The sequence below is a fragment of the Acinonyx jubatus genome, chromosome F2, assembly GCF_027475565.1.
Source record: "Acinonyx jubatus isolate Ajub_Pintada_27869175 chromosome F2, VMU_Ajub_asm_v1.0, whole genome shotgun sequence".
In the NCBI taxonomy this organism is placed as follows: domain Eukaryota; kingdom Metazoa; phylum Chordata; class Mammalia; order Carnivora; family Felidae; genus Acinonyx; species Acinonyx jubatus.
In genome coordinates this window covers 22358650-22647007 of record NC_069394.1, presented here as the reverse complement: position 1 = coordinate 22647007, position 288358 = coordinate 22358650, and the positions used below count along the sequence as shown (strand labels likewise).

At 39.7% G+C, this 288358-nt stretch overlaps 2 protein-coding genes and 2 pseudogenes across 2 annotated transcripts; 1 reads left to right on the top strand and 3 right to left on the bottom strand.

Annotated features, from left to right (window-relative positions):
- Positions 1 to 104484: 104484 nt before the first annotated feature.
- LOC128312795 (60S ribosomal protein L32-like) lies at positions 104485 to 110918 on the bottom strand (annotated as a pseudogene).
- A 35445-nt stretch (positions 110919 to 146363) lies between these two features.
- On the bottom strand, positions 146364 to 244547 carry EIF3H (eukaryotic translation initiation factor 3 subunit H). The gene is made up of 8 exons (XM_015072862.3): positions 244382 to 244547; positions 221869 to 222025; positions 160695 to 160862; positions 159082 to 159181; positions 157711 to 157860; positions 150142 to 150262; positions 147991 to 148123; positions 146364 to 146584 (listed from the first exon to the last, which is right to left on the bottom strand). Exons 1-8 carry the CDS (start codon positions 244511 to 244513, stop codon positions 146487 to 146489), a joined length of 1059 nt encoding a protein of 352 aa, XP_014928348.1. The 5' UTR covers positions 244514 to 244547; the 3' UTR covers positions 146364 to 146486.
- Positions 244548 to 254674: 10127 nt separating this feature from the next.
- Positions 254675 to 260645, top strand: UTP23 (UTP23 small subunit processome component). The gene is made up of 3 exons (XM_015072860.3): positions 254675 to 254963; positions 258655 to 258829; positions 259731 to 260645. The coding sequence occupies exons 1-3, from the start codon at positions 254776 to 254778 to the stop codon at positions 260109 to 260111; spliced, it is 744 nt and encodes a 247-aa protein (XP_014928346.1). The 5' UTR covers positions 254675 to 254775; the 3' UTR covers positions 260112 to 260645.
- Positions 260646 to 265933: 5288 nt separating this feature from the next.
- Positions 265934 to 267164, bottom strand: LOC106975539 (glyceraldehyde-3-phosphate dehydrogenase-like; annotated as a pseudogene).
- Between the last annotated feature and the right edge of the window lie 21194 nt (positions 267165 to 288358).

The following is a 288358-nucleotide window of genomic DNA, read 5'->3' as shown; positions in this document are numbered from 1 at the left end:
CGGACGTGGGGGACGCCTAATTAAAGAGTTGGACCTTGAATCCCGGTTGGAAAGCCAAGTATGTGGCCTTCTATCAGATCTGAATGGAAACTCTGCTCCACCGATGATGGATGTCTCTGGGAAATACACATTCTCCTTGCACCCAAAGATACTTGGAAAGGCGTAGGAGAGAAGCATCCTGCTAAGATTAAAATTGAAACTAAAACCTGGAGCAAAGCACTGATCCCAAACTAGACACTTGGACTTAATTGGTCCGGATGTGGCCCAAGCATCAAGACTGCCTTTATTCACCAGATGATGCTAATGGCAGCCAAGGTTGAGAAACCCTACAAAGATTCCTTAGATAATACTTACCATTTTAATGGAAAATTTAACCAGGAAGTCAGTGTATCACAGCATAGTAATTTACTAGATCTCTCAGAACAAAACATAGCCATAATTTACTACATTGCACCATAATGTTGACTTTGTCTCCCAAACTAGACTGGAGGCTTCAGGAGGGTGCTTTATCTCCAGCTCCTAGGAGAGATCTCTAGACATGCAAAATGTAATAGAAGCATTTGCTTAATCATTGGACAGATGCTCAGAAAATATCACAATGTGTTTAAGCAGAAAGACTCAGACTTTATAGAAACATGTTTTCTACAATCCTCTAAAGCATTTATTTTCAAATTCTAGTGTCCATGAGAATCTTATTAAATATGTAGGTTCCTAATCCTCCCCTAGAACCTAGTGTCAGACCAAGAAAATTCAGTTCATTTCAGCAATAACTTCCTATGAATTCCTCCAGTGCCTAGTACAACCCAGGAATGAAACAACCAAATGGCACGACCTGTACATCTGAGATGATAATCCACAGCCAGCTAAATACAGGTAAAAAAGGGCTTCTTTCATCTAAGTTCTTGAAGCCAAAGCTAGATCAGAGGTTAATGGTACCAAGGACATAAACGAGTTGTGTAGGTCATGACAACGCAACACACAGAGAAAGCTTCTCTTGCTGATTTAAGATAAATAGTGGAGAGTCTGTGGACTGAATATTTTGGATGCTGTGTGGGATCCTTGGCAGTCAGAGGCAGTGTTTCTGGCTGAGAGCTACACTTTCTACGCAGTGAAGGGAATCCAGATGAGTTCCCTTCTAGGGTGCATTGTGGAGCTCTAATTGAGGCTGCATTTCTTGTTGTCTTGAGACTCTGCAAGAGCCAAATTTCAGGAAAATCAAGAAAGCAAGTAATCTTATCTTATCAGAAGAGATGGGGCAAAATACACTGTGGCCTAAAGTTCCAGTATCATTGCAAAACAGAAAGGTTCTTGCTTACAGTATGACCCAGGATTTTAAAAGTTTTACCTTCTTCCGAGTCACCAGCTTAGAACTTAACGATGCCTTTATAAGGACTCCATTCAAATCCTGGTCTATCTATATATTTGCTGTGTGACCTTGGGTGAGTTACTTAACCTCTCTGAATCTTAGTTTACTCATTTTTATCACAGGGAAACTACTGGCTACCTCATAGTGTTATTGTGAGTATGAAATATTATGTACCAAGTACGGTGTTGATGCATGTTAGCTGATAATAATAATTATTATCATTACTATTATTTTTCTTCCTTGCCTCCCTCTGGTTCTAGGCAAAGTGAAGTGCTTCATGTCCAGTTGTCCAGATACAATCCCTTCGCTTATCCTCTATTGTTTTATTTGAAGCTCTCATCTATTTTCTCTATCCTTCTTTGTACAGAGGACCACCCAGAATCAGCCCAGATGAAAGCTTTTAGGTTAGCTTCTGTAACAAATAAACCCCTACATTTTAACAGCTTAACACCTTAAAAGCTGATGTCTCATATAACAGTCCAAAGCTGGTGTTACTGGTCGGTCGGGAGTTTTACTCAATGATTGGTAATTAGAGGACCTGCTCCCTCCATCGGTAGTTCACCATCCCCAAGGCCTCTCAGGGGATTCTGCACCCAACTGCAGACAGGGAAATGGAGAAAGAAGAATTTCAGCCTGTATCTTAAAAGCCCTACGCAGAAGTGAGTCCCCTCCCTGCCAGTCTGGTTCCGTGGGTGAGAGGTATCATGTGGCCACAGCAGAAGGGGAGTAGAAAACAGTCACTGGCTGAGCAGTTTCCCCCCAGCAACAGCTCCACATCATGCAAGAACACAAACTTTTGGTGAATTATTATCCATCTCCACCAAAAAGCTTTTATGTAATATGCACAAAGGTGAGGCCTGGACACCTGCACTGACAGGAACGTTAGAGATCTCCTGCAGTGCACTACAAACACAGACATGCGTCAAACACCCCGGAATGGTCAGCCAGCCAGTGTGAGACCACTGTGAGAAATGTCTGTTAGAGAAGTTTTCCTTCCGTGGTTCTAGTTGAGCCATCTGTTGTAGCACAGAAGAAATGTATGCATGTACTTCATCAGACCTCAAATGAAATAAATGTAGCTGACTATATAGTTCTTTTTTCCCAGTAAATGTCCATAGCTCTTCAAATGTTCTTAATATACCATGGTTTTCAGACTCTTCACCATCATGTCTTCTTGTCTCCACTGCAAGCGCATCATTTGTCATGGTCCCTAAAGTATTTGACCCCTGAGAGATGAATACAATATTCCAGACACATGACTGGATACCCCATATGGAATCATCTTTTCTAAATTATACTAACCAGAGTCAGTTCTTCCTTCACCTTTGGTTTCTTCTTTCTCCTACATTTTAATTCCTCTAGTCACACTTCCTTAACCAATGGATATCTTTAGCTTCAATTTGTCTGTTCCCATTGTCTTTTATATTCCTGCCAGTCACTTTCTGGCCCATCACCAAATTAGCATTCTTGCATCAAACACGCAAGGGCTGTTCAGAAAGTACATTTACAAGGTGTTTTTCTGAAACTGATTTTAAGAGATGGCAACTAATCCCTGCAAGTATTTAAACAGCAGCTGATTGCTACTTTTCCTGCATAATCCAATAGATTCACACGTTTGTTATACCACAAGGCTGACTTTTTCTATGCCAGCTGAGTAAATTGCAGGGTCCTTGGTTATTAAATCAACTTCATATCACATCAGTGAACACAAACTTTATTGAGTTCCAGGCTTGTTGCAAATAATGTCTCCGAGAGACAGAATGAATTTTGCTTGAAACTGGGGCACGGTGACTTTTCCACGTCTTCGAGTATTGATTTGTTCAGTGATTTGCCCTCTGTGTATTTGCGGGTCCTCGGATTACACCGCTGTGCTTCCCTGCTGCTCCACTTGCTCTCCAGGACTGGGCATGTCGTTCTGATACACTTTCAATTAAAAATGTTCTTGCCATAAATTTAAACAAGTTGACCATGAAATTCTGCAGCAGAAACTGCTTTTTTTTTTCATAAAAAAATGGAAACACATGTTTATAAAAGAACATTTAATGACATGGAAAAATATTCAAGATATATTGGTAGAGGAAAAAAAAGCAGATTTCTAAAATACAAACACAATATGAATCCATATTTGAAAAACAGAATATAGTGTGTGTGTGTGTGTGTGTGTGTGTGTGTGTGTGTGTGCATATGCTTGCACAGGAAAATTCTAGAAGGATATTCACCAAAGTATTAGCAGATATTCTTTGGGTGGCGAGTTTTCTAAAGATAATTTCTTTTTCCTTAGCTATATTTGTGATATCTTCTATAATGACATTTTTTTTTATATTCAGAATCCACATCACTATCTCTCTTCTTGTGTGCCATTGGTGCCTAAAGACACATTGTTTTGGACTGAACGTTTGTGCCCCCCACCCCCAAATTTATATGTTGAAGCCCCAACCCCCCCAGTGTGGCTGTATTTGTAGTAAGGCCTTTACAGAGATAATTAAGGTGAAATGAAATCTTAAGCATGGCACCCTGATCTGATAGGATTAGTGTCCTTTAACAGAGACAGGAAAGAGTACTTTCTCCCTCCCTCTCCTTCTTCCTCTCCCACTCTCTTTCCTCTTCCTCCTTCTATCATATGAGAACACAGCAAGAAGGTGGCTGGCTCCAAGCCAGGAGGAAAGTCCTCACCAGACACCAAATCCACAGGCACTTTGGTCTTGGACTTCCCAGCGTCCACAACTGTGAGAAAACAAATTTCAGCTATTTAAGCCATACGGCATTTTGTTATGGCAGCCTGAGCTACTGATACGAACGTCATGGTGCAACCAATTCATTTTCATCCTCACACATAAATATTTAACTTCATAGCTAATTTCTTAAGCAATCACAGCACTTTGATATTCCTCACCCATTGTTGTCAAGATGTGAAAGAAGCAATACTCTCCCACACACACAAGTGAATTCCAAATGTTCCTGAACTACTTTTCTTTCCAAGCCTTTTGATTCTTCTCTATAGCCAGCTGATGACTCTTCGGGGTCCTAGCGGTTCATACACGGTCAGTCAAGAATTCAAGAGAAAAGGGATTTAGCAAGCATAGACAGAACTGATGACAAGGGAGGATGGGGCTGGCAGGAGAGATTTTTTGTTGTGTAACTAACTGCTGGTAGAGGTAGAAACCAAAAAGGCAGGTGGAAATAAAGAAAGGAGTGCAGAAGGGTCTTGAGTACATCTGAATTTATGAAACCCAAAGATATTTGCTATAGGCCCAGAATGTAAATTCAAATTAAATTAAACTCAATCACTCAAAGCAGAACCTCCTCCTACACGATCTCTCATTGACCTCAAAGGTAGAATTAGGCTACAGCAAAGAGGTCACGAGATGTGCCTGAAGCTGTGCTTAGAGTCAACAGAGTAGAATTAAAGTTCTGAAATCCTGGAGCTTGTGACCCCAGAGGACAGAGTGGACAGTCTCCCCCACCCCAATCCCTCTGAAGGCTCGTTGTAAGGAGCGTCACTGGGTGTGTTCCCCAGTCCAAGGACTCCAGATGCATCTGTGGAAACAAAGCTTGCTACAGAGCATACCTCCCCCCTGCCTCCCTCCCTCCCTCCCATTTCAGGAACACATTTCAAAATGCCACTTTATTAGCAGCTAAACAAAAACACCTCTTCGACAGGGATGAGGGAGCGTGGCGTAAACATGTCACCCCCACCTATTGTTCTGCGGAGTTGAAATTCTCCTATGACTGATTATAAAAGGCAGTTATAGAGGAAACTGTTTGAGTCTGCAGAATTAAAAACAAACAGTGAGGCATTCAATGACGAACAGATCTGATGGATTAAAATGCACCGAAGAAAGACATCTCAGGCGATGCCTGAATAGGCCAAGTCAGAATGAGAGGAAATTCAGCCTGCAATTTCCAATCAAGAGAAAACTGGCAAAGCAACAGAATTTGAGGCTCCCTCAGATTTACACTTTATCTGCTAATTAGCATTAACATGCGCGGTAGAGGTATCTCACCAGCTTGTGGCACAATAAAAAACGAAATGTGTTATCACCACAGAATGTGTAATTACTTTAAGCGCTGGCTGAAAATTGCAGGGTACTTCATTTCAGAATTTGTATATATTTATTGTTAGAGATAAACTTGTTGAAGTATATCTAATCTAATTTTATGTTATAATTCCTGTTTAAGATAATTTTAGTGTCAGCAAGCCAAGGACTGAAGTAAATACTACCATAAATTGTAATACATTAAAATACCAGAGCATTACGTCCATTCGGCCGTGACTTGATTCGCTTATTGTTTAAAGACAAAAAAAAAAAAAATCTCAGATTACATCAAAACTAGAAATATACCCTGTGGAGTGGCTTCTTTCTACCCATGTCAGGTCAGGCAGTCGATGGAATCTGCCAACTTGAGACTTCCCTGTCTCAGCTCCTTGGAAATGTGAATCACTGTTAAAAGAATTGTAGATTTCCGTTTCCCTTACGTAGAATTTATTATTTTTGTAAGATCTCTTTAAATTGCCCTGTACCTCCCCACAAGGGAAATGCATTAGGACAGATTATTTGGCTTTAAATCATAACTAGGTTAATATTTGTTTTAAGTTTGAGTTAAGACCTAGTTTAAATTCCTCCTTAAATTGTTAAACAAGACAATTTGGGGCTATGAAAAGGAAACTATAGCATGTTTTTCAGTAATACGATATTATGGCAGAGGCTACCAAATCATGCAAAAGCAATTTCTTATTTTCCTACTAAATAGAGGATTATAGCTAAAGCATTGCCTGCATACAGACTGTTCATTTTTGAGCAGCATTCTGTCGAGCCTGCTATACTTGGAAAGACATGGAGATAACACTGCCTCCAAGAAGGGAATGCTGCATCTAACACTATTTCTGTTCAAGAACCAGCAATTTCTCTGCCTTTTTACGCCCTTGTTTCTCCAGGAGAAGAAAAAAAAAAGGGGAGAACAGAGAGGTGGGGAGCTATATATACAAGGTTGTATTGTTGACACAGTCAATGCTTTTATTCATATAGTTTGTATTTATAAGATATAAAAAAAAAAAAACTTTGCAAATTTTCTCTTGGTCGTCTACCTGCCATTCCCTTGAGGGAGGCACTGAATTCAAGGATCCCATGGGATATATCTTACTATGACTCTTTCAGAAAGAGCCCTAGAATTTTAATGTCAGCCTACTGGCCTCCCTGTTGTGTGAAACATGGCGGGAGCTAATGAGGCCTTGAATGACTCAACCCATCTCATAGCACTGATGTATTTATTGGTTCTCCAAGAGCCTTTCTACATGTTGCAATAACTAAAGCATATAGATTGGAAGTTCTTGAAACTGAAATTCTCTGCCTGGGGAGGCAACTTCTGGCACATTCAAAACACAACTGGATTTTCCTTTTTATGGCTGCCTTTTAACTTGGGAAATTGATATTTTATATTTAATGATTCCTAGTGATAGCTTTGTACCAAGCTCAGCATATTAAACATGGGCCAGTATGTGAACAAAATCCAAGCTGCCCTGTGTTGTAATGGGAATGGACAGAATTGAGGTATTCCTTGGGGCCAAGGGAACAGGGGTAGGGCCAGAAGCAGCAATTCACATGGTTCTTCCCTAGTGGCCAAAAGCACTGAATGGAAGTGTTGTCCCTGTGCTCTGGAAAGGACTGGTTAAGTATTTATAAGATGCTGCCTCCAGGCACCTGGGTGGCTCAGTCCTTAAGCATCTGACTTCAGCTCAGTCATGATCTCATGACTGAGTTCAAGTCCCACATGAGGTTAGCTTGAGCCCCAATTCAGGTGAGCATGAGCCCCACTCTGGGCAAAAAAACCATAAGCCCCACTTCTCTTCTCTCTCTGTCTCTCTGTCTCTCTCTCTGTCTCCCTCTGCCCCACCTGGGATTCTCTCTCATTCTCTACCAATTCTCTCTCTCTCTCACTCACTTGCACCCTCTCTCTCTCAAAAAAAAAAAAAAATGGTGCTGTCTCCAATTCCTTCTATGGTTTTCAGAAGGTTGGGGAAGGAGGGGACCTTTCTTCCCAGGCCTCATTCATTGCCTATTGTGCACCTGCTACCAGATCCCCTTCCCTTGAAGCAGCCATCCTCATTTCTGAAGATGTTTCATCTCCAAAGACTTGTGATTCCCCCTCTACTCTGACTGCATGTGGAAAGTATTTTGGAATCTTGCCAAATGAAAGCAACTAAAGACAATCGGAAGTTACAATTGTCCATACCATGTGAAAATGAACTCTTCCCCAACCAACAGCTTTGACAAGGTGTTAACTTGAGTGTGTTGACCTGATGCTGATACATAATTTTAAGGCCTTTTCTAGGTATGCATTCAGATGAAAAATTATTTCCAAAGTAAGACTTCCCCTGTGTGCAAGGGACGTGGCACAATTTTACAAGAAGCAGCATGAACCATTTGCAGTAACTAGTGCTTTTTTCATCCAGAATCTCACCTTCTATCTTGCACCCATGGCACGGCCTAGAAGCCTAACACCGAGCCTGTCTTAGCCAACCCAACATTAGTCTACAGAGCAGAACTAAAAAGACCAGGCAAATTCTGCCATCAGACACCTGCAGGCTTCCCTGCGACTGCCCATTCTACAGACTCTCTAATGTAAACACCCACATGGCTTTTCTTCCCGTTCATCCAAAGCAATGTCCACATTTTCATTTTCACTACTAACTTTATTTATAATATTCTATTAGAGCAATTTGTAATAATTTGAAAAGTTACTTAAAATCCTTTCTGTAGGCCCTTCAAAGAATTCCATAAAGAAGCCTGACCCGACCCACTACACAAAGGTCAAACTTGAAGTTCAGTGATTTAGCAGTAAGGAAACAGAGGGCACACTCAAATAGGAAATTTAAGGAGATTTTTTATAAAGGGACAAGACACAAAGATGCAGGAAGAATCAATGTGAAGCCCACTATCTTAGCTATCAAACACTAAGAGCTATTGCCATCCTTGGATGTTTCCATGCACTCATCCAGAGCTATAGGAAAGTATATACACAGGAACTGTGGCCCTTGGTAGAGAAACAAGACTCTAACAACCCAGTAGGGAAGTGGCCAGAGAATTAACTTCCTGACCACACTCTTCTTCTTCTGCCCTCTTCTCTCTTGCTACTGCCTCCATTGGCCAAATGCAAGTAAAAGTCAGAGGGCAGGGGAACCTTGTTGACGCCATTGATACAGGTCAGCCCTCCAGGGCACAGACTAAGTTGATCTGGAAGGGCAAACAGAGACTACCCAGACAAGTGGGTTACTCAGGTCATTTAACTTATCAAGAAATGCTTGATCTAAAACAGGCTTCTCATGAGTTCCTTTACTACTATAAAGCCCACCAGTAAAATAAATTTGTTACCACTTTCCACTTCTTATGGATTTTCATAATAGTCCTCAGAGACCAACAACTACTGTTAACTACTGTTGTCACCAACATCTTAAGAGAAACACACATTCCTGTTTTACATATGTCCAAACATGCCAAGTGGTCTTTAACTACCTTTTATCAAGAACTAGTTTTACAGGCTCTTAATTATTTCCTAATTATTTATATTTTCCTTTATGACAGTGCCTTGTTAACCACACATTAAAAGTTCTGTATCTTTGTGATTTCAGACATAATTAATTTTATCATCCTATGGATTTATTAATGGGACTTATTTTCTCACTTTCTCTCTCTTTTATTTCTTTCCTGCTTTGTTTGTAAGATCTCCTTTCCCCTACATTGATCCTTTGCTATATGATTAACTAACTCCCCCATCCTCTCCCTTTCCCTGGCAACCTAGGTTAGATCTATCATAGACCATGTTTTTCTACTCTTAATATTCCTTTAGTGGCTTTACTGAGAAGATACTTCTGCAATCGAAGCATCAACATGTCTCTTCTGCTGCGTCGTTAGCTTAGTCTTTAGGCTAAGATTCAGGAATATGATATTGATTCTATCTGTAATTTTTAGCCTCATGTTGTATATGTTGAGCAACCTCACTCAAACTCACCTGAATCTGCTCTTTGGCCTATATTTCTACATTTGAAGGGTTAATATTCTTAGTGACTTAAAGTAATTCCGATTTCCTCTCTGGCAATCCTTTATTCAATAAAATGGATAATTTAAGTTGCAATAATACACTTTTTTTTTCTATAGTACATGATAAAACTATTTTAAGTTTAGGTGAAAAAGAATGTGACCAATAACTATTTTAATTTTCTCTAGAATTGGACTTGGTACAAAAACAAAAATAAAAACCATTATGACAACCAGTGTGGTAGGAAAGTGGGAAAAGTCTGGCTTTGGAGTCACATAGCCCTAGGCTTGAGACCCCACTCTTTGGCTAGTACTGATCACCTTTCTTTACTATAACCTTATTGTAAGAATACCCCTTGGTGGGAAATTTTTATGTTTATTGTATAGGATAATGAGGGTTAAATGCCTGAGATGGAATACCTAACAGAGATCAGTAACTTCTTCCTCTAGCTCCTTCTTCTCCCTGTCTCTTATGCCCCATGTTATTTTTAGTGGACATCCGCTCCAGACTAAGTCCTCTGCCAGGTGTTTCCCATCCTTTGCCTTCTATGCAGTTCTAGCCCTTTCTTTTACTATCTCTATTTGTTCTTACTTGTCTTTTTCCCTCTCATGCCTGTCAGAGCTGAGTAAGTTGAAGACCTGTAGGCCAGTCAATTAATGTAAACATGTGAATCAAGCAGGAATAAGATAAGAGTGAGTGATAAAGATTGTGGAAAACTAGGGAATGTTTGTTCTGTCTACAAACCCTCAAAACACAATACACAGACACTATTTGCCAAGCAAAACACATCAGCGGGTTGGATTTGACTTTGGAGCAGCCATTTTGTGTACTGGCCCTCCAAAGGGGCCCATAGATGGTCACCGTTCCCAAATCTCAGGTATCTCCGTGCTGCTGACACCTGAGCTAAAGTTGTAATTATGAGCAGCCTTCTGATAAAACTCTTTTCTGAAAGCATTCACACATGATATACAAGAAATCATGGACCACTTTGCAGATACACAGATGTAATAATTAAGGTTTATATACCTTTTTGCCTTCACCAAAAAAGCTGTAGTTATAGCCAAAGATTTTCCCAGATACATATAACTGTATTTTCGAAAGCTGAGGAAGCAAGCTGAATCTCTCAAGAAGCAGACCCACACCAGACAGCTATTTAGTGTGCATCCCAAGTACCTCTATAAGATGTCAACGTAGCTGTGACAACAATTCCATGAGGTAAGAATTGCAATTATTATTATGTCTCTTTCACCTGGGATCCAAAAGTTCTGACCTGGGTTCATGATCAAATTTTTCATAAGCAGGTCCCTTGCACAGTGCCTGGCAGTGGTAATCATACTAATTAAATCTGAGTAAATAAAGTCAAAGAATCATTAGAGATCTCCCTCCAAAGGAGACATCAGATTCTTGGATAAATGGATTTAGAGTGTGGTCGCTAGAAACAGGTCAGTTTCTTGCTCAGAGATTCAGTGCACTCTGGAATGTCAGGAAATGATGTCAGGCTCTATAAGCAACATCTATAATCACAAACCCAGAGCCAGACTGTCACATGTGTGCCATGTGGAAAGGAATGTGGATCCTACACCTGTGCTGTTTGCTTTTTTTTCAGGCAAATATGCAAACTGATAACAAGACCATCTGCTTCTTCATCCTCAGATATAAAAGATGGCTACACATGCAGAGAACTAATCATTTTACTCCCTCTTAACTGCCTGTCTGATTTCATAAATATCTTTATTCAGTTCATTTTAATAACTATTGCTTTAGAATTTTCTGATTCTCAGCTTTGTTGATATATTCTTAACTTCCCAAGAATGAAAAACTATCAAGCTTCTTCAATTACCATATCAGCAACAACATAACTGCTTTCTTAGAATTGAAATCCAAATTTCTATCTTTCCAGCCTGATGCTTTCCAGGAATTATGGGGCCTAATACTTGAAAGTTGCATATGAAAACAGATGAAAAAAAGGATGAATTGAGGATTTCTGACAAAGTAATAGAAACCCGAGAGAGAAAACCTTGTTGCTACCTCAGCTCGCTTCACTTTTTCACTTGGGTTTTTCCTGTTTGTGATGGCTCCAATTCTAGCTACAATTCCTGGGACCCTAAGTCAATATGGCTGCAGCTATCAGCACAGCTGATGTCTCTGACCTTCTGCTTATCCCCAGCCAGTCATGGTATAAGAAATCCCCTTTCCTATTAGTTTCAGCAAGACTATCTTGGACTCTTTCAAAAGGGGCTCTTAGCAGGAAACCAAGAGTAAAGAAAACAAATAGAAAAGTATAGACCTCAAAACATTTGCAGAGCCCATGAGTATTATCCCAAAGTAAGCCTGTTATAGACAAGTGCAGCTAGTGCAGCAGATAAGATCCCAACACCATCTGTAGTTTTTCCCCATCGCCACCCTATCTCTCAGAGTCTGAGAATGTACTGGAATCCTGTAAACTACCCAGCCACGTTAGCTGTGGCTGGGTTTTGGTTAAGCCAGGTTAAGAGATTTTATGCTTTCCTTTGCCTTTTTTCACTTAGTTTCCAAGGCCATACTACATAGAAAATAAATGTAAACTTACCTTTGTTAAAATAAAAGAGAAAGGAGTTCTTGATACAGAAAACAGGAGCATAGGAACTGTCTAGAATGGTGGTCTCCAGAATGGATCCATTCACCTTAGGGGGTGATGCAGTAAGAAAACATTAGAACATGTATGTTTATTTTATCTTTTTCTTTTAAAATATGTGTTAGCTTTTACATAAGTAATCCAGTGGAATATGTATATAATGTTTAAATAAATGTGCACGTGTCTGTTTGAAGATCCCTGCCCACAAAGAATACTGTAATGGCAGCTTCCATGGCAACTCAGGATCTGGGAAAAATCGGGTGGGGCTAGAGCAGATCAGAAGTGAAAACCCAGGCAGGAATGAGCCAAAACACCTGATAGACTGATCAATTCCTTTCTGGTGTTTCCCGTATACCACAGTTTTGGCTTTCTGTATAATATCGTGTTAAGTGACCAGACTTTGCAGCCAAACAGACCCCCCTCTGCTTGCTGTATAAATTTGGGCAAGTTCCACAACTTTTTGCACTTCAATTTTGTGTCTGTAAAATGGGATTCGTGGTACTTACATCATATGGGTTATTGTAAAGATTAAATGATATTATGTATAGAAAATACTTCACGTATTCCTTAAAATGTAGTGATCTCTCAATAAACAGGGGCTATTATTACTTCTACTGTTCCTTGCATTAAAGCCCCCAAACCCATGGATCTAGGCAAGGGGAATTCCAAAATTTTGGCTTGAGATTTACAGGGTATTAATTTCTTACTTCCTAAATAAGAGTAGGGGACTAGCCAGGGACATCTCTGCCTTCACATGAATTAACTATCCAATCCCTATGAGTTAAGTAATATTTTTGTTGAACTTATGACAACACTAAGACACAAAGAAGTTGAGTAGTACCTTTCAGAAGGGTAGATAGCTGCTTTGTGATGGAGCTGGGATCTGAACCCAGGCAATCCAGCTTGAGAGACTTGTCTACCTGCAAACTAAGGCTTTCTCAACCTTGGCACTATTGCTATTTAGGGCTTGCTAATTCTTTGTTGCGGGGTGGGGGGATAGGTTGTAGGATGTTTAGCAGCACCCCTGCCCTCTGCCCACTTGATGCCATTAGCACCCCCTCCTTAGTCGTGACAATCAAAAACGTCTTCACACGCTGCCAAATGTCCCCTTGGAGGAAAAATCACCCCTGGTTGATCTCCGTGCACCACACCAACTAACCCTTTTATTATTCTAAAGATTATTCTGTTAACTGTGAGTTAGGCAATATTTTACTCATTTTACTCACCACAAAACTAAGGCACAAAGTTCATTCTTGTTCTTAACCATGACTATACAGAATTGCTTGGGGAGTTTTTAGTCTAATTCCCAGACTTCATTCAAAGTTACTTGGATCTGGATCTCTGGGGCAGTTACAGAAGGGGGAGGGAGGAGACCCAGGCACCCGTGTTTTTAAAGCCACCCCCGCCCCAGCCGATTCTAGTGAGCAGCCAATGTTTAGGAACAAAGCTCTAGTCATTCTTTTAAGAATCAACTCACAGAAGTATTTATTTGTTATGTAATTAGGAATCTAACTCTCTAATTACAGTACACCTGTACTGTGCCCTTTTTCCTTGAATCCTCTCCTTGAAACGCTCCTACTCTGGGTCTCCCTCTCCAGTCACCTAGCTTGAACATTTCCTTTCTCCACCACACACCCCTCCCATGCATACGCTTCCCTGTTTTTTTCACGATGATCCTTCTGAAATGCTCTGCCCTTGTTTTTTCGTCCCCAGACTCTACCACTATCACCCTTCCTCTGACTTCAGCTGAAGTCAGCTTAGACATCATCCTTTTTGGAAAACAGCTTTGATTTACCCACTGACTTTCGTCTTCTATATCACTCTAAAAAGCCCTAGGACAGCCCATATCCATATTATGTTGTCATCTTTGATATTTCTCAGTCTCTCCTCAACCTCCTTGCTTCTACCATCAAAGCTCCCAGATGGATCTCCAAAAGGGCTAGATCCATATCCTTTATCTCTGAACCCCCAGCACTTACCTGCCTCTCGTATCTTACAAACAGCTTAATGAAGGTTTGCTGCGTGAGTGAATGAGTTACCTTCATCTTCTTCCCAGTCTTCACCAATCCGTGTGGATCACCCATCCACCCTTTTGCTGGTTTCTCCCTGCGCATTTCATCACTGCCAAACCTTCTTCCTAGTTCTGAGCCATCTGTTCACTGGTAAGAGTGGTGGCTGACCTGTTTTCACTCCATAGGACTCAGGAGCAGAGCCAGGCAGCTGTGGCTGGAACTCATCTCTGGCTTTGAAACCTAAATGAAGCTATCATCGGCAAGCTCCAAGTTGTGGTGAGCCTTGTTCATGCCCCGAATCATCTCCTGTCTTCACCACAGTTCCGGGCTTGCACATTATAATACAAGAGTGTTAGTGAAACTGCCATGTTCTCTCTGTACTCCATAACCGAGGGCAACCCAATTTGTTTCCTATAATGAAGCTGTGCCACCTACCTATTGGCTTTACTCTGTAGAAAAGTAATTTCCTTCTGCAAGATCCTTATCATTCAGAGGATTTTTTAAAATGCACTAGTAATGTGTGGGAAAACACTCAACCCAAGTATTTTTCTTCTTGTAATCCATTCTTAGGGCAAAGTGCAGCATGTAGAACATCTGTGCAAAGGAGGAACTCACCCATATGAAGAAACTCCTTGTAAGTTCTGAAGCCAGGGATGGTGTAGGGGACCTAGTCATGTCAGTCGAGTGGACAGCAAGTGCCATCTCCCAGACTCCCCTCCACTGCTAGTATGACCATGGCGCCTGACCAGATGACTCTAAAACTGGACGAGGATTGATCCAAACTAACGTGGGGCTCTGAGGATGGCTGATTCCTAAATCTTGCTTGGTTAGGAACCCCTCACAAACCTGTTTCTAGAATAGTCCTCCTCAACCCCTAATGTTCACAAATCTTGATAAGGGGTCCCTGAGTTCATAACACTTCAATCCTCAAAAAATAGTGATTTCTCCCCATGTGGAGAAAAACTGTACTTCAGACTTATCAAGTATCATGTTGATCATAATCTCTTCATATTCTTTAACAGATATGTTATAAAGAAATCAGAACTAAAATTACCACTTATCACCAAAGGTAGAATTATTCTAGCTAACATTTTTGGTGCAATTTATAATTCTAATAATGCTTGTTTCATTGGTCACCCATTGGACTAAAGAAGAGACTTTTGTCAAAAGGAAGTGATGAAGTTAGTGACTTTTAAATAAGGTAACATTTACAAGAAAGAACAAAAGATTCAATCATGAATAAAACCCTTCAAGTTTTTTTACTGTTTAAATGGAAACTATTCTGTGAAGATTAGATAAACAAATGCTTTAGTAAAATCAACAATGAGTAATATATCAAATGGATGTTTCTTCACTTTGTAGAGAAGTCACAAAAGCTGCTCTATCAGATAACTGCGAAATTCATCCCCGACTCTTCCCAAAGTTAATAAACTATAAGCTGCTAGGTATTTCAAAACTATAAACTAAGGAACCAAAGTGACTATTTCTATCTTTTATGTATTTGTTCCTTGGGCTCCCTTCTTCTCTAACGCATGATTGTTTCGGTCATCTTGAACACATTTCAATGTTTTTTTTTTTTAACCCACAGAGATAACTAGCTACTTTTGTAGAGATTTGTTCAAGAATAAACATTAGCTGGCATTGCAATACTGCTCTTATAGTATATTATGCATACTACTACTTGCCAGAATAAAGTTTCAGTTTTACACGTACATTTATAGATATACACATATGTGTGTCTATATACAGACAAGTAGAATTTTATATAGAGAGACTCTGTGTATATGAAAATGAGACCTTTATTTGATTGTGTAATGTGCCAAAATATTAAAATTAGATAATTCAGCCAAGTTCTTCATGGTTTTGCTTGAAAAATCCCTTTTAAAATTCATGCAAAGTTGATTCACTTTGAGACTCTCAAAAGAATCATGGATCAGTCTCAGTTTCACAACTAGTCTATTTGATCCTTAAGAATAGAGGAAGAAAAAGAATGAAGAGAAGGAGGAGGGAGAGAGAGGTGGAGGAGAGAATTGGGGCAGGGAAGGGAGGAAAATGAGCCACAGAAGGAAAAAGAAGTAGCAACTAATCAGTGTAAATTTACAGTAGAAGGAAATTACTTCTTAACAGTTATGATTCTTTTTTTTTTTTGAGAGAGACAGAGAAAGAGAGTGTAAGTGGGGGAGAGGGGCAGAAGGAGAGAGAGAGACAGAGACAGAGACAGAGAGAGAGAGAGAGAGGGAGAGAGAGGGAATCTTAAGAAGGCACCACCCTGGGATCATGATCTGAGCTGAAATCCAGAGTCGGTCGTTCAACTGACAGAGGCACCCAGGTGCAACTTATTCTCCTCTTTGATCAGAGAAGTGGGGATCAGATTTTTCTGGTTCCCTAAAATTCTCCCAACTTCCTAACACAAACCTTATCTGAAGGAACTAATATAAGTCATGAAAATGAGACTAGATGGATTAAATCCCTAGAAAACTCACTCATTCTGCCGGCATATCACCCATTGAAAACTTCCCTGGTCCCTGCTGCTCCTCGTTCCTCTCCAAACTTTTGTCATATACCTTCACCTGGTTTATGATGTTCCATCTTAGCAGATATAAACTGTTTATATATATGTTACTCCAATGGGACTAAAGATAACAGTCCTACAGGTAAAAATCTGGGTCAGGCCAGCTTTATAAAAAAACTTAAGACAGTATCTGCCTCCTTGCAGGAGCTAAATGTATGCCTACTGCATTAAGAAATTAATATTGGAAGAAACCTGGAAATGCAGCTGACGTCCATGTCTTCAGATGGCATGATTTATTGCCAACATCCATTGCCATCAGCAGCTGAGTTCTGGACACTGAAAGGCGAGCCAAGGATTGGTCATCGTTTCAATGCTGACTAACACATTTTCAGAATAGTTGAGACTGTCCTATTATTTAATCACAATGTCCTTCCTCATTCTAGTATCTCCATAAATTTGATTTCACCTGTCCCAAATAAATTACAGCAGGAAAGAGCGTTGTCATGAGATCAGCCACTAGAATAAAAAAAACTATTGTGCTACAAGAGAGCGCAATGTACAGAGAGCATTCATCTACTCACTCATTCATTCCATTGGATTTTCTTCTATTCACTCATTTCTTTATTTCTTCATTTCTTTTTCTAATAATCAGATACACAGAATTGCATTAATCCTAATCTTCAGTTCACACATGCCATCATCCTTGTTTCATGCAAGACTCTATTTCATCTTCTTTTATTATTGGTTTATTCTAACCATACACAAATTCCCTTGATCCCAACACCCAACTACAGAACTAGACCATGAATAATAACTTACATTTAAGTATCCTCTCCCTATTTTATTCCCCTTCTCTCCCATGTGAGGAAATCACTATCCAGAATTTATTATCCTTACTTTTTTTTTTAGTTTTATCTCCACTTATGTATCCTAAATGATACCTTAATTGTTATCTATTAAAAAAGTACTTCTGTTAATGTTTCCATGTCATAAAATAGCAATGATTTTGTTTTATAGAGATACTTAGAAGCTTTGGTCAATGTACACATGGCCATGGGCATGGTTCAGCAACCTCTGGGTGAAGGTTCCAGGCCTGGGGAGTACAAAACCACTCTGCACTTTGGCTGGTCCCTTGTCCCTATGCGGCAGCTTCATGTGTCCAGGAGCATGGTGGGACCAGCCTCTCTCACAGAAAGGACACTTCCCTCTGCTCTGTCATTGGCTGGACCTTTCAGATGGATGACTTTTTTTTTAAGTTTATTTATTTAAGTAATTTCTACACCCAATGTGGGGCTTGAACTCATGACCCTGATATCAAGAGTCACCTGCTCTTCTGACTGAGCCAGCCAGATACTCCTCAGGTAGATGAGTGTTAATGAGAGCTAAATAAACAGATTTGCCATGCAAATGCCTGGTCCATAATATCATACTCAGTCACTTTTACTTCCTTCCCTGTTCCCTTTTTTATATTATTGCTCTAGAAAGATGCTCCATGCGTGCTAGTATTTAACCTTACAACTTAAGGTAACTCATCATCCACAAAAGCAGAAGTGTTTCAAATGATATAAACAAATGCTTAAAGAAGGAATAATCCACTGTGGAGCTGTTGGTGATACCACACCACACTCTTCATCCTGTTTCTTTTCTTCTTGGATGCTGTCAGCTCAGTCCTGGCCAGGCTTCAGTGCCCATCTCAGGCTCCAATGGCTCAGGTCCCTGTTCTGTCTTGTCTCTCCTCCTGTCTGTGGTTCTACTTGAATAAACAGTACCTGAGAGTTGCAGCAAGAGTCAAGAAATGATTGGAGTCCAAACCATTTGAACAGAATTGTACTCCCCTGTATTTGTATCTCACTTTACACCTTTTCAGTATCTTTCATAAACAGTACTTATTTGAATTTCACCAAAGTCTTTGTGACACGTGGATAGGTAAAATGTAAGCATCTTATAGAAGACGACCCTGAAGCCCAGAGCAGTGAAGACATTTGACCAAGGTCGCCCAGTGACAAGAATAGGTGGGATCTAGATTTACCAACGCCTATAGAAACACTTTCCTTCTACCCTCCTCTTCTCTACCTGCCCCAGGCCCACACCCACAAACCAGTGATGGTCATCAACCTGCAGCCTTCTCAGGGAGGACTGGAACTGTACCTTCCTTGTTCAGCTATTGTTCTCATAACATTTACAAGAGAAATGCTATGGGGCAAAACAATCCTTGAATAACTGTCTCGGTTTATTTGCAATTTCAGTCCTGGCTCTTTTACATTGCATTATATAAAGGCATCTTAAAGACACACTGCTGAGTTTATTTTTAAATGTCTTTATAGACACTTTCTTTAAAATAGAACACTTCCTTACGTCGTCCTTAACTGTGTCAGTCTTCCCATCGTCACCTTTATTATTTGAAAGCCCTTCGTCAAAGTGATGTTAATAAACAGTCCTGAGAGACAGTTTAGAGCCATCTATTCCTCTAGAATCAAAGGAAATCAAATTTATTCTATTAATCCAGCCTGTGGGGGTTAATGGAGTCCCTTCATTCATCTTATCACAACTAGAAAGACTCACGGCGCCCCCATGCACAGATAACAAAACCACTTTCTCAGCTTCACCTCAGACCTGATCCCTCTTCCCACCACTGTCATTTTTTGGTTCATAGAGCCTTTCACCAAGAACAGTCCTCCTTGATTATTCTCCGTAATTCATAACTAATCACTGGCACTGTACAAAGGAATGAAATATAAAGATTCATTGGAAAACATGGGATATTATGTACCATTATATTTCTGTACCTTGAACATCATCAACTTTCTGGATTGATTTCATTTGGGTTTCCATTTTTAATACTAGCATTGCATGTACAGGCGGCATAAAAATCTGTCGTTAAATGCAGCCTTAATCAGCACTCGCTAAGCGCACAACCCACCCACAGCTGACTCAATCTAGGGCACTACCTAGGCCCACTGACATTCGGCTATGCTTCTGGCCTCCTCGGGTTGTGGAAGCCCCCACAAGGCACCTGCACGCTCCTAGATTCCCCAGGGCTCCAGGCTCCCGTGGGCCTGAGTAAATGGGGCAGGCGGGCGTGCCAAGCAGCCGGTTTTTATTCAGGCATTTGCCAGAAGGGAAATTGCTAAAATGTTTTAGGGCCCCCTCAGGAGAATAAAAATGTCACACTGTCTTTAGCTTTTATCCCTCAGCTAAAAATCAATGTTTTCTAAAAGAGAGAAGCTTTTAATACTCTTGTAAGGGTTTTGCTTCAGATCCAGCTTATATTAATTAAGCACATACTTTTGGCAAGTGTTTTAAATAACTTCATTCCCATAACAATCAGGTATCAACCATCTTCACCTTACATTTGTGGAAACTGAGCCTGAGGGACTAAATGGCCCCTGAAGGTCACACAGCCTCAGGGGCAGAAGTGAAATTTGCACTTGGTTCCTGGAATTCTCTGTTTGATGTCCCATTTTATGTCACTGTGTCTCACCATATTCTGATCATACATCTCCAGCAGGAGAGAGTTTAGGCTAAATGAAATACGCTATGGCTGAGTCCTACATAGAACTGTCATGATTCACTTACTCATTCTTTCAGCAAATATTAATTGAGAAACTACTGTGCACCAGGCACTCCTTTAGGTGCCAAAGATATAGCGGAGATCAAAACAGACACACTTCCTGCCCTCGAAGAGTCTGACGCCTACTGTGGGTCACAGACCACAAACAAGGTATGAGAAGTAAAATGCAGAGCATGTTAGTGAGCAGTAAGTACTAAGGAGAAAACATAAAACATAAATTTGGGAAGTGAGATATGAAAGCCCATAGGTTGGTAGGGGTGGAAATTTTCAGCAGCATGGACAGGGAAGGCCTCCCAGAGAAAATAACTTTTTGAAATACTTTTTGGCATCTCAGTTACATTCAATTATTTCATTGGTATTTGCCTTTCAGGATTGTTGTAAGGAATCCCATAATTTCATTTCTGGGAGATACGTTGTAAGAATCAACCTGATAATATTGATCAACTGTTCTATTATTTGCATATTAATTTTGCCCCAGCTGGTGACTTATGACACATCCAAGGACCAAAAACTGTGGCTGTGGTTTGGACAGTTCTTGGCCATTGCAGAGAATGCAGAGTAGATAAGCATGAGTCTATGAATCAACCTTTCTACAGTCATACTCTGATGGCCCTGTTACCAACTTTCAGCATGTTACACAACTTTTTGGTGCATTAGAAAAGTCTGTAAAATAGAGACATTATCAGTACTCACCACATAGGACTGCTATGAGGGTTACGTGAGAGCAATCTTGGACAAGTCTGCACTCAGATGGGGATGTGGTATGTCACTTACACACCTCATGTACATATACAAGTGTTAATTAGTGTGAGAGACATTACTCGTGATGACATATTCACCATAAATAAAGAAGTAAAGATACCCATACGATCTTTTTTTTTTATTAAAGAACACTGATGTGAGTATGGATCTGGTGTGGCAAATATCCAGCACTAAGGAAATGTTTTTAATTTAAGGTGTGAATATAAAATAGAAAAGCAGAGTTTCTTTAAAAAGAATTTTGAAGGCAATTCCATAAGTATCTTGAAGCATAACTGACCTCAGATCAAGATGTTGAAAAATAACATGCATTGGGACACAGGTATTGTGTTGAGATGATTATTTTTCATTTGTAAAAAAAAAAAAAAGGCAAACCCATCAGTGGTAGGGACTGCATATGACCATCATCTGTGTATCCCTGGTCACCAGAGCAGACCCAGGAAGTGCCTGATGACAGCCGGTATCTGAGCATGGCAAGCCCACTCTTAGCTGTAGGTCTGTGGTTTCAGGCTCTGTTCCAGATTGCCCCAGGGCTTCACATGGATGCCTGGGGACTGTAACCGGACAGTTACAGGACCCTGAAAGCAGTCCTCCACCATCCTGTCTGTGCTCCGACTACCCCTGCACCCCTACTTTCATTGATCTTATATACTGGATCCCAGGGCAGAATTTGTTATTTTTTTCCTTAAATCCCACTGCTTAAAAAAAAAAAAAAAGTTTGAAATGTCTGAAAGCCATTATTTTATAACTAGCACATGGTTTTCATACTAGCATGCTTTCAGTACCCAGCCCAGTACCTGGTCCATGATAGCTATTCCATGACTATTTGCTAAGTGACTGGATTACACTGGAAAACTAGGATAAACACACAAATGTAGCTAATGCAGAAATCAGCTCCATCCAATCTGAACCAGTACAAGCAGCTCTGGATTTAAATATTGTGCCAAAATAGACAAGATGGGTAAGGATAAGGATTTAGTAGATTTCGTTTACTTTTTAAATTACTGAATCCACTCCGAATTTTAAGATGAGAGCAGCAATGTAACAGCAGATGAACAGAGAATTAGTTAAAAGAGGAGAGAGAAATACAGACTCTGAATTCTGTCAAATCTAGCCTGAACTTCCCTATTAGCTGTGTGACACTGAACAAATGACTTAATCTTGCTAAGCCTCAGTCCAGTTGTAAAATGGGGATACTAACAGTATCTATTTTCTTGAGGTATTGTGCAGAAAAAATAAGATACTCCACAGAAAGTTCCTAGTACAGTTTGAGGCACATAGAGAGCATTCAGTAAATGTTAGCTGCATACACACACACACACATACACACACACACACACACACACAGAGATACATATACACACACATACTATATGTGTATATACACACACACACTATATATATATATATGCTATGTATGTACACATTAAGTGGATATATGTGTATTTATACATGATTATTAAAATTTTGAGGCTGAGACATAAAAACAAATACACATGCTATATATATCTGCACTAAATGGATATACATATACATATATATGTTTATTACAATTTTTAAACTAAGATATAAAAAAATCATATAATCCTGTGATTTTAGCATGTATTTATTAGCAGCAGAACCCCTCATTCAAATACGTGGAAAAATCCCAAAGTATGGGTCCTCTGGCTAAATCAAGAGGTTAGAAAGACCATTTCCCCTCATCCACACACATGCATGCGCACACACATGCACACACATACGTACATGCATGCATGCACACACACACATACATATACACACTATGCCAACCCAACAAGCATCCTATGTCTTAATTTCTCTTACTATCACCCAACAAGACTCTAAGGCTCTTTGGAAAAGATTGATAAAGTCTAACTCTGAGGGCACCTGAGTGGCTCAGTCAGTTAAGTGTCTGACTTCTGCTCAGGTCATGATCACATGGTTCAGGATTTCAAGCCCCACATTAGGCTCTCTGCTGTCAGCACAGAGCCCTCTTTAGATCCTTTGTCTCTCTCTCTCTCTCTCTCTCTCTCCCCCCCTCTCTCTGCCCCTCCCCTGCTTGCACTCTCTTTCTCAAAAATAAACTTTTAAAAAAATAACCTTATTTTTAAAAAGTAATAAAAATAAAGTCTAATTCTCTCATACGTCAACAGCATAAACAGACCCAGAAAAATGAAGGTCTGATGTCAATGGAATATCCAAAAATAACAGCCAGTATTTCTTGAGTACTAACTCGGCATCAGGTACCATGCTGAGCAGCTTACTTACATGACCATAATCTTTTCAACAGCTTTGTGAATTAAGGATTGTTATCATTACCATCACACACACACACACACACACACACACACACACACACACACACACAGATTAAATAAACTGACCAAAGTCTTAATGCTAGTAAATGTAAAAGCCTGGATTTAGGTCAGGTTTGTATGATTCCAAAGCCTTAGCTCTATTATCTTCTGGAAACCTGATTCCCCATTTCATCAACTTTAGTCCTACCCTCATATTGTCCCAGAGCCTCTAGCTGATGTACTTCTTTTCATTTCAGAATATGAAACTCCATCTCTGATTCATAAAAGACTCAAGGCACATTTTCCATAGGTCTAATGTCCCCAACAGAGAATTTAAGCTGTATCTACCACAACAGCATCGTTGGAGTCAACTTAATCTGCCTGTGTTAAGCATGATGTTTAAAAAATTGTTTTTGGAGAAAACGAAGTGACAAGAGGGTTGCCTGAAGTTTTTAGCTTTCTCCTGGCCATTTTGGTTTTGTTCCAGAACAGCTCACTCTCTAAGAACCAACAGCACATTGCCCCAACTTGTAGAGAGGACTTCTGTGATCAAATCTGCAGTGAGTGGCCCCAGCAGTCTTGAAGATGGAGTCATCTGGTTGATTTCTGTGCGTGTTCCCTTCCTGTGAGCCCCAATAAAATAGGCATTTGCTACCATACTTAAAATTCATTACTGATCATGGAAGCCAACAAAGGCATAAGTGATTTTAAAGCAAGAGTACCACTGTGATATTGGGTTTTCCTGAATGAATAACACTGTTGGCAATAGATCTCCTTGACTCTTTGTGTTTCATAACTCTTGCAGGCAGCTATGACAACTAATCATTTCAGTCATTCATTTATTAAGAATTTTAAGCACTTACTCTGTGCCAGGCACGAACAAGAAATAGAATATTAACTTTTTAAATAAAAATATTTTTATTACTTTAGTGTCTTCCAGGGTCCAGGTACTATGCTAAGTGCTTTTCAGACATTGTTTCATTTAACTCTCAAAACAGGGAGCTTGGAAATGTTATTACCCCTGGTTTACAGATGAGGAAACAGAGAATTATCAAATTAAGTAATTTTCTCCTAATCCCACAATGATGCAGTAACAGAGCTGGGAAACTTTGAGTTGGAATGGGATTTTTGGTGTTTACTGAATGACCTCAGTGACATAGGCCTCTTTAGGATTGTTGCTTTTGTTTGTTTTGTTTCTGTTTCTGGTTTGTTTTTTTTGGGGGGGGGGGGGGCGGTTGAGATATGGTTAGAGATTTTGTCCTCCAAGAAGCTTTCAGTTTAATTTTGTAGAGTACTGGTTCTCAAGTGGGGAAATTTGCCTCCAGAGACCTTCAGCAGTGTCTAAGACCACTTTTTATTTTCACAGTTGGGTTGGGGGAGACGTTGATTGCATCTGGTAGGTTGAATCCAGAGATGCTATTAAACATCCTACAATACAAAGGCCATCCCCACACAACAAATATTTGCCTGGTGCAAAATGTCAGTAGTGCTAACATTAAGAAATTTTAGATAAGATAAGACAACTTAGATGAGACAACTCATGAAAAACTAAAATCAATCCATAATGTACAATTATGTTAAGGCACTGAGAGGAATCAAAAGGCTGGATTATGGAAAATGGTTCAAAGAGGAAAGCTTTAGAGAACAAGATCTAGAATACAAGCTTCGTCTTTGGACCAACCTCTATTTAATTCCAAGTCTGCCCTTAACAAATCACATAACTGTGGCAGAGTCTCAATGTCCTCATCTTTAAATGGAAATAAAAATACTGATGTTACAGTAATATTATAATAATTGACACAAAGCCTACGTTGTCCCTATTACCCCAAAAGTGGTAGCCATTCTGAAAGATTTCACTTTTTTAAGTTACAGATGATGTCAAAGTGCCTAAAACAATTGGACTGGGTTTAAAATAATGTGGTTATTTCAATGATGTTAATACTGTAACATGTCACTACATCATCTCCCCGGCTGGTTGTTGCATAAACCATCACATTCCTGGACGTGACCAGAAAAGGAGTTAAGATTTCTGCTCTCTCACCAATGCTTTTGGCTCCTTCATGTTCTTGGTAAATAATTTCTATACACTGGATGTTTGTGTCCCTCCACCCCAGATTCATTTGTTAAAACCTAACTCTCAATGGGATAATATTTGGATGTGGGGGGTGATTAGGTCATGAGGATGGAGCCCTCATCAATGGCATTAGTGCCCTTATTAGAGATGTGACAGTGCTCCCTGACCTACTTTCACCATGTGAGAATATAGTGAGAGGACAGCCCTCTGTGAACCAGGAAGCAGGCCTTCCCCAGACACTGAACGTGCCGGGGCCTTGATCTCTGACTTTCCACCTCCAGAGCTATAAGAAATAAACACCTGCTATTTGTAAGCCACCCAGCCATTCAGGGATTCTATCACTGCCCATGTAGAACAAGACACTAACTTCTCTATTTTAGGCCACTACACAATTCCTGAGGTGAACAATTCCAAGTATCCTCAGTGATTTAAAAAGTCAGTAACATACTGACAATTTTAATGGGCACACTGAAAGCTGACACATTTTTATGAAAACAATCTGTTCCTACCTGTCCTTCTCCTTTCTACCCTTTCCCTGAACCCATATGTGGTGCAGCATGTCCTTATGCAAGCCAGGGGTCAAACTGCCCAACCACCTCTAACAAGAAGATTTGTATCTTTAGAGGATCCACGAGAGTGAGCCTGAAGCCAACCAGGATGAGCACAGAACTCTGGACAGATTCGGGCCCACATCAGTCTGAGTCCAAAGAGTGGGATGGGACCAGGTTCTGGGGCTCAGGATGGGGTTTAGGGGACCTGAAGTTCTGGCAGAAGCCAACAGGGTGATTACGCTAAGCCTCACTGGGGCCCAACAGGTCAACAGTCAACATTTCTTTTTCTGAGAACCTTGAAATAGTCCCACTTTCCTGAGGAAAAAAGAACTGCAATGTCTGGGAACTGCTTATGAATAACTTTGGAAATAGTCCCCCTAGGTCAGTCTAGTCTGACCACGCTCTCTGCTCATCCAAAGATGGTGGCTGGCCCTTGATAAAGCAGTGGACGGGTTTCCATCACTCTCAGATGCCCACACACATGGCTCGGCAGGGCCTTGCTTCACCATAGCCTTGTACCGCCTCATCCATCACCAACATAGAACCTGCTTGGGCCAGGCTTCACACACAAGGCCCTGCTCCTCCGCCCAGGCCTCTGCCCACTTGGCTTGAAGCACATTTGGTCCCTTTGTATAAAACGCTTTCTGAGACTTGCCATTTCTATGTGCTACAACATTTCTATCATATCAAAAGTGGGTTTTGCCTCTCTTTCCATTGAAAAGGAAAATTTCCTATGTTACAAGTGCTCCTGACACAACCTTGTTCTCTCATTGTCTACAGTGAAAAGAACAGTAAAATCAGAGAAGCAAGTTTCTCTCTAGGAACGAATGAGCTTGACCACATTACAACACTTTTCTCCGTGAAGTGTAGAAAAATGTACCTACCTCAGAGGGTGGCTCTGAAGATTAACTAAAGAGGTGAAATAATATTTTTCAAGTTCCTTGCCTAATGTCTGGCGCTTTGAAGGCATTCAATAAACAGTGGCTGCAGTTGCTATTATTAGGATTATTATTGTGGTTGTTCAGTTTCCTTATCTGTAAAAATGCATGTTCAATCATTCAATCAACACCAAACTATGCTCCAGCAATACAGTGACAAACAAGACAGACAAGGTTCTTGCTGTCATGGAAACTTCTTCCGACAGCAGAGACACAGACAATGATCAGGTGAATGAACAACATAATTTTAGAGAATGGGAATTGCTATGAAGAAAAACACAGCAGTGAATCGGAGAATGGCTGGTTGAAAGTGGGAAACTACTGTAAATTCTATAATCAGAGGCAGGTTTCCCTTACAACAACAACAAAAAACCTTTGTACTGAAAAGTGAAGAGCAAGAAGGATCAGCCAAAGAAAGAATGGGGGGCAGAGCGTTCCAGGCAGAGATAACAGCAAGCTCAAAGTTCCTGCAGTAAGAACACACTTGAGGAGTTAAAGACAGGAAAGAATGTGAGTGTGACTGCAGAACAGTGAGGAAGGGGGAGAGTGGCTGAGATAAAGTCAGAGGAGCAGGAGAGAAGTCCTACAGACTAGGCTAGTAGACCATGGCAAGGAACTTGGATTTTATTCCAAGTGCAGTGGAAAGCCATAGGGAGTGTTTAAGTAGGGAAGTGATGAGCTTTGAATCGCAATTTTAAAAGATAATTCAGGGGAGCATGGGTGGCTCAGTCGGTTGGGCATCCGAGTTCGGCTCAGGGCATGATCTCACTGTTCGTGAGTTCGAGCCCCGCATCGGGCTCTGTGCTGACAGCTCGGAGCCTGAAGGCTGCTTCAGATTCTGTGTCTCCCTCTCTCTCTGCTCCTCCCCTGCTTGCACTCTGTCTCTGTCTCTCTCAAAAATAAATAAACATTAAAAAAATTTAAAAAAAAAAGGTAATTCAAGCTTTAGACTCCACCAGAAGAGGGCAAAAGTGAAAGCGAAGAAGCACCATTAGAAAGCTAATAATGCAGTAACCAAGGTTGAGATGATATGGCCTGCAACACAAACGCTTCTCTCCTTCTCCAGGCTTCTCTGAAGAATAAGTGAGAGAACATAAATGCACCTGGGACAATCCCTTGCACAGAGAGGATGCTAACTATAAATATTTTCATTCTCTTCTTTCACCTCCTTTCTATAGCAGAGACTCTAAATCCACAAAGAACTCTAAGAGGCAGACATAATGCATGGAACTGTGAATGCCAGAGACTTGAATCCTCATCAACTGAATGTTGATACAACAACATTATAATAAGGCCGAGCAAATGCCAATTTAAGCCTGGTACATATTGCCTTGTGTTGCCATTTTGTGAGAAGTCCAAAAACTATTATGCTTGAACATTGTAAACTCGTTTTTTAAAAAAAGGAGCAGAGGGACCATAATGTGTTTTGAATTCACAATCTAGGATCACCATTCTCCTCCGGTCCAAAGAGAAGATTAAAAAATTTCCAATTTAAAACCAGACCAGATCTGTCTTGCAATTAATGCTGAAGGCACAATCCGGCTGTCTTGAATTAAAGCTGCATGCTTTGCTGCTATCAGCTAATGGATACTATAAAGGGTTTGTTGTAAAATAAGTGCAAGGAATACATGTTAATTGTAATTCAGATGAGGGATAAGACGGGTGAGTGGTGCTGGTGGAGCTCTGGATTAGAGCACTCGCGAGGAGTCAGGAAACAGAAGGCGACATCACGTAACACTTCAGGATCTGGGTTCTGAAGAATGACTCCTGGGAGTGAATCCGTCCTTCCCTCGGTATTCTCAGGTGTGTGCGACCTTGGCGGGGAGTCTCTTCATCTCCCTAAACACCAGTCTCTTCATCTGTGGACTATGAAAAATAATAATACCTCTCTCATCAGCCTGTGGTAAAAATTACACATGATCATCTATTTAAAGTGTTTAGCATGATGTTCGCATAAGGTTTAAAGAAATACCAGCTATCTTTACTACCCTCCAGTACCCTGAGGCTCAGCTGAAGGAATTGGAAATGTTTATTCAGGATTGGGAAGGCTGAGCGTGTAATTTAGATTTTTACGATGGAAAGGGCCATGATGTGTTGAATCCTCAAGGGCTAAGATGCTAGGCCAAGGGTTTATATTTTACAGAGAGAAAAAAAAAATGCAGCCCCCAACATTCAGAAGCTGGCCTGGCACTCCCAGCCAGGCCTTGTGAGCCTCCTATTAGAAGACCATATCTCACCACCTCACAAAATACCAACCTAAGACAATGTTGCTCTGAGACCATGATGAAATGACACAAAGCAAAGCCACCTGATAAGTTTGTCCAAACACAGACACAAGCAAAGCCACTGTGCTGTGTGAAAATACCAAACACCTCCTCTCTCCCCAAATGAATGCCTGCTATGTGGTCACCAATTACAGCTTTATACTCAGGCTGGTTCCACTCCCTGCAGATAAGCTTAATTGAGACACACAACCATAGAATTGCCTCTGCTTTCTGACGGTATCTAATCTAGAGCAAACCCTTCCCTGCATCACCAGCCCAAAGCCCAAATTCTAGAACAGGTTCTTTCTAATGCCTTCTTTATGAAACATCCTATACTTGTTATACGATGTATGTTCTTCTCCACTGCAATGGATAACAAATCCAACTTGTTTGACCACGGGTGTTTTCCCAGGGATCTTCAGCTGAACTGCATGAATCCTTAAGCAACTCTGTAAAGCATGTATCTCTATTCGACAGCAGAGGAAACTGAGGTTCAAAGCAATTAAGTAACTTGCCCAAGACCCTCCACATAGCAAATAACAGCAATAGACTGGAAGTCAGGTCTGTCCCAGAGCAAAGCCCAGGCTTCTAAACGCCCAGTTTCATCCTGGTCTTCAAAGGTGACCACGCTTTGGGTACAGTCCAATGGATGACTGAACAAGAAAAAATTGTCAAGAAACCACAGGACTGATTCCATGGGGGCTTCTTAATAGGAAAAGGGGGCCATAAGTGTTGGAAGGGGGAACTATTTTTCCCACCAATGGAAGATTATTCTTTTTAATTAAAATATATTAAGATGATATAAAGAAGGTAGAGGCAGAGACATTCTGACTTTAGGAAAGGTCAAGCAGGGGGACCTAGGTGGCTCAGTTGGATAAGTGTCCAACTTCAGCTCAGGTCATGATGTCTTGGTTTGTGAGCTTGAGCTTTGGTTTGTGAGCTCTATGCTGACAACTCAGAACCTGGAGCCTGCTTTGGATTCTGTGTCTTCCTCACTCCCTTCTCCCCACTGCATCTGTCTCGAAAATAAACAAACATTCAAAAAATTTAGAAGAGGTCAAGCAACTGAGAAGGACAGGTTGGGGGAGAGAGGACACTGTCAACACTCTACAACTCTGTTCTGTTATTGATTCAGAAATAATGGTCTATAATTGAATGGTACTTATATTGGGAATGAAGATATGGAAAGCGTTATGAGTGATATTATCCTCTAAATGATTGGAGGTATTTCACATAAACAAGAAATCATTATTTTTACATTTCAAATTTATCTTAGTAATTGGATGATATAAGATTTGGTTTAATTATTTTCAGGCAGAAAGGGAAAAACTGGCAAGTGAACATTTAATGGAGAAAATATATAGCTTGCACAATTTAAAAATAAAATCTAACAGTTTGCATGCTTAGCACCTTTCACGCAAGAATTTCAGAGCGTGTTGCAAAAATGAATTACACCGCCGTCCCTTCCCCCCACCATCCCTGAAGATGCTTTCTTTTACAACTGTAAGGAAAAGCTCATGAAAGCATGACAAATCTTGCATGCCCAGAGATGTAGGGGTATGCTCTGAGTTGAAAGGAAGGCTTGGGTTGATCTTTTAAACAGGAGCCCACTCACATACATCAGCCAGTCTCCAGAGAAGCAAACCCCCTCTTTTTGGACCTGCTCTCCTCCCCTCTCCCTATGCCTGCCTGAGTCACTTCATCCCCTTCTGTCCTCCTGTCGGACCCCACGTCTTCTTTCCCTCAACTCAGGAAGTCAGTCTTTCAGTTATATCTGGTTTCCTTTGAATAGTCCCCTGAGAAATGATGGGGAAGGAGAAGTTTAACAGGGGAGGTAGGCTTTGACAATCACGTCTCTGGAGAGGGCACCTACAAGATAGTCAGACTTTCATGTGACCACATAGGCTTCACCTTAGCGATCAAGGAAAACTTCATTTAGAAGGTGATGTTCGAGCAAAGATTTGAAAGAAGTGAGGAAGCAAGTGAAGGAAAGAAATATTCCTAGGTAGATGGAATACAGGAATAAAGGTCTTGAGCCAGGAGGATATCCAGAGTGCTGGGCTGTGGCTGACCAGGAGAGAGTAGGGGCAGAAAAGTAGCATGCAGAGAGCTCAATGTAGAACAGGAGTGGACAGTTTGGGTAAGGTCTTGTGGGTCACTATAAGGACCTTGGCCTTTCTTTTGCATCAGATGCAGAGCCACTGGAGTTTTTTTTGAACAAGAATAACATCATCTTAAAATTTAAAGGAATCTGAGTGGTGTTTTCTTTTTTTTTTTTTAAGTTTATTTATTTTTGAGAGAGAGAGAGAGCAGGCGCAGGGGAGGGACAGAGAGAGAGAGGGAAAGAGAGAATCCCAAGCAAGCTCCACACTGTCAGTTCAGAGACCAACGCAAGGCTTGAACCCATGAACTGTGAGATCATGACCGGAGCCGAAATCAAGAGCTGGATGCTTAACCGACTGAGCCATCCAGGTGCGCCTAAATGGTATTTTTAAGCAGAGACTAAAGGGAGGCAAAAGTGGAAGTGGAGAGTTCACTTAGAAGTTTATTGCAACAATGTCTATAAAAGATGATCATGGCCTGGACCATCACCTTCAGAGGGGAAGGCGGAAAAAGTATCAAGAGTCTCAATATATTTTGAAGGAAGAGTCAATGATATTTGCTGACAGAATGGATGTGGGGCATGAGAGTTAAAGATGACTCCAAGCATTTTGGCCTGAGCAACTGGGGGGATGGAACTGTCATTGGTCAAGATCGAAGACCCTGAAGGTGGAGCACTTTGGGGAGGAGGGATCAGAAGTGCACTTGTAGGGATGTTCCACTTGAGGTGTCTATTAGACATCCAAGAAGAGATGCACAGGAGTCTTTTGGACATACAATTCTGGAGCTCATAAACAGGTTGGAGTTGCAGATATAAATTTAAGTGCTGTCAGTATATTGGCAATACATAGAGTCATAAAATTAAACGAGAGCACCAAGAGTGTGGGTGCAGGGAAGTTAAGAGAGCCACGAGCTAAGCCCGCTAGATGTTGGGGCCATGCAGAGGAATCTGCAAAGGAAACAGGAGGACATCAAACGTGATGACATCAAAAGACCTGGAATATGAGTATCCTGGAAGCCAAGTGAAAAAAAACAGTTTCAAGGAGAACGAAGTGATCACTGTGTCCAACATTTCTGATGGGTCAAGCGTAGCCACTGAAAGTTGACCGATGGATTTAGCAATGTGGCAACATTGAGGAAAACAGTTTATTTGACATGATGAAGGCTTTTTTCAGAGAAATAACTGTATATTTATATGCTGGGGATGGTAACCTAGGAGAGCAGAGAAATTATTGATATGAGAAAGAGAATTGCAGAGGCAATATCCTTGAGTAGTTGGAGGAAATAGAATTCAGCACACACATGGAGTGGCTGTCCTTAGATAGGAGCATGGACATTTCCTCTCTGTAGTAACAGGAGAATGTTAGTAAAGGGAGAATGGATCACAACAGGTGCTGGGAGGCAAGTGAATGTGGTCGTGTCTGTGGGAAGTTACCTTTTGCTTCTGTGTTTTCAGTGACAAAGCCATCTCCGGTGACATAGAGGTATTAGAGGTTTTAAGAGAAAAGAAAAGGTATAAAATAGTTGTCAGAACAGCAGGATGAATAAATGAAGAAATGTGGTATGATTCCTGGGAAGCATTAGATATTCACATAAGGTTCGTGACCACTATGTTCATGTGTGTATTTTCCAGCCACATCAATGCATGGGTAAAGGCATAGAATTGGCAGAGTTCTATTTAAGCAAGTTTGGGGTTTTGCCACATCAGTATAAGGAAGAGGGGCAAGAGAATTGAGAGGGAGAGCAAGGTAATGGTTGTAATGACTGTACTGTTTTGGTTGAGAAGGGAGGCATGTGATTAGAAGGGAGGGTGAGGGAAAAGGTGACAGGATGGATGGGTTGTAGAATGAATTGGGGGGGGGGGGAGGAGATTAGGAGGGAGGGAAACAGAAAAGGTAGGAGGCTCAATAGGTTGCAGATCCCAGAGAGTTCAAGGCGTGATGGTGTCAGGCTGTTAGAGGAACCAAGTTCAATAGATGAAGAAAGGGGGTCAGATGGTGGGGTCATTGAAACTGAAATTATGGGTGGGTCGCATGATGTCTAGTATAACCCTGGGAAGGAGGGGTTGGGGTAGTGGGTTAGGAAAATCAGTGTAGATGAAATCACTGGAGGGAAGGAGTTCAAGGAATAGAGGAACCAGGATATTGGAAGTACCGTTTAGATATTGAAACAAGAGAGGATGGAGAGGTTCCTGGGTAGCTCAGTCAGTTAAGTACCTGACCGGCTCAGGTCATGATCTCACCATTCACGAGTTCAAGTCCCACACTGGGCTCTGTGCTGACAGCTCAGAGCCTGGAGCCTACTTCTAATTCTGTGTCTCCTCTCTCTGCCCCTCCCTGGTTCATGCTCTGTCTCTTTCTCTCTGAAAAAGAAACATTTTTTTTAAATAAATAAATACATAAATACATAAATACATAAATAAAACAAGGGAGGATGGGATGCCTGGGTGGCTCAGTCAGTTAAGTATCTGACTTTGTCCCAGGTTGTGATCTTGCAGTTGTGAGTTTGAGCCCCACATCAGGCTGTTGCCTGTCAGCACAGAGCCCGCTTCAGATCATCCGTCCCCATCTCTCTCTGTCCCTCCCCTGCTCTATCTCTCCCTCTCAAAAATAAATAAACATTTTTTTAGATAATACAAGGGAGGATGAAGAAAGTAGAACATGACAGTGAGCCAGGGTGAAAGTCTTCAACAGGTGGACAGGAGTGATCTGAGGGGTCTACAGAAGACTGCAACAAAGAGGGCAGTGGCTGGGGTTGTCTAATGACAAGAGAGTCAAAGCTGCAGGGTTTTAGGCAAGAGGGAGGGAGAATGAATGGCCTGGAAATGGAAATGGTGAACTAGGAAGACACCCAAATGCACCCAGTGTGCAAGGGGTGAGGGAGGAGCAGAGCTTCCAGTAGGGGAGGCTGCAGGGAGAGTAGTGTGTTCCAGGAAGCCCAGATTTAGATTAGTCCAGTGCACACACGTGCATGCACACTTGTACATACACCTCACACACACAAATACACACATACAAGGAAACATACAGATGGGTGTATCCACATGTGTGGATACTATAGTATGCGAAATATACCTCAATAAATATGTTTTTTTAAGGAAACATCTAGAGATCTTTAAGAACAAGGAAAGCATACCCATTTTAGGAGAGGTCAAAAAAGTCTCCTTAAGAAAGTATCTGATGAAGATACCTGAATATGAAGAAAAGCTCTTAAATTTTTAGCATGTAATAATGTTACATTTCCCTCCTTTGAATTCACAGTACTCTCTCTGAATTTCATTCATGGTCCTTCCATCATACTTTACTCATCTGAGTGTTTGTCCTAAATTGTCTACAAGATTGTAAGGCCCCTGAGGGCCTGGAGAATGTGTCCCTCAGTTTGATACCTTCCATATGATGTAGCACCATATGTAGCTCACTAGAGACCCAAATAAATACTTCTTTAAATGTGTTGAATTAAAAATAGATTAATCAGTTAAAAAAATAAATGTGCTGAATTAATTTAAATATTTATTACTTGAGAGTATCAAGGTAGCACCTACTATATTCATATAAAAAGTAAATCAGGGGAACCTGGGTGGCTCAGTCGGTTAAGTGGCTGACTTTGGCTCAGGTCATGATCTCATGGTTTGTGAGTTCAGGCCCCGGCATCAGGCTCTGCACTGACAGCCTGGAGGCTGCTTCAGATTCTGTGTCTCCCCTCTCTCTCTGCCCTACCCTCCCTCAAGCTCTCTGTCTCTCAAAAAAAAAAAAAAAACAAAAAAAACTGAATAAACATTTTTTAAAAAGTAAATCAAACATAGAGTTTTTTATCAACTATCATTAACCAATAATCATCTCCAAGTCAGAGAGTGAGAAAGAAATGGTAAAGATAAATATTGAAAATGTGTCCAATAGGCAACTTTTAGAATTACATGGTGAAAAAAAACTAGAATGTAATTGCCAAGAAAGCTATTTAAAGCAGAAATATGAGATTAAAAACGCCAAAGGTGTAAACAACTTTAATCTGCTAATTTATTACACATGTCTCTTAGAGCCAAGTTTTATTTTAAGATTAGATCTTGGATATTTTCACTGTGTTGCCGCAAATGAAACTAACATTTTCTAAACTCAGATGCTATGCATTTTTCATCTTTGAGATGTCACTTCATCTCTTTTCAAACCAAGTTCATTTGTATAACTTAAGCATTGTATATAGAGAGAGACTCTTTTTTTTAAGTCTAAAAGGCACTATAACAATGCTTACCAGTGTCTGCATCCCATCAACAGACTACACTAAGGAACAGGCTGGCTACAGAAGTAAGAGTTACTTTTTTATTATTAGAACGGCAAACACGGCTTTAACTAATAGAGATGATTCAGGGCCACTTGCTGAGGAAAATCATCCTTTCATATGTGAAGGTGTGAAAGTGTGTTATGGATCCCATATTACACACTGGACCCAATTACCTGCAACTCTTTCCTCTCTTCCAACTCACTTTCTACTTGGGGTTCTATACATATCTAATTCTGCCTGCTAACTTAATCCTCTAGCTGTATAAGGGAGCAGCCACAATAAAAAATCAAGGTCCAATCGGTTATTTAAGAAATGATTCACTACCAAAGGTAGTGGCTTCTGAATACGTCTATGTTCTCAAACTTTCCAGCAAGGCTTTGCTACCTCTATTCTTAAGAAACACTTCTCCAATTACAGCACCGTGAAATGTGACCTTTCTCTCCAGCTGGCACTGAGGGTTAGCCATAATCATTAAAAAGTACAGGTGTGCTGACAATTCAAGCCAACTCAACAGTGGCATGGTATGAGACTGGGTGGATGAGAAGGGGAAATTTACAGGAAGGCTTGCACAAAATTGAATCCTTAATATAATCTTAATAATGTGAGCTCCTTAAGCCAAATATTTGGCCTCCTCACCTCCCCCATGAAATGTGATTGACTGAGAGCTTATATAAAACTGCAGTTTAGGGATATTGTAAGTTTTTAATGCATGAAGTACAAGTATTTGCTGCTGGTATGACTTGTCCAACTTGACTCTGCCTTGTCTCCTTCAGCATTTTGTTGCCAAAGAGATGGAGGGGTGGGGGGCACTGGCCAGTGACTGTTAACCACTGGAGAAGCTACAAATTGTCAAAAAGCACAGAACGAGGACCAGCGATGGGAAGCAGAAGGTGGATTTCTCTTCCTCCTGTGGAAGGACTTCATTAGAGGTGCTAAAAGAACAATAGACATTCTTGGGAAGCTTTCCATCACAGGAGGTGCTCAAGAAACAAAGAGTGTTAAGGTACCTTGGGTGGCTTAGCCTAGATGACCTGAAAGACCTCTTCAAGCTCCAAAGTTATATTCCAGATCCCCAGGCAAGACACCATTATGGTCTGATAGTGTCATCCTTCCTCTCAACTCCGAGCCCTTGTACATCCCATTCCCTCTACCTGGGCACACTTCCACCTCATTACCCATTCAAATATGAGCTTCGAAATTTCTTCCTTCTTCCTTTACTTCTTCCTGGGAAGCCTTTGCTGTCCCAACAAATTTGGTTCAGGATATCCTTCTTCTAGGTCACTCTGGCCTCCCCTATCATAACACTCATTCCACCTGACTGGAATTCTTGAAGGGTAGGGAACATGTCTTTGTCACAACTGCATGTCCTTCACCGCACAAGACCTGCAGAAGAGCCAGTTCTCAATGGATATATGTTAAATGACTAAATTGCTTTGCTACTGAAAACACTGGTGTGTCTTCTCCAGAAATCCATTGTCCCTGGAAATATTTAACCAGAGATATTTTACCTTGCTTAGTCATACTATCTCATGGGTCTCAAGTCCTTTTCTTACCCAACAAGTGCCCATAAGAGAACATTGGAACCATTCATGTGCTGTAGGATATCATATCACAAAGGGGTCTTCAGGTTAAAACAGTTAATTAATACTTGCTAAGGGCTGCACATACTTTAAAAGCCGCTTAAAAAGTGAGAAAGAAAAACTGTATGGCCACCATCTATATGACTCAAATTCTAATTTTGGGTGGGGTGACATGAGTTCTCATTAAGAATCCTGATGATGCCAGTCCCAGGGAGAACCTTGCCAGGGTCAGTCCCTATAAACATATTGATGTTCCAATCCTATTAGAAAACACTCTAAATGGCTGCAATATACAAGACATCTTGCTCAGCTACTTCCTGCAACTGCCTACCAGGGCTAATGGGCATGAATCAGAAGCTGTGATGAGTGTGTGGACATCAATCTAAAATGCCTAATTAAAAGATGATAGTCCAAACCACTTTACCACATGATGTGAAACCCATCCATTAACTTACTGATTCAAGAGGGAAAAAACAAACGCAATATTGAATAGCTTAAGTGACTACGTAACCGTCAAACCTACAATTTCATCACTTCCCATCTACTGTCGTTTGTTTCAACTACGACTTTTGCATGACAGTTGTGTGAAAACTGCTTCAGTCATTTGAAACCCAGGAAGTATAGGTTGTTGAGAAGAATCAGACGACCTATGCCACTTATCCCCTTCATCATGACCAAAGATGAGAAATGTCCACAGTTAACAATCGAATGGCCGGCCTCCAGCCATCTCCCCACTTCCTGATGAATCTGAGACCTTGTACTGTCCGCAGTCTTCCTGCTCAACCACAATATTCCATACCTTTACCCTCTAACCTCTTCAACACCCCTCATTAAAAAAGATGCTACCCTCATTCTTACCTGACTGTTGCTTACCTAGACCAATGTTTCTCAAACTTCAATGTACTTGGGAATCACCTGGAGATTTTGTAAAATGCATATTCTAATTTGGTAGGTCTGAGGTGGGCCTGAGATTCTTGTCTTAGTAAGAGCTATCAGAAATTGCTGATGCTGCTGGTCCATGAACAATGCTCTAGGATAGCCAGGACTACTGCCAAGGACTCAGCATAGGATCTATCAATCTGAGCAGCTTTAGTGAGTCTGCAAATTCCTAAAATTTTTAGCAAATGTCTGTGTGTGTGTGTGTGTGTGTGTATGCAATTTTCTGGGGAGAGGGTCTATGACTCCCATCAGAGTCTCAAAGGACCCTGTGCAACAGCTAAGAACAATTGGCCAAAGCTCCCACTATTCTATTCCAAGCTATGCAATGTCTCCTACTATTCTTCCCCAACTGTCACCAGCCGCTCTTGAAGTGTTTGTCTGGCAATCCCACAGTAGCTGGTTTTTGATGCCCAGATTTACATTACTCAAGGTGCCTGATATGCTGGTCATATTAATTTTAAGGAACACCACTAACAACAGAAAAAAGATTTGCGATTAGTGACTCAGATACATGGAGGGTTAAAATTGCATGACATTAGGCAAAGCAAAGAATTCAGTTTGAATTCTAGCTCAATATCAACTGGATTCTATGACCTTACACAGATTAGTTAGCTTCTCTAAGCTTTGATGTTCTCTCCCTGTAATAAGCTCTACCTATAGGCCTTTTGTGAAGATAAAATAATAGGGACAAACTTTCTGGCATATAGCACTCACACAATTAATTAGTTACCCATTCCCTTCCTCTTTATCATAAATGAAGAGGAAGGATAAATTAAGAACTAAATTATTGGGGCGCCTGGGTGGCCAGTCAGTTGAGGATCAGACTTCGGCTCAGGTCATGATTTCACCGTTTGTGGATTCAAGCCCCGTGTTGAGCTCTGTGCTGACAGCTCAGAGCCTGGAGCCTGCTTTGGATTCTGTCTCCCTCTCTCTCTGCCCCTCCCCCCACTCACAGTCTTTCTTTCTCTCAAAAATAAACATGAAAAAATTAAAAATAAAACTAAATTATTAATAAACAATTTAAAACTAAGATCTAATAAGTTAATATCACAATAAAGGAAGTGTTCTTCTAGACTTGGGTTCTGAGCAATAAGAAAAAGTATCTATTTTTAAAATAAGTTTAGGTAGCAGGCACCTGGGTGGCTCAGTCGGTTAAGCATCCAACTCTTGATTTAGGCTCAGGCCATAATCTCACGGATCCTGAGATCAAGCCCTGAGTGAGATGAATCCCTGCTGGTAGCACAGTGCTCACTTGGGATTCTCTCTCTCCCTCTCTCCTGCTTTTCTCTCTCTCAAAATAAATAAAACAAATTTTTTAATTTAGGTAGTTTTTCTCTAGGACCTAAAATAAACTGGAACTGAAAACTTTGGTGGAATTTTTAAGGGAAAATAAGGAATTCTCACACCACATTTCAACCTTTTTTGGTTTAAGGAAATTGGGTTAGAAAATGCCTGCTAACCAAGAACTCATAGCAAATATGTATCCAATTTTAATACAACACTATGAAACTGTTCTGGAAAGTTAAAACTAGTTATTAACAGAGTCTGGGTGGGAAAAATATTCTCTAGGGGTGAAATGATTTCCCAGGTGAAGACTCAGCTTAGGGACTCTTGATCATAAGCCTTTCCAATATTACATAATAAAAACACCATCAGTTCCTTATCAAACAACTACTTGGTCCTCACTGGCACATTTTCACTGAACCTCAATGCAGTTAATCACTGTAAAAATAATGTTCAACATCCCCCATTTCACGCTCAGTGTGATGTTACACCTTTACTTGTTTGTCCCAGAAAGTTAAACATTTAAAATATTTAATGGCCCCAACACAAGCTTTTAAGGGCATATTTATTATTCTATCGCATTCTATTTTTAAAAAACTACTGAAGAATTTGAAAGAAAAGCTATCTCTTCGGACCAATTTGTCAAATAATGAGAGTTCAAAGCTCTAGTTATCTCTTATTCTAAAATACTCTGTTATCCCTCAAGGACAAATTGTTCCATTTCTGATAAGGTCCTTGTCCAATCCAAATTATAAGCAAAGGAAGTCTTGGGGGAGAAATGTGTTTACTTATTTTTCCACGTAACATCTTCAAAGAAACTTTAAGGAAGAAAGAACTCCTAAGGATATCTTCCAACAGTAAAAAATTCAGGAAGACATTTTCCTCATCCTCCTAAAACAATCTTTATCTCCAAGGAAATTGAACCAATATTCAAGATCTTACTTCTCAATGTTTTTCCAAAAGAGTTGTCCTTATTCATCTAATATAAATATCATCTGTGGAGTCATTCTTTATACCCCCAAGATTCACATTAAAGCTAGTTTAAAAATAATTTGCCATTTACATATGTTTTCACTAGATTGAAAGTCAAAAGCTCCTCAACCCTTGCCATTCCGGCAACAAAAGACAGAAGAACCACATTATCTTAGGGGTTTTATTTAGCAAGATAGAGCGCTGGGCTTCTGAAAGAGATACGTTTCTCGTGGTGAAGGGTTAAAAGAGGACACAAACCACCCTCTGGAAGTCATTAAGTTACAAAGCCCCAAGAAGATAAAAGTTTCCATTTTCTAAAATGTAAATCAAAAACATATTCATTAGTATTGCAAAACAAACATGCAAATCTTCACCACTTGAAAAGCTCGGCTAAATATGTACAAGGGCTAAACCCAAAAATACATCTGGTCCTCGGTTACAGAACTTGCTTTTTTGGTTTTATCTAAAGAGTTTGTCTGTCTTCCATGGTTGGCTTCTTGGATTATTGCAATTCATAATAAGCCTTTTAGCTAAGGATGAAATAAACAAAGATAAAGTCTATGTCCTAGTTTTAAATGGTCCAGATGGAATGATTTTTCCATATGTTTAGCACACCAACTGTTTATTAATCATTGCTAGCAGAGCTTAGAGGATTACTGGGTTTATTGCCTGGGCAAGAGCTGAAATTTACAGTTTGTATAATCTCTGCACACCTTTTTAATATTCCATCCTTTCTGGACTATCCTTTGTGCCTAATTCAGGTTGGGTGTGTGTCCAAATCTGTGTGTGTGTGTGTGTGTGTGTGTGTGTGTGTGTCACTGTGTGTGACATATTATAGGGTACAGAATCTCAGCCAACTGATCAAGAGGACGTTTCTGTGCCCAAATTTGGATACAATATCAGCCTCAAGGAATGTGTTACATCATAACAATGACAATGTGGGTAAAACTGGCAATACTTGACTCACTACCCTTTATAGTGATTTACTTAGTGTCTGGCAATCTGTTTTTCATATGATGTTTGTTTCTCATAAACAGTTTCAACATGGGAGAGTATGGTGTCAAGATAACAGTCATATCATTCGTCATTGCAGAACATCTATGGGGCTTGCCAAAAAAACAAGATTCTTTTATCTTGGGCTTCTTACAAGTGCTTGCACTCTGGTGATTGTTTCTCCTCAACATGTTAGATTGTGTCTTGAAACTTGACCATCACTGCCTTGGTTAAGTTGTCATTTCAATTTATCATAAGTGAAATGAAGTCTACAAAAGGGTCAGCAGTTGGGACAGTGGAGGAAAACATTACACAAGAGAGGAGGTGATCCCCAGACATGGTGCAGCCACTGAAAGAGGAGAACCCCAAGCAGTGAGTTAGTGTAGCAACAAAGTCACCCTGATTATTTCCTGAAGTTTTTTTTTTTAGTGGATACGGTCTTAGATAAAGTATGTTACTTCTATAATCATAAGGGTACCAAGCTCTTAAGCATATTTTTAGTTGTAAAATACTTAAAACAACAATTTGGGAGGAAAAAGGAGAAACCTCTGTCTTTTTATATCATGATCATAAAGCCACCCTGTCAATCTGAGGGAATTCTGACAGAAGGCTTCCATATTTGGAACACCCCCTAAAACTTGGAAGGAGAAAAAAGGGGGGAGATATTCTTTAAAATTTCTTTTAATAGAATTGGTTAAGACAGTTAATGTAGAAAATGTTCTATTAATCATGTATGCTTTTTATAGTATTTTTACATGGGTTTTGAGATGTGGTTTTATATCTTCGACAAATAGAAAAATGGAAGGCCTCCATAAAGCATAAGAATAGACAGCTGTGGGCACAGAAAAGTGAATATTCAGTCATTCAAAAAGGCTTTGAAATCACTCTGCTGGAGTCTTGTGTACGATAATTAAACTCTGAGCAAATATCTTTTATGGTATCCTGCCCTATGCTGTGGGTGCATAACATTTGCCCTATGAAAGAAAGAATGTGTTCTCAAGAACCAGCATTTTTCAAACGAATTACCTAAAGGAGTAGCATTTAACTTATGTCCATGAATGGAAATGATCTAACTTGCACTTGGAATGTCAATTCCATGACCCAGACATGGTCAGATATTCTGGGAAATCTACACCAAAGAATCTCCTTCTGAATCTACTTTGTAGTTTGTGTGGCCAGGAAAGCCACTCCATTTAAAACAGGCAAGTTGGTACCTCAGCCTCCTCTACGGTGATAAACTAAGCCCATTTTCCTACTCAAAGAAAAAAAAGGGAGGGGGGCAATATGACTAACCAAGGGAGGAAAATATTTCTTTCAGGGATCTGGTGCATGCAGAGAAAATCTAGTCCACTACCTTACAAACTTTTGGCCTCATTGCTCCTCAACATTGCCATGTCAGTTGATTATTCTCGTTCTCTCATTTTCCTTCTGTTCGCCTGCCCCTCCCTAACCTCAGTCCTAGCTCAGGTCCTTTCTGCTCCATGAGACCTCTTCCACCGCCAAAGTCCATCCTGCTGTCTCTCTTCCCTGGACCACGAAGGCTCAGTCTGGCTGACTATACTGTACATACAGATACCTTATCACATGCTGCCTTGTGTCATTCATAATAGTTTCATGTCTCTTTTCTGCTTTCTTTACTTGACCATGTGCTCCTGGATGACAAAGTGTTTTTCTAAAACATACTAATAATTGCAGCATTGAGCATATACCATAGGCCAGGCACAACGTTCCCTTAGTTATGTCATTAACTCCAGAATATAGATTCCATGAAAACACACCTGCTTTGCCCACACAGTGCTGGTAAAATGAACAGGTTCTACAATTCTCTGAGCTCCAGTACCTAGATCAACACTTACTGCCCAATTTTGAGAATTCAAATGCAATATAGAAAGCCTGAAATCCATAGACATTTTAGAGGGTCACAGTAAATAGCTGGAAAAATTATTCCAGTGGAATGAAAATATTTTCTCATCTCAACACTGGCTCACCGGTTTCGTTGGTTCACTTTGTGTTACTTAAGTGAACTTTGGTGACACTTCATTATTTCATTGTGATTTTCCATGGCTATGCCCATGAGTTTCAGTCCTTTGTTAGAACTTCCTGGCAGAACTGTCTAGAATGCAAAGTTTCCCAGTGTCATTTTTGTCTTTTGAAAATACCTGACTAGATTACACCATTTAATAAGAGTTATTTTCATTTTTCCACATGTTCAGTAGTTCAGTTAAATTGGATAAGAAAAGAATGTTCCCCAAACCATTTCCACAGCTTTGCACCTAACTTCTAGATTCCTACTCCTTTGGGCTTGAAAGAATCTTTATCCCCCTGTAGCAAGGAAAGAATAGCCCATTGGAAACTGTCAAGCTGCATCCTGACAGGCAAAATGAAAAGAACACTGAGTCTCAAAGCCCCTTTGAACTAAAATGGAAGTTAGAGGTCTGGATGATTCAGACTGTATATCTACATTGGTAAGATTAGCTACGTAAACCCCACCCAGCTCTGTACTTGATTTTCAGAATAGTGAAAGCCATGGATGCCAACTGAAATGAGAAATTATAAAGCCAACCTTGGCCCAGTTGGGAGATCTATTTTATCCTACCACATTTTTACATTTGCATACATGGCACCCCTCAAAGCCAGGAGTTTATATTTTCCCACCAAGGCTCAGCATGTGTGAAAAATGCTTTCCAAGAAACGAAGACTGGCTAAGATACAGATGCAAATGTGAATTTGTGGGCAAGAAAATGCAGTTTAACCTGGGCTGATATCTTTGCTCCATACCTTGGATGAGTTTGGAAATAACCCAAGCCTCCTTCCGACAAGCACCTTGAACTTCAAAACTCAAAAAAAAAAAAAAAAGGCACAAGGAGAGAATCACTGGGAAAACAAATGCATTTCTCAAAAAACACTATTTAACTTGGGAAAAAAGGGGGGGATTCAGCAAGAGATAAGCATGCTCAAGGCTGGGAATTATTTGCTAGTTTGTTCTTTCTATGAAAAGGATTATCTCTGTGGCCACAAATAAATTCCAAAGCCTCTGGTTCCATGAGAGCATTTTTCCCTTGCAAAAGGAGCAGTACTAGAATTCTACTTTACTGATTTACAACTCTAAAAGGACTCTCATTGTAAAGGTTTAGACAGAGGGTCTTGTGCTTAAAGGGTTGATCAGATTTACCTATTGCTTTCTTTCTCCACCACCCTAAAGAAGAAGGTTTTCTGTAGGTTGTCAAATATAGATACAGGTTTAGGTCTTGGGAGCTATACACTTAGGGTACATATCAGAACCAGAGGAAGTAGTTTCCATGGGCTAGCACCATGGAGGAAGTTGGGCAAGCTTGAGAGTCCTGCTCTCTTAGACTTCATCTTTCCAGGACCTTGACCCGCATTATGTCACCCCTGAGCAACTTTAGATGATTTATGCTCAGTGGCACTGGCTCTTTCATTTTGTGTTTTGGGAAACAAAAGAAAAAAGATGTCCAAGAGAGATTACTTAGAGATTTGAAATTTTATTTAATGCATGATTATTTGCCTACATATGGCCTAGGCCTGTTTGGCATAAACTGCCAAGTATCTTAAATAGTTCCCAGGAAACTCCCAGCTTCAGCTCCACTGCCACGACTTTTCTGTACCATTTTAATTGTTCCAATAAGATGCTGCTAGTGAACAGCCAAGCACTGATAAACCAGTAATTTGCCAATCTGGATGTTAAAACCAAACAAGCAGTACAGAGATGTTCTCTATTCAAAGAAGAATGTTTTTCCAGTGGTCATTTTGTTTTTAACTCTTTCGCAGATAACATTTTATTTTGCATCAGTTTCAATTGCCAAACATGAAAAATGACAAAAGTAGGCAATTGGAGAGTGGCATTGTGCCCCCGCACAGGGTCCTAAGGAGAAAACAAACTTTGCTGTGGTGTGGTACAGTGCCAATTCACGAAGGAGAAGCCAAAATCCTAAACGATGCCTGAGCTCATAAAACTGTTCTTTCCCTTATCAAGATGAGGTTTTAGGCTCTCAGATTTCAAGGGTTTGCTTTGATTTTTATTTTTCTTAGACCAGCACATGTAGCTCTCACATGTTTTGCCTTGGGCATTAATTAATATGGGCAACGAACACCTCACGTAGGACAAAGCAAAATCAATTAACAAATAGGAGCTATTAGCTGCTCATTATATATGAGGTTCTAGTCTAGAGGCTCAAAGAACACAAAAGAACAGGCAATGTGGCTACATTTTGAGTTGCTATAGGGCTAACTGAAGAACAGAGATGAGAGATAATAACAATAAAATACATGTTAAGTGCCAAAATAGAGTCAGATAAACCAGTATTTGAGGACCTGGAGAAGGGTGTGGGTCATTTAAGAAAGTTGAGATTTGAGCTGAACCCAAGAGAGAGGAAAATTCAAGGTAGGGGAAAAGAGAAGATAGAGATTCACAGCAACAGGTAAAAATGTAAAAGAAAATTCTTGCTGAATCTGGCACTGTAATAATTAGAGTTTTTACATATTTTTTTCTTTTCTCTAAACCTGCTTGAAAACTATTTACATATGTATGCCCCTGAAGAAGGAATAGCCTTCAGGTAAATCAATACATTTGAGATTGACCACGTAAACAATTTTGCAGATACCAATGGGGACTGTGAGAACACCAATGTGAAAATGATACAGATTAATAATGAAGAATAGTAATAGGAAGAAGTACAGCACCTGTGCTATACATTTGCTCTGAAATCTACATTCTTTCAGAACCTTGTGAAGAGTAAAACGCAGCATTCCTCATTCCTGTGAACAAAACTTCTGAAGGGTTCTTCGAAGACTGAGCCTGTGGCATCCAGTTGTGCATACCTAGTGCCTAGTAAATATTCTAGGTTTATAGTAGGGGCTCAGTTCAGTTAAACTGAACTGTTTGGTTTAACCTGGTCATTTCAAGCTGATCAAAATGTAGACATTCGTGAGCTATAACTTCTTCAGTATTAATTGGTATGCAGTAATCCATGCCTAGAATAACCTTAGAAAGTATTTCCTTACAATGTTACTCTTTTCATCTCTGTTTTTGCCCATCACTATAAACAAGAATTTCTGGTTCAATCCATCTATGCCATCTCTGGACACAGAGAAAGGGGTCAGGATTTGCATAATTCCCATTCTCCTCCTCCTTCAATTGTTTCGTAAATTATTGTGTAAAAATGAGCAGAGTCCATGGGTCAGGGTGAAGCACATCTCAGCTTGATGACACTGATCTTTTAAAAACCTTAGTGGGGCACCTGGGTAGTTCAGTTGGTTAAATGTCCAACTCTTGATTTCAGCTTAGGTTTCTGTGCTGACACCATGGAGCCTGCTTAGGATTCTCTCTCTCTCCCTCTTTTTCTGCCCCTCCCCAGCGTGTGCATGTACACATGCTCTCCCCGCCCCCCTCAAAATAAATAAATAAACATTAAAAAAAAATCTTAGTCATGAATTAGGGGTGTGATCTCATGGTGACAATACCTGAAAGAGGGTATACATGCAAATGAGTCCCAACCTGTCTCTCAAAGCAATAACAATTCACAATAGAAATTATACAATGTTCCGAGGAGTAACTGAGCCAGTCAGAAATTAAAAGAACTATGTGTACACAACATAATGAGCAGATTTATTAGGGGAAAAGACAGATTTATTAAGGGGACACACACAGCTGAAGAGGGAACTATTGAGCCAGCAAAGAAACTATGGAAAAGGTTGCCCAACACAGTTTCATGGCTTCACATTGACTTCCGGACAGCCTCCTTGATCTCCCAAAGACATAAACTATTGCAAGTCTGCTTTTGGCTGCTCAAGTCTTTTCTTTCTTCAAAGAACTTATAGATCCCAATATAAATAAAGATGCTACATTTGCTACCAGTTGAAATGTAGGTCCTGTCAATGATAAGGTGGTCAAAAGCAAAGCAGAAACTCATCTTAGGTCATCACTAGCCCTGTACTCATGTGACCACTGTGAATTTTTATCTGGGTCATTAATGAACGCATCCATGATTCATGACCATTATATTTTACTTTCCTGGCACATACATAAGCCTGGCATTATTCAATTTCCTATCCTCCAAATCTTTATTGAGCAACATCCATGTATAGTACCAGAGCAGTAACTCCATCTTAGGTCCCATGGATACAATCATGAATATGCCTTTGTCACTCTCCTCAAGATGCTCATTATGATAGACCCAATCAAATCAAAGGTGATCCTCATGGCTGTGAACTTATAATTGAAGATAGAAAATGTTAGCTTCACACACAAACGGATGCAGAAACAACATAGCAAATGACGGCAATTTGAGTGGCTTAATGTCAGAGAAGGTTAGCCTTTGGGACCACCTAGGAGTGTGATTATCTTGTGAGAATGGTGGATACAGAGAAGCCTAGAGGGGAACAAAAACTTGGGCAAGGAGGTATTGAGACAGACGTACTCCCTCTGGGTCCTGTTTAGCCTTCAATGACTTTCCCACAGGTGTTATTCTGCTGCCACTGGAAGAATCACTTGGGAGACAGCCAGCAGGAATGTTCATCTTTGTCTTTGCAAACCACACCCAAACCCACAGTGAGAGAACTCCCAGGAAGAGGTGCCAACCTCCGACACAAAGGATCATACAGCAGATACAGAAAGAAGACGCGGGAGAAAGAGGAAAAGTCTGGGCAGACAGACAGGGCCAGGGCACACTTTAACAGAGGGAGTAATGCCTAGTCCACAGCTTCATGGAGTGACTGCCATCAAAGATTAAACCATTCCTCATTTGCCCTAAGAGATAGAAGGAACACTTCAGCAACCGACCCTGTCACAGATCATGTTGAACCTCATTTAAACTAAAAACACATTTGTATGGCTTTACAGTTGTCCAAGATTACCAGATCTTCCAAAGACATATTTGGCCTTCAAATACAGTTGGAGCTCAGCCAAGAAAAAAAAAATGGGTGGGAGCTTCCTCAACTCTCTTGTTGTCCCCTTTATCCCTACTTTACCCCTAGCTGGGAAGAATATAAGATCTTACCTTAGCCAATGGACCTAGAATTCTCCTTCAAACTTAAATGGAGATCAAGCATTTGGTTCCTTCAAATCTTCAGGTTATTCCTTTCATTTGCTGCTGCTGGCTTTTAAGCCTGGGGTTTCCGAGCCAGCCCTGTTGTTTATGATCAGTTTAGATGCCTGCTTGGCTATCATGAAAGAAGGCACTCAAGTTCTCAAGAGCACTTCCACTGGGCCTCCCGGTTATTTCTCTTCTACATGGCTCTGTAGGAAAAGATGGCAGTTGCCTTCCCAAACTTCTGATATGACTTCCTCTCTATTACTATAAATATAAATATAAATATGTAAACATGTAATATAAATATAAATACGTAAATATGTATATGATATATTTATGTATATATATGTATATATGTGTGTGTGTGTATGTATATATATATCTCACCATATCTCTTCTATATTACTCTCTCCTCCACCTCTGCGTGTCCTGAGCCTCCTTAATCTCTTAAGGGCTCCTCCTTATTACCATAAGTTTCTCAGAGCTGGCAAAGAGCATTTGCTCTCTGTTTAAGGCTTGTTGATTTGTTAAGTCTATCAGGGTACTGATTCAATACTTCAATTATTTTATGTAAGTCCACCTGCTGGATACTGTGACATAGAAAGAAAAATTGATCATCTATAGCCTCCTGCTTTTAAAGAATGAGCAGACTGGTGGAAATACCTAAAAGTAAGTATAAAATGAGATGCTACCATAATTTGCAAGTTGCTTTGTGCTTTTATAACATTTCCTCATTTATTATTTTGTTTAATCCTTAGAAAAATGCGACAAGACATTATCAAGAGAGAGCCCTGAAGTTCAGTGCCATCCAGTGACTTTCCTGAGGTCACTCAACACTAAGGGGGCAGCAACCCAACTTGAATCCAGTAATCCCAACCCTGAGCCTTTCATTCTTCCCAAGCAAGATGAGGTAAAAACAAAACAAAATGAAACAAAACAAAACAAAACAAAAGAGAAGAAGGTGCTATTGGAATTCAGACGAGGAAACACCATGAAAAACCAGGATGTTCTCAAAACCACATCACAGATGAGTTTCTCCCGCAGGCAACTGGGCTGCAGTGTCTCCAATAACTAGTTTATCAAACAGTTGCTGCAAGTTCAGCCAGCAGCGTCCTTCCCTGGAGCTGCTTCTCTGTCACACAGAAGAGGCTGTTGTGGTCTCCCTATTGTCCTCAGTCACTCTGGAACATCAAGTTTATCTTTATCATTGCAAAGACAGTAAGGTTGCCAGATTCCTATATTGAACAACAAAAGGACAGTTAATTATCAGATTTTTAGCAGGAGACTGAGACGAAAGGAGAGGTTCAAAGGCCTCAGGCTGATTTAGCCATCTCTAAACCAGGACATTGCAACATCGGAACTTTCATAACTTTAGTCATTTTTTTCATTCAATAAATATCATTAAGCTCCTACTTCATGCAAGCCATTGTGCCAAGTGCTGGGATTACAAAATTGAACTAGTTAATGGTGTAAGGCACATGCATCCAACATGTGTGCCTACTTCTGTATTACATGTTACACACCCGAGTCAGTTTGCATTTCTGAACAATGGGAGAAGCCATTGACAAGCCATTTCAGTTGAATAAAACTCTATGATAGCTTTCTGCCAGGCTGAGTCCTGTCGTCCACTCAATAGTCTTTTATAACCAAATTCCCCAAGGAAAATGTTGTCCTCAGATATTTCCTGCTGATGCACTTTGGGAATTCCTGTTTTGATGGACTTCAAGCCCTTTGGGTCTTCCTGGGGAAGTAGTGACAACTATGTCAGATCTGTCCTTACCCCTGCCTGTGAGCATTTTTCCCTCTGACCTTCTTAGAGGTATGGCAATCACTCATCTGAAAATCAAACCAAAACACAGCATAGCGTCCCAACACAACTGCCGATAGTAAAGTCAAAAAGCCAATATTTCTGGCTCTTCCTCCCTCTGCCAGGAAACAAGGGCCTCCCACCAAGCAGGAGGGGAAGACAGAACTCCTTTTTCAGTCTAACATTTTCCATCATGCAGGTGAAAACTTACCTGGTCTTCAAGTCCCAGCAATTGGGCTATGGAAAAAGTGGGTTTGTTATTCATAGCAACCCAGCTTTTCTGTGATTTCCTCCTCCTCCTCCTCCTCGCCTTCTTCTTCCTCCTCCTCTTTCTCCTCCTCTTCCTCTCCCTCTTTGGCATTTCAGTTTCTTCATTGCTCAAGATGCAAAAGGAATTAACACTAAACAAACCAACAAAAACATCTTCTCAGAACTCCACGTTAAGATTAAAAATTTTTCAGGAATGAGCATCACTTTCACTGAGTTTACACAAAGGCACTCAGGTCTCTGAGTCAGACCTGCTCTGTTCTAAAATGGGAAGAAGCATTTTCAACCAAGATGCTCTGAATGGCCTGAGGAGGGAAATTGGGAAGATCTTCACTGAAGAAGCTCTTGTATTCAGAGAGGAAAAAGAAACAAAATAACGATGTGATTTTGGATAGACTACTTGACCTATCTGGGTGCTCATTTCTTCAAGTTCCAAATAATATTTAGATGTATCTAAAATTACCATGCCAATAACGATTAGGGAACTATTCATTCTGATAAATGCCAAGAAGACAAGCATGGTGGAAAAGGTTTCATGAAAATTCAATTCTCAGGGCAGGAAAAAAAAATTTTTTTAAGGCAGGAAAAATTTATCCAAGGAAGCCAACGAGACATTCAAATCACAAATGGTTGAACCCTGGGAAAACACCAAAAGGTTGTTTCCAAAGGTACGTTTCTCAAAATTAGAATCTTCTGACACACTTTTTCCAAAAAGTGTTCTCCATGGTTTAATAAGGTTGGGATACTCAACAAACCATAGCTGCTCTCGGACATTCCCAAAGAACGCTAAGGCTAAGCAAAGACTAAGAAAGGTCCCATCTTAACCTGTTTAACTGCTTTGAAACTTCCCTTTGAAAAATGTATTTGACCACAGATACTGGGCTTTTTAAAAAGCATTTGTTAACATTTCATTGGTGGGAAACACTGCAGAAGAGGAAAAAAAATCCCCCTTCAGAGAAGAATGGCTTCCCAAAACTGAGCTGACTTCCTCAGCATGTAACTGGCTTACGGGTACAGCAATGTCGTTATTATATGTCTGTCTAGAGTCTGCCAGACTGAAGTAATGGCTAATGCATTTTTCCTTCCATAATTGGCATTCTAAGCCTTGGCACCTGGTCCTTAATCTGAATCACAAGACCCCACCTCACTCCAATAAAGTAGCCTTACTGAAACCACTCCTCCTGTTTGCACACATTCAGCCCCCAGACTTTTAAAAATATCCTTCCATGCCTATAGCTCCGCCCCAGAGACTGGTCACCACGTCTCCAACTGTATTTCATAGAAACCAGTATTCGTCCAGAACACATTAGCCCCGCTTCAGATAGGGAGGCAGTCAATAAAAACATAACTGCCTGGAAGTCAGCAGCCATTTGAAGGTGCCGTTGTTTGAAAGACAGCTAATAGGACATGCAGCTGGCCAGGAAGGAATTCGAATGGGAAATTGGGCTGAAAAACAAATTGGAGGTGCCTCCCTCCTGCCCTGGAAATGAGCCCGGTAAAATCCCATGAAGGTGGTCAGGGCAGTCCGATAGACTTGATAAAAACTGTCGCAGGGCCTGAGGGGTACATCAGACGTCACTCTGGATGGGTAACTCGCCGAGGTTCCAGCCTGTTCCCACATCAGCACACTGACATCTTGCCCAGTTTACCACCAGAAGAAAAAACAATACACTTTGTATTTCCATGGCCTGGTATAGTTTTAAAGCTCTTCCCTTGTGGTTTCTCATTGTATCTTAGCCCTGCAACTTTTAAGAAGTCATTTTCCTCACTGAGTGTTAGTGTTTCTCATCTACAGGATGAGAACAGTGGGGCACGCCATACCTAGGATGCCTTCTAGCTCATTCATTTGCTCATTCAACACAAAGATTAGCTGAGCATTCTCTCAGTGTCAGGCAGGGTGCTGGAGGGGGCGGGGCGGCGCTTTGTAGCCAGTGCAAGATGCAGGTGGTTGGGGAGGTGAATTAACCAACGAACACAGTATCACCAGATCAGAATCATTTTAAATTTTTTTTAATGTTTATTTATTTTTGAGAGAGAGAGACAGAGCATGGACACAGAACCCGAAGCAGGCTCCAGGCTCTGAGCTGTCAGCACAGAGCCCGACACCGGGCTGGAACCCACAAACTGTGAGATCATGACCTGAGCCGGAAGTTGGACGCTTAACCGACTGAGCCACCCAGGCGCCCCACAGAATCATTTTAAATAAAAGAAAGAGGGACTTTTAAGAGGAGAGAATCTGGGTGGCTCAGTTGTTAAACATCTGTCTTTGGCTCAGGTCACTATTTCACTGTTCATGAGTTCAAGCCCTGCTTCAGGGGAGCCTTGCCCCTCTCTCTCTCTCTGTCTCTCTCTCTCTCTCTCGCCCCCACCCCAGCTCATTTGCACCCTCTCTCTCTCTCTAAAAAAGTAAATAAATAAATAAATAGAATAAGAGGAAATAAGAAAGATATCCGTAACTCCACAATGCTTCCAATACTCACAGATAGTATACGGATTGGGAATCTAAACCTCCCCTAAACCTTGCCGAGATATTAAGCTAGGGGGCCTTCAGCCTTGCAGCTAGCTCAGGCTCCTGGGTCCCAAGCTGTCACTTTCCCCTTCAGGGCAGGCAGATAAGCTGCTGCTTGTAGCCCAGCAGGGAGCATGTACAGTTTCTGAAACCGCGCAGCTGTTAAGCACTGTGATTTAGAGGGGATAAAAGAGAGCAGGGAGAAAGGGAAAAACAAGAAAAAGTTAAGAAAGAAAATTGCCGAGCCTCCCTCCCCCTGAAACACACACACACACACACACACACACACACACTCAAAAAACAAAAACCAAACAAACAAACAAACAAAAAAAACCTCTTCCATCTACAATTCAGCTTGACCTGACAGCCAGATTGAAAATCTAGGGCAGAACACAGAGGACCTCCCACCAAGAACTGTAGCTGATTATTCCATTCTACATTTTAAAAAAGAAAAGGCGGGGCGGGGGAGGGTACTCCTCCGAAGTGCAAATGAGGATTGCGTTGCAGTAGAGCACGACAGGCCACCATCTCTGAGCAACGGGGATTTTGTTCTCTGTGTGGAGACGTGGTCTGACAAGACAAGTTCACTGCAGTTCACGCCACCGTTGAACACAGGGGCCCAGGAGGCTCACATCTGGGACTCACTGCGCACGCTTTATCACCGTTACAGCTGGGGGTAATAATTAGTAATAATAATAGATAATATTTACATAGTCCGTTTCAACTAAAGATCCCAAGGCATGTGACAATACCTACACATTTAGGTGTGCGCAGCCCCCCGCCCCCCAACAACCTGCTAAGGGATGGCTTTCCTGAGGCTGCGATACAGATGAAATGCAGCAAATAATCGCCAGGCACTCCCATGCGGCAGCCGCTCAGGACAGAAAGCTACGGGAGTGAAATTTAAATATTAATTTAGAGGGCTTTTTTTTTCTTTTTTTTTTTTTTTAAGCAAGCGTTCAGTCCTTAGGGGAAAGCACAGAGAACGGTGAATGCATGTCATTATACATTTGTCCAAACCCATACAATGAATGAGAAACACCAAGAGGGAACTCTCAGGTAAACTATGGACTTTGGGACATGAGGACGCGTCGATGTAGTTTCGTTGGTTGTAACCAAAGTACCACTCTGATGTGAGATACTTATAGTGGGGGACACTGCATGTGGGGCACAGGGTATACAAGAACTCTGTACATTCAGTGCAAGTTTGCTGTGAACCTAAAAATGCTCTAAAAAAAAAAAAATAAAGTCTAGTGAAAACAAGAAAAGCAACGAGGCATAGAGCTTCTTCGTGACAAGCTAGAGCTGGTTCAATAGAACTCAGATGCATTCTGCTTGAATCCCAAAATCAGTTCAGAAACTTTTTCTGAGGAGACAGATTCTGAGATTCAAGTGTGGGTTGCTGGTTGGGAGGTGAGCCCTGGAATCACCCCCCTCCGGAGCTGGAAACTTTTGCAGGCAAGGAAGAAGCATAAAGGGGGCTTTGCATAATCAGTTAGTACCTGGAGCTCAATCCCTCCAGGGAACACTGGGAGAGAGTAGGAGTTCCCACACTGAGTTATCCTGAGGAGCAAGGAAGCTTATGGCTTTTATCCATCTAAACTTTATCCTTAAGTGATTGAGGTGACTTCAAGGCATCCACTCAATAGAACTTCCGATTTGCCCCAGAGACCCTGAGAGCACTTCACAGCCAGGAAAAAAAGTCCTGAAGCAGAGAGCCACTGGTGGCCCAGTGAGCAGAGGTGCACAGGTGAATGACAAGGAGGTGTGGACAGGACACCAAGTGCATCCCCTACTGTTCCAGCCCCACAAGAATCACCTCGTCCCCGACTCCAGCTAATGAATTGGGCAGAGGGACTGTCAGTGAAGAAGAATGTTCAGACCCCTGCTGACTTTTAAAGAAGGAAAGAGTAACATCTAAAACTGTAGGTGACAAAATATCCATAATCACATACTGCCATGTCTATCCAAAAGAGGTGGTAAATTATTTGTTTTAGTAATTAACAGAGCCCTCTGGTAAATAATTAATCTCATTCTGTGACTAGAGCAGGGCTTGGCAACACTGCACATGGAAATTCTCACTGTGAAAATATCTGGATGTGTTTAAAGCATTTCAGATTTCTAGAAGATATGTGAGCCGCCATGGTGGCACATAAGGAGATTGGTCTCACGATGTCCCCTTAAAATAACCGTTTCCTTCAAGGGGGTAAGCAGTAATATAAAACATATTGTTTTGTGCTGTGAAGTTTTAAAAAACTGTGTTAACCACAATAATACTGAGGCTTTTCCCTTCATTAATATTCTAGTTAAATATATGCCAGTCACAGGCTGCCCCACCTTATGATGTCCTGGGACAACTTTTTAACAAAATTTTTTACATTGTCTGCTCCGTTGATTGTGTGTTGGGCATGAAAAAATAAAGAAAGGTTTTTTGTTACTAAGAAACACAATAAAAGGGATTTTTAAAGATTCTTCTATTTATAATATAAATTTGAGGTATTAACATCCTCCTCATGAAGAAGCCATTTGATATTAAAGATAAGACCCCAGGTCGAAAGTGAGAAGGTAAAAGGTGATATAAACTGGCCAACAAGCTCTTCCATTCAAAAATGACTTTTTCCATCCCTCTATCTCCCGTTTCCCCACCCACCTCACTCCAAACCCACCAAACTGATGCATGTTGACAGATGAAATATTGACAGACCAAGGAGATGTGAAAAACAAATGCTGTTTAAGAGATGGTGGCTGATGTTAAGTAGCCTAGAGAAAGAGAAACCCTTGGAAATTAACATGGAACTTGACCCTTCTTTTTTTTTTTTAATTTTTTAATGTTTGTTTATTTTTTGAGAGAGAAAGAGAGCAAGCAGGGGAGGGGCAGGGAGGGAGAGAAAGAGAGAATCCCAAGCAGGCTCTGTGCTGCCAGCGCAGAGCCCGACACAGGGCTCGGGCCCATGAACCATGAGATCATGACCTGAGCTGAAATCAAGAGCCGGATGGATGCTTAACCAACTGAGCCACCCAGGTGCCTCACGAACTTGACTCTTCTTAACGCAATTTGACACATCTGGGTTTCTGAACTATGGTTTGTACCAATGTAGAAATCCCCAGTAAAGATCCACATTTCAGTAGGTTTAGCTGTTTTGTGTCCTCTTTTCACCAATTTGATTGAATCATTTCCGGCTTTGGTAAAGAACACTGCTCCCATTTAAAAGATTTAAATTTAAATTAAGGTATTGTTTTTTGGTTTTGGTTTCCCAACTGTGGAGGCCAAGGATCCAATAGAAAATAAACAACCTTATCAGAGCCTGTCTTACAAAATGAAGTTTAAAAGGAGACAATGAACATCATACCTGTGTTATGTTTCTGTTTAAAGCCGCAGTAGGCACCACTCCTTGCTTCTTTATCTTCCTCAACAGTATTAAGCGGGTGCCTACCACTGTGGGCAAGCAGCATGTGTAGTCCTTTTGTCCTGGGGCCAGTCACTTCCTCCATTTCAGAATCATGGTCTTAGAGTAAATATTTTAATTGTTCATTCATTCATAGATGCAATAGTTGTTTATTGGGCACCCACTAGAGACCAAGCATGGCTCATAGCATGAACAAGACAAAGTCTCCACCTTCATGGAGTTCACATGTTGGTGGCTCAGATCTTACAGGAACACCTCCTCTAGACACCTGGCTGATGTGGGTCCTCCTTTCATACTGGAGTGAAGAGGTATCCTGGACACTCACAAACTCTTTCCCACCTGTCTCCAGGCCATTCTGCACCAACTCTGCCATTTCTGCCCCTCCCAGTCATACCCATGTCCTCCTGGCTCTCGCCATTTGCTTACTCTGGATCCCAACACTGGATGTCTCAGACCCAGGGGAATCTCTGGTCTCCCGGGGACACTCTCTTGGGAATGGGCAACCCACACAAAAGCCTCAAATCTTTCCCACAGCCCCTCTCCATTGGGTTTAAAGGAGATTTTGAAGTTGTACCTGGATTCAAATGCAAACCCAGCTGCTTTTCCAGCTGTATCCTCTGGGGAAAGTCACTTAACTCCATTGTGCTTACTTTCTTCTTCAAAAAAGAATAAACCAACCTCATAGGTATGTTGTGAAAATTAAAGAAGATAACCTTTGTATGTATTCAGCACAGTCCCAATCACTTAGAATCCTCTGTAAATGATGCTATTATTAACATGTAAATTACAGAAAGAGGTCAGTTCACGTGTATTGACTGGCCCCTCAACCTAGATAAATAATTTTCACAATATTATAGAAGACATTTTTGTCTTCTATATACCAATAGATATATAGCTCTCACCATGGGTGCTGGCCACAAGAGATATTTACTCACTTACTATTTGTCAAATATCAGTTGTTAAGTTTAACCTTTTGTGCCTTGACTGGACTTTAAGATCTACATGTACAAAGTATGTGTTCTGTGCCAGATATTGTGTAAACACATTACACCCATCACATCACTTAAATCACATAAATCATGATTATCCTTGTTTTACAGAGTAACAAACTGAGACTCAGATTCAGAAACTCGCCCAAGCCAGTTCTATGACTAGAAGTGGCACAGCCAGAATTTTAGCCCAGAGCTGCTTGACTTCCTAGCAAAAGGTCTAACTAAGTACAGTGAAATTGCAAATTCACATTCCTTAGCTCATGATCTGAGCAAGTTCCACCCAAAAGAATGGATATCGAGAGAAGTTTCAATAGTAGCCTAAATCTATATGACTCAATTTGAAGGAAATTGAGCTGAATTAGAAAAAATGAGGCTTTGACCAGAAGAAAGTTCTACTTAAAATTGAAAGACAATAGGGGCGCCTGGGTGGCTCAGTCAGTTGAGCGTCCGACTTTGGCTCCTAATGTCGCAGTTCATGAGTTTGAGCCCTGCATCGGGCTCTGTGCTGATAGCTCAGAGCCTGGAGCCTGCTTTGGATTCTGTGTCCCCCTTTCTCTGCCCCTTCCCTGCTCATGCTCTGTCCCTCTCTATCTCTCAAAGATGAATAAATGTTAAAAATTTTTTTTCTTTTTTTTTTTAATTGAAAGGCAATCGTTTCAGATTTTTTCAGACCACAATTCTTTAGGATCTTTGTTTATGATACAGCTAAGGGTAGAAGGAGCTGGTAGATGTGAGCCGCTGTTTAAAATGATATTTAGGGGCACCTGGGTGGTTCAGTAGGTTAACTATCTCACTCTTGATCTCAGCTCAGGTCTTGGTCTCACAGTTGTGAGTTTAAGACCCATGTTGGGCTCTGCGCTTGGCATGAAGCCTACTTAAAAAAAATTTAAAAAGATATCTAGTTGTTCTTCAATAAACTCCCAGCATATATGACAGGATTTTGCAGCAGGCCAATGTTTTTCTCTTCTGCAGGCTGCCCACTAGATGCGAATTGAATGACCTAGACTCAAATACTTTGGAGAGAGAATAGGATCATGAAGAACCACAAATTCATTTCATACTATCAAAGGCCACATCTGTTCCCACTAAAAAGCAGGCCAGGCAAGTAACAAAAGGTAGAGTTGTTCTCCTGGATGATAATATCTTGTCTAGCCTCCAGAAAGCTCCCCTCTACCCTGATTCTGTGGAGTCTCTTGGACTCTGACTCTTACCCTTTGACCTAACCAGTCCCCTTTTCTGGAATCCACCCCATTATTTGCCATCACCCTAAGTATTAGACTCTAATCTTCTGCTAAATTATTTTTCAGATTTCACCTTTCTTCTACAGCAACTTCCTGGCACCAACTCCTCCTAATTAATGATCTCTGTTTATGGGTTTTATTTTGTTACTCACTGGCCTTTGCATGACTTTGGCATGGCTGGCTTCCCATTGTGTTTTAAGACACCATCTGTGACCTCAGGTCCAGAGTCAAGCTGGATCATCTCTTTAGCTGAAGGTAAAGAAATATGAGAAATGTTTGAAGGAACTGAGATGTACTACATGAAGAAAAGAACCAAGGAGCCCATATCAAATGCCTTCACATAATCAAAGGGTTGCTAAATGAAAGAAATTCTAGATTTATTCTGTAGCTCCAGACAGGAAATTAGAACAAATGAAAAGACTGCTTTCTGCTCAAAATTAAGAATTTTCTAGCAATTACTGTGTCCAAAAATGGAATAAGCTGCTCTTATAAGTAACGTTTTCCTATAACTGAAGATATTCAAGCACAAGTTCAATAACCACTTCTTGGGAATGTTGTAGAAGAGATTCACAAATCAAATAAAAGCTAGCCTAAGTACAGCTAAAGCCCTTCGACCTTTGCAATACCATCATATGAGATACTTTAATTATTTTTTTTTCAACCAATGGATAAAAGCACAGCTCTCAATAAGCCCCTCTGGTGGTGTAACATTTCTTGAGTTCTCTTTTATTCTTTCTATGAAGTGAGTTCAGAATGCTGTTAGCCCCACACATTTCTAAGACAGATGCTGTTGTGAAATGAGTAGAAACTCACATTTCTCTCCCAAACACAATGCTTTCAGTGTCACTTTCAAGATGAAGCAAGGGAGTCCTACAAGGGCTCCCTATTAGAATCTCAGGAGAAAGCTCTGAGTATCAAAAACTGAATCCTAGCTATTATGGAAGAACACAGTTTGTTTGTTGCCTGTTTCTCATCTCCGATGGAAAATGTTTTTGATTTCAAGTTACAATCATTTAAAATGTCAAAACTTTCTTCACAGCATATAACCTGAGGCTATATTCAGAAACCAAATGAAATTCCATGGAAACCACTTACACCACTCAGTGGATTGCAACACCTCTTTTAACTGTTCCTTGCTGAAGAAATTTAGAACACAAGTAGAGCGACGCTCTCTTAGGTCAGTCACTGAACTTTACTGCCTCTACTCCAACTGAAACATGAAAGGGGGCCCCCCGCGGCATTCCAACACCTCTACCTTAAGATGCTTTAAATGATTCTTCAAGCTGTAAATTGAGATATTTCATGGAAAAGGTTTTTACCACTGTAAAGTGTCTCCTTACAGAACTACTCCACTTCCATTTGATGGAATACTACACAGCCATTAGACATTATGTTCATAAAGAGTTTATAATAGCATGGAACAATACTAATGTCACTTTTGTCAAGTAGAAAAAAAAGCAACTACATACAGTCTACTAATGAACAAAAGCCACTTATTAGAGACTGTAGTCTTCTGGTCAGGATGCTGCCAAAAGTCCTATCCTTCATCCCCTGTGCTCTAAATGTACAAAATCATTGATAAAATATAATAAAGGAAAACCAAAAGATATAGGTGGTTCAACCATAAGTATGTTCATGGACTACTGATGGGACAGAAATGCAAAATCTAGACAGGACTGAAATCTCAGGACCGGTGGGCTCTGGGTTCAATCGTGGCAGCAACAGCTAGGTATGTGTCTCACTCAGAATACAGGGAGATGGGGTCACAAGCCAGGATCACTGCTTCAAGGTAGAGTGGCTTCTATCAGCCTCTTCACTCCAGAAGAAGCACAAAAATAAAAATAGCTCAGCCCAACCTCTGCAGCAAGTGCCTCTCAACAGACATTGAGTTCAGGAAGGCAAGTGGAACCAGGCACCAACTCAAGCTACCCTCTCTCTGTGATGGATCCACAAGATCCCAGTATCACCCTGTATTATTAGGCTCTTAGGGCTGCCATAACAAAGTATCACAAACCACAAACAAACAAGTGAATGAAAATAGAAACCGACTCTGTATACAGAGAACAAAAACTGGTTGTTGCTAGAGGGAAAGGGGATGGGGGGGTGGGAAAAATAGGTGTAGGGGATTAAGAAATACAGACTACCAGTTATAAAATAAATAAGTCACAGGGATGAAAAGTACAACATAAGGAATGCAGTCAATAATGTTGTAATAACATAGCATGATGACCACACTTACTGTGGTAAGCATTGCATAATGTGTAGAATTCTCAAATCACTATGCTGTATGCCTGAAACTAATGTAACATTGAATGCCAACTATACTTCAATAATAAAAAATTTTTTTAAGTATCACAAATCTGGGGCATCTGGGTGGCCTCGTCAGTTAAGCATCCGACTCTTGATTTTGGCTCGGGTCATGATCTCATGGTTGATGGGCTCAAGCCCTGCATTGGGTTCTCGGCTGTCAGCTCAGAGCCCACTTCAGATCCTCTGTCCCCCTCTCTCTCTACCCCTCCCCTGCTCGTGCTCACTCTTTCTCTAAAATAAATAAACAAACATTAAAAAATAATTTTAAGGTATCACAAACCAGATGGCTTAAAACAACAGAAATTTATTCTCTCACAGTTCTGGAGGCCAAATATCCAAACTCAACATGTCAACAGGGCCATGCTCCCTCTGAAGGCTCTAGGGAAGAATGTGTCCTTACCTTGTCCTGCTTCTGGTGTCTGCGGGTGTTCCTTGGCTTATGCCAGCATAACTCCAATTTCTACCTCCATCGTCATATAATTGCCACAGAGTGTGGCTCTGTGTCCAAATCTCCTTCTCCTTTCTCTAATAAAGATATCAGCCACTACGTTAAGGCCCATCCTAACCCAAGATGATTTTAGCTTACCTCAATTACACCTGTAAAAACCCTATTTCCAAACAAGGTCACATTCATAGGTACCAGGGTTAGAATTTCAACATATCTTCCTGGGGGACACAGTTCTACCCACAATATACCCTGAGGCAAGAATCCCTACAGTTGGCTTTCCTGGACCTGGCTCTGACTTGGAGACCCAGAGAGCTAGATGAAGGATCTCCAAAACCACTAGAGAAAAACAAACAAAATTAAAACCCCTCCACTCAAAGTGAGTATAGAAATAAAAATTTCAAATGCATGGGGAAACAAACCAAAAAAAAGAAAAAAAGCCAAAGTATAAACAACTTGAACACAAATTTACCCTGATTTGAAACTTACTTTATAAAAATATCAGATGAAGTCTTTTAAATTAAGTACATTAAGGAGGATAAATGAAGTTGTCATGTCCATTACAAAGTACAAGGAATTAATAAGCAAGCAGAAGTCAAACAAGAACAAGAGGCTATGAAAAATTGTCAATTAAGTCTGAAAAATACATTATGGTTATTGAAATTAAAATGCCACAACAGGATAAATTCTGGACTGTTCCCAGTTGAGGAGAGAATTCATTATTTCAAAGATAGTCACCCTGAGATGAGGAAGTCACCCTGAATATGACACAGAAAGACAAAATTACTTTAAAAATTAGGACAGCTGGGGCACCTGGGTGGCTCAGTCAGTTAAGGTGCCTGACTCTTGATCTCAGGGTCCTGAGTTCAAGCCCTGCAATGAGCTGCACGCTGGGCCTTAAAAAATAATAAACAAACAAACAAATAAAAATTACACAGCTAAGAAATATGGAAAGAGAATGAGAGTCTCTGGTATTTAACAAGTGGGAATCTACAAAGTACAGAATGGAGGAACTGACAAAGAAGCAATATCCAAAATGATACTTGCTGACCACTTCAAAGTGAAAGAGAGATGTGAGTTCTCAGAGAACAATGCCTTCTGATGAATAAAAATAAGCCCATATTGGTAGGAAATGGAGGATAAAGAAATAACCTCAAAAGGGGCCAGAGAGAAGACACAGATTACACACAAATGACCAAGAAGTAGTCCTCGACAGGATTTCTAAGCCACAGCCATGGATGGCAAAAGACAGGGCGGTGGTACCAACAAAGTGTCAAGGGAAAGTATGTATCAATCTAGAATTTTATACCCAGTTAATCACTCATTCTACTGTGATAGCAAAATAAATATTTTTCTAACCATAAAAGACCAAGAATGCATATGCCCCACAGATACTCTCTAAAACAACTACCAAAGAATGCATTTTAACAAAGAGAAAGATGAACCCATAGAAAGAACACGAAAAAAAGAAACAACAAAAAAAGAATGAACACACGTAAAAAGATGTATTAATATCGATAAGTGAAATTAACTATTGGCTGTAACCATATTATTACTGACTGTAAACAATAACAAAACAATACCAATAATTGGTGTAAATCAAAAGGGGGTAAAACTACAACTTGAAGCAATTATAGCAGGAAGGTGGGATGTTCAATGAGTAGTTACACTGTGCTAGGATTCTGAGAAGAAAGCAGAAATGCCAAAGAAACTTAGAATCACTGAGTATACATGGAAAAAAGACTGGAAAGAAATACAATAAAATGTTAACAATGGCTGTCTCAGAAAATAATAGTCTTTTTTCCTTCCTTCTCATTCTCTGCTGTATTAAATTTTCTAAAACAAATATATAGTCCTTTCATGAAGAGAAAATGTATCCTCCTCTATAAAATCATTTCACATCACCTCTTTTGTCCTCCCCTAGTCCTGAAAGGATGCCCATGCCTCAAAGGTAGAAATGACAGTGTTGGTAATACTCTCTCTGCATGGTCAAATGGTATCTAGAACTTTGTCAAGATAATCTGACCATTTTACACTGTTGGACGAGTGTCTTGGTTAGCTCAGGCTGCCATTATGAAATACTATAGACTGGGTGGCTTAAACAAGAGACATTTATTTTTCACAATCTAGAGCCTGGGAAGTCTCAAATCAAGGAGTCAGATGATTTAGTTTCTGGAAAGTCCTCTCTGGTTTGCAGACAGCCTTCTCTTTATGTACTCACATAGCCTTTCCTTGGTGCATGCACATGGGCAGAGAGAAAACTTTTTCTTCTTAAAATGCACCAATCCTATCAGATTTAAACCCCATCCTTATGACCTCCTAAAAACTCTACCTCCAAATGCAATTACATTGGGAGTTAGGGGCTCAGCATATGAATTATGAGGGGACACAATCTAGTCCATAGCAACTGATATCCTGGAGATTTGCCAAACCCCAATCACTCAATATCTCCCCAAGAACCTATACAGAAAACCCTCACTTATTCAAAATAACTGCCCCAAATCCACCCTGGACTGAAGGAATGTTGCAGCCTTCTTTTTAAAATAAATAAAATGCAGTTTTATAGCATTCAAGTACAATTCTAACCTAAACCAAAAAACAAACTTGGCAAGAGGTAGCACTGGCAGTCCTGATAGGAATGAATTCAATAGGAGCTTCCCTGGCAGGCGACTCTGTACTACACAAACATAAATGCCCGTGTATGTCAAGTAGTTATAATTCTTGAATGGACAATAAAATACAGTATTCCAATGTTACATCTGATATAGCAAGTCTATTCATAGGTAGAATATTTAGGCAGAAGGTCTGGTCAGCAGAGGTCTGAAGAGGGTGAGGGACACAGAGCAATTTGTATAGATATGCTGTGAAAGAACATTCCAAGCAGAAGGAATCCAAGGAGCAAAATCTCTGCTTGGCATGTTTGAGACAGAGCCAGGAACCCTGTGTGGTTGGAATGAAGCGTTCAAGGGAGATGGTATGAGAAGGAAGATAGGGCCAGGTCCTGTAGGATTCTCAAGACTTTTAAAGGATTTGGGCTTTTACTCTGAGTGCAGTGAGGAGCCACTGAGGAGGGACAGGATCTGACCTAGAGTTTCACTCTTTGTGCCTAGAATAGTCTCTACCAGGCAGAATGGAAGCAGAGAGACCAGGTAAGGGACTCTGCAGTAATCCAGGGGCAAGTGGTGGTGGCTTATCCATGGGCATAATAAACGAAGGTTGAAAAGTGGCTGGATTCTGGATATATTCTGAAGCTGAGGTAAGGGATTCATTGATAATTACCTATGGGCTATGAGAGAAAGAGACCTAATTATACACTTGATTTTTCCACCAACCACCTCACCCCTCCAGGACATGACTAGTGTTCATAGACACCTTCTTCATCCCCAGACCACACTCTAGGAAAAGGCAGCCTGTCTATGGACTTCTAGGATTCAGAGCGTGGCTGACCCTCTTCCAGTCCTGACTGAGGAAAGAGCCAAAGACAGACTTGGGGGGAACAAAAGCCTTGAAGAGGTACAAACTTTGATTTGAGGAACACCATCTGCTGAATATCAGGACAGGCATTAAAAGTCGTCCCCATCCCTTCGATTGCTTTATTCAAACCCACAGAGGTTCTGCAAGGGACCTGCTATCCATAGTGCCCTGCATAATCTGTTCCTCTCCCCATCTCCTCTCCCTGCATGATAATAAAATATTTGCCAAGAGGAAGGAGAGAATTACGCACCAAAATTCAATATACTCTTTGAAAACTTTATCCCTCCCTATTTGTCCTCTGAAGGAAGGCACTGCACACATCTGCCTTACCAAGTCTATTCATAGGCAGTAACTGTCATTATTAAAACACACACACACACACACACACACACACACACACACACACACACACACTGGCTCCATTCCTATCTAGTTTGTGCCTCACAGTTTCTTTTTCAGTAATAAACAACCTGGTTAACTGAGGAAGGGAATCTTTTACTACAACCTCTAACCAGACCTCAGTAGTTTAAACCCTCCTGAAGAAGAAAAAAATCACACCATCATGTTGTATCTTTCTCATATGAAAACGTCTTCTAAAATGGATTGACCAGCCAAACAGTTTAATATTTCAGGGGGGAAAAAGACAAAGAGCCATTCTAGATAAGGGGGAGGGGACAGTACTGACTCTAGGCTGTTGGCAGGCTGCCATTCTGTACACATTTTTACATTTTTGAACAGTACTTACCCAATGTTCTCCTAAATCCCATTAAATGAAAACTTTCTCTAATTTTAAAATTAAATTTCCTGTATTTCCTGATGGGCTTCCAAGTTCTTCTTTTTCCCTCCTCCCCTCTGAATCCCATGGTATTTCTACAAGAGGAGAGGTATTAGCCTCCTGGACCTACTCCAGTTGGCATAATTGCCCTCAGCCTCACTTTACCCCCTTGGGATTTTCCATTGGGCATAGATTGTTTCCTTACTTCCTGTCCTGAAGTAGTGCAAGGCCTGCCCTAAAGCTGTGGCTTATGCCTCTGACCAGTCCCCTCGCCACAGGGGGGCATGCTTCATTTACTCTTCAAGAATCTAAACATTGGACTCCAAACTTCTTTAATTACTTACCCCAAACGTAAGTAGATTTAGAGCACTCAACTTCAACATGTTCATATTTACTTATAAAGCTATGTCCTTGCACTACTATACAAATAAGCTGCAGAATTTTTAAAAATCTAACAAAAGCAGGAATTAAAGAAATATTTTAATACTGTATATTTTAATAATGAAACAAAATAACTGAATTATTATTAATAATATTTTACTACAAGCAGAAAGACTAAGTGTCTGGCATTACTTTTGCAAATCTTAGGGGGGGGGGGGTACCAGAATTCAAGGACATGTTTTTCAGATCTCTGTATTTGGGTACTTAATTTTGTGGGCATTCAGAACTGACATGGATGCCTACCACAGATATACATATCCCCGTGGAAAAAAACACATCACTGGCTTTACTTATGGAGCCATGTTTATTTATTAAGTATTGTTATGCAAAAGTTTTGGTTGAAATTCAGCTGGTTAAGTGTCTATCTTCCCTTATGCCACTCATTTTCATTTGTATACTAATTGGAAAATGCTGTATTTTTGTTTCACAAGTGGGGTACAAACCCACTGTAACTCTAAAAACCCACTGGACATTTGAACAGGTTAGAAAACTCTGATTGAGTTTTTTAATACACAGATATAAAAGTTTTTGTAGACATAACATGTATCATTTTGGGAGACAAAAGCACACACTCACAATATAGTTTCAAAATTGCATCTTTAAAATTATTTTCTACAGAAAGATTTTATTTTGAAAAAAACCTATTCCTTACTTATTTTTAAAATATCACATTATGTGAAGAGACAGATTAGATATATTTTCAAAAATATCTTTAGGTAGCATTGTAAGGAGGGCTATTTGATCTCAACCCGAAATACTTGTGACTTCATAAAATAAATTAAAATTAGCGACTTTAAGTTTGAGAACTCAAAAAATTTGGAATAGGATCATTGTTGAAACTCTGTGCAGTACAAAAGATGGTCACTCCCCACCTCAATACAAAATGATAAATTTCTACTGTGTGGTATTCGTCAAGGTTTTCCAGAGAAACAGAACCAATAAAGTATATTTAAAGAGAGATTTATTTTAGGGAATTGGCTCATGTCATTGTGAGGGTTGGCAAGTTCAAAATTCGTAGAACAGGCCAGCAGTCTGGACATTCAGATAAGAGTTGATGTTGCAGTGTTGAGTCCAAATTCTCTAGGCCATCAGGCTAGAAACTCATGCAGGTGTCTATGCTGCAGTCTTGAGGAGAATTCCTTCTTTGGAAAACATCAGCCTTTATTCTTAAGGTCCTCTACTGATCGGATAAAACTCACCCACATTATGGAGGGCAATCTGCTTTATTCAAAGTCTCCTGATTTAAATATTGATCACATCTACAAAATTACCCCCATAGCAACATCTAACCTGGTGTTTGACCAAACAATGCAGCACCATAGCCTAGCCCAACATTGATACATAAAATTAATCATCACGTGTGTAAACGTCCTTTTTTAAATAAATGCGTGTGTGTACATACACTTTTATAAAATTAAACACTTTGATTAACTTAGCATTCCAATGCATTCTGTGACAATACGCTGGGAGCAGATAAGCCAGCATTGTCAGCTTTCTGCATCGGGGAGTTCCCGGTCTCACTTGGGCACTGAGACCACAGGGTCAACCCATGTACTAAATGCAAGGAATGCTTACCTCCCTTTTTAATTTTTAGATTAAAACATGTAAACAAAAATTGAAATATTTTATGACCATGTGTCCATCTGGAATCCTTCAGTCTAAAGCATTAGGAAGCTATGAGGAAGAACATCTCAGGGCAATGATTTCAAATGTTAAAACACTAAAACAACACTTAAAAAGGTGTTACCAATGCATATTTCTAGGCGAAACTGCTGAAATTGTGACTCAGTGGAACTGGGGTACAACCCAGGGATCGGTGTTCTTAACCATCACCCCAGGGACTCTGAGATAAGTGTTTGTTGTAGGCATCACCATCAGCCTGGGTGATCACAGACCAAGAACTGGGCAAGTGCTGGCTCAGTGCCCACTACGGACCAGGAACTATGCCAAAAAATGATGCATTCCTTCCTCTCCAAAGGTGTGGGATGGGACTAGTCTCAAAGAACTAAGTTTTCTAGATTCTTGTCATTTCTTTTAATGTTTATTTATTTTTGAGAGAGAGAGAAAGTGAGAGCCAGAGCACGCAAGCGAGTGGGGGAGGAGCAGAGAGAGAGGGGGACAAAGGATTCAAAGCAGGCTCTACACTGACAGCAGACAGCCTGATGCAGGCCTCAGACTCACGAACTGTGAGACTATGACCCTATCCAAAGTCGGACACTTAACCGACTGAGCCACCCAGGTGCCCCTAGATTCTTGTCTTTTTAAAAGTACAAGCCCTGGGGCACCTGGGTTAAGCATCCGACTTTGGCTCAGGTCATGATCTAATGGTTCATGAGTTCAAGCAAGCCCCCCCCCCCCCCCTCGGGCTCTGTGCTGACAGCTCAGAGCCTGGACCCTGCTTCAGAATCTGTGACTCCCTTCTCCCTGCCCCTTTCCCGCTCACACTCTGTCTCTGTCTCTCAAAAAATAAATAAATGCTAAAAAAAAAAATTGTTTTAAGTACAAGCCATTATTATGAAAACCAGTAAATAATCTTTTGTCTGTGAGTCTATAAGGAGGCAATTGTTCAATAAAAATGTTTTGTGCTACCACACCCTTAGATGGCAGGTTGGAGAAAGTGCCCTGACTGAGGGCAGAAAACCTGACTTCCAGGTACAGATCTGCCACAAACAATACAACCTGAAGCAAGTTATTAAATCTTCTTATGACTTGGCTTCTCTAAATATAAAGTGAGGGGGTTGGACTAGATGATTTGTATAGTCTCTTCCAGATCAAACATTGTAGGATTCTGCCTGCACCTGGGAAATCAGCATAGCTCTTTCTTCTTAACAAAAGCAAGATGCATTTTCAAATAATCAAAAAAAGATAGATATCTTCAGTTGAAATTTGTAGGCTTCCTTCATTCACTCAATTACATTTCGTCTGGTTGATATAAAATGAACCAGGCTAGTGATGCAGGTCTGGCTTGTTTCAATAGGGCCCCTGTTCTCCAGAGATCGACCGTGTCTCAACCAAGTAGAAGAAGAATAAAGTGGAAAAGTAAAACAACCCAAGACCAATCGAATTCATGAGCCTGAGGCGCATGCAGTTTGTTCTTGGTCTGCCCCATGCCAAAACAAATGAATTTTATCAAACTCATGGAAGAAAAATAATCACCCAAACTATTGTTTAACATCCTAGAAGAAAAGCAAGCCACCTCATACATTATATTTATTTTTAACAAAAATAATCATCTTTCACTAATGAGTTCATTTTTACCATTATGCACATGCATTTGAACCTTTCTGCTACTATTTGCTTGAGAATATAAGATGCTCAGTATAGACAAGGGTTCATCGGCCAGTCTTTGCATTCAGAGCCACAGCCCAGAGTGTAATTGTAAAGTGAGCGATTTGTCTCCAACACCTCTCTGCTTTGCACCACACTCCAATAAAAATTATTACTTTTAAAATACACACAACATGTGTGATTAGTCTTTTAGACTGGCACTTTCACATACTTCCTTTCATTTGGTCCTCACAACCACCCTGTGAGGTAAACTGAGGAGATATCTCCATTTTACAGATGAGAAAACTAAGTTGCAGAGAAGTGAAGTAACTTATCTAAAGTTGCATAGCAAAACATACCAATTGGTGACTTGCATTCAGGTTTCCTGACTCTAAGAAGGAATTAATAGGGTCCCATGATTATTGTGCCCCTGGCTGACGACTGCACACATCTATCCCCTCCAGCATTTCTCCTGGTGTGAAACCTTGCCTCCACATCCAGACTCACTTCTTTGTCCCTTTCTTTAGGGGCCTTCTTTCTGGTGCCAGATAACTAATAAGTGAACCCTTACTAAAATGTGCATGGATGCCACTGAGTTTGTATTCTTCTAGATAACATAGAAATTATCTGATAAGAGATGTCTGCAGGCAGCGACTTCACTCAAAGACTATATTCTAATGGTGGTGAACTATCAAGCCAGTCAGGAGCTGGAAATATTTTGCAGATTTTGGATCAAGAGCTCCTACTACTGTTTGAGTCATAGTCACAAAGGTCCATGGCTTGCCCTAAAGTTCTCTCATGAAGGCAGACCTATTAAGAAAACTCCCATACAGATAACATCCCACACTACTCAAATCCCAGTTGAATGTAAGTCAACAATTATTGAGCACTGACTACTTATAGGCAATGGCTTACATGATATTGAAAGTCAAGTAGCTAAAGAGTAAAATCCTTTATCAGCTACCAGGGAGACCACAAAGAGAGATGATTAACTACAGGCCTCAAGGGAGAGGCCACTGCTGGAAAAGAAATAAGTAGCGTTAGCATTAAGCAGAGAAAACTAGAAGAAAGAAGTCTCCTTTCAACAGAATTGACTTGATAAAGCTCTTGTTCTCAAAACACCAACTTTGAGCAATGGTAGGCCAAGAGACTGAGAATTAACTGATGGTAGTAATAAAGATCCCAACACAAAAAGTGAACCTGATCTAAATATCATAATATATGTAGAAGATGGTCTGTGGAATTTGGACACTAAAGAAATCTAGACTTGGAAAAGGACGGACCCAACTCTGATGAGTAGATATTACCTGGCTTCTATAGTTCAGAGTCTAAGACCTAAAAAGACATGAATAGACACTTCACAAAGAGAATGTCAAAATAGCCAACATATGTAAGAAAAGGTGCTCAGCTTTATCAGTCATCAGGGAGAAGAAAAGCTAATTAAGACCACAGTAAGCTACCACAACACACTCCCCAAATGGTTAATCTGTAATAGACGACTGATCATACCAAGGATTAGCAAGAATGTGGAGCAACTGGGAGTGGGAATTGGTACATCCACTTGGGAACAAGTGTTGTAGAATCTACTAGAGCTAAATATATACAATGATCCTTGACCCAGCATCTTTCTCCTGGATGTAGCCTCTGCACAAATAAGTGTTTATGACCACTAAAGCACATCCATGTGTAAGGATTTTCACAGCTGCTTTATTTTTAAGAGTCAAAGCTCAGAAACAATCCAAATGCCATAAAAAGTAGAAAATATAAATAAATTGAGGTATATTTATACAATGGAATACTACTTAGGAATAAAAAGTAACAAACCCCATGGATGAATGAAGCAACACAGATTAATTTCATAGACATAATGTTGAGTGAAAAATGTCAGACACAAATGAGTGTATACTATATAATCCTATCATATGAAGTTCAGAATAGGTAAAACTAATGTATAGTGATAAAAGTCAGGATAGGGGATGCCTGAGGTGGGTAAGGAGGGTTACTAACTGACTGGGAGGGGTCCAAGGGAGACTTTTTAGATTTTTATCATTTGGATGGTGGGGGGTGGGGAGAGAGAGAGAGAGAGAGAGAGAATGATGCATAGAATTAATCAGCAGAGAAGGTGAAAATGGATGGGGAACATTCCAAACAATGAACACAGCATAAGTAAAGATGTGGAGATGAAAATATATATGGGGAACATAGGTGGCTCAGTCAGGTGAGCACCCAACTCTTGATTTTGGCTGAGGTCATGATCTCACGGTTCAAAGGACCAAGCCCCCGTCAGACTCCACGCTAACAGTACAGAGCCTGCTTGGGATTCTCTCTCCCCTCTCTCTCTCTGCCCCTTCCCCTGCTCATGCTTTCTCTCTCTCAAAATAAATAAATAAACATTTTTTAAAAAGAAAATATAAATGGCTTCCTGTAAGGGAAAGAAATATAATTTGTTGTGATCAAAGTGTGCATTGTGAGGTCAATCAGAGAGATGCAGGAAAGAGAAAATGTGGATTACAGACAGACATGATGGGTCTTGAACACTATGGTTGGATAGTTTGGACTCAGACTATGCAGCTAGGAGTTTGCTTATGCAGAGAGCATGGAGTAAAGACAGGGAATACATGTAGACAAGTATGGGAAAAACCAGCTAGTTCAAAGCAAAAATGTCTTCTGTCTCTGAACTCAGACAGGACCCAGAAGTCGGCCCTGAAGCAGCTACAATCTTCTTACCCATCCCATCTTTCCATGGACAAGTGCTAAATGCACCCATAAGCCAGTTTTCTGGGAGCATTGAGTCTGTCTCTAAAAGTGGTATCTTTGGTTCCATCATATGCCCAAGATTCTGGCCCTAAAGAAATGACCCACCAAATACAAAATTAGCCTCGTGGGGTTAACATCAAACCTGGTCGAAGCCTCAGTTCCCAGCACTCTCATTAACTATGTCTCCATAGAGAAAAATGAACAAAGATTCAGCCCAAATGCTAGAGTCGTTTACACTGAGAAAAAAAGACTTTGTTGAGATTTTCTACTCCAATGAATTTTGAGCAATTTCTCTTATTCATAGTATACTGTATCCAGACTTTTGGCACATAGTAATTACCATGCTCTTTAATACATGTTTTATTTAAAAAAAATTCAGAGGTAGCAATTTTCTAACATTGGCCAATAAGTCTCTCTTCATAGAAAAAATATGGATTTCCAGCTTTAATAAAGCTCTGAAAATTATTTACTGATATTTTTGGTGACAAAGTTATAATAGTAATTTGTTATCATATAGTCCCTTTCATACCAACATAGTTAAAACTTGCAATATTACTGTGGTATAAATTATGCTCATTTATGAAATATAGATGCTTTTACATGAAATATGCCATGGTAACTGTTCATTGAAAACATACATGACATGAAGCTAAGGTTCTGAGAGTTGAAGTCCTGATGCACGATCACACAGCTATTAAAAAAAGACCTTGGATTTCGACCCCAGATTTTCCAATGCTGGCCTGACTCATTCCAAAGACAGCTCCCACAGGCTATCAGTGGTGCGGCCAGTGATATTAGTTAACAATGCCTGAGACCAAATTACAAGCCACAAAAGTGGTCTTTCATCTCCCTCCTCCTCTGGGCTCCCTTTCTCCACGCTTCCAGGTACCAGAGCTGGTTCTGTCTAGTACCATTCAAAGCCATAGGGAGATCTCATTAGAGCCCCAACCTCACTCAGTCCTCAGGGACGGCAGGACTGGGGGAGTGTCTGGGTACTCAGGTGAGTGGAAGATAGAGCCAGGGACACATAATGGGGCAACGAGTTGTCTGAAGTCTGTACCTTCTTCTCCAATGTAGTAATACTTTACTGGGCTTTGACCTCATCCTATGAATAACTCCATTGTAGAACACATCACCCTATCACTCGACCATCTTCTCCAAAAGACAATTCCCTTCCAAAAGCAGTTGAGAAGAAACAATCAAAATAAAACTCTGACTTACGGCATTTCTCCTTTCCAGCTGCTTCTTTCTTCTCAGTTATTCACCCTCCAGTTAAGAAATACAATGGCAGTTGTCCATGATACATGAGTTTACATTCCGTGGGATCCTACTTTATATTCTCTTTAGAAGGCGTGTGGCACAAAGAACACACAGCTTAATGACCCAGAACCACTAAATCAGCAAAGAAAAAGGGAGAGGAGGCGAGAGATGGAGTTGAACAGGGAACGAGGTGGCAGAGACAGCCAGGGAAGAGACAGCAAATAGGAAAATATCAGTTCTGCTGAGGCTGACCCTGTCTTCATCCTGATGCACAAATACACAGGACTTCATATTCTGCCAAGTAACCCACTCACACTAAGAATATTAGTGAATAATATAAATTACACTGCAGAATTCATGGGAGGGGGGCAGGGAGCGATGTAGGGGTGAAGAGTTTATATCATGTACCCCAAAGCCCACAGCTTCATACATTCAACATGCCACCTTTCCTAAGTTTCTGTGCTATACCACACTATAGATGTCTTTTCTGGTCCCAGAACCTTTACCACAAGATATGTTTCCTCCCTTCTAGAGCAATCTGGCTTTACCAATATGGTATACATCATAAGACACGAACACGTAGCAAAGAGTCCTCTAGCACAAAGATCTACCCTCCCTAGAAGGTCATAGGAGATTATACATAGGACTTTTTCCCCCCATAACTGATAGACAATAGCTTAAGCAATTAGGAAAGGGGGACAGAAACTGGCATTTTTAAGGGCTTCTTATGCACTGGCAACGTGCTGGAGTCTTTCCGTATGTCTTGCCCGAGAGCAACACTTAACATCCTTACTTACATTCAGTGAAATGGACACAACAAAGGCAAGAGATTATTCATGTTCTCATGACCCAAGTGGCATTTCCATCTCCACCCCTCTGTGAGATGTGGAATGTGCCTAAAATGAGAAAGTAAGTAGCACTAATTTAACGGAGAGTGTTAACATGACAGAGATATGAGGAATGCACCATGAGGTCCAGCCAACTCAGGCCATCTTCTGAGGCTTCAAGATAATTTGGGACAGGCTTCCAATAAGATGTAAAATATTGAGAAGGGAAAAAAAAATAAAGGGCGGGGAGCTGGGCAGGAAGGAGATGCCATAATCAGAATCTCTCATTTTCCAATGCTAAACAAGGTTTTATTATTGGCTCCAAATGTCAACTAATTCCTTCCACTTAAAGAAATTCTATAACTTGCCTGTGACCATCCTCCACGTCGACATTTGGCAGAGCCCGGGAAACACTGTAGTGTTGGCCGCGTGGGTGGGAGCTGGGACTCCAGGACCACAGACAGAATGACCTAATTTGCAGAAGGCTTTGGTGGACGGGAATAAAGACTGGTTCTCTGAAAGCTGGGATGGCAAGTTCAGCCTCGGAGAGTAAAGGTTATTTTATCAGGAAATAAATCAGAGGCCTGTACCGTGACCACTTTTTTCCAGGCACATCTTGGTGATGAGGAGGGTGTGTGTTCAGACCACAGGAATCTCAAAACCACCCAACCGCCCCATCGGCTCCCTGGGACACATCAGGCTGGTGAAAGCCCCAGAAAATAGCATGCTTGAGTTTTGGCTTTGTGTCTTTCAGAGTGTGCGTGGTTTCTTTCATTGGCGTTTGTATTGGGGCTTGTTTGTTTGTTTGGACAGTCTCGTTTGGGGGTTCGTGGTTGCTGTCCTTCCCTCTGTGTGAAGTGGCTGACAAGAAACCTAGTGTCTGCTTCAGCCCCTCTGGCCGGCTGCCAGGCTTGGGGTGCCGGCTGGCGCTTCTGCTGGCCTGGCTCTCAAAATACATTCCAGTGGGCACCAGGAAAGCGAGGAGGGGCGGACTTCAGGGCAGGGAGCAAGGCAGGAGTCTACCAACCTGTTACGCAGTCCCAAGGGGAGAAGCAAGTGTCTGTCGTAGAGATGTCCGTTGAGAGCAAAAACACCAAGGCTGAAGAAAGCAGGCGGAGGCAGGGGACGCCACGCTCGGGCTGGCAGTCGGCACGCCCTTTTCGATACCAGAAACACATGGTCCTTTGGCAGTGAGCGGAAAGTAGAGTTTGGGGTCCTAGTGGACATCTGTGAAAGGACAAAAGGGTGGAATAGAATTGCCAAGGCAGTTGGACATCATCCCTCGTTGTGGCCTGGAGGTGCGTCCTGCCCCAAAACCTGAAATAAACTCGAACACCCCACCTTCAGGGAAGGTGGAGTTATTTTTAAAAACGCAGGCTTTTGCTTTGAAGCTATTTCCAAAGCCTAAGATATAATTTAGTTTTGAAGGGGGGAAAGAGACGAGAAAGAAAAAGAAGTAAAAACACAGTTATAAAAAAACAAAAAACACAAAAATAAAGTCCTAGAATTAAATTTTGCAACCGAAACATAGGCCTGTGGGTCCCTCATCAATCACGGCTCTGTGTTGCTGTTTTGGTGATTTGGTGATTCAGATTTCTGAATTTTATTTTGAATAGTATAATTTTCAGATTAAGATTTTAAAAGGAGTACAGACTCAAAGGGAAAGAAAAAAAAAAGGAAACTGCTCCTTGCCACTCCTTCATGCAGCTGAGGGCGTGGACAGATGTGCCTGAAGGAATGTTTTTTCAAATTTTCCACTATTCCCCTGCCCCTTGCTTTCTCGATGCTCTGGAAGTTTGCCTTGCTCAGAGGGCCTCGCCTGTCTGCCTATCATCAGAGACAACCTCAGGTCAGTGCTTCAATTATCCACTCTCTTTTTAGAGATTTCACTCAGGTATAAAATGTGTTTGGGGCTCAAACTCAGCAGATAACATCTCAAACCAGTAGTTAAATCTCTAACATGTTTTTAAGGGCAAACATTTTTAACTTATTTTCTGATCCCAAAGTGCAAATAAACAGAAGGCCCTACACTGAAATTATCCATAGCAAGCCCCAGAGCTGGCAGGCCCTGACTAATTGCATCCTGAGAAGGCGGAACATACAACAATGCAATTTTTACTTTTTTTTTTAAGTTTATTTATTTATTTTGAGAGACAGAGCACCAGCGGGGGAGGGCAGAGAGGGAGGGAGAGAGAGAATCCTAAGCAGACTCTGTGCTGTCAGCACAGAGACCAACACAGGGCTTGACCCCATGAACTGTGAGATCATGACCTGAGCCTGAAAGCAAGAGTCAGACACTGAAAGGACTAAGCCACCCAGGCACCCCTAATGCTACTTCTTAAATGGGACATCCTTTGTAGGGAAACACTGAACAAGCAGAGAAGGGGTTCTGGGGAGGAAGCAGGGGACTATTTTGAAAATTTCTTACAGTTTCAAGAAGACACCTGAAAGGAGAAGGAAACCCAATTTCTTCTTCATTCTTCCTTCCCTAAAACTTGTATAAGGTATTACTGTATTCAGGTCTAGAGCTGTCTGATTTTTTTAATGTTTGTTTATTTATTTATGTGTGTGTGTGTGTGTGTGTGTGTGTATGAGAGAGAGAGAGAGAGAGAGAGACAGAAAGCAAATGGGGGAGGGACAGAGAGAGAGGGAGACACAGAATCCAAAGCAGGCTCCAGGCTCTGAGCTATCAGCACAGAGCCCGATGCAAGGCTTGAACTCACAAATCACAAGATCATGACCTAAACTGAAATTGGACGCTTCACTGACTGAGGCACTCAGGCGCCCTGAGAGCTCTCTGATATTTAAGAAAACAGTATTTGATACCACAATCATTCACAGCCACTACGTTGAGCATTTTTTAAAATATTTATTTACTTGGGGGAGACAGAGTGACAGAATGAAAGCAGGGAAGGAGCAGAGAGAGAGGGAGACACAGAATCTGAAGCAGGCTCCAGGGCCAATGCAGGGCTCCAACCCACCAAGTGAGGGATCATGATCTGGGCTGAAGTTGGACGTTTAACCGACTGAGCCACCCAGGCACCCCACATTGAGCAGTTTTTTGCTGGGGTTACGGTGACTTAAAGATAAAAGCCATGGCCAGTCGCTTCACAGGGTCAAGTTGAGGACAGGAAACAAATAAAAAGAAAAATAAAAGGATCTGGTGGTATCAACCACACACTAAATACACTGGCAATAAGTGCCCTGGCACAGGGAGGTGGAAAGAATAGAAATGGTCTCAAAGTCCAGGTTTGCTAAATGAGGTTGCTAGCAGGAGCTTTGGAGCCGAACATCTAGGCTTTTAACGTGACCCCATCTTGGAAAATCTCCTGAACCGTTCTGTGCCCTGGTTTCCTCATCTGTAAGATGAGGTTAAATATAATACTGGGCTCGGTGGGCGCAGAAAGAACTTGGAGCAGTGCCTGGCACCCAAGAAGTGCTAAATGTGTAAACTGGTATATTATTATAAGGGAGCGGCTGATATTGGAGAAACCTCAAAGGAGGGACCAGAGGTGAAAGGCCCAGTGGCTGAACTGCTTTGCTCCTTTATTTCTCCCTCCTGAGTCCTCAATTATCCCCAACCTGTTGTTCAAGGTTCCTCAAAGAGCATGGGCAGAGTTCCCACCTCACAAGTGTAGGTCTTGTCAGGTGCCTGAGGAGGAGAGGAAAGGACAGCTGGAGACAAGGCTTGCCTGCCTCCGTCTTGTCCTCCTCCCACTGTTTGACCCTCCTCCCTCTGTCTCGCCCTCCTGGATTCAGACCTACAAGAGGAGGGTAAGGAAGCTCACCAAACACCCTAGCTTTGCTGCTCCCCAGTTTCCAAGTGCTATACACACTAGTCCAGATTCTTTTGGGTGCAAGTAGCAAAACTGAAACTCAAACCAGCTTTTGCAGGAGAAGGGAGTTGTTGGAGGATGCCCAGTAGTCCCCACACATGAAGCTTGGGAAAGGCAGGGACAGGACCAGCTCCAGGGTCCCCAGAGCCTCAACCCGTCAGGCTTTTCTTCACGTCTTGTTTCTACTTCTCTCTGCTTGTTGGCTTTGCCTCTTCCATCTGGCTTGCTCAGGAGGCAGGAAGCAGGGCCACTGGCAGCTTCGGGCTCACATAGAGAAAAGGCCCTTATTCTTTTAGTTTTGAGCTGAAAAAAGTCCCAGAGAATGACTCTGGTTGGGCTCGGGTCACATGGCCACCCCCTGCTAATCCCTGTGGCAGGAAGTGGGGTTGAGAGACTGCGGTTGTCTTCTCTGGAACAATTTCCGTGGCCAGGTACCCAGATTCCAAGAAGAATACGCCAGCTCCCATCACAGTCAGACACGCTGCGCTCAGGGCAGGTGGAAGCCACTCCCCACTACCGAGGCGCTGCTCTCTACAGAGGGGATCCTGGAGGGCAAGCACACGGGATCCTCAATGTTCAGAGCAGCATCGTGGAGACAGTACTTTTATAGATGACATTTGGCAGACCTGGATAAAATGGCTGTTACCTGCCTTCACAGATTCTTCATCGCCCATCTTTCACCATAAATCAATCCTGTCTTTTTATTTCATAAAGGCAAAATGCATTGGTGTAGGGATACCACCCCACACAATTCCAAAAGCCTCCATTCACTTTACATTCTGGAAGTTAGAATATAAAGTCCGTGGTATTGCCTGGAGATCTCTCAGTGCCTCTTTGTGGTAGATTCTCAACAAATGCTTGCTGCTTGAACGTATGAATGAATGATTACAATGTAATTTTCTTTCCCAGATGCAACAGTGCGATTATAGACAGATCAATTGTACACCTATGTTAAAATACGAGTTCTTTTGCTTTAGCCTAAGGCAAGTCATTTCATCTGCGTATACCCCAGTTTCCTCATTTTTAAGATCCAAATATAACACCTCCTTCAGAGGATTGTCCTAAGAGTTAAACAAGATAACATATATGACAGTGAATATGTATTTTTACAGTGCTCTTTCCCTACTAACTTTATTCTCTTTGTTTCTGTCTTCCCCAGCACCCCAATCCTTTGAGGGAAAAAGGTACAGTTTTAATACTAAAAGAGGAATTTTAAATAATTTAGTTCAGTGTTCTCATATACAAATCACTGACTCCTCATGGGCTGAGGAATATCTTTTCAGGGGCCTTTGAGCACTATGAGAAATGTTAAGTTTTGTTTGCTTTCCTTTCAAGAATAATGGTAAAATTAACATAAGCATATTCTGGATAAATTCAATGATCATCTTAAAAGAAAATACTGCCACCAACCTCCTGATGGCACTTAGAATTTTTTGGTGACAAATAATTGTGTATATAGGCTGGACCTAAGGGGTTTTTTTCCCAAATCTCATAGCAGTTAGATAGATAGACAGATAGACATTTATCCAAACACACAGACCATTTGTTGAATGTCTACCTTGTGCCAACCTCTCTCACTTACACATTAACTCAGTCCTTTCCACAACACTACCAGTAGGTAGATTGCCCAGCTGCAGATGTATGAGGAGACTGAGGCTCAGAGAGTTTAAGTGACAAGCCCAGGGTTTCAAAGCCAGAGAGTGGGGAGTCAGGACAAACCTCACCACAACTGCTGTCAGAAACTCTTTCTCTCCCACTGCATGGGGTCAGCTCTGCACCCCTGCAAGAGCCCCCCGGCTATCGCTCTTGCCAAAAGTCTTTTTCTCAGCCTTTCAAAAATCACATCTAACATAAAGAAGAAACTTCCAGCAAAGAAAAAAGAGAAAAACAGCTGTGTGTGTATGTGTGTGTATATCTCCCTACTGGATGGATGGATGGATGGATGGATGGATGGATGGATGGATGGGAAACTCAGCAACATTTTCTCTGCCAGACTCTATTTCCCACCATTTAGGTTACTTTCTACTTTTCTCTCTAGGACACCTAATTCAGTCACAAATGTCTTGAATTATCTATTTGAGTTAAAACTACAAAAATGCAGAAACTTATAAGAACTGGTACCTTCTTAGCAGACAAGTACTTTTTAAAAAATGCTTCAGAAAGTTAGCAATTATTACCTCCCTTGGTACAGAACAAGGCATTTTCAAAGAAAACTAGCATTTCCTAACATCATACAGTTTAGCACCATAGCTGTTTCATCCTTCCATTGAGGGCTGCAAAACAGAACCTGTTATCCCCAGATACTCTTATCCCCTTAGTTTCAAACAAGAAAACTCAGAATAAATAACCTTCACTAAATTGGATATCTAATATTTGACAAAGGCAGGATTTAAACTGGTTCTGCCTGTCTGTAGAGTTCATGCCCTTCCTTTCCTTCTATTTTCTTTCTTTTTTTCCCCTTTCTATTCTGTTCTTTCTTTTTTTGTACGTGTGGTAAAAACAAACAAACAAACAAACAAAAACCCTTCACCTTGAGATCTACTCTCTTAACAAAGTTTTCAGTGCACAATCCACCATTGAACAACTCCCCATTGCTTTCTCCCCTCAACTTCTGGTAACCACCAACCTACTCTCTATTTCTACGAGTTTGATTATTTCAGATACTTCATGTAAGTGGGCCCATGCTATATTTATCCTTCTGTGACTGGCTTATTTCACTTAGTATAATGATCTCCATGTTAATCCATGTTGCTGGTTAAGACAAGCTTTCCTTCTTTTTTAAGGCTGAATAATACCCCCAGTGTATGAATTTACCACATTTTCTTTATCTATTCATCTGTTGATGGACACTTAAGTTGTTTCCACCTCTTAGCTATTGTGACTAATGCTACAGACAACATGGGAGGGCAGATATCACTTTGAGATCCTGATTCCAGTTCTTTCAGATATATACCCAGGATTGCTACATCACCTGGTAGTTATATTTTTTTTTAATTCTTTGAGGAACCTCCATACTGTTTTCCATAGTGGTGGCCCCATTTTACATTCCCACTAATTGTATACATTCCGTTTTAATACCAAAGTTGTTTTTTGTCTGAGCTGCCATTTTGTCTATAGAACTTATATAAAGTTCAGTCCTTTCACAAGGACCACTAAACAAATTGACAATTCACATGGCAGCACATGCTACAGGTGAAATTCGTATTCTCAGGGAACTTTTATGTTGGAAAAAGATGGACAAATTGATTTTTGAATATTTCCCTAGAGCACAATATGGGGGAAAGACAGCGGATCAGATCAGCTTGTAGAAGTTAAATTCTTGCTTTAGAAAAAGCACAATTTGGAAAGTCCTGGTCCAACTTTCCTGTTTCCATACCTCCCTTCTTCCCAACCTTCAACTTTTGATATTCTTCAATGTGTACTCTGGGGTCCAACAACCATTTGTGTTTCCCCAAACACCCCATGCTGATCTATGATTCTATGCCTTTCTTTACTCGGTTAACTGTGCCCAGAAAAAGTTTTCCACACACCACACAACCTATATTCCCTTGTCCACCTGGAAAACTTCCAGAAAACTCAAGGAGATGAGTCTGGAACTTTCGAGACCCCCTGCTACTCCCATTGCAGTCATGCCTCCCTCTATACTACTTCTAAGCCTTGCATATATTGTGTAGAGCTAATTATGATGTCCTATAATTATTTGCTACACATTTGTCCACTCTGCTGGACTGTGGGTTCTACGAGCACAGATGCAGAATTTACTTATTTTTATATACCCCTAGTGTATAGTGTAAGTGCCTGACTTAAGCTTTTTGATTGCTGAGGCATCCATTTCAAAGATATTCATTTCAAAGAAACTTACTGCCAGCTATACCACACAGCTAGTAGCAAATCAACTAGGTAAAGGAACAGGCTACCTCCACACATGAATTCCCCTTTTAGAATGCCCTGGAGAAACCTAGGTAACTGACCACTTGACTGACCTGGTTTCTCCCTCTCCACTCCCTTAATTCCTACTCTTATGTTTCCAATTCTCCAATAAAGAAAGAACCTGCTAAACCCTAGACACCCCCACTCAGACAGCTAATAAAGGCAGAGCCTCAAGTCTACATATTCTCTCTCTATCCATGACCATGCTTGTGTGGCGCTTGGGCATGCCATGTACCCTCCAGAACCTGTGAATAATAAATCTTGTTCTGCAAAATTCCCTGAAGGTTGTTGCTGAGGTGTGTCCTGCAATCATATAATAAGAACCATAAGGGCTGCTCCAGCCACAACATTGGCAAAATGGGGCTTGTCACAAGTAATACAGGCCCAAGTGAGTGCCCCCAGTCGTTCCCAGCCAATAGCATTGCTGTTGATACAACATCTTCACACAGTGCCAGATCACAATGATGTTTAACACATGACAGTAGATTAAATCAAACTGAAATGACTGCAAAACAACTGAGAATGTGTAAACCTGCGACTTTCAAGACTTAAGATCCTTATAGCTTCCTTCTCATTTCTTTGGTTCCAGTGTTTGTCTCCTATGTACACCTATGTATATTCTGGAGAGCTTCCCTCTGAGTATGTTGTCCTTGCAAGTAGTCCTTCCTTTCCAGTTCTGTTCTTTTGTTCAACAAGCATTGATTCAGCGCCTATTGTGTGCCAGACCCTGTGCTAGAGCTACAGATAGAAAGGCAGATGAGCCAAAGAACTGACAATATAGCAAAGTTTCTAAGACATGTTCAGAAAAGAAAAAAATCTTGAAACACAGTACAAAGGGGTCATCACCATGTAAGAAAAACAACAACGTTCCTTAAGAGGTCAGAGAAGAGAAAGAGCATTCAGAGTGAAGCATCAGGGAACACTCTCCAGAGGAAAGGATGTTTGAGCAAGACCATGATGGGAAGGTTTCAAAAGCATATATACATTCTCCAAATTCCCCCCTTAAGGGGCACCTGGGTCCGGGTGGCTCAGTCAGTTAGGCATTAGCCAAAGCCAACTTCTGCTCAGGTCATGATCTCACAGCTCCTGAGTTTGAGCCCCACATCAGGCTCTGTGCTGACAGCTCGGAGCCTGGAGCCTGCTTCAGATTCTGTGTCTCCCTCTCTCTCTGTCCCTCCCCTGCTCACATTGCGTTTCTCTCTCTCACTCAAAAATAAATAAACATTAAAAAAAATTAATGTCTTTGTAAATAAATAAATAAATAAATCCATCCTCCCCTTAAAACAAGATATTTGCCAGCCATTCTTTACAAGTAAAATTGCCCTTACTTCAAGGAGTTTTTCACCACAGTATTGTTAACTTTTTTTCCCCACGTCTTCATCATCTATCTTGAAGTCTTGGAAGACGTTTTCTGCCAACTTTGACAGATCCGTGTAAACAAGCTATGAGGACCCTGAGAACAAAGAAATACCATTATTGTGCTGCTATTATTGTTGTTGTTGTGATTAATGATCTTATAATAACACTGCCAGAGAACATAGTCAGAATGAACTAAACCTAGAAACAAATGTTTAGGAAAAAACAAAAAAGGTTTGTTTGTTTTTTATCACATTCAAGGAAGGTACAGGAACAATGGAGGCTCAAGCCTGCTGAATGGGAGAGATGATGTCATTGGATAGTAAGAAACATGAAAACTCTGTGGTTATGGTGATGTTTATATCTTCTATATTTAAAAAAGGGGGGAGATAATTAATAAAGTAAGTTGCTATGCTGAGTGACTGAAGTCTCCATGCTCCAATGAATTTCATGAGGAAACCAAGAGAACACTTGAGTGAATGCTACTGGGATTTCTGAGAAAACAGAGTGGAGCCAAATCACCAGAAATATGGTAAATGTTGTGTTTTTCATAAAGTGAGCATTAGAAGGCTTAGCCAAAGCCATGTCCACCAAGCACAATTCAGATCTACTTTAGTGTGTCCTATCAGGAAGGTATGTTGAATGAGAGTCTTCTAGAAAAGAACTCATTGTAAGGGAAGAAGGAGTTGGGCTGACCAGCTTGGCCCAGTCAAAATGATCTGATTACTGGAGGGAATGAATAAATGTCAGGCGTGAACGTGTCACTTAGACTTGGCAGAAAACGGGCAATCTCATATATTTGTGGAGCGTGAATAGGTACCACTACCAGTTTGGACTCTATCTTCCCTATGGAAGAAGAAGCAGGGTGCAAGGAAAAAGTAGGACTGCACGATGGCTCTGTGTTTTGTTTTGTTGTTATAAATCCACTTTCTGAGCTTGAACTGCATGCCAGTCCAAAGATAAGAATTAGAATTCTGAATGCTGGAGGGAATTAAGAAGGGCTAGTTGTGGGGCACCTGAGTGGCTCAGTTGGTTAAGCGTCCGACTTCAGTTCAGGTCATGATCTCACAGCTCCCAAGTTCAAGCCCCGCATCGGGCTCTGTGCTGACAGCTCAGAGCCTGGAGCCTGCTTCGGAATCTGTGTCTCCCTGTCTCTCTGCCCCTCCTCCACTTGCATCTGTGTCTCTAGCTCACAAATAAACATTAAAAGAAAAAGAAGAAGGGCTAGTTGTTCTAGCTTCTAAATTTGTAAAGAATGGCAAAAATAATCTGGTGAAATTAATCTGTTTCTTATGCTTGTTCTAGATGTGTTTATTTTTCATCATTTCTCTTCTGATAGGAGAATGCCCCAACTCTACATTTGTAGTGTCTCTCAAAAGCCCAGCACTGAGCAGACATCGTGCTAACTGTTTCAGCCTGCTGTGCTGAGGGGCATGAGCAACTGAGTTGTAGAAGGAGTTGTTTTGCTCCTTTTTGGAAACCAGGACCATCTAGAAGTCTGTTCTCCCTCCTTCCCTTGTCCTGGAGAGAACAGAAACTCTGTCATGCTCAACAGCTCTAAGTGGGACTGATGTTTCTCAGATACACCTTAATGTTATGTGTGTTGTGTTTCTTTAAATCCAATACCTTTAAGTGAATACAGAGAGAAGGTGCTAGCATCTGAGCTTTGCCTATGGGATTAGACTTAATGATCTTTGAGATTCTTTCCAGTTCTGCAGTTTGTTTATCTTGGGAGTTGTATAACTTCCAATGAGATATAGAGTAATCGAAGAAGGATTCAAAAGAACGAAGAACGTGGGCCTTATCAGTAAGTAATGCGCAAGCAAATGGTTGAGCTTTTTTTGAGTTTCTTAGAATGAATGAAAAGTCTTTAAATTATGCCTACCCTTTGACATGGCAACACCACTTCCACAAATATGTTCTATGGAAATATTTAAGAGTGGTGGAGTGTTTTCCAGAAGCACCAAGCAATTCTCCAAGTCTCAGCAAATACTAACCAGATAACCTACAAATTGAATTTTGACACTACCTACCTGCAGTCAGCATCAGATTTCACAGCTTAAAGGGCTTAGTCCCACAAGACTGTCCCCACCCGCACTTCAGATGCCAATCAGGAGTCCAGGTTTTTACCTCTGTTTCTGACCAACTGGCTATAAATCAGGGATCCCCATGCCCCACTCCTCTGATTCGATTAATTTGCCAAAGCAGCTCACACAACTCAGGAAAAACAGTTTATTTATTAGGTTACCAGTTTGTTACAAAAGATATTATAAAGGATACAGGTGAAGAGCCAAATGAAAAGGTACATAGGGGCAAGGTCCCAAAGGGTCTGGAGTACAGGAGTCTCTATTCCTCTGGAACTAGGGTGTTCTACCCCCGGCACATGAATCCACTCACTAACCCAAATGCTCATTAAATACCATTGTTCAAGAGTTTTATAGAGTTTCATCTGGAGCCCCACCCCCCACCTTACCCTTTCCAGGGGTTAATGGGCAGGACTAAAAATTTCAATCTTCTCATCACTTTGTCTTCCTCCAGACCAGCCCCATCATAAAGCTATGTAGGATCCCCACCCTATGTCACTTAATTAGCATATACTCAGGTACACCCTGAAGGACTCCTTATGAATGATGAAACATACTCCGGTCACTCAGGAAAGTGTAAGCGTTTTAGGAGTCCCATGCCAGAAACCAGGGACAAAGACCAAATATATTCCTTATTATGCCACAAATATATTCAAAGAGTTTAGCAGTGAAATGTTTATATGACGTTTTTTAAAATAACTTTTAAAAGCAAACTAATATTTAAATGCCTAACAGTGGGGGGGGAGGTTCTCTAAACTGTGGCACATGTGCACACTAGAACACCACACAGTCACCGAAAACGAAGTACTACCGTATATTTATCAAAGTGAAAGAGAAGATTATAACAACAGTATGACAGTATGATCCTATGTTTGCAGCAGACCACATACCTACTGGAAAAATTCTTGATGGAACTATACCAAAGAATAAATAATTACACACTATTACCTCTGATGATGGAGTAAAATATGACTTCCATTTTCATCTCTTTATACTCCTTTTCTAAATTTCGACAGTGAGAAAAAATTTGTATTGCAAAGAAAAGTTTAAAGGACCTACGTATGTATTAATACATGTATTAATTTTTGTGTTAATTTTTGTGTTACCAAATGCCCTTTATTCACCAATCCTTGTGGATACCTAAATTTCTCTCTAAAATTCTTCATTGATTGCTTTCCTAGTAATATATAGGCAAAAGGAGCCTAGTACAGCAATTTAAAACCAACAAAAAGGTTGAAAAACTTATTTAAAGTCACATAATGAATTCAAAACAGCCAGCCAGGACTTGTAACCTCAGATTCTTAAAGCTGAACTCAAAAAAATAGATGCTGTTTTATTAGTCCTGACTTCTGGTCATTGTTAATTGGGGGCTGAAAGGTACCTTGGTGTAGTAGTTTAAAGGAAACATTGGCCACAATGCTCTGCAGCTGCTCCCGTCAAGGAGAATAGTCTATTTCCCCACCCTCCAATCTGGGCTGGTGTGTGACTCGATCATGCCAGTTCTGTCCCTAGGCCTCCAAAGACCTTGCAGTTTCCACTCTTTTAGAACCTTTGACCACCGCATGAGTCAGCCTGGGCTAGCCTGCTGGAGAATGCGTGAACCCGTGAAGAAAGGCTCCAGTCATCCCATCGTCCAGGCGTGGCCATCATAAACCAATTGGCCCCAGCTGCCCTACCAGCTGACCGCAGACACATGAGCAAGCCCAGCTCAGGTCAGCAAAGCCCAGTCCCAACCATCAAAACCACCCAGAGGAGTTCAGTCCCAAATGCCAACCCACCGAACTCTGAGTTAAATAAATGTTTGTCGTTTTAAACCACAAGGCTTTGGGGTGGTTTGTCATGCAGCAAAAGCTAACTGCTACATCTTGGCTCATTTACTCCTCGTTCTTCAAATGAGGAAACCAAGGAGGTGAACAAAGTACCCCACTTAGAATCACACTGTAAATCACAAACCGGGAGAAGGACCCCATTCTCTTGGCTGCCATACCTGTGTCCAAGCCACTGAGTGTTTCAGAGAGGAAAGGGTCAACAGAGTTCACATACACAGACAGAATTAAAATCTTGGCAAGACAAATACGGCAAATGGGCTTCAGGTCACCGTGGGCTCCATGTCGTCTTGCCAGCTCAACAGTTTGGCTGCAGGAGAAAGGCAAAATTACCACGTTGTGCTCTTCCCTGCTGTCATCCCAGTCAATCCCAGACACTCATAGACCACCTGGGAACTATGCCCTCAGAGACCTCAGAAGTGTCCACTCTCTTCTCTTCCCTTCTTTTCTTTTCCCTCCCTCCCTCCTCCTCCTCCTCCTCCTCCTCCTCCTCCTCTTCCTTCCCTTTTTCTTCTTCAATCTCTCTCTCAGAGAGCTAAAGAAGCGTGTCTGACCAACATACCCCCATGTCTTCCCCTGACCTCACCCACCTCCTACATGCCCAGAAGGGGGTCACGATGACAGAAAAACTCATCATAATCACAACCTAACCCAAGCTTAAGCATTGCCCTACAACTAATCATAAGAGGCTGCACTTCAAAGTGTTTAGCCCAGACATTAGCCAATTAATTAAGCCTTGCAGGCACCTCATATGTGAATTAGGCCTCATTATTCACCAGTTACAAACCAGGAAAACAAAACCAGAGTGAGTGGCGGCTATACCCAAGGTCTTGGAGGCTGGAGGAGAAGCCTGGCACTCCTGGCCCTGTGGCAGAGGCTGGGCACAGACCACTAAGCCACAGCTCTCCCCCTGGTGTGGGCCCAGAGGCCGGTGCCAAGGGGCGGCTCAAACTTTTCCTTTTCCATTAGCCACAGGTGTGTTTTACCACAGCCTAACTAGCAGCTACTATTTATTCTCTGGGATTTTCTAAAAATGTGCTTTTGCAGACCTTCAAGCCAAAGCCATTCCCAGCATCCCTCTTTATTAAATTGAGCCACAGAAATGTATTGAAAATCATGAGCATTTTGAAACATACTGAGTCCTTTATGGCTGAAATAATCTAATAGACAAGCTGTTGTTAATTTACAACCTTAATTTTCAGACACACTTCTTGAGTCAAAAGTACTTCCTGCTCTGTAATTCCTGTAGGGATACAGGTGGCCTAGCACTAAGTACACATCTACTGTACATTAAAATGTATTTCTTACTTAACTTAAACATTTCTGAAATCTCAAGTTTATGTCTAGACTATTTTAATCAGCTAAATGTCATAATAAGCCATATGTTGGTCTTGATCGGTTACATATACCAGCCCTACTCATAAAGTATCAAAAGGTGTTTTTAAAGAGAAGTCTGTGTTTGTTTTACCAAGAAAATGGTGCTTTCAGTCTATCATATCAGGCATGTTGGCAGGCATGTTGGCAGGCAGAAAAGGACCTTACGTAACTGGTAGAAAAAAAGGGAGTTTTCTCCCTCTTTTCCCTCCATGTACTATTCCATCAATAGCACTTTGAAACTTCAGAGTTTTGAAGCAATAAGCTTGCATTGATCTAAAATGTCACTTGACTACTATCCGCAAAATATCAACACTTAGAGAAAGCAGGTTGGTGTCCAGCAGGTATTTTTGTTGCCGTCGTTCTCATTTTTACAGGAGTTCTTCCCTGTCAGTTCATTCCCATCTGAGTTGGCCTGTACCTCTCAACCCCAAAAAAGCCATCAAGCCATCCACCCAAATATAGGGATGGGGGAAAGTAATAGCATTGCTGACTAAATAGATATCCAAAGAGTTGTTGAGCACCTGTCATGGCTCAGGTGTTGTGTTACAGCCACAGTGATGAACATGAGAATCCTGGTGCCTGCGTTCATGGAGCCTGCAGTTTTATTGGGGGAAAGATATGAAACAAATAACTCCACAAATAATCATAGAAATACATTTTCGTAAGTGCTCTGGAGAGGGAGTACCTGATACTATAGAAGTTCATTCCAAGGACAAAACTGGCATTCAAGGACAAGGAAGGTTCACTCAAGCAGTAATGTTAGCCATTGACCTTAGGGATTGGTAGGAATTGATCAGATAGAAGGTGGGTGTGCAGCTGGTAAAATGAGAATTACATAGGAAGGGAGGGAGGGAGAAAGAGAAGGCGAGAAGGAGAAGGTAAGAGGAGGCAAGGGGATGGGGCGAGAAAGGATAGGGAGGAGAAGAGAAAGGAAGGGAAAGAAAAGGGAGATAATTAGAAAACTGTTACCTTCATATTTTTATGACAAGTGAGGAAGCTTCAGAAAGTATCTCAAGTAACTTTGTTTTCAATTCCAAAGAAAAAGCACTCATTAATCAAATTGGAAAATAAAAGCTTTCTTATCAGCCTAAAAAGGATTCTTAACTTTAGAGAAACACACACACAGACACACACACAGACATACACACAATGATACTTAAAGGGAAACAAGCAAATTAGGTTTTAATGTTGGCACTTGATAAAATTTTATGAACTGTAGATTATGAATAAGAGTTCTTGCATGTAGACTATTCTGGAGATGAAAATAGCCATAAAGCTTGTTCTTACCAAGCTTGGACAGAGTTTGTTTCCCATGATACCACACAACCACATAATTAATTGCTCTTGGTTCACAGAATCAGATGAGTAGGAAATACCTTTTTTATGATAATACTTAAAAATGATGATGTTTTCTCTGGGCATCTCAGTGTATTTTCTGGAATAAGCAATTGGAATGAGCAACTGTTGAGGGGGAAAGAACGTGGAAATTCCATTTGTGCCTCTCCCTTGAGTCTGGAAACTGCATTATGCTCTGCGAGTACTGAATCAGGATCTACACTCTTGAGCCTCTCCAGGCTCTGGGTTAGTCTGGGTGCTGGGAACCAACTATTATAATAGCTGGGAACCAACTATTCCTGGTTCTTCTTCTAGAAAGATTGTATGATTATACTCCTCCACCTTGAAATGAGGCTTGGCCATATGACTTACTTTATCCAATGAAATATTAACAGAAGTGATGCAAGTCACTTTCAGGTGGACACTCTTCACCCCTTTGTCTTCACCTACTACAGCAATCTTGTAAGTACTTATCAAGAAGGAGCTCTGTCATTCTGAAGTTCCGAGTGATTATCGAGCACCGTGCTGGCCTTCATTGCACATGTAGCATGAAAAATACAACATATTCCATTGAGCTACTGAGATTGAGGGGTGGTTTGTAACTTCATATACCCTCCCTCACCCATCCTAGGTCCATAAGGATTGATGTTAGGATCCCTTTTTTCATATATGCCTTGCTACCCTCTCTTGTACTGCTCTCTCAGTCAAAATGATCAGTCTACCTCCTATATAAATGCATTTGGAAATTAAGGAAGTGCCAAACATATAATCATTGCAACTCAATAATTGGGGCTTCCAAACTAGCTCCTAGAATATGGTCAACCCATGGAGACTGGCATATCCTCTGCTCTGGACCTTTGCCAGAGAAGAGTACAGACTGTGTTCCCTCCACCTGAAGCTATAGACAGGAGTGATTAAAAGTACACATTCTAGAAACAATCTGTGTGGGCTCAATTCCCGGTCCTGCCATTTATCTTCTTTAACCTGGAGTATATAATTTATCCTCTCTCTGCCTCAACTTCTTCCTTTGTAAAATGAGAGTTCTTCATAGTGCTTGTGTCTTCATTAAGTTTATTGAAAGAATCAAAGGAGATGGTGCAGATAAACCAGGAACAGTGCCTAGTAAGTGCTGAATAGCTTTGGGTATTTTCACACTAAGAGGTAGGGCAGGGCTATGAGCCCATACCTTAGCACCATTTCATGCTATCCATTTTACACTCAACCATATATACCTCTTAACTGGTAAAGAGCAAGACTACATAGAACAGTTGGACAATTTTAAATGTTTTTTAAATACCAGCCAGTGTTAAAAGCTATTCCTTAAAAAGGAAAGCAATAATAATAGTAATAACTTCACCACTGTCACAGCAAAATGACTCGCCTGTGCCTTCTCATCTTTGCCACCACAGCATATCACATAGACCATTATGTGGTTCACATACTCTTTTTCGCAGCCACTGTAAGGTGCTCATGCATTCTTGAACTCATTAGAGTGCCCGAAAGCCAAGTTGCTTCCCAAATCTTCCCCAATTGCTTTCACCAGAATTTCTAGAATAATCTCACTCTGCTACAACTATGACCACATCCTCCACCTCCAACAAACTCCTATCTTCTAAGTGAGTTGTGTTTATATACAAGGCCAGTGGTATTGGGTGCCGCCTGAGGACAGACTGCACTGGGAAAAGGGAAGGAAACAAGAAGAACCAGAAGCCAAGTGTGAGCATGTAGCCAGGAAGTTAAGAAAGGCAGACACTCTCTGATCAGGTCTCTGAAAGAACTACCTGGGTAAAGAGAAGGCACTGTGATCCCCTTTCCAATTATTTGAGACTGAAATAAAGATTTTTATTGTGAGTCAGCATTAGATATCAAATGTGTTATTTTTTCTGGATGCAACACCATGCTTGGACTGCTCACACAGAGAACACCTACTATATAGGAGGTAGGCATACATTGAGGCTTCTGCAAACCTCTCTCTCTCTCTCTAGGTGCCCCTTTGGTGTTTTCCTTTCATCCTGACACCCCATAAATTTTTTAAATACCTCTCATTTCTAATATACCTTTGTACCTTAGTCTACTCAGGCTGTTTAACAAAGCACCAGAGACTGGGGTGGGGCTTAAATAACATTCATTTTCTCATAGTTCTGGAGGCTAAAATTCCAAGATCAAGGTGCCCACCAATTGGTTCCTAGTGAGAGATCTCTTCCTGGCTTATAGACATCCACCTTCTCCCTGTGTCCTCACATGGCAATGAGAGTGATATCTCTTTCTCCTCTATCTTCCTCTTCTTATAAGGCCACTAATCCCACCATGAGGATCCTACCCTCATGATCTCATTTAACACTAATTCTTTCTCAAAGGCCCCATTTCCAAATGCCATCATATTTGGGGTTAGGGCTTCAACATGTGACACAAAAATTCAGTCTATAACCTCTATGAGGACAGATAGCCTAAATTGTGAACTAACTCTAACTTTCAAGATTTGGGAAGTCCATTTTGTTCTACTCAATTTATTTTACTTTTAATTCTTCAGGAAGTACCTACTAATTATGCAAAAGACACCATGCTAGAAACCGAAGGGAAATACTAAGAAGACACAATCTTTGCCCTCCAAGGGCTTCATGGTCCAGTTGAAAATAGAAAAGATGCAGTGCCTGGGTGGCTCAGTTGGTTAAGCGTCCTACTCTTGGTTTCAGCTCAAGTCATGATCTCACAGTTTGTGAGATCGAGTACTGAGTTGGGCTCTGTTCTGAAAGCACAGACCCTGCTTGAGATTCTCTCTCTCCCTCTCTCTTTGCCCCTCCCTCCACCCCTCTCTCAAAATATAAGTACATAAACATTAAAAAAAAAAAGAAAATAGAGAAACGTGCAGTATAAACATGAAAAATACCAAAATGTATTTTTAATTAAAAGGAAGTCTATTTCAGTAACAAAGTTGTGAAATAAAAGAGTGCTAGGGGAGAGTCAGGGGAGGCAGAATAATATGATGGGTGAGAACTCAGATTCTAAAATCAGATGGAAATGGATTCACATCTTGACTCTGCCATCTCCCTGTTATAATGATCTTGAGAAAATTAAATAGCCACTCAAACCTTATTCCTCTATCTGTAAAGTGGTGCTGATAACATTACCTACCTCATAGGCTTGCTATGATAAAGCCTGCAAAATTCTTAGCCCAGTGACTAGTCTGGAGTAATCACTCAATAACCATTGATTTAAAAAGAAGTGTGGGTGGAAGAACCATTTCCACATGGGATCTAGAGAGAGAGAGAATACTTCCCAGAGGATGATAGAATTTTCTCTGAATGTGAAGTCCTGGGATTGCGAGGGGAATTCAGAGCTGTGAGAGGTAGAGGTAAGAGGCTGGGAAGCACATGAGTTTGGGGAAATGTAAGTAGACGTGTCTGGGTGGAATACAGGTATGGTTAGGGAGACATGGAAAGATAGACTAGAAAAGTAGGTTGAGCTTGGACACCAGGTGTCATTAAAAGTCAGACCAAGAAGTTTGGGTTTTGTCCCACATTCTACCTTATCCAGTAAAATGGGGCACCTTGTCTTCAGTTCTTATAAAAAATGTTTTAACTCAAAGTACATTTTCCTAATAAACCCAGAGACAATCATGAAAAAAACATCTGTTTTTCCCTTCAGAGTGTTCAAGAGCAAATCCCAGTTTGATTTTATATTCAGAAGCTTGTTCAGCCCTAATGTAAAAAATACATAATGGGACTCAAGTGGTACATAAAACTATTTCAAAGAAATTTTAATTAAAAACAATGTTTAATGAAGCCCCTTCTTAACCCTAAAGACACCAAAGGTAAGTGAATTCTTAGGCTTTTTCCCACTTCCTTCTTCTAAGATACAGGCTTTTCTAAGACAGTAAATATGAATATCATGCTAATTTAATCTAATTGGTAAGGTCATTCAGAGTGGGTGAAACCTCTGAATTATTCAATATGTTTAAAGTTATCTTAATACTTTTCAGAACAATACAAATCATAGATTAACAAGGTGTTTGCCAGGTAGACATCTTAATGAACAGATAATCACTGGTAATTTTGCCTTAATGAGTTCTACGTAAATGTATTCTGTTAAAATGGGAACAAATGGGAAAAGATCTTTTTCCCTTTAAATACAATCATGCAACCAATTAGTCAGTATTAGGCACAAAAATGAATGAGAGAGACTCCCTGCCTTCTGGTAGCTCACCGTCTAATGTAGGCCAATGATGGCAATAAGCTTCAGGATGCTACAATAGAAGTAAAATCAGAGTCCGGTCAAAGCACCTAACGGCCAGTCCCCTTGGTTCTTTGTATTATTGCTTTTTTAAACAAACCCAAATTTTAACAATGGCAGAGGGTGATGCTACCATTCCATCTCACAAAGATTTAATTCCACTCTCATCAACTCCAAACCAGTGGATTCCAAACACCTTACACTCCGCACACATCAAACTCATCTTCTTCTCAAATTTTATCAGTAGACACACTGTGTTTGCTCCCAACTTATTTCTTTGCTCTTTTCTTACTTGAAACCTCAACTTTGAAATTTGGGGGGAAACTAAATGTCTGTTTACAGGTCATGAGGTTGACAGCTTCTTGATGATGAGGTTTGCAGCTTGAGTCTTCTTTAATTCTCTAGACCCTCGGACAAGTTAATAGAAAGTGAGAAAGAAAGGAAATGAGTGAGTGAATGAGTGAATGAATGAGTGAATATGTGAATGAGTGTTTGAGTAAGTGAATGCTTTAGGGAAAAAGGGCTTTGTCCAGAGAAGAGTCATTTAGTTGAGGAAATGTCATATAATAAGAATCATAACCATAAGAGATAATCATCGAGTGCTCACCATGTGTTATGTTTTATTCTGAGCCCTGTGTGTTTGCTCATTTAATCTTCATTATACAAACGATTGTCTTTATTTTACAAATAAGAAAAATGGGCACAGAGAGGTTACATAACATCAGGAGCTGGACCATATGTGAGAGTTCTTCACTTGGGTACATGACCCCATAGGGGTTTTAGGGAAACTGCACCTAAATTTGTATGTTAATTTTTATATATTTTTCTGAGAATGATCATACTTTATTTTGTAGAGAGAAGAATAATATCTTATTTTGTGTATTTTTTCAGGGGAGAAGGATCATACTGTGACATGCCCTCTCCCAAAATGTTAAGATACTTTACACATTTCAGTCTCAACTTAGATATTAATGTTTGAGGAATGAAGTAGTCACTGCACTAAATTAATTATAAATCTAGCACTGATATTTATTTATTTATTTATTTATTTATCTATCTATTTTAGCATTAATATTTTAAAATAAGGATTTCTTATACTCCAACTCAATTTCCTCCAGGTTTTCTCTTAAAAATAAATGAACAAGCAAAAAGATCCTTAGAGAAACAAACTCCACCAAACTTCCCTAAATGTCCCATCTGACATTTCCATGAGAGAGAAGAACCAATAACAAAATCAGGAAAGCTCGACAGTGACCATCTGTTTGCCATCCCGGTAGCATTTTCTCATGTGTCCTTCAAGTCTTGGACACCCACCTGCCTGGAAACTGTCTCCCTCCTTGCTGCCCTAGCTTTCCTTCTGTCTCTGATTGTTCCTCTGTCTCCTTTGCTGGCTTCTCTTTGAACGGTGGGGAGTCCCCACATCTCATCCTTTCACCCTCTGATGGCTCTTTTCTCATATTTTGTCAGAGCTCTCATCCAGGCTCATCACTTCGGCACAAACCTCTCACCAAAAAATTCCCCAATCTTTGAAGGTCACTCATGACCTTTAACTAAAGGTTGGTTACACACTTTCAACTGTACCCCAGACATTTCCAATGGACATCCTAGCCCCATCTCAAATTCAACATATCTGAAACGGAACTCAGCATCTCCCCATTAGACAAACTCACTTTATTGTCTTCTGGTTTGAAATCGTTTGTGTTTAAAATCAAGAAGATACTCAGTGGTTTTTCTCTCTCATTTCCCTATATCCAAGATCTATTTTTTACATTTGCCTCATCTGCTCCTTCTTTTCAATTCCTCCCACATCCATCCTAGCCCAGAACTTCCTCATGGCTTCTTCTTCCCAAATAGCTCTAGTCCCTTGGATTTGCAGGTCATTTTCTCCTTGCTAGTATGCCCTATGCGTCCTTTGGGACTCAAGTCCCATCTCTTCTATAAAGCTTTCTCTAAGAACTCTGCAATGCCACTTTCCTCCATGAAGTGAACAAATTACTTATTTGACACTATAAAAACTCAACAGTTTAGAAAATAATGGGATAACCTCGTATGACCCCTTATTTCACAGATGGGGAAACTGAACTAAAAAAAAAATGTTCAGTGACTTGCCCAAGGTCATACCAATACCACTGATCTATCACAGAGAAGTTCTGGAACCAAGTACTCTACTCCTAGCTCAGGTTACAGTCTCCAAAACCAGGCTCTCAGCTACTTGGAGGGTGAAAGTATGCCTTTGACTTCTTTGCAGCCTCCTAAATGTCCAGCACAGAATTCCGTGCATAGTAAATGCTCAATTAATGAAAATAATATGGAAGGGGAGAGAGAGAGAAAGAGCGAGATTAAAAATGGGAGAGAGGATGAGAGAGAACAAAGAATGTCCAGCTAACCTGCAAAGCTAAGAAATCCACACAGATCCCCGGCTGCCTGAGTAGCCAGGACCCACAGCCCACACTAGCACTACCCTAAGAAGAGGAAAGCCAGCATCTGGATCACACCTGGAGACCACAGGAACACCATGTTCCAGCCACTAAGTTGCTGCCTGCCTTGACCCAGCACTGAGAGACTTTCCCAAACCTCTAGCTTGCTATGTGGTTGGTGACTCAAAACTGTTCCTGTTGTCCAAAGTATCATTTGTAAAGTGCTTTCTTGGAAGAGAAAATGTTTGGGACAGCTGGAAGGGGAGCTCCCTGTGCTAGAGCCACAAGGAGACTTGTGTGCTGTGTGAGAACACAGGCTTCTTATTCTCCTCCTTCTTCCCCTGGGCTGTGTTTATTTAAAGTTCCCACCACCACCGTGGGGGTGCATGCCCAGGACTTCAGGCTAGGCCCTTGGAACCACCAGGGAGCAGGCCCAGTACTTAGTTGCAGGGACCGCAGTAGTCATGAGCCCGGGCCTCAGGGCCCAGGAATCAGGGAGTGTGGCCAGGACAGTGGGAGGCATTGGGAAAGAGTTGTTACTGTGTCTTTGGCAATCCTGTAATTATTGTTTGTTCTTATGATTTCTGTCTCTATTGCCATTTCTCTTGGTAAATCTGTTCCCATTTGTGTCTTCTACCCAAAGACCTTAAAAAAAAAATAGATTAGATAGCTGGGTTGACTCCTCAAAGAAGCTTAGGAGATTTGAGGGGTTTGTTTTCCAGCAGTAGCTCTGGAGAGGGCTGAAGAGAAGACAGATGCCTCTAGGGAAGGCTTGCATTCATCAGCAAGACAAAGACAACAGGTGGGCTGCCCCACCCTACCTTCTGCTCCTTTCGCTCAGCTAGTAGCACCCAGTGGATTTACTAGCACAGATATCCTACAGACAAAGAGATATCCAAATGCACTTGGAATCCTCCCCTGCTACCTTCTACACACTAACTTCTGCTCAATCAAAAAATGAGGAGGAGGACAGAATGGGGCCCAGAGCCTTATTCCTCCCAGCAAAAGGGCCCAAGAATTCTACCTCAAACATCCTAGGCCAAAGGGTAAACCAACAAAGATGTCCGTGACTTACAAGAAGAAGCCAGACTATTCTTTCCCTGTCAGAGTCTTATGCATATACACAAATCACAGCGTAAATTTATCAAATCCTCACCTGGTTTCCGTCTTGGGGCACCTTTGTTTGCCAGCGGCAAACATTATTGAGGCTGGGTTTTACTTTAATCTTTCCTTTTTTCTGTTCCCCCAGAGAATCTCCAAAGGCAAGCAGGATTAAAGCTTTTTAAGAGTTAGGAAAATTGCCTTAATAATGACCATAGTGTGCTTTAAGAGTAGGAAGAGAGAAAGAAGCATAGTTAGATCTACAAAGATGATATGATTCCACAGCGGTGAGCAGATATTCAGTTACATCCATGTTCTGCCTCAGGTCTTCCTCGCCAATTTAAAGCAAAATTCTATTTTTCAGTTCTTACCCTACCAGTGGCTGGTAAGACATTGGGTATTTATAAAAAGAGGAGGACTCTCATTAAAGATAATTACTAGGTATTTGCAAACTTAGCACTGATTGTATTTTTCCTATTGAGACTTAATATAACGAATATATCCTTACAAATAGCTTTTTTTTTTTTAAGCTGAGTTCTTTCCTTGAAATAAAGTCCTAGGGTCAATATTTCTGGGTCAAGGAGTAGGAATGTTTTTATGGTTCCTGATACATATATGTAGAGAGAGGTCTCCTTACACTGCTTTCTGAAAGAGTTGTACCGAAGAACAATACCACCAACCCCATCTGAGCTTATTCATTTTTCTAGCAGGCCACCAGCACTGGCCATTACCAGTTGATATTAAATGGTATCTCAGTTGCAAGGTATTATTTTATAGCCTTGTCTAATATCTAATGGAAACAGATTCCCCACCTTACCCGATCTTCTTGCTCAAAGCTGTCTCTGGCTGTATGTACCATTATTTTTCCAGATTAGTTTTTGGGAAAAGTTTGGTCAATTCTAGGGCAAGAATCCTAGAATTATTTTTATTGGAATTGTGTATCTATACATTAAAATTAAGATCCATGAATCAACTTTAAAAATAAACCTATAGAAACATTTTGTGTTTCCATTCAAAAACAACATCCGTTTATTCTGCTGATTTTTTTTCCTACCACTCCCCCTATCATGTCGACATGATAAGCCATGTTGACAGCTATAAGGCTGTAACCGAGAAAGTCTGTGCTCTCCAATACATGTGCTTCTCCTCTCCTTTCTGGACTTTTCCAGGAAGACTACACACCCAGTGTCCTTGCAGCTATGAACAGTGGAATATAGGAGAAAAGTGTGCCCCACAGGCTGACCTCTAACCCACTCACTTCCCTCCTCTCCCAGCCAGAGCAGAGGATTGGGGATGGACATCAGAAACCCTGGAAGTTGGCAGAAAAACTGACTAGAAGCCCAGTTCCCTAATCACCATGGAAAGGACCAACCTCCCAATACTCTGTTGGATCAAGATATGGAGGAAATAAAGTTTTTATTGTGTCAACCCATTGAGATTTGGAGACTGTTTGGTACAGCAAGTAACTTACTCTGAGACAACTGAGAGACTTCCTACCTTCCAAGCTGAAGACTCAAATTTAATTAAAGACTGTATTAGCCAGGGTTCTCCTGAGAAACAAAACCAATAGGACATATACAAAGAGAATGAGATTTAAGGAATTGGCTCACACAACTGTGGGGCTGACAAAGCCAAAATCTGTAAGGCAGGCCAGCAAGGTGGAAATTGAGGTAAAAGTTGATACTGCAGTCTTGAGGCAGAACTTTTCCTTCTCAATCTTTGCTCCAAGGCTTTCAACTAATTGAATGAGGCCCATCCAATTAGAGAGTAATCTTTGTTTTACTCAAAGTCTATTGATTATAAATGTTAATCATATCTAAAAAGCACTTGCACAGCAATTTCTAGACTGGCTAAACAACCAGGCAAATAACTTCTTATTTGACTTAATAAGTAGATGTTATAACCAAGCCAAGCTGGCATATGAAATTAGCCATCATAGGAGCCAAAGCAGTAATATTTTTTAAAAAAAGAAAGAAAAGAAAGAAAGAAAGAAAGAAAGAAAGAAAGAAAGAATTAAAGAAAAGAAAGGAAAAGAAAAGAAAAGCAAAGCAAGGAAAAGAAAAGAAAAGAAAAGAAAAGAAAAGAGAAAAGAAAAGAAAAGAAAAGAAAAGAAAAGAAAAGAAAAGAAAAGAAAAGAAAAGAAATTAGAGGCATCACAGTGTAATAAAAACAATATGGAGTTTGCATGTAGGCAGACCTATTTGAGCCACAAGTTCTTATAATTGGCATGTCCTCCATGCTCTTGTCTGTAAAATAGGGATAATATAATACATGGCAAGTTTGTGGCAAAAATGAAAGGACACCAGGTATGTAAAGCTCACAGCACAATGCTGGTCACATGAGAGCAATGGTTTCCTTCCCCTCCATTCAAAGGGAAGTGGCACCCTGTCTTTCAACAGTTGCCTCAGGATAGCTGTGCTGCTTAGTCCTCCACGGCCCATTCTTCAGAGGTGATTCACTGGAATTTCCAACCACTTAGTACACTTAGTCCATTTTGGCTACTAAAGCTATTTCATTATAACATGGAGAATCACAACAATTCAAGAGCAGGAAATCTATTTCCAGGTACAAAAATTACCAGGGACAGTAAAATTAATGAGATCTTTAACTTGACCAGCTTACCAAAAATGTATGTAATTCATTTCAAAAGTCCACTCTGTTTTATCCACTTTCCACCTGAATTGGATTCCTAGGACCTCCATAACAAAGTACCACAGACTGGCTGGCTTAAATCACAGAAATTCATTTTCTCACAATTCTGGAAACTAGAAGTCTGAGTCAAGGTTGGTTTCTTCTGAGGCCCCCAGCTTGTGGATGGTCGTCTCTCCCTGTGTCTTCACATAGTCCCTATCTGTGTGTGGCTGTCCTCTGATATCTTCTCAGGAGAAGACCAGTTGTGGTCTCCTCATTTTAATTCAATGACAGTTTTTAAAGACCCTCTCAAAATATAGTCACATTCTGGGAGTCTAGGGGTTAAGATGTCAACATATAATTTGGGGGTACGTAATTCAGCCCATAACACCACCTAACTTACCCACTACCTCCCCACCAACCACCCTCAGTGATACACATAAACTACTCAAACTGTTCTTACCCCATTGCCACACACACACACACACACACACACACACACACACACACTGTGATCAATGTTCCACATCACAAAATCAGAGCACAGACTTTGGCCTTGGAACCGAGCCATCTAGGGATTGAATTAGTGACCTTGTTAGCAGGATTTGCTAACTACCCACAAATGGAAAGGTACCATATTGCAAAATAATCACAATGGGTCAGGGTATTTCTCCTAGCCCACTTATCTAGGGATGCCAACCATATTGCATTTTACTAGAAATAACCAATACCTAAATTAAATGGTCCGGAGTACATGAACTATATCAATAATGAACATGCATTTTCGATGAAAGAATCATAAGCATTTAATTATCCCAAAAAGAAAAAGAAAAAGCATCCCAAGACTCTGTGAACAAAGAGACAGACACCACTCTGCATTTTGAACAGGTTTCTAAATCAAAAAGGGCAGTAAATCATGTTACTTATCATTTAAAAATAACTAGGTTTTAAGAAATGAAATTAGACAAGTGATTAATGCGTCAACTTCAGCCAGAGTTCCTTTGATAGTTGGAAGAAAATAAAAGCCAGCCAAGAAATAAACATTTCAAATTCAGGTGCTTTGCAATCTGTGCTCCAAATGTTTCCCCTAAGCTTGTGAAGAGGTGGCTTGCTCTGCATACACAGCAGCCAGATTGCTGGCTCAAGTCAATTATCTTCAAAATAAGAACATTGGCACAAAAGAGAAGCTATAGTTGAAATGGTCAAAAGTCCACTTGAGAGAAACAGTCTTGATAGGCAAAGGGCAGGGGCGGAGGCAATGCCACTGGCTACAGGAGAGGGGGTTGTCAAGGTGCTCTTGAGAAATGTTTGGGTTTTTTACCTATAAATTTCCATTTATATTGGGAATCTAAAGATGGGTAGAGTCTTCTGTATTGAATTGAAAGATTCCCATGATAGAGTTAAAAAAAAAGTGTAGGTAACAGGATATTGTGCTCGAGGAGAGACAGAGTTCATTGCAGGTTAGAGCACACACTGTAGGAACCCCACTATTAAGTTCAAATCCCAGCTCTGCCCCTCACTAACCATGTGACCTTGGGCACTTTCACTCTGCATGCCTCAGTTTGTCCATCTACAAAGTGGAAATAATATAAACAGTACCTACCTCATTGGGCTGTTACAAGAATTGAGTTAACACATAGAGTACAAAGAATAGTGATTCTATAGAATTATATAGTAAGTGCTATAGAAGTATAAAATCTCATTATCATATGGTTTTGTTAATGTTGTAAAATAAGCTGAAAATAAAACTTATTTTAATAGTAATGTGTGTATTCCCAGGCCAGGGCAAGCATGAGACAGTGACATAGAACAGAATTCATCTCAGGAACAAAATTTAAGGGACACCAAAAAATTCAGTAACTAACACAGATAATATTTCAATGTAATGTTTGAAAAATCAAAGTAATGCAAAAAAATCCATGAAGAACAAAACACCAACATTTTAAATAAAGAAAAGATCAATATTGTTTGTTTGTTTGTTTTGCCTCAGACTTCAGTATAGTTAGGCATGGGGTACATTCATTTATATTATGGTAAAGTATTTGAAAGGTTATACCCCAAACTTTGATTTGTGGAGTAAGAAATTATGTGGAATTTCATTTTTTAAATATTTTTGTATGTTTTTCTTTTTTAATTTTATTTTAGAGAACAGGTGAGCACATGTGAATGGGGGAGGGGGCAGAGGGAGGTAGGGAGAAGGAAAGAGAGGCAGACAGAAAGAGAAAGAAAGACAGACAGAGAGAGAGAATCTTAAGCAGAATCCACACTCAGCACACAGCCCAATCTGAGACTCAATCCCATGACCCCAGGATCATGACCTGAGCAGAAATCAAGAGTCAGAAGCTCAACCAGCTAAGCCACCCAGGCACCTCAGATATTTTTGTGTACTTTTATTTTTCTACCATGAAAACATATATAATAAAATAAGTGAGGATTTCCAAAGTTTCTTTCTTAATGAAACCTTGAAAGGAAAACACAGGATAAAGCTCAAGTACATCTAGGCAGTGGACTAATAAAAACGAATGAGGCCACACAGCCCACAGAGAATCCTCTGGCAAACCATCTCCCTGCACTGCAGAACTTGCTATTTTATTCTTTAAATCTACAAAAGGCAACAAGAAAGAAGAAATTGGGAATATAAGAAATAAGAGTAAAATTCACTTAACCTTTCTGGGCCTCATTTTCCCCCTGTGTAAAAGGAAGGAATTAGTGGAAACCCCTCCAGCAGCATTGCTTTACTATCGAACCAGTGTCTCCCCTGGTGACACTCCCCTGGAGTGAAGATTCTTCCATTGTCCTGTTTCCAAGGGAAACCCAGGCCTTGGACTTGCTGTCCTGCTCCGTCTCACCAATCCCCGAAGCCAGAGGGCCCTGCAGCGCCCTTGTTGTGAACTGTTGGCAGAGGCGAGGCTGGACACATGCTTCCAGATGCAAAGACCTGGTGATGGATCTTGGTTCCATCCATACCCCAGGTGCCAGAGTTTGAAATTCTTCCTGAACCTTCTGATTCTATTCCCTCATCAGTAAATGGGAAGTAATAATACTCATTTCACAGGGTAGCCATGAAGGTCAAATGAGAGAACATATGTATTCAATACATGGTGGGCCCTCAATAAAAGTAATTTCCTCTTTGCCTTTCCCCATGGGTCAAATCTGTTAAAATATTTCAATTCAAAGGCTCTTTGCTATTAGAAGGAAGTAGTGGAGTATCCATACCCAGAAGCAAGCGAGATTTCGAGATTTTGCTTTGGAGAACGGTTGTGTAAAAGATTTCCCTCCTGATCACATTTCTTTTGAACAAATGTTAAAATTCTTTGACATTTAATGAACACACTGATGATCTGAGAAGGTGACCCAGGAGCCTGCTGGTAACAGAAGGTGGGCAGTGATTAATAATTTGCTGTGCTTAATCCCTAAAGCAGATCAATAGAATTGAGATAGTCAAAAGTTGATAGTAATGTCTTTTTTTTTTTCTTGTTGGACCATTTCCAGGGAAGAGAAGACACAATGCTTTCCTAATATAGGTTAACCTTCAAGAAAAATGTATAAATTGAAATAACACCAGAAAAATGGGATGGGACCATGGGTTATGAAACAGTATAGAAGTTCTTTTCAAAGACCATCAATATATCACAACATACTGAAAACAAAGTTAAGCATAAACCAGTAATCTCTCCACATATAAACAGTCCATTTCCTCTCAATTTTCTTGTTCCTTTTTAAGAGTATATATTTTTTAATTTTAATAATATCTGTGAAGTTCTTCAACAAAAATTAAAGGCAAAAATGTTGCATAATCAATCCCTCTATGTAGGTAGCCCTTGCTGAGATTTGAACAATAAAATAAAGCAATGCTTCCACATGGTCAGAATATTAAACATAGAAAGATAGAAAAGTAAAACAGGTGTTTACCCTCAACCACACTCCAAGCTCATCTAGTTTTTTACCCCCAAAGTAAGTCTGCTTCAGAGTTTCTTGCAGAGCTTTACAGAAAAAATTGTCAATGCATATACCAGCCTTATGTAGCTTTCCAAATTACACATAAGACAATATACTATTCGTAAGATTATCTATCTTTTCCATGTATGTTATGGGTGAATTATGTCCCCTAAAACTCCTATGTTGAAGCCCCAACTCCTAGTACCTCAGAATGTGACTGTATTTGGAGGGTCACCAGAGTGGTTCAGTCAGTTAAGTATCCGACTCCAATTCAGGTCATGATCTCACAGTTCGTGGTCACAAGCCCCACATCGGGCTCTGTGCTGACAGCTCAGATCCTGGAGCTTCCTTCGGATTCTCTCTGTCTCTCTGTCTCTCTCTCTCTCTGCCCCTCCCCTGCTCGCACTGTGTGTGTCTGTCTCTCTTTCTCTCACAATAAATAGACATAAAAAAAACCACGCACACAAAAAACTTTTTAAAAAGAGAGAGAGAGAAAAAAAAAAAAAGAATGTGACTGTATTTGGAGGTAATGGCCTTTAAAGAGGTAATTAAGGTAAAAAGAGGCCTTAGTGTTGCCCCTAATCCAATGTGACTGCTGTCCTTATCAGAAGAGAGAATTAAGATGTGCGAAGGACACCAGGGGCACACACGCACAGGGATACCATGTGAAGAGGCAGCCAAAGGGTGGCCATCTGCAAGTAAAGGAGAGGTCTCTAGGACTTCCAGGCTCCAGAACTGTGAGGACATTGATTTCTGTTGTTTCCACCCCCCAGTGTGCACTATCTTGTTACGGCAGCCTTAACAAACGAATAGAACGTATCGGTATATGTTTGTGATATGTCCGTATCAGTGCTCCCACATCCACATTCCATCAAATCATCACGATTTCTTTAAACCCTGCCCTATTGGTTGACATTTACATCGACTCCAGGCTTTTGACTAACTCACACCAAAGCTGCAGTGAATATCCTTGCACTCTCTTGGCATAATTTTGTAAGCATATCTATAAAGCAAATTTCCAGAAGTTGATTTGCTGGCTCAATGTATAAATGCACACATACTTAATTTTAATACTTACTGTCAAATTGCCTTTCAAAAGTTTCCTCTTCCACCCAAGGTGTGTACAGATGTCATTTTCCCCAAACTCTTGCCAACAATAGATGTATCAATATATCAAGCTTTCAAATTTTTATCATTCCAATGGCTAAAAATTAGTGTATCATTCTGGTTTGTACCTATGAACAGCCTGAGCATCTTAGAGCTCAGACTCAGAGGCCAGCTCCTGAGCTTGAATTCTGGTGCTGCCATTCCCGAGCTGTGTGACCCTGGCAAAGTTGCCTAGCCTGTCTACACATCAGGTTCCTCTTCTGCCAAATAAGGTAATAATAGAACCTACATCGCCATAGAGGTCTTAAAAGTATATCATGAATGAAGAGATGCCAAATGCTTAGAACAACATTTAGGATACAATAATCTCCAAATTAATTATCATTAATGTTGTTAAAAACATAATAGTGCCTGTGTACTGATTATTTGTATTACTGTTTCTGTGAATGCCCTGTGTTATGGACTGAATGTTTGTGTCTCCCCAGAATTCATATGTTGAAGCATTAATCCTGAGTGTGGCTGAATTTGAGCTGAGGCCTCTAAAGGAATAATTAAGGTTACATGAGGTCATAAGGGTGGAGCCCTGGTCCAACAGGATTAGTGTCTTTATAAGAGAGACTAGAAAGATGGCTCTCTCTCTCTCCCTGCACTCATGCAAAGAAGAGGTAGAAAGAACACACAGTAAGACGTGTAGCCACCTGCAAGCCAAGAGAAGAGGCCTCAGAATTAAACCACCCCTGCAGGCACCTTGACCCTGGACTTCCCAGCCTCCTGAACTATGAGCAATAAATTTCTGCTGTTTAAGCCATGAGGTCTGTGGTGGTTTGTTACGGCAGCCCTAGCAAATGATTATATCCTATTTGCATCTTTTATTCCCTTTCTATCCAACTAGTTTTTTTCTTATTGATTTCTATGAGTTCCCCTGACCCCTGCCACGTTCACTGGATTTATAAGGATAGACATGCTGATTACAGGATGCTGATGGTGCATGGTATTGGCTTCCATGTGGATCTCCCAACCAGGAGCTGAGCTGGATGTAGCAGAGAAGGACCTACAACCACTGTAGACAGAACAGGAATTGGGAAGACCTTGAGGTAACATTTCAAGGCTAACCAGTCTAGATTTCAGGATGCGTGTTGTAAGTTCTGGTCCTCAACACCAGCACAAGTATGACATTCCACAATCTCCTCCAAAGACTAAGAACAAGAACCAGGGAACCTTCCCTTGACTTTGGATTTTCTTATACATTTCCTCTATTAAAAATATGGAGGGTATCAGTTACTTCCCACCCTTGTTCATTTCCACATCAACGTCTTGGTATTGAAATGTACTTTTTTTCAAATTTAAATCCAAAATGGTAATTTAATGCAGAGCAATTATAAGTAACAGATGCTGGAAGGTTTGCACTTTTTTGCTTCCACAAGAAATATACACATTGGATCCAACTTTTTGGATATGATATCCAAACTAAGTTAGAGGCTGGAAATGAGAGATTGCTAAATTTAAACCCAAGTATATTAGCTTTAGAATTGGAAAGTATGGGGAAATTGGGAAACCAGACACATAAAAACTGCACTCCATTTGACGGACAGCCCCACTTGACTGGCACATTGGACTCCAAAGGTAAGACAATGGGGCATCATGGTAGAGGCGTAAACTTCAGAATTCAAGGGCCGTGGATCTGAAAGGCAGGCTTCACTCACCATATGATCTTGACCAGGGTAACTTACTCTCTAAGATTCAGTTTCCTCAGCTACAACATAAGAATAATGTTACCTACCTTACCGAGTTGTAATAAGTCAGGGACTGGAAAGTGCTCAGCTCCATGCGTGACATGTGCTAAGAGTTCTGCAAATGACTTAATACCTCTAAGGCTTTCAGTATCTGAACACTTTACTTCTAAGTTTTGCGTGATCCAGCCAATCCAGTTCCAACCAATCAACTGTGAAATGCTTACTGAGTTCTAAGTGCCCTACCCATAGCAGGAGTAAACGAGAAAAAGAAGACCTTCAAAAAACATCCAGCCTCCCTAAAGAAGTCGAATGTGTACATATGAAATAGTGAACAATACAAGGCAGGGAAAAGCAAGTAAGTCAGACCATTCAGTGCCACTGGAGCCCGAGCCTGGAAGTGTTTGGGTGGAGTAGGAAAGAGAGTACTTTCAAATGGTCAAAGTGGAAGTCAGTCAGCAGTTCAGCATTGCAAAATGCTAACCGTGGCCAGCCACTCGTTGACCATCTTCATGACCACAAAGCAGGGCTCCTTCCTCAGAGAGGGCATCCCAGGCACAGAGTGTAGCATTGCCCACTCAGCCCAGTTAAGTCCCTCAAGTTTTCTCTTGCTTGTGGCCTTGAGAGAGGGGGGTAGAAATTCCTTTTCTCTGAAGTACTTCATTGATAGATTTCCTGTGGCATTACTGTATGGTGTCATTCACTGTTCCTATGCATGTCTCCCTGACTAGTGATAAGTCTCACAGGGACAAGGAAGCTGCTTTCTTTTCTTTGACACCACCCCCCCCCCACCCCCCGCCATAGCCAGGAGTCCTGGGCTCTCAGTAACTGTCACCTCCATGACCAATGACTAAAATAAAAACATGAATGAATGGAGTTCATATATTCTCCTGTATCTTTCTCTCTCTCTCTTTTTTAAGGTTATTTATTTACTTGAGAGAGAGAGCACCGAAGAGGGGCAGAGAGAGAGACACAGAGAGAGAGAATCCCAGGAAAGTTCCACACTCTCAGCGTGGAGCCCGATGTGGGGCTCTAAGCCACAAAACTGCAAGATCATGACCCAAACCAAAATCCAGAGTCAGATGCTTAACCGATGACTGAGTCAACTCAAGTGCCCCCTTTTTCATGTATCTTATGTCAAAGAGCAGGACAGGTAGAAACAAGGCAAAATGAGAAGTGAGGAAATACAAACCAGAAACCAGCTCATGAGAAATGTGGACAGTGCTGACCAGGAATCTTTACAATGAGATTTCTATCACATCCTATATTCTTCATTTACTCCATGGTTCTAGTTCCTGGCAATGAAGTTGCAAGAAGCAAAAGAGTATTCAGTTCAAAAAAAATGGAATTATGTTTTCAAAGGAAGCGGCAGAAGGCAGGAAGGGTGTTTTGGGTATCATTGCTACACAACAAGATGCCCCAAAACTTAGTGGTTTAAAATAGCAGTGTCTTCTCCCTCACATTTCTGTGGGTTGACTGGCCATGTTTGGGCCCATCTAGTTTGGGGGTTTCTGTGTGGATGCACCCAAAGGACAGCTGGGCCTGGGGTCATCTGACGGCTCACCAGGGCTACCTCTCTGAGACGGCTCCTTCACACAGATGCCTTCCTCCCTGGTCTCCCCACATGGGTTTCTCATGACCTGGTGGTCACAGAGGAGTCTCCCAGTGTTCATGGCAGCTGGTCTCTGAGAGTGGAGGCTACCAGGACATGAAAAGGGCTATGGAAATGCCAGGGTCACTTCCACCACATTCTACCGGTCAAAGCACTAATGGGGCTCAAGGGAGTATAGAAATGGACTCCACTTGTGATCAGGAGTAGCAAGCTCACATTTTAGAAGAACATGCAGAATGAAGATATGCCTGCAATCAATTTTGGAAAATACAATTGGCCACTGTTTACTGTTGTCCTCACTGATGCTGCTATCATTGTTCTTAAGAACCCCTGCTTGGCCAAACTAATGTGAGAAAATGCAGAAAACTCCTCAGGCCCCAAATCCCATTTCCAGGGTGTTTGATGGCTAAATTGCAGTGAGACACAGATGTTCCCTGAGACAAAGCCTCTCCCATGGGCTCTTGGTGCTCCTAACCAAGCCCTTCAGTAGCTGATGAAGTTCCTCTGTGTATATTAGACAGAGGTACCCTTTCTTCCAGGTAGATTCTTATAGGAGAGGAGAACTTTTCCCTTTTTCCCTTCTATTTTCCTTGACTGGTCTAGTATTAAGTTGACATAAGACAGATTAATAGGGGAAAAACAAATTTCATATATGCAGGAGCCCCAAAGACAGTCAGGCAATTGACACTTATATGCCATCCTGAGCCCAGGAGAAAGGGGCAGAGGTTTGAGGTGCCAAAGGGGAGGAAGATAATTCATAGGAAGATGAGAAGAGCAAATGTTTGATAGACAAATGTTTGCGGTGCCATGAAGATAAGTCTTTATGGTAAAAAGTTACTTTGGCATTAGCTCTCTCCTGGTGCAGTTCCCATATCTAAATTCCTTCAAGACCGTTAAGCTCCTTGCATGCTTTTTTTTTTTTTGGTAGTTTTATGGTTTTATTAACACAAATACAATGTGCACATAAGCTGTCTGTTCGTTTTCCTTGCTGCACAGCCTGGCATTGGGATTGGTGACTCTGAGGGCCAGCTGGGCTGCTCGTTCCACAACGGCTTTGCGGTTCCTGGAGGAGACACTGTGAGCACTGTCTACACAGTAAGATCTGTTGCACGTCAGCAGTACTTCAAGCTCCTCGACCTTGTGGACTAGGAACTTTTCGGAAGCCACTGGGCAGCATGTGCTTTGTTTTCTTGTTGCTCCCGTAACCAACATTGGGCATCAAGATCTGGCCCTTGAATCTTCTTCGCGCCCTATTGTCAGTGCCTCTGGGTTTCCACCAGTTGCACTTAATTTTGACATAGCGGTCTGACTGGTGCCAGATGAACTTCTTGGTCCTGTTTCTAACGATCTTGGGCTTCACCAGAGGTCTGAGGTCAGCCATGATATGCCCAGTGACGGATAGCTGCTGCCTCCGCAGGAGTGCTGAGGAAGCCCTTGCTTGCTTGTCATCTCATTCATTCCCACGTGACCTATGAGACGGGCACTAACAGTAATAATATCAAAAACAACAGCAAATAGTCATGCAGCACTTACTATGTGCCAGGCACTACTGGGGAAGGAAGGTAAACAGCTCTTCCTGAGTCTGTTGGGCCTGAATTGTCTTCAGCTCAAAAGAATCCACATGCCAAAGGGGCATACTTTGGGGTCGTGTATTCTGCTTCCCCTAGATGCACAGCTTGGGAAGGCAATACAAACTGCTCCAGCTGGCAGCCTGCTTTGGACACACCCACAAGTACTTGCAGCTTCAAGGCCTTCTGGGAAAAACGGATAACTGAGTGAATGAATGAGCAAGAAATATCTTGCTTTCTTTTCAAGATGGCAGCCTGTGGAGTAGCTATGGAAGAGCAACAGGGCAACTGGATCAGAAGAAAGGATCCCCAAAGGCACTCAGCTCCCACATGGGCAGCTGAAATCCGTGCCTTGAGGTGACAGTGAGGAGGAGTGACGAAGCATTTGCAGCTGAACAGAATGCAATTCTATTACAGCCAGGAAACTGGAGCTGGTGGCAACTAGCTAATCTAGGAAAATAAAAGTAGAAGGGACCATGTTATTTATAACCTTAGTGAGGCAACACGGCCAAAAAAATATTGTCTAAAGTATTACCAAAGAACATAATTTTTCAGATACATAGTTACTTTTTCAGAAACATATAACTCACTAGGGTGATTTTAAAACACTGCCCTTTGCAGCCATAAATTACCATTTGTGGGTGTTTGACTTATCTGTCCGCTTATTAAATCAGGTTTCCCCCCCATACTTCTTGCCGCAAGTTACAGCTATCAGTTTATGATTAAACTTTGGCAGGGTGTTAGCTCTGTCTCTGTGGTGGCTCAGAAAACTAACCAGCTGCAAGTAGAAATTTTTAGATTACATGTCTTTAAAATTCCTTTTCATATAAACAAAAATTAATTATATATATATGTATATGTGTGTATGTGTGTGTGTATATATATAAATATACATGTGTGTGTGTATATATATATATATATATATATATATATATATATGTATGTATGTATATGTATATCCCCCTGCTCCAGTTATCAAAAACTTGGGTGACCATTCATTCAAAATGCCACAGCAGCCTCTATTCAGGCTCTTCCACAGCCACTATGGTCTCCAGCCCCCCAAAAAAGAATAACTTAAGCAGAAAAATGTGCTTTCCATAGAATCCATGGAGTATCAGTTTGCATCAGGTGAAGCAAAACCAGAATCCCCCAAGCCTCATGGATTTGGAAATCTACCAAGTCACTTCACTCTACCCACCCAGTACTTCTAGGTATGTAAAAATGTAAATATTTTATTTTATAGTTTATATGGGGTGTTTTATAGAGCAGAGAAATCAGAACACCCCTAACGTGACACCATAAACCCACCATGCCCTAATATCGCGCGGCTGTATTCCTCTCGTTTATTCCCCTTATCAGTGATTAAGGGCAGCTCCTACATGCTTGAAAGCTTTTGACATTCCTCACAGAAGATGCTGGAAAAAACTGGGTCGTTAGAGTAAGTGTGTGAAAGTGCAAAACAAGCTTGAGAGCCCTCCCTCTCCTAAACTTGTAAACTTCACCTCGAGAAGTTCACACAGAGTTGAGTGCAGGCACCTCGCATGCTCACAGCACTGTGTTGTTGTTACCCTAAGAAAAGCACTAGCTGAAATGCATTGCGTGCCAGGCAAGGTCCTACACGCTCTCTGTCTCGTTGATTCTTACACAACCTATGCGGTAGGCACTAACAATAATAATATCCACGATAATAACAAATAGCCATGCAGTGTTTACTACGTGCCAGGCACTGTTCTAAGTGCCCCTTGTGAATCAACCAATGTAATACTTACAACAACCTGGCAAAGGGAGGTATACTAATAGTTTTCACCATTTGACGAGGAAATTGAGGCACAGGGAGCTAAAATAACTTGCCAAAGTTCATATAGATAGCAAGTGATGGAGTCTGATTCTGACATCAGGGCTCTTAACTATTATTCTACCCATTTCACAGATGAGGAAAGTAAGGCATAGGGAGACAATGTGACCTATGTTCCCAGACCGGGTCAATGATCAAATGGGATTCAGCACCAAGTATGCCTGGCTCCAGAGCCCGAGTCTTGTTGTGACCGACAAATTGACAGAGCAACCCAACTTCCTGTTAGCTGGCGAGTGACTCGCTGGGTTTTGCTCGCTGGCACAGCAGCTGCTCTTCATCTCAGCCCCACCTACCCTGCCAGTAGTACCGAGCACCAGTCCAGGAAAGAACAGCTTTAAGCGAGGGTGCAATGCAGAGATGCCCGTTATATGATTTCAAACCCCTCCCTACACTTAAGGAGTCATCCTCTCGAATTTCAGCTCGGTCTCTGGCAAATGTAAAACTTTATGCTCCATCAATAATCTGTATTGCAAATGCCTTTACCAGACTTTTCCTCAGAGAGGGAAGAGAAAAGTAGGGCTTTTGAGGAGGGAGGAGAAGAAAAGAAGGTAGCTTCAGACCTACGGGGTGCCCCAGCCTGAGGCTAATCTATGTCCACCTCTGGGATTCACAGGTATATAAACATACTTAATGAGCTACAGCAGGGGCAGTGGAGTGGGGGGGGGGGGGGGAGGGCTGGGCTGCCAGCAGGACATTTGCATAAGGGACTGAGAAGCCTCCCAGGAGAGCTCTCACCCTAACTGGGAAGAGGGTCAGCAAAGAAGCTTGGATCAGTGACAAAGCCTTAGTCATAGGGAAACAGATGTAGTTCTGAGTGAAGCTCTGGTGATTCTGTCATATTTGTCTCCATTCTGTATCTTAGAGAGGGGTGCTTGTGGGGAGATATTAGGAACAGCCTTATTTAAGTGGCGGTCAGACAACAGGAGCTGGTTTGCTGCTCATGGAACATGGCAACTGATCCCCAGAGACTTCAGTTCATTGGTTCTATTATTGGGCAAGAGAGTCTACCCAGATTGGCAGTTAGTGAGGTGAGAATGATGGCATCCCATGATGTGGGGACCCTGTCCTGAGGAAGCACCCAGCACAGTGAAATGGGGTGGAGTAGAGTAACTAGAGCCAACAAAACCCACTTGTAGGGTGTTCTCCACATTGCCCAGCCCATTAGAAGAGATCTGTGTGCCACAGTCTGCTGGACACAAGTAAGAAGACAAAGAAAAGAACCATGGGAAATTCTCACCCTGTCATAGCCCATTCCAATCTTTCAATTACTCATTCATTCATTCATTCGTTCATTCATCCAGCAAGTTTTTACTAAGCACCTATTATATCTGACACAGATAATGAGGGCACAGCTATTTACAAAACAGCCATGTCTCCAGACACATCCCTCCATGCTCTCTCTCACTCCCTGCCTTTAGCCGTATTAGCTGTCCTTCAGGTCTTTCCTTCACTTGGACTCCATATTCACCATTCCTGCTGCTTAGAACATGTCATCCAATGATCATGTGGTTGGCCTCCCTTTGTCCTTAGTCTCTAGTTAGAAACTACCTGCTTGGAGTAGACTTTCTGGCTACGCTAGTAAGTGGGTCCCTGTTATTCCCTGTCACATCACGTATCACAGATGTGTAAGTACATAAGAATGTATGCAAGAACGTGGTTGTGTGTTTCCCTGTTTTTTCATCCCCTAGAATGGAAATTCTACTTCATTCCCCATGTCAGCTCAGTGCCTGGCAGACAGAAGAAAATCTACAAATATTTATAGAACAAATGTTATTGGGTGGACCCCATTTTATACAGTCACACAATGGTAAATGCCTGAACTGAGGATTCAAAATGCGGACACACCGATGACATGTTGTGAGCAGGTCCATCCTATCACATCACCTCAAGAACCTCGCAGTTTAGTCGCAAAAGAGACACACACATAGTAAGTAGCATCATATGACTCATGCTACAATAAAGGTCCATCGAAAGTGCTGTGAAAACACAGAAGACAGTCTGATTAATTTGGCGAGGGAATAATGAAAAGCTTCCAAAGGGATGACATCTGAACAGAACTTTGAAGGAGGAGTGGGGCTGCAGAGGTGCAAGATGGCATGGTAGAATCCTTCATCTTACCCCCATCACTAAGTGTGGCTTATTCTGGGCAGCACGCAAAGTTTCTTCATTCATTCATTCAATAGGACTTGAATGGCACTGAGCGAAACAACATGGTCCCTGCCTTCTGAGGGAAATGGATAAATGAGGATGGTTAGCCTCAAGGGTTCATGGACAAAATGTTGGCAAGGAATCAGAGGCCAGATCATGGACAGCACACCGAGGAAAATCAAGGTGTCCCTGTTTACAAATGGTTTACAACATGTGAGTGATGCCATCTGAGATCACCAGCCATCAGTCTGCCTGCCTGCTGCCCACAGATACTTGAAAGAGCCCAGCAAAGATCATCTGCCCTTGCCTAAACCAGAGGAACCACCCAGATAACCTACAGAAACATGAACTAAATAAAAGGTTTGTTGTTTTAAGCCACTAAGTTTTGGGCATGGTTCGTTGCTAAGTAAAAGCTAAATGATCAGTATATGGTGGTACAGTGCTAGACACTTTTGGGGAGGCACGAAAAAAAAGAGAAGACCTTGCCTTTGCTTACTTGGGTCCATCTTATAGTCACATATTTACAGCCGTTTCCTTATAGGAACATATATACATATATAAATATGAGATGGGATGGACACAAATGAGCTCTCCAGAGAGGCACCAATGTCTGCTTTGACAGTGTGCAGGACAATAAGATGAACTTTGCTTGGGGGAGGGGAGAGCCCGGGATCAGAGTGTAGAGACACAGGTACAAGGTCATCAGGGGGAATGACAGCCTCCAGGTGGTGAGAAAATCCTGCTTAAAAACCCAGGAAGTGGGAAAATAGTAAGTAATCTGGGATGCTCAGCTTGAACATTTCTCGATTCCAGCCTCCGTCTCTCCTTCAGTCAATCTTCCCTCCCCCAGTAAACTGCTTCAGGAGGTATGAGTTTAGACCTCACTTCTTCCAGGAAGCCTCTGCTATGGACTGAATTGTACGCCCCCCAAAATGTCTATGTTGAAGTCCTAAGCTGAAACGTGATGGCATTTTGATATAGGGCTTTCAGGAGCTAGTAAGGTTTAGATGAGATCATGAGGATGGGGCCTTCATGTTGGGATTAGTGCCCATATAAGAAGAGACACCAGAGAGCTTCTCTCTCTCTCTCTCTCTCTCTCTCTCTCTCTCTCTCTCTCTCTCTCTCTCTGCCATGTGAGGACACAGTGAAAAGGCAGCCCTCTACAAGCCAGATAGAAGGCTCTCACCAGAAACCTAATTGGCCAGCACCTTTATCTGGGACTTCCTGCTTCCAGAACTATGAGAAAATACATCCCTTTGTCTAATCCACCCAGCTCTAGTATTTTATTAGGCAGCCCAAGCTGACTAAGACACCTTCTTGACATGCTCACCTTCACATCTGTGCTCGGCTCTCTCCTCTGTATTTCCTCCCTGAAAGCACTTCCCACATGCATTGTGACTATCTTCCCTTGTCTGTATCTCCCATTAGACTATTTTCTCTAAGAGGGAAGGGACATTGTCCACTTCTTATATCTGCTTTCTTATCTCTAGTGCCTAGCACAGGGGCACATTGTAAGTGCTCAGTAGATGTTTGCTGAATATGTGTTCCAAATGTGTCCTACTATATGGCATCCCAAAGAATACATGAAAATATAATATTAGCTAATTCAAGATTTGGCTGCAGAAATAACTCATACTCCTGCCCTTCTGCAAAATTTGCTATTTCTCTGTTATTCCAATTAAAAGAATTGATTTGGGGGCATCTAACTTTGTTGTTTATAAAGACAATATATAGCTTGCAACCTAAGCCAAATCACTGATGGAATATTTTGTCGGATGATCCAGAACAGCCTGATCTCTGAATATTCCAGGTGGTTTTCTGCATCCTTTATAAATATTCCCTATTTATTCATTTGTGTATACAAATTTCACAGAACACTCCCAGGGTGTCTGCTTCTGGAATATTCACTAACCTTTATATCAAGCTTCCTCAGTCCCCTACTTTTTTTTTTTCTGACTAACAAACTGAAACCCGGAGTGCCTGGGTGGCTCAGTCAGTTAAGCATCTGACTCTTAATTTCGGCTCAGGTCATAATCTCATGGTCATGAGATTGAGTTCTGGATCGGGCTCTGCTCTGACGGCGCAGAGCCTGCTTGGAATTCTCTCTCTCCATCTCTCTCTGCCCCTCCCCACTCCAAAATAAAGAAACTTAAAAAAAAAAGAAAAAAAGAAACTGAGACTCAATAAGGCTAAATGACTTGCCCAAGATCATCAGATAGCAAGAGAGAAAAGGCTAGAACCCATGTCATCTACTTACATGTCTAGAATTTGTTGGGATTTTTAAAATGGGAAATATACAGAATTCAGAGAGCCCTTGATCTAAAATATAGGACACATGTATCTTCCTGTTATAATGGCTAAATATATAAAACATAAATATTTAGAAGTTTCTATATAAGAAAGGGAAGAAGGGAAGTCCAGTATTTATTACCAGCAGCTCTCCATCTACATTGAAGTATGTTCTTTAAAAAGTTAGAAACTGAGTGTCAATGTCCATTCTCTAACATCTTACTGATGTCAGCACATGACAATTAGGGCTGTACCAAAAGGATGCCACCATGCTGTTGTCATCTTTTCTCTCTACACTGGTATAAGATCAGTGACTAGATCGGCCAAAATTTCAGAACAAGGCAGCCTGTCCCTAATATTCCTGGCAGCAACAATGTCCCTGGCTTTCCTTTCTTCATAGAGCTGGGTTCATTGCCAAGCACTTCTATCAGATAGGGTGAGGAGACTTCTTCTTAGTCAGATGCCTCCCTCCCTCCTCCAGCTGCCTCTCTTGTGTCCTTCTTCTCACAGTAAGTGCCAGGAAGCAGCTTTCTTATGTGAGGACTCACAGTCGTAAGACATTCATCCTTTGTTCAATTCAGCCAATAGTTATTACTGCTTGAGTCTTGCGGACTAGATTACCCAATTTTGGTCAGATTTAAGAAGCAAAGCATACAGATGACCAAAAATACTATGAAACAAATTGAGACTAAGTGGTCGAATAAAATGATGCATGGTCAACCACCAGCACATGGTCTGGCATGTTTTCAACATGCCTGCCTGTACTCTAAGTGTCAGCACACCCAACTCTGTCATAGCCTCACCTCTTTGTCTACACTGTCTCTTCATTGGTGATCTCATCCAGGTCTGGGCTCTAAATGACCCCAATATCTCCACGCCTCCCAAATTTACAGTCTAGCCCTGACCTCCCCTCTGAGCTATGGAGTCATATATGGAACTGCCTACCTGATGAGATCTTGGCTTGTATCTCTAGCAGGCAACCCCAACCTCCGCATTTCCAAAAGAAAGCTCATGATTTCCTGCTCTGCTTCCAAAATCTGCCCCTCCTCCATCTCAGTAAAAGGAAGTATCATCCATCCAAAAACCCAAGAGACATCCCCAATCACTCCCTTTCTCTTCCCCTCCCTGCCCTTTCCATATACACATCCAATTTGTCACGTAGACCCATAGGCACATTCTCCAAAGTGCCAAGAGTTGGATAATTTATATCCACCTCTCTGGTTACTCTTCTATCCAGACCACCATTATCTTTTCCCTGGACTACAATAAAATAGCAGAATGGGTCTCCCTGCTCCCATTCTTGCCTTCCCATGATCCACTCTCCACAAAGCAACCAGAGTAATATTTTAAAACAAAACTCAGATCATCTCACTCCCTTGTGTGAAAAATCCCAGTGGCTTCCCTGCACTTAAAACACAGTTCAAGCTTCTCGTTCTGCCTCTGTGTCTATCTAAGCTCCTACACTGACCAGTTGTCAACTACTCTGTCCCAGCCACTTGCCTGCTTTCTCACTAGCCCTAGCCTCTGTCTTGGTCTCCTTTCTGTCTTTCCCTTTTGCAATGTAATGTAACCACTTTATTGTCTTTAAAAAAATGTTGAGGATTATATCTACTATATTTATCTACTTATATCTATGTATTAGAACTTCAAGAAAATTTTAAAACATTTTATTAATGATTTAAACTAACAGTAATGAGGCCATTACATGTTAAATATATAAGATATATTTTATGAAAAACAACTATGTTTTTCAAAACAAACAAAAAAATTAGTGATAAGAGTGACATTGTTTTACATGTTTACAAATCTCTTACCTGTCTGACTAAAGAACAGACAACTACATTTTCATATCTGCTTCTGCATTTAATCTGTTGTAATATCACACTTAATACAGCATGAAAGAGTGAGACATGAGACATTAAAACCATGAGAGAATGAGACATCCTGACCCCCTTGAAAAGATCTCAGGAACTCTTGAGTGGTCTTGGGACCATACTTTGAGAGCTATTGCTCTAGCAACACAAACTGCCTATAATTTATTACACATACAGTGCTTTTGTTCACAAGGCTGAGAGTTCCATTCCCACCCCATCCTTCACTGGTAGACTATACCTTTTCTCATAGGACCCAAATAATGCTTCTTCCAGGTTAAGTTAGATGTTCTTCCTCTGGTTTCTGGTAGCACTTTTTTTTCTCACACTGGCTCTTATTCTCACCACATTCACAGTGCCCTGTCACACTGGATTTAAATCTCTGTCTAGGAGTCGTTCAACCCTCCACACTGTGAGCTACCTGAGGATGAAAACCATGTTCTATCCATCTCTGTGGCCCCATATAAATAGTATGCTATAAATGTTTATTGAATTTTAAAGTAAATGAATGCCTTCCTCTGGCAATATGAGCACCAGCATCAGAGAAGAGAAAACAGGGAGTTAGGTGCACAGCACCTATTATACACTTTGCTTCCACCCGGACCAGTCCCAAAGACCCTTACCACTCTGCCCAACCTTCAGGATTTCTGATTTTGGAGAGTGCTAAGTAGTCAGTAAGCAGAATAAATGCTTGCAGCCCTTTAGAAGCTTGAGTCTCCACGTCTTTCCAGATGCACTGTTGTGTTCTCTGGATTACATATGAGGGTCAGAGTCCTCAGTATACAACACATATTTATGTCCTCCATTTGCTTTGCAGCCCCGGCTTAAAGGAACAAGAAGAGAAATATGGAAATCCAATGATGAAGAATTAGCTACATGTCTATAGCTGGAATTTGCATAAGGTCTCACCTCATACAATTTTTTAGAGAACATCAATGAGCTTCACCAGCAATCCTGTTGAGTTGCTCCCAGACAAATGTGGAAAAGAAAGATATGGCAATTGCTTTGATCCAATCATTTATATTTAGGGCTGTATTTATCAGGTTGAGTGACTGGACTTCTCCCTACCAAAGGGCAGCTCAGCTGATTGAACTGCATGTCTCAGAATCCACTGTCAGGTCTATAAGAAAGAGAAGACCCAGCCATGTCAGTCCTCACAAAAATAATATACCTATCTGTACTTGTCCATTGTCCATAAAAACACTGAATGGGATACACACAAACATAAATTATATTACAGGTGTAAAAGTGTGGGCAGAGGAGCAATGCCAGCTATGGCAGCCATGAGACTAAGACCTCTAACTACAGGAACCATAACTGACCAAGGGATACAGCTCTGAAATCCATTGTTGCATCTGTGGTCAGGCCACACTTCCCATGGGCTGCTTCCCGTCAAGGACATCAAAGCCAACATATTTCTGGGGGCTGACTGTCAAAGACTCGCCAACAGCCTTGCTAGGCTCTCCTAAGGCTGCACAGAAGTCTGTAACATTTTAACCCATTTTAACCCAACCTTCCCTCCCTCTCTCCCTCACTTCGAGTCTGACTTGCAACATGGTCTGCTAACTCTCCCCAGGTTTTCCAGCTCCCTCCCCATTTTCTCTAACAGGCATCTCTCCTAAGAGAATTCCTACACATTTAATCCTGTCTTGGCATCAGCTTCTTGGGGAATCTGGACTAACATACCAGGCAACATCAGATACCATATTCATGAAAGAGCACCAAACTGGGAAGTAGGAGACCCAGATCATTGTCCTAGCTCTGTCTTTTCCTAGTTGTGTCATTTCCTCACTTGCCAAATGAATTTGCTGGATATCTCAATTGATGACTTCAACATCTTGGATTCCATAGCTCCCGTCCAGCCATTTATGACCACAGGGTTCCTAGCATCCCAGCATGGTGATATCTCAGATGAAGAGTCACATTTCCATACACTGCCCTTGACCAAGAGAGAACTAGGAGGTGGCCAAGCCCTCAGCAAGTAGTGTTGGGGGTGTCTTTGGGCTGGGCCCTCCTAGAGAGCCAAGTGAGTGCAACATACATTTTGTAGTCCAAATTGCTGAGTGACTAGCTCACCTTGAAACTAGAGCATCGGTATGCTACCCAACTTGAGGAGATTCTACTCCCCTCAGGAAGAGATAAGATCTGCCCCTTTCTGAGCCCCTAGGACCCTGTGTCAGACCTTTCTCCAAGCACTTAGCACACGGACCTCACAAAGACCTTGGGGTAGGCCAGCTATAGGTTAAAATCATCAGTGTACCAATGAAAGGTTATATCATTTAGGACTAGTATGGCCACCTGTGAGAAGAAAGCCCAAATTAACAGTGGCTTCAACACTCTAGGTTTTGTCCTCACACACAAAAAATAGGACTGATGGGGAAGTCCAGGTCCTAGAGTCCAAGGTATATGGACACCGGGGCGGGGGTCAGGGGTGGGGTGGCGGGCATGATGGTACTATGTCCTGGGAGAAGTGGGAAAGAATTTGAGGGGAAAGAAGTTAACAGAAAGATGCAGGGCACTGCACAGATCCCTTGCCCTCATTCACTACCCTGCTCAAGAGTATTTCAGAATTTGGAGCCCTTACATCAACATGGCTGTAACACACAAATGCATAGATGAGCATCTCCTCCAGATTGATGTTAAGGGATGCAAAACTCTTACATCTCTTGCTGGGCCAGTTTAGCTTTATTCCCTTCTAAGTGATGCTTGTTAATAAGTTGGCATTCATCTTGCTCTTGTGAGTTTATTTTATTACAGACTCTCTGAGGGGGGAAAAAAAACATTGCAACTTACCACAGTAAAGTAAATATCACAAGATAAATGACAATGTTGGAATGGAAACCACTTAGGGCCTCCGAACGGTCAGTTGCAAACAGTTTCTAGACTATTAGCTGTTAAAGGTTATGCCTTATGTCATCCAAAAGGGTTTTCCCCTAGATTTATAACATGGTCTCAAGGAAGATTTATTGCCATCTTAATTTTTCCCCCATTTTAACTTTGTGAACCGTCAGCCTGGAATTCCTTCAAAGTTATTTAAGAATGAGGAGTCACTGGTTTTTTTAAGAAATGCTTGTGGTACATTTTCTGCGATGTTAGTATCCCTATTATGAATCAGCTTATAATGCCCTTGAGTAGGAAGCAAACCGTCCTCCATTTCCCTCTCCAGTTTCACTCTGTAACATTTTTCAGCCTGCTCTCTGTCCCAGGAAACTGACCTATAAAGTCGCAGAAAAAGCTCTCTTGCCTTTGGCTTCCAGGTGGGGATAGACACAGGGAGAACTGGCCAGATGTTGAAGAGAGGGAGGACTTGGCCCTGAGGCATTTATTCCCCCCAAATCCCTCCTCTGTGCTCCATGGCTGGCTGTACTCTGGACGCAAAGTTGCAGCTCCTGCCAGGGAGACCTCTCTTCACAACTCTGTCTCCAAGCTCCAGTAACCACTCCCTCCTTCTTGTATCATTTGTTCACAGATTTCCATTTTCTCTCTCAAGGCAGATTATAACCCCCACCCCACTGATTTTGGACTTGGTCATTTGGCTTGCTTTGGTCAATGGCACGTAAGCGGCTGTGACCCTCTCTTCAGAGCAGAAGCATTTTGTGCACTCTTGCCTTGTTTGGTTCTGCCCTTCTTATTCTGCCCTCCATCATGAGAACAGCATGTCTCAGTAAGAGACTAACATAGGCCTGGGTTCTCCAATGAAAGCGAATGTGTAGCTAAGCCCACTTGAGTGCAACTGAGTGCAGCTGAGCTCAGGAGAGTCAAGCAGAAACACAGCCAGCTCACAGCCCTCAGGTAATAAGCACAAGAAAGGCATATTTGTTGCCATAAGCCACTAAGATATTGAGGTTGTCCGTTGTCACAGCAAAAAATCAACTGATACGCTCTCGCTGGCCTTTGGAGCCTCGAGGCATTACTGGCACCTGCTGCTACTAGGTTCGGACATTGCTATAGCCCTTGTGGTATCCCCAGCCCTTCCTAAGCCTTTATAAATAGCTCCTTTCTTAAAGACTCCTCAATTTACCCAATATGATTATGTCATCTGTTTCTTGCTGAGACCCTGACTGATACATGCCCTCTTTAGAGCGGAGAAGAAACCACAAAGAGGTCTGATACAGGGTCATGTCTACCAAATTCTAAGAATAAATGATAATAAGGAGAAAAAGAAGGGTGGGAGGGAGGAAGAAGAGAAGCAGGAGGAACAAAGAAAAAGGGAGGAGGAGGGAAAGGAAAAGAAGAGGAAGAAGAGAAATAATGGAGGAGAAGGAGGAAGGAGCAATGACTGAGGGTTTACTCTGTATTAGACACTGTGCTGAGAGCTTACAGATGACCTCAGATAGATCCAGAAACCATGCGTTCTGTGAAAGAAGCTCCACTGAACTGCCAGGATGAGCCTCTTGGCATGCTGGGACTCTCCACCCCAGTGCAAAAGAAAGCGAATCCTGGGGCTCTCCTCCGAGTCAGGAATTTATATACAAGTTCCCATTGTCTCCTGTGACTTTATTTCTGCTTCAAATTGTCCTCACCGAAGTGACAGTTGAAAAGAGGCCTCCACCTTGAACCCCCCATCACATGCTGTCCACGCACCATCAGCTCTGCAGCATGAGAAATGGCCACTTACAACGATCACCACATTACCTACGGTGCTGCGGACTCCACTGTTGGATAGCGCCAATCCTCAATTCCTTTCGGTTTCACATCCTTGCCTGCAAAGGCTTCCAGTCGCTAGTACATCTGCCAAACTCCTTCGCCTTCAAAGTGCAACCCCCGCCTCTCTTGAGAAGTCTTGGCTGAGCTGGGCTGAACGGATGGTTGACTCTAAACACTGTACCACTCAAGCTCCTAGGCTGAGTCCCAGCCTTGAGACTGGCCAGCTGTGTGGCCATAGGTGAGTCACTTCACTCCTCTGTGGCTCAGTTTCCTCATCTGCTTGATTCAGTTTAAATACTGACGACTAAGCCAAAGAACATCACAGCCCTCTGGACCCAATAACATAACAATGCGTACCTCACAGGGTTGTTTTAAGAAATAAATGTGCTACCCTCTGTGGAGAGCTGGTGAGTGGTGAGTGTCACTGAAATGTGTGCTATTATTTGCAGTTACCTTAGCTTCTAAAAACTGTGCTAATTAGCTCTGTCTTTCCAGATAGACTTGAATGAAGTCCTAGAGGGAGGGATTCTGTGTGTCTTACTCATCTTCATATCCCTAGCTCCTTGCTAGGTACGGAGTAGGTTTCTGGGAAATATCTCATGTCTGCTAGTTGTTTTGAGCCTCACTCAGCCTCTCCCGCTGCCCCACACTTGGGCTGGCTCCACCAGCCTCCTGGGGAAACAGAACATGTCAGACCCCTTTGAGGTATGACAGACCATGCTGATCTGATGACAGCTAACCCACCCAGGCACAGTCTTCCCTTCTGGAGACAAATCATCACCCTGCTACTTTAGCAGCTCCTGGGTGGATCACGTTTGCCGTGGTCCTGCAGAGGCCAGGAACAAAACACATTAGAGTGCACCAGGACAGATGAGGACAGTGGCAAGCAAGCAGATGTGTGCCTGACCGAAGAAGGTAGCTCCTGCTCACCTCCAGCTCATCACTGCCAGAAATGTCTCCTGGTCTGATGGTGCCACATCCTCTGAGGTTTCAAGAGAAGCCACGTGCTTATGGGCCATCTCCTGATGTTTAAATACTTGTGACAAGGTCCAAAGGTTTAAAAGGATTTTGGAGATCAAATAACACACATCTAGAAAAAAAATATATAAATATGTGAGATGATAGATGTGTTCATTAACTAGATGGAGGGAATCCTTTTACCATATATATGAATATCAAATCACCACAATGTATGCTTTAAATGTCTTACAATTATATTTGTCAATTATACTTCAGTAAAGTTGGAAAAAAATAACACACATCTGCACCAGTTAGCAATTTATGATTTAATGGCAGTAGCTACCAACCAGCCCTAGGTACAATCTGAGTCCACAGCACCTACTTCGTAGCACAGGACCCGACCTCAGGTCCAGAGATAACAGTTTGATAAGCTAGTTCTGAAAATAGCTTGGTTCTGCACTCAAGGTGCTTATTCTGTTCTGTGGCATATAGCCCCTCCCAGAAAACCCCAATGATTTTATTCACCTTTGTTCACAGCCCCATTTTTCTCTCACTCTTTATTTTGTTAAGTATTTACTGAGCAACTACTATGTCCTAGATTTTAGAAACTAGGGATGTAGCACTGTACATGACAGATGATATCTTCCCTCAGAGAGCTTACACTTCCAAATATTAGTGTCTAATTCCTGATTTTTAAATGTTGATAACTCAATAAAAAAGATTAAAAGCACTCTATGAACCCAATATATTTGTTCAAATCTACAATCTCAAAAATATTTCCTGAAATCCTAATACATGAAAAAGGTGGGAAGATCGATTTTTCCATGGAAGATATAATCATAAACATCCTGGAGCTTCTCACGATAGGGTAGCATAAAAACCCACGAAAAGGGTTATAGAAACAAAATAGGTTTTGCTTTGTTTAATCCAATATTTCCCATTTACTTCTCCAAGGAACTCTTCTGCCCTTGAATGCCAGTTAATTTTTGATGCATATCAAATCATCCCTGAAGTGACGTTTTTATTTTCTTAATTTTAATTTTAGTATATTTTTTTAAGAATTCTTTTTTCATTTTATTTATTTTAGAGAGAGAGAGTGAGAGGGGAGAGGGGCAGAGGGAGAGAAAGAGAATCTTAAGCAAGCTCTGTGCTCAGCACAGAGCCCAAAGAGGGGCTCAATTCCATGACCCTGGGACCATGACCTGAGCCAAAATCAAGAGTCAGATGTTCAACCGACTGAGACAGTCGGTTGTGCCCCGAAGTGACATTAAAAAAAAATTTTTTTTAATGTTTACTTATTTTTGAGAGACAGTGAGAGACAGAGTGCAAGGTGGGCAGGGGCAGAGAGAGAAAGAGACACAGAATCTAAAGCAGGATCCAGGCTCTGAGCAAGAGTTCAGCACAGAGCCTGATGCAGGGCTTAAACCCACGAACCGTGAGATCATGACCTGAGCTGAAGTCGGATGCTCAACTGACTGAGCCACCCAGGCGCCCCACCAAAGTGACATTTTAGACAAATATTTATTTATTTATTTTGAGAGAAAGAAAGAGGGAGATGGGGGCAGGGAGAGAGAGGGAGAGAGAGAATCCCAAGCAGCCCTGCCTTGTCAGCACAGGGCCAGATGCAGGGCTTGATCTAACCAACCGCAAGATCATGACCTGAGCCAAAATCAAGAGTCAGACCCATCCAGGCATCCCCTGAAGCATCATTTTTAAATAATAACAATTGATTTGGCTGGAGACTCTGCACGTCAATAATTTGGGTAGGCCTACATGGATGGTTCCCATCTCACTTGAGTTTGTTCATGGGCCTGTGGTTACCTGCCAGGTGGGCAGGTGGCTCGTTGATCTAGGCTGGCCTCAGTGGGAACAACTTTTCTTTACTCCATGTGATCTCTCATCTCCTAAGAAGCTAGTGCCAGTGACTGGACAGGGTTCCATAGAGCACATGGAAGCGTGACAGGCCTCTTGAGACATAAGCTCAAGACTGGGACAGTATCACTTCTTCTGCATTCTAGGGACCACAAAGCGAAGCAGAAGGCCGGTCGGTGCAAGCTCAAATCAGGGAAAAATACATTTCATCTCTTGATGGCAGAAGCTGCAAAGTCACATTGCAAAGGACATGATACAGGGAGGAGTAAAGAATTATGGCCGTGTTTACCCTCTACTATATCACACCATATGTGTAAACAGGTCTTGGCATTTTGTGGAGCCCATATTGGGAAACCCTCATCTAACTTATTTTCAAATGAAGTTTTGATATATAACTATTCTGCTTGGGGCCAGTAGTTTTCAACCACACCCAATAACAGCTTAAATATTCTTCCGCCCTATCTGCTCTAAAACACATGTGAAATAACCCTGTGCACAAAAGAAATATATAATCCTCAATTCTTTTCTGTTGGAAAACACTTTGGTCTGGCTGATAGCATTCCAAATAAGCAGATGTATAACTAAGGGAAGATGCAGTGAAGAAACATAAGAGCTTATTTTCACATTGTGCTTATTTAAAAAAAAAAATTAATGGAACACAGCTCAGGTTCGTTATTATATCATTTCTCTCAATGGTTTTATCCAAATTTAATACATGATCTGAAAATCGAGGAAAGTATAACTCTGACTCAGGAGGAAGGGAAACGATATAACATGTACTGACTGCTGGATATGTACAGCCATATGTCTATAATCTCCCTTGATCCTCAACAACTGTGAGAGTAAGATACTATTGCCTTCATTTTACCAATGAGGAGTCAAGGTCATGGAGACTAGGTAACCCCACAGTGACACAGCTCCTAATCTCACTACTGCATACTCCTGCCCCAGTACAGACCACAAGGCACCAGCCATGCATGTGCCATGTCCCAGGCCACAACTGTCCTCGGGGTGGTAAGCCTCATGGATACCTGCTAGCTGCCTGTGGTCAACCATACTGATATTCAAAAGCATCTGATGCTCTTCTTGGAGGACTATTTATTCCCTTGCCCCACTGGCAGCAGCCTTGGCCATGGAAATTGATTTTTGCCAGACAAACATGAGTAGAAGAGATGTGTGACACTTCCAAGCAGAAAAGTCAGCTTAGAGTTCACCATGCTCTGCTTCTCTTACATTACAAACAACACAACTCTCAAGGTCGAGGCTGTGCCATCAGCCTGGGTCATGGAGTGATGCCAACCACAATGAACATGCAGCATGACTGCAAGATAAACCGCTAGCTCATAGGTCACCAAGCTGGGGTCACTCGTCACTATGGCATGACCTAGCCTATTCAGGCCTCTGAAACTCCAATGGGCAGATCCATCGCCTGACATGGAACAGTATCACTGACATTTGTGATGTTTTTAAATGTCTGATAAATCGTAGAGCGGGCCGAAGGTCTGCATTCATGTTGAGTTGGGTTGGAATCCTGACCTTGCCATCCTTGCCCTGTGCCATTTTGGCAAGCGGTGTAGCCTTTCTTAGCCTTCATTCGCCCATGTCGTACAAATGAGAGTAATAAAGCCTGCCACGTGTATATTTGAGGTGAAGTCTAAGTGAGATAACAGAGGTAGAGGCCCTTGCTCTGTCTCTGGTACTCCATAAACATCCCCTCAACCTTGCTCCATCTCTAAGTGCAACCCCAACACACAAACACGTGTGTGCACGCCCTGGTTCTCACAGCACCTCCCCATCCCGGTGAGCACTTTCTTCCCGGCATATCCTAATGACCAGTGCACAGACCATCCCCATCTTCCTCTCCCCTGTGTGCTTTCTCTCAGGTAGCCTCTCTCTTTCCTAGCACTTCGCAGACCCCTGCACGCACACCCAGACACTCATCTTCCTTCTGACACCTTCCCTTTCTCCCTCCTCCGGCAACAACTGTCTTACTTGAGAGCCTCGACCTCCTTCCCTGCATCTGTAATCATCAGTGAAATGCTGAGCACAGCTGGATTTTCAAAGCCAATGGTTAATTGCAGGGAGCTGAGGGTGACCCAATGGCAGTTTCAAGTATTTGGAGTGTGAAATAATGAAGACGCTGGTGAGCAGACGGCCTGAAAATCAGCGTATGACCCCCCCTGAACAACTTCCAAGGGCTCTGATGAAAACGCCTCTCCCCAGCTGGTAAGGCTTGTGCTTGAGCTGGGAGGCAGACGAGAGCCAGAAACCACCCGGGAGAGATGCGCGGCAGGAGAGTACATCCTCAGCCCTGCAGACTTTGATAACGTCCCAGTTACCATGGCAGCTGGGCTCAGAAAGGATTACACAGGAACTAAGCAGCAAAATCTTTAATGAGGTGGTGACCTTAAGGCCTAGGTGTCCCCCAGCCACAACAGTGATCTCTTGACCTCCATCACTGTTAACGGGCGACCCTCACTAATAAATACCCTCACACAAAGAACAGGCCTGTGACCACGTCATAGATGATGAGGGAAGCCATGTCATTACCTCAGCTCAGTACTCTCAAACCCATGAGGACAGTCAGTCTGTGTACCCCATCATGTATCTTTCTTTGCCCAGTCCATGATCCAGATGACAGTGGGTACGTAAATACCCAAGAAACCACTCTACAGGCCATCATGTGGTCCCATGGGTTTGTACACACACATGGAATTTCCTGAAGAGTCTTCAACTTCTAAAATAAAGCATTTTTTTTTTTTAAGTATTCACTTTGTGCCAGCACTGGGGACAAAGCAATGAAAAACTCTAGGTCCCTGTTTTCAAGGGGTTTATAGTCAGAGGGGGAGAAACACAAACCAACCAGCAATTTTAATAGTGAGGTAAGGCCTGGGTGTTGGGAGAGTGGAGAGGCAAAAAGTGCTGATCATAAGATAGAATCAACATACCAGGAACCTCCTACCAGAGGACACTTGCACCTGCTGCCCCTCTGTCTGGAACATTCTTCCCATTCCTCTGTACGGGCTTCCCACTGTTGCTTTACCAACTCCTAGAAGGGCCACCTATATGCCCATCCTCACATCATTGCAATGTCTTACTTTGGTCATAATATCTCCTACTACTGACTCTGACCTTTTTATCTCCCTCTTATAAGCATCCTTGTGATGCCTTGGGCCCACTAAGAGAATCCAAAGTAATTTGCCCATTGCAAATCTTTAATATAATCACACCTGCAAAGTCCCTTTATCATGTAAGGAAATAGTCACAGATTGCAGAAATTAGGATGTAGACATATCTGGGGGGCCATTATTAGGTATTTAGCAACCCTCAGGACTCCTGTCCTTAAATTCTTTGCTTAGACACTACTTATTTCTCAGGACTTCTTGGCCAATGTAGCATAAAATACAGGTACACCACCGATTCGTCTGGCATTCCCAGTCTTCCCCACCTTGATTTATTTTTCTCCACTTCTTATATCCCCATCTGAAGTACTATTATTTGCTCATTTCTTTATTTTCACCCCTCACTTCCCCCCAGCCAGATTGTAAGTTCCATGAAGGTGGACACTGGACTGGCTTTATGTTACCAGAGCCTAGAACAGTGCCTGGCAGTTAAGAACATAACCTACAGATGTAATGGCATTGGTGAGAAGTCAGCCAGACAAAGTGGTTGTAAAGCAAAAAATGGGGTGGGGAGGGTTCCAGGCAGAGGAAACATGAACATGCAAGAAACACAGTTCCAGAAACTGAGATTCAGTATCACTCTGAGGTTGGACACTTTTGGTTCCCCAACCACCATCCATTTCTCCACTCCCCTTCTACTCGAAGCCCAATTTTGAGCACATGAACACCACTCACGTACACACACACCCAATGCAACTCAACCCAACACTGACCCTATGCTTTGTCTTTATCACACAGGCCTTGACCCCTGGAGGCTGCATTTCCCAGGTTCCCACGTCAACCACCGCTTTGACCAATGGGAGGTCCTGGTAGGGGATAGGAAGTGTTATGGACTGAAGTGTTTCCCATCAAAATTCAGATATTGGGGCGCCTGGGTGGCGCAGTCGGTTAAGCGTCCGACTTCAGCCAGGTCACGATCTCGCGGTCCGTGAGTTCGAGCCCCGCGTCGGGCTCTGGGCTGATGGCTCAGAGCCTGGAGCCTGTTTCCGATTCTGTGTCTCCCTCTCTCTCTGCCCCTCGCCCGTTCATGCTCTGTCTCTCTCTGTCCCAAAAATAAATAAACATTGAAAAAAAAAAAATTCAGATATTGAAGCCCTAACCCCCAGTGTGATTGTATCCAGAGACAGAGCCTTTAAAAAGCTGATTAAGGTTAACTGAGATCAAAAGGGCAGGACCTTAATTTGAAAGAACTGGTGATCTCATTGGAGGAAGAGACACCAAGAGCTCGCTCTCGCGCTCTCTCTCTCTCTCTCTCTCTCTCTCCATGCACAGGGGAAAGGCCAGGTGATCTTGAACATCCAGCCTCCGGGACTGTGAGAAATAAATGTCTGTTGTTTAAGCTATCCAGTCTGTGGTATTCTGTTATGGCAGCCTGAGCTAACCAAAACAGAAAAGAAGGAGAAAGAAAAATCCAGAATATTTCTCTCTCTCATTCTCTGACTTAGGCAGCTCTGTCTCATCAATGACTTCTGCAGGGAAGGCCTACATGATCCCTGCCTCTGCCAGGTGAGCAAGGCCCCATTTGTGGCCTTTGTCTCTACACCTATGCCTTTCTGTTTGCTAATCTGACAGCCACATCAACGCCTATTGTCTTCTCAGCCCCCCTTTACCTGGCTAATTCCCTGCATTCAATCCCTTCTGTTGTGAGCACTCACAGAGTTACTATTTTCCTGATTGGACCCTGCTTGCTACCTCATATGGTGCAGAAGGTGTGCCTGAGGGAAGCGGCACAAGATGCTGAAGGGTATCTCAGGGGCCAGTTCTCAAAGTTCCTTGCCTACCAAATTGCAGGGGGGCAAAGTCAGAGCTCAAAGTGGGCATATCCAGAGGGCAGTAGGGAGTTGACAGAACATCTTCAGCAGTGGGAGGGTTATTTTGAGGGCTCCATTTCAGAAAGATCATGTCATAAAAGGCATCTACCTGCACCACCTAGAGAATTATTCTGTGGGGCTTACATTTTCCATATGGTTTCTCTATTGGTGCAGAGACACTACCTAAGACTTGCCTTCCAGAAGGAATGGTAGTAGGAAGGGGAAAAGAGACAACAAAGTGAACGGAGGTAAGAGGTGGCCCACCTACCCTCTCTGGATCGAGACTCTATCTAAACCACCATTTACGTGGTGGGGTGAGCCACAGAAACCACGATGGCCCCACATTCACCTTCCTTCCCCTTACAAACCCCAGACTTTTGTTCTTCTAAGGCAAGTAGGCGCTGAGAAAATGCAAGCCAGAAACACCCCAGTCAGCACTTTGAATACAGAATTTATCTGTTCCAAATAAGGGTGTCATATGGGTGATGCAGCGAGTGCCAGCTGGTAGCTGTAACTCAAAAGGCCAGCATCTTGGTCTGCACAATCAATCATACACAGCAAGAGGAGGCCTATTTGTTCTTTGTCATTCTTCAGCAAACTTCTCTCTCTCTCTCTCTCCCTCTCTCTCTCACTTGGTTTGCTTTTCTTCCTTTCTTCCCTCTTCCCTTTCATTCTTTTTTCTTTTTAAAATATTCTTGGAAACCCTTTTCTGCCAATCACTGTCAGCGGCTACTCAGGCCTGGGTAAAGCAAGAGCAGATGCACAGTGAAATGCACAGACTTGGAAACGAGCTATGGAGGGAGTGTGGGAGGGAGGATTCCTCTCATGAGAGAGAGCAGATAAAACACTAGACGTTAATACAGCCTAAGACAGATTGTAATCTAATAAGAATCATTCTTCAGGTGCACAGACTGGCAGAAAACCGAATTGAATGCTTCATCACACAGAGCCGATTTAAGTAATATTAAAAATGTTATTCTCCCATGAGAAGGGTGCTGAGAGTTATACATGGTGGTAATATATTTAAGGCAGAGGTGGAAAAGACTAAGTCTCCAACAGGGGCACGGAAGCTAAATGGAAACAATGTCAGCACTCAAGATACGTCTCCTGTCCTGAAAAGTCTGGAATCATCAGAGACACTCTTATGACAGGTGTCCTTGATTATCCAGGTCAGAGGGTCCAGCTGGGGCAGTCAGGTGAAGGGAAACAGGTTTTAAGGACACTAGCCTATTTTAGAAGTCAGTTAAGGTTTCTAGTGTTTAAGAAAAGTGATGGATTTCAGGGAAAGGCTCATAGAAAAGTCAGGAGATCTAGATCTCTCCTGGCCCCTCTCACTCAACATTGACTTGCATGAATCTGTGTTGGTGCACACAAGCCATCCTCTGTCATCTCCATGACCTGCACAGAGCCACCCACACACAGAAATTTCAGTAGAGCCTATGGCTAGAAGGCAGTGTGGGGTGTCCCATCAACCTCATGTTTAGACTCTTGCTGTCCATCTCCAAACATTCAAATGACATATTGTTCACTTGAGATGCACTCACAGGACTAATTTTATAACCTGTTTTAGCATTTCATCATTTTCCAATACAGTGGAGATGATTGGGACCTCTCCTCAACATTGTGATGTCCTTGGTATCGATGGCCTGATAAATTCTTTATCAATAAAGCCAGTATTCCCAATCCTCCAAGAAGTAGATAAACCCTGACTTCTTTGAAACTTGATGTAAAGAGTCTCAGTTGGGTCTTCTTAAGAATGTATGCATGGTGGGGAAGGGGCCAGTTCTTCGTCCCAGAAAAAAATACAACAATTGAATCCCAAAGGAAAAGAACATTAGGAAAGAATAGAAATGATCCTTTTTTAAGGCCCCAGATTTTTTTAATGTTTATTTTAGATAGAAAGAGAGAGAGAGAGAGAGAGAGAGAGAGAGAGAACGCACGAGCAGGGGAAGAATAGAGAGGAAGACAGAGAATCCCAAGCAGACTCTGTACTGTAAGCACAGAGGCCAAAGTGGGGCTTGATCTCACGAACCGTGTGATCATGACCTGAGCCAAGATCAAGAGTTGGATGCTTAACCAACTGAGCCACCCAGGTGTCCCAATCCCCCAGAATTTCTATGACAATTTGCTAGACATCAACTCTACGATCTCTCTGTTTCTCCCTGGAATGCTCCTGCCTCTCATTCTGTCTGGAATATGCCTCCAGCCTCTCTTCACCTGGCCCAACCCTGCTTGTCTTTCTAACATCAGCCCCAAGAAATCCCTTCCTCCAGGATGGCTTCCCAACCTTTCACAATGGCAGGCTCTATGTGATACCATCTTGTGGCCTCCTGTAGTTCCCTTCCATGGCTCTAATCACAACTGCAAGTCATTCATTGTTTACGTGATTATTTAATACCTATCTCCCGCTCCAAACTGTAAACTCCATGAAGGCAGTGTGGTGGCCCTAAAAATTTGCCACTCAGGTCTCCTGCTGCCCAGGGCGGGGCCTGGGGGTAAGTGACAACTGGTGCCAGCTGCTGTGCCCTTAACCCACCAGAGTGATGTGCTAAGTACTTGCTTCCCATAGGCTATCCCCAGCCACTAACCTAGGATAAGCACTGAACGCAGATCATTCCTGCCAGATGTGGGGCTCCTCCCACAGGCCAAAACTTTCTTAGAACAGGGCTGCTGTCTGAGACTCTCGCTACCTATGTTCCTCCCTACTCTCTCTCCTTCGCGGGGCCATCTGAAGGTTCTCTCTGCCTCCCTCCGCCCCAGGTCCCTCCGCTTTTTCTCCCAAAGGGCATCTGCTTCCCTGAGGACCCAGAGGACTCAGGCTGATGTGGGCAGTAATTCCCACTTATTCCCCACTGCTTCTCCTGGGCCTGTCACAAGGCCTGGTGTGTAAGAGGTACTCAATTAATATGCATAAAATGAATATATGCTTGCAGACATGCAAGAGAGTGTGGATGAAGCAGAGCAAATCTAACTCAACTTCTGGAAAATCAACTCCAAGAACATACCCTACAGAATCAGTATCAATGCCCCATTCCTCAGAGCCTTTGTATTTTAAGTAACCATGCCAATGGCTGAAGGAAAAACTGTTCTCAACACTGCAACATCAGTATCAACATGGCTACTTTTTTTTTTTAATTTTTTTTTTCTACGTTTTATTTATTTTTGGGACAGAGAGAGACAGAGCATGAACGGGGGAGGGGCAGAGAGAGAGGGAAACACAGAATCGGAAACAGGCTCCAGGCTCTGAGCCATCAGCCCAGAGCCCGACGCGGGGCTCGAACTCACGGACCGCGAGATCGTGACCTGGCTGAAGTCGGACGCTTAACCGACTGCGCCACCCAGGCGCCCCATCAACATGGCTACTTTTTATGGAGTACCTTGTACATGTAAGGCATTGGCTATATAATTTATAAGCATTAATTTATTGAATTCTCACAATAGCTGTATGAGGTTAATCTTACTCCATTCTAAGATGAGGATATTGAAGCTTAGTAAGTCAGGACAGTTTAAGTTTTGCTGTGGTGACAAAAAACCCTAAGTCTTGGTGGCTTAAAACTATTGTATGTAAATAGGAGTTTTGCACCTCCTTCTAACCTTTCAAAGAAAGTCAAAACAACCTTTGAACAGCGCCAGATGCTAAGTGTCACCTTGACATGTAGAGCTGGTGAGGCCCTGCCTCTTGGACCTCACACCACCCAGGAACATCTATGACTTATTTACTTGCTGGAGTTAAGCTTCGGGAACCTTAGGTCCCAGCAGCAGGTCTGCTCTGACATTTGCAGCTCTCACCAGGTCTGGCCAACCCAAGTCAGTTGGCTTTCCAAGCACAATGCAAAGCCTACTCACTAACCAGTCTTGTCACTGATGAAAGCTGGGACGGTCCCCTTTCGAAGACACAGCACTTTATTATTTTCAGTCTTCACATTATTGCTGTGACTGTGTCCAGAATCCCCAGCTCTGGGCTGCTCGTCTCGGCCAGGCAACTAGAAAAGAGTCTATTTTTGTCTCCTTCTTTTTCCTTAATAAACATTAAAATCTCCCAGTCTTCCCAACAATTTTTAGAATGACTGCTTACCCCAAGTGGCCAAGAAAATGTGAATGAGCTTCCCTTTTGGTAGTTCACTTAGACAAATGCCAAGATGGGCAAACTACAAAACCAACAGATTCTCTTTTTATCACATCCAAGGTATAAAAGTAAACCCTAGTATTAAATAAGCTCATTCAAATGATGCCTAACACTCCCAACCTCCCAACCCCCAGGGCCACTTTGGGAGGTTCTAGTTCGCCCTCAGGCTTGACCACCACCACGACTGGGTGAAAGAGTGAGACATCTTGCTCCACCTCTGCACGTGCTCAGTAAAACTGAAAGTGGCAGATGACATCACAACCATCTAGGCAGGAATCCACTTTGCTTCCAGGATAGGTCTCCACCGAGAGGCAACCTCGATATGGGCCACTCAGGGGACATTAGAAAGCAGCTAGCGAAAGGAAGAAGAGAGCCCCTGTTTGCACATGTCCTGCACGTCCCTGACAGACTGCAGCCTAGGACTCACAGCTTGGATGCTGCCAGAGCTCTCTGGCCCTGAAGCCACATCTGGTTTCCTGATTCAAGCCTCTCCTTTGTCAAAACAGGTTCTCTCCCGGCAGGGTCTCCACTTGAGTCCCTCTAATATTTCGTAAGCCTAATTGGAGACGGGGGTCTGAGAAGCCTCAGCCATTCTTGAAAGTCAGGGAGTCCCAGGGAGGGAGACCTTGGTCTCATTCCTAGGACCTGCCAGTTGTGTTGGCCAGAGTCCTACATCCAGCTAGTTGTGATCTGAGCCAATCCCATAACCAATTTCAGTACCTCAGTTTCCCCACCCATAAAACTCAGCTCTGGGACTTGGGAGCCTTAATGAGCACTGGCCTTTCCTGGATAAATTAACCAGGTGCCGGAAACATCTGTGGCTAGAGGCAGAGTCTGCTGTATAAACAGAATATAGTATTCGTATACACAAGACTGTAGCTAAAGCTCAAATACCAACTAAGCCTGACTTCATCCTAAATCCTATTCAGTTAGTATCTTGGGAAAAGTCAATCTCTTCTCTGGACTAACATTATATTTGAAGAACTCACCTTCTCATTTACCTTGCTCTATTCTTCTCAGGGCAAAGGGTCTTCCGTAAAAGGTGAATAATCAACAATTCTTATAGCACTTAAATCCTAACAATGTTCCAAAAATAAATACCCGAGAAGAATATGTGCTCCACATGGACACGGGCAATATCTGTCTTATTCACAAACATGTAAGTACTGATCCACAGAGGATACTAAAAAAGAGCTTATTGAACAGATGAATAAATGAACAGATAATAGCCTTAGAAAAATGCTATATGGTTGCGTAAGTTTCAAACTGCCTTTATGGCATCTCCTTCCATGCTACTCTTAGTTTATAACTCTATCAGAGCACAAAATACAAAGCCACTTGATAAACCAGGTAAGACTCAAAAGAGTCAACTTCACAGGCAGTAGCAGATCTGGAAACAAAACCGAGGTCTCCAAATACCCAAGTCAGTCTTATCTTTACAACTCACTGTTTTCCTTTGTCTAAAGTAAGTCAGAAAACTACAGCCCATGGGCCAAATACAGACCCTGGCCAGAGTCTTATAAATAAAGTTTTAGTGGAACACGAGCCACACCCATTTACTTACATACTGTCTGTGGCTGTTTTTCCACTGGAACAGCAGAGCAGAATACTTGCTAGAGACCTTATGATCCACAAAGCCGTAAGTATTTACCATGTGGCTCTTTGTAGAAAAAAGCTTGCTGACCCCAGCTCTTTAGCCACACTCCCTGGAATCCCATAACCGTCCAGGAGCTACTGCTAGAGACAAGGGCTTGTTGGTCATTGTTTGGGTCACATAGTCTACACAACCACCAGCTTGCTACTTTGAGTGCAGAAAATTTTACACACGTCACCTTATTAAATTCTCCCCACAATCATATAAGGTGGACATTATTATACACACATGGTATGCTAATGGAATTAGGCTGAACCATATAAAATTGCCATTTATTGTAGGTCAAATCCTAGAAATTTCTATTTTAAAGATATGAAAATATCGACACAGTTAAGTGAAGGTACTCAGATGCTACCCAGCTGTAGCTGTAGGGCAGCCACTGCTGCTTAAAACTTTATACTTCGCTTTAGGTATTAAAGGTTGTGCAAATCTTGAGGAACCCAATTTAATGCTGTTAAAGCAAACTTTTCCCGAGGTTATGTGGTCAGGAAAAGTTTTTGGGGTTCTTCCCCACCCCAAGTAGCACCTATAAATATCCCACAAAACTAGTCTTCCTTGGGACCCATTTGGGAAACACTCCAGTCCCTCCATCCCCACCTGAGAGGTTGCAACACTTCACAGGCACTGCAGTCCCCCGTTTCCCTGACTGCCACCATCTCCTGTCCCCTCCAAACGGCCACACAACTGCTCTGGGCATGCCCAATTTGAGACTCACTGTACCTTGCTCCACAGGCAAATGAAACTCCATTTTCGCTAAAATAACCTGAATAGTCCATGCTGCTGCTGCAGGCTAATTCCATTTACAGGAATAATGAAACTCCATCCTTACATGGCACTGGATGTTCATTTAATACACGTTAAGCATCCCATACCTCCCATTTGTAATGCAAATAAACTGCATCTCCCATCAGAACTGCTCACTCTCCCTCTAAGTCAAAGTTCTTAGGATTTGTGTGCCGAATCAGTCGCAGGCTCTTTTCCAATAGTAGTATCCAAAATCTGAGGCTGCCTTTTTTTTTTTTTTTTTTTAAGTCCAGGTCAATTAAGCAATGTGCTTGGCTGTTTTCCCTCCCCGCACCGCCCCCCTCCCCCCTTTAAAGAGAATAATTGCTAGTATATGTAAAGTTTACAGCCAGGGCCTCATTTATTACAAATTTTCTCCAGGAATAATATTTAAGTCCACAACTTGTCATAAGCATCCTCCTCTAGCCCCTCCTAAAATATTAATTTGGTAGGGAGGTTAGAAATCTATCATAACCAATGACAGACATCCATGCACAAAAATAGCAAGTCTCAAGTTTAATATTTTATTGCCATATTTTGAAACAACTGGTTAGGCAGCTGCTACTGTTATCTTCCAATTATTTCTCATTTTTCCAGAGTTTTAAATGCAAGCTGTAACAAATTAAATCTAAATTTCTATATGCTTCTTAAAAAAAGCATTTCAGAAAACACTACCAAAAAAAAATTGAAGTAGAGAGGAAGAAAGGGAATATTGGCAGTAAGAAAGAGAAGTCTATTTTTAATGTCTCCAATGATTTGTTTCGATTGCCTCCAGGTATGCGGATATGGCTTCCCCCAGGCGGTCCATGCAGCCTCTCCTCTGAATCTCAGGCTGGGATCTTGCAGTTTGCTAAAAATGCCACTTCTCCCTGCCAATTTCGTAAAGGTGCTCAAGAAACCCCTTCTCTGAATGCCGAACATTTTGCAAGCTCTGGTCTAACACTACCAATGGTGCTCAATGCACAAGAAACTTCTCCAAAGATTAAATGGGTCCTACTTTGGAGGTTATCAGTTCAAACAGAATTGCATGTGATTTCGATTGAATACAAAGGCAGAGAACAGTGTGGTGATTTTATTCCAACATCAATATACTTTTCGCCATAAATTACAGGTCTTGTGTTTAACAATTACATTTTTGCTAAAGAAGAAATAGTAACAATACATATTTGAACCTTTTTTTTTTTCCTTTTTAAAAAATCTGGCTCCTTGACCCTAGTTAGGGGAAGCTGAGGGTGAAGGTAGGAGGCAGATTGTCACAATTCCTCTCCATCCTGCTGCCGAGATTCAACACAGATTTCATGTCACTAAGGATTTGTTCGGTGCAACGCCGTGAAGTGGCTCACTCTTGCTGTCCTTTCTGTTGTAGCACATGACACCGCGGCTTGCAGGTGGCTGCTGCAATCACAGTTGGGTAAACAAAGCCCCGCTATTGTATCAGGCTCCCTGCACACCTGGTCTGCACTGCTGGGAGCCAGAGACTCCCTCTCACCCCCCACCGCCCCGGCATGGCACACAAGCCCCTGGACCTGTGGCTCCATCCAGCCTTTGCTTCCTCCTCGGCAAGCCTGGGTTCTTTTGGCTCTGTTGGAATTCCTTTCCTTCTCCACGACCTATTACTCCTAATTTCTAATAAAAGTGGTCACTTGATTGCGATGTCTTCCCAAAATCATCTCTGGCAACTTAAAAAACAAAAACAGAAAAACAAAAGATTCCCGGGCCTTATTTCACGATCTAACTTTTCAAAAACTCTCCAGGCATTAATGACACAGAGCCAGATCCAGGAACCACTATTCCAGAACAAACCAGCAAGCACCCGAATCACCCAGGGTGGCTGTTAAAGCGCAGGTTGTGAGGCACCAACCAAGAAGCTCCTAATTCGGTGTGTCTGGGTCGAGGCCAGAGAATCTGCATTTCCAACAAGCTCAGGGTGATTCTACCCCAGGGGCCACACTTAGAGAACCACTGCCCTTGGGTTAAGACCCTTGAGGGTCAGGGCTTAGTGCACTTCATTCCCAGTATTGAACACAGTATTTGGCACATTTATCTGCTGAATGAACACCCTTTCGAAAGTGTTAAGTTTATGATTCTACTTTCATCCCACAACAATTCTCCATTTGCAGAGCTAAAACCCAGTTGCGAGTTCGACACAGAGACTCAAAAGTGCTAAACCAACAGGGTAAGTGGCACTCAGTTCTCTTTAAGGAAAAATGCCACTCTTACTGGTTGGCTGGTAGGTTGGTTGACTTTTCTTCTGAAAGGTAATGAGAGGCAAGCATCTAGTACTAGAAAACATCAGGAGAAAATCATCTTTTTGTCCAAGTGCACTTTAAATCGGGAGCAATGATTTACTGCTAACACTGAATTTATTCAGAATCTTTGGAGGATTTGCATGGCCAAGCTCTAATCACTTTCAGAAGAGCGCCCCACAGTTGCCACAGTCCGTTGAAACAAGATGAGAGATTGTCATCTGAGATTTGCCACATCAGGGCTTCGTCAAAAAACAAAATCAACACCTTTCCTTTCTTCCTCCCCTACCAGAGATGATTTCTGAATTTCTGTACATTTGTGAATTCACAGAAGCATGAACAGGATGACGTGAACATCACAGATGCAAATGTCTTTGTTCCTAACAAATTGCTCTTGCTTCCCTCCTTCTCTAAGTTTGGGAGCGGGAGGGAATGGACTCTACACAGCATTCTATCTCAAGTTTAGAAGGCAGAGGCAAAGGTGAGTTATACTTTTCCAAAGTGTTCTGTTAAGAGTAGCTGTTAAAAACACATACACACATACACCCTCAACTATTTTTTTTTTTTTTGCAATGCTGCTTTGTACTTTAATAAAACTGACATCTGCATCTCTAAAGAAGTAACTTTACTGTCAAAAGAATCTAGCTTAGTTTCACTTGCCTGAAATGTTTTCATCTCGGACCAAGTTTAGAATACCCCACCACCTGCTGACACCACCAATCTCCAGCAAAGAAGCAAAAACTCACCTCTTCCATCCACTTCCCAGATGGAACAGTCAAGATGACCCAGATATCCAAGAGGTTTTTAATTAGCCCTTAACTCCTTGTTCATTCTTGAGAATGTGCAACCTTTGTGCTCCAAATGTTGTAGAAAACACACCTCAACTCCATGGTGCCATCAGAGAGCATCTCCCTACCAGAAAGATTCAGTGTACACTGGGCGGCATTTGAGCTCCTTAAGAAATGCTGACGGGGGGTTGCAGGGTGAGCAAAAATGGGTATAAGAAATCCTAAAGTTATAAACTTCCAGTTATTAGTCATGGGGATGTAATGTGCAGCGGGGTGGCTATCGTTCAGACTATATTGCATATTCCAAAGATGCTGAAGAGTGGATCTTCAAAGTCTTCATCACAAGAAAAAGATTCTGTTAACTAGACTTACTGTGGTGATCGTTTTGCAACACATACAAGTATCAAATCAAGAAAGAAAAAATACTGACACACAGAATAACACTAAAAAGGAGTCAACAATCTAGGCTATTTTGGAAACAATACTGAAAGCTCTTGGAGCCTGTTTCCACATCTCTGGATGGGAGGTTTGTGGTGGCCGTGACATCAGGCTAGGTGCCCTCCTGCTCTAAAATTCTATTAATGTATTTGCCAAGTTACTTTTATTCTCCTGTTACCTCTTAAGGTTGTGTCTTCTCAAATCGGTTAGGCCTAATAGCAAACAAGCCTTGGCATATACATGACTTGGGTTAGGTATTTTTGAGGTTGAAAGCAACAGAAACCAACTCTAAGGTGCTGAAGAAACAAAAAGGCAGTGTTAGTAAGAAGATTCAAATATGCTTTTTGAGACCCAAGGGCAGGAATGCAAACAGGGACAGAAAGGGATTGCAAACAGAAAACCCAAGTGTTATGGACATGGAAGCATGCTTTCATTTTTGCTCCTCTCGGCTTCTTCCCCTACACTCTGCTCTGCTACTCAGCCTTATAACACAAATGGTTACAAGAGGTTAGATATGCTCTACTCGAGAAATGAGCCTGAATGGACACTGGAACCCCTGATTCTCATTGTCTTGTACATAATCAGAAAGGGTTCAATTACAAACATGGACACTGGGAGCCTATAAATTTAGGGGGTGTGGTGAATTACCACAGTAGAGGGTGAAACAGTTCCCTGAAAGTGGTGAGGGGAGGGAGGGGAGTGGTTCACCACAGAGGGGAACCCATGTTGAAATGAGAACTACTTTCCTTGAGCTGTGTTGAGAAGGCAAGTTGTGCCAAGCACTTGCCACCTAGGAGCTGGTCTGCTTTAATCAGTCACCTTTTCGGTTTGGTTTTATCATCTTCAGGCAGGAATTATATTATGTTTCTCAGTCCCTTAGTATTTTCCGATTCTCAGTACCAAGCACATTGGCTTCATAATGCGTCCTCCTTTCCCATGCTAAATGAGAAAATATACAAGTACTTTGTGGACTGTAAAATAATATATTAATGTAAGAGATCATCCTTAAAAGCTATTTCAAATGCACTGTAATTAGTCTATTCACTTTCTTCAAGTATCTGAGTCTTTTGCCTCCATAATAAAGGTCCCCCTCGGCAAATATGGACTAAACACCAAAACAATACCACCCGTCCATTAAGACCAGACTAGATATTCTACGTAGGCAGCACATGCATTTTGTATTTCTTTGGCCCATTGCCTCCTGAGAGTGCATTTCTGTTATAGTACAGTGGGCTAGAAGTGGAAATCATCAGCTGCAATTCCTCTCTGTATCTCATTAGAGGTCTAGTTTCCCCTTAATGCACATGAAGACCTTTCATTACCAATAATGGGAGCTGCACGCATCAAAGAGAAAAATAGACCCTCACCATTGTGATGTAGGAGATGAGGTTACAGGGACACTTGCCTGCCTGATTGGAGGATTATAACATTCAGAGATACATGATCAGATCAAGGAAAAATTAAAATCTTTGTGACTATTTTAAAAAATAAAATGCAATTTAAAAACCTCAAACTGGAGAAGGGCAAGAATCAAAACTAACAAATCACAGGCAGATTGAATCTAGGAATGAGTTAAGCAAGTGAAAGCCAAATGACAAGATAAACAAAGGTGGGGAAAGATTACTCGGGGGATCTGACAAAATAAGAGCTGTTTCCAATACATACAAAGTAAAACATTGGCAACAGAGACTACAGTCCAAGAAGAAAAGGCAAGGACCATTTACCGTCAGAAGCGGTAAACACTGCTGAAAAGTTAAACAAATCCTTTGCCTCCATGTTCACAAAGGAAGATGGAAGGTGCCAGAAATGGCTGTGCCCTGGAAAGGGGTCAATGAAAAAAAATATTACTGAAGGAAACAGAAGTGACACCTGAGTTTATGTCTTGCGGTTGACACAAATGCCAGAAGCAATATTTTCCTACTGCAATCAACTAAACTTTAAATAGGGAGAAACAGGCCACCCTGTATTGTTACGAGTCTGATGAACAAGTGCTAGAGTCCTTCACTTTTGTCCAAATGTAGAAACAGTAATTTGGGGATTAAAAGAAGAGAACATCATTTTTACCTTTTTTTATAGTATAACACCAGTGGATGAGAATTTTCTTATAGTTTTTTTTTTTTTTTTTCCCTGAAGGAGAAGATACACTTAGAAAGAAAACTAAGTATGTATCTGCAACCTACTGAAAAGGGCTTCCAGCAAGCCCTACTGTAAGGATGGATTCAGTACCCTATCTACTATCCCCTCAATTCACGAATGTTCCAGGAGATACTTAAATTAGTAAGACTCTGAGGCTACATCCTATCTTTAGTAGACTGCTTGCCATCAATTCAATCAAAGAATTGAAAATGGGTTGCCTAACCCACAGTTGTAAGAAAATCCAAATGATATTATCAGTCGTACTGAATCAAATTGTGACGCTAATAAACTGATCATGTGATAGCAGATGCGAGGGCTTAACAGCCTCTGAGAATAAGAATACAGGTAATCAAAGAATTGTCTAGGACAGCTCAAACCCCTATGGATTGGCCCAAACTCCCCAAACTGGTAGCGGTGGCTCTTGGAAACCATTTCTGCTTGCAGGATTTTTATCCCTAAAATCACTACTGAACTTTTGGTATAGCCATTATGTATGTATTCTACTGTAAGGCCAACCAGGCTTTTTTTTTTTTTTCTACGTAAAAAGAAAGCTCAAGTCAACGGGTATCAGGCCACAGCTGTCTGCTCCAGCAAACTGTAATTTCCTGGTAGCTCTGGCTCCCCAGTCTCTCCCTCCCTGTCTCAAGAATCTGGAATATCCCTGTTCCAATCCATGCAAAGAGGTTCAGATTCTAATTTGGAAGTCACCACACAGTAAGCCACTTCTAACTTTCCCACTGCGCAGTCTTAGACTATGGGATGCAGAAACCACCCACTGCTTTTCTCTCATCTTTGTAAACATTAATTTAAGAGGCTCAGGATCTTCATTCTTCCCCTACTTATCTACTAACCACTGTCACAACAGAAGGAATCCTCTGTTGAGAAGGACCAAAGCACCGTCCAAGGCACTGACGACTTGATCATGTTTTCTACAGATGGGCGCTTGAGTCATTTGCTAAAATAAGCCCTACAACCATCTGGCTTGACCCCAGTTTAGTATTTTCTCTTTAAACACCCTTGCCCCATTTCTATGATAGATCATAGAAAAAGACGCCCAATGAGATTAAGGGAAAAAATTAATAAATGGTATACATCTAATATGAATGAGAAAATGTTTGCTATAAAATGGAGTTTAAAATTCAAATAATTCTCTCACAACACGCCAACATCCACTCCAGCATTCAATGCCAGTATGGTTTGAAAGTGAAGATTTCAATTAGGTTTTCCAAAGACTGTGTTACAAAAACACAGTGTGAACAACATAGAAACATTTTAGAAAACATTAAAATTTGAAATTAAAAAAAATAATTAAATTAACATTAGATAACCACATGCGAATTTCCAAGCTTCCAAAAATGGAGGAAAAGGTTATTTTCGTTTACCTCGGTATTTTAAAAAACAAGGTATCTGGGGTAGGCTAAAGACTCATTCTCTCAGGTATTTTCAATTAAAAATAGTCCTACATCTACTTGAACCTTACAAAGCATCATCAATGATTATGGGGTCAAATTCAGGTATATTTTACTTTTTTGATTTGTCACATTTAATTTTCCATTAGATTAACATGCTAGCTTTTTCTGTCTTTTTGTTCTTGGGTAAGTGAATGATTTATTAGACCCGGTACTCAGTTTATGAGCTTTTCTCATTTCAACGTGAAGAAACTGCAAATATTTATAGAAGATGAACCATACGTATTTGTTCCTGAAAAATGTCAGAACATAGCACTCAAATCAAATGCCGAACAGAAGCTCTTCCTTAACACTACATACTGTGCAGATTTAATTTCCATTGACATGTTTCCCTAAACAGTTTTTCCCACTACAGTAATTCCTAACCCGAAAACTACTGAAATCTTCCATTAAGTGTGTTACTCTGAGTTATGTGTTACTCTCAGTTATGTGTATCGAAATAATCATATGGAATGTAAGAAATAACCACACCTCTAAAGAATATAATTGAATCCTGTTACATTAATCTTACACCATGTAATCAAGTTTATGTTTGAAAGGACTTTCCTTTTAGTTTGCTCTTTGATACTTCAAGGGTGCTTTGTTTAACTCACAATAGAATTCCAAATCTAGGCAACTCGAATGCAAGGAAATAAACCAAAGGAGTATACAATCCACAAGGACAGAGACCAGGACCAGTTTTGTTTATCAATACCTCTCCTCTATCTAACATGACCACACTCAAGTACAGGTTGACTCCAATCAGGCAGCAGCATGGGTAGGAGTGCAAACTGCTTGAAGGTAATTTGTTGGCAATACAGTTAAAAAGCCTTAGAATTGTACATAATCTTTGACCAGCAGGTCCACTTCTAGGAATTTATCCTAGAAAAATTAATTCATGTGAGCAAGTACCTGAATTCTAGAATGTTCAAGGGCCACAGCTTTTTAAAAGCACGGGCCTGCTAACCACCCAACATCCCAAACAGAGAACTTGAGAGTACATCCGTCATCACAGTCCATACTGAGCCTCCACTACGTACCAACCACTGAACATTCTGTGCACTTCACCCGAATCTTTGGTAAATTTCTTCAATATTCACACCCGCCCACAGGGCAATATGCCTGTCCCCTTTTCACATCTTGTTTGGATGAGGAAAGTGAAGCACATGGAGGTTAAGCAACTTGTTTAAGTACACCCCAGAGGGAAAAAGGTCAGGTTTCCATCCAGCTGCCTGCTCCCAGAGCCTCAGCAGTACCTCCAGAACAATGCTGCCAGGGAAAAAAAAAAAAACTTCTCTACTCTCCTTATCCCTAACCCGTTCTCTCTGATCATCTTCCTATGCGCCATGTCTTCAAGATGAAAATCACTAAATAGAGTCTCACAGGCACACTTCCACCAGTTGTACCCCTCACGGATTTTGGTGTTACACACAGCAGGATTTCTGATTATCTTTCAAATCTGAGATTAAAAGCTCCCCTCCCCCCATGGAGTACTGTTCTTCCAACTCTTCTTTCCCCACTTATAAAACACCATGTCAGCAGAATTATACTTCATGGTATGGAAAGATAAACATGAAGTCCTAAACAAAAAATAAATACACAGAATGAATTTCTTTTTCATACAAAATACGGTTCCTTTGGTGATTTTTTTTTCCTTAATTCTAGTGGCCAATTAATGACCTGGCATTAATGGTACTGGCAGACCATCACCTGTGGAAACGAAACGACAGACCAATAAGAAGCACGCCCAGCAGTTTGAGGCTTGGGGATGAGGGCTGCCTGGGCAAGCACACAAGGCCTGGCCTTCCAGGGGCACCAATTTGGTAGAATGAAGCACAAGAATTCACAGTGTGCCAGGGCCTCTGGGTCAGGAGTTGGGACAAGCAGTACCGGACTCTATGTTGAAATGTGGCACCTCAGAGGTAGTAGAAAAGGTGACGGAGCCTGCAGGTCTGAGCCTGATGAAGCTTCTGATCAAATCTGTTTTATCTTTTGGAGACAAACAGCATAAGCAAAACAAAAACAAAAGGCTAGATATGTCTAAAATCAAATGAGCAGACAGTCAAGGTTGTTTTATTATTTTATTATTAGCTGGAAAGACTTCAATATGCAAGTGTATTTCTTCCCAAGAAGTGCCCCAATGTGATCTCAAGAGTCCACGTTAACTCCTTTTCTGGAAACTTCCTTTTCTCAGTTGTTGTATTCCTGAAGAGCCTGGGCCATGAAGAGTTTGCCTAAATTTTGGGCAGTGAACTCCTTGATGTTCTGGCAGTAAGTGTTAATCTGGCCTGTGCATTTGGGAAAGTGAGAAAGAGAGTCACAATGTTCCAATAAATTATAATGACCTAAAACACTAGTCAAGCAAGAAAATCAGAATGCAGAATCATCAGAGTTTTGTTTTGTTTTGTTCTGAATCAAGAGTTTATAAGAATCAATTCCATTTGTCCACATCCTTATAATGAAGAATGTAAGTTCTTTTGAAAATAGGCTATCTTCCACTCCTGGTTGCACGGAGAATGAAGAAAAACAGCAGTTAAGTACATATTAGCTATCAATCAAAAGGTACTGACGATGTTGATCAGACGCACGTTGTACTAAGACAAGTGAGAAAACAGCACTGGCTCTCCTTAGCCAGGCACAAAAGAGATCCAGATACCAAATCACAGAACTGCAAACTAAATGGACCTACCTGACCCAGATATGAACAAGTACAGTAGTTTTCAGTCTGTGCTCTGGAAATACTAAGGGTTTCTTCCTCTTCTAACCCAAGATAGAGCAGAAGCAGAGAGCCCATGTGAAGAAAGAAATACATCACTGCTCTTTAAGTCTTAGAATTAATGATCTAATCTAATGCAACATTTGTGCAATGTGTTTTGAAAATATAATAAATACAACTCTGCTTGAATTGGACCTTAAGTAAGGAAAACGTGTCCCAGTTTCCCAAATTTAACTTATATGTATTCTAGAAAATCTTAAGGAATTTGGAATTTCCCCCCACACTGAAAATGTACCAATAGAATTAATAAATTGTGGAAGATCATCTTTTGAGTAGGATTTTTACTCAAATACATCTCTCACAGGCAACTAGCTGATCGAATCAAACAGTATTTAACAGCATTTACACAGAAATCAGGTTATCATGGCTAAATAAGAGCACAATCAAGTCCTAGCAAAGGACACAAGACTCCACCAACCACTGAAAGGCAGTGTTAAATGGTAAGTACATCCACACAAAGTACATCCAGAATTGCATTCATGTTGCTACAACAGCAGTCAAAGTTAAGGGAAATCCTTTTCAATTCAAACACCCACAAACAGACATGGGCTCAGTGCTGGACTGGAACATGAAAAGTAAGCAGCTCGAGTTAAATGATCTTCTGCATTATGAGAAGGTAAACATTTTTTTCTTGGTTTCTATGAAAGATGACTCAAATAAAACCTTTCCACTTTAGAAAGTTTATAATGCCATCTCAAAAAATGCTTAAACAAGGAGTGAAGTGCAGAAAGAAACTTAGAAATAACAAAGACTGACATGTTCATAAGTTTCAGAGAGTATATGTGCTAGATTCAAATTCATCATTCAACCATTTTAAATACACTAGCTTTTATGATGTATTTTTCTGTTTATAGATCTTGTCTCCTGCTTCCTAAGGAAGAGAGAAGAGTAGCCATGTTTTGCACCAGCTGACAGTACCTGCAATGAGCAGAGAATCCATCCTGGCTGGCGGCTGGGGTGGCTTGAAGAGCTTGGACAGATCCTCCTCAGGCAGTGGGGGCTCCCCTCGACTCTGGCGCTGCATGTTCTCCTGCTGGCGACGCTGCTGATACTAAAATTCAGAGGAGAAATTATTTGGTTATTTGTCCCTACCTGAGGAGAAAAAGAGACCCATTGTCAATTACGCGATCAGCAAAACTCCATTGCTCTGAATTCAAACTTCAGTTTTAAAAATGGTAACCCATGGTAACTCCTGCTTCTAAGAAGCTAATGAATATGGCAATAAAGAAAATGCCTTTGTTGGAAACTCAAGTGTCGCTCTGAGAGTCTATAATGATATGCAAAAAGCAAACTGGTTATGTTGGAAACTGGGGGCTTAAAAGATAAAGAAGTTCATAATTGGTGAGTGAAGGGGAGTGATTTTACCATTTATGACAATAGGGTAAATGACGGCGTTACAAGTAACATTTATCTTAACTGTAGTAAGTAAAGGAATCAACTATCACATTGGGGAATTTTTTCAACTTTACCCCTACTGACCAAAACAACAATAATGCTGATGATGTTAATACTGTAACATACTGTAACTATTATTACAGTAGTAAGCACTTCTACTGATCAGCTGTGCTTTTAGCCCTATAGCTAAGAATGAATATTGGCTTAGATGACGCTTCAGAAACTTTCCAAACGAAGATTCCTGTGATTCTCTGAAGAGAAGGTGAAGATACATCTAAAGGTATGGCTTAACTACAAACTCACAGAGCAAATTATAATCAAGAGGTAACACTTGTGGGTTGCTTACAACAGCAGAGGGAAAATATCCCACACGTAGCCCTTAAAATGTCAGGTAATGAGAAACCAAGGTGGGCCAGTAAAAAGTTTAGGTCGTTGGATTCTTAAAAAGGGGGAGTACCTTCCTTTGCAAAGATTTCTATACTCCTTAGGGGATTTGAGAGAAGTCAGACAAATCTAAAAAGGGTTATGAATGGTGGTGGTGGTACAAATAAGCATCAAGTGCAAAGTTTTAAGACATATTAGAATTGTAAAAAATATCTGTAAGACTGGTTTCCAGAATCAACGGTCTCACAATTTGATACTCCAGGCTGCAACCTTCACCTACAGGAAGCAGCAGCAGGAGGACAGAATCATGCTAGGTCTTTTCTGCTGTCGTCGTCCCCTGCTACCCTTTATAAGTGTTTCACCATCGCCATTTTTACTACCCATCATCTTTTCTTTTAAAAGGTATATACTTTATAGATTTGTATGTGTTTTTAAAATTCTAAGTACAATAGAAACAAAGTACTTAAATTTCACTATATATGAACAACTGATATTAAAAAAAAGTTTGAGTGTAATATTCTCAGAACCCCTTAGTTATACTTGTGCTGAGAATTACACAGTTAACAACACCTAGTTTCAAGTGCATTTTAATGAAAACACAGTAGTCACATACAAACACTTTCACAGATGAACATTCTGGAATCAACTTATCTATGAATCAAGTGCTATAAGAACTCCTCAGAACAATACAGTCCTAAAAACAATATTCCAGGAACTGTGAGAATCATGTGGCCTTCAAGCAACAGTAATAAAGAAAAGGCTAAATGGCCATAGCAGTGTGTATGTGCATGTGAGAATATTCAGGTAGTTCTAGGGTTTTTATCTGTATTATACTATCTATTTCACGGCGGTTGGTCTATTATTTCCTATCAAAATTGCTTGCTCTTAATCACAATTGCTCAGTTTTTCAAATGAACTGAAGATTGCTAACTATGCTGCAATGAGCCACTACCAAACCAATTATAGTTAGTAAAGAAATGAGCTGTGACACTCCAGAATCTCTTCTGCCTCTGATTTTCTCAATAAATGTATCTCTTATTTGCATAACACTGTCATCACAATCTGAGCTTAATACACCAGCATTATTTAAGACAGGTATTTTAAAGTACAACTTAGAAATAATATGTGAGGAACATACTATATAAAGAATAACCCTTTTAAATATGATATAGTTACCAGCTAATAGTCAATGCGTTATCAAATATAATTTCGACAGTTTTGAATATAACTCTTAAAGCACCATACTTAGGAATGAATTCCATGTCTGTTGAATTTTTCCATAACACCAACCTGATGTTTCTGCTGCTGCTGTTTACTCGTGTTCCTCATGTATGTGTTATATTTAACTATATCTTGGCTCATTTCATCCACTCTGTCCATCAGCAACTGTAGATTCTTCCCCAAATGATTGCTGAAATGTAAAGTAAATATACTGGCATGTCATACTTTAAAGTTATAGCTCTGCCACTGCTCTAAACACTTCTGAGATATTAAACTGCGCTGCTATTTGCTAAAAGAATGAGAGCACACATACACATAACAAGGGTCCAGGAAAGAATGTGAATCAGCTTGTTATTAAACTTTTCATATTGAACTCACACTGTAACCACCAGAGCACCTGAAATAGCTCAGTTTCTTACTGTCAGAGCATACATATATCAGAGTAGAAGCTGTTAAACATATCTAGCAGGATATCTATAATGTTTATTTCCTGAACAACCAAGTTTAACCTAAGCTCAGCACTCCTGCACCTTTTCCCTTAGCACCACCCCCTTCCCAACTGTGTTCCAGAGCATTTAAATCAGGACGCATGGAAAGGAAGAACCATGCAAACACACTAAGACTTCTGGTACATGATTTCTCTATCCAGCAGGTTCTAAAAGAACAGCATTTATTCTGTAAAGCTACATGAGGAAAGAAAGAGGGCTCCTTTCCCCTTGCTCTCCCTAGAATGTGTAGTACAGTCATTCACACTTCTTTTCCTCTCCAGAAATTTCTACTGCAGCTAATTTACCAAAATCATCTTAGAAAATGATGCTCATGATTTGTAAAATGACCACCATATTCATTGATTTCTGCCTGCAACTAACTCCTACCATGGTAAAGCCTACTACTGCATACACATACTCTAAAAATAACTAGTTAACAAATAGTATTCACTCATTCATTTCAAACAAGTATTTACTAAGCATCTATTATGTTCCGACTTCAGTGTTAGCAAATAGAGACAATGATGAATGAGACATTCACGGTCTCTATCTTCACTGAGCCTACAAATGATTAGGTGTGGGGAAGCGGGGAAGGGAAGGTAGAGACACTTTGGATAGTATGGTTGCACTATCCCTTTGAGGAGATGACAGGCTGAAAGCAAACGATCAGAAGGAATCAGCCAAACAAAAGTCTTCCTGGAGAAGACAGCATCAGTGCTGAATGCCTGTGATGCACAAGAACGAGGCCAACAAAAAGAGGAGGTCTCAGCCGTGGCTGGAACACAGAGGTCAGACAAGCCCACACGGGAAGTGATCAGCTGCACCACAAAACACTAATGACCGTTAAAGTGAATGAGACCCCTCAACACCAATTAAATGATGCCCTTGGGTTGTTCATGTTTGTGATGTATTTTGCCTTAAATCTTAAAATGACCACTCTGGCTGCTATGCAGAGAACAGACTGGAGGGTACAAACCAGGAGATTAGTTAAAGAGTCTATTGTGGTGTGTTGACAAAGATGTAGAGAAACTGGAACACCCATAGACTGTGGTGGAAAGGTAAAGTGGTACAGCTGCTATGGGAAACAGTTTGGTGGTTCCTCAAAGAGTTAAAAGTTACCATATGCCCCAGCAATTCCACTCATAGGTATATTTATTCAAGAGAACTAAAAACATAAGCTCACACAGAAGACTGTGCACGTATGTTAATAGTTGTATTATTCATAAAAGCCAAAAGGTGGGAAAAAAACCAAATGTCTATCAAAACATGAATGGATAAGTTGTGGTATGTCCATACAATGGAATACTATTGAGCCATAAAATGAATGAAGTCCAGATACATGCATAAACCTTAAAAACACTATATCATGTAAAAGAACCTAGATACAAAAGGCCTCTCGCTATATGGTTCCATTTACATGAAATGTACAGAATAAAGAAATCCATAGAGACAGAAAATAATGAGTGGCTGCCAGAGCATGGGAAAAGGAGGGGTGACATGACTGCTTAATGGATACTATTTGGGGTGATGAAAATGATTTGGAATTAGTAGTAAATGTTTGCACAACATGGCGAATATAGCAAAAGCCATGATATATTGAATTCTTTTTACCAAGTTTTGGCTCTTTCCTAAATGAAAGAACACAGAACTGGGGTGTGTGTGTGTGTGTGTGTGTGTGTGTGTGTGTGTGTGTGTGTAAATAAATTTACCTTCTAATCCCAGGTCTGGAACTACCTACATAACCTTAGCCCAGTTGACCTAATGACGCTTTTTCAAAACATTCAAATGTTTCGCTTTTTTGCAAAAGTGTTTTTATCAAATTAAATTTTATTTCATATTTATCTTAGCCCATTTTAATTTCATGAATCATTTTTAATTTTAAAATATTTCTTATTCTTTGGAAACAAGATAAGTATTTGTTTCTGTTTTCTTCTAATTACTTAACAGCTTGATTCTAAGTCACCTCTAATTAAATGTCTAGGCCAATGGTCAAGGTGAGTAATTAATTCATTTTTTCCTCCGAGTACTTAGTCCACATCCACTGATTATACAGTCACACTGTGTTCCAAATACAGTCAAGATTAAAATTTAACAATACTCTGTCATCTAAATGTACTCTTTCAATACACACTATTGAGTACACATATTTTGCCAGTCACCCTGTCAGATGCTATGTATTGAACTGTAAAAGACATTGTTGCTCTCCACCCATCCTAGTGAGAAGACAGGAATGTAAACAGATAAACACAACACAGGGATGTAACAGAAGCATACAAGATAGTCTGGTAGGAGGAGATGAGACTTTCCAGATAATGTGACAATTGAATTTTGAATTTTTGAAGAGGAGTTGGAGACAAGGAAGGCAGGAAGGGACATTGAAGATACTGGGCACAGGCAACATGTTCAGACACTCTGGCATGAAAAGCATGATGCCTTTGAAGAACTGCACTGAGGGCAAGATTGGGAAAAGAGAGCAGTGAAACTAAGAGGCAGACAAGGGTCACAGCACAGTCTTGGAAGCAAGGACTGTACGTTTGGATTCTATTCTAAGGCCAATGGGGAACCAGCCAGAAAGTTAAGCAAAGGAGTAATACGAGAGTACAATTTGCATTTAGCAAGATTACTACAATGAAAGAGGAATAGGAAGTTTTGCAGGAAGTTAAGAGACTGCGAAAGTAATCAGGAATAGAAATAATGAGGCCCTGGCCTAAGGTAGCAAAAGACGCAGAAATAAAATGAAATCACCCCAGGAGTGCACAAAGGGGAAGACAGACCCTGAAGAACACTGAAATTTAGGGATGAGCAAAGAGGGCTCACTGTGGAGAATGAGAAGTAACCTAGAACAGTTGTAGTTTCAGAGGCTCCAAAGAAAGTATTTCAGGAAGAAGGGGACATCAACATACAAAATACTTAAGTGTCCACAATCTCCAGTAATACAGTGATGAAGTCCTCTGTGACTTCAGTGACAGCTCTGACAACAAAGAACAGATGGAACACTAAGTAGGACTATAAAAACAAGTGAGTATGAAGCAACAGGTGAAAGGAAATGGATAATAGTGGTATGACGTCAAAAAGCATTCTTTTTGTAATTTTGTTTCTTAAGATAATGGAGACCTAGGGGCGCCTGGGTGGCTCAGTCAGTTAAGCGTCCAACTTCAGCTCAGGTCACGATCTCACAGTTTGTGGGTTCCAGCCCGGAGTCGGGCTCTGTGCTGACAGCTCAGAGACTGGAGCCTGCTTCAGATCCTGCGTCTCCGTCTCTGTCTGTCCCTGCCCCGCTCACACTCTCTGTCTTTCAAAAATGAATAAATGTTAAAGAAAAAAAAAAAATTTTTTTTTTTAATTTAAAAAAAAAAGATGATGGAGACTTAAACAAGTTTAAATGTCCTTTTTAGGAGATGTATGTTCAAATATTTAGAGGTTAAAAGTCATGCCAGCAATTCTTTAAAAAAATTTTTTTAATGTTTATTTTTTTTGAGAGAGACAGAGTGTGAGCAGGGGAGGGGCAGAGAGAGAGAGGGAGACACAGAATCTGAAGCAGACTCCAGGCTCTGAGCTGTGAGCACAGAGTCTGATGTGGGGCTCAAACCCACAAGCTGTGAGATCATGGCCTGAGCCAAAGTCCAATGCTCAGCTGACTGAGCCACCCAGGTGCCCTGCCAGCAATTCTTTCAAATGGTTCGGGAAAACAAAAAACAAACAACAAGCCATGCATTTATGTACATAGATAAAAAGAGAGCAGGTGCAAATGTGGGAGGATATACCACTGGTAAATCCAGGTGAAAAGTTTATGTGTGTTCATCAGATTTAACTCTTTCCATTTTTCTGAGGACTTGAACATTGTCAATTTTTTTTTTAATGGGAAAAACAAGTCAATAAATAAATAAATAACAGAAAACAACACACAGAGCAACTGAAGAATGGAGTCAGATCCCCAGAAGGCAGGAGGGACAGGGATGGGACAGCCCTCAGGAAGAGGGCACTGACCCTTCCATATTCCCCAATGAAAGAACTGAGGCCCAAAGAGCTAGAACAAATACAAGAAATGCTACAATCAACTATGCAAATAGTTGTTTTAAAAAGAAAGTCATTTATACGCTAAGTGCAAAAGGAATTCAGAGAAGAGAAAGATCACCACAAACCCTATTAACTGGGTGATGGCGGGAAGGGTAATGACACTGGAGAAAACCATAAGGGAGAGTTATTGCCATATGAAGAGAGATCTATTATTTGTTCCCACACCTTAAATCTTGAAGAATGACTACACTGATTCGAGCAATTCTACTGGAATAGACTCGCCCTCTCTACCCCAACAGGTCTTTAATATAAAGCACTAATGTTACGTATTGTTAAGTATATGTAATTCGTGAAAGAACACAAGCACAGATCTGTGGCCTCTAAACATTTCATATCATTTATATTACTACAATGTTCTTCAGAAATATATCCAATAAGAAATACTCAAAAGTCTGCACAACAGGTTTGAAGGGCAAAAGGAATTAAAATAATATCTAACTATTTCACAGATAACATTCACAGGAAATCAGGTCCATTACCAAGAGCAACTGTACAGGGATTTCTTCAGTACCAGTTCAACTAGAATACTGAACCAGGGAGGTATTATTAGGAAATTCAATAATATAGCCTTTTCTTTTATTGTCAAGGTAAACAAAGAACTGAAAACAGCTCACTTAAACAGATGTGAACCAACACATGCAGAGATATATGCTGTAGTCTGCTCTGGCTGTAGTATCAATTTATCTTTATCCTTAATGTATAATGCCCACCTTCGTTTACTTTTTTAAAGAGGAAATAACATAATTACTTTTTCAAGTGTGAAAAGCTGAAGGCTTGTGTAACACATTTTTAAAAATTAATGAAGGCTGTTATGAGGCAGCCATTACCAGAACTTCCATCCAATAAAATTAAAATTAAAAATTAGAATTGTTTTAAATGAAAGGAAATGCAGTATGCTTTATTCACAGCCTAGAACCAATTATCAGGTAAACCAAAGAAGTGGTATCCACATATGGGTTGTGAAAAGCAAGACCACGCAAAATGTTTGAGGAGCTGCTAGAGCATGATTTCTGATGTGGTTTCTTAGAAAAAATTTCATGGCAACTGACCTAATTATCATCAGCATGCTATTAATGTTAGAAATTAAAATCTGAGGGGCGCCTGGGTGGCTCAGTCGGTTAAGCGTCCGACTTCAGCTCAGGCCATGATCTCGTGGTTCATGATTTCGAGCCCCGCATCAGGCTCTGTGCTAATAGCTAGGAGCCTGGAGCCTGCTTTGGATTCTGAGTCTCCTTCTCTGTCTGCCCCTCCCCTGCTCATGCTCTGTCTCTCTCTGTCTCAAAAATAAAGACATTAAAAAAAAAAAAAAAAAGAAATTAAAATTTGAGATGTACAAAGGTTATAGTTCAGTCTGTTAAAACAGTATTATCAGTTTGGGTGAATATAACCGTCCATTAGTACAGGTACTGCTCAGGGTTGCTTCATTTTTTTCCCTTCCAACAGGAACATAAATTTACCTTTTAAATAATTTCACATTTAAAGAAAAGGACCTCTCTTTCTATTTCACATAAAATACAGAAGATAAAACTATAATAAAATATTTGTCTAGAACTTAGTTGCTATGGCAAACTGGGAGCATTTTCTTGGCTATTATAAATGCTGTTCTGGATAAACAGGCATTACAGACCAACTCACTGGTAATGTTAAAGCACAAAAGGGCTATATTTGTTTTGTATGCTCAATAAGCTTGAGGAAGGGTGAAGGCATAAATTATATGAGCAAACGCTTTCACATAATAAATTTAAAATTATTGTGTAACTACATATATACTTAATGTATCAAATTGTAACCTTGCATGCTAAAGAATGTTCTTGGCGCAATGCTTTAAATACAGGTGTGCTGAATGTGTTTGTAAAAGTAATAAAGAAAAGTGTGACCTTCTAAGAGAGACAAATTAAAGGACTATTATGAATATATGTTTGCAGTCCACAGTAACTCTTTAGTGCCAAATTAGCCTTGTAAGCTGGTTGTACACTCCGTTTACCACGCAGTTTCCATCTCCTTCCTCTGTACAGGCTTTCTAGTGGCCTCTATGATGGATTCATCCAACAGAAGTGGCCGTTCAACCACAGTCCTATCCATTCCAGGGCATGGAGCATACTGGGCTCTCTGGTCCTCCCGGGTTTATCCCACTCGTCTTATAACAAAGAAGTACAAGGTCTGTATGTTCTTTTGCGCAAGCTTCTACCGGGGGTTATAGAAATACGACAAATAACTGAGCTTCGGTTCCAAACTGTGTGCTTAAGAAAACACACTTCGTGGTCATTCAACAAATACATACTGATTGAGCACCTACTCGGCCTATTTAATTTCTGCAGGTCTGCTGCTAGCACCCTCCCACCACAAAACAATCACCAGCATCAAGCTTAAAGGGCATTTAAGAGGAGCTACATAGATGATTCCGCTTATATTTCTGTTAAGAGCAATGAATGATAGGAAAAGAAACATTAATTCCATGAAGGAAATAATGTGTTTGGAACACCTCAGTGAGTACTTTACCAACACAATAAATACCTAGCAACTAGATAGCTAAAGGAGTCACAATGGAGGAGATGATGTCACCACTGTCTAGGACAGCAAAAGCCAGGGTCATGTTTGGAAAATTCTAATTTTAGTTGAAAATCCACACTGGAAATTCACTACTAATACAGTCTGTATCTGAACAAGGGCAAGTGCCACCAGTAAAACAAATAAGCATTTTTGTTTTCCTCCTGAGTATTATTAAATATCCAGACATAATACCATAAGCCTCTAAGGACAGTGTACAATAAATAAAGCTAAGCCCCAGAAGAAACAAACAGACAAACAAACTCCTCTCCCATGGGCATTTACCATATCAAAGGAAAAATGATACAGCAAAGGCATCAAAGCATTCTTATAATAGGAACTATTAGTATTCAAACACTTTCATTTGATCAGTTTGGCCTTTTTCCTGGGATCTTAGCAGGGCTGGATAAATACTACATGTTGTTATGTCTTAATTTTTTTCTTGATTCATGGATTAATTCTGAGTTGAAAGAATCTTCTGCAGAAAGTGATAAAAAGGGACTTTTCATGAGACAGGGCCACTTACCTGCTAGCAAGACTGAGCAATTCATGTTTATCTGCTACAGCTGACTTCTTCTCAAGCTCCCACATTAGGACATTGATCAGATGTGAATTTTTAATTACAATCGGCACTTCTTCAAACATGTGCTCAAAGGTGATATTTCCCTTTTTCAATCTGTGAAGCATGTTAAAAATACTTTAATCTGGTGGTCAGAAGTAAGTGTTAAATTGACTATTTCATACATTTTCCCTAATTACAGGCCCTCTCCAGGATCTCTGTTTCATTAGCACTCTTTTAAAAAAGGAGAGAAACGAGTTTCACAGAGTCCAGCATAAGTCGAATGATTTGAATAACACTGAAAACGATCCAAGTTTGAGTTATAAAGCTCAGAAAACAAGATTCATGGCAAAATAAACTATTTTTTCTCCGTAATCAAGTATCTTCAAAATTTCATTGATACTAAAATGTAAATGCCATGGGAAGTAAAGCTATATAATCTATATCTAAAACATTTCCCTAGAAAAGGGAAACACTCGAGTTGCTGGAAAGTTCATTTTAAAAGCCTACTGAACAACTAAATTCACCACTAGCAGAACACTCACAGGATATCCTATATACAATGGTTCAGAACACAGCAAAAATGCCATTTCTCATAATTTAGTTATAACCACCACTCCCAGGAATTATTCATGAGTTAGCTTTTAACATTTTTTGCCTTAATTTATTTAGAAGCTATTAGGAAACCAGCAAAAAAAAAAAAAACTACCTGTGCTAAATGAAGTTAAAGCTACTAACTTTAATAAGAAATCAAAATTCCCATAATTAACAGGAAATGAAAGAATTCTGAATTTTTTTAAATTTTAATGTAAATATTCCAATGCCATTATGTAAGATCATAAAACAGCTGTACTAATTAATTCTGTTCATACCATCAACCATAAAATTTCCAAAAACCCACATTCCTTATGGATACCTTAAGCTGTCTGTATCTTCCCCACCCCCCACCCCCAGCCCCACAAAACAGGAGTTCACAAAGTAAGACCTACATCTCACAGTCCTCCTGACACAGAGCTCATACTCTGACAGCCGCCGGTCACTCATCTAACCTCCCTTTATTAATCATTTATTTCCTCAAATCCAGTAGCTAATTAATTCCCACTCCAAATGAATTCACCCATAGTGAGAACAGACGAGACATTCCATACAGAACAGTTTAAACATGGAAAGGGAGAGATCAAGTGGCACTCGGCCATGCAAAAGACGTCTACCGTCCACACGGCAGAAGCATTACCACGCCACCACCACCACGGATTCAATAAATGTGGCAAACTAAAACCTTAAAAGAAAAAACAGCCAATGCTTTACCATATGCCTCACAGGCCCCCAAACACTTACGCTTCAGGAGAAAAATCCTTCTCTTTACAAACTTCCATCAGTTTAGGAGTCAGTCGGTATGCTTTCAGCGAGAGGGACCCTTGGGCAGTTTTTATGGGATCTCAAATAAGGAAAAGAGAAAGAAATTTACTAGAAATTTTGTTACTACCAGTGCTTGAATGACACTGGTTCTAGGCACATTGTCACTTATCATACAATCTTTGCAAAATGAATATCAAAATAAATGATCAGAACGCATCATGAAGCAGATTGGAACCAGCAAATAGTTAAGTGAAAATGTAGGAACCCTATCGTCCTACTTGTAACTGGGAGAGGAACTTCCTCCCTGAAGTAAAAATAAAGGATTCAAAACGAAGCGATTCTCATATCTATTCCTCAGCTTGAACAAGTATTCTTGATGAAAAGTAAACATCTCATGTGTTCTATACCTTACATTCATCCCCTATGACAAGAAAAATACTAATGAATATTAAATATGAAAATACACTGCATGCACTTGTGCAGTTTGGTCGACTAATTTAAATGAATAACCCTGCAAACGAAATGTATCCATCCTAAGAATCACTGCCCAAGTTTAGTAAAACAGATTCTAAAAACAAAACAACAAAAAAGTGCTATCACAAAAGTGTCTTTTTAGTTTCAGAGAAACTAATTTTGTCAAAAACTAGCTGCTTAAATACTCCCTGAGTAAGGGAGCTTAGCACTTGCTGCATGATAACGGCTCCGGCACGCCAATATTCGCCTAAAACCTGTGTTAACATTCATGTTGTCTGAAACTTAACACAGTGAAACTTTTAGCAATAGGTGATAAAATGAAAACCAAAATAGATTGAAACAAGTGGAAAATTCATCAAGGTCTGATGATGCAATGTTTCCAGCCAATATAAGTACACTTTAACAACTTGTTCTTTACTGTAATCCAATTGTTAACATACTGAAACAATTTTGGGGCAGCTCATAAGATTGATCGTATTCATTAGTATTTTTTCTGACAGATACTCAGGACGTTACATTTACTTCTCAGCTGGAAACTATATGCAAGTCTGCCAGATATGGCAAACTGTGAGTGTTTGGGGAGGGGGAAGGCTATAAAGCTGTTAAATTGCCTACAGTTCTGATACAGCACAGAACATCTGGTCTGGAGAGCTTGAGGAAACACCATTAAATAGGCCGAAAAGAAAAAAATCTTTGTGCTAAGAAACAGTCCAGGTTTTGTACGCTGCTGTCAGAGGTATAAAAAAAAACTTGGCACACTGTGTTAGGATTGGTCAGTCACGTACAGAGCCAGACACTCTAGCAATTGGGGTTTGTTAGACATCTGGTCGAGTTCCACCAGCCCCTTCAAATGAGGGAGGGGAGACGGAGGAATAAAAATGAAGCAGCTACTCCAGCATTCCAAAATGTACACATCAGGGCTCTGATAGCAAGAAAAATAAACAGAGAGAAGGAAACCCTGTCTAGACTTAGCTGCTGCTGAGGCTGCTGCAGAAACAGGGTTGGTATTTACTTGAGAAGGCCTGCCAGGCTGCTCTTAGAGGCAAAAAGACAGAAAGCAAAAATAGTAGTAATAACATTAAGGGAAGAAAAGAATAATAAAGGAAACTCCTACTAACCGTAAATGAGAACGACAGATTCCTCAATGGCATGCTGGTAACTGAACTGAGAATCCAGGAGTGCTCGGGTGACGAACGAGCCATAGTATGTGGACTGATACCAGCCCACGTGGAGATGATCGATGTTGACATGGCGAAGGCTGCGCATCATTTCCATCTGATATTGGACTAGACGATATAGAGAGGAGGGGGTAAAAGAAAATCTATTTAATGATGCCACAAATATTAAAAACAAGCCTTTTTGGAAATGAGTTGTTACACAACAACTTATTAGCTACAGGGAACAGGTTTCCAGATTTAAAATTCATTCAGTTCACATATAAAGAAAATGAATTTAAGCTTTCAAATCATTTCAAATCCCCGAAGCTTTCTTTTTTTCATTGATGAAATAACATGTTGTAGAAAACTTACTAAAAACACAATAATAACGCCTTGTTCTAAAAATGAAATTATTAAATGTGGTTTCCACTCCCTTCTCAAAACTCTTAAAAATAGTCAATGTTTAAGAAAACAATTTGTGTATTTGCTATACTGGTTGGTTTTAAGAAATTTCATTTGAATTAGTAAGTGAGAATAGTTATCAATGTCTTCTTCAACACAGATTTTAGAACTGTGAAGTTAAGATCATCAGGAAAATGAATGGGGAAACAATTAACTACCACATTATTTAAATACGAACAGAATACAAGCTGTAGCTGATTTAAAATATAAGAATTCATTTTTGCCTTCATTTGGTGCCCCCTGCTGCATATGCTAAATTCTAAAAAGAACTCTTTTCTTGTGTGTTCTTTTGTGTTAACTAATAGATATTAATTTTTCATTAGAGTTATAAGTTAATCACCATGTGTAGAATGAAAAGGTTGAAAGACTTTTACTCCCTTCAAATTAATAACTATAATGTGCATTATTAACTTAAAGCAGTATTATTAGAAAAATAGGTGCAAACTGAGAATATAATAAAAGATTAAAACCTTTAAAAGCAATATAGCCCAAAAATGAGTAGCAAATAGGTAATACAGGAGAAAATTTTATAGTCAACCTACCATCCAGGCTATTTCTATTATAATGAATGCACAACTATGTGGAATAAATATATTTGCTTAACTCAGAATCTAATCATTTCATTTTTAAAACTCTTAATCAGGTTTTAGCAAATGTAAAGTTATATGTTTGTCATTTCCTTGGTTATAGCACTATGGTTTTATAAAGCAAACAGGATTCAGGATCATAAAATACAAAAGAACCTTCCTCAGATGGGCACAATCTTACTTTTCAACATTTGTTACTAGGCAAAGAAATTACAAATCTGCTTAATTTCAAGGAAAGTTCTATTTCTCATGATAAAATATGGCTGTCAACTTGTAATTATTCAAGAATTATATGTTTTTTAGTTTTCCTTTTTACATACAATATGATGGCCTCAAGAAGAAGTATGAGATAAATATGACAAGCTATATCAATTTATCTTTTATCTTAAATTATTGTATCTCTGGCACATAACAGACTTCCTTCCCAGCTAGTTGAACAGATTCATATCAAACACATAAATATGGCATAGAATCACTGCTATGGTCTCTCTCTGCTTTAAAATTCCCTCTTTTAAATTAAAATCACTAACTTGGCAAATGAGATTTAATCACAGTTAAAAGTTCTAATATCACAAACAAAATAGGAGCCAGACTAAATTTACCATTCATTTTAAAGGGACAAGGAGAAGATGGGGAGAGACTAACAAGCAATTGGCAATTGTCAACACATGACTGGATAGGATGATTTCTTTAAGTCAGTACTTCCAAAATATCAGTCAATGTACAATTTAGCTACAATATAAGGACAAATTAGATTCAATTGGCAACAGTATAAAAAAAGAAAAGACTTGGAATCTTGAGATCTAGGTTCTCATACCAGTGCTTCGATTTTTCCCATGGGGAGTCCTGCCATCCAGGTAATGACTTTTTTCTGATGCTTAACTTTCCCATCTCCAGAAAGATCTAAGAGCTCATCACAGTGAAAATGTTGTGACTCCACATTGTTCACTGAATATGCTAATTATAAGTAATAATTTTTCCATAGACTAAAGCATAGCCTCCAGCATGCATTAATACTTAAAAATGAATTTCTCTGAAAAGCAGTCTGTAATCTTACTAAGTCTCTCCCCAAATAGCCTGAATACAATAGCTTTTATAATAGTATTTTCAGGATACAGGGGGTAAAAACAAACAAACAAACAAAAAACCTCTATGAACAGTAGCAGGCCTCCAAATTCCTTCTTCATCCGGAATCTTACCTACTTTAAGCCCCTTGGACAAAAATGAAAATAAGTGTTCCTTTTAGCTAGGAAGAGACTGAGGAATAGGCGGCTTGTAGCCCTACAGAGTTAACACTGCTCCAATGTATTTAATTCTGAGAACTGTGAAGTGGAGAGACAGCTTCTATGCTGGTAGAACTTGGGGCAGGGGGAGAGAGAGTTGGTGGGTGAGGAGACCACTTCCACTTTGCCATTCTATAGCTTAGAAAATCATGACACACAAGATTTTGAAAGCTCTAATAAAAACTTATTTTTTTACAAGTATTTATTTATTTTGAGACTGAGAAAGAGTGCACACATTGAAGGGGCAGAGAGAAAGGGAGAGAGAATCACAAGCTGACTTCGCACCATCAGCGTGGATCCCAATGAGGGGCTCAAACTCACGAACCCTGAGATCATGACCTGGACCAAAATCAAGAGTTGTATACTTAATCAACTGAGCCACCCAGGCACCCCTAATAAAAACGTATTTTTAAAATCATAAGCATTTTCACATGACCTAAATATGGCAAATAAATATTAAAATGTAAGCGGTATGAACAAGACAGGTAAGTTGATAAAACTGCTGCTCAAAATCTACAAGGCACCAGAATTTCACTATTATACAAAAAATATATTCTGGGCCTATTCTGTGTGAAATTTCTGGATAGTCTCTATTTTGGTTTGGACTTACTACCCCAACTTTAAAAATTAAAAACCACAACTTAAAGAATGTCCTCCTGGAGGCGTCACACCCAGAAAGAAAGATCTAAAAGGACTGCGAGGGATCCGTGAAAAGATGAGCACAGGGGTGGTGCTGGGGCTTCCAAGTAAAGCTGGGTACACTGAGGCCTAGTCCTCACCAGGACTACTCACATGAGCCTGCAGTACACAAAAAGGTACATTGGATTCAATAGAAAGAATGTTTAAGTGACATTTTTTCTATTATATACAAGCTGAGGAACAAGAAAAAACTCACAGCCAGCCAAGTGAATTGCTTTCTCTGCAGACTTTTAGATCTGTGTCCTCCCTCTAATGTTGACACAGACGCGTGACTCTTATCTCCCTTCACCCACGCAGTGTTTCCTTTCCTCTTCCTCCCACCCACATTTTCAAAAAGCACAAAACCAAACCCTGCAGAAGTACCCTGGTAAACTTAAGTAGGGATAAGAAATGCAAGCAGACCGTCCTTTAAATGGTCTCAAAACCATGCTCCTGGCAGCTACCACCACTCAACTGATCTGAGCTGCCACACCAGCTCACACCTTTCACCCCTCTGGACTACGAAAGACACGAGGGAAAAAATCGTGAAAAGGTGACGTGCAAGGGAATTCTACACAGGAAATAATGGTCCCGGCAGATGCTAACCTTCCAGGTGAATGCCATTGTTGCTTTTGTGGCTATGCTAGTTTCTCTAGGGAGTCATAACAAGGTGGGTGCTTAAGGCACACGCAAGAGACCCAATGTAGCTACAACACAAAGGTAACAGGGAAGGGGAGGAAGCTCATGCTTTCGGGAAGTGGCTGTGATGATGCCTTGTTCCAGCCCACAGACTCTGGGTGAGTGGGAGGTAGAACTATGTTTGCCTTCTTATGCCCAGCTGGACTCACTTTACTGGGCTGGAGTTTTAACAGGAGATCATACAAGATGTGCCCAGGCAGAGATAAAGTTCACTCCTATTTAAGGAGTGCCTCACACCTCAGAACAAAGAGAATCACAACAGAAGAAACAAAAGGAAAAAAAGAGAAGGAAAAGAAAAAAAATAAGGCTCCTTGATACCACAAACTCCTTACTGCAGAGTTAATGCAGGTCAATGAAATAAGAAACAAGCATTTAAAGGCATCTCTGTGGAATTGGTCCAGGGTTAGGCACGCTCTCACTTATGTTCTAAAATTCTCTTATTTAACAGAAAGAAGCCCAAGTAGCAATTTGATCCAATAATACTCACTTCTGAGTTAATATAACCAAATATTCCTCGGGTAGTTCCCAAAGATGAATAGAAAGAGGAAAACTGTTTTGGGGGGGGGGGGGACTATTTTTAAATCACGGTAATATCCAACAGAAAGCTCAGAATTGTATAGTGAAAAGTTTAAGAAAGAACTTTTTAAGCATTCTTAGCTTAAAAAGCAAACACTTTACAGAATGAGGAGATACAGAGCACAGCAAATGAATTTCAAAAACAAACTGACAGCTACCATTAAGCCAACTCCCATTACTAACACAAAAGCTATACGTAAAATGCAGTTGAGGTAGTGCTACAAAATTTGGATTATCAAAATGAGCTGAAGTTTTATAGTCTCTTCAATCTTTTTTTTTTTTTAACATTTATTTATTTTTGAGACAGAGAGAGACAGAGTATGAACAGGGGAGGGTCAGAGAGAGGGAGACACAGAATCTGACACAGGCTCCAGGCTCTGAGCTGTCAGCACAGAGCCCGACATGGGGCTCGAACTCACGGACCACGAGATCATGACCTGCGCTGAAGTCGGCCGCTTAACTGACTGAGCCACCCAGGCGCCCCGTAGTCTCTTCAATCTTTACAATTGTCTTAATTGGTTAAGCCTCTCCCAAGCAAAGGAGAGCCTGGTTTACAATACTGAATAACTGTTCAAAGTCTGGCACCAGGATATTCATATTCACTTTTTCCAGATATCCTCTTTGCAAAACAGTCGATTTTAAATTGCCTGGGGCTAAAACTATCTTAACTGAGGCAGGCTGCCCAATAACTATTCCTTTCAAAAATCCACCACATTTGTTAGGCTTTCTCTTGTTTTTATCTCCAAGCATGAAAACACTGAAAATAATATGTTGTTTTATATTTAAATGCTATATCTGGAGTTATGCCGGCAAACAACAAACAAGCTTGAGATATGAGTTCTCCTGAAGATCACTGAGAAGGACAATGAATGGATTAGAAGCTTTTTAGTTCAGTAGAATAAGTAGCCAGCATTCTTTCCCCTTCAATTCCTCACCCTTGTCTTTAAAATCATCTTTTTTATTTTATTATTTGAAGTGAACCCTATTAAAAGATAACCTCTCGGTGAAAAACAAGAACAAAGAACTACCACAGTTGGCTAGTTGGGATGACTGAAAGCAGAAAGTTAAATCTGTAGGTAGCATAGTTTAATGTCTGTCAGATTAAGGGGAAAAAAAGTGTTTTATAGATGTCTTATTAACTTTGAAACGACAAAATAACCTAATTTAAACTTTAGCAATTAAAGACAACTTAATGGACGTACTGTCTCATTTAGTGACTTAATACTATATCGAATGAATCCAAATTATTTTAAAATATATTGTCATAGAACTATATTAAAAATATCCATATATATAGGCTGGACGGAAAGGGCAGAGCTAAACCCCAGGAGAGAAACTAGCACTTAGTGAGCACTTATTATGTCAGACTTCCCACTAAGTGGTCCACATATGTTCTCTGACCATATTCCTCACAGGAACTCTAATGAGCTAATCACCATTACTGAAATCCTCTTAGAAAAACTATAAAGTGGCAGGACTCAATCTGACTTCAGACTCTGCGACTCCAAAGCCCAGGCAACCACCCACTTACAGAATTTCATCTCTTCTTATTCATAAAGTGTAAATTATTTCTGAGCCAATAAAGCACAACACACAAAACACAACAGAAATACTCAATTTCTAGGTTTTGAGAAAACACAGTTCATACATGTCTGACCACTAAATCAACCAATAATTTAGCAATACCAGTAAGATGTTAAGTGATAAAACTACCTTCCAAAGTTTTTAAATGTCAAAGCCTGTAGTTATCACAAATACGTAATCAAACTCCTAAAAACACTGCATTCTATGTCACTATTTGAAACTTATGCCAATGCTACTTTGTAACTAAGAGGTGGCTTGGATCAAAGATGACTCACACAGCACAAGTAGGGGGACACAGACCAGATGCAGCACATGCTCTTGGCAGCAAAGAAAACTACTAAGCTCAATCAAGAGATACAAATGGCTTTAAAGCAAGCAAGCAAACAAAAGCCCACAACTCTGAGCAGAGCTCAATGATTTCAACAAACATGACAGGGAAGTGGAACACATCAAAACTTCCTATCTGTTTTAGCATGAGGGCTAACCTAAGTAGGACTTTTAAGAAAATAATTATAAGCCTCTTTCCCAGCAGGACCATGGGACACCAGTAAGCACCGACAAGCTATGAACTCTGAAGGTATTTACCTCAGTATTTAATAAGACCAACTACTCTGTGCTTTCCTCTGCGTATCAGACTTTCTGCCAAGCTGCACATACGTTGCAGGAAGTGTTCGAAGCCAGTAGCAGATGCAGATTTAAGCAAACAGAATGTGCATTTGAAAAAAGACTTAAATAAGAGTCAACTTTGGGTGGAGAGAACTATGGGGTACATGTGTCTTAAAACTTCCATATTCTCTTCACCCAAGTCTGTATCATATATTAATTCTTTTTTTTTTTTTTTTTCAGTTAAAACATCTGTTATTAAGGCCACCCCTGTGAATGCTTAAGGATTTTGGTAACAGTTCGTTTTTCACATTAAGTGCCTGATATATATTCTACTCTACTTAAAAACTAATCTGTTTTATTTGTAAAAGAAATAAGAAAAATACTGCCTTTCTTTATAATCTTACAGAAATGTTTTTTTAAATAGTTCATTTGCCTTGGGTGGTTTAATTTCTTCTTTAGAGTATTTATGAATTCTGACCAATAATTCCTTCTAAATGCCAACCTGAAGATAAGGGAAGTGGTGGGGGGGGGGTGACTCTTTTAAAACTAGTAAGAGCTCTGAAAATTAGGGGAAATCAGGTTTTTTGAGGTTTTAATATGTCTCAAAAAGTCTTTTATGAAATAAACTGGACTCTTTACAGAAAATAACATGTACATCCTGTAACAATTTCATATAGTTACCCTCCTAACCAAATCATGAAACACAGCCAAGAGATCCTATTTCTTTGAGGTTATGAGAATTTATATATATACATATATATATATACACACACACATATATACATATACATGCATATATACACATACATGTATGCATGAAAATATATATATACACATACACACACACGTATGCATGGAAATATATATATGCATGCCCTTGGTCATGAAAACACATGCAGGTAAGCAGGTAATAGAGAGCACAAGTTCACTGTATGTCATCTAAGATCTATTTATACAAAGTGAATTCACCTCGACAGGACCAAAGGCTATAGACCTTCTCATCCATCACCATGAAGAATTCTCTCTTGAAGAACAGCCTATTGGCCAATGCTAACTCTTCTACAATTAAGATCATGATATGTTAGAAGATCAAAGGAGATTTAGAGAATCATGTATTTCATTCTAGGTTACAGGCTTTTTCATAAGGACAGGGACCACCTCTGTCATATTTACAGCAATACATCAGGCACTACTTTAATGCCAGCCCAAAGTTAAGTCCTCAACGTATTCAGGGAAAAAAAATGGAATATTTCAAAAACATGATTGCTGTTAATGTACTAGAAAGGTCACAATTATTAGGAAATTATATATATATCTTACTATGGATCACAAAGGACAGGAAGTAGCCTGCTTTAAAACACAAAAAATCATCAGTAAATCGGGACTAGGCAAAGTATAAATTAGAATATAGAAAGAAGAAATTGCAGATGAGGCAGAGACCTGAACAAAATAAAGCAAGCCATAGATATTTTTATTAAAATACACAAATTTGGCTCTGAGAATCCTGACAATCAAAGCCAACAAGGCAAACATGGTTATTTATATTATCCAAAGGGAGAAAAACATCAGATCTCATAGTAGGTTAAGACTTTCTCTAGTACTTAACCCTAATATAAAGTTTTCATGTAAGGTTTCAAAGCAAAATTCCTATGTAATTTTTTGAGAAACAGGAGACATTTCCATAATAGAATAATCACACTTGGTTTACCTTTCCTATAAATCTACATTTTTAAGGCAAAACAAAGAAAGAATGGCCTCATGAGTGTTTTTTATAACACACAAAATAGTCTGTACAAGTTATCAAAAAAAAGAAGGGCTGCCAAAATGAATTAAAAAGTTCATCCCCTATCAATTCAAACTCCAGTTGTTCAAAAATTAGAATGAGATGCATTAGCAGTAAGCAGTAAATATTCAAAATAGAGAACAAATTTGGGGAGGTACTATTTGCAGTGTACAAACAAAACTGTTCGTTCTGAAACCATTTTCTGAGAACCACCTGTGCTGGGAGCCTCAACAAGTTATAGTGACACCATCTTCTAAAAAGTGGCCTCTTCAATATGGCTGCCCAACAAGTTGGTGGTAGTTAATACATTCATCTCTCTGAGCTTTAATTTCCCCAGCTGGAAAATGGTGATTTCCACTTCCAACCATATGATGATGGCAATTTAAAAAATTTACCTTCCATCCACATGGCTCTGTGCTTACTGAGCATTTTCAGGGGAAAGGCCCATAGATTCTACACACTATAAAGGGATACACTGCCTTTATCCATCCCGCCCTCAAACCCTACTACTTGCATGTTTCCTCCCTATATGGGGCACTTTGAGTCATCTTCCACACTCAACTCACAGTCATCTATCTACGTTCTGAACTGGTCTCAAATTTATTTTCCCCAAGGCATTTAGAATGCTTCTAAAAAATCTCTAAATGGCGTGGGAAAATGCTCATGAGATGCTACTAAAAAAAGCAGATATATAAAACTATAAACCATATAAATGCCAATATGTAAACAACCTGGGTTGCTCCCTCTCTGTAAGGAGAAAGACTAGAAAGAAATATGCTAAAATGGTAATGGCAATAGTTCTCCAGGGAGTGATACTGTGTATGACCTGTTTTCTTACCTATGCTTGCCCTTGTTTTCCATGATTTTTGGCAGAAGAATTGTGAAATAAATATAATCTTAAAGAAGTGTGTACATACATATCAATAGAATGTTCTACTGATACTAACTTGCCAGCATTTGCCATGGTCACCAAATAACCTAGATACCAGCACTCCTGGGAGCAGGGAACAGAACAGGGTACCAGGCTATCAGAATCTGAAGTAGCCAATCTGGTCTGAATACCATCTGCTATAGACTGATTATGACCCACCCCAATTCTTATGTTAAAGCCCTAACCCCAAATGTTACGGTATTTAGAGATGAGGCCTTTGGAAAGTAATTAGATTCAGTTGAGGCCATGAGAGTAGGGTCTTCACGATGAGATTAGTGCCCTTTAGACACCACATAAGAAGAGATATCGCAGAGCCTGCTCCTATGTGCTCACGCGCACTCTCACTCTTTCTCTCTCTCCATCCACAGGCAGTACTGAGTACTTTGGGCCACGTAAAGACACAGTGAAAAGTGCCAACCCTGCTGGCACCTTAATCTTGGACTTCTAGTCTCCAAAACTGTGAGAAATAAATTCCTGTTGTTTAAACCACCCAGTCTACTGTGTTTTGTTACGGCAGCCCAAGCCAAGATACCATCTTCATCACGTTGTTAGTTGTGTAATCTACAGCAAAATTATTTTGGCCTAGGTCTCCTCTGTTATAAAATGAGAAGAAAAACACTACCTACTTCAGAAAGTATTAAAAGAGGATTAAATGAACTCATTTACAGCAAGAGCTCTGTGTACTAAATAATCTCAAGAAAACTCAACAGGTCTTTACCGTCACCTGTTCTTCAGAAATGCAATTTAGAATCCAGAAGTCACGTATGGCATTTATCTCAATCAATGTCCAAGTTTTTGGAAAACTGGATTTGATTAACTTGGTCACCAAGTGTTGTATAAACTCTCCGTGCCCATCTCCATATGGGAGTAGGGGGGAATCACAACAGAGAAGGGGATTAGAGGTTGTATGACTACAAAAAAGAAAGTCTATGAATCTGTAACATCCATTTCATGAAACCGAATTTTTCTGTCCAAATATGAATATGATCAAAAACCAATCTAGCATGAAAAAGGATGACAAAATAAAAAAAAATACTTCTTACATACTATAACTATAAGCTAATTATATTCAGTACAATAAAGAACAGATTCAATAAAGAAAGAGACAAGCTACAGAAATTAGATTTCAAGAAAAGGTAATCTTGGGTGTCCTATTATTACTATGCATGTAACACTATAATTGCATCGTACTACAGAAGTTTCTTTCTCCTGATTCCATTTATAACTCTTCCAAAGAAAGGAAATCAACTCCCTGTCCCCTCCCAACGGGTGACTTTAAAAACAACACTGAGGATGAGGGTCGGGATGCGGAGCAGCGAGCAGTAATGCCAGCTTATATGGAGACTAGATAAAGGTCACTGGGAAAACTGCCACCCCAAAGGAAAATAGCTGACTTCAATCAGACACAGCGAACAGCTTTACAACATGCCCCTACTGGATCCACTCTAGCAGCCTCATCTGTCCAAAGACAGTTTCCTTTACCTTCAAACACCAGGACGGGTTAGATGAGAAAATAGTATTAAAGATGCTGTAAGAAGGAAGTCAAAGAGACACGACCTTTCAAGAATAACTATAAACTAAAGACGGGACAGCTGGCAAGAATGGCAAATGACCAGACTTAAAGGCAAGGTTAGGAAGGGAAAATAATTTCCTATATATTACTTAAAACAGAGAAACAGAAGTACTTATAACCATACTGTCCATTCACCCCCTTTTTTGTCCCCCGCCTCTTACCCTACTTGCTCTGCTTTGTCCAAACTTATTTTTATAGGATAAGGAATACAGAGTTCTATGCTGAGAAAATCATCAAGCAGAAATCCTTATAGCAGCCACAATAAATCTGAGGTTTAGAAAACCTGTGGCTTGTTTTTAACAAGGCCATGTTACCTTTCCCCTTAAAGTCTCCTTATCCCAAAACCACATGCATCTGCACTTTTGGGCAGAGACGGTCTAAAGCCTTCACCAAATTCTCAAAGGGGATCAAGAGGGAAAAGAGAGTAACAAGTACTGAGACACAGTAGAGAACAAGCCAATGTGGTCCCATTTAGGGATTCATTCCTCTGTATGTATATGGGGAGAGGGGAGGGGGGAGAGGGGAGGGGGAAAGGAGGAGAGACAAGGTGTGAAGCAATAATCAATTCACTTCAGGGATAGCCAAAGAGTAGCAGGATAGCGCTGAGATCACTAAAGGTAACAACACTATCAGGAAGAGTAAGAATGACAGGCCCAAGGACCAGCGAGGAAAGCCCAGCTTTCACTAAGATACACAACAGAATGTCACTCTTACCCTATCCTACCAAGACGAGGAAGTCGGTCATGAGGAAAGCTGGATGCAGGCTTCACCTAAACTACTCTGTGTCCAAGACTAGTAATCCCCAAAGCGGGTAGGAGAAAACATATGCCCTTATCCACAAGGTGATAATGAATGGGGATTGTAAGCTAAGACTGTTGTAAAGGCAAGGAGGGAGTTGTGATTCTAATAGAGAGAGATCCCTTCTCTATTTGAGAAGAATACACATTTTGGGGAAAGGCTGGTCTTTACCAAAAATATAAAAATACACTTAGCACAAGTCGCATTCTGCTATGTTACAAATGCACCTTGGAGGTACACAGCTCTAAAGACACAGAGTAACACCATCCTCAAGCAACTCAGTAACCCTGTTATCTTTTACAGTTTTTACAGAGATCTCTAGAAGCCATTACTGAGACATGTCTAATCAGCTGTCACTATGTAATCTGAAGCTCCTAAAGATGTGTTCCTATGGACAGCCTCTTGGATTAGAAAGAAAGATGAAATACCATGTGTAGGGGGGGGAGTAAAAAGTCACTGAAAGGCAAGAAAATTACTACAGAAAGATACTAGAAGGCTACAAAGCAGACCAAATAATTCTCTTCTGCCATTGGCAGGAAGGATCCTGCCAGATGTCTGAAAGAGAATTAACCTCTGTGGGCTACACTGATAGAAATAAACTGCCTAACTATATATAAATAAATATCTAGGGAAGCATAAATAACTATCTAGGGAAGGCCTATCTTTGTTTTACTTTCCCTGAACTTATTTCAGATTATTTCTCCCACCTCATTAAAAAAAAAAAAAAAAAAAAAAAAGGTCCCTCACAGCAATGTCCATAGATACTGAGCCAGCAGCTTATGCCAAGGCTTTTGAAATTGTGCCAAAAGCAAACCAAACAGTATCTGCTTTAAAAGCTGAGTTTAATCAGAGTATTTGCAATGTTTGAAAGCATTTTCAAACAGGTAGCATCACCTTAACAACAACAACAACAAACTCTCCTTTATCCCCAAAGGATGTATGTATTTCCCCCCACCTCACAGAGAAGATTACAATACTCTGTTAGATAAAGGCATTACAAATGGCTTACAGATGCTTCCTCCTCATATTTTGGGGGAGAACAATCTTAAACCGTGAATTCATGCATTCATTCTTTCACATAGTCACACAATTTATTCCAATCTATAATATGCCAGACTTTTAGGTGCTGTCCAGCACTGGGAGAGGAAGACAGAAAGAGGTTCTTGCAGCTGACATTCTAGTGGAGAAGAGCAGGTAAGACACACAGGATGACAGTCGGCGTTCCTGAGCATACACAAATGCTGAAATGATCCCTAAAGGAAGAATCTGGGCAATCCTATACAGTTCTCTGCATTTTTTAAATGAACAAACTATCTCTGTTAATAACAACCAGGAAATCAAGTTTGGGAGTCAAAGACCTGGCTTCCTACCTTGCCAAAGAATGCAGTGCAAAAGAATAGTCACTGGCTGAGAAAACAGGAGACCTGAATTGCTATTTTGGCTCTGCCATTAAATACAATAATATAAAGCAGAGGAAAGCATCCAAACAACCAAACTGCCCTTATAAATAGAGTTTTAAAATCATCTAGACTTTATCTCAAATGAAAAAATGATTTGGTTTAATGCTTATAACACAGTAATTATAATACAGAGTTTTAGTGAGGACCAGATAAAAATCTTCCACGAATAAAATTTTACATGTTTCTTTGCTAAGTTTTGAAACTGGAATCATTAATCTCTATTGTGCTTGTAGGTACGAATATTCTACAGAGATAAATGAAAAACGTCAGTTTCACTAAAAATTATGGACTAGAAACCTAACAAGTGTGGTCAGAGAGTAAGGGCAGCAACAAGGATCACAGCTCAAGAAGGGACAAGAGTTCTAGACTAATGAGTCTATGTGGGTTCCCCACACAGAAAAAAGGCCTCAGACTAACCCTGAAGAAGGCGGAGGTTTGAAAAGTCATGAGATTTTCTCCCCCAAACCTTATTTTACTTCAGACAATGAAGTGTGTCTCTCAAATTTGTATCATCTGCAGATCATTCAACAGACATCTGGCACTCACGGACACCACCCATTTCAAGTTTTTCAAAAGCTGTTACCCTACTTTTAATTATACAAATAAAAGTTTAATAGAATTAAAATTAAAACCATAATAAAACTGCTACGTATCTATGACACAGATGATGTACATGATCTCCAGGGCTTTAACACACAATGTACAGATGGAGGGTGACGTGGGTCACAGGCTGTGTTCTAAGGGGCTGCTTTTCTTGTTCTAGTTCTACTAAATTAGAAGCTCCCTATGCAGACCCTATGCAGGGTCATAAGGTAAAGCAAAAAGCATTTTGTTACTGTCAGATGATCCTGCATCTAGGCCTGCACTTATTCATACATATATAAACCTCTGTCCGAGGAACACATTACACCTAAAAATTACTACTTCAACTAGGGAAATTCTGGGAACTAGATTCTAACCCTTGATGTTACTAAGCTCTGCAGCTATTTATAACCTACTGCCATATTTAGACTCAGTTTTTAAAATATGCACAGCAATCTCATCAACTTCTTCCTCAAACAAATTACAATTATCAAGGCTTAGTAAAGTGGGAACACTTTACTCATCCCACTATCACAATCTCAATGTTAAAAATTGTGATTTTACTCACAACTAACACTGTAAAGCTACTTGGAATACTATATGTTTAGCTAAAACATGCCACTTTAGCAAATTATTTGAAGGAATGGCAATAGCTTTCATTGGCATTGACTGTGTCATAAAGAAGGCATAAAAATGTAATCTCTTCTCCAATGTCAAAGATTCATGCAGACATCTTTCTCCTCATAGGCAGTACTAGAAAAGCATGGTGAGATTTTTTCATTCAGCATATCCTGAAGGTAAACACTCAGATTGAAATTTTAATTTTATTATTTTCACTATTTTCCTCTGTACCAAATTAAAATTAGAAAGGAAGTAACATTATTTCATGAAGTCTAAAATTCTGAGTATAAAAAAAGAAGGAAAGAGGGCTGGCAATTTTAATAATAAGACACCATGGAGTCAAAAACTGCAACCCACTTTCATAGATGTTCAGGTACCAAAAAAGGAGGGCATGGAAGAAAAATTCTAAAACCAATGAAGCGTCTTCCTGTAAATAAAGAAGTGTGTGGGTGGGCACTGTGGTAGCAACACCCTTTTCCTGCTGAAAACACAACTATACTCTACTAGTACTGATCCTAACACACTTTTTCCTGTCTATATTACAGTTCACAAAATAACTGTTAAATAAAAACTCTCTCCTGTTTAACCATGGGTTTTCCATAATGAAGAAGAAAATTACCTACCACTTCTCTTTTATATAAGAACAGTATACAGGCTAAGAAGGAATGCTTCTTTGCACATCAATTGCAATCAACTGTGAAGCTGAATATATAGTAGCATGCACATTTAACAGTAAATGCCTAATCGATATCAGGCAGTATTATTTAACAGTCATTTTGTAAAAGAAACAACATAGCTACCCTGCATTCTCCCCAAACACAGTGTTTACCATTACCTTTGCAGCTGTTTTACAAGGTTCCCTTAATAGTGTGACATCTGCTTGGTTGTGCTTTAAAAAGAGTAAGAAAGTGGGGCGCCTGGGTGGCTTAGCCAGTTAAACATCTGACTCCAGATTTCAGCTCAGGTCATGATCTCATGGTTTATGAGTTTGAGCTCCATGTCGCTGACCTCACTGAGCCCACTTTGGAGTCTCTGTCTCCCTCTCTCTGTGTCCCTCCTCCACTTGCTCTCTCTCAAAAAAAGTAAAAAAATAAACATTAAAAAACAAAAAGCAGTACTATCAATGAAGCTCTGGCAGTTGGGAATTGACCATTTTTAGTTACAAAATACATTATTTTTGGAAATAATTCTTCGGAAAGTATTATTTCAAATCTGTCCTGGAAAAACTATCGATTTACCAAAAAAAAAGAAAAAAAAAGTCACCATATATTTTTATATACACTAATGTTTTGATGACATGATGCCACCACTTGAAAAAGTTTTATGAATGACCAAAAACTTCGAGGAAAAGGGGAAAATGACACAAGAAGTCAGTAAGGGGCACCTGGGTGGCTCATGAGGTTGAGCATCGGACTCTTGATTTCAGCTCAGGTCATGATTCCAGGGTTGTGGGATCAAGCCCCATGTTGGGCTCTGCACTGAGTGGGGAGCCTGCTTAGGATTCTCTCTATCCCTCCCTCTGCCCTCTCTCCCACTTGCTCGCTTCCTTTCTCTACTTAAAAAAAAAGAAGTCAATAAAACCTACTTTCAGGCAGTCACAGTAATAATAGTTGTCTCATGGTAATTCCTAATTACTTACTGAGCACCTATTACATTTCAATGATTAAATCAGATACTCCCCATATTTCATATTAAGGTAGGTATTAGTGTTTCCATTTGTCCCATAAGTAACTTGTTCATAAAAAAGGTAACCACCTGGGGCGCCTGGGTGGCGCAGTCGGTTAAGCGTCCGACTTCAGCCAGGTCATGATCTCGCGGTCCGTGAGTTCGAGCCCCGCGTCAGGCTCTGGGCTGATGGCTCAGAGCCTGGAGCCTGTTTCCGATTCTGTGTCTCCCTCTCTCTCTGCCCCTCGCCCGTTCATGCTCTGTCTCTCTCTGTCCCCAAAATAAATAAACGTTGGAAAAAAAAAATTTTTTTTTAAAAAAAAGGTAACCACCAGGACTCAAAGCTGCCTTTCCCAGGTAACAAACTCACATTCTTTTCAATATGCCATAAAAATATTTACGCCCTGTAACTGATTCCTCTGCTAGAAATCAGTGGTAAGATAATTCAAATTTTGAAAAACAAAAAAAGTTACGCTATTAAGTGGCCATCAAAAATTAGAAACTACTTAATATTTCTGGTGAAAGGAAGATTTAACTGTGATACCTTCATGCCTTTAAGAGTTTTCACAGTACAGCTTTAACAACAATGAAGATCATTCAAGATCACTATATGTGCTGTAATATAAAAGACACAAAAGGTAAAAATGCTAAAATTAAAATTTTTAAGCTCTTTAAATTTTAAAAAACATTCTAAGTTGAAGGAAATATACCAAATCATTAACAATCACTATTAGAGATACAAGAAGAATACCTTTTCCTGTTTTCCAAATTCTCTAAAAAATTATTCCATAAATTTTATAATTCAAAAAAACATTTAAAAAGAAAGACATTAGCAAGAGCTAAAAGTTCAAACAGAGTACATTCTGTTCTTCAATTCATAACAAAATTCACATGCTCACAAAAGTGATAGTTAAGTTTAAAGATACAGATAAGATAGGGAGAGAAAAAGCAAAAGAGATACAAGAATTTGAGGAGTTCAGTAACAGAAGCATTTCAAGAGGTAAACCAGATGTTCCTATGGAACTGCAGCAGAGGATCCAGAAGACAAATTCATAACGTCAAAGGCTATATTCAGATCAAAGAGCATAAAGTAGGGTCCATTTACTACAGAATTGTCCATTACACTGAAGGGATCAAGCTACACTAAGCTCTCAGCAAAATGCAAAATTAAAATCAGTCAAAGGTTGTTGAGTTAAGAAAGTACTGGAAAGATGAGAAGAGTGCTTCTCAAGCATTTCACTGGGAAAAGGAAGTTTAGCAATCAGGTTGAAACACAGAGGTCAAAAGCATAATTTAAGTGAACAGTGTCTCATTTGAAGCTGTAAAAAGTTAGTAACGATAATTAGCAAATAGCCACTTTATTTGATTTCAATACCACCATGTCTTTCTTTCCAAGCATCTCTCTCCTGCTTTACTTTTATATAGATTAGGCAATGTTTGAGACACTTTCTCCAAGGATTTCTCAAAACCAGACAACAAAAACTCCTTAGAAAGAGGAATTCCTGTTGGGACACCTGGGTGGTTCAGTCAGTTGAGCATCGGACTTCAGCTCAGGTCATGATCTCACAGTTTGTGGGTTCAAGCCCCACATCAAGCTCTGTGCTAACAGCTCAGAGCCTGGAGCCTGCTTGAGATTCTGTGTCTCCCTCTCTGTCTGTTCCTCCCCTACTCATGCTCTGTCTCTGTCTCTCTCTCTCTCAAAAATAAACATTAAAAAAAATTAAAAAAAAAAAATTCTTGTCTCCAGAGGCAGCACACATCAAATGCCCTCACAAAACATTTCGCAGGTCACATTTCAAGAAAGTAGAAGGTGCATACTCTGGTTAAATTACTCACAATATGTAAAAGGTAAAAAATATTCTAAGTGTTTGTACCTAATAAATTTACCTTCCCTACAAAATTAAAATGGAATCTACTAATGATTTGCAGAGCGGTATGAAGCCACTTGAGCAGGAGATATTTGATTTCTTGGGAAGAAAATCTTAACCTTCCAATCACCTATTACTTCTATTCAACAACCTGATCAAGGATCTACAAAAATGAAATGATATGATATGTTGTTTGCTATAGGTGTGATGCATGAACTTTTCCAAAGAGACCTGTTCAGACGATAATCATGTGACACTGAATTATGACTAGTACATTAAATGCTTGTCCAGAGAAATTAAACTTGCATGAATATTTAAGGTCAAAAGATCTCACAGTACCTACCATCTACTAAACAATAACTTTTACAGATGGCATCATAAAACAAAAACATCAGTAGACATCTGCTCTATCAGAAACAAAAGCAGATAGAGCCACACCCCAAACAGTAAACAGAATGCCCTTTCATTGTCCCAATGCCCTTTCTATCTCCTTAGTATGAGAGATTACCCTACTTCATACCTGTTTACTCCAATTTTGAGCTTCACTTCTTTATATATTATTTTGCTTGGGCAGCCATAACAAAATACCACACACCAGACGGCTTAAACAATAGAAATTTATTTTCTCACAGATCTGGAGGCTGAGAAGTCCAAGGATCAAAGTGTCAGCTCTTTCAGTTCCCGGTAAGAGCCTTCTTCCTGGCTTGCCCTACTTCTCCCTGTGTCCTCACATGGTGGAGAGAATGAGTGCACAAGTTCTCCAATATCTCTTCTTGTAAGGACTTGAGTCATATCAGACTGTGATCCTAGCCTCAGGATTTCATTTGACTCTAGTTACCTCCCAAAGCTCGTATCTCCAAATACCATCAGATTGGGGGTTAGGGCTTCAACAAATAAAATTTAGAGGACACAAACAACATATAAAATTTGTTAGCCCATAACAATTTCTACTTAACTTTCTCAATTTGGCAATGGTGTGTGTGGACAGGAATGGGAGACATAATCTAAAAATGTTTATTTAAATCATACAATTTTTTAATTAGAAAATGACTGGCATCAATATTCACAGAAAAGGCTATAAGAAAACAATACCAAAAATTGGACAAAAGCAGAAACATAATCTCTGGCTATAGTGAAGTTGCTGTTTTATAAATGCTAAGATCATACCTGCACTGAGTGATTTATATAACCATGCAGGTTACATATGCTGGACTGTTTCTAATTTTAGCTATCTGTATTTATTTTTTTTAAGCCACAAGATGACTAGCAATAGCCCATATTTTTTGGTAGCTTACATACTTCACATATATTTGTGATAATCCTCCCAACAGTTCTATGACGTGGATACTGTTATTATTCCCATTTTATAGACAAGGAAAGTATAAGCAATTGTCCACTAGTGTAAGTACAACTGTAAAATAGAGTTTAAACATGTAAAGTATGACTGGTCTCTAATAACTTCCTATCTGGACAAAGAACTAATCACAAATCTATAAACTTTCATTTGATTATTAACAAAAGCCTACCTTTGTTCTGTTTTAATCTCAAAGAGAAGCTCTTATGCTACAACCACTGGAGAGAGCCAAGATAAAACTGGGAGGAAAGGATCAAGTTCTCACCAGATGGAAGTCTTGCAGCCATGAGGGCTTTTTCCAAAATATTTGATTCCAAGTGAAAGAACAGAGTGTGTATCTTCTGAAATAATACATCTACTTTAAAACTATTCTTGCTGAATTTCCCCCTAAAGTGAAGATGTACAATGAACACAAATAAAGCAAAATTTCCAAAAGAAAAGACAGTGTGGTTCTTCCCTTTTCTCAATTAATACACATTTTAAAATTACTCTGCGGCTATTTTATTCCTGTCTTTCCAAACAAGATGATACGTTTCTCCTTAGATGCTACTGCTATTTTTATAAAACAGCACTCCTTAATGTTACATAAAACTGCTAGACCATTATTGATGGGAAGGAAAAACACAGAAATGTGGAATATCACAAAATCTTTTCTAGACTCAAAATTATGACTAGTGCTAAAATTCAAAGATTGAAGGAAATAGATAAGAAAATAATTCTTTTGAACTGTACGCATACACTACAGGAAGTATGCATAGCATGAAAACAACACAGCATTTTACAGTGTTTATAAATCAACATCCTGCAGATGTTATGATTAAGAATATCCACAATTTGTTCAATTATAAATTGTTTAAATTGTCAAATTAGCAAGAACTCCTATCTGCTTCAAATGTTCTTTTGAAGGAATATGCAAATCATAAATACATGCAGCACAATCAACAAAGAATACTAATTTACTATTTGTTTCACAAGAGGTACTTCTTGAAATATACATATTTCCCAAACTTGTCCATAAAGAAAGCAGACGCAATATCAACTAGAAAAATAGTTACAAAATGTAGCTCCAGCACAACTTACTTGATGTTATGCAAATCACCCAGTCTTTCAGGTTATAAAAGACTGTGCCTTTTGTTTCTCTTATTTATAAACAATCAGAGTATGTCTAAAATAAACTTTAAATTCTGATTCCTTACAGTGTTTTTGATACAAGAAACTAACCAGAAGTTTGCCCTAAAGAGAAATGGAACATCTGGTAAAATGTATAACGTGCTTCAGGATCACATCTGTTGCTAAGGTTAGTATTCCGATGTGATAGCTCTAATCTCCATATTAAGTAGTAAAGGCATAAATGAGAATAAAAAGGTACTAAAGAAGCACCTTCTTCAGCCACAGTGCTTTCTTTTTTTCAGCAATGTGCTAACAACCAGGCCTCGCAGAGTACGTGGAGAAATATTTCTGAAATAAGTACACACTTCAGTTCAAAACACATACCTATTCAATACACTCCTTCTACTGTGCGAATGCTGATTACATCCTCCCCCAGTACATTAACCTAGGCATTAATCAAGACAGGATGTGTGCTAATTCTTGTCTGTGATTCATCAATCTATCCTGCGTTTATTTTCAATTCACCAATAAGAGAATCTGGAGTAGAAGAAGCAGGAAAGGAAAACTAAAAAGTCCAGATAATCAGAAGAGATGACATTATTAACTCAAAAAAGGCTGCTTTCACAAGCACACCATGCTCAGCAGCTTTCTCCTCCATTTACTTTTAACTTTCAATTTTCTGCCATAAAAAGCAACAACAAAATTCTATGCTTACTACAGTATAAATTGTCTTACATTTGTGACGCTTTTAAAAGCCCCTACTGTGCCATCAAAGGTTCCCAAACAAGGAAAGATCTGCACAGCAGGAGAGGAACCCACTTACATTTTCTAACAGCTGTGAAGGATCAGTCCCCTAGAGTAATAGAAATCAACTGCAAACTGAAAAGTGTTTAGAAATAAAATGTTTCCATCACTTCACACTATCAGCTACTTCCATTAGTACCCATGAAAAAGACACTGCATTTTACCCAGCATTTTAATATAATAAACTTTACCAACAGTAGAAAAGAGAATACAATTACAGACTAATCCTACTATTAAACACAGGAAGTCATCAATGAAGGGAATGAATACTTAACATCCATTTCTGACGCTTAACTACTGGACTAAAGAACTAATCACAAAAGCCTTAGGGGATAGCTTACAAGTGTGACTTATGAAACTTATTTTGGGTTCCATATTCTGGATTAATACCACATTACTTAAAATATAAAACATTTACCATGACATCAGGAAGTGATTTTACACCAAGTTCAAAGTCAATGATAAGCCCTGTGGAGTGAGTTTTGTTTACGGTGTGGTGGTTCTGTGCACATCTTGACTACCTACTGATCAGAAAGAATAATCTACATATCCTAGAAAATAAAAGATGAGTGACCAAATGGGCTCAAATCACCCGTGCTACATTAAAAACAGGAGAATGTGAAAAAGATAATCAAAATCATTAGAGTGAGTTCCAACTCCAATTCCAGATATTTCCACCAGTATTTTCTGAGCACCCATCTCTATTTCTAGGCATTATGGTAAAAGCTGACAGCCAGCCTTGAGCTGAGACACAGGCCTTGCCTTCAAGCAGTTCACGGTAGGTAAGAAAGCCACATCAATGACACCCCGTGACAAATTCAACAGAAACACAGGGTGCAGAATTAATGCACAAGAGACTATGGGAAGATGGGCATGAGAAAAGGCTTTACAGAGGTTCAAAACCTGTGCTGGTTTCTGAAGGATGGGCAAGAGCTTCACAGGCAGAAAAAGTGAAAGCAGTATTCTGGCCTGAAAAAACCACTATGCAAAGGGAGAGAAGTGTGAAAAATACAGAATTTGGGGGGAACTCTATAAACAATCTCATAGCATCTAATGTGCAGAGAAGAAAGAACAGAAAATAAGGCAGAAACATAGGCCTGAGACGAATCTCAAAGGGCCATAGGCCAGGGAGAGACTTGGACTTTATTGCCGTGCAGGCAAGAAGGTGCCAGAGAAGGGTTTTAAAGGGCGGGGGGGGGGGCAGGCGGCAGGGGATAGTGACACACTCTCGGACTTCTGTTTTAAAACATCATTTTGGAGTGGAAGATGGACTAAAAAGGAAAAGAAAAGTCTTGGACAAAGAAATCTATTATGAGGCTACTGCAATAATTCAGGCCAGACATGATAAGGAAGGCCTGAAGTTAGGTATGTGGACAGACTGAGCAGTTAACATGAAAAATGGAATACATTCAACAACTTCACATGTTACCTTTAAGGGGGGCTCATGCAAAAAGTAAGTGTGCCATTGACAAAATATCAATTCCAAAAAGCATTTTAGGTTGTATACTGTATTAAAGAATTATCCCAAAACAATTTTAATTAGTAAGAATCAACAACGTTTACATACAATAAAAGAACTACAAATCTACATCCTGCCTGCCCTAACCTTGGAGCTCTAGCAAGAGACACAAATCACTAACTGGTATCATAAAATCCACAAATCAACAGTGCAATCAGCAAGTTTTCAAATACACAACTGCTACAATTTATAATTACATTATTTTGTTATTATATCATCTAAAGACAAATAGAGGAATTCAAGAAAAATTAATACAGCCATTTAACAGGCTTAATGAAGTGTTTTCTACTTGGCTCTTATTTATTTATTTTTTTTCACGTTAGGAGGGCCAGGAGACATTTGTTTAATCTGGAGTACTTTTATAGGGTTTTAAAACTACATCATTTCCAAACTGTTTTTCCCATGGCTGCTTTCATTTCTGGAATAACTTTCAAATCTATTGAAAACCACCTAAATTTTTAAAAACTTCTAACAATGAGGGTCACTAAGTTATTTATGTATTTCATGATTCCTTTTAAAGTTATAATAGAAATTTAGTCACAAAAGCAATCATTCATTCAAATAAGAAACCTACACTGCCCAAGACGCTAATCTACAGTGAATCAGGTCTAACTACTACCCACATATTCTTACAAGTTAAGGATAGTTAAAAATAAAGTACTTCAAAAGGCCAAGAGACGCATCCTGACCACAGCTTAAATGCAACACAACAAAATGTTACTGTCCGTGCAGAGCAATAAAAAATAAAGATAAATACCATATTTAGCCAGTCCAATGTAACTCCCTATTTCCCTCACTTTTATCTCTATGATATTCATATCATTGGGAAAAACTAAAGAAACATTTGAATAACGGGGGGAAGTTCCAAAAACTTTATAACAAGCAACTACTGTCAAACTCACCACAAACATATTAGACATAGTAGTGAGATACTTCTGAATATGCTCAAGTACTAGCTCTGACAACATACAACAAAAGACAGCAGTGGAAAATGAAAAAACTGCAGAGGATGAACCTCACAAACATAATGCTGAGTAAAAGAAGACAAAGAAAATGCACACTGTCATTACATTTATAAAGTTCAAAATCAAACAAAACTGAATGCATAATGCATATAAACATAGTTGGCAAAACTATTAGTCAGAATACTAGTTACTTAGGGGAAAACACAAGGAAGATGTAATCAGGCCATAACACTAAGGGAGATCTGGTGTGCAATCCATGTTCTATTTCTTGACCAAAGTCGTGGTTATGTGAATGATGGCTTTATAATCATTCATCAAACCACATTTGTTTTATGTCCTTCTGTAAATATATTATCCAATAAACATGCTGTTAAATAGGATATGGGAAGTAATATTATTTTAATGAGGCAAATAGCTCAAAATTAATGAATACCTTGATTTAAAAATAATAATGTGTAAATGGTCCAGTCACTTTAGAAAAGTCTGATACTTCCTCAATTGATTATACATGGTTACCATACAACCCAGCAATTCCCTCCTAAGTATGTACCCAACAGAAATTACTACATAATGTCCACACAGAAACTTGTATACAAATTTTTATAGCAGCATAACAGCCCAATGTGCATCCACTAATAATTAAACAAATGTGGAATATTACTCAGCCATAACAAAGAATGAAGTTCTGATACAGGCTACAATATGAACATGAAAAAATGCTGAAGATGCTGAAAGCCAGACACAAATGGACAAATACTGTATGATTCTACTTATAGAAGGTGGCCAGAAAAGTCAAATTCATATAGACAGAAAGTAGATTAAAGGTTATCAGGGGCTGCAGGGAAAAGGAATGACAAGTTGTTGCTTAGTAGGTAGAGTTTCTGTCTGGAGTGATGACAAAGTTTTATAAATAGTGGTAATGGCCGTACAATATAATGACTATAATTAATGTCACTTAATTGTACATTTAAAAATAGTTTAAATGTACAGGCCACCCAGGGGCACCTGGATGGTTCAGTGGGTTAAGCATCAGACTCCAGCTCAGGTCACTATCTCACAGCTCGTGGGTTTGAGCGCAGCATCAGGCTCTGTGCTGACAGCTGAGAGCCTGGAGGCTGCTTCAGATTCTGTGTCTCCCTCTCTCTCTGCTCCTCCCTCACTCGCGCTGTGTGTCTCTCTCTCAAAAATAAACATTAAAAAATTTAAAAATGGTTTAAATGACAAGTCATAGGTACATTTTACAATTTAAAAATATGTATAGCAAAAAAAAAAAAGACTGAAGTACTAATACATGATACAATGGGGATGAACCCTGAAAACATGCTAAGTGAAAGAAGTCAATCACAAAAGACCACACAAAATATGATTCCATTCATATGAAATGTACAAAACAGGGACATATATAGAAACAGAAAGTAAATGAATGTTTGCTTAAGGCTAGAGATGAAAGGTTGGGGATAGGGAGGTGACAGCTAATGGTACAAGGTTTCTTTGTGAGGTGATGAAAATGTTCTAAAACTGTCGTGATGGCTGCACGCATCTGTGGATATACTAAAAAAACAATGAATTGTACACTTTAAATAGGTGAATGGTATGGTACAGGAATCATACTCCAAAAAAGTTGTTTTTAAAAATGAGTAAAATTCCGCGGTCCGTTAGTTCGAGCGTCGCGTCGGGCTCTGGGCTGATGGCTCAGAGCCTGGAGCCTGTTTCCGATTCTGTGTCTCCCTCTCTCTCTGCCCCTCCCCCGTTCATGCTCTGTCTCTCTCTGTCCCAAAAATAAATAAACGTTGAAAAAAAAAATTAAAAAAAAAAATGAGTAAAATCCATTAATATAGCCAAAAACAATTTTTCTAGCCTCATCTGTTTAGAGGTAATAATGCAGATGATGGAACAACCCTAATTATATTTTTAAATTACTATAAATTTCTGAATTAAACAATCAAAAAGAAAAACAGCTCCTCTCTTCCTTCATCCCTCAACCTCACCAATAATAGCACTTGATGGAATTATGTGGGGGGAGGGGGGGTGCGCACAAGAATTTTGAAAAGAAGTTCTAAGCTGAAGTAACTTATTGAAGGTTGTGTAGCAGACATTTAATAAGCCCAGGAAAGGAAGTACTAAATTTATTAACTCTTCCAGACTGCTGAAACATTACTCTCATCCTAACTACCATTATCTAGATTGATTTACATTGGGATTTAATCATTACCTACTTTTCTTCAAATTTTCAACATATAGAAGAAAACTGTCTAATATAATTAGATAAGCAAATACTCAAAGATTAGTTCTGCTCTCTGGATTCATCTTAAAGAATGTGAAAACACAGGTAGAAAATGTTTTAAGTATATTTGTTACATGAAGCAAGTGAATGCAAAATCCATTATTCTCAACACATTAAAGGCTCTGAGAAGCAAATAAAGGTGAGAACAATATGAATATGTATCACGGCTAAGTCCATAGCGGGTTTCATCAAAATTAGTGTTGTGTCTCTGAGAATATATTCAACCCCAATGCATATTATTCAGGTAAACTTTTTGTTTCCCAGCATTCTTTTTTTTTTTTTTTGTTTTAAGTTTACTTATTTATTTTGAGAGGGAGAAAGAAGGAAAGCTTGTGAGCAAGAGCACAAGTGGGGAAGGGTCAGAGAGGGAGGAAGAAAGAGAGAATCCCAAGCAGGCTCCGTGCTGTCAAGTACAGACCCTGATGCAGGGCTCAATCTCACGAACCAAGAGATCATGACCTGAGCCAAAATAAAGAATCAATGCTTAACTGACTGAGCCATCCAGGCAGCCCGTTTCCCAACATTGTTAGATCAAAGAAAAATAGCCCTGATGCAAACACAGTTTACTACATTAAGAAGTTTGATGGGACACTCCTAATGAGTTCAAACGTTTGGTTAAACTAATTCAGGAAATATAAGAACTTTCATTTTCCATTTATAAATAACAACCCATCTGCACATTTTATCCATGATATACATATATACTATACATTTAATGAAATGCCACTAATATGGACTCTGGTTCAAGACCAAATGTCACCTTTCAGTTCTGACTCACTCCCCATTCTCTGCCAGCCTAGTTTTCAGTAGGGGGAAGGTGTGTTTAAAACACGTGAGGATACTCCAAGTGTATGTACTCTCTTACATTACTTTCTTTTGGTTGCTCTACATGTACTAAACTTTCATTTTCTGACTACCACATTATATTCTTCAACTGTTTAAATTTTCCCTCAAAACACTACTACTAGGAAGCCCTACCTACTAAAACTTTTTTAATTTTTTAATGTTGATTTTTTTTTTAGAGAGAGAGTGCAAGCAGGGAAGAGGCAGAGACAGAGGGGGACAGAGGATCTGAAGCAGGCTCTGGGCTGACAGCAGCAAGCCTGATGTGGGGCTCAACTCACAAACCTCACAAAACATGAGATCACAACCTGTGGCAAAGTCAGATGCTCAATCAACTGAGCCACCCAGGCTCTCCGAAACATAAAACGTAATAAATCAAAAGATTACAAAAGAAATACCCATCTTAAAAGTGGGGAGGTGTATACAGTTTCTATTTTGAAATTTACGGTTCAATAGATTAGGCACAGTACATTTTTTTCTTTTATTTTAAATCCAGTACAGTTAACATACAGTGTTATATTAGCTTCAGGTGCACAATACAGTGATTCAATAATTTTATACATTACTCTGCTCATTAAGCAAGTATACTCTTAATCTCCACCTATTTCACCCATCCCTCATCCACCTCCCCTCTCTCTGGTAACCAACAGTCTGTTCTCTATAATTAAGAGTCTGTTTTTTGGTTTGTATCTTTTTTTTTTTTTTTAATCTTTTTTCTTCAGTTGTTTTTCTTAAATTCCATGAGTAAAAGCTTGTGGTATTTGTCTTACTCTGACTGCCCTATTTTATTTAACATTATACTCTCTAGATCCATCCATGTTGTTGCAAATGGCAAGAGTTCATTCATCTATATGGCTCAGTAACGTATACATATACATATACATATACATACACACACACGCACACATATATATATGCATGTATATAAAACACCCCTTCTTTATTTATTCATCTATTATTGATGGACACTGGGCTGCTTCAGAATTTGTCTATTGTAAATAATGCTGCAATAAATATAGGGGTGTATGTATCTCTTTGAATTAATTTTTGTATTTTGTGGGTACATACCCAGTAGTGCAATTACTGGATTACAGGGTTGTACTATTTTTAACTTTTTGAGGAATCTCCATACTGTTTTCCACAGTGGCTGTACCAGCTTGCATTCCCACCAACAGTGCTCAAGGAAGGGTTCCTTTTCCTCCATGTCCTCATCAACCCTTGTTTCTTTTGTTTTTTAATTTTAGCCATTCTGAAAGGTGTTAGGTAATAGCTCAGTGTGGTTTTGATTTGCATTTCTCTGATGATTACTGATGCTGAGCATCTTTTCATGTGTCTGTTGAGCATCTGGATGTCTTCTTTGGAGAAATGTCTGCTCATGTCTTCTGCCCATTTTTCAACTGAATTACTTGCTTTTTTGGGTGTCAAGTTGTTTAAGTTCTTTATATATTTGGGATGCTAACCCTTTATCAGATATGTCATTTGCAAATGTCTTCTCCCATTCTGTAGGCTTTTAGTTTTACTGACAGTTTCCTTCACTGCATGAAAGTTTTTTATTTTGATGTAGTCAATAGTTGATTTTTGCTTGTTTCCCTTGCCTTAAGAGACATATCTAGAAAAAATGCCGCTATGGCCAAGGTCAGAGAAATTACTGCCTGTGCTCTCTTCCAGGATTTTGATGATTCCAAGTCTCATATTTAGGTCCCTAATCCATTTTGAGTGTATTTTTGTGTATGGTGTAATAAAGTGGTCCAGTTTCATTCTTTTGCATGTAGTCCAGTTTTCCCAACACCTTTTGTTGAAGAAACTGTCTTTTCCAGATTGCATATTGTTTCCTGCTTTGTTGAAGATTAATTGGCCATATATCTGTCGGTTTATTTCTGGGCTCTCTATTCCGTTCCATAGATCTATGTGTCTATTTTTGTACCAGTATCATACTGTTTTGACTTCTGCAGTTTTGTAGTATAACTTCAAATCTGTGATTATGACACATCCACTTTTGTTCTTTTTTTACAAGACTGCTTTGACTATTTGGGGTCTTTCGTGGGTCGACACAAAGTTTAATTAAGATTGTTCTAGTTCTGTGAAAAATGCTACTGGTATTTTGATAGGGATTGCATTAAATCTGTAGACGGCTTTGATAGGGGCAGTATAGACATTTTAACAACATTAATTCTTCCAATCCATGAGCATCTTTCCATTTATTTGTATCTTCAATTTCCTTCATCAAAGTTTTATACTTTTCAGAGTACAGGTCTTTTCACCTCCTTGGTGCAGTTTACTCCTCCGTATTTTATTATTTTTGGTGCAATTGTTAATGGGATAGTTTTCCTAATTTCTTTCTGATGTTTCATTATTAGTGTATAGAAAGGCAATAGATTTCTGTGTATTGATTTTGTAGCCTGCAAACTTACTGAAGAAGAGTGATCTTTGTCTTGTTCCTGAGCTTTTCCCCATTGAGTATGATGTCAGCTATGCGTTTTTCCTATGTTGGCCTTTTTATGTTGAAGGATGTTCCCTCTAAACCTACTTTGTTGAGGGTTTTTATCACGAGTGGATGTTGTACTTCTGTCAAATACTTTTTCTGTATCTCTTGAAATGACCATATGGTTTTTTTATCCTTTCTCCTGTTGATGTGATGTGTAACATTCACTGATTTGCAAATATTGAACCACCTTGCATCCCAGGAAGAAATCCCACTTGATCATGGTGAATAATGTTTTTAATGTATTGTTGGATTCAGATTGCTAACATTTTATTGAGGATTTTTGCATATATGTTGTTCATCAGAGAGATGGACCTGTAGTTCTCCTTTTGTGTAGTGTCTTTATCAGATTCTGGTATCAAGGTAATATTGGCCTCACAGAATAAATTTGGAAGGTTTCTTTCCTCTTCTATTTTCTGAAATTGTTTGAGAATAATAGGTATTAACTCTTCTTCAAATCTTTAGAATTTACCTAAGAAGTTGTCTGGTCCTGGACTTCTGTTGGGGTTTTTTGATTATTGATTCAAGTTCATTGCTGGTAACTGGTCCATTCTAATTTTCTATTTCTTCCTCCTCCAGTTTTGGGAGGCTGTAGGTTTCTAGGAATTTATCCATTTCTTCTTGGTTGTCCAATTTGCTGCCATGTAAATTTTTCATAATATTTTCTATAAACCTTTGTATTTCTTTGGTGTTGTTTGTTATTTCTCTTCTCTCATTTCTAGTTTGGTTTGAGTCTCTTTTCTTTTTCTTTTTTTTTTTTTATGTTTATTATTAAAAAACAGAGAGACAGAGCATGAGCATGGGAGGGACAGAGAGAGGAAGAGACAGAATTAGAAGCAGGCTCCAGGCTCTAAGCTGTCAGCACAGAGCCCAACACAGGGCTCGAACTCACAAAACGCGAGATCATGACATGAGCCAAAGTAGGATGCTTAACTGACTGAGCCACCCAGGCACCCTGACTTTTTTTTTTTCTTTTTTCTTTTTTTTTTGAGTCTGGCTAAAAGTTTATCAATTTTATTGATCTTTCCCAAGTAACATCTCCTGGTTTCATCTATATTTTTAAAAAGTTTCTATTTCATTTATTTCTGCTTGAATCTTTATTATTTCCTTCCTTCTCCTGGTTTGGGGTTTTGTTTGTTCTTCTCTTCTAGCTCCTTTAGGTGTAAGGTTAGATTCTTTATTTGAGATTTTTCTTGCTTTTCGAGGTAGGCCTGTATTGTATGAACTTCCCTCTTAGAACCACTTTTGCTGCATCCCACAGATTTTGGACCATTGTTTTTCATTTTCATTTGTCTCCATATATTTGATATCCACTCTGATTTCTTGGTTGACCCATTCACTGTTTAATAGCATGTTATTTAACTCCATATATTTGTGATCTTCCAGATTTTTTCTTGTGGTTGATTTCTAGTTTCATAGTGTTCCAGTCAAATGTTGAAACTAATTCTGTGGCCTAATAAGTGGTCTATTCTGGAGAATGTTCCATGTGCACTTGAAAAGAGGGAGTATTCTACTGTTTTAGGAGGGAATGTTCTGCTAGATCATCTGCTCCATGTGTCATTCAAAGCCACTGTTTCCTGATTTTCTGCTACCCACGGATGTAAGTGAGGTCTTAAAGTTCCCTACCAGCATTGTATTACTGTCAATTATTTCATGTTTGTTACTAACTGCTTTTTTGTATCTGTGTGCTCCCATGTTGGGTGCATAATTATTTACAACTATTATATTCTTTTTATTATTATTATTTATTGTTTAATTTACATCCAAGTTAGCATATGGTGCAACAATGATTTCAGGAGTAGATTCCTTAATACCCCTTACCCATTTAGACCATCCCCCCCTCCCAAACCTCTCCAATAACCCTCTGTTTGTTCTCTATATTTAAGAGTCTTTTATGTTTTGTCCTCCTCCCTGTTTTATATTATTTTTTGCTTCCTTTCCCTTTTGTTCATCTGTTTTGCATCTTAAATTCCTCATATGAATGAAGTGATATATTTGTCTTTCTCTAATTTCGTTTAGCATAGTTCCATCCGTGTAGTTGCAAATGGCAAGATTTCATTCTTTTTGATTGCCAAATAATACTCCATTGTGTGTGTGTGTATGTGTATATATATCACATCTTCTTTATCCATTCATCCATCAACAGACAACCGGGCTCTTTCCAAACTTTGGCTATTGTTGACAGTGTTGCTATAAACATTGGGGTGCATGTGCCCCTTCGAAACAGCACACCTATATCCCTTGGATAAATACCTACTAGTGCAATTGCTGGGTCATAGGGTAGTTCTCTTTTTAATTTTTTGAGGAACCTCCATACTGTTTTCCAGAGTGGCTGCACCAGCTTGCATTCCCACCAACAATGCCAAAGAGATCCTCTTTCTCCGCATCCTCGCCCACATCTGTTGTTGCCTGAGTTATTAATGTTAGCCTTTCTGACAGGTGTGAGGTGGTATCTCATTGTGGTTTTGATTTGTATTTCCCTGATTATGAGTGATGTTAAGCATTTTTTCGTGTGTCTGTTCACCATCTGGATGTCTTCTTTGGAGAAGTGTCTATTCATGTCTTTTGCCCATTTCTTCACTGGATTATTTGTTTTTTGGGTGTTGAGTTTGATAAGTTCTTTATAGATTTTGGATACTAACCCTTTATCCTATATGTCATTGGCGAGTATCTTCTCCCATTTCGTTGGTTGCCTTTTAGTTTTGCTGATTGTTTCCTTCGCTGTGCAGAAGCTTTTTATTTTGATGAGGACCCAATAGTTCATTTTTGCTTTTGTTTCCTTTGCCTCTGGAGACATGTTGAGTAAGAAGTTGCTGCGGCCAAGATCAAAGAGATTTTTGCCTGCTTTCTCCTCGAGGATTTTGATAGCGTCCTGTCTTAAGTCTTTCATCCATTTTGAGTTTATTTTTGTGCTTGATGTAAGAAAGTGGTCCCGGTTCATTTTTCCGTATGTCGCTGTCCAGTTTCCCCAGCACCATTTGCTGAAGGACTCTATTCCATTGGATATTCTTTCCTGCTTTGTCAAAGATTAGTTGACCATAAGTTTGTGGATCCATTTCTGGGTTCTCTATTCTGTTCCATTGATCTGAGTGTCTGTTTTTGTGCCCGTACCATAACTGTCTTGATGATTACAACTTTGTAATATGTCTTCAAGTCCAGGAGTGTGATGCCTCCAGCTTCGGTTTTCTTTTTCAAGATTGCTTTGGCTGTTCGGGTTCTTTTCTGGTTCCATGCAAATTTTGGGATTGTTTGTTCTAGCTCTGTGAAGAATGCTGGTTTTATTTTGATAGATGTTGCACTGAATATGTAGATTGCTTTGGGTAATGTTGACATTTTAACAGTGTTTGTTCTTCCAATCCAGGAGCACGGAATATTTTTCCATTTCTTTGTGTATTCTTCAATTTCTTTCATAAGCTTTCTATAGTTTTCAGCGTATACATTTTTCACCTCTTTAGTTATGTTTATTCCTAAGTATTTTATGGGTTTTGGTGTAATTGTAAATGGGATCGATTCCTTGATTTCTCTTTCTGTTGCTTCATTACTAGTGAATAGGAACGCAACCGATTTCTTTGCATTGATTTTACACCCTGTGACTTTGCTGAATTCATGGATCAGTTCTAGCAGTTTTTTGGTGGAATCTTTTGGGTTTTCCATATAGAGTATCATGCCATCTGCAAAGAGTTAAAGTTTGACTTCCTCCTGGCTGATTTGGATTTATTCCTTTGTTACAACTGTTATCTTCTAGTTGGAATGTTCCCTTTGTGATTATTTAGTGTCCTTCTTTTATTACAGTATTAAAGTCTATTTCATCTGATATAAGAACAAACAATAATTTCTATAATATTCCTCTTGGATGAGAAGTTTATTCATAACTAGTGAAATCACAAATATGAATTTCCTCTTCCCAGTGCTCACTGTTTTACACTGGTGGATAAGATCTTGCTTTCTAGACTAACAACCTCCTATGAATCCTCCCTGGGATCCCACTCTAGCACCATGTATTTTACCTACTGGAGTAAACTATATCTAACAGACTACAATGATAAGAATAGAAACATTTACACACAATTTTGCAAGCACTGTGAAAGGCTCCTTAAATCTAATAAAAGTTAAAAAAAAAAATCTAATGAAAGTTCAACTGATTTCAATAACATGAAATAAACTAAGAAACTGAGGGAAACGAATCATTCACTTCATAAAGACTTACCCGAGATTCCTTATCAGCAAATTCTCAGTACATTTTAAAATACCATGAAATTTACAAAAGTACAAATATATATTTTAAGACCACATACACACACACACACACACACACACACACACATACATATATATATATATTTTAAACCATCAGTAAAGACCAATTTAATGATTCATACAAAAGACCACCTAGCTTATTACCTTTGACCAAAAAAAATATTGTTTTAACATTTAGCCTAACTCCAACTTAGGCAAAACATTTACAGAATGTTTCAGTACAACAGTAAGAATTAAACACAATTACGGAGCACTCAGGAAAAAATACAATCTGTTCTTCAGAAAAGAAACCTTTTTCCTGACACTCTCACTGTATTTTCATTTTATATTGTGATGGACATTTACTTAGAAATACTGTTTATAATAATGTATTTAATAAATTTATTGAGGTAAAGTATTAAAATAAAATAGTTCAGTATCAAATTTAAGAGACACTGAGAGAGTAGCAAGTCTTCAACTGGTTTCTACCATCTCTTCTTAATAAATACCAAATTCTTCTATCTGGTATAAAGCTTAAATTAATGTTATCCTTACATCAACACCATAATTCCTTCTTACCTCTTTCTACTTGGGAATAAAGTGAAATTAATGTATATGCCAACATAACCAACTTTGTAAAGAAGATTCCTTAAGGCCCAAATCTTTAAATATTCAAAGTTCATGCCCAGAAAAGCATGCAATTAAACCAAAATGTTATGTATCCTGAAAGCTAGGTAAGTTTTTGGCATCAGTAATAATGATGCAAGAATTTATTGGGAAGTCAAAATAACAAATTTGGTTATGGTACATAACCAAATAGAGGTAAAGTATATCTAAAAATATAGTGAATGTTTAGTTTGTGGAAAACTAAATGTAAATACATTAACATCATTTATATCAGCAAACTTCAGTAACTGTTCATAATTATAAGTGATGGCTTAATAGAACAGGCTCCCTAAAGAGTAAGGGATGACAATTTTAGAGCCATTTTTCTAGAAAGAAACAAAGTTGTAATGCTTTTCAAATGGTATCATCCACAACATGATAATGAGCAGAGAATCACATTGCAGCATTGATAAGTGGATGCTGAATACTAAACTGGGCAGCCTGCTATGAGAATTCACTAAATCACCTTGAACCCATGATGGAAGAATTATTTATTTTTTACATAAATTTGTTTTATCTATTAAACCTCTTCCCAAGACACAGATTCAAAAAAATAAAGAGGTTCAACCAACAAATGCAAAGTCATCTACACTTAAGATAGACACTAGGCAATAACTTACCAAGGAAACAGCATGCAAGCATCAACATCAGAATAAGTCAACGTAAAATTATTTGCCCACTATATTAATTCTGTAGTTTTCCCCTAAATAACACATGCCTATCTTTCAAAATTCAGTATGTACAAAGTGAAAAGTTAGGTCCTCCTCATGCTCCTATGCCCCTCATTCGAACTTCACCTTCTTTCCAGTGTATATATCCTTAAAGGGGCAGTCTATGTTTATACAAGCCTATTACTCATAAGGATACTAAATTCATACATTTTCAATACAAATGGTGGCATACCACCAAAAAGAGCCTTCCAAACTATTCCTTTAAAAATATGTCTCAGGGTGGCTCAGTTTACGGTTAAGTGTCCAACTCTTGATTTCAGCTCAGGTCACATTCAGACAGTCATGAGATCAAGCCCTCTCCCTCTACCCCCTTTCTCCCACACTCCTGCATGCACACAGGCTTTCTGTCTCTCTTAAAAAAAAAAAAAGTCTCAGAGACTTTTTCTACACCTGTTCATAAAGCTTTTCCTAGTTCTGTACATCCCACTGAATGGATGTCAAATATTTTAACTAATATTTTAAAATATTCTCCTACTGGTGGACACAAAGTATTTTTCAGTCTTCTGATATTACACATTTCTATAATGAAATATTCTTTTATGTAATCATTTCACATATGTGTAAGGGAATAGGTAAACCAAATTCCTTTAAGGGAAATTTCAAGGTAAAGAACTGTGAGCAAATATTTCCATTTTTGATACTGGTATTCCCCACTTTTCAAAAGTTCATGTTATACCACTTCACTTTTACAAAAGACCTACTAAAAGAAATTTGAAGAAGACTGTCACTTCTACAGAAAAAAGGCAAAAAGTAAAAACCGCTCAGAATTTGTTTTGCAGCAAGCACTCCAAGCAGCAGGAGTGGGACCTCCAAGCTCCTTCCTCAGGACCTATATGGAGCATCTCAGCATCAAGCTGCCCTAGCTCTAAACTGTGTGAGCATCTAGGCTGTATCGTGATTTTATGCATCCATTGGCAAGATGTGTCCTAAGGTATCAAAACAGCCTAAGAGATTACTTTTTGGGTATGGGAACACTCAGAGGTTTTTCCATATAAACTAATGGTAATTACTTTTTCCCTTCATATCATTTAGGCTTACAAAAGGTTTCATATAACACTCTACTTTGAGACGAGGGAAAAACTTGCACCGCCAAATTTCTCTTCATACAGTCAATTTACACCCACATCGGCAATGTAAGTGTGCCTGTTTTCCTACATAGTCTTGTCAAACTCAGTGTGCTACAAAACTTTTTAATCTTTGGAAATCTGAAGGGTGAACAATGGCATTTCGCTGTAATTTTAAATTGCATCTCTTACATTACAAATAAGGTTAAGCTATTTGCAATCTTTTCCTGTGAACTGTCTGAACCATCTTTGGCCCATTGTTTCCAGGGATCTACATGTTTTCTTTCTCCCCACCCATCTGATTTGTAAAAGTGATTTATACTTAATTTAGAAATTAGCTTTTTGTCAGTGCTGAACTATAAATATTTTTACTTTGCCATACAGATGTTTTAATTTTTACTTTTTTGAATTACCAATTTTATGCCTTCTGGGTTCTGTGTCATACACAGGAAGACCTTATCTAATCTTAGAATGCATATTAAATAATTCACTCATGTTTTCCTTAGTTCTTTCATGATTTTATTTTTTGTTTTATTATACTGAAATCTTTGGCCTATATGTAAATTATTCTTGAGAAGTAGTTCTATTACCTCTCCCTAAAAGTTTTCTTAAAACTAAACTATGTTCAGATGAAATATACTATGTGATGCAGACAGCTTAGTCATTCAAATAAAGAAGTATGAGCTAAAACTAACTCATGGAGGTGTATTCCAACATAGTAACAGGGAATGAGAAAATAAAAGTTTCTCTCCATACTTCCTCTATTCATCCCGCGATCATGGCCACACTATCTTTAAACACTAAGAAAATCCCATCTAATGCAAAGGCCTTAAAACGTAGGATCAACCTCATAAATTTTTGTGCTTACCTGTGCACAGTACATTTTTTCTAAATAAAAAGTCCACACCTTGGGGGCAGAGGGCAGAGGGGTGTGCAATAGCCCTAGGCAGAGTGTTACAGCCCAAGCAGGTGAAGAGGGTGTCCAAGCCTAAACAGGGTAAAAAAAGCAGCCCCACAAGAGGATGGCTGACATGGAGTGTGAGGGACTCAGTAAAGTGAGGAGGGTAGAAAATGGTAGAAAACACAGCATAAAAAGTCAACTTCTGAGCAGGGAAAGGAAGGGCAAGGCAACTCATAGATGGTACAGAGGCCACTTTTAGGCAACCAACTTGAACAATGGAAACCTGAGTAAGGTAGAGGGTCCACGGTGACACACCCCCCCCAACACCCCTGACTGAATACAAACAGGCAATAGGTGACCCACCTCAAAATATCCACAAGCCCTAGCCAAGGAATGGGTTACCTACACCCAGACACAGGTACCAAAAAAGAAAAATTCTATACCTCCCCATACCTCCTCACCTTCCCCCTTTAGCTAGAGCCCCCCACCACCGCTTTGTGGCAGACAGTTTTTGCTTTGCTATCCTGCCCACGGTCTTCTGACAGTGTGTTCAATAAATTTCTATCTCCTTTGCTCTGCTTTGAGTGAATTCTTTCACAGCCCGCACTGCCGGCCTCTACCCAACTGGGTCACCCCACATTTGGTGGCCCCATCCGATCAGGAAACCCCACAGATGGGTGATCTAGCATACAGTATCAGAGCCCAATGGAGGTGAGGAAGGTGTCATGAGTGTGGGGGATGGAGATGGTGTGTGCAGTGAGAGTCTGAGCAAGGTGAGGACATCTGCACAGGAAAAGGTATGACAACAGAGATAGATTAGTTACATAAAGGAGAAATTAACCAGGTAAGTAAATGTATTAACAATAACATAGGCCAATTTTTTACTATCAGAGAAGGGATTACAAACATGGAAAGGGAGAAAACGAGTATAAATTAGTACACTAGAGTTGGGCCATTTCAGTGTGAACTCATAGTTTTCAATATAGATAAATACAGAAGTATAGATCTAAATGTGTTGATGTGTACATTACTTGTGTACTTAAATACATACGTTCCCTAACTCCATCAGCATAAAAGTAGTGATACTCCAGCAGCAATGAGCACAGTCAGGGCCCCGTTCTCACCTAAATACCATTCTTCTCAAGGAGCATAAAGACTGACTGAATTCAAAGTTGTGACAGGGAAAGTACAAAATGAGTCTGGAATACCATGTTATATCATAGAGCAAGGGAATGATGCTCAAATAATTGATGGAGACATTGCAAAAGGCCACAGCTACCTTGAGCGGGATCCTGCTGATCAAACTGGTGATAAAATGAACATCAAAATAAATAATGATAGTAACATCTAATAACCCACTGAATAAAAAAGGAAGCCATGAGTACACATGATTAAATTGAAAAGTTTTTAAATAGGATGCTGACAAAGTGTCCAAATATCCCTCCTTACCTTCAGCCAAATACTAGTAAACGGTTCTTGCCTGACACTATTCAAAGTTTGCTAGTTCTACTATAATTGATAATTAGGAATACTGATTAAGATTTAACAGAAAATAAGCACAGTTCATGACTACATCAAGGATTAGATTCCAAAGCACTACAGAAATTATTTCTGAAATAATTTGTTACTGCTGTCTCAAATATAGGGTTCCAAAACTAGGGCTTCAGAATATTTACAATTCAGTGTATTGTTGTTGTTTGAATGATATTGAATTACTATTATATACTCAAATATTTAATCCCTGTATCATGTTTAGTCTTCTTGAGAAACAAAAATCAAAGTAATTTGTGAGGTATGTAAATCTTACTAAAAAAACATATAGAAAGAACAGCCTCCCTCTAAAAACAGAATGAAAAGCACAGAGACCAAAAAAAATTTTTAAAGAATCAAACAAAACAAAATAGTTAAGATTGTACATGCAGTCAAACAAAAAAGGCTAGGACACCAACCCTCCCTATATTATTACACATTCATATAGTAAGGGCACAGAAGAAGTAGTCTCACTATGGCTTTTCCAACAGGTTGTAGATCACCCCAAGGGAAATACTGGGCCTAGATTAAACTTTTTTAAAAGAAAGGAGAGATTTTTAGAAAAGTTTATTTTTTAAAAATGCAGGCCTCTTTGCAAATATACAGGATACTGAAGACTTGTTGCCTTCACCAGCCATCCCCAATGCTGACAGATTTGCTCCCCGTTCTCTTTTGTTCTACTACCAATAAATATCTTCCCACACACTGGGAACAAAGTGGAGTTCACTCCACCAGTGAGCCTGTGAATTAAACTGGCACAACCTTCCCCATCTGTACTCAAGCCATTGTCCCTATTAAAAAGCCACTACAAAAGGTGTAAAGCCACTACAAAGGTACACATTACATTATGTTACAAACTTTTTTACCCCCCTTTACCAGAAACCTCTAGGGAAGCATGTCCTCCTCGCACTGAATTAGTAATAGTTATGTTTCTTCCCTTAGGGTCTAAGCCTTTATTTGTTCCTATTAAATATCATACTGTTTAAAAATCTAAATTTCAACTTGCCCTGGTTACTTTGTATTATATGTTATACAGTGCAAATTAGTCTTCTCAATAAGGTTTGATCTTGAAATTTGATAAGCAGAATCTCAACTGATTAAATTAAATTATGGAGGAAGACAAATACTACGTATTTCATACAGTGAACCCAAAATCATGCCCCGAATGTACCCACAATTGTGAAAAGTAACAGCAATATCTACTGCTCATTGACTGTTTACCAGGAACCAAGTACCGCACCTTAATGTTTTACATGCATCCTTTTTTTTTTTTTAATTTTGTTATTTAAGTAATCTCCACATCCCATGTCAGGCTCCAACTCACGAACCCTGAGATCAAGCGTCACATGTTCTTCTGACTGAGCCAGCCAGGTGCCCCTCACACATTCTCACTTAATCCCCAGAACAACCATGAATGGCAAACGGTATCACACTCAATTTGATCAGATTCAAATGCAGTCTGTTTAAAAGGAGAGCCTATTTCTTGACCTCTCCACCAGAGGGCCACTATCATGTCTACCTAGGCAGCTATGATTTCACACACCAAATAACTATAATAGCAGCTATTTTTACCACAGCTTTAATAAACTGATCACTCTGATATAAAATAAACTTGACAAGGCTGATTATTCAAAGAACTAAACTATACACATTTCATTCAAAATAAGTTTAAGCCACAATATTCCAGATCCTCATAAGCCTAGCCTGTAAATCAAGTTAGCTATTAGTCACTAATACAAACTACCCCTTTTAACTCAGAAGACATCAAATTTCTCATATCTATCCCTTCTCTTCATTCTCATTACCAATACTCTGACTGATCTTCCTGTACTCTAATATTTTTTCTTAAAACAGATATGAACATTGTCATAATACTCAAAAGCCTTCATAGTTGCCCACTTTCAATGTTATAAAGGCCAAAGTGTTGAGCAAAATGATCACGACTAATAGGTATCGACTGTCTTCGTTTTACGAATGAAGAAACTGAAGCACTAACTTGTACATATCCTGCATCACTTAGTGCCTTTGGTCATGCAACAGCCTCTATTTCCAAAAGGCTCCCCACCACCTACCTCTTCCCCCTCCCCAATTTTGAGAAATCCTAATCTCTCATGTTAATTCCTACCTCTTTAATGCTGTTTTCCCCTAAATTTCATTGTTTTAAGATTTTTTGCACTGAGTGATAGAAGACATTTTTGTTATCAGTAACAGAGGTATGGCTATTAAGAATTTAGATATAAATTTTACATACACACATTTATATGTTATATAAATGAGTTATAGGTCCCCCATTCTTAAGTCATCCAACTGTATCATTTTATGGATTACAAAAATCATAATGATTTGATGACACCGATTTACATTTCCACCCACTTCACAGTTCTATTTCCCAACTTTTGTCATCAGTAACACTGGATATTTGATTGCCTCTAAATTCCACAAACTTTTTCCTTATTTTTCACAAAAATTGCTAATTTAAAGGAACACACAGGTGCTGATTATTCATTCTCTTTTAAAGGTAAGGACCTTGAGTCAATTGCAAATGACATGCAGATTTTTTTTCTAATGGCAATAATGAAGTAGAAGAATTTTTTTTTTTAATTTTAGAAAAAGAGAGTGCACACACGTGCCAAGCAGGGAAGAGGATCTTAAACAGGCTCCATATGCTCAGCGTGGAGTCCGAGGTGGGGCTCCATCCCAGAACCCTGGAATCTTGACCTGAGCCCAAATCAAGAGTCCTCACTTAATGCTCATCCAACTGAGCCACGAAGGCTCAGATTTGAACAATCTTAAACAGCCATTGATAATCTGGCCCTAGAGCAAGAACTGCTTAACTTCCTAGAGAAAAGAGAACACTCATCCGGTGGGGTAGTGGCAACAGCAGCTGAAACAAAAGATTAAAGCCAACTGTCAATCTCCTAACGCTTTCAAGTTACTCTTAAAGAATCCTCTTCATTCTTTAGCTACCATTTAGCAAAAACGCCAATGGTCAAATGCAAGCATGGCTTACTGTTCTGGTTTCTAGTGGATCGACCAACATTCTTTTTAAAACCAGAAGGAAAAAAAACACACAAAGATTTAGACAGTTTGAAAGGAACCTAGAAAGGCATCCATAAGTAAAACTATCCAATATGGAAGTTAACTTCCATCCAATATGGAAGTTAAATTTAGCATGTTTAGGGTTCAGAGTCCATTTTGAATGCAAAAGCTAGGTTAAACATAACACTGGTACTTCTAAACACCTTTTTTGAGAAATGGGAAGGGATTTTTCTATCACTGCTAATTTACTTAGAATTATATGCTTTCCCAAGTTAAGTCCACCCTTCTAAACATAGGGTATGGTGAAAACATTCAACTGGTACCTTTAATCATAAAATAAGACTTCTGGTCTAAATTTATTTTGTTAAATTGCTTTACTCTAATCAGTATTCCTTCAAAGCTAAGAAGAAAAAATACCTTTTTCTAACTACGTTAAAATTAGGGAAGAATACATTCCCTAATCACAAACAAAATTAAAATAAAGGAAATGAGAACGAATTTTTTTTTATCACATCATTCAAATACTGTTAAACTGCTCCGCTCACTACTTACATGATCAAGCTTAACTACTTCAGCTTTGTAAGCAATTCACAAACTCCCTGTTTCAGTTCTAGCCATCCAACAAAGATTTTACTATTTACCACATGCCACTGTTCTACCTTCAAGGGAAACAATACATCGATGAGCAGCCAGATCGGTAAAAATAATAGTAACTGAAAAGATAATTAAGATATAGTGTGACAGGGGCGCCTGGGTGGCTCAGTCGGTTAAGCGGCCGACTTCGGCTCAGGTCATGATCTCGAGGTCCGTGAGTTTGAGCCCTGCGTCGGGCTCTGTGCTGACCGCTCAGAGCCTGGAGCCTGTTTCGGATTCTGTGTCTCCCTCTCTCTGACCCTCCCCTGTTCATGCTCTGTCTCTCCCTGTCTCAAAAATAAATAAAACGTTAAAAAAAAATTAAAATAAAAAAGATATAGTGTGACAGTCCTCATAATATTTGTTAATTACTGGGGTGCTTTTCACATACTCCAGAAATTCTCTGATACTCCTCCAAATGGGGGGTGGAACTCCCCTCCTCTTGAGTATGGACTGGACTTAGGATTCATTCTAGGGGAAACACTATTGTCAGTGGAGAAACCTGCCAGTCACCACCTAAACCAAATAACCAAGGTTAATATCATCAGTACTAAGACATGTGGAGTTAATGTACCCCCTATTATGATAAGATGAAAAAGGAACTTCACATGTATTCTTCCTCAAAATTCAAAATCTTAATCTGATCATGAGAAAACATCAGACAAACTCAAAATGACAGACAACAGACAGAACAGCTAAGAGTACTTTTCAAAAATGTCAAAGTCAGGAAAAACAAGGAAAAGATACAGATTGGAGGAGACTAAAGAGACAGGACAACTATAGCACATGGTATCCTGGGTCGAATCCTAGAACAGAAAACACGAGGAGGAAAACTGAAGAAATCTAAATAAAATCTGTATCAATTTTTAGTTTTGATAAATACACCATGGTTATATAAGATGTTAATATTAAGGGAAACTGATGACGGGTATACAACTGCAACTGAAATCATTTCCAAGTAAGAGGCTTAAATACACGAAAGTCTAATAAGTTTTATAGGGAATAAACATATGACCTATGAGAATATGCAGTCTCAGGGATATGTATGGGATCTGAGGAAAATGTCTAAACTGAGTCCTGAAATACAAGAAGTTAATCAGCTAGGGTGGTAAAGACAATGGACAAAACAGGATAATGGATTATCCGGCAACAGCAACAAGATAGATATTTGGTTTGGGTGGGAAAGGAGTGGTTTAGTACAGCTGGCTTAACGGGGGGGAGGGTGAAAGGTAGTGCCAGGAAATAAGGTCAGAGAGAGAAGCAGAGGCCACCTATCTTCAAGCACAAGCTTCATCCCACTGTTCAAACTAGTGCTGAGGACTCTTCCTCTTCTGAAATCTTTCCCTATACCAGCCACCATGTATTGCCTGGGAACAACCGCACAGTACTTACTTCATAAAGCAGCCACAGGGATTAAATGAAGGAATGCCAAGTGCCCGACACAATGCTTAGCACATGACAAGTGCTCGATAAATGTGAGGAATTACAATGTGGCTGACATGTACAATAACGGTAATGATGACGACGATGACAACATTCAAAGATTACCGCCTCCCCACCACCACCTTTCAAGCCTGTTACTTTCCCGGTTAAAAAGAGGGAAAAGAAAGTTCCTTACTGTTATGTTCTTACTGATAGCTAATAAAAAATTTCTGCTTTACTAACAAATAAAATTTGGATGTACAGTTGCTGTCTTATTCCATACATTGAAGAGTAAGGTTAATCAACAAATATGAAGAGAGACCAAATAAAAGTTTAAGAACTGCATAAAAGGAAACCAAAGGATGTCCCTAAAACTTCAATATATCCTTTCCTATTTTTTTAACTTTTAAGAATTTAAAAAGTTGAAATGTTTTAAATATCCAAGAAAGAAACATGAAGCTATTTAAGGCTATTTTTAAGCAAACTATTTCAAGCATTTTTTTCTTCATCTCTTACTTTCTCATATTGTATGCCAGTGTGTACCTCTCACATTGGTAGTATACTCTAGGACAGCGTCTAGGTATATTTACCCCAAATGCAAACCTCCGGAGAGTTCGTTTGTATAAAAGGCAGCGTACAGTGGAAACAAACTATGCCAATAACACTCTGTAGCATGAGAAATGGGAACTGTTAATTGCTGCTATCAACTATTCCTGATATGGAAGTGCTGATAAGATACAAGGAATCTTCTCCAACATCTAATTCAGATTCAGTCAGAGAAAGATCCTAACCCACCTGTACGAAGTTAGATACCCAAGATAGTATGTCCAAGATGGTATAGTATACAAGCAAAATTTTCATCTGATCCCTGTGAAAAATTACATAGTAAGGCACATAACATATAACATTCACCCATGTTGTTTAAATATTAAACTATTAGCAATACACTATAAGGAGGAAAATTATTCAAGCTATTTCTTCCAAGAGAGAAACTCTCATTTTTCAACCAAAACATTTGTGTTTTGATTATTCCTTAAGTTATACAGATTTCCAAGACAGTATAATTCAAAAAAGATGTCAAATACCACCTTACCACGAGATCAAAGTTAGCATCACCAGTGGTGTCGGGTGGGTATCCTTCTCCCCTCTAACAGAATGTAATGAGAAGGGCACTTAATCGCTGTGGGGTTTTCCCTCAAAACCTGTAACTCTAGTCTAGCCATAAAAACATACGCAACAAACTCAAACTGAGGGACGTTCTACAGAACACTTGCAGGGTATGCCTCAAAGCTACCCAGATCATGAAAAACAAAGAAAGATTGAGAAATGGTCACAGACCAGAGGGTACTAACAGGACATGACTAAAGGGAAAAAACTGGTGAAATCTGGATAAAATCTGGAGTTTAGTTAACAGTAATGTATCTTACGTATCTTGGTTTCTTAATTAGATTAATGTGCCACAGTAATGTAAGATGATAACCTTAGGGAGGCCTGGTTGAGGGCTACAGAGGAGCTCTTTGCACTATCTTTGAAACTTTCTAGTATATCGAAAACTATTCCAAAATGCAAATTTTAATAAAACATAAAGACTGCAGACTAACTTTGTATTTTATGTTTGTGAAGGTTATCTAGTAGCCACGGATAAACTTTCTTGGAATAAACACTATCACTAATGAATCCAGTCACAAAGCTATGTTTCCACAAATATTTCAAACGCAGTACTGAAAGTCTTGATTAGGTCACAGAATTACAAAGAATATGATAATCATCAATTCAACTAGATTACTGCATATACTTAAGAATCTTCAATTCAATAGCCTCTTGCTGCTTAATTAATAAAACCCAAACTCCTAAAAGGCTCTCAATGGCATAGCCCCTTGCTTCTCATTTAGCAGGATTTATTCAGGCACGCTAGCTTTTGGAGAGTTGCTGGACAAGGCTAAGCTCACTCCCACCTCAGGTGTGGCCTTTGCACTTGGCTTTCCTCTACTCCAGGCTCTTCACCTGGCTAGCTCCTTCTTATCCTTCACCTCAACTGAATATACTTTATCCTTCAGTTGAATTTACCTCCATATCAGAGACTCTTTGCAGAGGCCCGTTTAAGGTGGGACACCACCCATTAAAGCATCTGTTTATTCCTTCCATGGTACTTAGCACAACTTGTAATTATTTGTAATTAGACGGTCTAATGTCTTTCTCCTCCACTTGTTCATTTTTTTTATTCCTCAATATCTGGCAAAGCTCCTGAGATAGCTAGCACCCAGTAAATATCTGTTAAATGAATGAACCCAACAAGTTACAAAGCTATCATTAAGTCAGAGCACAACTGTCTAAGGAATCCCATCCCATGAATGAACTGTTCTGTTTAAAGAGTGAAGTAGATTTACTTTATTTCTATTTTTAGTTGATCTTAGTAGATGTTAGTTGTCCATTGGATCTTTATAATAAAAAAGATCAATCCTCTCAATGTCACCAGCTAGACTCCTAGACCTGACCTTTACTGCCCACCTGCTTTAACAAAGTGACCTTTGTCCCACATTTTTCCTTAAGCTTTTCTTTCCAGCTAATTTCTTAATTCAGACAAATGGAAACCAAACCCACACCTCAAGTGATAGCGACCGCCCTAAAACGACCTCCCACCAGTTGGCCCAGACCACCCAGACCAGTTTGAGGGTAAAACCCTAATTCACACCTGCAGAGATGGACCATGAAGTGACTTCTAGAATGACAGACAACTACCTTTACCTCATCTAATACTAAAATCTCTGCCTGAGGAGGAGCATAAGCCTTTCCTACATAACACACAATATATACGTATAGGCACGTTTCCTTATGGCGCAGGCGCAGCCTCATGCCCATCTCTACATATGATGGCAAGGATTCTCTATCTAAATATTCATCCTAATCCTAAATAAAACGAACCCATTCACCCTTGCTCAGGGAGTCATGACTTTGAAAGTTATTCCCCGTGATCTCCTTATTTGACGCAAATAAAGTTTCCTTTGTGCGACAACTCCACCTGGTGTAGTTTTTACCTGTGACTCACCAAAGAGCAAACTCATGTTGGTTAAGGTTACATTAAGACAGAACTAAAAATATCATTTCACATTTATCTCACACTGACTACTCCAAACAATGTATGTACTTTCAAAATGGACCAAACAACTCTCTCAGTTGAAAAATCTTATTTAATATTTTAGTAATGTTAAATATAGCAATAATAATTATAATAAGAGCAGAAATCCCCCTGCTGGCTAACAACGGCTTACATTTACTATACCCATCTGCTCTGTCAAACGTACCATTATCACAGAACTAGTGCTTTTTACAAACTATGCAAGAAGGGAAAGGGATGACGATAAGAAATTTAGTTCTAGAATATGTCAGATATTAAAGTTATTTGGTACCTGAAGTCAAATCCTCAAAATGTGTGTATACCCTTGATCTCAATCATTTGCCATTTCTTCCATCTCTTTAGTATTCACTTTTCCATTCTTACTGCTACTGCCCATATTTCATTCAAACCCTCATTATCCATCTGTTTTTCCTGCCTCAAGCCATAAAATATTGATGTTATACTATCATACCTCTGCTGGGGAACCTAGAATGAGTAACAGCTGCTTCATGTCTATGCTTCTTTTTCAAGCATTCAGTCTTTCATAATCTGACCCTATCTATTATTTCATACTATTGCCCTGAAATAAGTTTTTGCTCTAATTGACAGACCTTCTCATTTTTCTAAGCCTGTTATCACATGCCTGTTCCTGCCTCTCTGCTTCTTGTATGAGTTCACCTTTCCCAAATCAATGAGTCACATATCCTTAAAACTTACAAGTACCTCCCTTATTTTCCAAAAATAAGAATGTTACAAACTCCTGGTAAGCAACTCTTCCTACGTTCACATTTTTTTCCTATTTTTAACACTTTGCTCCTTTGTCTTATCAAGGAAAAGAAAAAGGCTGTTAATTGCCACTTCCATATACTCCTTTCACTGCCAAAGGCAAATCAGATATATTAAAAGAAGACCATTATATTCTTAAGTGCCCTTAGCCAGGCTTAAAAGTTACACTGGGACATGGAAACTTCAGGCCAAATTACAACAGTTTTAAGAGTATTCAAAAAGCAAACAGTGAAAATTAATGAATACACGTATAAAGCATTTTAAATGTAAATTTCCAAAATGGTACTTAATAATGATTATTCTATATGAAGCTAAGAACAATATCTTAAATTACTGTATCATCCCTGTCCTTTCCCTTTACTAGTCAAAATGAGTATTTATTTTCCCAAGCCAAAATATTTGCTTAAATACAAAAGAAAGATACCACTAAATACCTATGAAAGACTATTTCTATGGTAAAGAAAATTAGTAGATGGAAAGTCTGTTGATTGTGGTAACGAAAAATTTCTTTCATCTGTATCAGACTATAAAGTTTAAAATTTCAAGTTCAAAGACAAAACAAGATAATCTACCAAACAAATTAAATTCTGTGATTATTATATAATTCATTCATTTGGGTGAAGTAGTTAAAATCTTTCCATAAATTCTCAAAGATGTTCATCAAAACCACTTACTATCATCTAAGGAAAAAAGATAGCAATACCACATTCTCAAAGCATGAAACATGTATTTTAAATGCACATATTTATACCAAACAATAATTAATTGAATTATGCCAAATGTCCTTATAATACTCCACTACCATATATGATAAACAAAAGTGTAATTATGATCCAAGCAAAAAGCTAAAGAAAAGCAAGGTCAGATGAACCTGATATTCAACTGCTATACTTTTAAGCTTTTAATCTTATGTTTAACAGGTTTTCTCATTCTATAGCTTGCTTAGCTGTTGAACTTGCACTTCCCTACAATTTTGGCTTGAGTAGTCTTTCTTTAAAAAAAAAAAAATCTCTTCACAGTGAAAGAAATTATGGTCTAAATCACAAAGATGACAAGAAACCTTAGCAATTTAAATAGACAAGCCTTGAAATAATATTGTGATCAAAGTATCAAGCAGCCTAATAAAACCCAGGTGGCTCAGGCTTATCATATATGGTACTCATTACCACAATTGCACTATTTAATCTACTTCCTGGTGTCAACAAAAACTTTCTGTTATTAATCCCCCCCCCAGTTATGGATCTGCTTAAGTTACTGCAGTTTTCTGATAAGACAACTCTTTGTCCAAAAAAATTTAAAAAGAGACAGCCGTCTCATTTTAAATGTTTTAGAACTGGAACCATGGTTGGTTCCACAGAACCACAGAAACCACGGTGGCTTTGTATTATTAGTCATCTATATAAGTATCTGTTAATTCCTAAGTAGGTACCAGATGACTCATAACTAACTATAAGAGCTCACATGTTTACATCAAAAAGGTAACCATACAGACATAAAAAGAACTGTTTACAAGTTATAAACCTCAGATTCAAATAAGAGTTTATCCACTTACATAGGCACACAGGTTAGATTCTACCAGTCAGTTCCTCTCACCCATACAAAACCTCTCCATCATTCACATGGTTCTCTGTTGCTTATAACTTGTAAGATTTTGAAGCTGTTTTCTTATCTATAGGTCTTACTTTTTTCAGAAGTACTTAAATGTTTCTCAGGAAACATGTCTTATAGCATAATTTGTTTCTAAAAAAATTCTATTTAGGTACAGTAAACATTCTAGGATTATTACATCCACCTCAACAGTGGTACCAAACACCAAAGCAGCAAAAAGATTACATCCAAAGATAAAGAATAAGAAAAGGGTAGCATGAGCACAGTTACAGTCCCTGGATTTCCTAGTTGCTCTCAACCACAGGTGCACACCAGGACATCCAAAAGGTGAACTGTGAGAGCTGCACGTGGTGCACAACTCCAGTTTACAGACAGCTAGTTGCACTGGTTACAAAGGAAAACCACTAACTGCTCAGTGTTTCATGAGTGGCACCCAGCGTTCACACAGATTCCTTACAACTAACTGATCCATTTCCTTTTCATGTTCTCTTGTCTTTCATTCCGCTTGCGCAGATGGCAGTTACAGCAGATTGGAAACATCGCACAATATACCACTTAACAATGCTGTGTACTCAGTAAAGAAGGAAATTCACATGACGGTCTTTATCACTCCTGTCTGTTTAAGTCATCTGCAAAGAAGCAATGTATTCTAGAAAGTTTTCCTGTGTCAGTCAACACTGATTTCCTAAGTCAAATTAAACTATCTATTCAACCTATTGTTTGTAACTGCATTCAGTGGCATTTCATAAGAACACATTTGCATCCCTTAATCTACCCAGATTAATCTATACTTACTTTCTGCATTCCATGTAACAAAATATTAGAAGTTGTACTTTCAGTATTTAAATGGGTTTCCAGTGTCCGAGCTGAGTGGATATATCAAACCACCATTAACTTTCTGTTGACCTGAAGATTAGAATTGCCCTTTATTTTTATTTAATACTGAGTATACGAACACAACCTTGGGAAACTCTGATGTTCAGTGTTAAATTCAACAATCATTTGATTCCAGTAGTGTTAACATTAACTGATAACACCAAGAAGTAAACTTTTAAGTAAATACATCATGCTTACAAGTCACAATTGCAGGCACCTATATCATTTATTCATAGTGATTTTGACAAAATACTCAGATCACTGACAACACTCCCAAATTGCAGTGGATTACACATTTCATTTTGGGGTTTCTAGTTCTGAATTTGCCACTAATTTTAGAGTTGGGTCTGAGTCTCAGTTTCTCATCTGTTAAAAGAATCACAAAAGTTCCTGTTGTGATCCACTCTGCAAATGGGAAAACTGAGGCTAGAGAGACCCATGACTTCAATTAGTAGTAAGCCAGAACTTTACCAAAACTTTAGCCAGAACTCAGTCTAAATGTCCTTCCTTTTATCCCCTTCAGAAAAGTTTGCAAGATCTGTCTATAAATGATTTTAGGAATTCTCTCAACTAAGACTATAATGGTATTTATGTGTGCACACATCATTTCCACATATGTGAAACTGGCTACCTAATTTTTTACCAGGCTCCCAACAGGACAAACAGACAATTCGAAAGAAATTCAAGCCTGGATTCTGACAAAACAACATAGTCTCACTGTTAGTTATGTCAAATAGCTCCTAAAGGAGCACAGAAACAACCCAGATACGGCTCACAGCGATCTTAATATTTCACATTATGTCCACACCATCCCATTCCTCTTGTGATCATCACAGAAAACGGCTAATTCTCTTCATAAAGCCTTTCACTCTCTTCTAGTACTAAATTTTTTTAGTGTTTTGTCTTAACTTACTATATTTTCAGGACAGGAGTGGTGATGGGAGTGAAAGGAGAAGAAGAAATTTTAAAACTAAGAAGTAACTCACATTACCGAAAGAGTCTCGGTAACAGACTTTCAAAACCACATACATTTATTTATAGATTAAAATTATTGACAGAAAAACTTTCATCTGAAATCTTGGGAGTCACTACTGAGATTTAAAATATATATATATATATACTTCCACCATGAAAGTAAAAAATACATGATGACTTACACATTTTTAGGAACAAAATTACTGTAACAAAGCAACAGAATCTCTGAGTTGCAAACTTGGAGATGTACAGATTTGCAGATACATACTTGTAAACCCAAGTCATTCTCCAACTACACAAAAATATCTTCTGGATACTTTCACCTGAATAGTAACATAATCTAGACTTTATACTAATAATCCAATTCCCTAAAATAACGTGCTAACAAATCTTCCCATGCTTCAAGTCAAACATACTGCTTAGAATAGTTAAATTCTTTAAACAATGATCACTTCAGAAAACATCCTTAGCAGAAGTACACAACAGCCGGCGGACATGCCTGGCACATAGTTCCCAACGCAATACTGATTTGATGAATGAATAACAAAGGGATAAAGACAAAAAAAGGAGAAGGTAAAGTGAGAGCAGAGGAGCCTGGAAGCCCCAGGGGCTTGCGGACACGGCTGCTGCTGCCTGCTGGGTTCTCCTCGGCAGGCTGCTGCAAGCCCAAAGAGCCCCACCTACGCCTCTGTGCTGCCGGACTCCCACAGCCACTGCTGCTAGTGGAGGGGTCCTGCCATCAAAAACTTCCTCTTTGAGGTCAGCACTGTCCAATTCTACAAAACAGGCATTTGACAGGTATATTTCTGCAAAGACCACTGGAATAATTTTGTGATCTTCTCACCAATCAAGCAGGGAAGAAAGGTTGTCTATACAGTATAATAAAATGTCTGTAGGTTCGACATTAGAGAAAACAAAGGGTGAATGTGTCTGGGAGTGAGGGTAGTGGGGAAATGTAGGGTTGCATTATAAACTTATACTATTATAGTTACTTACGCCAAAATAAAGATTACCTTTGTTTTCAAATATATCAGAAAGCATCTAAAATGCACTCAGTGAAAATTACTACTTTAAAAAAAAAAAGTAGCAGCAAATAACCCTCAAGGTGGGAATAGATAAAGGTAGGAAAACACCACTCTGAAAGTGGTAATAACGTAAGTCATGAAGAGTAAAAGTTTCAAGGTGTATGAAAATTATGAAAATTTCACCTACACAGATAAACGTAAAACAGAGCACGGCATGATGACGATACCACACTTCTAATATAAAGGGCAGTTTGGAAAACTCAGCAGTAGCACCAAAACATCAAATCTAATTATAATTAATCTATCATTCTATAAAACTTGCAAATCAGGCATAATATATTTAATTGGGGCCGGAAGCTAGTTAGCACTTCTGGGCAAGATAGGAAGCAAGCCTGAACTGTGTTGCTTAGGATAATTTTTGGAAAAATAGAAAGAGCAAGGATCTTTGGTTACACACTGTAACTGTAGATTTTTGACATTTTAATTAGTGCCCAAACAGTTCATTTTTAATGGTTACTACCTTAAAGTTCAGTAATAAATTCAAATATCTATACCTAAAGTTGCTGGGTTCAAAAGTAAGACAATTCTTATTTAATTAAAATGTAAACCACTGGGAATAGTAATTTAAGGATTACACTTTTAGACTTGGGAAACTTAGGAATTTTAAATACTATTTAAGTACTGTATCCACCTGTAATTTTCAAATCTTAAAGTATTACTTTAAGTCTGCACAAAATTTGAACACGTTTTACTTGGCTCCTTTCCAAACCATAGCACTTACACTTTAGGGACCAAGGGAGGGTATAGTGTAAAGCACTTTAATTTCTTTAAGCAGAAAAATCTTTTACCTTGACCACATTTTCAATAGTATATATCCTTCCATACGTAAGAGTTCCTCAACTCATTTAAAAGGGAAAAAAACCTAAATTTTGAAACATTAAACAAATGAACAAAATTTCGTCAAACTTTTAAAATGAAGCTAGACTTTATCCTCTTATATTTAATATCTTGACATATCCAAACGAAAAGAACAAAAAGGGCATAAAAACACTGGAATTGAGGCTTCATATCTGGACTGTATGGCTCATATTCTAATCACTTTAGTAAACCAAAGACTAAACCTATAAAGTAAGATTCTCAAGTTAGTTTCAAATCACAAACCATAGGCTTTCTGAGCAATCAAAATAATTTAAGCAAGCAATAACCTAAAGTTCATTGCCCTGAAGATTCAGTGATAAGCCATTAAATGTGAATGGTTTAACATTTTCAAAATACTACCATGAATAACAACAAAGAGATGAGTACCCAGGAGAATTATATCATAATTCAGTGTATAGATTCTCTCTAGTTACCTACCTATACCTAGTTTCATTTAAAATGAAACATACATGAAATGTTTTTATTAAATATTTAAAATTCATTAAATAGCACATTTAAACATTTATTATTTTAAACAGAGCTAAGTGCAGCATGGGTCCCAGATTTCTATAAACATGGCACGAAATTATCATCAGGAATCCTTTATGTATCAGAAGAGTCTAGATGTCAAAAACAGCTTCTATACCTGGATATAGAATCAGCAACAAAATTTGAAAAATATTGTCAAGCAACATAACTGTCACTGAACAATAAAGATGCCAAGCTGAATACCTACTAAATAATTTGTTCTTTATTTCTAGAGATGCTTGTGTTATTTATGAGGGCCCAGAAATGTCAATAATTAGAACAAATTCACAAGACATTAACTTCCTTAAAAATTACTTAAAATACAAGCAACACCCATCTACAAAATCAAGCTTCACCTCTCCTGTTAAGTCATCCCCCAAAAGGAATTAGTAGCTCATATCTGAGTGTTCCCATCACTTTTTGTCGTTCCTCACTCTAGACTCATCAATTCTGTTTCACAATTCTTTACATATTTGTCTCCCACTTAAAATCTTTCAAAGCAGTAACCAGGATTTCCTATCTTTGGATCTTTTCCACCAACCATTCAATGTAATTTGCTCAATAAATGCTGAAATGAATTACTAAGAACTAATTCTTTTCCTGAGATATTTGAAACATTTTATGATACCTCTTAATGATTTGAGGTCACAAAGTAAACATGCTCCTACTTCTCCAATAAGTTTCAAAACACCCTCCAAAACTGTCTGTATATATTTCCCAGATCTGCACCAAGGAAAGCTCCTTAGGAAAAATGCAGTAAAAGAAATAGGGTTTCTTAAAAAATGAATCTGTCGAACAGATCACAATGATCACTGATTATTCACACAGACAGAAGATAATACAAAATAATAACTATCAGTCTTGTCACACAATGTCCCCATCTTATTTAAAAAAAAAAAAAAAAAAAAGACGAAAGTTTTTTTCTACCCTGACTCAACTCTTCCCTGAACTCAAAAGCAATACAAGGCCAAAACAGTAATTATGGAGGACGTCTCAAGCAGTTTTGCCCTGGGTGTGGGCTGCAGGCAAACTAAGAAGAAAGAGAAGGAAGGTGAGAGTTCAGGAAGCAAGTGATTAAACAGAGATTTTCTCCAATGCAAACTATGGTTTAGTTATGTGGAAAGTGTTGCAAATAATGTAGTTAGACAAAACCTACTCTCTCTGAACCCAGTGGTACAAAAATATTACCTATGCAGTGAAAAATTATTCCCAATGCATTTTACTGTAATTACATTTTTGCCAATTCCTATTTAGCCTTTGAAAAGTCTGTTTAATACTCTACACCACTGCTTTTCTTTTGGAGGCTAATGATAACAAAATAATTATGTGTAACAGTCTAAAGCAATATTTCTTGCTCTAACACCAAACATGAGTAATAAAAAATAATTTTCAAGTACCTGAAAATGAACAAAAAAGCCATAAGCTATCTGTGTGTATATAATATCACGTCAATGTGTGGAATTACTTCAGAAATTATGCAGGCTGCACATGTTCATACTATCTGAGTAAATTAGGCATCATTTCATTCCCCTAACTGCATTTTAGTAGTACAACACAGTCTTCATGCTTCGCTTTTGAAAGAAACTTATTTGAAGTCCAAGGATCATCCTTTGGACTTAAAGAGAGCAAAATAAAAAATCTGTCCACTCCAAATATGAAAATTATGGATTTGGCTCTGAAGCAGAAAAAAGTAAGCTTCTTATATCACCTGCAATATTAAACTGATTTAGTCGGCTAAAAAACAAGACTGAGTTATTGGATCTGTGTTTAATTCAGTGCACTTTATAACATATTTAAGGAATTCGGTTGTGTAAAACAGTATCTGAATCTTATCAGATGAAAATATTTTTCCCTTTTAGCAAGCCTCGGGTTGCATGTCTAAGAAAACAAATTAGTCTCCAGTTCTCCTAAGCTTGATAATAGTGCCCCCTAATGGGAATTTTAATATGAGCCTTTCCACTCAATTTTTAAAAAGCTTATGTTCTCTGGTGAGAGTGAGTTACCTCACTTTTAACTAGAAAGTTAATCCTGTAATATAAAAGTATATCAAGATTTAAGCCACTTAAAGGAAAAGTTATCACATGTGAAAAAAAAAGGTGAATTCATGGAAAGAAACAAAAAAGAAAAACTTGATGCCACAAGTTTTCTTGGTTTTGAATCATGCTACTGTAACATAATCCAAGGTGGCATTAATCTCATAATCTCATAAAGAAATTATCCTTCAGCTATGTTTCTAGTACTCAATAAGTGAGCAATTAATATGTGCTAAAAGATAGTACACAGTCAGGAAAAAACTAATTCAGAACTAAAGTCACTCAGCGTCACACAGATCTCTACAGAGCTGAGGTTCCCACCCAACTTTTCTGGCCTCATACCATTCATTACCTTTCCGTAATACCGGCATACCTGCTTTTGGAAGTTCACAGTTCCAGACAGTACACCACTTCACTTTTACAAAAGACTGAATGAAAGAAATCCAAAGAGAATTTCCACTTTTACAAAAAATGGCGAAAAGTGAAAACAACTTTCAGTATTTGTTTCGCAGTGAACTGTTAGAGGCAGCATACAAGGCAAGCAGTGAGAGTGGCCCCGCCAATCCTCCCCAAGCACCAAGTCGCCATGGCTTAGAACTGTGTGAGCATCTGTGCTTCATCTTCATTTATTCTGTGTATCCATTAGCAAGGATACAGATCAGAAAAGCCTTTTCTGATACAGGTATAAGAAAAGCCTAAGAGAGGTTATTTTTGGGGTCTGGGAATGCTCAAAATTTTTTCCATCTAAATTAATGGTAACTGCTTCTTCGTTTTGTGACAAAGGTTTCACAGAAACACTCCACTTTCGCAGAAACCTGTACCTGATTCACAAGTCTACAACCGTGAACTGAATGTCTTTCTTCCCAGTATCTATACACAGTTCCCCTAAACACCAAGAGCTCGGTATGGCGGGGGGAGTACCCTGCGTTAAAATAAAGGAAACACTACATTTTCTGGTACTTTCCAGATGCACAAACAAATACCTAATAATATCAACATTTGTTTGTTTGTTTAATTTTTTTAACGTTCATTTATTTTTTGAGAGACAGAGCATGAGCTGGGAAGGGGACAGAGACAGGTGGGCTCTGAGCTGTCAGCACAGAGCCCAACAAGGGGCTTGAACCCATGAACCATGAGATCATGACCTGAGCTGAAGTCAGCCACCTAACCAACTGAGCCACCCAGGCACCCCATCAATGTTTTTATTACAGTGCTCATAATACATTCTAGACTTAAGAGTCAATGTTAAGAGCAGTATCTAGAAGGAATAAGCAACAAAAAAAAGTCATCTATTTATGATGGAAAGAGAGTACTATTTACTACCTTATTCTTTAACCTTATGACAGAAAAAAATAACAAAAAAAGTATGTGTGTATATGTATGTGTGTATATATGTATACATATACATATGTATGAATATATGCGACTATATATTCATATATGATGCACGTGTGCGTATATGTACATATATACACACGTATATGAATGAATATATATTCGTATGTGTGTGTGTGTGTATGAAGGAAGTGGTCAGACTTTCTTAAGGGGCCAAACAGTTTAAAAAAAAATTCAGGTTTGGTGCCCATATGGTCTCTGTCACAACTACCCAACTATGCCACTGTAGCAGGAACACAGCCACAGAAGAAAATACATAAATGAATGGGCATGGCAGTGTTCCAATAAAACTTTACATGCAAAAGCAGGCCCACAGATTGTAGCTCGCCAGCCCCTAATTTAAAACATTTCACATTAGACCACAGATTAAAACTCTCCACTTTACATAAGGCACCAAATAAAAACACAGAAACAAACAAACACCTAAGCAACTCAAAATATGTAACCATTAAAATTATGAAATATTTTGTGAGTACTTTACTTCCAAAGGGTGAAGGGCAGAAGAAAAGATCTTTCCCTAGATATTAGTTTTAGTAGGCAAAAAATAACAACAGAAGCAAAACAATGGATGTTTAGAAAGATTTAAAGATTTAAAATAATCAATACTCAGGACAATTCTATTCCAAGACACATCCATATAATGAAAAAACTTAGCTTGTATCTAGGTATGATAAAAATCTAATGGTGACTACATACTAATGCCTATTCAGATAATTAAATGAATTATGTGAGAGAACCTAAAATTCAAGACTGCCTATACAAGGCTAGGCAGAAATATAAAGTATTATCTTAAGACTTTTCATACATATAAGAAAAATGGGAAATCCTACCAGCTTCTAAAGATAAATCAAGAAAAACAAATTTAATTGTTTTATCCAAAAAGCAGATTTCAGACATAAAGTAATGATGCTCCCAACTCTACACCCTTTTAATCACTGGCTTCCACTTCACTAAGTGTCCAAAAGCAACAACATATAGCAGGAAAATCATGAGACTTGGAACCAGACAGCCAAAGATTTCAATCCCTATTCTATAAATTCCCAGTTAAATGATTTTGGACAAGTTCTTTGTCTTACTGAGCATCAGTTTCCTAATTTAGAAAATGAGACTGATAAAACCTTCAAATGTGCAGAGTAACAACTAATTACAGGCAATGTACATACAGTACACAGCACACAATTCCCAACAAATTTTTTATTATTTGACGCTAAATTGAAATTTCTTATCTCCAGGTTGTTAACATAACTTTTAATGAGCTTCTTAAAGTACATGTTAATGAAATAGCATATTGGTCAATTACCTGAAAGCCCATAAGAGAAGTCAGCATCCAATGATCAAGATCTAAAATTAATAATGTATTTTGCTTTGTTCATCTACCATAATTGCACTGATTATTACTTGCACATAAAACTGAGAATTTTATAAGACAAAATAAATTACCTGAGAAAACTATGTGACAGTATAAACTCTACAGGAATGGATTCTATTCCCAATTGTGCCACTAACACAGTAACTTGAGTATGTCACTTCAAGTGAACCTCTCAGACTCCTCACTTGCAAACCAAAAAAACTATGTTAACAATCCTTTTGTCTTCTCCCCTGGTCTTCCAGCTCTAAAAGAGTTATTACTGTAGGAGAGCCTGGGTGACTCAGTTAGTTAAACATCCAACTCTTGATCTTAATTCAGGCCATGATCTCATGGTTCATGGGTTCAAGCCCCAAATCGGGCTCCATAATGACAACTCAGAGTCTGCTTGGGATTCTCTCCCTCCTCTCTCTCTGCCCCTCCCTGGAGCTTGCATGCACGTGCATTCTCTCTCTCTCTCTAAATAAATAAACATAATTAAAAATAAAAAAATAAAAAGTTATGACTGCAATGTAATTAAGCACCCTCCAGATATGCTGGTAAAGAGAGGAACTGAGATATCTACTACTGCAGAGAATCTCCAACCGTAGTCCAGTATTTTATAGTAGTTCAGATGAAACAAGGAAAGCTCAGTCAGCTTTAAAAAAAAAAAGACACATACTGCACAAATACTCAAGCGCCTAGAATAAAATAGCCTTGGTTGGTTTCTAAAGGTATTACTTTAATGAAAAAAAGGATTTTTGTCGACCAAATTGCAATATCAAGGTACTAACCTTAGCAAGGTTGTATTTGGTGTCTATTAATATCTTCAAGGTACCATGAGTATGTGAAATGTGACATAACACTTTATCCAAGTGAAAAGTCATCAGTTTAAAATTACATAGAAAAAAATGACAAAAAAGGAAATTTTTTAAAAATTTCACAACAGCATCGAAATGAATAAAAACAACTGGGAATAACTTGTACACTGATAACTATAAAACAGTTGGAAGAAAGTTAAGACAATACAAATAAGTGGAAAGGCATTTATTCATAGCTATGAAGATTTAATATTGTTAAAATGTACTACTCAAACTGACCTACAGATTCAATGTAATCCCTACCAAAATCCCAATGGTATTTTTATGGAAATAGGAAAAAAAAATACTAAAATTCATATGAAATTTCAAAGGACCTTAAATAGCCAAAATCTTGAGAAAAAAAAAACAAAGCTGGATGCCTCACACATCTTGATTTCAAAACATATTACAAAGCAACAGTAATCAAAGCAGAATGGTACTAGCATAAAATTCCTAGAAGACAATATAAGGAAGGAGCTTCCTAACATTGGTCTTGACAATAATCTCTTGGATGTTATACCAAAAGTACCAGCAACAAAAGCAAAAACAGACAATATGGATTACATCAAACTAAAAAGCTTCAGCAAAGGAAACAAATCAATAGAGTGAAAAAGTAAAAAGTAACCTATGGAATGGAAGAAAATGTCTGCAAATCATACATATGATAAGGGGTTAATATCCAGAATATACAAAGAACTTCTCCAACTGAACAACAATCCTTAAAAATGGACAACATACCTTAACAGACATTTCTTCAAAGAATACATACAGACAATAAGCATATAAAAGATACTCAACATTGCTATAAGGGAAATGAAAATCAAAACCACAATATCACCTCACATCTGTTAGTACAGTTGCTATCACCATCAAAAAAATAAATAACTAGAAAATAACAAATGTTGGTGAGAATGTGAAGACGTTGCAACCCCTGCAAACTATTGGTGGAGAATGTAAACTGGTGTCACCACTTAAAAGGCAGTATGGAAGTTCCTCAAAAAATTAAATATAGAATTAATATATGATCCACCAAATCCCACTTCTGGGAATATATCCAAGAGAACTGAAAACAAGACCCTGAAGAGATAGCTGAGCATTATTCAAAACAGTCAAGACGCAGAAACAATCTATTTATCAACAGTTGAATGGATAAGGAAAAAGTGGTATTACATACAATAGAATATTACTCAGCCTTAAAAAATGATATCCTGTCATATGCTATAACATGCACGAACCTGGAGAACATTAAGTTATGTGAGATAAATCAGTCTCAAAAAAGCCAAAAGCCAAATACTGCTAATTTCACTTATATGAGATATAAAGAAGTCAAACTCTCAGAAACAGAAAGCAGAAGGATGGTTGCCAGAGGCTGGCAAAGGGGGAAAGAGCAATTGGTCAACGAATATAGAGTTTTAGTTTTTCCAAGATGAAAAAATTCTACAGATCTGTTCCATGACACCTGCGCATAGTTAACACTCTATATACTCAAAATGGTAAATTTTACTACTTGTTCTTATCATAATAAAAAAAAGTTATGTAGAAAATGATCCCTGAGTGTTGAGACAAGTGAGAAATTACTTTCAACTAGATTTTTTTTTTAATCTTTCAGGTTATTGACCTTGGCCTTTGGTGTAAGTTTTATCTACTACTGGCTTTTGCTAACAAAGCTATTATACCTGTAGCACCAAAAAAAACCCCAAAAACCTCCTGAAATGCTTAAGGAGTATCTTCTTTCTGAAATATATAGCTAACTTCATCTTCTCAAACATTAAATCAAAATACTACAGAAGAAAATGGATACTGGACACATAATGATGATCCTTGCCTTTCACGATGTAAGTTATTTGCAAGCTGATTTCATAATGGGAAAGTTTAACAACAACACAGTTTCTACCCAAATTACTAAAATCAGAATCTCAAATTACAAACAAGGCCAAACTAATGAATCTTTTGATATAAATCCTCATTTCAAAGAATTTGCATAATCTGTTAATGTTTATTTATTTTTGAGTGAGAAAAAGCATGAGTGGGGGACGGGCAGAGGGAGAGGGAGACACAGAATCCGAAGCAGGCTCCAGGCTCCGAGCTGTCAGCACAGAGACCAATTCGGGGCTCAAACCATGAGATCATGACCTGAGCAGAAGTTGAATGCTTAACCAACTGAGCCACCCAGGTGCCCCAAATTTGCCTAATTTTTTCAAGAAACTCTGAAATCAAGTGAACTAGACTGGCCTGATAGACTCCCAGTAAGAGATAATGAAAGGTTATGGTGAGCAATGTGTTAAAAATCATTTGTGTGCACTGCAAAGATTTTTGAAATGAGTACCCTTACCTTCATCAAAATCAGCATCATCTTCTGTGTGTTGAGGGAAAGGAAAGCAGTTGGTAATTTCAAGACGATCTTCTACAACCAAGCCCAAAAGCACTCCCTGAACCACTTCAGTTCCTTGTCCTTCTTCTTGATAATGTTTGATTATTTTTAATACCACCTAAAAGAAAATACAGAAGTGAGCTGAAAAATCATCCTTACAGGGGCGCCTGGGTGGCTTAGTCGGTTAAGCATCCGACTTCGGCTCAGGTCATGATCTCACGGTCCGTGAGTTCTAACCCCGCATCGGGCTCGGTGCTGCTAGCTCAGAGCCTGGAGCCTGCTTCAGACTCTGTGTCTCCCTCTCTCTGCCCCTCCCCTGTTCATGCTCTGTCTCTTCTCTGTCTCAAAAATTAAAAAACATTAAAAAACTTTTTTCAAAAATCATCCTTACAGTTTTTATTTCCTTTATTTCAAGGGGAAAAAAATGAACCATACAAGTAGGTTTGCAAAAAACACAGAATTATATAATAGAACCAATTTTCTTACAAATCAATTCTTACTCTGACACAAATAATAAACTCACATAATCTAAACGTACACCTGAAACTCCTGGAGTCTGAAGACATGTCCAAAATGTCCATTTTTGACTTCAGGTCATGGCTCTCAAAGGTCTGGAATCCAGGAGCAGCTTCAAACAGTATCACCTCAATTCAAGGTCATTATAGAGGAAGTGATCCTATTAACTTTTGTTAACAGGAGGATAATTTCCTGACACAGATGATAAAATAATCAATAACATAGAGATGAAGTCCTCAATTACCTGAAAACCTGAAAGCAGGCCACTCCCTTGACAATTTCTTAAATTCTCAAGATGGTTCCTGAACAAAACATCTCATTAAGTCAAGGGAAGCAACAATGGGAACATGTATCCAAGAAGGATCTGTTTGGTAACAGAAAAATCAAAGAAAACCCAGACTCCAGCACTACCTAATTTTCCTCAACCAGAAGGATATACCAAATAACCTCTAATAGAATACTGGCTCTTGCATTACTCTCTCCTTTAACATTTCCATAAAGATAAAGAGGTAACAATGCAAGGTTAGACAGGCAATTAATTTAAAGGTTCACAGTATCAGTAATCATTAATAATAACTCCTAGAAAGTAATTCCCACAATTATGTTAGGAGAAAGGACTATAATCACTTTACAAATAAGAATACAAAAATAGAAATAGCTAAAGGTCACACATCCAGGAAGTGGAAGAGCCAAGATTTAAACCAAGTCAAACTCCAAAGCTGTGTATTTTAACTTTAATCACAAGGAGACTTATGTTCATAGCAATAATTCAGTAATTAAAACAATGGATTAGTCATAGACTTTGTGATGAACAGACCCCATAAAGGTACTATATCAACAAGATCCAGACCTCATAAGGATCGCAAGCAGGAGGAAGAAGAGGTTTTTCTTCTTCTTCTTATTTTTTTTTTACATTTATTCATTTTTGAGAGATAGAGACAGAGCACAAGTGGAGGAGGGGCACAGAGAGAGGGAGACACAGAATCCGAAGCAGGCTCCAGGCTCTGAGCTGTCAGCACAGAGCCCAACGTGGGGCTCGAACTCACAAACCGTGAGATCATGACCTGAGCCGAAGTCAGATGCTCAACCGAATGAGCCACCCAGGCGCCCTAGGAGGGAAAAGAATTTAATGTGGAAGAACCTCAACTGATTAAGACCTTCAAGAGTATGAAATGAAGAAAGTGCACAATTTTACACATTCCTTTAGAAAAGACCTCTCTCCTTAAAAGGCACAAAATAAGCTTTGAGAGTCGTGCAGGTATGGGTAGGAGTTCCAGCTCCAACACTTACTGGCTGTCACGTTGCAAAAGCTATTTATTCTTCCTAAGTCTTTGATTTCTAATTTGCAACATGGAGCTGTCCAAAGCAATACTGACACCATTAAAAATGAGATAATGTATAGTAAATACTTCACACAGGGTCTGACATGTAATAAATGATCAATATTATTGATTTTTGTCAAAAAAAAAAAAAAAGCAGAACTATGGGGCTCCTGGGTGGCTCAGCTGGTTAAGCATCTGACTTCGGCTCAGGTCATGATCTCATGGTTCCTAGGTTCGAGCCCCAGCTGTACTGACAGCTCAAAGGCTGAAGCTGATTCTATGTGTGTGTGTGTCTCTCTCTGCCCCTCCCCTGCTCATGTGCGTGCTCTCTCTCTCTCAAAAATAAACATTAAAAATAAAAAAATAAAAAAGGAGAACTATTTAACTCCTATTCAACTTACCTCTTGGCTACAATTATTGTCACACTTAAAAAAGAAACACAGATGACCAAGAAGGGATAAAGAGAACTAATAAAAAGTTATTATAAACACACCTACCAACTTGTCTAGGTTGCCTAGGTTGTAGATACTTAATCCTATTAATGAGATCGCTGAATCACTGTTGAAATCAAAGTAAATGAGAGATGCTAGAAGACTGCAAAGCTTAATGTAGATGTTTGGACAAACTCCAGAGCTGATTCCTAAACATCTGGTGCTCGTGTGTGCAAAAAGGAGTGTTGCTGACAAGTAACCAGCAGTTTCACAAAGAAGCCAAGCCAAAACAACCTTATTTCCTTTTACAAATAAAACTGGGATGTGAAAAAATTATTATTATAATTGAAAATGAGTTATCACAGTTAAAAAATAACTTATACTGTAACACTGACTTAACGCTAATAATAATGAACTATGAAGGGATGGGGGGTAGGAGGGCAATGTAACCAAACAGCACAGCAGCTTGATATGCCTGGCCAAAGAGTCAATGCAACTTCATACAGCATCAACAGAAGCACAGTGCTCCAACTAAGAGAAACTATCATCTCTTTTCAGCATCACTGACCTATTCTATTCACTTCTCTATATGATCAGAGAGAAAATTTACAGTAATAGTATCCAACTGAGAGAAAGGAGAAGCACATGGTTTAACTACCTGCTAAAGATGATCAACATAAGTTAAGTGTACACAGGAAGGGGTACTGTAAGAGAGAAAGCTTAAAACCCTGTGATGAGAACTACTTCAATAAATTCAAATCTCTCTCCACAGCAGGGACAATCACAAAGAGCACTTTCTAAACAGTGAGGCACTAGAGGATGTGTCTTACTTTGAAAGGCAAAATAAGGGCCACAGATGACAGTATCAGGAAACAAGACTTAAATTTTAAGGGTGAATTCTCTCTAACATTTAAGGTTATCCAAAATGAAAAGACTTAAGGAAAGGCTTGGTGATCACTAAAGTAATTTCCAACTCTAGTATCTGTCATCTTGCCACTGTAATATAATCTCCTAAAAGAGAGCATTCAAAAATTAAAAAAAAAAAAACATTTTTATCAAAACTAAGCTAACTCATTTTTCACTTTGACATTTTTTGCTCTTATTTCCTATATACATGCTAAAATCTCAATTCTTTAGTTCAAAAAATAATGTAATGGACTTGCAATTCAAACTTGAGAGGAGATGTCAAAAGGAAATCCCTGATCAGAAGTAACAAATTCATACAAATTTACATACAAGCTTTTGATATTCTACAGAAATAACAAGAATTTACTGTTTAAATAAAAATGTTGCATAGATTTTTGGTATTTACAACACAAAAATCCATGTTCTGCTCATGGTCTCCCCTCTTAAATATTCTCATAAAAATGAAGAGACGTTTTATTCGCCCATCTTCAACATCCAAACAGGTACTGGCACATAAAAGATAACTCAAAAAGATCTGCTGAAGGACTGAATGCTGAACATTTATCAATCACTTCTATCAAACACTCCAGTCAGTGTCTTACATGCAATGACTCAATCCCTAAAAGTACTCTATGAAGTCAGTAATATTTCTTCATTTATTTGACAGATGAGGAAACAGATATTCTGACACAAAATTATTAAATCAGGGAGGGGAGATAGGATTTCAAATTTCAAGGTACTTTTAATTACTTCATAATAAGTGAGTAACTTTGTAGTAACGAGGCTGAAACAGACAGAATGCAGGGGCAACAGCTCTTGAGGAAGCCCCTTGAGGAACCCCCTTGCAGAAGCAGAGTTTTGTGCAAGAAGTAGAAAAGTTCAGTGTCAGGTTACAGGGTCAGGCAGCAAAAAGACTCTAAGAGAATGGTGTTAGAGGTCAAATGTTTTGTGCCCTGATCACTAGAAGTAGCATCAACAGGAAACCGCCATTAATTGCTAGAATGCAATACAGCTTCTAATCTTTAGCAGCACTATTCTCACAAGCCACAAGATGGGAATGTTCTACCACAAAAGTCCTGTTTCAGTCAAGCTCATCCCCCCTTTCACTTCCTTGCACTCCAACCAAACCATATGCCTCTGTCCCTAAAACAGTGCTGGTATATTTTTAATTAACCCTGTTTGTCATGCTTCCTCTTACTTTTAAAAACAGATACATGAAAGCTTAATATTCTCCAAAACAAAAACATACTCCTATATTTTATTAAGTGTTCACAAATGACCCCACATACTCAAGAGCTCTATTATCACTTGTTCTTAGCTTACCAAAATGGCCCGTGAGGTTTTTTTTTTTTTTAAATAAATGAAGAGAAGTCTTCACCCTGGCTACATATTAGAGCCGTCAGTATTAAACACAGAACAAAACAAAAAAAACAAAAGCCACCACAGACACAAAAAGCTGATGCCTGAATCCAACCTCTGAGTTAATTGATCTGGGCTGAGATTCATATATTGATTTGTGGGGATTTTGTTTCTTTATGGTTTTGTTTTAGATTCTCCAGGTGATTCTAACATCCTACTTCATTCTAACTTTTAATGTGGAAGTATGGGCCAGGCTTCCTCTTTTTAGTTCCTCGAATGAAATGCACACAACTGGTTAAAACAAAGTTTCCTTTCCTGTTTTAAGACTCCCTGTGTTGATAAACAGTGAGAATACTGAGAAACACAGACCCAAAAGTGAACATTTTATTTATAAAAGCAGAAATATAAAATATAAATATATTTTATAAATACATATATATTTATACATATAAATCATAAATTATATAAATATATAAATTATATAAATTATAAATACAAATATAAAAAGGAGAAATATCCTCCCAATAAGAGGAACTCAAGCCCTACTTGGAAGAATCTCTACAGCACAGAGATGAGAAGGAAGGAAGGTAATGCCAACAATCCATGCGAGAAGTATCAAGTGTTCTCTAAGACCTATGCCCCATACTTAAAACTGCATATGAACAGGGACGCCTGGGTGGCTCAGTTGGTTAAGAGTCTGACTCTAGGTTTCAGCTCAGGTCATGATCTGGAGGTTTGTGGGTTCGGGCCCCACACAGGGCTCTGTCGCCTGCAGCGGACGGAGCCTGCTTGGGATTCTCTCTCCCTCTCTCTCTGCCCCTCCCTCACTCATACTGTCTCCATCTCTCTCAAAATAAATAAACTAACTTAAAAAAAAAACAAACGAAAAACAAAAACCCTGCTTATGGGCTATTGTTGACCAGGTTTGTTTATCCTATAAATTCATGGGTAAATAAAAATTTTCCTACAAATTAAGTCTAAAGGATGGAAACATATTGGCCAGTAGAATTACCAAATTCTTCTACACCCCCAAACTTTGCCATACTCTGGGTCTAAGTGTTTAATAACCTACTTGATTTGCCCTGCGAAGTAAGTACTGGTCTCTGAATATGACAACTCTCCCTAGAATGGGTCTCCCAGCTTTCTGAGGTTTGCACATTCTCAGGCTGGGTGGATCTTAGAAAGGAATCTCAACTTGCAAGATAGTAAACAGATGTCTCTGTCTCGTCTGCTGAAATTACCCTAGAGGAAACATTTTTTCTACTATTGTTTATTATTCAGGAAGATAATTTGAAAGAGCAAAGTAAACTACTTCATCATCTCTAATGAACACAATACTAATTTTTAAAGTGTCTAGCTTTCTAAAAAAATAAAAACCTAACTCTGCCCAAAATGTTATACACAACAAAGTATTCTCAATATTATAGGATAAAATATGAACAATCTAAAATATGCAAATAAATTAATTATACCAGAAGTCCACAAACCTAAAATCTGAGTAATAAGTATGATGGATAAAATTCCCTGAAAAGAAACATTTAGCACAATCTCTAAGACCCATCAAAATCTTACCAAACTCAATTCCATACCAGGGAACAATTTAAATCTGACCAAAATAAAGATTATGCTGTCTGATGAATTAGAGTAATTTTCTATCAAATATGATATCTGCAAAGACCAGTTACTACAGACAGATTTGGAAGCTGTGCACAGAATCACCAGAATTGTTATTTTGGGCTTCTTTCATTCACTCATTTATCCATTCACCTAGGTATGTGCTGAATGACTTCTACAGGCCAGTTACCTCTGACAGGCGAACTGGGAAAATGAAACTAAAATCAAACACATAAAAAAGTATTTACTTTGATAGGGTTTATATTTTGGAATAGCAAATCTCAAAAGTTTTTAATCCTAAAGTTCCTTTTAACACTTTTAGAAATTACTGAGGACCCGAAAAGAATTTTTACATTGATATTTACATATTAGAAATTCAAAATGAAAAATGTTCAAAATAATTTATTCACTTAAAAACAATAACGGGGCGCCTGGGTGGCTCAGTCAGTTGAGCGACCAACTTCGGCTCAGGTCATGATCTCACAGCTCATGAGTTCCGAGCCCCACATCAGGCTGTGCTGACAGCTCAGAGCCTGTAGCCTGCTCCGGATTCTGTGTCTCCCTCTCTCTCTGCCCCTTCCCCACTCATGCTCTGTCTCTGTCTCAGAAATAAATAAACATTAAAAAATTTTTGGAAAATAATAATAATAAATAAAAACAACAATAACAAATGTATTACACGCTATCACAAAATACATTTGTTAGAAAAATAACTTTTCCAAAATAAAAGCAGTCGGGATATAAAAAATGACAGTTTCACATTTCTGTGTAACATTCACATTTTCAAAAAGAAATTTTAATCAGGATAGAAGAACATTGTTTCACATTTCTTGTGAATCCTATTAATGTCTAGTTTAATAAAAGACAACAAGATTCTCATGTCTGCTTCTGCATTCAATCTTTTAATATCACACATCATGTAGCATCCAGAAACTTCCATTAAACACTCATTCAAGAGTGAGAGTAAAAATGACAAATAATGTTTAAATATTACTATGAAAATAGTTTAGACTTCAGAGGCCCTCTATATAAAAGTGTAGGGGCTTCCCCCACTTTAAGAACCAGAACAACCATTAAGGTGAATGTGATTACAGATTGTGAATTGCACTCTGAAGAAAATAAAAAGGAGAGTAAAAGGTAGGTAACCTTAAAGAGCATGGTCCAGGACAGGCCTCTCTGAGATGACACCTGAGCAGAGAAAACTGAAGAACAAGCAAGTGAGCTTGGGTGAAGCCAATATTTGCGAGCTATGGATTTTAAATAACAGTTTAAACAGAAATGCTAATATTTACTTTTCATGAAGCACACAAGTCATACTTCAGCAGAACAAAAAGGCCTAGAGATGGATGAACACTAGCACTGTAGTAGCACGCTTGCGTGTTTTTACCAAAAGCACTGGCATATAAATAATAAATCCAAACAGCTATGTCTTAAGATACCATTACATAATTCAAGATGAGCAATTTCAATTAATTTTTGTTAATTATAAAACAATATATTAACAAAACCCTTTCAAGAAATATTACCAAGACTTTAATCAGCAATATTTATAATACCAGTGTCAGAGGTGATCTTTACCTGGCAAAATTATGTCTATGAAGCTACCACACAAAATTCTTCTGTCAAAGGTAGCAACTCTAAGAAAGTTCAGGGTCAAAAAGTAAACTACTTAAGAACTATATCTGGAACTGTTAGGCCTTGCAATATGCCAATTTGAAGAACCTGAATATGCCAATTTGAGTACATGAAAGATATGTAGAAATGTTAAATATGCTATATTTCTAAAAAAGTTTAAATAACCAACCAAGTGAGACAAAGAAATCAACAACCAGAGCATTAACCTGTGAGTTAACACAGGAGTGCCCAAAGGTGCATCAGACCTAGGTCTAATACCCAAGAGCTAGGAGCTGAATTGCAATCCAACCTCTGTCCTGGATCGTAAGATGGGTGTCCTGAACTTCCAAGTCAGGAAAGTGGAAACCAAGACCTTTCCAAACAGTTACAGCTCCATGACAAAGTACTGGTGGAAAGGTAGAAAACAGTAACTGCAGTTACCTTATAGTTAAATATAAACTTACTACTTGCTACATGACCCAAATTCCTATTCCTAGGAATTCAAGAGAAATGAAAACACATCCACACAAAGATATGTCCACAACTGTTCATAACAGCATTACTCATAACAGCTAAAAACTGAAAGCAACCCAAAAGCCCACCAAACTTAGATAAACAAATTCCAATATATCCATTCTATGTACTACTACTCAGCAAAACAAAAGAGCAAAAGATCAGTACAATAGAGAGGAATCTCAAAAACATTATATGAAATGAAAGAAGTCAAACAAAATGCTATGTACTGTAAGATTCATTTTTATGGAATTCTGGAAAAGGCAAAACAAAACCCCTAGGTAGTTAATCGCCTGAGGCCAAGGTGAAGGGAAGGATACTGACTGCGGAAGGGCACACTCTTTAGGGTGAAGCAACTATTTCACACCTTGTGTAGTTGTTTACAGCTACAAAAGTTCATCACACTATACACCTAAAATAAGTGGATTTTATTCTGCATAAATAATACCTTAACTTTAGAAACCTGTACACATTTGTAAAAGTCTGATGAAGAAACAATTCATATGACCCACTACTAATTTTTTCTCAATTTAGAGTTCAAAGATCCCCTGAAATGCTTATAAGGAGCTAGGTTAAAAACCACTGCTATATCCCTGCATTATGTATAAGATAAGTTTTATATAACTATATATAAACTCAAGTTTATAACAACTCATGTTTACAATAAGCCCAGGCAATCAAGAATTAAACTGTACTGTTTTAGAAGCCAAAAAAGTATAATATTTAAAATTTTCCCACTATTTTAAAATATTTTGAAATTTAATGAGATTAATTAGGTATTTAAGAGATATTTTCTACATATTTAAGGCATTTTCCTGGAAGGAAGGTCTGTGGCATTCATCATACTCCCAAAGATGCCCATGACACACAAAGAGTTAGAGTTTTCAAAATTAATTAAAAAGGTATTATATACATGCAGTTATGCTTTTATGTTTGCATCAACAAGAATGGTGTGGAAGGACATATCTTTTCTTATGAATTTGTTACTGCTTACTTACTTATAATAAGCATGCATTTGTTTTCAATTCAAAAAACATCAAATAAAGAAAAAGTTAACAGAAAAGACTTTAAAATCCAGCAGTCACTGCAATTTACTACATGAAGTCTCACCAAAGAAACCTAATTTCTTTTTGACAGTGCTACTGAGTTGACACAATATGGACACATCTTGATTTAAGTATATTTTTTTAGGTATGTTAAAAAGGGAGGGAGTTGGGCTGAATAAGTGGCTTTGAAAGAAGATGAAAAAATACACACTATAAAGCCTGAGCACCTGCTGACTTTAAATTCTAATCTCTTGCTGATATGGTTGCACTTCAACTCTATTCACAGATGCCATTGCACTCACATACACAAATGACTGGACAATATGCATATACACACACCATCAAGGTGAAAGAAGTAACTTCTGGATATACAGACTGGTTTTCAACAAGCAGATCTGTTTAAGAGAAGCCTAATGTAAACCAATTACAAATCAGCAAACTATCAATTCAAACTTTGAGCAAATAGCAATAAAGCTTCACCAAGAAAAGCAGCATGTTTCCCACTGTCCCTGGAGTAGACATCAAAAGGATCTGTTTAAAGTTCAGCTAGAATTAGGGACATAAGGAGTTTTAAATTGTTAGAACTATACCATCATGTTTAACCTTCCTTTATAAAGTTAAGTTCATAAGGAATGTTCACAGGCTGCAAACTCTATTATGTGTACCTAGAATAAGAAAACACTAAATCCACTAGTTCATCTTTTTAAACAGCTAGTGGTATTTAATAATCACAGTAGTATTTTAGCTACAGTACTATTAAATAAATTAGACTCTGGTTATAGGAAGATGCTATTAGCTAAATAAAATAGGTATGCAAATCGTTTGTAACAGGGCTTCTCAGGCAATCGGTGGTGAAGAACTCATTTTCCTCCAGTCCCTCACAGACCCATACAGTAGTAAAAAAATAAAACTTGTAAGGAAAGTGACATTTTATCAACGTTTATTTATTTTTGGGACAAAGAGAGACAGAGCATGAACGGGGGAGGGGCAGAGAGAGAGGGAGACACAGAATCGGAAACAGGCTCCAAGCTCTGAGCCATCAGCCCAGAGCCTGACGCGGGGCTCGAACTCACGGACCGCGAGATCGTGACCTGGCTGAAGTCGGACGCTTAACCGACTGCGACTCCGCCACCCAGGCGCCCCGGAAAGTGACATTTTAAACAAAGACACAGAAAATACAAGCCCAAGGATCATACTCTGGCTATCACAGCAACATCATGCTGCGATACAAGTTTCGAAACAATCCCAATCCTGTGCTTATCTCACACAAACCACAAACAGTTCACAAACCATACCCTTACTTTAGGTAGCACTGGGTTTACAGAGGAGGTAACATTAGGCAGATAGACCATTTCCTCCTAACTCCAGAAGCTGGAAATTCAGACTTTATAACCAAACACTTCTTAATTTATGTCACTGATATGAAGCCTCTCAAAATATGACAGTATTCCAACAGATGGGAACTCCAAACTGTGTGGCTATCAAACCCATAGTTTCTCTACCACTCCATGCTGCTTCTATAGGAGAGAACAGGCATACCCCTTAGATGGCGTCAAACCACTATTCTCTCAGTTCTGATTCCACTCTGAACAATATATTTCTAACAGGGGTAAAAACAAATCTATTTCAGCAGCAGGAGCCCACTTTCAATCCTAAGCTCTATAAGACAAAAGAAAGTAAATTACCCAGAGACTGTGCCCAGCTGAAGCCCGGACATTCACACTTGATTTGCTGTCTTCCATTTGCTGTACAAAGTAACTCTAAAACTAACCCTTTATTTCTTTCAAAAAAAAATGTTCAAGTGAGAGAGAAAACTTTAGTAAAAGCTTAAAAATTCATTCTTATCAATGTATACACAAATGTGAACCTCTGGTCTGTACAAACAGAAAAATCATATAGCACAGTTGAGAGGCTGGGGCACTAGAACTCAAAGTTTGAGTGCCAGCTCTGTGGACTTAGGCAAGTTAACTAGATAGGATCACCTACCTCCTGGGGAGATAAGTCAGTCAGTCAGTGCCCATCTCACAGCACTGCTGCAAGGATTAAAAAACAATACACCCAAAGTACCCAGCCCACAGGCCTAGCAAATTCTCGGTAAAACTTGTTAGCTACTGCTTCAACTACTATAATAAACATTTCACCTAACCCATTCACTCATCCATCCACCTATCCAACAAATATTTAGTGACTAGAACATGCAAGGTATCTTCATGGCACTGACACTGGTTTCCCCAGACTGTTCAGTTTATTCCTGAGATCTTCTTTCAGTCTAGTAAGATGTAAATATAGCTCATTAAAAATCAACTACCTGACAACAAAGTTCTAATTCTGTTGACTTATCAGTCATCTTGATCTGGAGCTATCTGTATATACCACAAGGTTTCAAAAGAAGATTTTTTGAAATCTGCTTTAAAAAGGCGAAGGTAAGAGTAAATTGACTTCTTTGAAACAGCGGTGCATGTTGGGGCACCTGGGTGGCTCAGCTGGTTGAGCGTCCGACTTCGGCTCAGGTCTTGTTCTCGCAGTGTGTGAGTTCGAGCCCCGCTTCGGGCTCTGTGCTGACAGCTCAGAGCCTGGAGCCTGCTTCAGATTCTGTGTCTCCCTCTCTCTCTGCCCCTTCTCTGCTCAAGCTCTGTCTCTCTCTGTCTCAAAAATAAATAAAAACATTTTTAAAAAATTAAAAAAAAAGAAACGGTGCATGCATGTGTTTATGTACAGAGGTTCCCTTAAAAACGTCATTATCCGTCGGGCGCCTGGGTGGCTCAGTCAGTTAAGCAACAAACTTGGGCTCCGGCCATGACCTTACCACTTGTGGGTTCGAGCACCGCATGGGCTCTGTGCTGACAGCTCAGAGCCTGGAACTTGCTTTGGATTCAGTGTCTCACCCTCTCTGCCCCTCCCCCCATGCACACTTTCTCTCACACTCTCAATAAATAATAAACATTAAAAAAAATTTTTTAATTAAAAAAAAACCACTATCCTGCTAAAAGTAAGGACTAGATCCCCTCCATAAGAGTTTCTTAGGTCTGAAATAGAAAGGCAAGGCCCAACTGCACCAGTTGCTGGCCATTTGGAGAAGAGGTCAGGCGTTCCTAGGCTGGCTTTATTCCAGTTTTATAGATTCTGGGAGGTAAGGTCCACAGCCTGAATTTCTCACATCAATCACTGTCAAAGAACAGCTAGTACCATAGAAGAATTTTAGTCTCAAAGAAACTGTAATGCCACAGAATCTCCCCTTAGCATATTCTGTAAAGTCAATAACTAGACTTTCATTTAATTCTGGCTTCTTTCACTGACTGACCTGTGAACTTGGCAGTTTTCTTATTTGGTTAAGCCTAGATCATTTTTTTCTAACACTGAACAAAGAAGGTAGTTACTGCCAAAATGTAAATTCAAAAAGCAGAAAGCAGCATTAGTCTTAAATTTAACACATTTTATGGCTCAAGTGGGATAGGGGTTCCATTTCATAACTGGCTGAGTCAAATAATAAATAGGATTTAAATCACTGCTGTTCACTTTTGATGTGAAAGAAATTTAAGTAACTTCAATAGCAAAAAAAAAAAAAAAAATTTTTTTTTTGCTCCTGATATATATGGGATTAGTTGCAATGCTCCAAAACACTTAATCAATATCACCTCTATAATATTTCAGTTGAAAGAGCATACTTCATTATTATTCTCTTGGATCTAATGTTCATCGATGGTCCACAGTTTTGAGGTTAAATCTAATAACTTGGGAAAAGGGGGAGAAGGGCAAAGCAGTCTCAAGAATTTTAGCAGAGTAACACTGCTCTCCTCACAAAAATTACTCATGAGAAGAGTACAATGATGTAATCAAACATACAAAAGTATAATCGCAATTAAATGTTAAATGATGAGGTTTTATTTTTAACATTAAGTTTATACTTTACCAACTCAATATACATAACTGATCTGCAAATTTTCCCACGTGTAGCTGGAAAGGAGTTTTTCCAAAGTAAAATGAGTGATAAAAAAGCTAAGCTGGAATAAACTTATGTCCTCTCACATACAAAACAAACCAAAAAATTTCAAAACTGTTCTCTACTTCCTAACACATTTACGTTTGTTATCCTGGGGAGCAGGAACCACAGTTTAATTAGAAGGCCTTTAAGTGATCTAGGGGCACCTGGATTACTATTTATTTCTGCCTCCTTAACAGGAGGCAGTGCTGGCTAAAATAAGTTGAGAAGGAAACACTAAAAAGAGTAACTGTGACTGCCTCTGCAAAGAGGGTGGTTGAAGATAGGAATGAAAAGTGAGAGCTTCTTTTACTACATACTCTTTTTGTCTTTTAATTTGTATACCATATGCACCCAAATGGCTGTTTAATTAAATACGCTTAATATATTAAAAGGACTTCAGTGTTCCAGTATAAAAAATACACCACAGTGATACCAGGAGAAGGTGATTATTCACCTTCTTTCTCAAGAGGTCTCTCAGAACTGAACTGAAGATTATGCATTTCTACACAAAATATAAAACAGGGGTTTTCTTCTATCCAAAAAGAAAAGATTTTGGTTTTAACTGTTTTAAAGGCTACTCTTAAACCAAATTTGAGAACAGTACTACAAGCCCTCATTTGGAGGCTAACAACAAAAGGTAAAGAAGATCTTAATAGTCAGGCTATCAACTTGGATTTTATTTTGTAATGGGGATTTTCCAAAGGGTTTTTGCATTACTATCCTTTACCTACTCAGCATCATTGTGTGTGATGGCCAAGTACAAAATAGATTCTTTAAGACCTGCTACATGAGAGTTTTGCAGTAATTCAGAAAGGAAAGTGAGAAATGAATAGTGCAGACAACACAGTTACAGACTCACTATGTAAGTGAGTGATCTTAAGAGAATCCGAGGGAAAGCCTACAGAGCAATCAAAGATGATACCAGAAGCCTGGGTGACTTGGGCAGATGGTGATGGCACTGACAACAGGAAGTATTTTATTGACTTGAATCATAGTAACAAGTATGTTAGCATACTAACATGCACACTTAATTTGCACACTTAATTTTAAAAATAAAGACTAAGATCTGTAAAACTCTTAACTTTCCATTAGTAACAGTGCCAAGAAGCAGCACTCCAATACTCTGTACATGGGAAAAGAAACTGTACTATACAACTATTCTGGAATAATTTGGCAACATGCTTTAAAATCATGCATAACCTTCAAGCCATTAACTTCAGCTCCAGGTATTTATTAAAGCACAGGAAAAACACTAGAAAAGTAAACCCCAAAATCCTAACAGTGCTACCTATACTCATATTATGAGCTTATAAACGGAGTAATTTTCTTTCTGGGTTTTCTTTGTGTGTAATTTCTCCAAACTTCCCTTACAACGAATATATACAGTTTTTGGTTAAAATAATCATAGTTTAGCACATTACTATTGTACCATGGATAAACAAACATTTTCTACTTACATCAAATGAAGCTAGTTGGGGACAAGGATAGAAGTATAGAAGGTACTGAGAAAAAAAATTTCTTATTTATCATCAGGACACAATGAATACCTGTGATGTTTAGGTACTATTTGGGGTAAAAAATAAAATTTTATGCCAAAATACAGTGGCTATTCAGACTCAAACAGTAAAAGTTTTATATTTTGACTAAGTTAATACTGAATTACCACTATGTTACTGAATCAATTTTTTCTCTTCTATTTTTGGGCTTGGTACCAACGTTAACAAAAATACAGGGTACTACTCTGGCATAAGCCAGTCTCCATTTCAGCCCTTTCAGTTTTATTGAAACAAATACAGTTTGTCACCATGTAGATGGAGATGTACATTACACTGTACTTTTCCTATTAAATCTAATCTTTACGGGATATAACCATTTTACAGTATAACAGTCCTTTATGGGGACAACTAAGGCTATTTTCTCTTTAAGTATATTTTCTTATATCTTGCCCAAGGAAATAATATCCAAGTACCATAATTTAAATGATATTTTACAAAAAACATTTATGAACTAATGTCCAAGAGAAAAGCAAATACCACCAAGTTTTCATGTTAAGTGCTGAAGTCAGAAGCTATCATCTTAAGAAACTAAGGTAGACTTGGTAAAGTACAGGTGAGAATATCTGACCACAGAATAAGAGTGGCAAAGACCCTCACCAAAGCCTAATGCTTTGTAGAGGCTTGTCTCTCCAGTATGAAGACTAGGATTGAGCTAAAAGCCCAGAAAAATGTTGCCGAGACTTAAAATACCTGGTGTTGCTCAGCAAAGCTCTTGAAATCTTGGATATTAAGCTGAAGATCAGAATTTATAATTATATAGGGGCTAGCTGGAGCCAAAGGTGACAAGAAAACAAAAGATGAAAAACCAGTAAATATTGTGCACCCACAGCCTTTTAATGTCAAAACAGGCATTTGAAGAGTTAACATATGCCATCTCATCTGGGCCAGATATGCTACAACTGAAGTTAAAATCTTTTGTTATCTTCCATTACTTGGTAACACATGGAGTTTGGAATCCCACTGTAACTAATACCAACTATTTAAATCAATACCAACTACAAAAACTGTCACTAGCAATAACTAAACATCAATAGGAAATTATATATATTAAGCTGCTATTTATTACAGTAAGAAAGCCATGTGTTATCCTCATATTAAAGAAGAAATTAAGGCCCAGAGATGCTCATTTATTAAATCAGTTATTAAATCAGGCGATCTCATGGATCACCTCCATGAGCAATACCATGTAAGCTGGGCTCCTTAAACTATCCCAAGGCAGCTACAAGAAACAACATTAATACAGCTTGTTATCACTAATGTATACGCCATAAGCTAAGAAATCATGGTCAGAAAGTTTTTTCAAAAAGAACATGGATTTCAATAAGCCCTGGGACCTGAAGGGAAAGGAACAAAAGTCCAGGATGTCTGCAAGATTATCTAAATCTTAAAAGCATCCTGAGAAGTCAGGCTTCGATCTGCCTACCCTAAGGAAAGTAAACTACCTTACTTAGGAATACCTACCAACACTCCTCTCAATTCTCTTTAACATTCCTCCTGTTTTCTTCAGTGTTGATTCCCCAATGTCTTAAGTCTGTGTGACTGGTTAACTAAAGACTGCCTTTTTCCAAACAAGACTATTTACTAAGTTGACTTCTTTTAGCTACAAATTATCTCCTCAAATATGACAGATTATTGGGGCATCTGGGTGGCTCAGCCGGTTAAGTGTTTTGACTTCGGCTCAGGTCATGATCTCACGGTTTGTCAGTTCGAGCCCCATGTCGGGCTCTGTGCTGACAGCTCAGAGCCTGGAGCATGCTTTAGATTGTGTCTCCCTCTCTCTCTCTCTGCCCCTTCCCTGCTCATGCTCTGTCTCTCTTTCTCTCAAAAGTAAACATTAAAAATGTATATATATATATATATAAGACAGATTATTAAATCTAAAGATTCCAATACATTAGCTTTCTTGTGCATTTTAAAGTTTTAAGTCTGTAAGAGACCCAAGTTTTAGAAAATACACTTCCTGATGCTTGAGCAGGAACACTAGATTCATTATATTGTGAACACTGTATTTCTATTTCCCCTTATCCTGACATTCATCAAGTCACATAATCTATATGTATATGAGCTTCCTCATTTGTAAAACAGGGATAATAATGGTTCCCAAATCAGAGTTGTTACAGGGCTTCAATGCTGTAATATAAAGTACTTTAAATAGTACCTGGCACATAAGTGCAAACATCTACTGAGTCCTTACAACGTATGAAGTAGTTGTAATAATGGAAAGCAAAATGCGTCAAAGATGCCAATTTGTGATATGGGTCCAAGCTCTAGAATAAATTCACTGTATGCTCTTGAAAAGCCACTCAGTTTCTATGAGTGACTAAATCATATGTATAATCCAGCTAATCCTGGTTCTATCAGCTCCTGGAGTTCCTAAAATATAATAATGTATGTCAAATTTTTTATCTACTATAAAAAGCTATTGCTTTCTATTAGGAACACCTTACTTGCCAAAGCAAAAATACAACTAAGTGGTCAAAATGTCAGACTGCACACTTAATTTAATCTCATTCAGAGTGTGTGTTTGGTCTCACTTTAAAAATAATGCTGGGGCGCCTGGGTGGCTCAGTCGGTTGAGCGTCTAACTTCAGCTCAAGTCAGGATCTCACAGTTCGTGAGTTCGAGCCCCGCATCGGGCTCTGTGCTGACAGCTCAGAGCCTGAAGCCTGTTTCAGATTCTGCGTCTCCCTTTCTCTGCCTCTTTCACGCTCATGCTCGGTTTCTCTCTGTCTCTCAAAAATGAATAAACGTTAAAAAAAAAATTTTTTTTTTAAATAATGCTAACAAGACTGCTTATCTGGTTTTCCATCGTAGCAAACGAGAAGCTGGAAACAAAAAGGGTAAAAGCCATACAAGTTTAACAACAAAAACAAAACCAAAAAAAAAAAAAAAAAAAAGGCAGCCAATTAGAAAGATAAATTACTCAAGGCACCTAAAATTCAAAAACAGGGGACATCACAGAAATAAACACATGTGAATACCCATAGGGATTCTGGAGGACTACTGTCCAGTATGGGGCAATAAATTATGTTTTTAATGATACTACTAAGTCATCAAAACATGGCTAAGTGATACAAGCCACATTCACTATTCTGACTAAAGAGTCAGAAATTTACGTAATACACTGCAAAAAGATTTATAATTAAAATGTCTAAAATGTAAACGTTTTGGTGCTTGAAAGACTTTCAAGTTATCTGGCTGAAATATATACATAAAAAGCAACTTATTTATTCTTTACTAAAGTCAGAAAACTGAAAGAAGAAGCCAAGAGCCACACAATTTTTGGGGGGTCAAACTGTGTTTTACTTGAGCCATGGACTTTAGACAAGAGCTTCCATTTCATAGTTTAACAAACTGTTATCTAGTCCTTGTAACTTCATGTAGTCTCCCACACACACACACACACACACACAACGTACAGACATACATGTCATAGCACAGTACAAGCCCTTTACAAATTTGAATTATTCATTTCAGTTCACATAGCACTTCCACCAACATTTTCTCATTAGATCTGAATCACCACCAGGTAAGTAAGGCAGATAACATCAACCCTTAAAGCTGTTGTGAGAATCACACATAGTCTCACCAAACCTTCCTTCACAGGGTCTTGTAAACAGCAGGTGCTCAAAAAACATTAGAGATTTTTCTTATAGGTAAGACACTGATGCTTAAAAAGAGGAAGAAATATGGGCAAGTTTATAAAGTTCACTGGTCTCACTCCCGTGTTTCTCACCAACACACCATTAATCTCTACAGAGTATTTACTGACCCAGTTTCCTCATGATTCATTTTCAAGAAAATTTCTTGTACCACAGAACTGTATTAATCCACTCACAATATCTGAGTGCTTTCTATGGGTCGGTCACTGTTCTAGACACTTGTAAATATTGCAGTGAATAAGCCTGACATTGGTCCTGCTCTCCAGAAGCTGGTATTTTAGTGTATTTTTTTAGTGTGAGAAGACAAACAAGCAACAAATAAATAAGAGACTTTCAACAGTAACAAGGGCCTAAAAGTCAGATAAAAGGGTCAATGAACTGATGTAGCCTCTTTATAGTCAGAAAGTACCTGTGAGGTAACATCTGAGCTGACACCTGAATGACAAAGGATACAGAACTCTTACTTTTTCATTTACTAGTAACATCCTCTACCTTACTTCCAATAAAAGAAAAATGAGGTAGCCAACAACTTTAAATAAGGTAACTTTTTGCATAAAACAGAAAAACAAAATTTGAAAGGAAGTAAATTTCAGTGGTAATCACTTTTAAGCACCAGAACTATGAAAAGTACAAGTATTTTACAATTTTACCTTCAAATGATCATCTCAGTGAGAAAGGAAAAATAAACAATAAACTATCAATTAACAGTCTATGCTCACGTGCCAGGATGAGAGATACAAACTGTCATAAAAAGTTCAGATAAAGGAAGAGATCAATGTGAACCAGAACAATACTTTTCAAACATTAAGATTCTATACAGTAGATCAAGAAGGGGCCCTGAGATTCTGAAATACTGTATTTCTGCATTTCTAACAAGGTACCAGGTAAGCGCAATTCCACTGGTCTTGCTGGCCCACGGAAAGATTCAAACTGGTCTGGGGGAACAAAGTAGCTTTTACAGGAAAAGTTCAACAGGAACAATTAGTTTGATCTTTTCTAGGAACAATGAGATCACCTGACTGCAATAAAAATCCACTCTTCCATTCCCGGAGGATTCACTTAGCACCAACTCTGTGCAGGGTACAGTAAAAGTCAAATTGACAAGCCTAATGGAACAGATGATTAAAAGATTCTTGAGAGATATCATTTCACACAAGGAAAATAAGCCATCTATAGCTGTCCATTATCAGTCAGATGAGGACAATTACATCACATTCATACAATGAGATGTTCTATAGTAATGGAAATGAATTACTGTCACTTAGTCTAGAATGGACTAATCTCAAAAACAATGTGAGATATACATATATATGACTCAGGACATGGGAGAACATGTACTATGATTTAATTCATATTTCATTCATTTTATTAATATACACAGGCAAAACTAAACAGATTATTTAGGAATACTCTATGGTGAAGCTATAAAGAAAACACAATCACTGAAACAAAGTTCACAATAGTGATTACAGGATGCAAAGAAGGGATGGGAGGAAAGGATGAAATAAGGGAATAGGCTTCAAGGATTTTCGTAATGTCCTATTTCTCACATTGAATGGCAGGTAACTGGATGTTTATTTTGTGATTATTTAAATTGTGTATTATAAGCACTATTTTTCACGTATGATATATTTTGATATTTTTTATAGTTCTTTGCTAATGCTATCAATGATTTTTCTGAAAACTAAATCAGGGAATTAGTAGTAGTAGAGATTCTAACAACAGTGAGTTGAAGCAAAAATGGAAAAATACAACTATAGACAATTCTTTAACCATTGACTTCAAGAGGGAAAAAAGTGGGGACTAAGAATGGAGCACGGACTGTTAAATGAAAAAGAGACAGAACTGAGCATTTTAATACAGGAGAGTCCTGACAACATTTACATGTTAAGGGGAAGGTAATATTAAAGATACAGAAGATTTGATGAAACAGGAGCAAAGGAAGGGAAGGAAGGGTTCAATACAAGAAGAAAAACTGGTCTTGTCCATTAACAAAATGCCAAGAACAAATGTGATTAAACATGAGGTCAATCATAGTCCTGTGTGGCTGGAATGTACACTTACTAAGAGGCTTGGAAAATTAACCTGAACACAAAGCAAGGGCAACATCACTGAAAACATTTCAGGAAGGAAGCTAACAAGATCTAAACTTTCACATTAAGTGAATGTTTTAATGAAAGTACGAAAGATGGACTGAAGAGGACTAGGAGAACAACTCGAGATACCACTAAAATAATCTGTAAAAGGTATCAGAACATGAACTAGGAATAGTATAAGAATAAAATGAAATATTGTATTCATTCATTCATCCTGTCTATGTTGGTTCAAAGGTTCTGTATTGAGAATATACCACATAAACACAGTCCCTAGCCTGCCCTCAGTAGCTTACATTTCTGTGGGGGAGACAAGAAAGCAAACAAGACAGTTACAGGCAGTGGAAAATGCTATGAAACAGAGTGGTGTGATGGAGGATGATGCGGAGGGAACATTTGACAGGGTTGGTAGGTAAGACCTTTCTTAAAACGGGGCATTTAAGTCAACAACCTAAAGGAACAAAAGAAGCCACCAAGTAGGAAGAAATACTTGAAGTATTTCAGGAAGAGAAAACAATGAACTAAAATGTCACTGTGAATGCAGCCTAGAAAAAAGAATGAGGGGAGCTTGGAGAAAGACACAAGAATAGCAGGACCTTGAAGGATGTGGTAAGAAGTCTGTATTTTATTGCAGGTGAATGTGGTTGATGGCATATAGATGAGAAGCAAATGAATTTGATATATTTTGGAGATGGAACCAACAGGACGTGCTGAGACTGAATGCTGGCGGTTGGGGGGAGAACAAATATAGGTTAATGCCGAAGTTTTCCGATTTGTTCAAGTGGGTAGATGGTAATCCCACTTACTAATATGGGAGAGACTGAGGTAAGACCAAGGAGGGGGAGAGGGTAAGGAACGGGAGATAGCAATAATCTTATTTTGGACAAGTTAAATTTGAGATGCCTATAAAATAGCCAAATAGCGATGTCAAGCAGGCAGTAAGGTATTCAAGCGTGGCATTCAAAAACCAAGTCTGGCAAAAATTATAAATCAGAATACAAGTAATATTTAAAGCCACAAGAAAGGAACTTAAGGAGTGTCTACTACTGTAACTTTTTGTAACACAGGTAATAATTAAGCAACTACGATGAAATGGTAACTTACAATGTCCCAGAGACTGTTCTAGTTATTGACACATTTTTCGGCCAATTTTAATCCTCAAAACAACTAAAATGAGGAAAATAAGTATAAAGAGGTTAACTTGGCCAATATTATTCAGCTAATTTTGGAGGTAAGACTCAAACCCAAGCAGTCTGGCTCCAGCAGTGTGCTATTACCTACTTTGTTACACTATCTCAGGCATAGACCTGATAGAATGATGCCTAAACCCAAATCCTGAGGAACTCCAACATTCACAGATGAAGAAAGGAGACGCCAACACAAAAGATGTTCATTCCCACTGCATGGTTTCAGGTAAACGCTGAGCCACAAACTCAGAAGTGTCCACAAAGTAAATCTCCACTTAGCAAGTTACAGATGTCAGGTCCCAGCAGGGAAGCAATGGAGTTTACTTTATCTTCCAAAAGCCCTAGATTCCTAGATCCTTCTGGACACCTCCTTCACCTATTTGTCTCCCCGAAGAGTCCTTCTCCAAATCCAAGCATCTCAAGACCTCAAAGATCTGTCACACTCACCCCTAGTTTCTATTCCCTATCTCAGACCTCAACTCCCCCGATGGATGGCAGAGAAAGCTGTCGCGCCTCCCAACAAAAAGTAAAGACGAAAGAGAAAGGTCCAAGGGGAAAACCTTGTCCCAGTCTCACCAGGCCCAGTGGCGAGGCTGCCAAGCAGCACGTCGGGCAGGACTGGACTAAGAACTGAGCTGCCCACGTGGGCCTGGGGAAACGGAACCCCACTCACCAAACCATCTATCTGCACTTGTTTCACGGCCGAATCTCCGGACCCGCCTTTGCTTTTGCCTTTCCCCGCCGGGCCGGTGGTGGAGCTGGAAGAAGCGGCGGCGGAGCCGGTGCCTTCCTTGCGGGACGCCATCTTTCCAGACAGACAGGAAAAAAGAGAAACGTGAGTGACCGGAAGCGGAAGTACGAGCTTTACGTGACGTCATGCACAGTCCGGGGCTCGAGGGGCGGAGCTGAGAGGAAAAACTGGAGTGGGGCTCCGCCTCCCTTTTCCTTTTCCAGCCTCACTTCCTTCGCCGAAGTAATCCTCTGCGCATGTGCGCTATGTGTTTGAGGCTTTTTCTTTCTCTTTGAATGCTGTAAGACAGAAGTAGACTTTTCAGAATATTTTGCACCTTATGTTTAGTCAGTGTCCATTAGTCAAGTAAGTTGATCATAACAGCATTTTATTTCACATTTTATGTAGCGTCTCGCCTAATCATTTTTCTTTTTTTTTTAATGTTTTTATTTATTTTTGAGACAGAGAGAGAGCATGAGCAGGTGAGGGGCAGAGAGCGAGGGAGACACAGAATCTGAAGCAGGCTCCAGGCTCTGAGCTGTCAGCACAAAGCCCGATGCGGAGCTGGAACTCACAGACCGCGAGATCATTACCTGAGCTGAAGTCGGACGCCTAACCGACTGAGCCACCCAGGCGCCCCTCACTTTTCATTTTTATTAATCCCCACTCCCGATCTTGAAAACTATGAAGAGCTGTACTAAGTCCCATCACACGTGCTTGGAAGCTGAGACATGATTTGTCCAACGTCATTCTGTTAATTAGTGGCAAGCTGGTATTGCTATTTGTCTTATGTAATTTTATATAGCAGTCTCTAACCACTTAGATTATGCAGAAATTAATTAAAACATGGGAACTTTGATCAGAATTATCAGAACTGATAGCCCTTTGCTGCTATGTAAATCATACAGGATTTACATGAGTAATGTACAAATAAGTTATTTTTATGTACAGTGTTCCAGGATGATGTAGAACATACTCCTTAAAAATCATGTTGACCTAGGGGCGCCTGGGTGGCTTAGTTGGTTAAGCGGCTGACTTCAGCTCAGGTCATGATCTTGCAGTCCGTGAGTTCGAGCCCCGTGTCGGGCTCTGTGCTGACCGCTCAGAGCCTGGAGCCTGTTTCAGATTCTGTGTCTCCCTCTCTTTGACCCTCCCCTGTTCATGCTCTGTCTCTCCCTGTCTCAAAAATAAATAAAAACGTTAAAAAAAAATTAAAAAAAAAATCACGTTGACCTATAACATAGTTCTCTAAAATATAGAACTCAAGTCTTTAAAACAATACTTGACAGCTGTCAAAAATCATTTTATATAAGGAATTTAAGACATTCTTTCTATGCTTCAAACTTTGCCTATTGCTTATTTTTCAAATGTTTACTCATTCCATAGATGTCTGGGAACTGATGATTCCCAAAATTTTTTTTCCCTAGATCTCTCAACTGAAGTCAACACCAGCATGCACATCTGCCTATGCAACACCTCCACTATATGTTCAACATGCACCTGCAACTTAACCTACCCACAGCTCCAAACACTGCCTCCCCTCCTTGGTCTTCCCCATCTGATTTAACGACAGCTCGATTCTTCCAGTTGATTAGACCAAAAGCCTTGGAGTCATCTCTGACTTCTCTGTTTCCCTCACACCCCTACAGCCAACCCTAGCTCAGAACTATACAGAAAAGAGAATTCTAAAAAGTATGATTCCAGCTTAGCTAAGTTGATATAGTACAAACCCACCACAGTCCACCCAACTATAGACTGTCTAAAAGAAACTCATTTCAAATATAATGATATAGGCATATTGAGAGTAAAATGATGGAAAAAATATATCACTCAAACATTAAGCAAAAGAAAACAGGAGTGACTATATTAAAATCAAATAAAGGAGAATTTGGAGCAAAGAAAATAACCAGAGACAGAAGGAGACATATAATGATAAAATGGCCAATCACCAATAACACATAGCAATTCTAATTGTGTATTCCCTAGCAACAAAGCTGAGGTTACATAAAGAAAAAAATTCCTAGAACTCAAAGGACAAATAGACAAATACACACTCATACTTAGAGACATCAAGTCCCCTCTCTCAACAATTGATGGAAAAACTAGAGAGAAAACTAGCTAGAATATAAAGGAACTCAGCAATACCATCAACAGGATCTAATCAACATTTATAAAACATTCCACCCAACAACAGAATACACATTCATTTTGTTTACCTCAGTGCTCAGAGAAAAGTTTATAGCTAAATGCATACATTCTGAAAGAGGAAATATCTCAAATCGATAACGAAAGCTCCCTCCTCAAGATACTAGAAAAATAAGAGCAAAATAAACCTAAAGCCTGCAGAAAATATTAAATAACAGATTGCAGCAGAACACAGGATATTCTGTACTGATCACCCAAAGAAGGTTGGTCGCAATCATTAAGTTGTGTCTCTGCCCACACCCTGCCAAAAGCAGTTTGATATTGTGAGTATTAAGTTATTGTGGCTATTCATTTACCAGAGAAAATAAATTTACCCTGTATCCCTAGCAATACGTTCTTCATTTTTTCTGTCAAAGGAACTAAAGTTTTTAGCATACTTCTATATTTGCTGGAAATATTTCAAATTTAGTCAGAAGCAAAGACAGAGGATGGTGAGGGCCTTCCAAAGCAAGCTGTGGACTGTGCCCAGGGGTGACTACCACCTAGGGACAGGAAGCAAAGAATAGCCTGTCATACCTGAATGAAAAAATGAAAAAATAAACAGTCTGACTGGTTCTGCCTTTGTGGCATAGTAACTCTACCCACTAGGAAAACACAGCCCAGTGAATGTCAGACTGTGACCAGTCCGTGCCTCAGAACCAGCCAGTGTTGGAGCCGCTTTCCCTCACTTGGCAAAGGCTTTCTTAAATCCCTTTCAATGTGTGAAATGACAGTCAAGACACCAAAGATGAGTCAAAGGATTTTTTTTTAATGACACCTTATTCCTATTTGGTATACAGAGGAGCCAAAACATTTTTTAAAATGTAAATATATTCCTAATCAGTTGGTGCCTGCTTCCAGACCTCTATGGAAAGAAGCTTCCTTTGATCATCTGACAAGTCTTGGGTTCTGAGCTGAGCAGTGCCCTTGGTCACGGAGTAGATAGGCAGAGAGCGGGCTCTGTGTCTGCGCCTGCTCGGGGCTCACAGATAACCTCTATAGGACCAACCTAGCTTTTGTTCTAGCTTTGGTGTGAAGGAAGAGGGTAGAAAGTAATCTGATCTTTCTATTTACTGCCCCTCTCAGAAGTAACTGTATATTCATGATGCACAGCTCAGGGGTTGTCCTCTTCTAGTGTCCATTAGAAACAAAGAAGCAAGGAAAATTTCAGGCAAAGCTTTCAGCCAAGAATTCTGTAAAGAATGTATGTTCTTACCTCTTCTGTATACATTACTTTCTAGGAAAGAAGCACAGAGATCTTTTTTCCCTTGGGAAGAAGATGTGATTATGTGATGGTTATGAGATCTCCAAAAATATCACATTAGCCCTTCCTTCTTTCAGGAGTCACAAGTAACAGAATGGAGAGAAACAGAGGCGCCTACCCTCCAACGACACTCATGAGGAAGGGATCAGAAACTCCCTATTCTACAGAAATGGGAGGAAAGGGAAGTTTCTACCCCTCCACAAGAGACTATACGGTGCCATTATAATTAACAAGCCAGGTCTACAATACAAAAATTAGATGTAAGCAAAGCCAGAAAAAACAACATATAAATATTACAATATTTATATTATAATATAAATATTATAATATATTTGTATTATATATTATATAAAGTATATAATATAATATAAAAATATATTTATATTATATATTATATAAAAAACAACATATAAATATTATAAATAAATAGGGAAAAACTAAAGTTCTGGATTAAGCTAGTATACTGTTTAGAAGTCCACAAATATTCATTAGGCCAGAGAAAATCATCGGGCTTAAAACACAAAACACTTTGCTTAATATTTAACTAGAGTGGAAAAGATGCCTTTGGGAGATGTTGAAAGCAGCTAATAGCAACAGTTATTTCCACATCCCAGCCTCTTCATGGTGTTGTCCAGGATAAAATAAGAACATATGCAGAACATCTTAAATTTCTTTAAAGCAAGGTATTATACAGGTAATGCTATCATTTTTCCTTTTACTTATTTATTTTTTAAAGTAAGCTCTACACCCAACATGGGGCTCAAATTCACAACTCTGAGACCAAGAGTCACATGCTCTACCAACTGAGCCAGTCAGGTGCCCGTGTCATTTTTCTTTTAAAATACATTTTTGGGGGGCCTGGATTTAACAAATAAACATCAGTTAGGTCACTTGGGGCTGCAAGTAACAAAAAACAAGTACACACCAAAAAACAATTTAATTATTTTAAACAAGAAGGAAATGTACTCTATCATGTAAGTAAATGTCTAGGTTGGGAGTACATATTCCAAGTAAAGTAGCATAGAGTCTCCAGTTCCATGTCATTATGATTCTCTTGACTCTGGCTTCTGACATGTTTTAGTTCTGTCCACAGACTGGCTACCTATAAACTCAAAACTGCTGCCAGTAGCAATGGACGCAATGCACTTCATTTTTTTTAATGTTTATTGCAAGAAAAAGAAAACCTCTCCCCAACCAAGGGGGTAGAAAGTTCTCTCTCTCTCTCTCTTTTTAATGTTTATATTTTTGGGAGAGAGAGAGACAGAGCACGAGCAGGGGAGGAGCAGAGAGAGAGGGAGACACAGAATACAAAACAGGCTCTACACTCTGAGCTATTAGCACAGAGCCTGACGCGGGGCTCAAACTCACCAACCCTGAGATCATGACCTGAGCCGAAGTTGGACACTCGACTGACTGAGGCAACCAGGCACCCCCCAAAAAAGGTCTTTCTCTTTAGTCTTATTGGAATCAATTTAAATCATATGCTTCCTTCTGTGTACATGTGGAATGAAACTGTGAGCCTATTGTTTGAAGAGCTAAGTGATTTGTTCAGTACTATGAAAGGAACAATAGAAAGGGTAAAGAGAGAGCCAATAAAAAGAAAATAATATTCATTTATACATAAGACCCAGCATGTGGGCATTTTCTGTATGTTTGCTAGAAAAATAATTTTAGAAACAACATTTGACTTTCTCATCTCAGTATTTTGATTTATGAATTACCAACTAATATTAAAACAAAGTGATCTAGTATTGAAAACATTTGCACGGATTCTAAGAGTGACTTTTACTTTGTATAACATCATGTAATTAATACCTTGTATTGATGTGATTTAATTATAAATATGAGACTTTGAAATAATATTCTACTGCATTATTGAAAGTTTGTTTAATTTCTTGCCACCAGTAGTTCAGTTTCTGCTGTGAAGTCCTCCTGCTGCATAAAAATATATACCAAAGCATGAGTAAAATGGTTGTCTTCAGCATTTGGTTTAATGTAAATAAATCGTGTTTTTAGAAAATCCTTTTAATGCTATAATCTGACGTAATTTTTGATCTTTAAACTCCTTTAAGTAACAGTAATAATATTTGTTTACCTAGAGTAATTTTACAAGGATTCATTAATCTAAAATGCTTTGATAAGTTAAAATGAAAGACCCTGTACGGTACAAACTTCTCTACCACTTTCAGTTATGATTTAATTAAATTTCAAATGGCAGTTTGTTATGCATCAAAGTAAAACAGTTTGCACATTGCTGCCACTTTTTAACTTTTCCTCCTCTCTACCAGTTTTTGGTTTTACCACTTTCGTTACAATCATTAAACATTTTATAGTAACATCCCAATGTAGAGCACTATTCAGATCTGTTAACGGTAAAAAGTTGAAAATTCCTTTCACTTTAATTCACATGGCAATATGTGTTCTCTGTATGATTTCATTCAAAGAGACTATTTATTATAGCAAGCAAATTTGCTAGCCTAATTTTATGGCCATCTGATAACCAATGGTGGATACTTCCTGATTACTGTCTGGTTTAAAAATATCCTTGACAAACAGAAATCCCTTGAAACTTTTTCCTAAGAGACAGTTTCTTTATTGTCATTTACCCTGGAGGGAGAGCTCACTGGTACTAGCTGGGCCAACAGACAGAAATCCTGCTTGCTTGCTTTCATTGACAAGTACGTTGACATTAACATTTCCTTGGTATTTCTTGCCCAAGCAGTTGGGGTTCTTCATATTTAACTAACTTTAGTCAACAGGAGATTCATCCCACTGACATATCCAGTTCAAATCAAATTGTTTATACTTTCAAAAGAAACAAATGTCAAGATAGCTTTTATAGCAAGTAAAAAGGATTTAATTTATTTTACTTTGGAAAAAGTCTACCTTTTACAGAAAATATGAAACTGAGATTTTGAACCTGTTCAAAGAAAGGGTAATTGTATTGGCAAACACCAAGCAACATCAAAGTTTCATCAAAGACATCTGTCAAAAGAAAATTCTGGCAAGTAGTTTTAACTTTATCAGTTAGGAGTGGGTTCGGCTGCATATAAAATAAACTGAATGTGCCATTGTAGGTTCACCCTCAGGTAAAAAAACCAACCAACCAACCAAACAACAACAACAACAAAAACATTCTGGTGAGTGGTGTTGGTAATGAGGGAGGCTGTGTATGTGTAGAGGCTGGAGGTATATGGGGAATCTCTGTATCTTCTTTTTAATTTTGTTGTAATCCTACTGCTGCTTTAAAATAAATAAAGTCTCAAAAGTGGGGAAAAAACTTAAAATAATATTTTTTAAACCAAGGTAAAAGTTTGTTTTTCTTCTCATGTAAAACAAGTCCAGACATAGAAAGTCTAGATTTGGAAATGACACAGATTCCTTCCTTTATCTGCTTTCCAGCTTAGCACATAGCCTCCATCCTCCAGGTTACCTCATGGACTAAAATAGGCGTCTAGTGTTCCATTCATCACATCCAAATTCCAGAGAGTAGGAAGAAAGAAAGTGGAAAAAAACAAAAGTGCCAATTGCTGAGCCAAGTTGGTGTCTTTTAAACAGCCTTCCCAGAAGATCTTTGTAACATTTATACTTATGTAGCCTTGGCTAGAACTTAACCATATGACTATACTTAGCTACACAGAAGGCTGGGAAATAGATTCTTTTCCATGGGCACATTAATGTCCAGAATAAAATCAAATTTCTATTACTAAAAAAAAAAAGAGAGAGAGAGAGAGAAGAGATATTGAGTGACGATTCACAGTCTGTGCCACATCATGTTATATGTGATGATTTTGTGGGGAATGTCAGTCAGCCATTAAAAATAATGAATGAGAACTATGCCAATTGACTTGGGGTGTAGAGGCAGGAAGAATTTCCACAAGGATTGTTGGGTGAGAAAAGCAAAATGTATAGAAGTGACAAAATATGATGCCATTTTTGAATAACATAAGTAGCAAAAATCTCTCCATGTATGTATGCAAATGATGTATAAAGTATATGAATATGGGAAATGGCTGAAGGACAGCAGGTTGTTAGTGCGTTATGTGAGCAAGGAGAGAAGGGATGAATATCTTTGTGTTGTTCCATTGTTGCACTTGTTATAAAAGGCATTTTTGTACTTTGAAAAACATAAAACATGTTTTAAAAGGAGGAGAGGCCTCTGGATCCAACCTTCAAAACACTGCCTGCCTGCCATGTATGAAAATTCACAGTAAGCAAGTCCAGGATGGAGTCTATCATAGGGGATCCTACTGAAGGACTTAGTAGGCCCTCAATACAAACCAGTTTACCTAAGTTGTTTTAAATGATTTATTTAGGGAAATTACCTATTTAGAGCATATGTTAGCTACATAATGTTAGAATATTGTATTCTTTTTGAACTAGTGGGTGTTAACAAATGTTTATAAATATTTAAATATGATTGTAAGGCAGAATAATTTCACAATAGAAATCTCTGTGAATTATCTGGAATACTAACATTTATGAAATTAAACAAAATAACCTTTATGAATTGTATTTAATGTTTACCTATTTAATTCCATTTAGGCCATGAATCTTTCATGAAAAAGTCTTGTTTGGGAATTAGTCACACCTTGCAAAAATAAATCATTCTGTCAACTTGGCTTCATCAAAATTTCATGAAGAAAAATCTTCAAAATCATGTACAACAAATCGCACTATAAATTATATTTGATCCAGACATAATAAAGAATATGAAGAGCATGAAATAAATAAAGAAAAATAAATTAATTCCCTACCTGAGCTGAATGGCTATTTGGCATGGAAAATGTCCAGTAAAGTGACCTAAGAAAAGAGCTAGCAGCCAGCAATGCTGAGACGTTATTGTTCCAGCACCATAAGGTCAAAATTATTTTCAATGGCTATTAAAATTTTTAGCAAAGACATTATAAGAATAATTTAAGATGATATAAGATAATTTAAGAATCTTTACTAGTTCAACAAATAACGGCAATATTTGTCTTGTGCCTAGGTTGTGCCCAAATATTGATGTTCTAATATTAGGTCATTGACCCTCAGACCAGACAGTGTTCGGTGAACTACCTACTGAAAATGTCCTATTGGATGAACAGTGATGCTCTACTGCAAACCAACCTTCAGGAACATTAATATGCATAATAATGACTTGGGAAGATTGTAATTAAAGGCAATTCCTTTTTGAATAGTATCCCTATCCTTCAATACTTGTTCAGAATCAGAAATGGGCATTTTAAACAAGCATCCTAAGAGCTTTTTCTGCATATCCCAGGATTATGTTTTGAGAAACACTGCTATAGTAGAAAACTCTGTTTTAAACTTGCTAATCACCATTGTAAACCGTCTTCATGTTTGTGAAATAAGGATCCAGTATGCAAATGGCACTGTCATACACATAGAGTTTGAAAAATAATTATGCTATAGTTTAGTAAGTTAAAAAAAAATTGAAAAAATAAAAAAAACACAAAAAACAACTCGGACTCAAAGCCCTAGTCCTGCACCACATTTTTCTCATTAGTTAACCTTAAAAATCAAACCAGTTACTTTAAGCCCGTTATTTCACCAAGCAAAAAGCATGGTTTTATTCAGCAATAGCAATTACAGTACAGACAAGTGAGATACACCAAAACCATAGGCAAGTCTGGGGAACAAAGAAGAGGTACTGCTCTTTTATAGATGTAATCTAGGGGTTGGGAAGGCTGATATAAACAAAACGTCCACTGGAGTAAACTGAAAACCTGAAGTATAGTGGCTTCTCATTGGCTAAGTTGTGACTGTATCTCATTGGCTGGGCTGTTGGTGGGATTGGATAAGAAAAGTCTTCCTTCCTACTGCTGGGGTAGTAAATTCTGTGGTGGGAGTATAGCTGGGGTAAGGAGTTGGCATACAGAGATAAAGAGGAATCAACCTGGAAAGCAGTGAGCAATTATACTTAAGAACCATGCATGCATCCAATCCCATAATAACATTTTATAGCTTCCAATTCCTAAATTAATTTTCAGTGAAATAAAAGCAGCCATCTAAGTGATGTGCTGGGAATCAGGACAGGGCACACATTATAGAAATTCTTAGTTCCAATTCCATAAACCTATATCTTCAAATAAAAACCCCAATGCAAATAATACATCTCCATCATTTTGTACATCAATTTTCTGTGTTGTTTCTTTCTCTCAATAGTTAGCCAGAACTAGATCTGGGACAGATTCGAGGACCTGGGACAAAAATGCAAAATTCTATTCTCCCCATTCTCTGATTAGCTTGTTCTGAATTGAAGTGGATGCTTGGCACTTAGCTGCTAGGGAACAAAATTTTCTGATTAACTCTTGATTAACGAAGGGTTAGGCTATCTTCTTTCATAAGTTTGGCTCTCAGTGACAGTAGTTCCTTGGCGGGCGGGCGGCGGGGGGGGGGGGGGGGGGGGGGCTAAGGACCACGTGCCCTTAGCAAACGTGCCTAACTTCTTTGAGGGAGGGCAACTAGTACAAACCTGCCCATAGTTGTCCAGTATACTCCAATCCCTTTCCTTTCCCTACTTGAAAATTATCAACATTAAAGGGCATAATATATGGTAAATTACTTAGAATACTGCCTGCAGCATAGTAAGCTTCAACATTATCGTTGATTATCATCACACTGCCTATCTCTGAGAGGCTGACTGCACGCACGATAACGCAGTAAGCTTACGCATTGCCGGGAGGACGCGCATCTCAAGGCGCGGGCACCAGGAGCGAAGCGCGCGCTCCTCTGAGCCTGGCGCAACCAGTGGGCGTGCCCAAGAAGTGGGGGCGTTTACTTCCGGTGGCAAAGGGTGCATTATTTCCGGGAGGCGCGGGCTGTAGGGTAAGCGTTTTCTACGGGCTTCTGGTGCCCTGGTCTCGGTCCCGGTAAGCCAGGCATGAAGATCACGAGGCAAAAACACGCCAAGAAGCATCTCGGCTTCTTCCGCAATAACTTCGGAGTCCGCGAGCCGTACCAGATCCTGCTGGACGGTACCTTCTGTCAGGCGGCGCTGCGCGGCCGGATCCAGCTGCGGGAGCAGCTGCCCCGCTACCTCATGGGGGAGACGCAGCTGTGCACCACCAGGTGGGCCCGGCGGGTCCGGGGAGGAGGCCCGGGGATCCTGCGGGTGTGGTAGAGACGAGGCCACGACGTGCAAAACGCTCCACCCACGAGGAGTTGACAGTGAAGTGGAGGCACTGAGGAGGTCAGGCGAGTGTCTACCACGTAGGTAGAAAGTACAGTGCACTGCGAATCTTCGCGTGGTTGGCCCGGCGAATGAGACCCGTGCTTTATGTAGTGAGGTCTGGCTTCGAGTGTTGGTCCCAGTCCTGCCAGCTTTGTGGCTTCCGGCAAGTTAATCTCTGTGAGCCTGGGATTTCTCATCTGTAAGGAAAAGACCGTGAACTAATAAGGTTGCTTTAAGGATCAGACGTGTGGAGAGCACTTGCTGGTATCCAAAATCTACCCGCTTCAAGTGGTTGCTCTTATTCGCATAGCTGTTTCTAGTGGAAATGAAAAATTTTCAAGCGTCACAGCTGCCCTGCGAGCTAACATCTCCGAATCCCAGAAAGATAATTCACAGCTCGAGGCTAAGAGCCTTGCCCATGGTGATTTATTTATTGAACTGTCTTTATTAAGTACCAGCCCCATGCCAGGCCCGGCTGTAGCCACTGAGGATAACTTGGTGAACAGGACAAACGGCCAACCTTCCGGGCGCGTTTTGACTCGTGTGTGTTGTGACTTCCTCAGCCTGGGAACCTCCCGGGGGTGGGGGTGGGGAGATGGAATCATGGAAGGTTTCATAGAGGAGGTCACTTTTGAGCCCAGACACCTTTCAGTTCTGAGGGGAAGGACTAGTTTGGGTGACAGACAAGAGATAAAGACCTCCTAAATGAAGAAATGGAGTTGTAAAATGCCTGAAAAAGAGATGAGAGCACAGGGTGTAATTGGAAATGACGCTGGGAAGAAGGGAAATCGAACCTACGACAGGAACTATTAAGAAACTTAAGGGTTTTGGGGCGCCTGGGTGGCTCAGTCGGTTAAGCGTCCGACTTCAGCTCAGGTCACGATCTCGCGGTCGGTGAGTTCGAGCCCCGCGTCGGGCTCTGGGCTGACGGCTCAGAGCCTGGAGCCTGCTTTCCGATTCTGTGACTCCCTCTCTCTCTGCCCCTCCCCCGTTCATGCTCTATCTCAAAAATAAATAAAACGTTAAAAAAATATAAAAAAAAAAAGAAACTTAAGGGTTTTGTTGTTCCCCTTGTAGATTATTTACTTTAAAAAAGTAAAAAAAAGAGTGGGAGATGGGCATGGGGGAGGGCACTGGTTGGGATAAGCACTGGGTGTTGTGTGGAAACCAACTTGGCAATAAATTATATTTTAAAACAAAGTAAAAGAAAATGTAAATGACCCGTAATACCACCCTGTGACCACTGTTAACGTGCTGTACCATCCATCCAGTTCTTTAGACCTGCACATGCACACAAAGGAATGGGCTCTACTGGGAATACAGTATTATTGGCTTGCTTTTCGCACATAATACCGCTCCATGAACTGCTTTCCATAGTCAAGTAGTGCCTCACAATGGTTGTAGGTACCCCACAATTTGTTACCCCTAGCCTTCAGCACTGCCAGACAAGTCCTTAGTTAGCTTGTGCCCCTGAGTTCATCCCTCCTGGCTACATACCACCTGTCCCTTAATCCCTGTGCCATAGAAATACCAACATTTTTAACATGGTGCTGTAACAAAAAAGTCTGGCAAGTACTATATGGAATTATGTTCTGTAGCATTTTTTCCCTAAAGAATTTATTTTAACTTCCAGAATATTTTATTCATACACAACAGACTAGTATAATTGTGTGTCACCCGGCTCTGGGAATTCTTGAAATGGCCAATCTTGTTTCCCTTATCCACCCTCCCACCTTATTTTTTATATATATATATAATATACTATATAAAATATACTGTATATGATATATAATATATATACATATATACTATGCTTATTTTATTTTATTTTTTAAATTTTTTTTAACGTTTATTTATTTTTGAGACAGAGAGAGAGCATGAACGGGGGAGCGTCAGAGAGAGAGGGAGGCACAGAATCCGAAACAGGCTCCAGGCTCTGAGCGGTCAGCATAGAGCCTGACGCGGGGCTCAAACTCACGGACCGCGAGATCATGACCTGAGCCGAAGTCAGCCGCTTAACCGACTGAGCCACCCAGGCGCCCCTACTATGCTTATTTTAAAGCATAGTATTGTGTCGGTTCTTGGTGTGCATCATGAAGAGATAAATGCTATCAGACCTGATAACTGTGTTTTGGAGAAGCTGATTGTAACAGTGTGAGGGCTGAGTTGGAGAAGCAAGAAGGTGAAGACCGGCGGACTCGTTTTGTGGTTGTCCAGTCAAGAAATAATGGGAGCCTAAACTTCAGAGAAGAAAGGCTGGAGCCCAAGGGCTCTACAAAGAGGCATTCCTGAGACAGATACCAACAGCCGATGGGGTAGGGTTATGGGTGAGGAAGAAAAGGTCAGTTAGGATTTCTGACTTACACCCAGGAGCTTCGTGATCTAAATCTTCATGATTTTAGACACGAATTTGAAGAGATGGTGTACATCCGTAGGAAATATCCAGTAAATACATGGGAGTTTGGGCCCGAAACTCCAAAAAGTTCAAAACTGATTAATAGAAAGCAAAATCTCTTGCTTAAACAAAACCAAATGGATGATAAAGGGAGTGAGGCAAGGTAGAGTCTGGCAAGGGCTGCCTGGAGTTTCAGAAATCTTTGACTAAGTAGTTCTCATAATTTTTTATTTTATTTTTTCTTTAGTGTGATAGAAGAAGTGCCCGGAGAGCTTATTAAAATGCTGACATTTGACTCCTCAAGAGGTGCAGAAATGGGGATGTGAAAAGGAGTAGAAATTAATAGAATTTGTTATCACTGTGTCATTTTGATATGGGTAGTTTATAGCTGACATTTTAAAAAACATTGGCTTATATTAATATGAAAACGCAGAGAGAAAAAGGAAGTTGTGATTGTTATTAAACCGATGACTTAAATTTTTACTTCTCTGTACTGAGAATCGTTTAAAGGTGTACCAATTTGTACTTGAAGTGGAAGCATCTAGCGCTAAGGTTGGGGCAAGGTATCTGTTGTCAACTACTTGGATTCACATTTCGACTCTACCACTTATGAGCTGTGTTTCAGCATGTTACTTGGAATCTCTCAGAGTGAGGTACTCTAAAATAAGGATAACTTTCAAGTTAGTGCCTGATAGGGCTGTTTTGAGATTGAAGCAAGAATTTATGTAAAGAGCAATTAGCATGCTGCCTGACACATAATAAGTGCTCAGTAGATTTAACTGTTTTTCCTTCAACTTGGTGTTTGTGTTTTCCAGGTTTTTATTTATTTTTTAAATGTTGATTTATTTTGAGAAAGAGTGGGGGGAGAGGTATAGAGAGAGAGAGAGAATCCCAAGCAGGCCCTGTGCGCTGTCACCCCACTCCTACGCCCACACCCCGGATATACTGTGAGATCATGACCTGAGCCAAAATCAAGAGTCAGACACTTAACCAACTGAGCCACCCAAGTGCCCCAAATATTTTCCAGGTTTTTAAAGAGTGATACGGCTACCATATGATTGGGGCCAACACATAACACATTCAGATCGTGATGGTATAGTTTAAATTTCGTAAAAACTTGACTTTTTCTATACTTATGTGAACACTGAAATGTATGTTGTAATTGTGAGCTGCTAATAACATTTTTTTTTCAGGTGTGTGTTAAAAGAGTTAGAAACATTGGGAAAAGACTTATATGGGGCAAAACTGATTGCACAAAAATGCCAAGTCCGAAATTGTCCCCATTTCAAGAATCCAGTGAGTGGATCAGAATGTCTGCTCTCCATGGTTGAAGAGGGAAATCCTCATCATTATTTTGTGGCAACACAGGTGATACTGCTTTTAAAATTAGAGGCAATTTTAATCATTTCTGTTTCTATTTCATATGGAGCTGCTTATAATCAGAAAAAATTAGATGGAAGTGGTTTGATAGAATGTTTCAACTTTTTAAAATACAGGCTTTTAAGTTGATTTGCAGTCAATAAAAGCAGTTGTCATGCCATTAGAGAATTTGAGGAGAGAACCTTAAGCATATTGATTTTTCTTCTTAATTACTGAAGTATTTTTTTAATAGTTATTGACAAAAAGATGTGATGATATGTGTCAGCATTCTTGAAGAGAAGTGGAACAAATATTTTACATTCTGTGTTCATAGTGTTTTTGCATGTTCCTGTATTTTATACTAGTTCTCAAAAAGTCGTGTTTTACATTATTTGAAATTGTACCACCAGTATAGAACTGTTTCTGGCTTTTCAAGACCAGGAGGGGAAGGAGAGACTTTCAGGGTTGATATTAACAAAGAAGTTCACATACGTACAGATTTGGTTACATATTCTTTTAGAATTATAAAATCACTAAATTAGATGCAGAGCTGAATCTAGAATCTGAGTCCATGAATTCTTATTTTATTTCTATCCCTTCAACCTCTGAACATTCTTGACCCTTTTTGAAGCATGTCTTAGAGTAGAAAGTGGGGCATTGCCTAACATTCTTACCTTTGTGACAGTTTGTAATTCCTGGTGGTAGAATCTTGATAGATCCAGTGTCACATTATCTCTTTGTGCTCAGATTTCTTGTTTATCTTCCTTTTTTTTAATCATAAAATTCACTCTATTAGTGAGACATACCAATTTGAAAAGTAAAACTTGTGATCTCTTCTATTTTTTCCACTTAAGGCATCTTATTTAATTGACATATTTGAACTGAATAGTGCTATTTTTCTTTTTAATAGGATCAGAATTTGTCTATGAAAGTGAAGAAAAAGCCTGGAGTCCCTCTCATGTTTATTATTCAGAACACTATTGTCTTGGACAAACCTTCTCCCAAAACAATTGCTTTTGTTAAAGCAGTAGAGTCAGGTCAGCTTGTCTCAGTGCGCGAGAAACAAAGTATCAAGCAACTCAAAGAAGAAAAGGGTTTAGTGAAAAACCCTGAACAGAGGAGAAAGAAAAAACACAAGAAAGTAAGTGGCCCCAATCCTCTTAGCTGTTTGAAGAAAAAGAAAAGAGCACAGGATACAAAATCATCTGCCTCTGAAAAGAAGAGAAAAAGAAAAAGAATCCGGAATAGATCTACCTCAAAAGTACTTTCTGAAAAGAAGAATGCAGAATGATAATCCTTTGAATACTTTTAAAGACATTTAAATGTGAAAAATAAATTTCTTTTTAAAACTGTGGAAGTACTTACAATAAAAGACTATTATTTTTGTAAATAAATATTGACTCATAGGCCTTTGCCTAAAATTATTCAAAAACAACAACTCAGAGTGGATGGGTTTACGCATTTTGGAGATTGTTCTTCAATGTAAAAATCTTCTTTTTTCTATCTCACCATTGGCCCTGTACCCCCAGGATATGCAAATCATGTAAAAAAATCAAATCGTACAAAAGGCTTGTGACAAAAAAAAGTGGGCGTCCCTTTTCACATTTACAGTGGAACATTCCTCATTCATGCAGTGGTTGTAGAATTTATATTCTCAAATAATATGAATATGGTGCTGTCTTTTGGTCCATCCGTTATTTGACTTTCTACTAGAAAGTGGAAATTTTGCTTACTTGTATTACTCCTTCATTTTTCTAATATATTATTTCAATCTTTATACATCTCAAAGTATTTTTTATTATGACTATAAATTTTGTTCACCACTGACCCAAGTAGCATGCTATGATTGAATTTATTTCTTACGCTATGTTGTTATTCCAAAGTTAATAATGTCCTCATTTTCTTTTAGCATCTGACTGGGTCTTGCCACATTCTCTAATAACTCTGTTAAAGGAACTTAGAATTTTCTTCTTTTTTTAATGTTTATTTTTGAGAGAGAGAGAGCGAGCGCGCGTGTGCGCATGAGTGGGGGAGGGGCAGAGAGAGAGGGAGACACAGACTCTGAAGCAGGTTCCAGGCTCTGAGCTGTCAGCACAGAGCATGACACGTTGCTCGAACCCATGAACTGTGATATCATGACCTGAGCCAAGGTTGGATGCTTAACCCAGGTGCCCCAGAACTTACAATTTTCTATATAATACCAGGTAATTCCTCACCCCTGGAGATACTTCTACAGCCCTCTGTCCTCCAATGTGGAAGTTTTCAAAGTATGTTTCTCAGCTGTCATCCAGACATTTCTTGCCTTTATCCAGAAATTTGTTTCTTAGATTCTTTGTTTTCCTCTCAGTTTTCTTTTTTGCTGTAGTGAAGCATGGAGTGTGTAGGAAGTACATTTTGTGAGGATCCACAGGTGTTTACCCTCATATTTGTTGCATTAATCTAGCAATATAATTCTCTCTTTAAAATTTTTTAAGCCAACGTGGGGGCTCAAACTGATGACCCCAAGATTAAGAGTTGTGTGCTCTACCAACTGAGCCAGCCAGGCACCCTAGTAAGATAATTCTTGATTGAAGATCATTTCACTTAATTCCCCTGGAGCCTCTTAATTGTTTATAAGGCCCTAGGGGAAGCAAACAGATTTGAGTTTCATTTGTCCAACAAGGAGGGTGATTTTCTTTTAAAGCAAATATTAAATTCAAGAGTAAAAAATCCAAAATAACACTCTCTTTAAGATGGACTATGAATATCTGATTTAAAACGTGTCTAGGGGCGCCTGGGTGGCTCAGTCGGTTAAACATCCGACTTCAGCTCAGGTCATGATCTCGCGGTCCGTGAGTTTGAGCCCCGCGTTGGGCTCTGTGCTGACTGCTCAGAGCCTGGAGCCTGTCGGATTCTGTGTCTCCCTCTCTCTCTGACCCTCCCCCATTCATGCTCTGTCTCTCTCTGTCTCAAAAATAAATAAATGTTAAAAAAAATTTTTTTAAATGAATAAACTTTAAAAATAAATAAATAAATAAATAAATAAATAAATAAATAAATAAATAAAACGTGTCTAAAGGGGGAGCGCCTGGGTGGCTCAGTTGCTGAGCATCCGACTTCAGCTCAGGTCATGATCTTACATTTTGTGAGTTCGAGCCCTGCATCGGGCTCTGTGCTGACAGCTCAGAGCCTGGAGGCTGCTTCAGATTCTGTGTCTCCCTCTCCCTCTGTTCCTCCCCCACTCACACTCTGTCTCTCTCTCAAAAGTAAACATTAAAAAAATTTTTTTAAAAAGGTGTCTAAAGGGTCACCAGAATTTAAAATAACAGATTATGTAGTAAATACATTTTGTATTTTGTTTATAAAATGTTTTAAGGGCCGATTCTATTAGGAATTGAATAACCAAGTCATCTTTTTCAGCCCTTTTCTCAAGTGTTTTAATCATCCATCAGACCAAAATTACAGTGTTTCTGTGCTGAGATCTTGAAGTATAATATGGAAAAGGTGGGATCTGCCCATTAGCCCCTGACTTTGTGCTGCTTGTGACACCTCTGAGTAGTGGTTCTTAATCTGTATCGTTAGAGTGTCATGATCAGGTATGAAGTACATCATGAATAAATTCTTGTTAATGACTAAAATAACTGCTCTTAAATTTGAGACCATTTAAATTTTTCTACAGAAATATTCTCAGTTGAATTCAGAGATGCTTTTCTGGATCGACAGTGAAGTTCTAGCCTTAACTACAGTAGGAACAACACACGGGGGTAGGCAAGCTAGCTTAGTGCTTGGGTTGTCCTTTCATGTTTCTGTTTTTTCTCAACAGGAACATTTTTTAAAAAGAAGGCAAAGATACTGGGAAAAAGTGAATATAGCTGTATAGTTCCTGTGAAGAAGAAAAAAATTCGTCAACAATGATAGGATTACTGGGTCAAATGTAGACAAAGTGATAAAGCAGGTGAAATGATATTTTCAATATGCTAAAATGCATAACTATTAGGTATTTCTCTTTTTAACAAAGCTTAATGTGATATTGTTATTAATAATAAGTACATATGTTTTTTTATTCATGGTTCCGGACTCACAGCTCCCAAAAACCGTTGGAACTTCCTAAGTAATGAGAACTTAAAGGTGTCTTTTATGTTAATGAGATGGTTTTGGAAAACATGTAAGGATGGCATCTGGTTACCTTTGGAGCCAATCCTGTGATGGGAAGGTTGGAACTTTAAGTCTCCACCCCACCCCCAACCTTTGGGGAGGGGAGAGAGAGGAGAATGGCCACTGATTCAATCAATCGTGCTTATGTAATAAAGCCTCTATAAAACCCCACAAGGACAGGGTTTGGAGAGCTCTGGGTTAATAAACAGGTGGAGATTGGGGAGAGTGACCCACCTGGAGAGGGCTTGCAAGGTCCTTTCCCCGTACTTTTCCCTATACATCTCTTCCATCTGGCTGCTTCTGAGTTCATAGCCTTTTATAATGAACTTGCAGTAAGTAAAATGTTTCTCTGGGTTCTGTGAGTCACTCTAGCAAATTAATTGAATGGAGAAGAGTGTCCTGGGAATTTAAGATTTATAGCCAGACGTCAGAAGAGCAGGTAACAGCCTGTATGGGTCTGAAGTGTGTTGTGAGGGGAGAGGAGGTAACAGTCTTGAAGGACTGACCCCTTAGCCCGTGGGATCTGATGCTATGTATCTCCAGGTAAATAATGTCAGAGTTGAGTTGAATTGTTGGTGTCAGAGCACTGCTTATTCTATGTGTAAAGATTACCTCTGCCAATACACATTGAAATTGGGTCCAGGAACCCAAAATACTTAGTTACCAGTGCTATCTAGTCACCTAATAAGAGTGTCTGAACTGGAGAGCTAGAAAAGTCAACTTATTTTTATAAAGTAGTAATTTTTTCAATTAACATATTAAAAATACAATGTACTACAAAATATAGTATTCAATATTTTAAAACTTTGATATTAGTCATATTACCTTAAGAAATATCTTAACGAAAGGATCTCCTATCTTTGTACTACAATTCTTTTGTGAGCGGTGCCCTCATAACACCACCCCAGATATCCTTAACACTACTTGCTTTATTTTTTCTATAATAACTTAGGGAAGAGGGCATGGCACCATGTATACACATGTGATTGTAATCCGTTTTGCAGTTTGGGGAAAAGAAAATGTTGACAACCCCTGCTTTAGAGGGTAGCTGCTAGCTTTGTTGGGGATAAAGGTAGAGTACATGTGCTTTTGAACTCTGAAGTTTGCCAGACTCAACAACAGTGTTTCAGAAAATTGCTGTTTTTTATGAACACTTCAAAAAGAAGTATTTGTAGTTGAGTTTGGGGAGGATTCTGTATTACCTACATTTTCGAAGCCCCACAGCCATTTCTCATTCCCCACAAGTATGTAAATTGAAGCTAGAAGTCATTAAAGAACAGCCAAGTTTCAAAAGTAAAAAGATTTCCTGTTTTCTGTTTATGCATAGAGTTAAGATATTATATTTTATGTCTTTGCCTTTAGTAAGGCAAGTTGGCTGTGATTTGACAGGTTTAATTAATAGATTTTCATGAATGGAGAGAATGAATAGTTTGTATTGTTTAAAATGTTATAAAAATATGTCATTGTGCTGTAACTTTTCTTAAGAATTCTTAGTTTAGATGTAAATGAGAAAGTACAGTAATTTGGTGTAACTCTATATAATTTCAGATCCAGAACTAAGTAGGAATAAAGGCAAAGGATTGGGTGTCTGGAATGAGCTTAGGAACTGATTTCTCATATGGACCTAGATTGGTGGCCTCTGAACATTTAATCATATATCCTTGTCAGTAAAAGAATTTTGTGTCTACCTATAAATGTATGTTTATAAACCATGTAGATTTATTACTGTACATTATAAAATATACACAGGAAAAAAACCCAAAATGTAAAGGATGGTGAAGATAAAATATTGTAAAATCTTTGCCATTAAAGGGCTTCATTAGCTAATATTTCAAGACATAAGGTTTATCAATAATATTGAATATGAATCCATTTGAAGTACTTTTTTTTTAATTTTACTTTTTTTTAAATTTACATCCAAATTAGCATATAGTGCAACAATGATTTCAGGAGTAGATTCCTTAGTGCCCCTTACCCATTTAGCCCATCCCCCCTCCCACAACCCCTCCAGTAACCCTCAGTTTGTTCTCCATATTTGTGAGTCTCTTCTGTTTTGTCCTCCTCCCTGTTTTTATATTATTTTTGTTTCCCTTCCCTTGTGTTCATATTTTTTGTCTCTTAAAGTCCTCATATGAGGGAAGTCATATGATTTTTGTCTTTCTCTGACTAATTTCACTTAGCATAATACCCTCCAGTTCCATCCACATAGTTGCAAATGGCAAGATTTCATTCTTTTTGATTGCTGAGTAATACTCCATTGTATATATATACCACATCTTTTTTATCCATTCATCCATTGATGGACATTTGGGCTCTTTCCATACTTTGGCTATTGTTGATAGTGCTGCTATAAACATTGGGGTGCATGTGTCCCTTCGAAACAACACACCTGTGTCCCGTGGATAAATGCCTAGTAGTGCAATTGCTGGATCGTAGGGTAGTTCTATTTTTAATTTTTTTGAGGAACCTCCATACTGTTTTCCAGAGTGGCTGCACCAGCTTGCATTCCCACCAACAATGCCAAAGAGATCCTCTTTCTCTGCATCCTCGCCAACATCTGTTGTTGCCTGAGTTATTAATGTTAGCCATTCTGACAGGTGTGAGGTGGTATCTCATTGTGGTTTTGATCTGTATTTCCCTGATGATGAGTGATGTTGGGTATTTTATCATGTGTCAGTTGGCCATCTGGATGTCTTCTTTGGAGAAGTGTCTATTCATGTCTTTTGTCCATTTCTTCACTGGATTATTTGTTTTTTGGGTGTTGACTTTGATAAGTTCTTTATAGATTTTGGATACTAACCCTTTATCTGATATGTCATTTGCAAATATTTTCTCCCATTCGTTAGTTGCCTTTTAGTTTTTGCTGATTGTTTCCTTCTCTGTACAGAAGATTTTTATTTTGATGAGGTCCCAGTAGTTCATTTTTGCTTTTGTTTCCCTTGCCTCCAGAGACGTGTTGAGTAAGAAGTTGTGAAGTACTTTTTTTTTTTTTGGATACAGTATACTTTATTGATGGTACATGATAAGGTAGGGCTCCTCAAGGCCCTCCCCTTCTTCAGGGGGTCTGGGATGGAAACTGGAGGTCAGGATATTCTCAAGTGTGTTGGGTACTGAACTGGGACAAGGAATCCCCAGCAGCTGAGGGCCTCTCTCTTCTTCTTCCTCTTGCTGGGGCTGGTGATCCAGGGGGCTTTTACTCCTTGGAGGCCATGTGGACCATAAGATCCACCACCTGGTTGCTGTAGCCAAATTCATTGTCATACCAGGAAATGAGCTTGACAAAGTGGTCACTGAACACAATGTCAGCCCCAGCATCGAAGGTGGAAGAGTGGGTGTCACTGTTAAAGTCGCAGGAGATGACCTGGTCCTCAGCATAGCCCAGGATGCCCTTGAGGGGGCCCTCTGATGCCTGCTTCACCACCTTCTTGATGTCTTCGTATTTGGCAGCTGTCTCCAGGAAGCAGGTCAGATCCACGATGGACACATTGGGGGTGGGGACACAGAAGACCATGCCAGTGAGCTTCCCATTCAGCTCAGGGATGACCTTGCCCACAGCCTTGGCAGCACCAGTAGAAACAGGAATGATGTTCTGGGCAGCCCCTCGGCCATCACGCCACAGCTTCCCAGAGGGGCCATCCATGTCTTCTGGGTGGCAGTGATGACCTGGACTGTGGTCATGAGTCCCTCCGCGATGCCACAGTGTTCATGGATGACCTTGGCCAGAGGGGCCAGGCAGGTGGTGGCGCAGGAGGCATTGCTGACAATCTTGAGGGAGTTGTCATACTGCTCATGGTTCACGCCCATCACAAACATGGGGGCATCAGCAGAAGGGGCAGAGATGATGACCCTCTTGGCCCCACCCCTCAAGTGAGCCCCAGCCTTCTCAATGGAGGCGAAGACCCCAGTGGACGCCACAACATACTCAGCACCAGCATCACCCCATTTGATGTTGGCGGGATCTCGCTCCTGAAAGATGGTGATGGGCTTTCCATGGATGACACGTTTCCCATTCTCAGCCTTGACTGTGCCATGGAATTTGCTTTGGGTGGAATCATACTGGAACATGTAGACCATGTAGTTGAGGTCAATGAAGGGGTCATTGATGATGACAATGCCCACTTTGCCAGAGTTAAAAGCAGCCCTGGTGACCAGGCACCCCAATACGGCCAAATCCGTTGACTCCAACCTTCACCATCGTGTCTTGGGGACGCGGCTGGCACTGCACCAGAAGATGCGGCTGTCTGTCGAATGGGGAGGAGCAGAGAGCCGTGAAGTACTTTTTACGATTGCATTTTTTGTGAGAACTTACTAGATCATTGATTTTCCTTTATAATATTTATGACAATGTATAGGGGGAAAAAAGAGTATACTAAGAGTAGGTTGTGTTAATACATATTTGTCAAATATGTGAAAATGAAGTCAAGTCTATTAGAAAGGATAGCTAGCCATAGCCTCTCATCCAGTTTCCAGACCTAAACCAGTTCAGAGGCCCAGAGCCCTTCAATTTAAGGGGAGGCTGGGTTCTCTTGAGGAAGGTCCCTGAAGCATTGCTGTAAATTTCCCTGTGGCCATTTTCTAGAGTGAATGTGCATTGGGAAATAGAAACACCCAGACTTTTGGGGGATTATTAGATACTGGTTCTCAACTGATGCTAACTGCTAGGGACCCATATGTTGCTGGTCTGACATTCAAAGTGGAGATTTATGGTGGTCAGGTGATAAGTTGAGTTATAGGCTCAGTTTGAATCACAGTGGGCTCAGTGGGCCCATGAGCCCTCCCATGTTTTTCCCCCAGTTCCAGAATGTATTATTGTTAAAAACATATTAGGCAACAATATTAGCTCCCTACTTATGGACTAAGGTTCATTAGGTTATGAAGAGTCAAGGGGAAGCTATTGGAATTCCTCCTCTCTACCAGGATGGTAAACCAAAAGAATAGGATGTGTTGGATTACAGAGACTACAATCATCATTAAACATTTGATTGATGCAGAAGTGTTGGTTCCTATTACATCTCAATTTAACTCATCTATTTGGTCTGTGCAGAGGCAGATGGACTTTAAAGCATGACTACATTATTTTAATTGTTGATCAGAAGGTGACTCATTTGAAGCAGCCCTTCCAGATGTATTTCCTTTGCTGGAACAAATCCACACAGCTCCTTAAACGTATATGGAAAATGCACCCCCCCACCACCATTTTTAGTGATTTGCTAGGACCACCAAAAGCAGTTTGTTTTTCCCTGACAGAGTCCACAGCACGACTTCACCATCTTGCTTCATGCTACGTCAGCTTACCTGCTCTTAGCCATAATATAGTCTACAGAGATCTTGATCATCTTGACATTGCATAAAACATCACACTGACCCATGACATTGATGGAATTATGCAAATTGAATTTGATGAACAGGATGTAGCAAGTACTACAAATATCTTTGTGAAGCTTTATGAACCAGAGGGTGGGAAGATAGACCCTATGAAAATTCAGGGGTCTGCCACCTTAGTAAAATTTCTGAGAGTCCAGTGATCTTTAGCATGTCAAAATAACCTCTTAGCGACACATTGCCACACCACAACCATGTATCACTCAACAAACAAACAAACAAACAAACAAAACAGTACATGGTGGGGGCGGTGCAGGGCACAAAAGCTTGGTAGGCTATTTTGAGTATTGGAGGCAAAGCATGCCACATTTTAATATGTTACTTTGACCCAATTACTAAGTAACCCATAGCACTGAGAGTTTGAATGGAAACTAGAGCAAAATAAAGCTCTGTAGCAAATCTAGCCTGCACTGCAAGCTGTTTTTCTGCTTGGGCCACCAGATCCAATGATACTTGTGTCTGTAGCTGTAGTGGAGTCTCTGGCAAGTACCATAGAAGAATCATGGCACATACTTCTAAGGTTTTGAAGAAAATGCATATCCTCTTTTGCAGATAACGATTATCCTTTGACAGAGAGCCATAAGCTTATTTCTGGGTCCTGATAAAGAACTAGCCATAGGGCATCAAATGACCAGGCAACCTGAACTTCCTGTAATTAACTGGATGTCATCTGCCCATTAAACCATGAGGTTGGACATGTCCGTGAAGTGGAAATGGTGCATAAGAGATCAGACTTAAGCAGGTCCATCATGTACAAGTAAGGTGCATGACTGAGTCTCTCACACTCCTCTGAAACCAAACTGTGCTGTATTGCATCCTTTCCCCCAACTCATGACCTCAAGGAATTTTGTTATGATCAGTTAACTGAAAAGGAAAAAAAACGAGCCTAGTTTATAGATGTTTTCACACTATATGCTGCCCCAAACCAAAAGTGCGTAAGTGCAACATTAAAGCCCCATTCACTGATGGCCCAGAAAGATGGCAATGAAGGGAAATTCCCCTATTGGCAGAACTTTGAACAATACATCTAGTTGTCCACTTTGGATTCCGAAATGGTCAGAACCATAGAACTGCACTGATTTATAGGCAGGTACTAATGGCTTAGCTAGATAGTTAAGGGTTTGGCAAGAATCAGATTGGAAGATTTGTGGGAAAGATTTCTGGGGAAGAGGTCTGTGAATAGACTTTTCAGAATGATCACAGAGTATAAAGATATTTATGTGTCAATTGAATGTCCATCAATAGGTATTTACTGTATAGGACGCTCTCAGTAATCAGGTGGACTAAGGTGCACTTTCTATAAATGTCAGCCTCTTCCCCTGCCAATTGAGTGCTTATTCGTTGGACTCATGAACAAAGTAGTTATGGTGGCAGCAATGGACACTATACATGGGCTTCAACAACATAGCTGACCTAGCTACCATTACTGTTGAGTACCTAACATGCCAGAGACCAATACTGAGTCTTTAGTATGGCCCAATCCCTGGGGGAGTAGAGGGAAGGAACCAATGAGCTACTTGGTGGTAGGTTGATTACACTGTGTCCTTTCCATCGTGACAGGAATAGAAATGCATCCTTAGTGAAGCCAAGCCTATTCTGTATACGGATTTCCTTCTCTTTCCCATAATGCTTCTGCCAGCATTGCCTAACAAAATGCTTTAGTTGCCATCTTGGTATTCCACTGACAGTGTTTCTGGTCAAGGAATTTGTGGTATTAAATGATCTTGCTATATAAACATAATTATTTAGGGGCACTTGGATGGCTCAGTCAGTTAACCATCCAACTTCAGCTCAGGTCATGATCTCATAGTTGGTGAGTTTGAGCCTTGCGTCGGGCTTTGTGCTGACAGCTCAAAGCCTGGAGCCTGCTTTGGATTCTGTGTCTCCCTCTCTCTCTGCTCCTCCTTTACTCACAATCTGTCTCTCTCTGTCTCTCAAAAATAAATAAAAATGTTAAAAAAATTAAACATAATTATTTACAGTGCCAGTTTGGAGACAACACTTGTAAAGAATAGATATTCTCTTATAAGATGTAATATAAGCTTTGAATCAGAGACCAATGTATGGTTGCCTCTCCCATAACTAGAATACATGGGTACAAGAATTAAGGAACAGTAGAAGTAGCCCCTCCCACTGTCTCATAAACAACTCAGAGAATTTTTGCTTCCTTCTCCCCACAACTTTGAGCTCTGCTGGCTAGGAGGTCCTGTGTCCAAAGGAGGAATACCTCTACCAAGGACACAACAATAATTCCATTGGTTTGGAAGATAATACTGACACCAGGTCAACTGGGGATTTCTTTCTTATGTTTCTGAACCAACAGGCAATGAAAAGAGTTACTCTACTGATGGAATGATTGATCCTAGTTTCCAAGAACAAACTGGATTGCTGTTATAGAATGAGAGTGGGAAGGACTATTTCTGCGATCTAGGAAAGTCTCTAAGATGCCTCTTAGTGTTTCTATGTCCAGTAGTCAATGTTAATAGAAACTACTACAAGCAAAGGGAGGCAGATCTGTGTATTCACAGACCTTCAAGAATGAAGGTTTTGTTACCTCACCAATGAAGGAACAAATTGAGATTCTGACTGAGGTCAAAGGAAATATGGAACAGGTGGTTGCAGTAGCCAGCCTCTAAGATAGTGCCCAAAGATGTTCACTTCCTGGAATTCATAAGCTGTATGTCCTCTTCCACACTGGACAGAGCTGACCTGTGTAAACATAGGATATTACTATTATGGAAGTGATGGTGTGTGACTTCTGAAGCTAGGTCATAAAAACATGATGGCTTCCATATTGTTTTCTTGGATTATTTGCTCTGGGGGGAAGCCAGTTCCCATGCTGCGAGGCTTTTTGAGTAGCCCTACCAAGAATTCCATGTGGAGAGGAGAGGATGTCTCCTGCAGTCAGTCAGCATCATTTTATTAGCAGTGTGAGCAAGCCATCTTAGAAGTAGGTCCTCTAGCCCTCCTCAAGCCTTCTGATGACAGCAGTCTAGCTAACACCTTGACTGTGATTTCACAGAGGGCAGAACCACTCAGTTAAGCCACTCCTGAATTCCTGGCCCACAGAACCTATGTGAGATAAACGTTTGTTGTTGTTGTAAGTCACTAAGTTTTGGAGTAATTTGTTATGCAGCAAAAGATAACTAATACAAGTGGAAGAAGGAAGTTTAAAATATCAACTATGGCCTTGTGACCAATTACATAAATTATGTCTCTAATGGCAATGATTATTTTCTTCCTTGCTTGTTATATGCATACATATCTATATCTATGTGTATTACACGTAAGTATATTAGTAATATATTAATGTAATATAAGTAATATAAATATAGGTGCTTATACATTATGTATGCATATACATTATATATGATAGTATCATATACTTACACATGCACACTTTTTTCTCTCTTCCTTTCCCTAGTTTATATGAGTGTTTTTGTTTCTCTTTTAAATTTTTTTAAAGTTTATTTTATTTATTTTGAGAGAACAAGAGAGAGAGCACAAGCGGGGGAGGGTCAGAGAGAAAGAGAGACAGAATCCTAAGCAGGGTCTGCAACATCAGCACAGAGCCCAGTGCGGGGCTTGAACTCATGAACTGTGAGATCATGGCCTGAGCCGAGATCAAGAGTCAGATGTTTAACCGACTGTGCCACCCAGATACCCCTTTGTTTGTTTATTTGATGTTAACTTTACTGTTTAACCTTTAGGTAACAGGATTTCAGGTGGGACAGAGACAGAAATGGAGGGGTGAGCAGTATAGCTCAGAGATAGCTACAGTGACCATTAGGACTTTGTATCTTCTCATTTTGTAAAGCAGGTGCAAACATCTTCATTTGTATGAAGGATCATTGCATCACATTAGGTGAAACAGGGAGTTGTTTGTTACATGAAAGTTGAAATGTATATAGAAGGGGGCATATGGATGCTGAATAGCCAAAGGGGTTTATCATCCAGCTCCAAGCCCACTTTTCTACGCTCTCCGATGATGGAGCCAGAGCTCTGCAAACCACAGTTCTCTGGGGGCACCTGTTTTCTCTTAGATTCTGCCAATGCGGGGTGCCACAGGCAGGACCTGAAAGGAATGTGGAGGAAAAATGAACATGCTTCTTCCTGTGAGTTTACCGTAGATTCCTTGAGGTACTTACAAGTGTCACTGCTCTAGCAGCAGCTGTTTCTTTCTTACCAATGATCCCTAAATCCAATGTGCAACGCTTACAGAAAGAGCTGTATTACCTCCACCCCTCTCCCTCAGCCAGAGATCCAGACATCAGCACTAGCTGGCTGGAGCCCATTCTTCTGAGGTCTGTCTGGGAAGCAGCCCTGTGGGGCCCCTCCTATGGGCTGAGAGACGTCAGTGCCAATAGATTAAAGCCTACCTCCTCAGAGGTTTCAGCTTCACAGGACTCCTTCTCCAAGCTTCTAAGTTTTAATAAGTCTAACCTCTTCCCTTTCTCCCCTTGCCCTAAAAACAGAAGCTGCTTCATGCAGTCGCTACCCCCAGAATCCTTAGAGTTCTCTTTTTAGCTAGTTACCTGGTTAACTACCTGGTTAACTACTTGATACCTATTCATACCTGTATACTTTTTATTTTATTTTATTTTTTAAACTTTTTTCCCAGTTTTTTTTCATGTTTATTTATTTTTGACAGACAGAGCATGAGCGGGGGAGGGGCAGAGAGAGAGGGAGACACAGAATCCGAAGCAGGCTCTAGGCTCTGAGCTGTCAGCACCAAGCCGGATGCGGATGCGGGGTCGAACTCACAGACTGAGAGACCATGACCTGAGCTGAAGTCGGACGCTCAACCGACTGAGCCACCCAGGTGCCCCTATTCATACCTGTTTGGATTAAATTTTCTCTATTCACATAATTGGTGTGCTTCCTCTTTCCTGACTGGACCCTGATCTAACAGACCCTGATCTAATTAGCCAGCCTGATTCACATGCCCATTCAGGAAGTAGGGAGAAGAGGTCAGCTCTATTCAAATTATATAGACTGGGAGTGGATAAAGGATGGTTCCCCAAAGAAAAACATAGGTACTATTACAAAGAGAGGTAGGAAGGATCAGGCAAAAAATAATCATATCTAAATATTAAGATAGACTTTAAAGGTGATAAAATACTGTCTCACAACCTTTCTCTGCCTTCAAAAAAACCTTCTTAATAAAATCATTAGAAAGGTAAAAAGACAAATGCAAGTGAGATGTCATTTCACAGCTACCACGATGGTTATAAGCAAACAGAAAAATAAGAAGTGTTGTCAAAGATGTGGAGAGGGGCACCTGGATGGCTCAGCCGCTTAAGTGTCGGATTCTTGATTTTGGCTCAGGTCATGATCTCACAGTTAATGGGATCGAGCCCCACCTGAGGCTCTGCACTGACAGCACAGAGCCTGCTTGGGATTCTCACTCCCTCTCTCTCTGCCCCTGCCCTGCTTACGCTCTCTCCCTCTCAAAATAAATAAATAAACATTAAAAATTAAAAAAAAAAGATGTGGAGAAATTGGAACCTGCATTCATTGCTGGTGGGAATGTAAAATAGTGCATCTGCTTTGAAAAACCATCTGGCAGTTAAACACAGAACTACCAGGTATCTAGCAATTCCACTCCTAAGCATTACCCAAGAGAAATGAAGACCTATGTCCATGCAAAAACTTACATAGAAAAACTCATAGTGGCATTATTCATAATACCAAAAACTAGAGACTGACTGAGCCATCCAGGAGCCCCTGTATACTTTAAATGGGTGAATTGTGCTATGTGAATTATATCTCAAGAAAGATGTTTTAAAAAGTATATACCATAGAGGGGTGCCTGGGTGGCTCACACAGTCAAGCATCTGACTCTTGATTTATGCTCAGCTCATGTTCTAGCAGTTCCTGGGTTCAAGCCCTGGATCAGCCTCTGTGCTGGCAGCATGGAGCCGGTTCATGAGTTCAAATCCCCCATTGGGCTCGCTGCTGTCAGTGCAGAGCCTGCTTCAGATCCTCTGTTCCCCTCTCTTTCTGCCCCTCCCCTACTCATGCCTGTCCTCTCTCTCTTTCTCAAAAAAAAAAGTATATACCATAAGTATATATTACCTAGTTATTCATGAATTAGTCATGTGCCTGAATGAATTGAACAGAATATACCCCTGCACCTTAGATGTTTTTAGTGGCAGCTAAAGAAAAAAAGATAATGTATGAATGTTTCCATTTTCTTTCAAGGAAACAAATTATTGACAAGCTGTTTGGGTGCTAATGCTTCATTTCTGATTCTCCTATGAATTAATCTCAGGTGGCTCTCTGCCAGCTGGCTAATGCTCACTGTCCTCTCCCTGATGTGGTCAGAAAGATGCCATCTGTTCCTTCAGCTGCCAAAATGTTACAAATTATCTAAACCTTTCTCCAGGTAGCAAATGCTGAAAAGGTACCTCTTCCAAATGCTCATTACTTTGCACAACTATCTTACAATGATGTTTTGTGCAACTTGATGTGAAAATGATAATCCCTATGTGATGAAATATTTTGATCTCCAAAACTGAATTTCCACATGTGACACTTTCACATGGTGAGCAACATGAGCAGGATGTCGTTTAGCAATGTGATGTTATGACAGATATAGTGGCACGTACAGAGTTTTCCATATCCAGAAAGAGCAGAGGCATGAAAAGAAACTGTCAAGCAATGGCAGGGGAGTTTAGAAGACCCATGTTTATTGTTAGCATGTAGTGTCCACATTTGTGGTTTCTTAAATGGTGGTGAGCCCGGAGAGTGGGTCAGGTGGGTAGCATGACAGTGATGCTGACAGCTTCTGGGTTTTTCTGTCTCATCACCACTTCCTAAAACACTCAGATCTGTTACTAGGCCTTTCTTTGGTTAAACACCAAAGCCTTTTTTTAAACTAATTAATTAATTTTTATTTATCTATCTATCTATCTATTTACTTTTTAGAGAGAGAATGCACGTGTGCAAGTGGGTGAGGGGCCGAGAGAGAGGGTGAGAGAATCTCAAGCAGGCTCTGCATCCAGCAGAGATCATGACCTCAGATCATGACCTGAGCTGAAATCAAGAGACAGACACTTAACTGACTAAGCCACCCAGGCACCCCTCAAAAGCCTTTTTGTTATTCTACCCTTGTTTTCTAGTAGGGCTTGACATAATTTCTGGCACCTAGGTACTTAGTAAATGTTGAATGGGTGAGTGAATAAATGAATGAATGAAATTGAACTGGATGAAATGAACTCGTTTATTATACCTGTATCCAGGGTCTCCAGCCTTCCTAACTCGTGACTGTCAGTATCACCATTTCACTTCTGTATGACAAAATAAAGGCCATCTAACTTAGCTTGCCAATACAGGACACACATTGCTCAGAACTTTGTTCCTTGAGCACTTTGGAATTTGGAAATAGCCATCAGTTAGGGAAAAAAGAAAAACAAATGTCCATTTTGGTGAAAAGGAAGAAAATGTTTAGAAATAATAAATAATAAAAGGAAGAACTAGAAAAGGAAGAAATGTTTAGAAATATGTTGGTTGGAAAATATGTACACTAACTGAAATATTGTTAAGTTTATCTGCCTCTAAACATTATTTACTACTTTTCTCTTCATTGCTTTATGAATTATTCTGATAGAGGTAATCTAATGTGTGTGTGTGGGGAGCACTGAGAGAGACTGCTTGCATGTGCACATGTATACACTCTCTTGCACATAAAACACATTTTTTATTTTTTTTAGAACAAGTGTGGTTACAGTGCAAGGCTACTGGCTGGGTCCCTCATCAATCCTACAGTTCTGTTTCCCAGAGAGCATTGCTAATGCACAGGGGGCAGAGGTACACTGTCTTTCCTTTCTGTCTCTGTTGACCAAAACCAGCTGATTGTAAGGGGGCCATCATCAGACCACGCTCAAAATTACTGTCTGATTCAGTGTCCTTTCAGTGGTGTCTTTATGCTTTGCACTGATACACACGCTCTTCTGATCCCCTGGGAGGACGGCCCTTACCACCCCCACCACTTCTCACTGCAATGAGAAAGGACTTGAGCCTCTCTGAATGTCACAGACCGTCATCATGTATCTGGTCCCTACCACATTCTGGCTGAACACACTCTAGACCATCTGAATCTTTCCTTAAGGACTTTGGTGAAGTGACAGACGCGGGAGGAGAGAATGACACTGCTAAAGCAAAAAAGGGAAAAGGTGGTCAGAAATAGGTATAGATACCATCAACACGAGAAGCAGAATGCTTCATCCTTACTGTGCATCAGAGTCATTTGGGGTAAAAAAAGAAACCCAAATAGATGCTCAACCCCCAAACCCCCTCCCCCAAAAGATTTAGATTCCTTTAGTGTGGTGTAGAATCCAGATATTTATTTATTTATTTATTTATTTATTTATTTATTTATACATACATACATACATACATACATACATACATACATACATACATACTAGATTACTGGTTTATTACACAAGGACGTACCCAGGAACAGTCAGATGGAAGAGGTGCATAGGGCAAGGTATGGGGAACATGCAGGAGCTTTCAGGCTCTGAGTATCGCACCCTCCCCCAACCTCCACGTGTCCACCACCTGGGAAATTACACATTTGTGTAATTTCAGTGTGCCTCACATGAGGAACCAGATTGAGAACCTCTGGTATGGGAGTCAGGCAGTTCCAGGTCCAAACAATCAATGCAGCTTCTCTCCACCTCAGATTTCTTGTGGGTAAAACAGAGTTGATACAGACTGTAAATAAATCAGTGTCTGGTACTTAGTGTATGTTCAATAGAAAGTGCATAGGTCATAATGGAATACCACGCAGCCATTAGAACTTGTATGTTGGAAGGCTGCTTAATGATCTAAGAAAATAAGTGTTTGTTCCCTTACCCCCATTCTCCACCCACCCAACTTCCGCAGGCACAGACACGGGCCCTATTTTCCTTCCTAAGGAAAACATTATGATTCAGAACCGCTTTTCTCATCCCTTCGCTGCAAACTTGTCTCTAATGAGATGTTTCCAAAAATCAAATGAGACTCTCTAAGAGAGATGCCTGAGCTTCTGAATATTTTAAAAGTTTCCCAAGTGATTCTACTATGTAGCCAGGGTTCAAGAGCACTAATGGAACAGTGCATCTCAAACTGGTTTGCACAAGAATCATTTGGAGATTTTATTAAAACCCAGATTTCTGGGTCTTTCCTTAGAGAGTCTGATTCAGTGGGTCTGGGGTAGAGCCCAGAATTTGCATTTTTAGCAAGCTCTCAGCGCCTCTGACCGGCTGCATTAGCATCAGCTGGGAGCTCGTTAGAAATGCAAATCCTAAACCCTGCCCCATAACTACCAATCAAAAATCTCTGGGTGTGGGGTCCAGAAACTTCTGTTTCAATAAGCTCCCCAGGTGATTCTTATGCATGCTAAAATTTAGGAACCACCCATCTAGATAAAAGCAGAATAATAGAGTAGTCCTAGAGATGGCGGTTCCAGGAACTGGAACCATCATCAGCATTTCAAATGTTTGCTAGAGGAACCAGATTCTGAGGCCAGCACTGCAGAAACCACAGAGTAAGTGTAAGAGAGAAGTTGGTCCTCCGAGGAAACTCAGGCGCCATTAGCAAAATAAGGGGAAAGGATGTTAGGTAAAGAAAAGTAGCTATCCCCTACAAATGTGGAGGGATAGGGGGCCACAGTGTGTTTGAGAATTAAATAAAATCACGCACGCCAAAGTGTTTCTCAGCACCTGGCATGTAAGTATTTAGTGAATTCTATAAATTCCTCTTTTCAAAGCAGCGTGTTGTGAGCACTCAGTATAATTAGAGTAGGAAATATGACCTTCATGTTTCTGGTGTTAAAAGATGATTAAAGAAAACCGTTTGGCTGATACAAACTTCACTTCGTGAAGCAGACAGTCTCCTTCTGGAGAAATGCAAAATGGGGCGGAAGACAGAAGACTTGTACAGGGTAAAGAGTAAAGAACAAGGAAGAGAAAAATATCTGATTGGCTGGGGCCTCATAGTCAACCGTGTTTGGGGTGAGAAGGATCAAGGAAAGAAGTAGAGTCCAGAGTTGGCTTGGTGTCTGGGGATTGGTTGACGGGATGTACGGTGTTATGGGGTCAAGCAGAAGGTTTACAGGGACATGGAAGTTATCTGAGCTTCATGTCGCTGGGCGTGGCACCCTGGGCAGGAGTGGCTCCATCTTTGGCCTAGAAACTTATTTTAACATTGGGTTTTATGTTTAGGTGTATGATCCATCTCAAATTAATTTTTGTGTATGAAGTGCAGGGTCAAATTTCTTTTTTTAATTTTTTATATGGATATATCCATTTGTTACAGCAGACTTTACAACTTTCCTCATTAAGTTAACTTGGTTCCTATTTTCTTCTTGATACTTCATTTTATTTTTATTTATTTTTTAATTTATTACTTAATTTACATCCAAATTAGTTAGCTTATAGTGCAACAATGATTTCAGGAGTAGATTCATAAGTGCCCCTTACCCATTTAGCTCATCCCCCCTCCCACAACCCCTCCAGTAACCCTCTGTTTATTCTCTATATTTAAGAGTCTCTTATGTTTTGTTCCCTCCCTGTTTTTATATTGTTTTTGTTTCCCTTCCCTTGTGTTCATATTTTGTCTCTTAAAGTCCTCATATGAGTGAAGTCATATGATATTTGTTTTTCTCTGATTAATTTCACTTAGCATAATACCCTCCAGTTCCATCCACATGGTTGAAAATGGCAAGATTTCATTCTTTTTGATTGCCGAGTAATACTCCATTGTGTGTGTGTGTGTGTGTGTATATACCACATCTTTATCCATTCATCCATCAATGGACATTTGGGCTCTTTCCATACTTTGGCTGTTATTGATAGTGCTGCTATAAATATTGGGGTACACATGTCCCTTTGAAACAGCACACCTATATCCCTTGGTTACTTAGTAGTGCAATTGCTGAGTCGTAAGGGTAGTTCTATTTTTATTGGTTCCTATTTTCCCATGTTGATTGTATACTCTTGGAGGGCTTGGACTTTAAGTCAGGTACAAAGGAATATAAGATAATTAGGATTTGGTTAGTTTCTAAATAACGAGGCAAAATGACAATAGCTTGAACAAGTGTATCAATTAGGTATTCCTAAATAACCATGCCAAAACTCACTGGTTTAAGTCAATAATCATTTACAATTAGTGGCTATGGTTTTGTGGGTCTAGGCTGAGCTTGACTGGATACTTCTCCAGTTGTGGTAGTTGAGCAACTCTGCTTCTCAATGAAGGTCTGTGGGTTGCCTAGGATGGCCTCCTTCCTCCTGGGATTGGAGCGAGAGGGGCAGGCTAACCAGGATATTCTTTTGGTAAAGTAAGGTGCACAAAATGGCAAGCAGAAATGCTGAGCCTCATAGGCTCAGGCTCAGAACCAGCACACTATTCTACCCATGAAGTGGTTACACTGGCTGAGTCCAAAGTCAGAGGGTGCACAGTACACTCAGCCCACGATGATGAAAAGGATATGGATAATGAAGAACTGGGGACACATTTTCAATCTACCACAACAAGATACAAATTTATTTATCTCCTATAAGAGTCCCGAGTTAGATGGTCCAGGGCTGGTGTGATCCACAAAATTCTCAGGAACTCAGGCTGCTTCATCTTCTTCCTTCTCTGTGCATGGCCTCACTGTCAAGGTGGTTTCTTTAGCTTTCGCTGTCAGGAGGAAGGAACAAAGTAGGAAGAGAACAATGGCCTCATGCCAACTATATTTAAGGGAGGTTCCTAGAAGTTGCCACGTGACCCTTTCACAACATGTGCCCGCAGTTGGTTGTAAGGGAAACCAAAAATGTAATCTTGATTCCAGTTAGCCCCATACCCAGGTCTAACTAAGAAAACAGAGAAGAATGAATATTGGGGACCAAACAAGTAATGAATTACACATATAGCCTTGTATAAAATATGGTTCCAATAATTATTTGTTGCTTTTCTTTACAAATGTTGACATGCTATAAAACAATGGTTGGTAATTTTCCTATGGGAGAAGAGCATAGTCCTTCTCAGTAACAAAATAAGAAATATGATCAGTGGTTCAAATTTGTTTAGCATTTCAAGTGCTTTCTTCAGGTCCCATAATTACAACTGGGAACCACTTCTTGTACTAATAGCAGTATTTTCTCTCTAGATCTCTAGACTTACTGGCTTCAGTAGTATTCCAATCAAAGGATTAAAACTAATAAAGTTCAAAACCACAGTGAGGTACCACAACAACACCTATTAAAATCATTAAACCAAAAAACCAAACTGTGGCAAGGATGTGGAGCTCTGTAACAGGAACTCTCATACCTTGCTGATGGGAAAGCCAAATGGTACAGCTAGTTTGGAAAACAGTTGGGCAGTTGCTCGTAAAGTTAAACATTCACTTAAGTATTTACTGAAGATAAATAGATATATATTGTCACACTATCTTATATGCAAATATTTATAGCAGCTTTATTCCTAGCACTAAAAACTGGAAACAAAGTATCTACAGGTGAACGGATGAACCTTCTGTTACATCCACAGGATGGAATATTATTCAGCGACAAAAAGAAATCAGTTCCTTATACAGGTAGTGACAGGAATAAATATCAAAATAATAATTGTTCTAGGTGAAAGAATCCAGAATAAAAAGGCTACAAACTTTATGATTTCATTTACATGACATTTCGGAATAAGCAAAATTATAGGGACAGGAACCAATCACTGGCTGATCATTGGGGCTGGGAGTGAGGGGAGATAAATGACAAAGGGGTACAGGAAACATTGTGGGGTGGAGGCACCTGGGTGCCTCAGTCAGTGGAACATCTCACTTCTGCTCAGGTCATGATCTCTCAGTTCGAAGTTTGAGCCCAACATACCTGCATCGGGTTCACTGCTGTCAGCCTGTCAGCGCAGAGCCTACTTCATATCCTCTTTTTTTCTTTTTTTAATATGAAATTTATTGTCAAATTGGCTTCCATACAACACCCAGTGCTCATCCCAACAGGTGCCCTCCTCAGTACCCCTCACCCACCCTCCCCTCCCTCCCAAACCCACTAACCCTCAGTTTGTTCTCAGTTTTTAAGAGTCTCTTATGGTTTGTCTCCCTCCCTAACTTTTTTTTTCCCCCTTCCCCTCCCCCGTGGTCTTCTGTTAAGTTTCTCAGGATCCACATAAAAGTGAAAACATATGGTATCTGTCTTTCTTTGTATGACTTATTTCACTTAGCATAACTCTCCAGTTCCATCCACGTTGCTACATAAGGCCATATTTCATTCTTTCTCATTGCCACATAGTATTCCATTGTGTATATAAACCACAATTTCTTCATCCATTCATCAGTTGATGGACATTTAGGCTCTTTCCATAATTTGGCTATTGTTGAGAGTGCTGCTATAAACATTGGGGTACAAGTGCCCCTATGCATCAGGACTCCTGTATCCCTTGGATAAATTCCTAGCAGTGCTATTGCTGGGTCATAGGGTAGGTCTATTTTTAATTTTTTGAGGAACCTCCACACTGTTTTCCAGAGCGGCTGCACCAGTTTCCATTCCCATCTTATCCTCTGTCTTATGCTCTCTGCCCCTCCCCCGCTTGCACTCTCCCAAAAAATAAATTTAAAATAAAACCTTTTGGGGTGATGGAAAGATTATCTTATGTGGTTGTTGCAGAATTGTATTCATTGCTTACTTTCATACACCTCAGTTTGATGAGTTTTACTGTGTATAAATAGCATCTCCATAACCCTGACCAAAAAACATTTCTTTCACAACAAAAAATACAATTCTGATAAAACTCAGAAGGAAAAGGGGATTCTGATGTAAACCGATGTTGGAAACTCTTTTTTGACTAAGAAAATAGTGCGGTTGGTTGTTACTATAATCAAAGACTCATTTATAGCATGGAATTAAACCTAGCTGCAAAGAATTAATTACTTTTACACTTTCACTTTATTTCAACATGTGCAACTGCCCAACATGAAACAGATAAACCTATTTGGGAAAATGCCTCTCAACATCGTTTGATGACACTTACTTCAGTTATATTCTGCTGGGTATTGAAGGGCTGAAAGGAAGTGTTTTTGTAAAGCAAATGACATATCCTAGAGCCACGGAAACGATATGGGGAAATTCTGTCACAGTAGTTGTTCTGTTCTGGTAGAAGAAAAGATTAACAACCGCTCGCTCACAGATTCAAGATGCTTTCTTTTGCTCTCATTACCACCTAGGCTTGCAAAATATTAGACCCAAAGATTTTCCTGAAGGAGGGCTGAGGAGACCAGAGTGAAGAAAGAGAAACTCCTGGGGGGTGGGGGGAGGATGGAAGATTAGCTGTGAAATGGGCTGAAGGTCAAGAGGGAAAAGTAGTCTCAGGGAGCAGCAACTCTTCAAAAGGCTTAGGTCTAATGCTAGAGGAAGACACCTTGACCAATAAGGCAATAAAGTGTGACAGGTGGACAGACATGCTAAGTTCCATCTTAGGGTGTCTTGGAAGTTGCAGGGCTTCGTAGAAGAGGTAGTTCTAAGACTGAGACAGGAAATGCAGCTGGAGTAGTTGTGCAGGGCACTGAAGCACAGAAGGCTTCAGAGTAGAATGTTGTGTAGAGCTGGGGTTTAGAGAACAAATGGAGGGTGGTTACGGGGGAGGCTGGTATGTTTGAGGAGGTAGGCAGGAGTCTGCTCTGTGAGTCTTTGTAGGTCTTGATCTCCATTTGACCCTGTAGGCAATGCAGAACCACTGTGGAAAGTGTTGCGATAACATTTGAATTTTGAATCAATTGCTTTGCTAACTCTGAGGAGTGTGGGAGGACATGTAGGGTAAGGGTAGGGGGTGGACCCTGGAGATTGAAACAGGGTGATAGCGAAAAAAACACCAGACGCCGAATAACAGCGAGGCAAGATTTTATTCACGCCGGGCCAAACCTGATCTCCTGATCTTAAGGAGAAAAGTGCAGAGAATGGTCCCTAACAAAGGCAGCAGTGGGCTTATATGGATTTTAGCAAGTCAGAACACATCATTATTTGGTTAACCAATTACAATCTACAGCATTTCATGGTAGCCAAATATATTATGATACACAGACGTTAGTTTTGGCGGGAACCTATACATTTTAAAGGTCTTTGTCCTAAGAGGGTTTAAAATGACCAATCATAGTTAGACACCTGAGATGCTGTAGGGCAGTGAGTACATGGCTTTTTACACGTTGGTCTTGCCTAGGCCAGATTTTGGTAGAGGGGGTGGGGGAGGGTTTTGCATCCTAAGTTATCTATTTAGTAAGCAGGGGAGGTCACAGAAGTGAGATAGGGTGGTTACTAATTACTGATAACTTTAATAGGGAACTACATAAGCCTTTTATCTCAACTATTCATGAAAGGTGAGTTTAAGCCGAACTTACATACAATAAGCTTTCTGATATCTTATAAGTTGGCCTATTACAGAGATGGGTAACCCATTTAGGAGATTTGTGGTTGTCTGGGTGAGAGATCTTGGTGGCCTGAAATGAGAGGCAGTAGCCATGGAAATGGGTTAGGAGGGGGACAGGTTATTTTTTTCTTTTTAAAGTTTATTTATTTTGAGAGAGAGAATGAATCCCAAGCAGGCTCTGTGCTGTCAGTGTGGAGCCTGGTATGGAGCTCAAACTTCCAAACTGTGAGATCATGATTTGAGCTGAAACCAAGAGTTGGGTGGTTAACCAACTGAGCCACCCAGGTACCCCTGGAGAGGGACAGTTTTGAGAACTATGTAGTATCTCTTTCAGAGTGAGGTTCTTCAGAAGATGTGGAACCATAAATAAGGTTCAGTTTTTTGAAAACCTGACTTAAAAGCTCTATTATCAGCTGGTTCCAGCTTACTTCTGTAACTCCTTCCACTCCTTTGCATCGTGCCTCACATATTCTTATTGGCTTTATTCTCAGGCAGGATCTTTAGACAAGGCCAGAAAAATGGCCCACTGTTTTTAGGCTTATGGGGAAAAGATCTGGAGTTGAGAATGCCGGCCAGTCCTTTGTCACGTGCCACTTCTGGGGCTGGGTCACAGTGAGGGTGTGTGAATATATTTCTTACAGAGAGGAGAGGTGTTATCAGGTGAAGGATGAAAGAGTGGAGGAAGGAAAACACAAATTACAAAAAGGCACCCATGATATGTTCCAAATTCCAGAATAGGTGGGGTTTTGGACTGGAATAAAATATAGCTTCCTGTTACTGCAAAGTTAAAGAGATGACTAGGCTACCTGGTTTGGAATCCCAAGGTACGGTTTCGTTTGGTGCCATCTGATGGCATATGTCTGCTCTTAGTATCAGGACAATTATTTAGCATCTGAACTGGTCTACTTTTACCTGGGACAAATGTTAAACTTGACCAATATTAGGATAATGGGGGTGAACCAGGATGATCCCAACAGCTGAATACATGATCCCCTTAATTCTGGGTCCTGTGCGTGGCTGGGATTTCCAGGAATCTCCTGGTTAGTTGATGTTTTGCTTCCTTTGGACTGATTCTGAAACATGGAGCCGGAGTCCTGCAGATCCAACAGCCTCTGCCTTGTCACCTGAGATGGTGTGGCCATCAATCCCTGACCTTGTCCTACTTTACCTTCCCCTCTATTTCTCCATCACCACTCAGAACATATGAATATTAGCCTGACCCCTTTCAGGGTGGGTAGAAGGCAGGGCCCAATGACCGTTTGCACTGTATCCAAATTGTCATCATCAGGCTTGTGTTTTGCGATATGTGTTGATACTCAAAAAAATAGCAAAAAAAATTAAATGATGGCAAAAATCATCTTGATTATTTGTAGGTCTCTGTCTCTTGAATGCTCAGATATATATATATATATCTTCTTTAGTTCCTGCCATATAATATTGGTGCCATTTTCTCCCGCTAGACTTTGGACACCTTGAGAACTAAGGTCCTATCTTATTTACTTTAGTGTCATCATTTTTTATTACAATGGGCCTTGTCAAGCATTTCTTCAATTAAACTGAAGTTAACACCAAGTTAATAATTGTGCTATTAAATTCAGCAACAGAGTGAAACTGAGACATTATTTCAATGGATGATCTATCCACATTTATTTGTGTCCTCAATATAGATTCAGTAGTAGTGGCCTTAATACATTGTTTGATCATGACACTATTTAATCCACTGCTCTTTTTGGTAAGGATCACAATAGATAAACATGGTCACATCAATCCTGGCGAGGGCATGGAATTTATTTTCAATAGTATTTAGCTTCTGATAAGTAAAGCAAGCCGAATGAGATAACTTCTGATCTATCAGTTGGTCTCACAGCCAAAACTCCATTGTCCTTGTAACAGTTTTCAGAGTGTTAGCAGTGGTGATGTGCTGGCACATGTTTAACAATTCTCCTGAAGGAAGAAGGAAAAACAAAGGCCTGATTAGTAGGGCTTGTCAATTTTTGCGGTATGTATATTTCCACCACGGCTGATTCCAAGCTACCAATGTGATACCCCAAACAGGGAGCTGGGAAGAGGGGCAGGCTGGAGAGGGGAATTGCCAGCACACCACTGATTTGCCCAGTGCAGGGCTGAGCTGTGCTGTAGCTGAGGTCTCCTTTTGGTGGTTCTCTCTGCAGCAGGTATTTATCAAGAGCCTACTAGATCGATGTTTGGGGTACACTTGAGAATAAAAAAGACAAACATTCGTACTGCTCTTAAATTCTTCTGAGGAGGTGGAGACTGAAGATGAACAGTAAACATTTAACACATAAGTTCTATGATTTACTAAAAGTTAAGTGCTATGAAAAAGGCTACATGGGCAAGGGTGGTTGAGAATATGGGTGATGTTGGAATTTTTTTTTTTTTTAATTTTAGAGAGAGGGTGTGAGCAGGGGAGAGGGGCAGAGAGAGAGAGAGAGAGAGAATCCGTTCCACACCCAGTGCTGAGCCTGACATGGGGTTTGAACCCGGGATCCTGGGATCATGACCTGAGCTGAAATCAAGAGTCAGATGCTCAACCAATTGAGCCACCCGGGTGCCCCCAGAGAGTCATTTTAAATGGACTGGTCAAAGTGGACCGTTCTAGAAGATGACATTTGAACAGAGATTTGAAGGACCTATAAGGCAGGAATAGGAGTGCTCTAGGCAGAGGGGAGACTGGACAGCCAGTACAAAGACTCTGAGGTGGAGGCTGCATGATCTATTCAAGGAACAGCAGGAAGGTCAGTGTGGCTAAATGAGAGCGAGTGGAAAGGTCGGGGGAAGGGAGACAGATCCTAGGTAGAGGGAGAACTCACTGGACAGAGTGTTGGCATAAGAAGACCTAGAATAGTTCGGGGACTCTGGACTTTCCTCAAAGAGGCACTGCAGGCAGAGCAGAAAGTAACATCCTTTGATGTAGGTGTTAAAAGCATCACCCTGGCTTCCATGTTGAGAATAGACTTTCACTGGGAGACCAGTTTAGATGTGGTGAGAAGTAGCCTTATCCTGGGTGGATGCTAAAGGTAGGGCCGAGGATATTTGCTTGCCAACTGGATGTAGGTTTACATTAATTAGAGTTGCCATAAAAAGGTAAATACTACAAACTGGGTGGTGTAAAATGACAAAAATTTGTCTCCCAGTTCTAGAGGCTTGAAGTCTGAAATCAAAGCGTTGACAAGGTCATACTCCCTCTGAAAGGCATAGGGGACAATCCTTCCTTGTCTCTTCTTGATTTCTGATTGCGTGACAGCTGTCCTTGGCACTCCTTGGCCGGCAGCTGTGGCCCTCTATTATGTGGTGCTCTTCATCTGTGCTTGTGTTTCCTTTCCGCCTCTACGGGCACGAGTCATCTTGGGTTAAGGGCCCTCCCTATTGCGACACGACATCCTCTTAATGAGTTACATCTCCAACAACCTTATTTCCAAATAATCTCACATGTTGAGGTATTGGGGATAGGACTTCAATATCTTTGGGGATAATCTTTTGGAACAATGCAGCCCATAACAGAGTCATTTTGGGACAATGCAGCCCATAACAGAGTGGAAGGAAAAGAGTGGAGTTAAAGATGCCTTGGGTTTTTAGCCAGAGTAAATTGGAAGGATGCAGTTGCCATGAGGCAAAATGGAGAGCGTTGTGGATGGGCAAGTGTTGGGTAGAAGATCAGAATTTCCAATGTATTCCACGTCCTATCCACAGAGTCAATCAGCTTATTGTCCCACAACTGAAAAGGGAGGAAAACAAAATTCTTTCAGAATTCTACAGATTATGGTGAAAAAACCCTGAGGGTAACTGTTCTCCTAAGAGAATCAAATTACATATTCTGAAAACAGTTATCCAGCCTCCTGAATAAAAACTCTTAAATTATTTAAATTAATGGGAAGTTCTAAATATTGCATTTCACTTTTGTCAGAAACGTTTTTTGGCATATTCACTTTTAGTACAACAGATAGATTAGGCACTAGGGAGGAAAAGCTCTTTGAATCTGTAACAGCCTTCTGAATTCTTTAGAAAGGCAGAGATGACTCTTAGGGGATGAGTCTAAGTAAACATTTACCTCATTATGTAAATTAGGTGTGGGCTCCAAAGCCATTATAATATTTCAGTTGAGAGTTACTAAATGTTCCTAGCTTCAAATCAGATCCAAACATTTTCATCTTTCTTTGCTCACCTTGGCAAATTCCTAGTGTTTTAGAGGTTATCTGATTGTACAAACTGAAACCAGTTCACATGGATGTAGACTAGATAGGTGGGGGGGGGGGATTCAAAAGGAGGACACAGGAATATGCCCTAAAGTCCTAGGGAGGGGAATAAAGCTGAGTTTTGTGAAGAATCAGAAACTGGAAATACAGGAATCAGGAATTGGAAATGCAGACCTAAGGTAGCTACTCTTTCCAGCTCTATATCTCTCTCTCCAGGGTTGCAAGGTTCTTTTGTCTCTGTATTTTTTTTATGCATATTTACTTCATTTCTACCCCCCTCCCCTCCTTGGCCAGTTGCCCCTGCCCTGTTTGCCCACGCCACCTCCCCCATCATTCAACGGTGCCCTTAGCCTCAGATTTTATATCCTGTTACAAAGCCAGGGCTGACTGTTCCTGAATCTATTCT

What these genes read in the sequence shown, in the direction of transcription:
- EIF3H (XM_015072862.3), bottom strand. Translation starts at nt 244,513, where the DNA reads ATGGCGTCCCGCAAGGAAGGCACCGGCTCCGCCGCCGCTTCTTCCAGC. An exon ending in TGATGCTGATTTTGATGAAG is followed by an intron (nt 160,863 to 221,868) that starts GTAAGGGTACTC and finishes TATATCGTCTAG; the next exon opens with TCCAATATCAGATGGAAATG. An exon ending in AAGGATTTTTCTCCTGAAGC is followed by an intron (nt 157,861 to 159,081) that starts GTAAGTGTTTGG and finishes CATGCTTCACAG; the next exon opens with ATTGAAAAAGGGAAATATCA.
- UTP23 (XM_015072860.3), top strand. Translation starts at nt 254,776, where the DNA reads ATGAAGATCACGAGGCAAAAACACGCCAAGAAGCATCTCGGCTTCTTC. An exon ending in ACGCAGCTGTGCACCACCAG is followed by an intron (nt 254,964 to 258,654) that starts GTGGGCCCGGCG and finishes TTTTTTTTTCAG; the next exon opens with GTGTGTGTTAAAAGAGTTAG. An exon ending in ATTATTTTGTGGCAACACAG is followed by an intron (nt 258,830 to 259,730) that starts GTGATACTGCTT and finishes TCTTTTTAATAG; the next exon opens with GATCAGAATTTGTCTATGAA.